The sequence below is a fragment of the Sturnira hondurensis genome, unplaced genomic scaffold, assembly GCF_014824575.4.
Source record: "Sturnira hondurensis isolate 20B ecotype Veracruz unplaced genomic scaffold, ASM1482457v3 Scaffold0002638, whole genome shotgun sequence".
NCBI lineage: Eukaryota > Metazoa > Chordata > Mammalia > Chiroptera > Phyllostomidae > Sturnira > Sturnira hondurensis.
Window position 1 is genome coordinate 9824695 of NW_028075269.1, and position 233464 is coordinate 10058158.

Sequence of the window (233464 nt, forward strand, 5' to 3'; positions counted from 1 at the left end):
CAACAGCAATAGTAATAATACTAAACACAGCTTAGTTGGGGCATTTTCTTCTGTTATACACAGTCAGCATCATTAGCTGCAGTGCATTAGTCATCCACAACTCCTGGTGGACTTGTTAGCAGAGGGCGTGAGTTCCAGGTTCAGGCATTGCGGCACTGGCTGGCTGTTCCATGCACCTTGCGTCCCGCATGAATTTTACTTGAACGTCCCAGTGCGTTTTGTTATATATTAGGGCTAGACACAAGATTTAAATATGCTATAAATCCTACCCAGTTTATAGATTGTTCTTATTACCTGTTCTCAAATATCCTGATAACATTCCAGGCTATAAATCTAAGGTTGGTTCCTGCCTTTTATGTACCTTGGCATTGGACAGAAAATATAAGCACAAATCAGCCCATCTCCTAATGCAGATTGTTTTAGAAAGCAAGGCTGCAAAGCATAAAAAATTATTTAAAATATATAACAGCATGCTTATTAACGGCTGTAAGGATCTTCCCACTAAAGAGTTAGCTGTCTCTAAATAACAACATCATTCTCTCAATAAACCAGACTCGACACCATGGAGTCGTCATCGATGTGTCCTGTGTGCAATTTTAGGCAAATATTTTTGAGTAATTGCTTTGTGCTAGACATTGTGCATGGCACCGAAAATGCAAAGGAAATATAACATGTTTGTGTCCATGAAAGAATCAGCCTGGCAGGAGGGAGAGATGAATGAATGAAACTATCTGGCAAATGATCTGATGGGAAGTCTCCAACTTCCCTAGCTTTTGTATGTCGTCTTCTCCTCCGATTCTCAGGGGACATTGTCTGAACCGTCATCCTGTGTGACTGCAGATGGCATGGTCCCCTCCCAAGAGCTATTTGAGTGCAATGGTTAAGAGCACAGCCTTGGGTGCCAGACTGCATGAACTTCAGTGCTGGTTCCACCACTTCCTAAATACCTTGGAAGTACTTCACTGCACCTCCGTTATCTATAAACTGAGGATAATAAGGTTAGTGCTAAGATTAAAGGAGTTAACATCTGTAGAGACCTCAGAACAGTATCTGATGGTATAAGGACTTTACTTGCTTAAGTGTCTTATCCACTTCTTCAGACTGCTGTCTTCCCATCAGTCTACAGAACTTCCAGCAGTTATAATTGCTTCCTTTAATTTCACAAAGCACTGCTCATACACACTCTAGTGTTGGTGCGGACATTGCTGGAACCTGGAGTCCATCGATGAGGCCTCTTTTCAAGAAGTCACTTACAGGACGTTTCTCTCTGCTCAGCCCTCAGCCCGCTGTTGGGCGGCAGGAGTCAGCTCTTAAACCTCAAGACCAGGAGTTCCCCTACAGCCCTTCCTCATCCCCCACCACAAGTCAAGCACCCCAAAAACTCTCCTTTGGCCCCAGAAAGTAAAAGCCCTCTAGAATAATCATTTCTACAGAAATATTTCCTGCTCATAGCAAGACCGTTTTATATTGTTTTGCAAAATAATTTAGCAACTAGTCGTGAACTGCCCTGTCTCAGAGCAGCATTCCCTTTACCTTTACTTAACTCCAAAGGCCCAATGTAAGTGGTTTCTCTTACGAATACATGAGCAATCAACAAAACAAACAGGCAAGCAAGATATAACCAGAGACATTGAAATTAAGAACAAAATGACAGTAACCAGAGAGGAGAGGGGAGGGGATAATGGAGGGGGTAGGGTGAAGGGCTTACAGGAACAACTGTAAAGAACACATGGAGAAAATCAAGGGGCAGGGATGGAAACAGCGGAGGGAGGCGGGGATGGCTGGGGTGGTGAGGAGGGATGGGGGGAAGGCAGATAACTGTACTTGAACAACAGCAAAATTCAGAAGTATTTTATAAAAAAGATAGCTGCAAAATTTTTTAAAGAATTTTTTAAGTATTTGGCACATGGACATAATAAATGGCCATCATTAGTACTATCATCAATAGTACTATCATCATTATAACTATCATCATCATCTCTGCTTTTTTTAATGTATGAATATATTAGGAAAATAATAATAAATTATTCCTTAACAGTGAAAAAAAGGAAGGAAGGAAGGAAGAAAGAAAGTTAGGGGGGCAGGGAAAGAGCCATCTTCCCGTAAAGAATTCTGCAGTTACCTCTAGAATAGCTTACACTAGCCCTGGCTAGTGTGGCTCAGTGGATTGAGTACTGGTCTGCAAACCAAAGAGTTGCCAGTTTGATTCCCAGTCAGGGCATTGCCTAGGTTGCAAGCCAGATCCCCAGTAGGGGGCTCATGAAAGGCAACCACACATTGCTGTTCCTCTCTCTCTCTTTCTCCTTCCCTTCCCCTCTCTCTAAAAATAAATAAGTAAAATATTTTTAAAAGAATAGTTTACATTAATTACATTTATTTCATGTGGCTTGAAATTTTTTTTGGCCCTTGCTACATCTATATACAATATTTTTTTTCCTCCAATTTTTTAATTTAATTATTTTTCAAGTACAGTTTTCTGTCTATTACTCCCAGATATACAATATTATCAAAGAGAACAAATCCCACATGGAAATCCAAGAAGGCTTCCCATAGGAGGTGACATACAAGCCTTAAATCATCTTTATTTCAATATTCTTCTCCTCAAATGTCTGTTACGGGTAATGAATGGGAAGGACTAAAAAAACTATAGCAACACATCAGCAGTGAGTATGTAGGGGCAAAGGACTTTCAGGGGTTATTTTCTTTAATTTTTGATACTTTCCAACTTGCTATAATGTACATACTACATTTAGCATAAGAGGACAAAATGGTATTTTAAAATGTCTCTGACATCTGATTTTTTTCATTGCCCCCACCTTCTCCATGTCCAATCACTTTCCACGTTACATCACTTCCATCTTGACACATCCCTGCTTCAGACCCAACAGTCGTCTTTTTCTGCTTCTCTCCTCATATTTCCCACAGCACACTCTCATCCCCCAAAGACATGAACCTTAAATTTCCACAGGAAAATGACTGCCCATTTTCTATTTCTGAAGGCTTTCAGGAAAATACCTCATAATGGCTAACCTTCCTTATTTGTGTAGGTGGTAAGAGGCAGAACTAAATGTTTGCACATTTATCTTCTTTCTAGGAATCACCACTATTTGTTTACATTATTAATAGCTGCATTTCATGGGGTGAAATAATTTGCCCACGATGCTACAACTAGAAGATATCAGAGCCTGGATTGGACCCAAGTAGGCTGGGGGCCAGGGCCGCACTCTTGCCATTACACCAAGCCCTTGGATTGAGTGTAATCACACTTAGGAGAGCTAATCACACTTACATGCACTACCAGTTGCATACATCGATATCTCAGCTTTGAACTAAACAATCATTTCTAACCAAGCTAATTCACTCCCATAGCTCTGGTAGCCTGTGCCTCAGGATTCAGCTTATTTTATACTACTGTGTACTTTTGCTCATTTTTCCCAATGTATAAATCTTGTCTCCTTAATCAGAGTATGGGCTTCATGAGGTGATGGCCATGTGCTAAGCGGATACTAAGGATTTACTGCAGCATATAGTAAATACATGCTAACAATTCACATACTAAGAACTTCATTTTGGTTGAGTGCTTGCTTTGTCAAAATATATCTTAAAAGTTATATGATTCCTAACCAAAATACTTGAATAAAAGAATAATTGACCAACTTAGACAATGTTTAATAGGGCTGTTTAATAGTGTTTTTACAATGGCCAAGAAAAAGCTAGTATATCCCTTATTAAACTTTTTATTACATTATCCTCTATTAATATTTCTTAAATACTGAGGATTCTCAAACCCCGCTACCCTTACAAAGAACAACACCTTATCATCATAATCTACAAAAGAAAACACACACAGACATAAAATTTAAAATGTAACATTATGGAACTACATGGGCTAATAGGAGATAGAAAGATGAAATACAAAGTAGGGGCAGCCAGCTCAGACTTGCATTCAAGCGACCTAAGGAAATAATGTAATGTGCCCAGGATTGGTTTGTACCCAACAAACACCTGAGAAAATAAAAGCCATTAAGAGACTGACCCGAGATGTTTGTCATGAGGCTTACCAGTGCTAGTGCAGGTAACTCACCATCCTGAAAATGTCACACTGTCATCTGATTGTCATCATTGCTCTTAGAAACATGGACTGCATGATGCGACCACTTAGGAAATAACGTTTTCTACCTGGGGAAACGTTTCCCTGTTCCTTCTGTCCATTCTGCCCCAGCGAAGGGAGTGGAGTGACACAAGTGTGGTGCTCGTGAGCAAATTACATGACTGTCTTCTCTTTGGGGGGGGGGGGGGTTCTCTCACCTTCTTCCATTTCTTCCCTCCACCCCCCGCCCCCAGCACATTCCTTTTGGATTGGATCACACTCTCATGCATTTGTTTTCATTTCGTCAAAGAATGTATCTCCCCAGGTAGATTGTAAGCTTTTTCTCTATTTCCTATAAGCCCCTTTGGCTCTTTATACAGTAAAGTGCTGAAATGGGCACTCAATAAATTAAAGTGTTATTGGGCTTTATTATTTTAGGGAGACAGAGATGGAGTCGTCCCCCCGCTTTACTCCTTGGTTCTTTGGACTTCACTAAAACCACAGCACAGCTGAAATAACAACAGCACCAGCTTGCATTTTTACAGTGCCATATACTTTTCAAAGTGTTTTCACATCTCTTATCTCGTTTATTTCTCACCAAAATCCTATGAGGTAAGCAGAGCAGATATGGCTCGTCTCATTTGATAGATGGTGAAACGGAGGAAGAGAGAGGTTAAGTGACTTGCCCAGTCTCTCACCACTCCAGTACATCTGCCAGAATTATCTCCCTAAAAATAAATATAAACATGACATTTCCCTGCATAAAATCATCGACAGGACTCTGGCTATCTCCAGGGTAAAGTGCGAACTCCTTAGCAGGGCACGCAAGTCCCTTCACTTCCTGGCCCCATGCTCCTCACCAGCTTCATCTCCCACTACTTCCCTGGCACGTCCACGGCCCCCACCACACAGAACTGCCACTGCATTAGCTCTCAAGACTGGGTGCCTTCTGTGTGGTGCCAGGTGGGTACTGGAAGTACAGGGGGGAACACTTTGTAAAGTATATGGTTGTCTAACCACCATGCTGTACACCTGAAGCCAATACAAAGTAATACAGGAAGTAAATTGTCCTGGAAAAAATACATCCTGTATGATTGGCTTATGTATTAGGTCTTCTTGTCTGTGTCCACCTGCTAGAATATAAGCCCCACGGGGGCAGGGACCTTTGCTGGTTTTGCTCACCAGTGTATCCCAAGTGCCCAGAACAGTGCCTGACAGAGTAAGCGCACCGGAAGTTCAGGAAGCATGAGCTCAGCACCCGCCGTTCTGACACTGAGGCTGCAGAGATGAGACACAGCCTTGGGCTAGGAGAAAGAGAAGTGAAGTAGACATTACAACGTGCGGGGTGATGCTGCAGTGAGAGTGGTGTGCGCCGGGCGAGATGAGAACACAGATAAGGAGCGGCCGGCGAGGCCAGGCCCAAGCGGGGTGCACAGGAGGGCGGGAGACAGGAAAGGCTGAGGCTTCACCCAGGAGGCGATACATAAAGAGAGCCTTGACAGCCATACCCAAGTTCACAAGTTCAGAGGGAGGTGGGGAGAATGTTTGCATTTCAGAAATTACAAGTAATTTTTTTCTAGCTTGATCTTAGGGTGCATATGGGGGTAGGATGTGAATCCAAAGAAATATCTGTACAGAAGAGGGAGACAGAGCTCCTGGACACAGCTATGTTGGGCCTCAGACTAAAATGCAATTAGGTTGTTTCCACCTCCAAAATAAGTGTGCTTCAGAACACCCTTTATCTACAATGAAAAACTGCCAGAAATGATAATTCTGATGCTAACAGTTTAGAGAGGAAAACAGTCTGGAGTTGGGGCGTTTGACGTTGATCTTCTGAGACTTTAGAAGAAAATCCTAGAGTGCATATCTTGAAATATTAATCCCGCTCATTCATGGAGCTTCTGGATCAGCAGAAATTTGATATGTTTTTCTTCATTAAGCCCTTTCTTTTGCCCTTTCATAGTTTTGAAAGAATTTGCACAGCCAGAAGTATATCTAGGTAGAGACGAATTGTGGTACTTGGCTCAATTTCAAGAGAGTGATACTTTTATTCTTTAAGTGACTCGGTGTTTTAAGCCATCTGGTGACTACCGAGCACTACGTGAGGCTCCGGGCTACAAAGCCTAATGCCACAGGGTCGTGGCTCATTGAATGGTAAGGTTAGGCAGGCATATAAGTATAATATAGTGCTGCAAAGGTCAAATATGGAAGTGTGCACAGGATACAGAGGGCAGACAAAGAAGAGGGTGCTTCATTCCCCTGGGCACAGGGAGAGAGGGAAGTGGGCATACGAGGTTTCCCAGAACAGCTAATGCTTGACCAGAGGCCAGTAAACATTCAAAGTAAAAAAAGAAGCATAGCGAAGGCTTGAGGATATGAACAGTTGGTGAGTTCAGGAAGCACTGTTGAATATGACTGGATCTGCGGGGTGAGGGGGGTGCGTGAGTGCATGGGCACTGAGGCACGTGATTCTTTATACGCCCCAGTAAGGAACTGAGGTCTCATTCAGTGGGCTGGTGTTTCTCAAGTTGTGATATACAAACATTGAATTCAATAGTAACTGCAGTAAAGATTTTTCCAGGGAGAAAAGAGTAGACTAATCAGTTTCATTATCGTTTTTAAATGACCTACAGACAGTGCAGCGTCTAGTGTCCATACCCCGGGGTAGACCCCCTCCCACTACCCAGCCCTTGGTGTGCCACCAGATGTGTGCATGTTATGTTTCAATATCAAGGTAAAAAGAAGAAAGACTGTCTGGGGCAGCTCACAGCATTGCTGGACGAGCTGACAAACAGGCCTGAGGCCCTTTGGAACAACTCCCCAGCCACATGCCTGCCTGGCCTACTAAAACCATTACTGCTGCTGCTGACATTGTCACCACTGAAAGCCAGGGACCTCTACCACCACCTTTGCCAGGCAAACTGATTGCAATAGGGCTTTCTTCTTTAAGTTGCCATTTCCAAATATTCTTTCAAGTGGGTCTAGCTACCTGTTAGAGCCTGGGTCAAATTTTGGGCAATTTGTATTCTGGATTGCCCTTCAGGGGAAATAAGAATCAGAAGGCTGGAAATCCAAAAGGTGATAAGTAGCCAAAAAAATATGAGAAAGTTCACTACAACATGCTTCTTAGCTGTTCAATGTCAACATGTCCTTATTCGATACTGAAACTCATTAACAGCACATGAACAACCACAATAAAATTCTCTTGAGGAACATAATGCAAATATTCCTCAGTCTCTTCCAAAAGGGAGATAATCTTAAAACAAATCTCATCCAAGTACTGCATCCAGCTCAGAATCTTAGCTCTCTGGATGACATGCATGTCCAGATGTGTCTCCTCAGGGCCCAGTGACCTTAATACTAAAAGATAAAGGCAACTGCCTCCAATACACTGGATATACGACAACAGACAAGGAGCGGGAAGATAGTAACAACTCCAGTTTGGGAGAGAAGAGAGTGGGAAGCACAGGGCAGTCATCGCAGATATCAAATGCTGGGTTCTGGCATCCAGAGTGAAGACTCCTTGCTGATGGTACAAGATCTTGGCTAGCAAATCTGACAGCCTCTGATTCTGCCTTCCAGAGGAGTCCTCCTAGCCCACTCTCACCCATGGCCTCCTATGAGAAGGGCTTTGGTAAGGACGCCTTTCTTGGCGGCCTCACAGAGCCCTCCCAGCTCACTTCTAGTGAGTGTGAGTTTAGGGACGTGGGATGGTTTTAGGGGTTGAACAATTACAGGCTATTGTCAGACAAGTCTGGAGTTTCTTGGGCAGCATATTATTGTGAGACTATTTTCTTTGGGTTTCTTGTATCTCTACCTGCCTTATATGCAGAGGCACTGATGGCTGCTTGCTTCAGACTATCTTTTCAAGGATGTTTGTGTAGCAAACAGTCTCAGAAGACAGAGATAGTGTTTCCCCCCAGAACAAAGGGCAGACATGCTCCAAGTGCAGTATGACTGGGTTCCCTCAGTCAGGGTTCCTTTCCTGTAATGCACACCTCTGATGCATGCCTGGGCCCATCCACGTAGACTGAATTCACCTCTGTCCTTTGGGTCTTGGCTGAAAGTGGCAAGAGGTAACCAGGATATGTTAACATGAGTTATAACTACTCTTTCCCCTCATGACAACAACATAAAACACCACAGTTTATGTCTCAAGAAACAAAAGGAGACAGTTTTCCACAGAGGATGTTTTGATAGCATATAGCAACGCTCACGCTCTTTGTAGCCGGCAGAATCTGTGCCCTCATTGTCAAAGCCTTCCTTCTTTCGGTGAGCCAATCCTGTGTTTGAGGTTCTATTACTCAAAGCACTCCATTTCAGGCACTAAATCTGTTCGGTTAAGTTGGCTTCCAGTAACAAAATAACACCAATGATGAACTGTGCCTCAGCCAAGTAAGGCGTGGCTATCCCTTGCAAAACTAGAAATACACAGGTGAGTCCCCCAGGGCCGGAAAGGTGGTTCCATAATGAACCAGGACGGAGAAAGGCAGAAAGACAGAGGCTCCTGCCAGTCAAGCCTCCACTTAAAGACCTTGTGAGAAAGCCCCATGCACCAAGCCCCCTCTCATCTTAGTCAAAAGGTGTTGCATCCCCATCCCAGCCACAAAAGCGTCTTAGAAACAATCCTGTCGGTGGGCAAGATGCTACCCTGAACAAAAGCAGGATCCTGCTAGTAAAGTAAAAAGAGAAAAGTGTGCGTTGGACAAGCTACCAGCAGTGTCTACCACAGCAGTTATTTTTTCACATTTAAATACTGTAAAGGACAAATAAACTGTATCTGTGCTGCATGTTCTCTGGGTACCGTCTTAGAGGATGAGGGGCAAGACAGAGAATGTGGAGGTAAGGAGAACAGATAGGAGAAGACTTCAACTTCCCAACAAGAGCTGATGAGGGTCTGAGAGCAATGTAAATCAAAAGGATAGAAGAGCCGTCCAGAGTTGGGGGAAATCGGCTTTGCTATTATTTTTAAACGAGTGCCCTACTCCTCGTGTTTCCTTCCAAATGACGAGAGCTCTACACAGCATACACTGCGAAACTTCTGTCACTCTCTATCTGCATCTCCCTCTCCCTAAAGGGAAGTGGAGTGGTTTCTCTGATCAATATGTGCAGGAAGAATATCCATGCTCCTTTCGGGCCCACCGTTCTCCACTCAAGGGTGGGCCTCCCTTGGAGTGCAGCTGTGTGATGGGAAACTGGAGGCTTCTCTCCCTATGGTCCCTGAATAGAGGGAACTTGTACTTGGGTAACTTGGACACAGAGAGCGTAAGTTCTATGCTCCCCCATGGTATAGGTCCTACCATACCAGAGGCCTCCCTCCTTAGCCTTGCCTATGGCTGAGGGGATAAAGCTGCCTAATTCTGGAGTTGAGGGTCACCCATCATAACCAATTAATAGGTCAAAGCCATGCCATAGGACCTATCTCTATAGTAAGGAAGATCTTATTTCATCCCCCATCTGCCTCTCCTGTGCTTTATTTATTTCTTTTTAAAAACAGCTCTGTTGTTATAATTCACACATATCATACGATTCACGCACTGAAGTATACAATTCAATGTTTTTAGCATATAGGCTTATGTAAGTATCACCAAAATCAATTATGAACATTTTCATCACTCCATAAAGAAACCTCTTACCTTTCAGTCATTAACTCTCACTGTTTCCTCGTTAACCCCTCACCCCTCACCCCCACCAATGAAATCATACAATATGTATTGCTTCTGGCTTCTTTCACTTAGCATAACACTTTCAAGGCCCATTCATATGGTAGCATGCATCAGTCTTCTGTTCCTTTTTGTTACCAAATAATATTTTATTGTATGAATATACCACATTCTGTTTATTCATTTGGCTATTAACAATAATGTTGCTACAAAAATTTCTGTATATTTTTTGCACGGGCATATATTTTCAGTCCTCTTGGATACATACCTAGGAGTGGAATTACTGACTCATATGGTAACTCTATGTTTAGCCTTTTATGAAACAGCCAGACTGTTTTACAAAGTGGTTGCCTCCCTTTACATTCCCACCAGCAGCATTTGAGGGTTCCATAGCCTCCACATCCTCACCAACAGTTGTTATTGTCTATCTTTTTTATTATGGCCATTCCAGTATTGTGAACGGCTATCTCGTCTTGGCTTTGATTTGTGTTTCCCCAATGGGTAAGGAACGCTCTTTTTTTTAGACCCAGATGATGGTTACATGTATATGCTCACAGGGATAACTCATCAAAGTGGACACTTAGGATTGGTGCATTTTTCTGAACATTATACTTCAATAAAAAAGTTTATTTTAAAAGTACATATTCTACATAAAGTAAAGAATTACATTCTAAGACTTCTGGCCAAGTCTTAGAGGTGTAGGATATGGAGGTGTAGGTAGACACACTGTGCCTGCCTCACATAACCAAAAGGACAACAACACATTTAAAAATAATAACAACCAGAACTGCCGGAAAAATCGAACTATATGGAAGTCCAACAACCAAGGAGTTAAAGAAGAAACACTCACCCAGACCGGTTGGAGGGGTGGAGACAGGCAGCTGAGTGAAGAGGACTCATGGCAGGGCAGCGGCTGGAGGACCATGGGGTCCCCCATTCATGTGCAGATAAACCAGGAGGAACAACTGGGGAGCAAGACAGACCACTCAAACTAGGGTTCCAGCAAGGGAAATAAGCCTCAAATCCTTTGACTGTAAAAACCTGTGGGAGAAACTCAGGTTACGGCAGTGGGAGAAACTCCCAGCCTCACAGGAGAGTTCATCGGAGAGACTCACAGGGTCTTAGAATGTACACAAACCCACCCACCCAGGAATCAGCACTAGAAGGGCCACTTTGCTTCTGGGTAGTGGGAGAAGTGACTGAAAACCGGCGGAGAACTGAGCAAGCAGCACTGTTCTCTATCTGACCCCTCCCCCACATACAGCACAACAATGCAATGACATGATTGCCCGTCCTGGTGAACACCTAAGGCTCCACCCCTTATAATGTAACAGGTGTGCTGGGACAAAAATATATGGTTCAAATGAAAAGCCAGACCAAAGCTCCAAAAATAGAACTAAGTGATGAAGAGATAGCCAACCTATCAGATGCACAGTTCAAAACACTAGTAATCAGGATGCTCACAGAATTCGTTGAATATGATCAGAAATTAGAGGAAAAATTGAGGCTATGAAAAGTGAAATAAAGGAAAATGTACAGGAACCAACAGTGAGGGAAAGGAAGCCAGGACTCAAACCAACAGTTTGGAGCAGAAGAAAGAAATAAACATCCAACCAGAAAAAAATGAAGAAAAAATAATTCAAAAAATGAGGAGAGCCTTAGGAACCTCCAGGACATCTTTAAACATTCCAACATCCAAATCATAGTGGTGCCAGAAAGAGAAGAGGAAGAGCAAGAAATTGAAAACTTATTTGAAAGAATAATGAAAGAGAACTTCCCCAAGATGGCAAAGGAAATAGACTTCCAGGAAGCTCAGAGAGTCCCAAAGAAGTTGGATCCAAGGAGGAACACACCAAGGCACATCATCATTACATTAGGCAAGATAAGGAGAGAATTTTAAAAGCAGCAAGAGAAAAGGGGACAGTTACCTACAAAGGAGTTCCCATAAAACTGTCAGCTGATTTCTCAAAAGAACCCTTAGAGGACAGAAGGGGCTGGAAAGAAATATTCAAAGTCATGAAAGGCAAGGACCTATATCCAAGATTACTGTCCCCAACAAAGCTATCATTTAGAATGGAAGGGCAGATAAATTGCTTCCCAGGTAAGGTCAAGTTAAAGGAGTTCATCATAACCCAGACCTTATTATATGACATGTTAAAGGCCTTATCTAAGAAAAAGAAGATAAAAAATACAAATAGTAAAATCACAACAAACTCACAGTAATTAAGAACCACACCTAAAACAAAGCAAACTAAGCAATCAACTAGACCAGGAACAGAATCACAGAAATGGAGATCACATGGAGGGTTATCATCAGGGGAGTGGGAGGGAGAGAGGGGGAAAAGGTACAGTGGCATAAATGGTAGGTAGAAAATAGACAGGGGGAAGGTAAGAATAGTATGGGAAAAGTAGAAGCCAAAGAATTTATATGTATGACCCATGGACATGAACTAAAGCCGGGAATATGGGTGGGAGGGGCTGTGCAGGGTGGAGGGGAATAAAGGCAGGAAAATGGGACAACTGTAATAGTATAATCAATAAAATATATTTTAAAAGATTTACATTCAATTTTTAAAATAAAATTATCACTGCCACTACCACCATCACCAAAGCAGCTCACAAGAGCAGCAGCTTTTAAGTGAGACAGACTTGGACGGGAACCCATACTGTGTCTCCTGGAAGCAGGGCTACCTAACCCACAGGGCCTCTGCTGCTTCACCTTTAGATTAAGTAATAACAGGGTTTTGGTTAATGCAGTTCATATAGAAGCTCCAAAGAATGTCATCTTCCTGAACGTAAAAATCACTAGATCATAAACTACCCTTGTACTTGTATTGTTTGTAGCTGATAAGCCTCTTGACCAGTGCATTTAGTTTTGCTCCTCTGGTACGGACATGCCTTTCTGAACTCACTTAAAAAACATAAATGATGAATGTGTCTTCCTTGGGTTTCACAAATTTATGAATGTTCCCAAAATCAGCTGTGTCATGTGAAGTGAAGAAGTTAACCTCATGAATTTCCTTACTACAAAGACTAATGGGAAGGCTGATGTTTTCTAGTGGTCAAAGTGTTTGAGATTTAAGGCATTGCATTAGCTCCATTGCTAACTCTACAGCTCAGGTGCAATATATTTCAGTAAGCCACCGATCAAGTGGTTTAAACATTAGTTGTTCCACCTATAAAGTCTCTATAGTCATACGTTGCATCACTTGTATAAAATTTAATTATTAGCTATAAATCCCTGAGATCCAAAGATGATATTTGCTTCAGTGTTACATTACAGCACAGCAGCAGAGATTCCAAGCTCCCCACCATTTTAAATACGCACCACAAGAATTTGTTCACCTGCCCTTAATAAACCTTTTATTTACAAAATTATAACTTTAGATTTCAAAGTTTTCTTTCTGTGTCAGTCAGGATTAGGTTCAGTTGTATATAAGGGAAATTCAATGTAGGGGTGGACTGAACCAGAGAGAGGTTTATTTTTCTCTTATGTAAAACAAGCCCCAAAGTAGGCAGTCATTGGCCCCACACTACTTCTTCCTGATGCCACCAGGGATGTAGGCCCCTTCCATCTTTTCTTTCCATTACCATGACTTCCACCGTTAAGACCACGTCTTGGTTATAGGTTGGCAGCTGCAACTCCCACCATCAAGTTCATATTTCAGGCAGCAAGGAGAAATGGGGCAAGGGCAAAAGAGTCAGCTTCCATGTTGAGTGTGCTCCTTTTATAGAGTTTTCCCAGGAGCTGTTCCTAAATTTCCCATTTGCATGTCATTGGCTCTCCCTAGCCACAATAAGGCGGACACATGCAGTTGCAGAGAAGAATACTTGCCACACCCACAGTATAGAGAGGGTTTTGCTCCAAAGAAATGAGGAGATGGATAAGAGGTTGACAAGCAGCAGTCCCTGCCACACTTTAAAAAAATTCTTTCCCATGTCTTTCTAGAATGTTGTAATCAGTCCTCTATTTTGCATTCGAATGGAAATATAAAGCAATTGATTTTTTATTAAAAATCAATTTAGTTAGTTAAATGTTATGGTATCATTCATTAACATAAAAAATTTATTTATTGTACCTTCTTTGTACCTTATTCTACCTTATTGTAACAAAAAAATTATTTATTTTATTTACCATACCTTCTTTGTGCCAGGCCTTTGATAAGTGAAGGGATGCACTAGAGATCACATCCCCACCTTCCCAGAGCTCCCAGCACATCGGCTCAGTTCAAGGATGATGACTAATTACTGTAACAGACGTCCATGTTGAAGGGTTAGCCTCTATAATACGGCATTACCAGTTAGGTAATTGGCTACATGTGTTATTTTAAAATAAAAATATCAGATAAATAGCCTTTATCAGATGAGTAGTTCCATAGTTTTGAGATGGCTAATATAGACTATCAGATAAATAGCCTTTATCAGATGAGTAGTTCCATAGTTTTGAGATGGCTAATATAGACTCGAAGACAATTTTTAAGTATTAATATCATGGAAAGCATTCTCTGTGCAAAAAAAAAGGTGCAGTTTTGTTCTAATGATAAAAGTTCAAATGAAAACATTAATATGCCCTTGGCAAGTAGAATCATTGAAATATAGCTAAATCCAGTTTTTCTAGAATTTTTAAACAGAAAGAACAACAAGATAGCACAACAGGAGGGGAAGGCAGACAAATTAAACAATAAAAAAGAACTGTAAGTATTTGGTTAGTTTTCAGGTAAAACAATCAACTAAGAGAATATTGTCTTGAAGAAGATTGGGCTTTGTTCAACTTCTTGGTAACTCATTTTTGAAAGTTCCTAGGTATGTTTATGACAAGCTCTAAAGCATACGATGTGATAAATAACAACAGGTTGCTATTGTGTTAGAGTAAATGACATTTCTCATTTTATTGCCTTTAACACACCCGTGGCCTATATTTTATTCCAAGCATAGGATCAAGTTGAAATTGGCCAGCTCCAGTTTCAACTGGCTCCAAATGTCTTTGTCTGCAACATTTGGAACATATGGAACATGCCATACGTAGAAGAATAGACCATATTTCTTGTAGCACTTGTCTCCGTTAAGAGAGACTTATGTGAAAAGGGGGGGAAAAGCTCACAGACCCCTTGCTTTAACAGAAATAAAGCAAAAATTTAAAAAATTATATAAAATCAATTTGACCCAAGATATGATTTTAAATTACTATAAAGCATAAGAAAGTAAAACATACAGCTTTTCCCATGAGGTTGGTCTCTCTTGTTAATTTGGGAGTGGTTCTCCTACCCGGTAGCTATTAGGAATAGAACCCAATTTCCTATGTTTCGAAAATTAGGAGAGAAGTTTAGAAAACTGGGTTTCAAGCTGAGACACGTGATCGTTCCCACCCAGAATTGAGATGTATCCCTTAATTTTGTTCACTCTCATATCCCAAGTGCCTAACCAGTACCTGGCACATAACAGAGATAAATAAATATATATATATACCAATAAATGAAAAAAGTATGAGTAAATGAATGAAAGTTTCAAATAATTTTGCCATAGTCTTTCACTTTCTCCCTCTGGAGAACTTCCTTGAAAAAATGTGCTTTTACTTCACAAAGACTATAGAATAAGGAAAAATAGCAAAAGCAAGAAGACTTTGAAATGTTCAATGAAATGGGGCATGTCTTTTTTAGTTTGTGTTTCTAGAACTTTGCCGTAAGAAAGTGTCTTGGGGGAGGAGCTCAAGGATTATCCCTTCAGGACCAGCAGTTGTCTATTTGACTGCTTGCTGGACACTGGGCATCGAGGTAGGTGGAAGGAATGCGGGGTCACTGTGCACATACGTCCCCTGCCTTCCGGTTCAGGTGTTTCTCTAGCAGCAAGGGTATTTCACACCTTAATGAATCCTTTTAAGTTTAGTCTAGTCTACCCAAATGTTTTCTTTCCTACCTACCCCTCTGTCTTTGTTTTGCCTGCTATTTTTTTTATATTGAGGTACAAATATGATGTCAATAAACACATATTTTTAAGTATACAACTTGATAAATTTTATATACACAGCCATGACACACTTGCCACAATCAAGACAATGAACATACCCATGACCCGCCAAATCTGCCTCACGCCCTTCTGTAACCTTTGTCTCCTCACTTCGTGCCTACTCCCCCTCATCCGGGTAACAACAATCCACAGTGCTGCCATCTAGCCTGTAGATTTGAAAGTTTTACATAAATGGAATTATACAGTATAGATATACTTTATAAGTACATACGTATAGACTTTACAAGTATATACTTTGGGTTGTTGCCTGATTTGGGCTATTAAAAATAGAGCTGCTGCCTTTTTGGAAAATAGCTCCTCAAAAAGCTAAATATGCAGTTACCATATAACTCAGCAATTTCACTCCTAGGTATACACCCTGGAATGAAATTACACAAAATCTTGTGCATAAATGTTCATAGAAGCGTTATTCATAATAGCCAGACAATGGAAACAACCCAGATATGCACCCATGGATGAATGGATAAATAAAATGTGGTATATTCATAACAACGGAATATCATTAAGCAATAAAAAGGAATGAAGAACCAGCACTGGCTGGCATGGTTCAGTGGATTGAGTGCCGTCCTGTGAATCAAAGACTCTCTGGTTAGATTCCCAGCCAGAGCATACACTTGGGTTGTGGGCCAGGTCCCCAGTGGGCGCTGCATGTGAGGCAACCATACACTGATGTTTCTCTTCCTCTCTTTCTCCCTCCCTTCCCCTGTCTAAAAATACATAAAACCTTAAAAAAAACTGATCCATGTCACAACCCTGAAAATATTATGCTAGATGAAATAGGCCAGACACAGAAGTGGTCAATTTTCAACACACCTATTGGAGTGATCCTTTACCAAAAACAAACAAACAAAAAATTTTAGTTTGATCTCATGCTTCCACTCAAAATCCGTCTGAGGTTTGCCAGTTCATTAAGAGTCAAAGCCAAAATTCTTTGACTACAAGATCATGATCTCACAAGACAGAAAACTGTACTCGAACAAGAATTAAATAAATAAATAAAGATCATGATCTGGCTATGGCTATGTAAGGTCCTATTGCTCTCCTACTTTCTTACTGAAACCCAACCCATGGGCCTCCTTGCACCTTCCTCATTTCCTTTTATTATTTGTTTATTTGTTTATTTGCTTTTCTGCATAAAAAGCTTTGTCGTAGTTTTCTTCATTGGTACATTCATTTTCTTCAGCTCTCAATGTCATTTAAGCCATTTTCTTTGACCACTCTAAAAAGACATGCACACCCTCTTTCTCAGCGTTTGTTTTCTTAGTGTTAGCTAACATGTTACATACGACAATTACTTAATAGTAGTTAATACACTTAGTGCTCACCCCGTGCTTTACATATTAGTTTACTTAATCCTCACAACAACACTTAAAAAGTATTTACTCCTATTTTCCCAAGAGGAATCTTAAACTAAAGATTAAGCAATTGTCCCGAGTCAGCAAGGATCCCATCCCAAGGAATTCGACTCTGGAGTGCGTGCTCTAAAACACGACGCCATCGAGGACCACCTTTCTAATAACTTTGCAATGTTTATGTTCTGCGTGTCCCCACTGGAATGTAAGCTGCACGTGAGAGCATCTTTTAAAAGCTACGGTTATCCCCAGCGCACCGAACACTACCTGCCAGGGCGAGCCTAAATGAAGGCTGAAACATGGGTTGCACTATAACTAAAAAATAATAACAGACTCAGCAATAAATGCATACTCCAAAGGCTCTTTCGGGATTGCTAAGAGGGAGTTAGATTCAGTTGCGTGCAAAGGGAAGCAGGGCCGAGTGGCTGCTGCGAGCAACGTAAGAGGAGCCTGGAAGTGCGAGGGTGCGAGGCTTGAACGGAACGACTGTTCTGATCACAAGTAATTTTCGTTCACTCGACACTCTTAAAACTTCAAGCAGGAAACGGGGTAAGTAAAGTGGAAGCTACACAATTTCAGAAGTTAAAGCCCGGAGAAGCTACGTTGGGAGGTGTCCCCAGAGGGCACGCCCACCCCATCCCCTGACGGGGCTAAAGCGCGTGGTCTGATTGGCCTTTTGGCCACGCCCGTCCCAGTGACTCCGCCCCTCAGGACTCGCGCGAGGTGACCCGGAAGCGGTTGTCAGGCGCCACTGAGCGTGTTAGCTCCCTTTTCCGGCCGGCGCTGTCGGCGAGTGGAGTGTCGGCCGTGTTCGGACCTTCACCATGAGTGTCCCGGCCTTCATCGACATCAGTGAGGAAGATCAGGTGTGCTCCGGGGCCGGGGGGGACGCCAGGGTGGGGCTGGGCGAGCCTTGGGGTATTAAGGGCCCAGTCGAGGCTGGGCCTGGCGGGAGGAACGCCTCCCTGCGGAGCCGGCTCTGCGGCTGAGAGCCAGGTCACTTCGCACGTGGGAGTGGAGAGCCCGGAGGCTGGGGCGCGCCTTCGTGGCCTGGAGTTGCACCAGCCCACTGGCCGATGGTCCCAGCGCTGGGCCCGAGGCTCCACTCCAGTTTCCTGGTCGGCGTCAGTACTTTTTCAGCCTGAAGTCACTTCTGACAACAGTATTATTTGACTCACTGGTATCTACTTCCGTCCCCCCAATGCAGCCACATCCGGAGTAGGAGGTGGCAAATATTTAGATGGCGTAAGCAGGCTGAGGAAAAATGATTTTGTACTGAAGATCAAAGTGGTGTTAATGGGACCACAAAGGCACAGGTCACCTATTTTGTACACAGGCCATATGTTATATTCCTACTGTGCAAGCGTGAGAGGTTGGTACGCTGAAGATGAAACGTCAATTCCACCTTCATACTTTGAGGCACACATCTGGTCAGCCGTCCTAACATTTTTAAATGTTCCGTCTGGATGGGGTTTGCACTTTTCCCCGTTACAAAAGCTAAACTGTAGTTGGTGGGAGCTAAACTAAACATGAAATGATCTCTACGTTAATTTTGCAGAATGAAAGCTGTTCTGTGAAGTCGTGTTGCCACTTTTTTATTTCACTACTATGCCACTAACGTGGAAATTGTGGTTTCCATAGAAGACAGCATTACTGTTCTGACATACTTTAAGAATTGCAGATGTCATTCACCACCCACCCCTTCCAGAAGAAATGCAGATAGACCCTCAGCCCTGAAGAGCAAAATAAAGAATTGAGATGAAAAAAAATCTTTTAAATCAGTCTGGAGAAGGAGTTTAGCAGTTAGAAAGATATGAACAACAAGGGAAAAAAAGGGTGTCTTGTTCGTCATGGAATCGTGTTCCAACAGTTTCTCAACAGTTGACTATGAGGTTACTGAAACATTTTTTAACATGGAAAAGAATTTGTAAATGCAGGAATTTATAAATCATATTTTAGTTTTAAAGTGTCATTTCCAGTTAGGTTATGCTACTGTTGTTGTGATATATCTTTTCACACTACACATTCCTTTCAGGCAAATAGGTGATTGCTTTCAGGAATTTGATTAAATTCTCTGCTTAATTAAAGTTGAGAAATGGAGTTGAGAATCCTCGTTTCTTTCCTCTGTTTGTACCCCTCCACAACCACAACTTGTGCCCAGTGACGATGACAGATTAAAAACAATAAACTGTTGAATATTATTAGAGAAAGTTCACTTTGTGTCTATAAACCAGAAACTGAACAAGTGCCTTTTTTTTTGACAGTGTTATGGGTGTTTTTATAGAGAAGTTTATTTCCCAGTGGTATTTTTATGCTCTCTGGTAGGGTGACAGTAGTTTTATGAAATCCTGTTTTACTACCAGCTCATGTGAAGTTACTATGTGCTTAGCTGAAAGGTTAGTACCATCAGATCTACAGACTTAATATGCTCTTCTTAGGTAGCCAAAATGTATTTATGGGTTTAGAAAATGTGATAGCCAGGCATTTACTAATGGTATCCTCACCTCTCCCTGTTTTAGTTCCTCATTTTACTATCTTAAATGCCATTTACATTGGTGTTTGGTTGCCATACATGCCAATCTCTAAAAGGAGGAAGTTATTAAATGCCACATAGACACATTACATTAGAAAATGTCTAAATACTAGATACAGTCCTGTAGATATACTTTTATAGGTCCAAAGGTGCTTTTTGATCCAGATAGGCATTTTGCATTTTAAAAGACTATTTACATAACAGATCCAATTTGATACAAATAGTTTATTCAAGGAAACATTCAAAGGCATCATTTTTTATCTTTGTTTCCCAGAATGCTCATCTCAGGTTCTCAAACATTTAATTTACCTTTTGCCAGGGTAATGTGTGTAACTTTAAAATAGCTGTGTTATGTACACCTGAGAGCAATGAAGTTTCTTTACAACATTGAATTTACCAAGTCACATATCATGCCCTGCACCGCCCCTCCCCCCAAAGGCTTTGAGTTATAGTAGAAAGATTGGCGCTGTATAATGGAGTTCCGGCAGGATGTAGGCGATATGAGAGAGATTTGCAGGTGACCTTGTGGATCTGCGTAGTCCCCGGGGTTTGTAGAGGGCACACAGTAGGGCTGTGATGATGGGTGAGGTAAAGTCATTGTTCAGTGTGGCATTTATATATAATTTTTTCAGAAGTAGGACAGAATGGTTCGAGAGCATGTATTTTGTCATTTGTGGTCAGTTTTATAGATAACACACCAACCCTGTTTAATTGTCCAGGCTGCAGAGCTTCGAGCTTATCTGAAGTCTAAAGGAGCTGAAATTTCAGAAGAGAACTCAGAAGGGGGACTTCATATAGATTTAGCTCAGATTATTGAAGCCTGTGATGTATGTCTGAAGGAAGATGATAAAGGTTTGTTTTTATTTCTTTGTAATATTTCTAATAATGAAGAACCTACTTTTTAATTTTCTTGTGAATTTGTTTTGTTTCAGACCTTAGAACTTTTAGGCACTGTTTCTAATATTTGCACATACTTTCAGTTTATTCTAATCTGTTATAACTACGAAGTAAGCCCATTCTGAGGAAACAACTTTTTTACATCAGGAATGACTTCTGAGTGTCACTGCACCCACTAAATACTGATAACTATAGATTGAACTGAAGAAAGAAAAAGAAGCACTTCTTTTTCATAAGGTTTATATTAATAGCAAACGGAGTATAATAGCTACTCTAAAAGCCATTTAATTACTTGGCTGATGCCCTATTTATTGAAATAAAATGGGAAATTTTGAAAATTGGGAGTCCTGGATTCTCTAGTTAAGGTTTGAGATCAAACTTGGTATATGACTAGCAGCATACACTCGAAAACTACAGACTTAATACGCTTTTGTGTCTCCAGAAAGGAGACAGCTTTCATTTCTAAATAATTTTTCTGGTTGTATGTACAAAGTCTGCTTCCATTGGGAAAACATCCTAGCCTAAGACCTAACTAGTAACTTCCACATGATTGAATTATATATTGCTAATAAAAATTAAAACTATATATAGACATGTAAATCAGTTTTCTGTTTCACTGATTGAAAACCAAATATTAGGTAATAATTCCTTTCTTTAATAAAATGTACAAATTGTTTTCTGAATGTTAGCTCTACAGCAGAGCTAGTTTATGTTGAATTCATGTATATTTTTAGTATAATGCACACCACTGATGGAAAGTGGCCTTCAGAACTGTTTTACAGTAGCTAGATTACATCTTTTTAAACTGTCTAATGTTTAATGGTCTTTGAATGCTAGAAATACATGTTTAACTAGATAGAGTAAGTATTAAAGTATTGCTGTTGTGTTACCTATACATGCGTAGATGTTGAAAGCGTGATGAACAGTGTGGTGTCCCTCCTATTGATCCTGGAGCCAGAAAAGCAGGAAGCTCTGATTGAAAACCTCTGTGAAAAGCTGGTCAAATTTCGGGAAGGTGAACGCCCATCTCTGAGACTGCAGTTGTAAGTTAAGAAATGAAAGGCTCAGTTTTTCTAGGGACTCTTCATTTGATGGTTAAAAGCAAGACTTCTGGAACTTGACTGTCAGCTATGGCTTTTATTAGCTGCGTGACTTTGGACGAGTCATTTAACCTTTCTGTGCAACTCCCTCCCTGCCTAACCCTCCTTGTAATGTGACGTTATAAATAGCGTCTGTCTTGGGTTTGTTAGACCAGATAATCACAACTGAGTCACCATAGTTACTGATCTCAAACTTTTTTTAATAACTTTTTAACCAGGCTAAGCAACCTTTTCCATGGGATGGACAAGAATACTCCAGTAAGATACACAGTATATTGCAGCCTCATTAAAGTAGCAGCGTCTTGTGGGGCCATCCAGTATATTCCAACTGAGCTGGATCAAGTGAGTTATGTGGAATACTTGTTCTGCTTTTCTTTTTTTCTTTTTTTTTCCTTTTTTAAAGATTTTATTCATTTTATTTTTAGAGAGGGGAAGGGCGGGGGGAGAAAGAAACGTCAATGTGTGGTTGCCTCTTGAGCACCCCTACTGGGGACCTGGCCTGCAACCCAGGCGTGTGCTTCAACTGGGAATTGAACCAGCGACCCTTTGGTTTACAGGCTGGCAATCAGTCCACTGAGCCACACCAGCCAGGGCACTTGTTCTGCAAGTGTAGTTTTATATTATAACTAAAATAAGTACCAAATATGTTAAGCTGTATCACTGAATTTTCTGTTTTTGTCAATCTCATCATAGGTTAGAAAATGGATTTCTGATTGGAACCTCACCACTGAAAAAAAACACACCCTTTTAAGACTACTTTATGAGGCACTTGTGGATTGTAAGAAAAGGTATTCAGAATTAATGTCCTAAATTAAAACTTAACAGGCAAAATGATTAGTTGATGGCTGATTTTTAAAGATAGATAGGGAAAGTGATTTTTGCTCTACTTGGTTCTCCATGAGTTGCTATAAATCTGTTTCTGTAAATTTCACATATTAAAGATAACTGTAAATTTTAAAATACTATTTCCCTATCTTTTAACTTCTTAAAAAGCAAAACTTGCTTTTGTTATAAAAATGGTACATCTGTTAATCCCAAAGCTGTCTATAATACTAGATAAGTTTATTTAATGGTGCTTTAATGTCTTAGTACAGAATAGTGTTGTTGCTTTTGTTTAATAGAGGTGAGAGTCTAGCAGTTTCCACAAAGTTTCTTATACGAACAATGCCCCACAGTTGAAACTTTGCAGTGGACTGTACAAAATGCGTATCTGTTGAGTTTCTAGGGCTTGTGCCCAGCCCAGCAAGCTTCATTTCCAACATATTATTCTTCTATATACACAGGAAGTAATCACTGTTCGGTGTAGTTTTATTGCACAGTTTTTATACTGGTTTTCAGTGCTCAGGTGTTGAGTATATTAGAGAGGATCAACAAGATTACTGTGTTTCTATTATGTTGAATGTAATTTTTTTTGCAGACTGTAAATTTAATAACAGCAAGGAAATTATATTTTTGTTTTGAAAGTTGGAACATTTATTATAAAAGATAAGCAGGGGTCTTGCATTAATAGCCTATTTCTTTTTGAAGCAGTACTTGCTATTATATGCCAACACACTGGCAGCATTCCAGCCAGTTGTCAATAAAGCGATAAGGCTTGGTAGTTAATAACAGGCCATTTCAAATGCGGCAGGGCATGCAGGGAGCATAAAACCAGTTGGAGAAATAATCCATATTTTAATCCACACTTAAACTGCATAGGCTGTAGCGTCAGACTGGCATTCAGATGTTGTTTTTCTACTTGTATGACCTTAGATAAGTTATTTACCGTCTGTATTACCTCCCTCCAACTTTGAAGTAGAAACAGTAGTACTTAGCTCAGAGGGTTGTCAAAAAGATTAAAGATATTATACACAAAACAGTGGCTTAATTATTGAGAAATCACTTAGTAAATGTTGAATACTACTCCTATCACTATACTTTTCATTTTTTTCACACTTTAAGAAGTTGGCCTATTTTCTGGTACAATAAATTAAAAAGATGACTATTGTTTCCCTCTTGCCTGGCACTCACCACAGATGATTACTGCTCATTGGATGATTTCTCTTATTGCTGTTTACCAGGTCCTCAGTCTGTTATATGTTCTAAAAGAATTCCAAAGCTAATTCTCAGAAAAACTGAGATAGGACACGAATACCCATCTTTGCTCTACTAGACATATCCTAATGTTAACATTAGAAATGTATCTGCTGTATTTGTCACAGATGATCGCATTCCTTATTTTAAAAATATATTTTATTAGATCTATTGGGGTAACATTAGTTAGTTAATAACATTATATAGTTTTAGGTATACAATTTATAACACAACATCTGTATTCTGTATTATTGCTCACCACTCAGAGTCTGGTCTCTTTCCATCACTACGGTTTGACCTCCTTTGCCCTCTTCTCCCTCCCCAGCCCCTTCCCCCTTTGGTAACCACCATTTTGTTGTCTGTATCTGACTTTGTTTTTGTTTATTTGTATTACTTGTTCTTTTATATCCCACATAAAAGTGAAAATATGGTTCTTGTCTTTTTCTGTTTATTTCACTTAGCATAATACTCTTAAAAGCTACCTATGTTGTTGAAATGACAATGTGTCTTTTTTTTATGGCTGAGAAGTATTCCTTAGTGTATATGTACCACGTCTTTATCCAGTCATCTGTCAAAGGACACTTAGGTTGTTTCCATGTATTGGCTATTGTGAATAATGCTGTAATAGACATACGGGTATGGATAAGTGTTTTCACATTTTTCAGGTGAATACCCAGAAGAGGGATTGCTGGGTCATATGGTAGTTCTATTGTTAATTTGAGGAACCTCCATTCTGTTTTTGTAGTGGCTACACCATTTTACATTCCTACCAGCAATGGGGAAGATTTCCCTCTTTACATCCTCTCCATCACTTTTCTGTTTTGGGATTTTATTTATTTTTAGAGAGAGGCGAAGAGAAGGGAGGAAGCAAGGAAGAGAAATATTAATGTGACAGAGAAACATCAATTGGCTGCCTCTCGTACATGCCCCAACCAGAGACTAAGCCCACAGCCCAGGCCTGTGCTCTGACCAGGAATTGAATGGGCAACCTTTAGCTTTGCCAGATGACACACAAGTAACTGAGCCACACTGGTCAGGGCACTTACGTTTTGTTTCATTGATAATAGCCATTCTCACAGGTGTGAGGTGTTATCTCATGTGGTTTAGATGTGCATTTTCATTATAACTAGTGATTATATTCAACACTTTAATTTATTGAGTTATTGGATGTCAGCAGTCTGGTTTTTTCCTTGTGCATGTGGCTTTTCAGTTTTCTCAACACCATTTATTGACAAGACTTTTCTTTCTCTATCGGATGTGTTTGGCTCCTCTGTCAAAACTTAGATAGGTGTGGGTTTATTTGTGGACTCTGAATTCTGTTCCATTAGTCTGTGTGTCTGTTTTTGTGCCAATACCTTATTGTTTTGATTATTATAGTTTTGTAATATAGTTTGAAGTCTGACTTTGTTCTTTTATCTCAGAGTTGCTTTGGCTATTCAGAGTCTTTGATGGGATTTTTGCCTTAAATTTGTGTATTGCATTAGTTAATATGGCAATTTTAATAGTGTTAATCTTTCTGATCCATAAATACAGAATATCTTTCCAATTTTTTGTATATTCTTCAGTTTCTTTCAAAAGTGTCTTACAGTTTTCATCTTATAGATCCTTCACTTTGTTAAGTTTATTCCTAGGTATTTTATCCTTTTTGTTGAAATTGTAAATGGGATTGTTTTATTCCTTTCTTTTTCTGGTATTTCACTGTTAGTATATATGAATACAGTGGATTTTTGTATACTGATTTTGTATCCTGCAACTGTACTGTTTTTGCTCTGTTTCTGATAGTCTTTTGTTGGATTCATTTCTGTACATAGAATCATGTTGTCTGCAAACAGTGACAGTTTTACTTCAGCCCCAATTGGGATGCCTTTTATTTCTTGCCTGAATGTTCTGACTAGGACTTCTGTGCTATCGATATGTTGAGTAACAATGGTGAGAATGGGCATCCTTGTCCAGTACCTAATTTAGAGGAAAAGGTTTTAGTGTTTAACCATTGATACATTAGTTGAGCGTTTGTCATATATGGCCTTTATTATGTTGAGTGCTTTCCTTCTATATCCATTTGATTGTTGTAATCATAAATATATGTTCTGCCTTGTCAGATGCTTTTTTGCATCTATTGCTATAATCATAACACTTTTTTCTGTTGTTGATGTGGTGTGACGCATTGGTTGATTTGCATATATGTTCAACCATCCTCTGCATTCCTGGAATGAACCCCACTTGATCAGGATGTATGATCCTTTTCATATATTATATTCCATTTGCTACTATTTTGTTTAGGATTTTTGCACCTGTGTCCATCAGAGATAGTGGCCTGTAATTTATTGTAGTTATTGCTGTTGTTGGATTGTCCTTGCTTGGCTTTGGTGTCAGGGTAGTGTTGGCCTCATAAAATGAGTTAGGGGCTATTTCCTCCTCTTTGATTTTTTGGAAACATTTGAGAAAGATAGATACTAAATCATCTTAGAATGTTGGGTAGAATTTATCAATGAAGCCATTTGGTCTTGGACTTTTGATTTTTAGGAGGTTTTTGATTACTGTTTACATTTCCTTACTAGTGATCAGTCTATTGAGGTTTTCCAGTTCTTCTTCATTCATTTTGGAAGGTTACAGATTTCTCAGAATTTGTCCATTTCTTCTGGGTTATCGAATTTGGTGGCGTATAGCCCTTCATAATATATATTGTTGTATAATCCTATGGTGTCCATTGTAAGGGTCTTTCATTTCTAATTTTGATCTTTTCTCTTTTTTCCTTAGTCTAGCCAGAGGTTTGTCAGTGTTATATATCTTTTCAGAGAACTAGCTGTTTGTTTTATTAGTTTTTCCAATTTTCTTTTTGTTCTCTATTTCATTCATTTCCACCCTAATTTTTATTTCCTTCCTTCTGCTAATATTGGGCTTTGTTTGTCCTTGTTTTCTAGTTCTTTAAGGTGTAATGTTAGATTAAGGTTTTTTTCTTGTTCTTGAGTTAGGCACATAATGCTATAAACTTACCTCTTGGTACCATTTTTGTTGCATCCTAGAATTGTGATATGTGGTATTTTCATTTATCACGATGTATCTTTTGATGTCTTTATTTGTTCTTTGACACAGTAGTTGTTCAGTAGCATGTTTAATATTCACATATTAGTGGTTTTTTTAGCTCTCTTGTAGTTAATTCCAGTTTCATGACATGGTGTGAAACTATGCTTGATTTGATTTCTTTTTAAGTTTATTGAGACTAGTTTTGTGCATACTTGAGAAGAAAGTATTGTCTGTCATTAAGGAATGGAAGGTCTGTGAATATTAATCATGTCCATTTGATGAAATGGACATGTGCCATATAAGGGCTTAGTGACCTTCCGTTTGGATGATTGCTGTCAATGGAGTATTCAGGTCCTCTGCGATAATCATATTTTTGTCACTTTCCCCTTTAGATTTCTAAGTCTTTATATATTTTGGTGCTTCCAGGTTGGGGGCACACATATTAATAACATTGTATTTTCTTGGTGAATCATCTCCATTACAATGATAAAACGTCAGTCTTTGTCTCTTGCTACCTTCTTTATCTTGAAACCTGTATTTTGTTGATATAAGTAAGGCTACATCCGCTTTTCTCTTGCTTGACATTTGGTTGGAGTCTCATCTTCCACCCCTTCACTTTGTTTTCGCCTTTGTAGCTGAGATGGGCCTCCCGAAGGAAATATATAGTTTGGTCCTATTTCATAATGCATCCCACCACTCTGCCTTTGGTGAGCTCAGTCCATTTACATTTAGGGTGATTATTGACACGAGGACTTCTTACAGCCATTTTATCTTTTCTGATAGCTCTGTGTCTTGTTTCTTGTCCCTTGTGTTTCTGTCTACTATTTTAGTTTATTTTCTCTTTTTCCTCCTTTTTTCAAAAATGCTCTATGTCTTAGCTCTGTTATTTGTTTTTGTGTGTGTGTGTGTTACTACCACTAGATTTGTGTAATAAAATCTTTCATGCATACAGTAGTCCATATCTGATTGCATTTTATCTTCACTCACCTTTTACATTTTTGTTGTCACAAATTATCCCTTCTTATGCTGTTCATTTCCAAAGTTGCAGTAGTTACATCTTTTAGGTGTTTTTTCCACCCTTTAACCTTTATGTTATAATTCTTTGATCCTTTATCAAGAACTAGGGATGCAATATCCTGCTATGTCATCTTACTCAAAGTTCGTATACTTTTGTCATTTCATTTCAGGTAGAAGAGCTCCATTCAACATCCTTATAAAGCAGGTCATAGGGTAAATTCCCTCAGCTTTTATTTGCCTGAGAAAAGTCTTGATTTCCTTCATATTTAAAGAATAACTTTGCTGGATATATTATTCTGGACTGATGGTTTTTCTCTTTTACTATTTTGAATATCTCATTTCACTCTCTCCCAGCTTGTAAGATTTCTATTGAAAAATCTGATCATGATCTAATGGGGTTTTCTTTGTAGGATACGTCTTTCTCCCCCTGGCTGCCTTAAGAGAATTTTGTCGTTAACTTTTCACAGTTTTAATGTAATGTGTCTTAGAAAAGGTCCTTTTGCATTAAAATAATTAGGTATTGTTACCTTTTTAAATTTGAGGGTACACCTCTCTCTGTAGGTTTGGAAGGTTCTCTTCAATTATTTGGTTGAATAGGCTGTTTCCTTCTCCCTCTCTTCTTCTGATATTACCCATTATCATTATGTTGCTCTTTGTAATGGAGTCAGATAGTTCTTGTAGAGTTTTTTCATTTTTTTAAACTCTTAGTTCTTGCTCTTCCATCTGAGTCATTTCTAGATTTCTGTCTTCAAGCTCACCAATTCTCTCTTCCACCTGGTCTGCCCTGTTTCCAGTATTCTCTGTTTATTCTTAATATTATTTATTGAGTTATTCAGCTCCGGAATTTTCTTTTATAGTTTCAGTCTCCTTTGCAGAATACCATTTTTGCTTGTTGATTTTATTACTGATTCCATTGAACTGCCTTGCCGAGTTTTCTTGCATCTTGTTAAGTTTCTTCATAACTACAATCTTGAATTCTCTGTCATTTAAATTTTAGTCTTCCAAGCGTTTGAGTTTGGTTTCTGGAGACTTCATTTTCTTTCCAAGCTACCTTGTTTCCTTGGTTTTTCATGGCACTTGATGGGTTATTTCTCTGCCTGGGCATTTGAGATGCTAAACTCTTCTTTTTAAGTATTGTTTTGTTCCTAACAGTTCAGCAGGCTGGTTAAGTAGTGGCCTTTCATTTGTTTTCCAGTAGATGGTGCTATAGTACCAGTTTTTGTTTTCTCTTACTTGCCCTACTGGCACCTCTAGGATCTGGGTGAGAAGGCGTTGCCTTGGTTGTGGAAAATGGCCCTTTATGTCCAGGTCACCTCAGTCTCAGGGCACCACCCTTGTGGTGGGCAGTGGGGCTCCAGACCTGCAAGTTCCCAGAGACTTGAATAGTTGCAGCAAAGACCATAAGGCCAGCAAAGCCTGAACTGTTTACTGTGTCTTGTGCCCTTTGCAGAAGGTTTACCTGCCAGTGGCCTAGACTTCCACTCAACTTGGTTTCTCCATCTGAAATACTCCCACGTTTAGGTTAGGAGTATTTCAAAATACTCCCTCTTTGTACAGCACCCTCTCCCTTTATCATGGCACCTAACACCCTTTGTTATAAGGCATGTTGAAAACTAGGAGCCTTGTCTGTCAACCACTGTATTCCCAAGGTGTCTGGCGTATCATGGCCTAAATGGATGAATTGGGAACTAGAAGAGGTTGGTTATTTAAATGCTGTATTACTGTCATGCTGATGTAAGTTTAAGACAGTTTTTGCTTAAGTACACAGAAAATGGGGGTTTTTTCCTGCTTCTAAATAGAATTCTGAAATTTGCCTTGCCCTTTTACTAAGAATGCTTATATTTATGAGTGCTGCTTCATGATTTTTATACACATTGGTGGTTGACGAGTACAAACTGTATAATATTTTCTTGAACCCTAGAGATATATCATGTACATGTAACATGTATTTCTTGAGCCCTGTCAAATACACATACTTTACTTTCAATGGACTATTTTATTTCATCTTTGTGAATTCAGACTTCTTAAGCTGTTAAATTGTACCTGAGTGTACTGTGGCTGCTAAAACAGAAAAGTGTGCCTGCACTTTCAGTGTGGCACAAGATGGACTCCTGAGTAAAACACAGTTTTTCTTAAATTTTTTTCTTTGAATTCTGCCAGTTATATAACTACATCTAGGATGCTAGGTACCACCTAACCACTCCTACAATTATGTAGTTTAATAAACCTTAGTTAGTTTTGTGGAAGGTTTAGAATATCATTTAACTTTTTAAAATAAATCATGGCCCTACCTGGTGTGGCTCAGTTGGTTGAAGTGTCATATCACAGATCAAAAGGTGGTAGGTTAGATTCCGGGTCAGGGCACATGCCTGGGTTGTGGGTACAGTTCCTGGCTGAAGCACCTGCAAGATGCAGCCAATTAATGTTTCTCTCCTGGCCCCTCCCCCATTCTCTCTGGAATAAGTTAAATAAACCTTTAAATAGCTCTTACTGATTTTTATCTAGGTTGAATCCAGATACGGACAAGCAAAAGTGTTTCACAAAATGAAGAAAGAAAAAACCCTATTTTACTTAGCAAAGCTTTATATGACTGGCTAAAGATTCATCAGTCTATGAGAAGAAATGAAGGGTGAAGATAAACATTTTCTAAGTCAAAATTGATCATCTGCATAATTTTGAGGATGTTTTGATTGGAAGAATATGTTAAGTAGTAGAGTTATTTAAATGGTTAGTGTAGTTCAACTTTGGCCATACTGTACTAACAATTTCAGTTATTTTATATCCTTTAAATTTAGGTTTATGAGTTTCTCTTCAGGGAGGGAGAGAGACACTTGACCCGCTCATTTTACATAAAGTAGCCCCTTCTTTTCTGTCTCTATTACATCGCCATTTATTTCCTTTGTCGTATGCACTTGTTCGTTTCCTTAGTTGTCTGTCTTTCCTACTAGAAGGAAAGTTCCATGACTTTTCCCACACAGAAGGGCCTTATCTCTCTTGGTGACCATTGTATGTACCATCAGCACAGTACTTGGCATAGTAAATAGTTTTGAATGAATGGGTGACAGTGATGATAGAAATTTTTAAAGCAGTATTTTTTCTTTAGTGATGCTGCTTCAAAAGTCATGGTCGAATTGCTAGGAAGTTACACGGAGGACAATGCTTCCCAGGCTCGAGTTGATGCCCACAGGTAATGTTTAACATGTTGTTCTAATGACAATTACTAGCAGCTTAGAGCTGGCTACAGTATTCAGTCATTTAACTGAAGTCATGTCTGCATCCAGCCGTGAGCCAAAGTCTTTGATACTTTGTGCATGTTGGTGATTCTAATAGCAGTAATAAAATTCAAGATTTGATATTGGAAGAACCATATATTACATGTGACTAGCCACATGGTGTTTGCTGTTTAGGTATTGCTGGTATGGGTTGAAAATCCCAACCTGAAAAACAGAATCTAATTTTAGGTCAGTTAAGGTGTGTAGATGAGGAGAGGTTGTTGGCTTGCTAAAAACAAATCATGATACCTTACAGGGTTCTGCTTCACAAGGACCTGTACATGATAGGCGTTGGTTGAAAGGATAGTTAATAGAAAAGGTCTTTGAGGTCAGACTGCCTGCATTCAAAGAATCCAGCACTTAATTTGCCCTTACTGGGCGAGTTTCCTGAGCCTGTTTGGTCATTCATAAAATGGGCATGAAGACTGTATGTCTCACAGGATCTTATGAGGATTAAACGAGTTAATGCACGTAAAGCGCCTACCTTACTGTCTGGCGTATAACAAGGTGCAACAACTGTTTTATTTATTCTTTGATTACTTTATGGTACTTACTCTCCAGCTATGTTTTTGTCTACAACTATTTTATTACTTTGTTAAGGCAGATATACGTGATAGATTTATTGGCCTATTTTAACCCCAATCTTCCTGCTTTTCTTATACTGTATATATTGAACTCTTAAATATTTTACTGAAATAAATGTATTACATCTTGCAAATTAGTGAAACATACCTGAATTTCAAGACTCTTGAGCTTGAATTTTTTTGTTTTCTAATTCAGGTGTATTGTACGAGCATTGAAAGATCCAAATGCATTTCTTTTTGACCATCTTCTTACTTTAAAACCAGTCAAGTTTTTGGAAGGAGAGCTTATTCATGATGTAAGTAGTTTATCTTTAATGTGAAAAATGTTCTCTATTTCTAAATTTAACCTACTGAAGCAGAACTCTTTCTTTGGATGAGTGAACTCTTTTACTTTGTATTAATGAACATAACTATTAGATGTGGAACGAGAACTACTTATTTTTATATCAGGAACAGACTGAAACTTCGGACCAGCTTTTCTCTAACCACTAAACACTATTCTGTTCTTTCTCGTTTTTTCTCACCTCCTCACTTGCCTGGCCATTATGAAATTAGATAATACAGATTTCTTTTTAGTATATAATGCCCCCAGTTAAGAAGACATTTAAAAACCTCGTATTTAAAAACATATTAACACCCTTTTCAAGTGCAAGTATAAACATGTTTTGGGTTATTTTTACCATTTGTGTTATGCCATTACCACTATCTTTAGATCTTACTGTACGAGGGAGGACCCAAAAAAAGTGGTATTTATAGAAAATTGTGTATTCTTATGTGTTTAAACTTCAGTCACCTTCAAAGCACTCTTTATTTGATACAGTACATCTATTGAGATGTTTTTCCCACTGCTCAAAACAGTTTTTGAACTTGTCAGTTTTGATGCCTTTTAGTGCTTCTACCATTTTTGTTTCACCTCTTCCACATTGGCTTTTTTTTTTAACCTGGGGAACAAAAAAGTCTCTCAGATCAAGATTGGGTGAATAGGAGGGTGGGGCATGGGGGTCCCGCTATTTTTCACAAAAAAAAATGCTTAACACTCAGTGCCATGTGGACATACGTGTTGAAAGAGTCTTAAAAAATGTTTTTCACTGAAGGTGAACACAACCTCTCAACGCCAGTTGGTGCACTGATACAGACGGGATCCTAGGATGCTCACCTAGCAGAGGAAGCCTGTACTACATGGGAGCCCACCCTCCAGAAAATAATTTGGGAATGTGGTTCGGGTCCCCCCTCATATTTACTGAATCTTTCATATGAGTGTTACTAAGCAAATGGTTTAGATGGTAATTTGATCAGATTGAAATCTCAGCACTGAAAGAGTTATTGCTGGGAGTCAATGTCTTAAAAAAATCTTGAGTTATAAACCACATTTCTGTATTGAATATTATATCTTTCTTTACTTTTTGTCTCTATCTGTATAGCTTTTAACCATATTTGTGAGTGCTAAATTGGCATCATATGTCAAGTTTTATCAGAATAATAAAGACTTCATAGATTCACTTGGTAAGTTTTGGGGTTTACTCTTGGGAGGGGTGGAGAGAGATGGGAATGTGCTATTTTAGAACTGTTTTGTACTGTGCGGTCCAGCCAATATGGCCATGGCCTAATGTGTAGATTACCCTAACCAGTGGTATAGGAGGGAGAGCAACAAACATGGGTTGGCAGTTTAAAAGGTTACTCGGACTTCATTGGGAATCAGAAACCAAAAAGGGATAGGCAGTAGTATTTGTGATAGAAAGGGCATGAAATGAGGAGTCAGAAAACCTGGGCATTTTTTTCTTCTCCATAAGAACTTGTTGGATTTTAGGCCCTTCCACCTATACCATGATTCTCAGAGGTAAAGGTCTGGTAAGAGCAGTTGTTTGGTATAAATAGTCTCATTGATGTTTTTACAACTTTGGAATGGAAGATGTAGCAGAAAAGTAACTTAAAGGACCACCATTAACTTTGATCATAATTTTAGAATTACTCATTTTAAGAGCCGACAAAATACAATTAAAGGAACTTTATTATTGTTTAAAGTAAAATTGTTTCTTTGTAGAAGACCTTATTCCTTATTCGTATGCATTGTGATTTATATTTTTGGTGCTTTTTTAAAAAAGCTAGTCACATAATGGTAACAAATCGTTGTTTCCCCCTCTGATATAGTATTTTGTTTGGTGCATACCCCAAACCCCAAATTATAGAAAATACGGTATTGCTTAGAAGATTGACGTGAAGCTGTAGATGGAATAAAAATGGAGTTGTAGTGATTTTACATGATAGGAGAAACTTTCCTAACTACAGTTTGTTGAAGACAGCAAAGTCAGTCTTAGCTTTGTGATTTTGCCTTTGAATTTCTTTGTAGAACATCAGAGCTCAGTAAATGTTTGCCAAATTGAATCTTATTCTCATTGAACAAACTCCGTGTGTATCCAGTATTTTCCTCCTAGAGCGTGTCTTTAACATTCGAGATTGAAGACAACTCTGAAACTAAGGTGCTTTGTTTTCCTACTAGGCAACAATCAAAATGCATTATATATTTTTCACATTAAAATTGAATTGTCATTCTTCCCGGTTGTTTGAAACATAGTTAAAGAATACACTTATAATCTGCTTTGATTATACTGTTCTCAATGTAGTAATCATTAATTCCTGTCGCCTGTAAACTTTGTGCAGCCATTGGAATTGAGCAAGATTGAATTATTCTTAACATAATAAGGCATTTGGAATACACCAAGATAAAGCAGATGCAAGTGTTTGTGTAGAATGCTTTGCCAGGTGCACTAGACCCAGAAAACCACATTCTGTCCCAGTTAATTTGTTTTGTGGCATGAAGCTATGTGATGGAATGTTAATGTCAGCAACCTCTTTATTTACTCACCAAGGAAAAAGGAGTAGTAATTAACACTTTGACACTCCCCCATTGATGTGTAATTGACTGTTTCAAAGGAGCACTGGTTCATAAGCTATTGCATGCATTAAAATTACGTTTCCTATATTGCAGCATTTTAAAGCAGGGGTCAGTGACAATGCAGAAATTGCTCAATGATGCACATTTTTTTATTACTGCATTAAGGTTTTGACATATTAGTAATGAATAAATGTTTCCATAAAATTAGATTTTTTTATAACTTTAAAATTGAAATATGGCACAGAACACTGTGACTTCCTCTTTGAAGGTAATGTTCTACTTCCCTGAAATAGAGCACAGCTTCTTAAAGTCTTTAACTCATACTTCACTGGCTTAATAGCTTGATTTGAGAGCAAGAGTCCGAAAGGCTTTAAGTTTGTGATTTGTTTTGAAGTAATGACTTTAAACCAGTTTGAAATGTTTTTAAACACAGGTTCCTGTCTATGACAGATGATGGTTTTACAGAATTTATTCTAGAAATAATTTTAAGCTTGTAACTGCACAAAGAGTAGCAGTAAAATAAATTTTATTTTAATTATACCTTAGAAATCTGAGAAGTTTCTATCGCTTTAACACATGAAAAGGGAATTATATATGCCCAGAGAACTGGGAATATTAAGGAATTTGCTTGTATTTGCACATACTGAGAAAAATCTTAGTATTTGTTCTCCGTGACAGGAAAAACATTTTTAATTTATTGTGCCATCTGGAAATCAAATTCTGTTTTGGCTTTTGTTTCTTGAACATCTGCACAAATTAGCTATCTTTTATTAGAAATCTGTTTGTAAAAGATGCTTTGAGGAAAACATCTTACTAAATGTGTATGTATTTAGTTGTAGATACATTATTAGACCTTCATTCATTAACACTTCGAGTCTGGTCACAAATGTCAGGATTCCACAGGTGGCAGGTTTATCAGAATACTTCGTGTTATTAGCACTGACAAATTGGGCCAACAGTAGCATTATCCTCTTGTCATCTGAATTGCCCTAACATGTCCACATACAGCGTGGTGTTATCCAGTTGCTACCTTCTTGCTTCAGAAAGTTAATCAGCATCTAATTTTCATTTGTTAATTAGCATTAATGTGCACTAATTAATTTCTCCATGCTTGTACATTTCCATTAAACCTGGTTAGCAATACTTACTTGGGTAACTCATTCATTTGAGTTATGATGATGGTGTTTTTGTTGAATCTGTGCCAAATAGAAAGCCTGCATCATAATTGTAGCTAATTGACTACTATGTAGTATATTAATGGACTTCCCCAGTCATCTGAAAATATATGAATGTTGCTATTTCAAATGTATGGAGTGTTTAGGGAGAACTTTTTTTAACAATACAAACTTGAGGCTCTTAATTATTACAGGGTAATTGATCATTTGCTGAGTTTACATAATTTAAAAGTTTAGAAAAGTGGGATATGAAATTTTAGATGAATTTCAGGAACTTGTTTTTAGTTATTAAGTTAGCATATTATATAGTTCAGCTTCTATTTAGGAACAGATAACACTTGGATATTCAAGATTATAAATATTTGTATTTCTAGTCATTTATTTATTTATTTTGATTTTGAGAGTTGTTTATTAAAGCTGGGAACAGTGAAACAAGGAAGGGCCTAGGACAGAGGAAGCAGCAGGAGAACCCAGGCTGGGCTGCTTTGGCTCACTGGGCAGTCAGAAAGGGGGGCCTTGGAGACAGGTTCAAGGGGTTAGCCTGGGACAAGCAGGCACTGCCCATTGTTCCCTTGGTTGCAAGTCTCTTGGGGGTCCCCTAGAGTTCAAGAGATGCCTGCCTGTGGGAGAAGGAGGGGAGGGAAAGGTGTGCAGGTGTGCTCCCAGTAGGGAGAGCACACTGGTCACTTATTTTATAAATGATCCTCGTCGAGGCCTGGTACTGCCACTTTGTGACTGTAAGTCATTTAATTTCTTCACTCCTCAATTTTATTGTTTCTGAAAGTGAAAGGATCAGGACCAAGTTTCCCTTTAGGTCTAACAATTGTAAGTTTCCCTTTAGGTCTAACAATTGTTTTTTATGTGAATAACTGTAATAGCATGTTGCATTCGAAATTATATGGCAAAAATTTGAATTATTGATAGTTTTCTACTTACGCCTTTTAAAGAACAAGTATCCCCGTTAATTAGTGTTTAATTTTTTCTACTACTAATCATTTAGCCTGTAAATATTGGGTGATAAACATATCTTGCAGTTTTGACCTTTTTATTACTGAATATATGAAAATATTTTAGAACTTCATGTTTACAGAGATCTTATTAGTAAAAATAAGCTATAATCAGTTAAATAAAAAATTTTCTTATGAAATGTATTTTGTATATTTTATCTCCTAAAATATATAATTGTTTAAAAAGTTAAGATATAAAAAACTTTTAGGGCCTAAAAATAACATTTTTTAGCCCATTCTTAACTTTGGATCTATTACCTATGGCACTATAATAATAAAGAAATGTAGTTTTGCCCTGGTCAGGTAGCTCAGCTTGTTATAACGTTGTCCCAATGTGCCAAGGTTTGGGGTTCAATCCTGACTCGGGGCACATAAAACAGTCAGTGAATGCATAAGTTAAGTGGAACAAATCAGTGTTTCACTCTTCCTCTCCCCCCTTCCTTCCCTCCTGTCCTCTTTCCCTCTCCCCCCTCCCTCCCTAAAATCAATAAATAGAAATTAAAATAAATGTAGTTCTAGAAAAAACTCTATAATTTAACTATGAGGTCTATTTATGGTTTGGAAAATAGAACAAGCTTTGTTGAAATTACTCTATGTAAAGTGCTCAAACACAATGACTTCCACAGTTTAACAAGAGTTGTAATTATGTAGTTCTTTTATTAAGTTGACACTTCAATTAAACTTTGCTCCTATGTTGTTATTCAGGACTATTACATGAACAAAATATGGCAAAAATGAGACTACTTACTTTTATGGGAATGGCAGTGGAAAATAAAGAAATTTCTTTTGATACAATGCAACAGGAACTTCAGGTTGGAGCTGATGATGTTGAAGCATTTGTTATTGATGGTAAGGCTATTAGAACGTTTTCATTTTTTCCTGTTGTTTTTCACCCCATTGAATATAAGATTTTTAATCTTGACACTGAGCCTTATGCTAACAAAGCTAGATTCTTTGTAGCTAATGTGTATATTTAGTAGATTAGCAGATAATTGTAGTAGAGTGCAGATTCAGTGGAAATAAGAATTGCTGTGTGGTTTTTGGTGTTTGCTGTATCCCTTGAAGTCTTACAGAATGGAGGCCTTTAGGCAGTATACCAATAGTGGTTAAGAGCCTAGATTTTTCCATCAGACCTGGGTTTGAGACCCGGTCTTCCTTCATGAAACATGAATATAGAAGTAATTTGAGCCCTGGCTTGTGTAGCTCAGTGGATTGAGCGCAGGCTGTGAACCAAAGGGTCGCTGGTTCAATTCACAGTCAGGGCCTAGGTTGCAGGCCAGGTCCCCAGTGGGGGCCAATGAGAGGCAACCACACATTGATATTTCTCTAACTCTCTTTCTCCTTCCTTTCCCCTCTTTCTAAAATTAAATAAAATCTTTAAAAAAAAGAAGTAATTTGTAGTTGTGAGAGTTAAATGAATTAATACAATACTGGTAAAGCACTTAGTCCAGTGCCTGGCAAATGTTAACCATTATCAGTTTTTTATGATTGGCTTAGAAACAGGATCTTCTTCCCCAACAGTTGTGTTATAAAATTATAAAGGTAATGTGTTATTAACTATTAATTGGGATTTTTTTCTGAGCCTTTTAAGTTTGAAAGTTGGTAGGATTGTACAATTAAGATTAATAAAATGAACAGATAAATAAATAAAATAACTGTTGACATGGTTTCTAGTGCTGTAAGTCTTAAACATACCTATAAAGGAGTATCTTGCCCTGGCTAGTGTGGCTTAGTGGATTAAGTGCCAGCTTACAAACCGAAGGATCGCTGGTTCAATTCCCAGTTGGGGCACATGCCTGGGTTAGCGTGCAAGAGGCAACTACACACTGATGTTTATCTCCCTCTTTCTTTCCATCCTTTCCCCTCTCTAAAAATAAATAAAGTCTTTTTTTTAAGTATCTTAGGAAATTAGTCCCTCTCCTCCATGTGTAATGAAAACTGTATGTGATACTTAACAGAGATTGGCCCAGCAACCATGGGATAAATAAATGGATGACCTTCCTCTTGGTTGTATCATATTGCTGTGCTTATTACTAGAATCAAAGAGCCAGTTTCTAAAATAATGTTGGAAAACTGTAGTTTTATTATGGCATACTTGGTCACAGTTTCATACTTTAAGCTGGGTTTTGGAGGCTTTTCTTTGGAATTTTCCATGTAACATATCATGTAAAATATCTTTTTTCAGCAGTGAAAACAAAAATGGTCTACTGCAAAATTGATCAGACCCAGAGAAAAGTAATTGTCAGGTAAGACATTTAATACTCCACAGCATTTTGTAGAACAGTTTAGTTTGTTCTGATTATTTCACTTACATGTTTCAAGAACCAAGGTGTAGTGTCTTATCAGTTGACTGTAGTTAAATAGTTGCTATTTATCATAATTTTATTAAAGTTCAGACTGAATGTGATTAGCTTATTTAATGAAAGAGTCCTATTTTCCAGCACATTTCATTTAATGGCTCAGCATTGGCTAGAATACTAATGACTTTTGTGTCTGGTTTATGTAGTTCAGGAAAATGGAAGGTTCAGGATCAGTATGGTACAGATTTTTTTTTCCATGTAAGCTTCTAATTTTTCTGTTACAGTCCTAAATTATCTTTTATGTATATTTAACCTTGCTTTTGACTAGAGGCAAGTGTATAGTATTGTAAAAAAGAATACCAGAGGATAAAAAAGGTTCACTAATGACTTTTTCATTTTTCAATTTTTAGTCATAGCACACATCGGACTTTTGGAAAGCAGCAGTGGCAACAGCTGTATGACACCCTCAATGCCTGGAAGCAAAACTTGAACAAAGTGAAAAACAGCCTTCTGAGTCTTTCTGATACCTGAATTTTTATGCTATCATTTTTTTGCAGAAAAATATCTAAGTGATAGTAAAACATTGTAAGCTGAAATCTGACTACAGTCTGTATATTTATTGTCTCAAATTCAAAGGAAAGTAAAAGGAATCACACTCAGGATATACAGTAGTGAGTTACAAAGGGAGTCACCTCGGTCATCGTGTACAATACTGAGTTGTTCCACGAGGGAGGGTGTTGAAGGTGCAACAAGAGCTTTGGTGAAAGGATACAGGGAGAACTTGAAGGGGAACTGGATGCTCACAGCAAACTGGGCAGTCTTGGGGGTCTTAAATGTAGCGTTTGCTGAGCAAAAACATAATAGTAGTGACTTAATCACATCAGAAAAAGTTGGAAAAGTGAGCAATATGTCTATAAAAAGCAGTAAATGTAACTCATTTTGCTTAAGACCACATCAATATACTATTTCACCACTGAAATTTTAATCTGTTTTTTCCAACATCTCTTCTGCTTTTCTCTTTTTAGTTGGGTTGTCATTTTCTAAGGCTAGGTACTTTTCAATTTCCTTTACTTGATTTGTTAGCAGGCTCTGCCAGTCATCTTTCCCAGTAGAAGACACAGTTAAATCCTTAGTGTCTTTAATCCTGACAGCCTGAAAACGGCTTTGTAGATCTGAGTTCAGAGGCTTTGTTTTCACCTAGGAAAGACCAAACTTGTTTTACCACTGAAATTATTACTCATTTTCTAAACATTCATCAACAAAAGGGTTTCAAAAATATCCTTAAATTTTTGTAATTATGAGCAGGTGATAAAGCCACTGTTTTCTTGGCTAATTTCCAACTACTACCTTAGTAATTCTGTCACCAAAAGACTGTTAAATGTGAATCTGTAGACTTACGTAGTAGCTTTTCAAGATCTTTTAATATGTTCCAGGAATACCACAAATGTTCTCTAAAAGGTCTTGAGCTTACATTGAAAGAAAAAATATTTAAAAGAGGCAGATAAAAATCTGTTTTGTCTTCAGCTCCCTTCCCTTCCCTTCCCAAACATGTCTATGTTTTGTATCTTGTATCAAAACAAGGGGAAAACTGAAAATGCTAGCAGAAGTAAGCTACCACATAAAAACTGCCTTTTACTTCATGTTTCTTCTCCTGCTTCACGGCACCATTTTTGGAGAAATGGAGCAGTGCAGTATTTGGAAGTTGGTGTGTTTCCAAAGCACCATATTGGATCATACTTATTTATGATACTGTGCTAAAAATGTTTCGTTTTAAGTTTTTTTCTGATAATAAAACATTGAAAAATTTAAAAAATAGAGGAAAGTATAAAGTAACTAAAATCCGTACTAATTCACTATCCACAGAGACCTGTCAACATTTTGGTAGTTTGCCGCTAGTCTTTTTTTTCCTGTTTTTAGTATCATTGATCATTCTCTCTGGAAGTTTATATCTTTGTTTTCCCCTCTGAGCTGTCTCCTAGGTGACTAAAATTTCTCACAAACTATTGTAAGTGGCTGCAAAATATTCCCTTTTATAGATATGTAGTAATTTAACTATCTCCTGATTGAATATTTGTTTTAATTTATCCCTACCAAATAAATTTGAAGTAATTTCTTGAAAAAAAATCTTTGATGGTGTTCTCACATTACCAGATAAAACCCCCTGTTAAAGGGGAGTGTTAAATTTTAGAAATAGGGACCAGGATAAGAATTACATTAAAATTACCTGAGATTCCAACTACCATTAAACATTTTGATAGAAATATTCTGGTCACTTCTGAATATATAGACTTACAGGGGTTGTGGGTTCGGTTCCATTTGGAGTGTGTACAAGAGGCAACTGGACGGATGTTTCTCTCCCTCATCAATGTGGGATGTTTCTCTCCCTCCCCCTTTCTTCCACCATTCCCCTCTCAAAATCTTTTTTAAAAATTTCATGGCTCCATTATATTCCATGTTCCATAATTTAATATATTGTTGGACATTTAAGTTGTGGGAAAACATTGGTATAAATTATGCTATGATGAAAATCATTTGTTCATAAATCTCTGAAGATCTTTGAATATTGCTTTACATTAAATCTTTTCCAATTTATTGGTAGAAGTGGCGTGCTCATAACATTGTCTTTTTTTTTAAGATTTTATTTTTTAAAGACATGGGAAGAGGGGAGAAAAAACAATGTGTGAGACATTGATTGGTTGCCTCTTGCCCCCAACTGGGGACCTAACCTGCAACCCAGGCATATGCTGTCTGGGAATCGCACCAGCGACCTGCTTTGTGGGACAACACCCAACCAAATGAGCCACACCAATCAGGGCAACACTGTCATTTTCAAAGTGAGATACAGTAATAATTTTTCCTATGATCTTAAATGTTTATATTTAATCTCGGTTCCCTAAGAATTGCTCTTTTTTGGTTCCTGAGAATTCTATAGTCTTGTTCCCTCCAAGTCCTAGAATGATGATGTGTTCATATTAGTCTATTGCCTGTGTTCTTAAACAGAGAAAAACAAAAGTATTAGGAAGGACTGCCAAGAGACTAGACAAGTCGTTTTAAGTTGTGAGCCTGTTTTCTCAGCTCCTTTTAATTACAAAATGCTATTGTAAAGAACTGGCAATGGATAAAATATGCATAAATGTATATTTCTGATAATGTCTGGTGTATAAATATGTTCACAATACTTCATTTAGCTTACAGAGCCAAAATGAATTACAAGTCATCCATGTAATATTGATACATAGAAATGTATCAAATCCAAATCTAGGTTGCTACTGATTTTGAAGTTAAATGATTGATGACCTATAATTTAATGGTTCTGTTTTGCCATCAAAATGCTTGATGCATTTTGGTGCATTTGACATCAAGTAAAAATTACCCCATTTTCAAGAATCCCAACTGTGACTTTTTATCTTGACGAAAAGGAAGGAGACATTTACACATAATTGCTTTAGTTTCTCCCCTGAACTACCTGCTTGGTGGGAGGGACAAGAAGCAGGGACTGGCTGTAGAGAGGAATGATGTAATTAATGTCAATTAAAGTTTTATATTTAACAAAACGTCCTATTTAAACTGGGGTTTTACAGTTTACAAGCAGCAATTCTAATTCTAAACATACTGCCACATATTTTTGCCCCTCTGCTTCCTAGCTTCCAAAATCACCTAACCTTATTCTGCCTGACTCAGAAGATCTGGTACTAGTCCTCAGGTTGCATTTTAAAAATTAACTTAAATGAACCAAATTCGTTGGATGTGTAAACTGAGTGGCTTTCCCGGCTTACTTTGGCCCCCTTTTCCCATCCTCATTCCTAGGTATGATCAAGATTGCAGCCAACCTGACCCCCTCCCTAGAACAAAAAGGTGAATTAGCTCAAGACCTACCTAAAATTATACAGGTTTAGTGGCTAGTGCACAGAAAAATGTTGAAAAATGAAAAGAACTTTTATTCCCTTTCTGGCTATATGTCTTCATTTAGAACACAGGTTGGCAAGTTTTTCTGTAAAGAGCCCCAAGTAAAGATTTATGGGTTTGTAGGCCAAACGACCTTCCTCACAACACCTTCATTGTCATTGTAACACAAAAGTAGCCATTGACAACAGGTGAAGGAATGGGTGTGGTGCTCTAATAAAACCGTTCTTACTAAAATGAGGAAGGTCTGCATTTGGCCACTGAGTCAGTTGGCCAAAGATTTTCCAATGCCAGATTTACCAGGCTTTAGTACTGTATTTTAAAAATATACACTGTACACACCAAGTTGAAAAAAACTACTAAGTGCAGTGATGAAAACAGGTGGACCTGATTTTAGTTTCAACCCCCCCAGGAGGAGAATTACGCTATCTCAGTGGGTGTGTCATATTTTAAAAGAATGAAATACATTGTTAAAAGCTGTTATATGTTGCCCTAACCAGTGCAGCTATTGGGCACCATTCTGTAAAGCGAAAGGTCACTAGTTCAAATCTAATCAGGGCACATGCCTGGGTTGCAGGTTCAGTCCCCACTGGAGCTCATATAAGAAGCAACCAATTGATGTTTCTCTCATCAATATTTCTCTCCCTCTTTCTCCCTCCCTTCCCCTCTAAAATAAAAATTTTTAAAAATTTTAGAACCTGTTTGTTAGGGCTTTTTTAGTGCAATAATGTTCATCTTACATGTGCTAAAGAGAAAGTTGTTCAATGTGCATTTCTATAATTTAAGACAATACAGTAACTTAAAAATTTCACTATACAGTTTTTTAAAACCTCTCCTAAACTTTTTAGGTTATCTTTTAGCAGTTACACCTACAATTGTCTGTTTTTTGTACTTTGAACTTTTTTGCACTGAATTTTTGCGCACTGTGATTAAAAACTTAGTAAATGTTACCAAAAAGCCAGTCAGCTGTAGTTAGCTGCTGGAGCCATATAACCTCTACAAATACTTTGCTTAATATTTACAACTGTACTGAATACCATGTATTTATGGATAGTTGGTCCTTTCTCCTGTGTTCTAATTGAAATAATTTAAACTTTTTCCTTCACAACAGTTTTCCTAAAATGTCAATTACATTTGCACTATTAGACATTTAAATTTATTAACTGAATGTTTAAGGCATCTTAAATTAGAATAAAATTTTAAATACTCAAACTAGTGAACTTTAAATAAATGTACAAATGCCACTATTCCTAAACTGAGGTGACTAAAATGTAGAAATACATAATACACTACCTCACACTTTCCTTCCCCAAACAGGCTGGATTATATCTATTTGATTTATACACTGTGACTTTTTCCTGCTGTTTTCCATCAACCTTAATTGTGAAAAATGGTGCCATGCTGCCCTCTTGATATTATTTTGGAGATCAGTTAGGTCTTAAAGCATCCAGATGCATACAGTTCTACACATATCTGTAGAATTAGCTCACTAAGGTCTGCTTGGCAGTATTTTTAATTGACTTACATGTTCTGTGGGAAAAGAGGAATCATAAAAAGTCTCTGCACTTGCATTCCTCTCTTCACTGGTCTCTCCCTTGGGGTCTGGATGGATCGTGGAGTTATTCAAAGTGTCAGCAACTCTGTTAATGCTGGTAGTATCTGCTTGACAAAGAGGAAATGGCAACAACTGAATTTTATTCTCTAGGCACCCATTTTCATGGCTGAACTTGTTTTTCTCTGATTCTATGCTTTTGTATTTTAAAAGTAACAATTTATATTTTCTTTTTACTTTGAACTTTTTATAGTTTTCACAGACTTTGCCTCTTACATTAGGCATTTCAGAGTTTTATTATTGCTACTTTCTAAACCTGATTTCACATTAAAACAAGTGAAATGGCATATCTTATCAAACAAAATGCTACCCTTATTCCCCAGTAACTACACTGCCTGTACATGCAAACGTTTATATAGTGAACATCTTACAATTCAGGGTAAAAGAACTTGGCTACAAGTAGGCTGCCCAACAAAGGGCCGCCTCGTATTTAATAAATCGATAAAAGTACCTTGGAGAGACATGTCTACTTTGAAGGTTACAAGATATTTATGAGAATGTTTTATGAGTTTGAGTACTTTACAAGTTGAATTTTTATGGAAATTTAGATATCTCCCATCCTTACTATTTACATTACTGAGATTTAATTTAGAAGAAAGGACCTGTGAGAAAATGGTAAGCATCAGACCAGACCCTGGACTAATTAACAGTACTTGACTAACCACAACATTTGACAGACAAAATTAATGGAACCTGAATACATTTTATTAGGAAAATAAGAGTTTGTGAAATGAGGTTTAACAGTGTTTTTAGTGTTTCCTATTTTTCCCTACATTGCTTTTCCATTCATGAAGAAAGCAAGAAGTACTTACAACTTTTAGTTTCCAGTTGTTGGATTTTTGAATTTTAAATTTTCTCTTTTAAAAGAAGCCTGTTAGTCTGAGGGCCATACAAAGCTTGCCTTGTAATCTGCATTTCTTTCAGTGGGTCTACATGCATATTATTAAAGTCCCTCAACATCTAAGACTGTCTTAACCTGAACAACTTTGAATATGAGGCTGCTATTGGCAAAGTAAACATTTTCCTCATGATCATACTTAAACTATTGCTTATTGTTATCTCCAAGTTACATTTATACAGCACCTATACATAACATGTAGTATATTTTTTAATGGAAAAATTTCAAGTACACCAAAGTAGAGAGTATGAATCTCAATGTACCCATGTTACCCAGTTTCAGCATCCATCAATATCAAATCATGTCTTCATCCATTTACCTTTTCCCTTATTTTTTAAAATTCTGGTGCATTTTTAAAGCAAAACTTCAACATTGTTATTTCATGTGGTGGTTTTAAAGAAGAGAACAGTCTATGAAATAGCATCTGAGAGTATTAATATAGGTAACACAATTATTAGGGGTTCAACTTAAAGTGTTTCAAGTGACAAAGAGCAGTGACATGAAACGTATTCGTGCTGTACCTCAAGGGCTGGATATGTGATGCTGTGAAAGGATAGATAAAATAGAAAAATGAAGGAACGGCAGAAAATCGGAAAAAGAAAGTGACAAAATGTGGGTCTAAGGGAAGGAAGAGGGTGTGTGTGTGTGTGTGCACGCATGTGCACGCACGCAAAGAGAAACATGCGCAGTGGAAGAAACTTTACCAACACTGCATTTGCTCTAAAAAGTAAAGACCTCAGATTGGGTAGCTGTTCCTAATTTAAAATTAGTCAGCCAAATCCGTGGCTTTTGTTATTTTCAGTTCCTTGATGAATTTTTTTTTAATTTCCACAGTGCAATTGTACCTCAGTATATGTTGATAATACTGGTTCAGATTTAAGTGAAAAGAAATCCACTTTCATTTAAATAAAACCTTTACTATGTGTGTGTGTGTGTGTGTAGCATTTTAAGTTTAAGCAAAAAAATACTAATATATGTTTTCATTTTAAACATAATCTGGAGAATTTTTAACAAAAATACTAAGTAGAAATAACTTTCAAAAGAAAACGTTTTCTTACCTGGCCCAATATCCTTGCTGACATCACCCACACCCGCATCTTCACAAAGTGTCACTGAAACAATCTTTTCGTTTTCTGATGGGCCTACTGGTCTCTCCTTCAGTGACAAAGGGATGCTAGAAGTTGAAGTGCTCACTGTTTGACTTCCAGTTTGATTTACTTTTGACCAAGGACTGGGGTCTAAAAGCTTCACATATACTGGAGTTTTCTCAGTTTTTTTATCCAAAGTTAGAAGATCAAAGGCCGACCTGCCACTTCTGTTTACTAAATCTCCAGATGGCTGTATGCGAAATGAACATGATTCTTCCAGCTGTCCCTCACTGTAAATTTTTCCTGAAACGATGTCATTTAATGACTCTGTTTTCTCCGTATTATTTGGCAGAGTATGCTGTCTTTCAATAACATCCACAAACAGGGAAAGGTCATTTTTTGTAGCTTCAGTTATCTGATTCCCATCAACGTGACTCTCTTTATTGGAAAACTGTGTTTCTGTGGAAGTTTTCACGTGAACGGCAGTTTTCCCGTCTTTGGCTTGTGAAGCATTTATACTCTCACTGTGAACTTGAAGGTGGGAAATGTTCGCACTGTGTTCTAAATACCCCACACAGTTCTTAAACTGACTGTTTTGTGTATCCATCAGGGGTTTACCTACAGCTCTTCCCCCAGGGCTTGAGTTGGATTTCACCAATATAGGCGTAATAGTACCATTTTTATCTGAATCCTTAAAAAGTACTTTCAAGTTATCACGGAAAACAGCAGATGGAACAGGGTGGCTGACTATAGTGTCACAGGGAACAGTTAGTTCGGGTTTCTCGGAAGTATCGGTACAGCCTTGCTGAACATCTGAAGTTTGTTTAAATGATAATGTGCTGCACTCACTTTTTTTATTTAACAATTGTATTGGCTCTGTTTTACACTGTTTATCATCTAAGATAACACTACTTGTAATGTAGAAATCATGTAAACTGTATTTCTTTTTTATATCCACAGATGAACCCAAATCTGTTTTTGTTTGGCCACTATTTGTAATTCCCTTGTCTGTGGCATTTTGTTGAGTTCCTGGAAGCAATCTAAAATATTGTTCAGAAACATCTTTTTTATGATTTGTAGCATGAGCCACATCATTTAAGATGCTGTTAAATGATGTTCTGTGATTTTCAACATCCAGATGTAAATCTGCCTGGTGAACATCTACTTCAGTTCTTTCTAGGTGAATGTTCTCTGTTTCTATGGATATATCTGCCACTAAAAAAGAATTATTTGGTGATTTAAATTCTGTACATCCACTTTCTTTTTCCAAGTCCACCTTGTCTTTAATTTCTGTATGAACTGATTTTCTAAAGTCAGTAACAGTCAAAGTTTGCCCTTTACTAATCAATTCTTTTTCTTTGCAGAGGGTTTTGCTTAGGGAGATTTCACTCTGATTTTCGTCTTGAGGTACAGTTATGTCACCTTCATTCTTGGAGAGTTTGTCAATAGGCTGCGAATCTGTCATGATGAGAACACAGTAAACTTTTATATTACACACTAAAAAAGCAAAAGTACTTTTGGTTTAAAATGGGACAAGTTGAAGATATTACAAAATGGTTTTTATTTTGTAAAAATAAAAAACCATTTATCTAGTCTCTTATTTCCCTTTGGGCATATAGTGCATGTCCATATAAACACATGGCTGATTAGATAAAAATCACATTATCCTAACAGGTTATACTCTAATTTCTATTACTGCTTAGATCCAGAAATTGCTAGCTGCTTTCTTTAACACTATCATCACTTTTATTAATTTACCTTATAAATATTTTCAAATTTTGGAACACTTCTGGCCAAGTGTATAGAATATCTACTCAATTTGTTTCATCTGGGTTCCTGAGATTTCAAAATTTCAGTCTGATCACAATAATCTGGAATATAAAGTTCAGGGAACTTGTAGGGCTTTTTAGTCCAATTCTCTCTACAACATCTCCACCAAGTGGTAGTTCAGCCTAGTCTGAACACCTTCAATCAGTAACCAACTCTTTTTCAAGCTGGATGAATTAGTAAATTATTCTAATGGCTACAGAAAGGTTGTTTGAATGAAGAAACATACCCCAGGTCTGGTCATCAGGTTACCGTTAGCCCATAGGACATTCTCAGCAAAGCAGTAAAGGCACAAATCAGAATGCAAAAAGCAAAGGGGTGATAAGAAGGAAAAGCAGAAATGTATTTTTCCCCAAAAAACACTGACTGTAAAAAATACTGACTCATGGCGGGTGGGCTGGGATGGGAGTAAAAAACAGAAAACTGTACCTGAACAACAATTAAATTTTAAAAAAATACTGACTCAAAGAAAGCCTGTTTTGTTAAGACACACACAAAGTATTTCTCCAACTACGCTATAGCTATCTTAAAAGCAAAGACTGTAACTGATATTCCCCTACAAAGCTCAATATACAAATTAGAAAATATCAATACAATCTTAGATTACCTTCTATAATGATTTCTTCTATAAATGGGCCTTCTTCCTTTTCCTCCTTTTCTCTATATTCAGAATCAAAACAAAAATTCCCAGTGTTTTCTTCCCTTATTGCTTGCCCAGAATTATACTTCTGTATGATGTTTTGTGATATCCCCGTTGTCATTTTATTGTCTTCGGTATTTACTTCTGGAAGAGTCTAGTGTAAAATGGAAAAGATTCCTTAAATATAAAAACAAATTATTAAAAAGTATAAAACACTGAAATAAATCGCACCAATAAAAGTGGCATGTGTATTTCAGTTCAACCATTCAGCATTCAGTTCAACCACTGGCTACTTGAAAGCCAAATGAATTTTTAACTAAATTTAATATATTATTTGTAATAAGATCACTTTCAGCTCATCCTGTATATTGGGTTGGCCAAAAAGTTCATTTGGCTTTTTTCATTAAGATGGCTTTAGTAGCATTTAGCACTTAGATGTCCTTAACTTCATTCAAAACAATTTTGTTAGATTATATTGTGACGAGTGTCATATCAGTGTGCATTTAAAAAAATCAAAATTGGTGAATTTTGTGTAGCCCTTTAATACTGAAGATAAAATAAGCAACATTTTTGGCATATTATGCTTTATAATGGTAAAAATGCAACTAAAATGCAAAAAGATTTGCATGGTATATGGAGACAGTGCTGTAACTTGATCGAACGTGTCAAAGTGGTTTGTGAAGTTTAGTGCTGGAAATTTCTCACTGGACGATGCTCCATAGGCAGGTAGACCAGTTAAGTTGACAGCAATCAAGTCAAGACATTCATTGAGAACAAGCAACGGTATACCAGGCAGGAAATAATCGACATACCCAAATACCAAATCGACAAAGTTACTGGTGAAAATGAAAAATGTGTCTTTTAGGGGGGGAAAAACAAACTTTTTGGCCAACCCAATATATAATCTACCATATGTAAACAAAATAGAAACCTTTAGATATTTCCAAATATGCACTCCACATTATTATACCACACATTATATGTAATAGAACCACTCCTTTATTAAAAGCAAGGCAGTCATGGCTGGCAAATTGTTTTGAGTGTTTGGCATATCTATGTGTCTTTAAAATAGTGAACCAGTTCAACATCCTTTTTGTCCCTTGTTTACTGAGCACATGATACATGGAAGCACTGCATGAGGCTTTAAGATATAGTGATGACCAAAAGTACAGTCCCTCTCCTCAAAAACTTTTCAGTCCAATGGGGAAAACAGGGTAGAAAAATAACAGGCAACTTTGAGAGACAGGAACAAGGAGACACTCGACAGAGAGCAAATGGCATATACAGCTACATAAAAGCAAGCAAGACTATATAGTCCAAAGATCTGCTTGTGGCTTTTTCCTCAGCTAGAGCTCAGAGGCTGAAGAACAGAAAGAAATTCAGGTTTCAGGTAAGCTAGGCCTACGTCATTAAGGGCCTAAACAGCTTGCTAAAGAATTCCAACTACCAGGAAGACAATGAAAAGTCAGTCAAGGGTTTTAGACAAGGTGATTAATATGAGCTGACTGATTAAAGAACCATAGAACTAGAAGAAAGGTCATAACCTATTTAAATCAGTAATATTTTTGGATGTCCCCTGGAGCAAAGGAAACAAAAGCAAAAACAAACCAATGGGACTTCATCAGACCAAAAAGCTGTACAGTAAAGGAAGCCAACCAACAAAAACAAACAAACAAACAAAAAAAACCCCACCTACTGAACCAAAGAATATATTCACAAGTGATACATGTAATAAGAGGTTAGCATCCAAAATATATAAGGAACTTGTAAAACTCAGTAATAATAAAACTGGGTCGAAAACAGGCAGAAGACATGAGATGCTCCTCCGGAGAAGACAGACAGGTGGCCAACAGACAGGAAAGAATGCTCGACACCACTGATCATCGGGAAATGCAAATCAACACGAACTAGTCAGAATGGTTATTACCAAAAAGTCAACAGACAACATGTTGACAAGGATGTGGAGAAAAGAGAACCCCTGTCCTAATTTCTTTGTACCCCCAATATATTTGGATTTTACCTGAAACTTATTGTCTTCCTCAAATTTCTGATCACGCGATTCATTGTAATGTTCTTGCAACTTAACATGAGTTTCTTTAAGTGAAGATAACTCATTTTTAATCTCATTAACTTCTCCATTAAGTTCTTCAACCTAATATAAAATGTAATCAAAATGAGCATATACATAAAAAGAGTTCTATGTGAAAATACTTTATTAACACAAGTTTTGGGAAATAGTAAAAAATGAAAACAACTACAAAGTACTAATATTAAGAGCTACCATTTTTTGAACTATACTGGGCACTCAATATTAACAACTTCATACTCATAATAATCCTACGAGGTATTGTCAATCCTCAATTTACATGTGAGAAATGTGAGGCTCCCAGACATAAAGTAACTTGCCCAAGATCAGGTGGCTTTAAAGAGGAAGTCAGGACTCAAAGCCAAAGCTAAATCTAGGAGTCGTGCTCTTAACCACTACATTAAAAGCCACCTCGTTACAAATGAAAATTTATTTTTAATCATAAAAAATTCTGTAAATGTTGCCCTAGCTGGTGTAGCTCAGTGGACTGTGCGCTGGCCTGCAAAACACAGGGTCACTGGTTCAATTCCCAGTCAGGGCACAGGCCTGGGTTGCAGGCCAGATCCCCACTAGGGGACACGTAAGAGGCAACCACACATGACTGATGTTTCTCTCCCTCTCTTTCTTCCTCCCTTCCCCTCTAAAAATAAAATTTAAATTAAAAAAATTCTATGTTATACCTTCATTGCTTTTTAAAATTCAATTTTCTTGTTGCATATTTGATAGATGTTAATTCAACTAGATGAATAGTACTGAGCACTAAGTAGTACAGTAGAAATGGACTCTTCAGCCTATATTTACTTCTACAGACAGGGCTTTCACTGGATATAAAATTTTATAATCTTTCTCTTGGGGGGAATATTCATTCTTTCATGGGAACCTCAAATGTGAGATAAAGTTTCAAATTACCAAAACTTACATAAATATATATAATACTTGTTATAGAGCCCAACAGACATGAGGTCACCTATTTCCTTCCCTTCATTTTATCTATTTTTAAACATCTTTCAATCTACCTCTACAAGGTGAGAGGCTCAACTCTCCATGTGTCCTTTACCCGCCCCATCTCCCTTGGTGCCCACCTCTAGCAGTGATCTCTCCTGCCCCCTGCCCAGTCTCTTATCTTTCCTGCTACACCAGCGTGTTCTCTTTAGCCCACAAATAGGCTCTTGTCACGATCCCAAGGTTTTTTTTTGACCCAAATTCTGTCTCTCAATTCCTTTTTTCTTTTAAATAAGATTTTATTTATCTTTTGAGAGGAAGAGAAGGAGGGAAGGAGAGAAATATCAATGTATGGTTGCCTCTCGTTCTTCCCCTGCTGGGAACTGACCTACAACCCAGGCATGTGCCCTGACTGGGAATCAAACTGCGATCCTTTGGTTCGCAAGCCCACACTAAATCCACTAAGCTACACCAGCCAGGGCTGTCTCTCAATTCTTGAAGTCCACACTTGCTACTGTCAAATTCTAACCTCCCATCATTCCTCAACAACCTGACTTCTACCCTCATTGTTCTACTAATTTTCTTGTTGGTAATCACCTGCAAGTTAGCAAAAAATATTTTTCTCCATTTTTTATCCTTTTAACAGCTCTGTAGCATGACGTGTTAACTACTTGTTCTTCAAACGGCCTCTTTAGTTCACATTCATGGTACCACCCTCTCTCCATCCTCCCTGCTTTCTCACTGTTCTGATCAGACCTCCCCCCTCCCGCGCACCTGCGCACATGCACCCTACTCAAAAAATGTTGGCATTCCCCAAGGCACTTTCTTATTTAGCCTTCAAGACCTCCCCTCTTCCACAAATGATAATACCTATACCTCCAAATTTCATCTTTATGGTGATAACTCTTCAATCCCTATCTCATCTTCCAACCTCTCTCCTATGAGTAAGTTCACATTTTCAAATGCATGGCATGCATTTCAAGCTAGGTGTCCTGCAGGCACCGTAAGTTCATCAGTCCCCAAATCAAATTCATTCTTTTTACCCACCAAATTGCTTCTGTCACACTCCCTATATCATCAGTTAGTGACATTATCATTCTACTAGCTCTACTAACCTTGGAAACATATTTGACTCCTTTCCCCTTCTAAAACTCGTTACATGTAAACTGTCATTAACCCTGCCAGTTCCACTTCCAAAATGCTCCCTCTCCACCACCCCCCCGCCCCACTATTACTGCCCTAATCGCAGCCTCATCGGCTCACGGTTAGATTACTTGCAATATTCTTATTGGTCTCTCTCCATAAAACCATACACCATACTTGTTACAGGAGTTATTTTTCTAAAATGCAGATCTATGTAACTTCTTTGCTTTAAAATCCTCAATGTTTTTTTCCCATTATTTATAAAATAAAACTCAACTTCCTTAAGGAACCTTTCAGAAGGCACTCTCAATCTATACTCGGTATCACATTCCAGATCAGACTCTCGCCCTTGAAAATGCAGTTTCATGCCTCCATGTTCCCCTTCCTTAAGTGGAATAGGAAGTGTAGGAAATGAGCACCTATGGCCTGGTGAAACCCCATTCATCTCTCGGGGCCAAACTTTATTGCCATCTTTTCATGAAAACTTTCTCCAGCTTACCTAAGTGACATGATTTATTTTGTGCTTTCATAGTGATTTGTTGATACTACTATAAGCATTCCACATTATTGTAGCTAATTTCACAGTTATCAGTCTCTTTGAAAGTATAAGCTCTTTATTATTCTTTGTATTTTAAGCATCTTTGAAAATTCAGTACCTAGTTAGAATAGTGCCTGCCACATGATAGGTGCTCAACAAATGCTGTGAAATCAATTCCTTTTGTGACCTGTCCCCCTTCCCTTAATAATTTGTGAACATCCTAATTTATTCTCTTTTTGTCTGTACATACCCACTGTATATAAAACTAGTCAAATGAAAATAGATACACATTAACACTGTTCTTTATAGTTCAGTGAAATTTAAATATATACCTAACAATATCACTAAATTTTATTTGCACAGTGTTTTTAAATAACAGCAGTTTATATGATTTCATCTTCTTTTTGTATCTTTTTTTTAACCTACCTTGATCCAATCTCAGTAGCAATACACTCAAGAATAGTAAAAAAACTTACATAGAAATACAATGAAAGAACAGAGCTGACCTTCCATTCAAGAAAACTTTTATTAGAACCAAAGCAGCTTTTAAAGATTCAGCTATTTGCTGAAAAATTCATCTATTTGCTGGCTGCTGTGGCTCAACGGATTGAGCATCAGCCTGCAAACCAAAAGATCAACGGTTTGATTCCCAGTCAGGGCACATGCCTGGGTTGTAGGCCAGGTCCCCAGTAGGGGGCACATGAGAGGCAACCACACACTGATGTTTCTCTCCCTCTTTTTCTCCCTCCCTTTCCTCTGCCTAAAAGTAAATTTTAAAAAATCTTAAAATAAAATAAAAATTTATTTGCTGTTTTGTACTAAAGCATATGGAAGTGAAATGATTGTAGAAGCTAAAAAAATCCTAAAACAAAACCAATTTTATCCAAATAAAAAGACTGAGGCCTCACCAGTGAATCTGAATGTTGGTTTTTCTTAGTTTAATTGACTTTTTCATGAGGAAGAGACATGGTTGTGGTCTCACTGGAAAAAATGTATGTTTAATTTTCTTAGCTAATATTGCTTAGCAAGCATGGTTGGCATATTTTTTATATTCTCTTTTCATATTATAGTTTTTCTTTATCCTGATAGTACCAATTCCATGGTATTTTAAACATTAGGAATTTTCCCAAGCGTTGGGATGCAATGTGGATTAGCAGATGCTAAAATGAATATTACTCTGCTTGGTGCCTAATGATAAACTTTACTAGTATAGAGATTATTAAGGATTTTTTAGTATTCTGATACAATAAATTACAAAATATTTTTTGAGATTTAGGGAAAGCTTATCAAATTAATCAGTGAAAACTTCATCTCTCAAATACAAGAGGGCATGTTAGCTGTAAGAAATTGAAAAATCAAGAGTTACTTATATAATAATTTATACTAAAATCATCACAGAAAATTTTTATCCAGTTGATATTTAGATACATAATATATATAGTATAAATTATATTAGTATAGTATTAGAACAATATAGTACACAGTAATTATTATAACAGTCTAAATCTTACATTATTATAATCTTACATTCCCAAAATATAGATGTCATAAACTCATACTGACTTCTTATTTTGTTAATTCTTATAAAAGAATTGAAAGGCAATGAAAATAGATATTAAAATGAAATAATTGATTTTGGGGTTTACCAATTTTTAAAGTGGACCTTCATATTTCACGTTAGTTCACATCACTTTATACATTCATTAACTACTTTACTAAAATTAAAATTCAGTATCAAAGATACAGTTTAAGAAAATAGCCATGTTAATAACATCAACTTTTATGATAAAATGTCAACACTATAGAACTCAACTACTGTACATATGTTCTAAACATGGCTTTAATACAGCTCAAAAAAACTGAGGAAAGCTAAATAGATCAGCTAACAATAATAGCTATATAATTTTTTAAGGTTTTTTTTTAAGGTTTCATTTATTTATCTTTAGAGGGGAAGGGAAGGAGGGAAGGAGAGAATTATCAATGTATGGTTGCCTCTTGTGAGTCAACTATACATTGGGAACTGTATGGTTGCTGCCGGCTGGGAACTGGCCTGCAACCCAGGCATGTGCCCTGACTGGGAATCGAACCGGGATCGTGTGTTTCGCAGGCCCGCATTCAATCCACTGAGCTACACCAGCCAGGGCCCTATATAATTCTTTAATCACTTTCTACAATACTGTCAATGGTTTTATGAAAATGTAAATTAGTTTTTCTTTGTCACATATGGAAAGCCATTCAAATTATACACACAGGCCCTGCGAACCAGATGATCGCGGTTCGATTCCCAGTCAAGGCACATCCTTGGGTTGCAGGCTAGTTTCAGGCAGGGGCCAGTTCCCTGCAGGGGATGCACGAGAAGCAACCATACACTGATGTTTCCTTCCTCTCTCCTTCCCTTCCCCTCTAAAGATAAATAAATAAAGTATTAAAAAAAACAAATTATACACACAGGCATATGCTTTTTCATGCACAGAAGCAGTACAGAAAGTTTATTCAATTTAGCTTTTACAGAGCATTCAGAAAAAAACAAACAAAATAAATAAATAAAGAGCATTCACTTCTTGGAAATATAAGTGCAAGAGAAAAATGTTCTGACTTTATTCCTAAATTATTTTTACAGTATTTCCTTTGCATTTAACAGTTATTTTCAATGTCTACAACTATTCCAAATGTTTTAATATTTTAATATATAATAAACCTACGTGTTTTTTCCAAGTTCTTAGTGCTTTCTCATGCTCATTTTGAAGATTAAGAAACTTTTCTTCATTTTGTTTTGCCTTCTCCCTTTGCAGCTCATTATCTCTTTCAAGGGTCTGCAATAAAATTAATTATCCAAAAAATAATCAATACCACATTAATGAATTTTTATGTGTTTTATGTTGCTTGGACCTTTGCTTCTAACATCCTGAAAGTGCCATACAGATCAGTGATAATGTACTATCTCAACAATAATTTTCATAAATTAACAGAAAGGTACTTATAGTTTAGTTAACAGGAAATAGGGGGAGGTTATGAAAAAGAAATGGCTATAAAAGGGTATAAAAACATTGCCATTATTCAGTTTCACTGCATAAGTTTTAATGTACTGAAAAAGTAATATAAAGTACAGCACTGAAAAATATGAAATGTAGCATAATCCAGCATAACCCTACTAAAAATTCTAACTGCCACAGAACATTTTTTCCATATCTGTTTATTTTAGAAATTAACTGGCTAGAAAATTCTTAAATATAATTTTACTTTTTAAGTTCAAATTAACACTTTTTAGTAGAGCTTCAATGTTTACTGTATTAACTTATTACTTCATAAATTAGCATAATATAAACACCATCACACTGCCCTCTCTCCCCCAAAACAACCTTTAGAGAGTAAAACCACTACTCAGCGTGCTCTGAGACACAGGTTTCAAAGCTGTTAACACCACTGTCACCAATATTATTAGGATTCTCTAATGTCTGCTGATAATCCAAGTAAAGCTCTGTAAAAAGACAAATAGAACTCTAGCAACATGTCTAATACACCTGGAATTCTTAAGTCTTCATTTGTTCACCATTATTAAAGCCATGTACATTCAGGATAACCATTTCAAGCAACACAAAGGAAAGGAAAGGTAAAGTTTTCCTCTATCGGTTTTCCAGTTTTCCTCGCCAGCAGTAACCACTCTAGCAGTTTCTTGGGTATGCTTCTAGAAGTGTCCATAAGCATAAAGAATATTTTTAAATATGGATGAGACAATACCATATATATATTGTTATTCTGCAATCTGCTTTTTTTTAAATGAATAATAAACATCTTTCTTACTTTCCATGTCATTCTATAGAGTTATCTCATTTTAAAGGCTTCATAGTGTTCCATCTATATAGAGTTTTCAATTTAATCTAAAATGTCAACATGCAGACATAATTATGCAAAATTATGGAAACATCTATCAAAAAGCATTTTACAATTTTAACATGAAGATTCTCCTCTAGTTCATAAAGAGCTATGCACTTTGAGAGCACTCAATGAATATATATTTTGGTCACCTCTATTTTAAGATAATGTAAATATACTTACAGAAGTCATACTTTCCTCTTAATTTATAGGTATACATCATAATAGGGTAATTTCTAAGTATTTACAATAATGTATATTTAATAGGTACTTAGTACTTTAACATTATAATAAATACTATTTCATACTATCTATATTGCTAACACTATTTTAGAATACACAAATCAAAGTTTAGAGAGAATATACCACAATCTCTTAGTAACAATAAATGACCAAGAGTATTATATTCCTAAAACAGTATATTAGACATGTCAATCATTTCCTGTCCCTACCCAGAGCCCCACCTAAAACCCCCCCTGCAAATATCAGGTATTCTCCCAGTTTCCATTTTCTGGAGACATTACAACCTTCCACCACAATTTGGACCTATTGTTCTTTCAGTCTGCTATGCTGATCAGGTTATTTCTGAGGATTTCCTTCTATCCCCTGTGGTGAGTCTCCTGTTTCCTACATTACATGGTTTCCTCTTTCCTGCTTTATTCCACTGCCTTGGTAAAGCAACTTTTCTATTACTTCATAATAAAAGAGTCATAAATATGACCATTTTGAGGCCCTGCATATCTGAAAATATCTTTATTCAAACAATACTTTCACTTTTCTGAATATGGTTCAATCCTGCTTTGGAAATCAGCATCCCTACCCCTGAGGGCCTGGTCCTATTATCTTCCACCTCGAAGTCTTGCCAGTCTTGCCAGATGCCTAAGGCCGTCGTGTTGCCACTCATTCTGAACCCTTCATGTGTGACCTGCGTTTTTCCCTACAGTTTTAGAACTTTCTCTTTAAGGGTAGTAAGAAATTTCATAATGATATTCATTGGTGTTGGGCAAAACAAACTCCAATTGTTCAGTTCTGGGTTACTTTCTTATATTATTTCTTTGGTCATTTCCTCTGTTATCTCTAAAATCACCAGACCTTAGACTTAGCCCCTAATTTCCTTTCTCTGCTCTTTTCTATCTTTTTGTCTTTTGGTTCTACCTTCTAGAAGACTATTATCTTCCAACCTCTCCACCATATATTTCGTGTCTGCTAACATACTTAAGGGTTCTCTTTTCTTCTATGAGTGTTTCTTTTTATAAACTCCTAATGCTTGTGGATTAAAAAATATATTTCTCTTATACGAATATATTTTCTTAGTTTCTCCAAGTGTTTTTCATTATTCTGTTTGTCTGTTTTTCACATTGGAGACTTTCTTCAAATGTCCAATGATCCTTAACTGCCTGTTCATATTCTAGAACGAAGTGTTAAAAATCTGGTTCAAAGTTCTGGAAAATAGTGGGCTTCGCTACAGGCTCATCTGGCAGAGCTACTTCACCGGGAAAGCTTAAGGGCTGCAGCCAGTCTTTTCTCCTGGGCAGGTTCATTCGCCCAGAAAGGAATCTCCAATCTCCTGACTGAAGTTATTAGGCTCGCTGCCCTCTAAGTGGGGAAACCGAGCCGGGAGTTTATAAATTCAGAATCTACCCTTTCTGCCCTGTTTTCAACATAATACTATCCAGAGTATGCTAACAAATTGGCACTCAAAAAACAAAACAAAACCTGGTTTGCCGCATTTGCCGACTTCATTAGTGTTAAACATTCCCGAGACGGTTGATCATAAGCTCACTCTCACGTAACTACCAGCTCACAAAATGAAGACAGCCCTGGCCAACGGCTCTCCCCGGCGAGGACTCCAGCATGCCACTGATCTTCCCATCGCGTCTCTCCAGCATCGGTGCAAACCTCCCGTCCTCTTCCAAGCAGGAGAGAGGCAGTGCTTGTTCACGCAGAGCAGGGAAGAGAAATGGAGGTGCAATAGCTTCTTGAAAAGACCCCATTTTTGGCTTCGGTTGTGCACCCCACTTCTAGAGGCACGTGCAGCCCCTGACCATCTCTGCATCTTTCACTTGGATTTCTAATTGCCCTCATTTACTAAGTAAATTACTAATTTTCCATCTGGTTTTCACTTTTAAAACTTTATTTTTATAAAACTTTATTGTTTCCACTCCCTCTTTTCTTGTCCTTGTGGATTTATTATTGTCATTTTATTGCAATTTCAGAAGGAAATAGAAGTGAATGTATGGGTTCAACTCAATGTTTAACTAGAAGCCCTATCCTGGCAAAATCTGAACTTGCAAACAGTCTGAATTTACTTATTGCTAATCATTTGTTAATTTAATAAAATTTAATGAGCTCCTACTATGTACCAGATACTCTTTCAGCCTATGTTAGTGAAAATTTACTGTTCTCACAGAATGTATGCTCTATCAGGAAATTATTTAGCATTATTTGCACCTGGATGAACCTAAAAACCCTAGCTGAAAAAAAAATGGATACTGCAGAAAGTCAAAATAAAACTATCTGTTAATATTTTAACATACCAAAATCTGAGTAAATTATCCTGGTTAGTACTATGTCTATAGGAGCAAACTAAGTAAATTATTCTTGCTAACACTATACTAATACAGTCATACTTACAGCCTGACTAAACTATAATGAAACTATAGTAGAAAATATTCTCCACCATGAGAATGCAGTTCCTGTGCTCCAAACAGTACTATAAAAACAGACAGATGACAGCACGACTGCAGAGCCCTGAAAACCAGTTGACCATTACGAAGAGTAATGATCCCTTTTAGTACAGGTGGAATTAGAATGCTCGAGAAAACACTTGCGATATCTATACAGCTTAATCCTCAACAACAGTTCTACATTAATATTTTGTTATACTATATATCAGTGGTTCTCCAACACCAGTCTGCAAACAAGCACTGATCCATGACAGAATTTCTCTAGTCCATGGCAAAACATGTCAAAATAAGGTCATCAAGTGTCTGTTCTTGTAACAGATTGCCCTTTTTCCTGAGATTATATCCTTAATATAGTGTTGGTGTTAAAATGATCTCTTTTATAAAGTGAAAGTGATGATAGATGGTATCTTTTTTCTTTCCTTACATATAAACAAGCTTACAATTCTATCCTGTTCTTGCCAATACTTCGTTTGTAATGTTACTATATGAAGCCTAGTTTCTCTATGTATTATCAAGGCTCAGGTAATCATGGTGCTAATTAAAGAAAGAGACACTTTTGGACCTAAGATACTAGTAGTATAACTAAAAGACCCAGGAACCATAGTTACAGCAGTCATTAACCCAAAGAAACACAGGACTATGTATATGTCTATGACTACGATAGGCTGTGTAGAATCCAATGATACATAAACACTGGATTCAGAGCTTGTGAAAGGCAATTTAAAAGTTGTGGTTTTCATATAATGGATCTAACCAGAGTGGCAGCTCTTTTTTTTTTTTTGATCTTCTAAAATATTTTTATTTTACTGCAGTGTTTTTTTTAAGTGTGATATACTTAAATTTTTTAATTTAATTTTTTTCAAGTACAGTTTTCTGTCTTTTACTCCCATCCCAGCCCCCCGTGCTCCCCACCTCCAAAGTGGCAGCTCTCATAGGTCTCTGAAAAATACTAAGGATGTAATGTAGAAACAGTGCTGGAATAAAATCCGGACAAATATTTACTCCTGGTTTTGCCACTACATATGAGGCCTTGAACTACATGGTTTATGCTTTCTGGATCTCTAGTTCATCATGAAATGATAATTGCACTAACTAATCTCTAGTATTTAGTTCATCCTGTAAATAGATGTTTCAACTGCTTTAAATAGATTAGGTAACAATCCTGGTAACTGCTACCCACAAAGAATGTGGGTAAGTTACATCATATGTTTCTTGGAAGAAGGTTCAACATGTCAGAGAGATAGTTCCAGTTATTCATCTGTAGGGTGGGTAGAGGAGGTGGGAATGGGGGGATACTTACTTATAACTGGAGCTTCCCTTCCAGTTACAAGTAGTGAAAAATCACTGATAGTGAAAAAATCACTTCCCAGAGAAATGATTTTTACTAGTCTTTTACTGGAGTAGGTGAAGAGGTTAGGAAGAAAAAGAGGTTTGACTCAAGTACACCTCTCCTAGGTGTAACTCCTATAGAATTGGGTGTAGGCAAGAGAAATAAGGCAAAACTCTCTTTGCATGATCAGTCATAGAACATCAATGGTGAAGACATACGTCTTACATTGTTCTGGTTAGGTTTGGTCCCATTCAGTGATGATGGACTCGGCATAATTTGTGAGGCCCAGTGCAAAACAAAATTTAAAAAGTCAGGAAAAAAGTGCTATTAAAGATACTAAATTACAAAACTTCTTTCTTTATGGGCCCTCACTCTCTTTGTTCCTCTCTTTCTCTCTCTCTCTCTGTCAACCTGTCACAGGGCTTTTAATTTCCTATTTAATGTCATGGTCCTCCAGACAGGAGGATACTCACAGGGCAAATGCAGATCCTCACAGATGCCTAAGGTCTCGCATATGATCCACCACATACTCAGTTCTACTTCCTGCAAATGGCTGGACCCATGTCCTATGTCCTGACTGGGTATGGGGAAGTCAATCTCCCCATCCCATGAGCCGTCTGCCCCAACCCATGGCAGATAGGTAACCCCGAGAAACTGCCACCGCCAAGAAGAGATGTACCCATCAAAACACCCACCTAGGCAGTGCCAAGGTACTGCCAACTCAGGACCGAGGGCACTGCAGGGAACATGCACACCACTCAGACACTCCCTGCCACATCTGGGCCTCCACCAGGGGTAAAGGGCAACAGCAGAATACAGGGCTCACCAATGTGAGCCAGGCACCACAGCAGTCATGAGACAGGAGCAGGGTGGATGAGACCAGGCAGGGCCCAGGACACTGAAGGGCGGGAGAGTCAGCAGCCAGGAACTGGTCCTGGGAGGCAGTGGGAGACAGGAGAACGCCTGAGTTGAGGCCCCAAGTCCCCAGTGCATCATCAGACTTACTTTACAAACATAAATTCAAAGATAAAAATTTATAAAAATTTCAGGACAGTAACCACAGAACATTAAGCCTGAAGCACAAAGCCCTTCTGAGAATAGGTCCCTGCGTAACTGCACTGGTTATGTACCCATGAAGCTGCTCCTGGCCTCTGCTGATGGTGGTCTTTACACAAGAGATGGCTGTACTTTTCTCAGGAAGTGTTCAGCATCACCCTTTATTACCCAGAATCCCTTGAGAGGGACATGAAGATCTTCTACTGGCCACCCCTGTAGAATAGGTCCCCAGCTCCTTCTCTTGAGTGGTCATCCCATCATTTGGCCCTGTAGCACACAGGGAACTTCCTGCCCTTCCACTAACTTCTATGATCCTTCCTGGGGAGACAAGCACCACTCAAGTTCTCTCTTCTGTATCCTTCCAGGTATATACAGTATTAGAACAAGCACAATACAATTCAAGCCCCAATGACACTGGATACTCCAAAAACTTTCCTCTTTGAAATTTCTAGACCATAACTGATCATTATTCTAAAAGTTCTTGGTACACTTCCAACCTCAAGAAACACATGTCAAGTTCTTCCACATAAACTTAACGTTCTACTTCACTGGCAACACCAGAGTGAGCATTTGGGTTTCTATATCATCTCTAGCATCCATTTAAGGAACAAGATGGCAGCCCCCTCTTCTTCTTGTACCCTGATCTTTACCAGTGATTTTCCTATAGGCTCTACTTATTTTTGTGAGGGGTAATGTATAGCCCGCTCTGCTAGGAATGCAAGAAAAAAGCCTCTTGTTATGAACCCTCACTTCCAAACATCAGCGACTGTAACTTCTTCCTCCTCAACCGTTTTCTTATGTATACTGGAAAGAAGATGATGGGTAAATGTTAGGTAATAGGGCCAGTCCTATCACATTTCTGTAAAGAGGGATCTGTCCCAATTTCTGGGAGCTCACTGTTTACTTCCTTAGAATATGGTGGTACTTGTCATCTTTTATTTTCAGTTTTGATCTTCACCACAATTCTAAGACAAAGAAAAAAATCCCATTCAATCTGTTACAAAATTAAATCAGATGCTTGATACAACTGAATATTTAACTAGTGCCTTAAATGTTTAAAAATCTGCTCATTACTTAAGACATTGATAACAAGTTGACAAAGGAGTCCGTATCTTGCCCTTAAAATTCAAAATGATCTCAGATAGAGTGAGACATATGAGTACAAAGGAAAACATACTTTAAAATATAATATAAATATAACCTGGTTATTTTCTCTTTGCATCTTCAATTCTGCTTCCATTTCAGTATTAGCTTGAGTCTGTTGCTGGAGTAACTGCTGCATATGTTGAAATGAAATGATGATACCCTTTAAAAAAAGTATAAACATATCAATTTTTAAAATATTTTATTCATTTAATTTTTAGAGAGACGGCAGGGGAGGAAGAGAGGGAGAGATACATCAGTGTGTGGTTGCCTCCTATGCACCCCTTGCTGGGGACCTGGTCCGCAACCCACGCATGTGCCCTAACTGGGAATTGAACCAGTGATCGTTTGCTTCACAGGCTGGCACTCAATCCACTGAGCCACATCAGCCAGGGCTGATATATCAATTTTTTTTTAAAAATTAAGATAGTAAGGATGTTTCTAAATTTATTCTTAAAATATATTTTCTAGTTTCTTAACTTTATAGTTTAATTTCAACATAATAGAGAATAAACTGAAAAAGCTAATGACACATTTTACTAATTTAATATCTAAAAGAATTTATACTGCATGATTTCTTACAAAGTACTATTTCCAAGAGTTCCTCAAATAATTAAAGTTATTTGAAATGAACCGTGGATTCTGAGACACTATTGAAAAATGTGAAGGATTCAAAACTAAAATTTCTGTTGGCTTGCCTCCAAACTCGTAAACATGTCCCTACTAAAACGTCACATTGCTCATGGCCTAGGCCACCATGATACACATTCAGAACCAAATGGAGGAAAAGCAGAAGAGGAAAAAGAGACAGAAGTTTTCTTTCACGTACCTTTTTTCCCTTAAATAGAAGAATTATAAACATAGATTCAAATGAGTACACTGTCCTGTAAACATACATTCTTAGCATACATATATACACACATATATATTTCAATAATTATCTGCCAGGGTAACACTAGTCTAAAATCTCAAAGGAAAAACTGATTTATTTTCATTCTTTTTTTTACATATTTGTAAAATATTTTAATGTAACATTTTCTCCAGCTTCACTGAGATAATTGACATATAACACTGTGTAAGTCTACGGTATACAAGTTAATGATCTAATGCAGTATATATTGTAAAATGAGTACAACAAGGTTAATTAACATCTCTATCACCTCACATAATTACCATTTTTATATGTGTTGTGAGAACATGTATGATCTACTCTCCTAGCAAGTTTCATGTAAATAATACAGTATGTTACTGAAGTCATGCTATACACTAAATCCTCAGAAGTTACTCATCTTATAATACAAGTCTGTATCCTCTGACAAACATTTCTCCTATCTCCTTGATTTATTTGTCAACAGGCATACGTGAGAGACCTGGTCTAAAATGTACACACATATCTATTCAATACACCTGAGTGCTTACTATGTGCTAGGAATTGACATAAGCATGACTCCATCTGTTATTTTATTTTTTAATTGATTTTAGCTAAAGGAAGGGTGGGAAGGAGATGGGGGGGTGGGGAGAGAGAGAGACACACACTGATTCACTGTTCCATTTACTGATGCATTCATTGGTTGCTTCTTGTCTGTGCCCTGACCGGGGATCCAACCCACGCCTTGGCATATCAGGACAACACTCTAACTGGGCTACCCGGCCAGAGTGCCATCTGTTATTTAACTTTATTTCCCCACATTATAACTGGTTTTTAAAATATTTACTGGCTTCCAAAATATTTTATGGTTGCTTGCCTGTTTTTCTTCTTGAATATGGGTAATATCTTCTTTCATCTTCTTACTGAATTCCGATTCCTTAAAAAAATAGAATAATTTTAGGTTATGATATAAAGTTCTGCAAATTCTACATGTCCTTCAGTGCCCAACAAACTTGGGCAGGTCGTGAGTACCAACATCTGTTTGCTGTTAAAGCAGTGGCTCTCGTGAACTAAAGATGGTATCAGAGACCCAGCAGAAGCTGGTGCAGACTTGTATCTGTTAATGTTAAATTAACAGAATTTCTCATCTCCAAAATCTTTTCTGGAGACACCATTGTACCATAGGATAATCTGACACCATGTTAAAGTGGAAATAAAGTTATTATAGCCAGATTTTATTGTCTTACAGTCTTGCTAATAATTAAAAAGATTCACAATACCCTCTTCCCTATGTACATTAGCTTTACAAAGATGGAAAGATTTTTTATTAAATATTTTATTTATTTATTTATTTATTTTAGAGAAAGGGGAAGGGAAGGAGAGAAGAATAGAAATATCAATGTATGGTTGCCTCTCCTGTGTCCCCGGCTGGAAACTGGCCCGCAACCCAGGCATGTGCCCTGATTGGGAATCGAACCAGCGACCCTTTGCTTCACAGGCCCGTGCTCAATCCACTGAGCCACACCAGCCAGGGCTTAAGATGGAACATTTTTGTATTTTTCTGAAATTCTCACAAATTTTACAAAAATATACATTTTATAAACATGAATTCATTAATTAAATACCATGTTGAGTCTTTCTTGAAGTTCCTGAAATTTTTGTTCTTTAATTGTTAAACTGATGTTTTCTTCTCCCATCTTATGTTGCCATGTGACTTTGGACTTTATCAAGTCTGAGGTTACTTTTTCTAGTTCCTTCACAAAAGAAACATGAAAGAAAACTTGATATATACATTTCATCAAAGCAAGGTACTATTCTGACAGTTTTCAAGTCCATTTTTAAACCTATCAGTATCATTTACTATACTCTATATATCAAAAGAACACCACTAGTCCATCAAGGTGTATTTCTCCTAGTTCCATTGCAAGACAATTAGCCAAGGTGAGAACGTTACTTGTGACTATGGAATAGGCAAACACAATGACACAGGGATAGAATGCATGATATTGCTCTTAAAAAGAGTGCACTGACTAAACACACTAATAAACCAGATGTAGGATATTTTTCTTCACTACTTGTCCAACAAAAATCTCCCAAAATAGAGGTGATAAATTCCCAAATTCATTAGCATCTAATAATAAAAGATTTGTGTAAGAAATAATTACTACATAATGTGATTAGTGCTTATTATGGGAATGCAGAGAAGCATGAAGAACACAGTTGGCTGAGGACATCAAGAAGGCATTACACAGAAAAGTGGTATCTGAACTGAGTTTTTAAAAGATAATTTGCAAAAAAGACAAAAAAGGAGCAGACATTTCAAGCAAAAAGATTCTACGTGCACGAAGGTATAGAAACCTGAAAGAGCGTGGTTATTTTTCAGGAAAACAAAACTAATATGATATGGCTAGAATATGTTATGTTATGGGTAAGGGGGAGGAGTCCAATGTTGGTAATTGTGGTCAGAAATAATGCAGGATTCAGATACTGAAAAGGATCTGTAAGCCAAACTAGAGTTTTAATTTTATCCCAGAGCCAATGAGGAAAAAACCATTGAAAGATTTAGAACAATGTAAAAAGATTTGCATTTTAGAAAAATAACTCTGGCATCATAGTAAAGGATAGAATTGAAGAGAATATAAAAGAAGTCTTAATTTGTGAAGTCACATATCCAGTGAGTTTAACAGATACCACCAAACACATTAAAATCCTGAAATAAACCATTAAAAACCTTCTGAATTGGTGTATATTACTGCACTGCTTTTCTCTGAATGCTGACTATATTAAATACTCAAGGGTCTGATTTTCACATTCTCGACTACATGACATCTGAATTCCCTTTGAATGTTAGGACCCCTACAATATAAAGGACCACTGTCCACTAGAGAAGCTGGAAATGCCAGCTTTACAAGCAGGACACCAGGCTCTGCTAACCAGACGCACCTGTCTTGGATATTAAACCAGGAATTATAACACAAAAGAACAAGAACTGCCACAAATCCATCTGTTGGTAGACAGCAGGCACAGTGCTAGGAACTTCAAACTTGTGTGGACAAGAGTGATACCGCTGCAGCAGTAATGGCCCCTGCCGCGGTCGGCAGCAGTGTACAAGCTGCAGTGCACAGCACCCCGCCATGGAAGCTGCTGTGGCACTGTGGTCTTGGACAATGCACACCTTCCCTTGTTTCTGACCACTGTCCAAGACTGCAATGACTAACATCCAAATTCCTTTACTGACAAAATCATCTTACAGTTAAGAGAGTTGACTAATATACATAAAATTTTAAAAGGCTGTATTTAAGAACTGAATAATGATAAACAACTCTTGTAGGATAAAAAGGTGGTTCAGCAGGGTAGTGAAATTATAGGGAATTTTTATTTTCCTCATTGTGCTGATTAGTATCTTTTTTTCTAAAATATGCATATTCCTCCTGTATCAGTTTTTTTTGTTTTTTTAAAGATTTTATTTATTTATTTATCTTTAGAGGGGAAGGAGAGAGGGAGAGAAACATCAATGTATGGTTACCTTTTGTGCATCCCCTGCTGGTAGTTAGCCTGCAAGGAACCGGCCTGCAACCCAGGCATGTGCCCTGACTGGGAAGCGAACCGCAATTGTCTGGTTCACAGGCCCACGGCTCAATCCACTGAGCTACGCCAGCCAGGGCTCCTGTATCAGTTTTTAAAATGGTACTTAAAGCTATGGGGGGGGGAGGGCTATGGAAACAGGTGCAACCACTTAAAGTTATCAGTTAAAAAAGGGAAGATGAACACACAATACAATACAATATACAGATGACTATTATAGAATTGTATATTTGAAACCTATTAATTTTACAAACCAATGTTGCCCCAATAAATTCAGTAAAAATTTTAAAAGTAAAAATGAAAAATAAACCCTTAAAAAGAGAAGATTGCAAATGAGTTCCAAAGAACACCAACATTCATGGATTAGAAAAACAGCTAGTAAAGAGGGCTGAGAAGTACAGTCAACCGAGGTAGGAGAAAAACTGAGAGAGTGAGGTATCAAGGAAGCTGAGAAGGAGCAGTAGACAACGGGGAGTTCTACATGTTACGGCCTCAGCCACCCAAAGGGGAACTCGCCTGATTATCTCTCAACCCCTATTTCAAAATCTAGGACAAGGGACTCATTGGTCTTAGTTCACATATCCCCTTTAGAAATGAACACCAGATAAAGTAACTGCTGAAGTAGCCACACAGGTCAAGAAGTAGGGCTTTATTCTCAGAAAAGCAGGCAGACAAATTAATGTCTGGTACAAAGGGAACAACCAGCACGAAGTGAGTAATGAAGGAAGTCTGAATGAAGGAGGTAGGCCTTGGAGAATCAGAAGAATATTCGTTCGATTTGTTCTCCATTTGTCCCTCCTGATTCTTTCCACCCTTTCCCCACACTGCTCTGTGCCCTGTGTGGCTCCTGGTCGGGTTCAATCTGTGGGAGGCACCAGTAAATCAATATACTGAAAAGAGAGAGAGACTGAAGTACTTCCCCAACAGGACTATAAATTAGGAACACCTTTACCAAAGGTCACAGCTTCTGAATCGCACTTCTACAGCTGTGCCTACAGCTCTCTAGCTTCCAGCATCTGCTCACCTCCCCTGCCCCTTCAGGGCTAGATGGCATGTCATTCCCCCACTGCTTCTGTCCCCAAGTGCTTTACTACCACACCACTTTTTGGTTTCTCTTAACTCTGCCCACAACTTTGTAAAGAGCTTCTTTGTCAAACTTTTTTCAACAACCCATTCCAGTGTGCTGTTTACCTGCCTCAATCCTATTTAATACAAATGAACTGAGGAAAGGCATTTCAAGTAGGGATAGGGGGTATGGATAAAAATGAAGGCAAAAAGGCAAAGAGGATTAAGAATTATAATGGCAACTAAAATGTGCAGTTAAATAGATTCGAAGTTGCTTGTTAGAAAGTAGTAAGAAACAATTTGACAAAATGTAGAATGAGGCCAGGCCATGAAAGCTCTGGAAAGCCAATTAAAGAAGGCTGGGACTAAATCAACACATTTCACATCTTAAACTCACACAATGTTATATGTCAATTATATCTCGGTAAAGCTGAAACATTTTGGGGCTTGATTTACAGGCAAAGAAGAACTGTTCAATCTATCATTCCTTCTACATATATTAAGTATCTAGCATATGTCAGGTGCACAGAAGCATCACATTAAACTAGCAACTTAGTAAAGTTAGTCTGGCAAAAAGAGTGAGTAAAAACTAGAAAAAGAGCACTGGCTAACAGGACATTTTTTTAATCCAGGCATGAGATGATGAGTGTCTCTACTATTGAGAAATAGAGCATGAAAACATGAGATATTCTAAAGGAAGATATCATCTAGTAGACAAAGGGAATGAAGGAAAAAGATGATTCCAGAGTGTCTAGTGAAGCTAGAAGAAAAAACAGACCATAAAATGTGAAAGAGAGAAGCATAAAAGTGAAAAGGGCATGGAAAGTCTGCTTCACTAATGAAATAGATAAAAAATGTATTTAAGACAGTAAGTAACAAGAGAACAGCAATGTTCTGATACCAACTCTTAAGAAAGCCAAAAAGCATCGATCATTAAGCTTGAGACACACAGACTGTCACTGTTCTCAAAAAGAAGATCCTTCATTCATGTTTTTTCAAATTATAAAAGGTTACCTGTGACCCATTCCTCCAAGTGTAGTTTCAACCTACCAGAGATGGTTCGTTCACCTTCATAAGCAGCAGGATGGCTTCCTTTGAAAGGCGAGTTGTATGAATTCGAAAAGGGGGGTTAGGGATGGGGAGAATAAAGAATCGATCCAATACGTGCCCTGTTGACCCTAGAGCCACAATAAGTTATAAAAGGAGATGACCTAGAGGCAGTTGAAAATACAGAACTGGAGACTAGGACAAATCCGAGACTGGAAATATAAGTATGAAGTCATCCACATGAAGTGAATGACTGAATTAACAAGTTTGAGCTAACTGAAAGAGAAAAAAAATATGAAAAAAGAAGAACAGAGATCTTAGAATAGAGATTTAGAAGAATGAGAGAGAAAAAAGATAATCAGAAAGCCAGAAAAATTTATTTGTACCAAAAGACCCTTTTATAACATCTATGTGAATTATCACATAGATGTTATAAAATTAATACATTTTATATTTTAAAAACTTATCACTGTGTACAAAACACAACATTCTGTAATGAAAAACAAAAAATGTCAGTATGAGTTACAATGAGATGATCTGAAGAAAACAGTTTGGAATGAGCTAGTCATTGTAGAAATAGACCACAGTTCAAGCATGAAAGGAGAAAGAGCAATTGTTGATGGGTCAGACAGAATTTCAGACTTATCCTGTCTGATAAGGAGTTCAGACACAAATGAGGTTATCTTTCAGTTGTCTTGAAATTTTCGCCTATCCGAATAAATAACCCACCTACAGAAAAGCTGAATCCTTCAAAACTGCCTTAATTTTAACCTCATTATATCTGTAAGCAAGATCCCATAAATTTCTATAGCATGTTAAACTTTCTGAAGTACTTTTCTATGTATTTATTTTATATGTATTACACATATACAAACAGGGAAAGCAGGTATCATTATACTCATGTTGCAAAAGAGAATACAAAGGGGAAAAAGAGAAAAGCAACACCAGTGTGGCCTGGTCACATACCTCCTTGGGATGGCTACAACTAAAAGGTTTAGTTGTAAAAAAACAGTAAAGTGATGAGCTAAGATAAGCAGAATAAATGAGAAACACCATGCAAGAATTATGTGCAGGAATGAGTCAATGGATTGGGTGAAGTTGTGGGGACTGAAGGACAAGAGGTAAAGAAAATAGATTTGGGATAATCAGACTTCCAGCCAAGATGGAGCTATAGGTGGCAACACTGTGCCTTCTCACACAACCAAATTTAAGGACAACAAAGATTTAGAAACAAAAACACAACCAGAACAGAAAGAAAATTGAACTCTGACAACAAACCATTCATCCAGACCAGTAAGAGGGGTGAAGTCAAGAGGCCAGCAGCAAGGGGTCAGCACAGGAAGAACCAGTGGTTGGCAGACTGGAGAGCGCAGGCACCACGGGAAGGAAACAAGCAAACCCAACCCAGTAAGGCTCGCAAGGCGGTTGGCTGACCCCGGACACACATTCTCGAGCAGAAAAAAATGGGCAAAATAGGCAGTGTGACAAACCGTGCAACCCAGGGCCCTAGCAATGGGAAATAAAGCCTAAAAGTACTGATTGAAAAAACTTGTGGGGGTGGAAGTGCCCGGAGAGACTCCCGGAGAGTTTGTTGGAGGGACCCACAGGGTCCTAGAACATACACAAATACCCACCCAGGAACCAGCACCAGAAGGGCTCACTTCACTTGTGGGATGCGGCAAAGGGGACTGAAATGCAAGAGAAAGCAGAGCAAGTGCCATTGTTCTCTCTCTGACCCCGCCCCCACATACAGCATCACAACCCAGCAACTGGGCTGACTGTGTTGCCCCACCCTGGGGAACACCTAAGGCTCCACACCTCACTATGTAGCAGGCAGGACCAAACCAAAAAATTATGGCTCAAACACAAGAACAAATCAAATCCCCAGAGCCAATACTTTTAAGTGATCAAGAGATAGCCAACCTATCAAATGCACAGTTCAAAAACACTGGTGATCAGGATGCTCACAGAAATGGTTGATTTTGGTCGCAAATTAGATGAAAAAAAATGAAGGCTACACTAAATGAAATGAAGGAAAATGCACAAGGAACCAATAATGATGGAAAGAAAACTGGGACTCAAATCAATGGAGTGGACCAGAAGGAAGAAAGAAACAACCAAACAAAAGAAAAAAGAAACAAGAATTCAAAAAAATGAGGAGAGGCTTAGGAACCTCAGGACATCTTTAAACGTTCCAACATCCGAATTATAGGGGTACCAGACGGGGAAGAGGAAGAGCAACAAGTAGAAAACTTATTTGAACAAATAAAAAAGGAGAACTTCCCCAGTCTGGCAAAGGAAATAGACTTCTAGAAGTCCAGGAAGCTCAGAGAGTCCCAAAGAAGGTGGACTCAAGGACGAACACACCAAGATACATCATCATTACATTAGCCAAGATTAAAATGAAGGAGAGAATTTTAGAAGCAGCAAGAAATAAGGGGACAGTCACCTACAAAGGAGTTCCCACCAGACTGTCAGCTGATTTCTCAAAAGAGACCTTACAGGCAAGAAGGAGCTAGAAAAAAAGTATTCCAAGTTATGAAACACATCCAAGATTACTCTATCCAGCAAAGTTGTCATTTAGACAACTTTGAAATGTCAGTTGTCATTTCACAGCTGATAGCAGTAAGAGTTTTTCTAGGGACAATGAGCTCCTCAAGGTAAGGAACCATGTTTCATACTTATACCATAGCACTGTAATACACTCAGGGATGTAGAGGAACTAAAAATTATGATGAACATAAGAACACAAGAGTTACGAATATGATATGAAAAAACATGTAACTTATCTCTACCTAACATAACAGTTGATAAAACCGAAGATACATTATTCAGCATAAAGTAAATGGCAATAAAAATACTTGATAAGAACAGTCACTGACAGCCAACAGACTACTGTTAAAGACATAAATATTCATAGTTCATTTGCAGAATTACATAGTATAATGCTGAGAGTTTCATCACTGACTGAACCAGCTGCCTTCACTTTGTTTCTGGTTTAAACTTGAACAGACCAGTGCAGTTTTCTTACTGATAATAGAGAAATAAAGTTTAGTAGGTTATAAATCACTAGCGTTATGTTAACTTTAAAAGAAAAGCATACTTTTTGTTGTAATAAACTGTTGTAATTAAGAACCCTAAATTTGTGAACTTAAAATAGGTTAATTCTGCCCTGGCTGGTGTAGCTCAGTGGACTGAGCACGGGCCTGTGAAGCAAAGGGTCACCGGTTCGATTCCCAGTCAGGGCACATGCCTGGATTGCAGGCCAGTTCCCAGCAGGGGACCCACGAGAGGCAACCACACATTGATGTTTCTCTCCCACTCTTTCTCCTTTCCTTCCCCTCTGAAAATGAATAAATATAAATATTTTTTAAAAAATAGGTTAATTCTGCATTGTAAGTGCAGTTCCAACAATATGCTAGAAAACAATTACAGAAATACAGCAGTATAGTAAAATATTACTCTAGTTAACAAGCTATGTGGTCTTTGACTTAATATACTTATGTAACAAAAAATTTTATAGGTTTTATGATTTTTACCCTGAATAAAAATTCAAAATATAGGATAATAGTTAAATGAACTATGGGTACAAAAGCATATAAAAATAAATCTAGTAATTTCAGCAATTAGCTTAACTTCTGAAAATTTTAAGTTTTAACTCAAGAGAAAAATACCTGTTAAAGGATCTCAAAGCTTTGATCTCAACCCAATTTTGAGGATGTTTAACTAATATTTATATCACTATTCATTATTTAGTCAAACATCCTCTGAGCAATAAAAAGAAATTTTTTATATTGAAGTGATTCTATTTTTTATTTTTTTAAAGATTTTATGTATTTATTCTTAGAGAGAGGGGAAGGGAAGAAGACACACGGATCAGTTTGCCTCTCACACACCCCCAACTGGGGACCCAGCCACAACCCAGGCATGCACCCTGACCAGGAATCAAACCTGAAACCTTTCAAATCTCAGGCTGGCACTCCATCCACTGAGCCTCACCAGCCAGGGCTGATACTATTTTTTTAAATAAGACACCAATATTTTGTTTAATATCATGTATCCTTGTTTCTAAACACTAGTTTTCCAGCTGCTCTTTGTGCACTAAAATGAAAACTTTTAAGAGAAAAATTGCACCAATTTTTTCCTTTACATTGGGTTTTCCTAAAGATACAGCAGTATGAAATAAACATTTAAACAACTTGGACAGTAAATTATTACACTGTTTGTTTTATACTAGTGATCTTTTCTAGGTCCACCTCTAGGACACAATGTCCTGTTGATAAAATACAATTAAGCTGAGGTATATGGCTGAAACTTATGTTCATATAAAGTGGCACACAATTCTCTGAATTAATAAGGGAGGATAGGTTTTCTGAAAGTTTTTTCTTCTGTCAAGGTTACAAAACATAACAAACTGCTATGTCTTACTACATTTTTCAACTACTAAAAACATGGAGGTGTTGTGATCAACCAAGTTTCATAGGAGATTCTCTAAAATGCATAAATTCCTGTTATAATAATTGTTATGAAACAAGAGAGAAGTGGGAAGGGCAGGCAAGGGTGAAAACCCACTATATGACTGACAAAAGTAAAAACTAATCATTTCTTATGTCTTTCTTTTTCTCTTACATATTAATTACTTAATCTTAAGAGCATAATAAATTAAAATCAGAGACCTCCACGAAATGATTCTCTGCTGAAAATATGCTTGTGATTTTATAGCCCTAATAGCTTTTAAATATCCTGACTTTTAGTGTTGTCTGTTTTCTAACCATTTTATTCAGAGCTGTTAGTGTAACAAATAAACAGCACATGCTTTGATCTTATTAAATTACAACTTATAGTTCCTCGAGTCATAAATATTGTGCCCTTTTCTCCTTTACCCCTCCTTTTCTGGTATGGGGTAGTCTGTTAAATATCACCATCTCCTTGAGTGCTCTGACGTTTACTCAGACAAATAGCAGAGTTTATGAATGCTGCTCACAGATAGGATCGGGAATTCTTCATGCTGGCCACAATAGTGAACCCAGATTCAGAACTGTAATACCTCATTTAATGTAACAACTAAGTTTGGTCTGCTTAAATCTGCTCCACAAAAAAAACAGAATTCCATCTTACCACAAACCAATCACTTAACTGCTCTGGACAAAATCATAAAACAGTATAAAAGAAAAATAAAAATTATCTCTGGGGCAATTAATGATTAAAAGTTTTAAATTAGTGCTATAACCAATGTTACTAAACTTAATTGGCTTCTGAAAAAGAATCAAAACAGAAAAGAATGTTTTCTAAAGTTAAAAATCAAGACTACATTTAAAAATACAAAATATAACAAAAAATAAAATAAATTTTTGAAATAGAAAAACTATAAAGAGAAATTAACATTTTATGTTTAATTAAAATTTTTTCCTGTGCTTTACAGCATCACATCTTTGATTACTTGGGCAAACCATATCTTCTTAATACTAAAAGAGCTAAGTTTTACTTCCAAAAAATAAATAAGTAAAAATACAAAATATAAAACTATTGTACTTAGAATGTCTAAAATATTAAACACTGGCTGTAAATATATGTGTGTGTATGTATATATATTTCTCACCCTTTCAGCTACTTGGATTTGGAACTTTTAAAAGTTTATAGACATTCTTCATCCTCTTTCATAAATCCACTAAGGGGATCTCTCCATGGATTTACATGAGCCTCATCTCCATCCACCGGACGGTCTCAAACTATACATTCAAAATACAATAGTCTATTATGTTACAGTGAAACATTTGTCTTTAGTAAAAATAAGAACACATAATTTAGTATAGAAATTTATGAGATATAATCTTTTCATAATGTAAAAACTAACTGGATATTTTCATATAGTCACCAAAATGCATGATTACTTAATCACTTAAGTTATTGATAAAACTACTAAATAAAAAAATAAATGAACTTAAGAGATAGCACCGAAACATGCTTATTCATAGCTACTCAGTGAGTATTTAGCATTTCAAGTTTTTTTTTTTTTTTGGTAAAAATAAGTGGTCCTAAGTGTTCTGATTTGAGACTAGAAACACATTTTTCAAATTACTGCTTTTCCCCCTTTATTTAAAAGAGTTATCATTAGCCCTGGCTGGTGTAACTCAGTGGATTGAGCGCAAGCCCGGGAACCAGAGGATCACAGTTTGATTCCCAGTCAGGGCACACGCTTGGGTTGCAGGCCAGCTCCCAGCAGGAGACACACGATACATTGATATTTCTCTTCCTCCTTCCCTTCCCCACTAAAGATAAATAAATAAATCTTTAAAAAAGAGTTATCGTTAATATTCTACGATGTGAACAAAAAGAAATGTTAAGATGGTGATCACAAGTTCAAGTGTTTCTGACTGAACAGCTATGAACAATAACTTCCATGACCCACTCCTTGGGTTCAGTTAATTTATTAGAGTGGCTCACAGAACTCAGGAAAACACTTACATTTACCAGTTTGTTAAAGGATATATTAAGGATACAGATGAACAGCCAGATGAAGAGATACACAAGGTGAGATCTGGAAGGATCTCAAGCACAGGAGCTTTGGTCCCCATGGAGTTTGGGTGGGTACCCTCCCAGTAAACAGATGTGTTCACCAACCTGGCAGTTCTCCAGAACCCATACTATTGGGATTTTATGAAGGGTTCCTCACACAGGCATGATCAATTATTAACTTGATTTCTAGCCCCTCTCCCCTCTCTGGAGAAGTGGGTAGTGTGGAGGAGCAGGGCTGAAAATTCCAAGCTTCTGATCATGGCTCAGTCTTTCCATTGATCAGCCCCATCCAGGAGCCCACCCAGAGTCACCTCATTAGAATAAAAAGGGCTCCTAAATGCTCTTATCACTCAGAACATTACAAGGGTTTTAAGAGCTCTGTGCCAGCAATTGGGGACAGAGGCCAATACATATATTTTCTACTACCTCATACTTTTCTATATACCAACAAAGGACAAGTCAAATTTGAAACTAAAAACACATTACCATTTACATTAGCAACCCACAAAATGAAATACTTAAAATACTAATGTAATAAAATACTTATAAGATTACTACAAGAAAAACTACAAAACCCTGATGAAAGATATCAAAGACCAAAATATTTATGGACAGAAAAACACAGTATTTTCAAGAGGTCAGCTCTTCCTACCTTAATCTTTCAATTCAATTCCATCCCCATCAAAATCCCAGCAAATCACTGTGGGCACCAGTAAACTGACTCTAAAGTTTATATGGAGGCAAACCCAGAATAGCTAATTCAGCAGTACAGGAGGACTGACACTACCCAACTTCAAGACTTACTATAATGCTACAGTAATGAAGACATCATGGTATTGGTGAAAGAAAAGACGATTAGATTAATGGAACAGAAATGAAGGCATAGAAATTAATCCACATAAATACAGTCAACTGATCTTTGACTAAGGAGCAAAGACAATACAATGGGGCCAAGATAATCTTTCAACAAATAGTGATGGAACTACTGGATATTCATATGCAAAAAAAAAAATGAATCTAGATAATCTTACACCCTTCACTAAAATGAATTCAAATGGCTCATCTAAGTGTAATAATAAAACTATAAAACTCCTAGAAAATAACACAGGAGAGAATCTAAATGACTTCACATATGACAATAACTTTTTAAGTACAATGCTAAAGGCATAATACAACAAAAGAAATAATTGATAAGACAGACTTCATTAAATTAAAAACTGATCTGCAAAGACAATGTCAAGAGAAGAAGAAAACAAACCAGAGCAGAATAAAATATTTATAAAAGACACATCTGATAAAGAATGATTACCCAAATTATAGAGAGAACTCTTAAAACTCAACAATAAGAAAATGAAAAACCCAATTAAAAGTGGATAAAAGATCTGAACAAAGTTTCTTCTTTAGTGAGGTCATATGAAAAGATACTCAACAGTATATGTCACTAAGGAATTATAAATTGATCAAAACAACAACGAGATACTCCTATACACCTATTAAAATGGGCAAAATCCAAAATATTGACAACGCCAACTGCTGGCAAAGATGTGGAGCAAAAGGAACTTTCATTCATTGCTGGTGGGAACGCAAAATGTGCAGCCACTTTGGAAGACAGTTTGGTAGGTATACAAAACCTAAACATACTCTTAATATAATTTCCAAGCAATCACACTCCTTGGTATTTATACAAAGGAGTCGAAAACTTATGTCCACACAAAAACTGTACACAGATATTTATAGCCATACTGATAACCGCCAAAATTTGCAAGCAACCAAGAAGTCCTTTAGTCGGTGAATGGATAAACAAACTATGGTACAGAAAATGGAATATTATTTAATAATAAAAAGAAATGAAGCCCTGGCTGGTGTAGCTCAGTGGATTGAGCGTGGGCCTGCGAACCAGAGGAATGCGGTTCGATTCCCAGTCAGGGCACATGCCTGGGTGGCAGGCCGGTTCCTTGCAGGCCAACTCCCAGCAGGGGATGCACGAAAGGCAACCATACATTGATGTTTCTCTCCCTCTCTCCTTCCCCTCTAAAGATAAATAAATAAATAAAATCTTTAAAAAAATAAAAATAAAAATAAAAAAAATAAAAAATAAAAAATAAAAAAAAAAAGAAATGAGCTATCAAGCCACGAAAAAAAAAAACATAGAGGAGCCTTAAATGCATATTACCAAGTGAAAAAAAGACAATCTGAAAGGGCTACATTCTGTATGACTCCAACTATGGAACATTCTGGAAAAGGCAAAACTGAAAACAACAAAGAGATCAGTGGTTGCCATGGGTCAGTGGGGAGGAAGGGATGAAAAAGAGCACAGATGACCTTCTATAATGCCCTGTACTATGATGATAGATACAGGGCACTAAGCATTGTCCAAACCCAGAGACTGTAGCACCAAGAGTGAACCCCAACATAAACTATGGAATGTGGATGACAATGAGCTGTAGTGCAGGTTCATCAGCTGTAACCAATGCATCATTCTGATATGAGAATGTCGACAATGGGAGAGACTACATGTGTGGGGACAGGGAGCATGTGGGAATTCTCTATAGTTCCCATTCAATTTTGCTGTGAAACTAAAACTGCTCTAAAAAGTAAAGTTTATTCATTTAAATAAGTAAGTAAAAATAGTGAAATTTGATATATGCATAAAGCTGTAAATGCTTGGGGTGAGTTTTTTCCCACTTTAAAAATAGAATCATTTAGAATCAAGATGAAAACACTGACCCCAAATTTAAATTTTCCTCAAATTAATGATGTATCAGAACATCATTCATATTCATCTTTTGACTCCCAAGTGTGTATTTTATAAATGGCTACTTGAGGTTTGCAGTGTAATCTTTTTTTTTAAAGATTTTATTTATTTATTTATCTTTAGAGGGGAAGGAGAGAGGGAGAGAAACATCAATGTACGGTTGCCTTTCGTGCATCCCCTGCTGGGAGTTGGCCTGCAGGGAACCGGCCTGCAACCCAGGCATGTGCCCTGACTGGGAATCGAACTGCGATCCTCTTGTTTGCAGGCCCGCGCTCAATCCACTGAGCTACACCAGCCAGGGCTGCAGTGTAATCTTTGAATAAAAAAGAAACTTCTCTTGCCCTAGCCAGGTGGCAAAAGAAGCATCGTCTTGTTGGTTGGAGCATCGTCTTATATACCAAAACACTGCAGGTTCGATTCCCAGCTGGGATGCATACAGAAGGCAACTGAGCAATGTTTCTCTCTCACATTGGTGTTTCTCTCTCCTTCCCTCTCTAAGATCAGTAAACATATTCTTGGGTGAGAATTTGTAAAAATAAATAAATAATTCTCTGTACTGAATCAATTAGCCTACTAGGAAACTAAATCCACATCTTTGACCTTACTAATGTTATACTCTAATCAAGCGTATACTCAGAATCCCAACAGGGAACAGATAGTAGACATAAATTAGGATAATTTGCAGATGGTTTATTTGCAAAGGTGTGGATACAATATAAAGAAACTGTAAGAAATGAGGCAAGCTTGAGGGACTAGCAGCAATGGAGCTGTCACCACCCCTGGACCCAAAAGCACAAGAGGAGGTGGAGGTTACTGAAACCCAGAGAGAGAGCATCATTTGGAGTAGGCCAACCTGAGAAGTAGTGATGTGTTAAGGGGTAGGGTCACCCTGAATTCATGTCACAGGGAGGGAACAGGGAGTATAAATATACAGGGTGGGGCAAAAGTAGGCTTACATGTGTGAGAACATGAAAAAGAGTTTTCTCTTATATTATTTATTAATTATTGTATTATTTTTCATACAAACAACTGTACACCTGCTTTTGCCCTACTCTGTATTTATATGCTCTCCTTCCTCCCGTCTCTTGCCCTGGCCCAACTCAACAAAAAGCCAGAAGAGATGGGACACTGATGCAATCTATCTAGGTAAGCCTTACAAGGAAAGAAAGAGGGGTGAGTCTGGATCTAGAGAGAGAAATGCATGATATTTTGTGCACCAATAAATTAAAAAACTACAAAGCAATTGGAGTTTTTAAATAAACATTTGATACTCAATAAGTGTTGAGTATGAAAGCATTTATTGAGGGTAAGAACAGGTATTTAATTCTCTAAGGGACAGAAAGGTGGTTCAAAGCAGTATTTCAGACAGAGCAGTGAAGGGAGGAGGGAAGAGGAAATAGGAAGCCATTCTCCGCAGAGAGAACATGGTCTTGCCTACTTCTTTCTCTCGTACCACTCTCCCCTTGTATCAGCAAGGATACTTTTAGTAGCAAGTATAGGAAAACTACACTGACCATATCCAAACTGGCTTAAATAAAACAGGATTTATTGGCTCCCATAAATGAAAAGTCTAAGAGGTAAGAAAGGATAAGGTCAGTCAATCCAAGGACAAAAACATCATCCAAGAACAAGGTTCTTTATACAATACCAATCTGGCATCCACACTGTCAGGTCCTTTTCAGCTTCTTATGGTTGTAGGATGACTGACAGCCACAGTGGGCTTACATTCTTTCTGGTTTATACCCACTACCTAAGGCCATTTGTCCACTCCTGAACCAATGGCTGTGGACAGAAGAAGTATGTTTATGGCCTTCTGCCAATTTAGGCCTCATCTCTAAGCTGGAGGCATCAAAATAAAAATATGGATGAGTTTAGGAAGGACAAAAGGGATATTGATGTTCAGTTAGCACCCAATAAATGTCCAATGCATTCCTTCACTTGTGATGCTCCAACCATATCATACTTTTTCTAGTTTCTCACATATTATACTAAACTCTTTCCTGCTTCAAGGCTTTTGCATGTGCTATTTCCCTTGCCTAAAACATTATTTTCTTCCCTTCTCCATCCCTTTACCTCCAATGAAATAACGTCATCTATTATAATGTCATTACATCCTTTACTTTTTCTTCATATAACTTATAACAGTTTTAAATTATTTAACCTATTTGATAGTTTTATGTCCAACTCCTCCATTGGGCTATAAACTTAAAAAAAGCAGGGCCATCTTTTATTTTCTCCATACCTGTATCCTCAGTGCCACATAATATTTGGCACATAGAGCCACTCAAATATTTTAATTAATTAATTAATTAATTACTATAGTAAGATTGACATATAATGAATGTCTATAGGCTATTGATGCCACCAGAAAAATGCATGCCACTGGTGACAAGTAAAACAATATTTCAAATACGTTAGAACAAATTCATTCATTACCTTTATTGGAATCAAAACAAAATTTTACAAATCTGTATTTATATTTAAAACATTTTATTTATAACAAAAATATACCCAACCTTTTTAGTACTATTTCATAAAGTGAATTATTTTAGCTTGTAGTTTTATTCAATAGTATAATGCTGTATCAATCATACCTTTTTCAAACTGCATATTTCAGATTCTTGTTTTCTATTTAAAGCTGAAAGTCTTTTGTTTAACTGTATTGCTTCCTGTACTGCAACATGAAAGACATTGAGGAAAATATTATATTCAACTTACATTTTAAGGAAAGTATCACTGACACAAAGAAAACAGCCTCAATTCAATGCTATGTATATAATTGTCACCAAATTTAAATAAAATTCACTAAACTGCCATTTATTACTACTAGTCTCAGTTAACTTCAATGTACTCATTATAAATATTAAGTTCATTTAAACATTTCCTACTAAATATATCAGTAAGTTTAAATAAGACAGCACCTACCATTTTGTTCTAACTTTTCATGATTCTCTTTTACCATTCCAAACTGGCCTGTTACTGTGGCATAGTACTTCTCAATTTCATTCAGTTGCTTCTGATGATCTTCTTTAGCCAAAAGATGTAACTGGACTTTTTGTTCCTATTTTAAAGAGTTGTTTTAAATATTATAGCTGCAAATACAGGAAAACTACACTGGCCCTATCCAAACTGGCTTAAATAAAAATGAGGATTGGCTTACATAATACCCACACATATACATATATGCACACATACATATTAAATGTATAAAAAGCTATTATTTTTAATAACTTGTTATTAACATAAATATGTCATTAAAAAGTACTGAGATACCACAGGGAGGATATGTTGAGACATTTCTAAATTTATGTAAAATTAAAGCACATTTTTTCCTATAACGAAATAGTCACATGATTGTATTTCCTTTTAGTTTCTTTTTCAAAAATCAACTTTTATTTATTGAAAAGTTAATTAATCCAGTCTAACATAAGCAATGTGGGGAGAATATTAAAGCAATACTTTTGGTAATTTAGGAAAGAATTTTTTTGCTCTAAATTTGCTGGCCTAATAATGATTTCATTATCAAAATCCAGATAATTTTTCTAAGATTAATTTTAATACATTGGCACCTTCTCAATGTATTAAAAATGGAATGATGAGGACAATATCTGTAAGTCACAGAGAGGTAATATAGTACAGTAAAAAGTCTATTTAAGCTGAGAAAGACAATTAGTAAAAATTGGATTCCACATATAATATGGGCCTCTACCGCTTTCAGCTAGAGGAGCTTGTTTTTCAGCATACTTAGAAATATGACTTTAAAGTTTAAAGAGAAATATTATTTTAATAGAATCATTGACATTTTTAAAGGTCTTGATCTTGACTCGGCATCAGCAGATCATTGATTGGTTTCACAACTTTCACTCATTTTTGCCACACACTTCAGCTTCTATGATGAGCAGTGACAAAGAACAGTGTAAGACCCATCAACCTACACTCAGTAATTGTTTTCTGAATGAATTATGTTCTCCTGTAGAGTTCCAACAGTAGAAATTTGTTAGATTTGTCTGGCTATCGGTCTCCTTTACCCAATAATACCACAACTTCAAGTGTTTACTTGAAATATTTTTTCCTTATTATGATCTAGTAAGACTAAAATTCAGGAGTCCTATTCTTCCCTAGTCAAGTGAAGGGCATATTACCCAAAATAAACCAAGATTTCTTCCATTTGAGAATTTAAATCTTGAGCAAAAAAAGCATTAACACTAAAGAAGTTCAGTGATGATTGATCCTATCCAGACTGATGTGAGACCTCTGTCCTGGGTTCCTTCATCCTGCTTCACAAACTCTGGAATTACCTTGGTCCCTGTTCATTCTCAAGCCCATTCTTCACTCTGATTTATTATGAGGACCTCCACTAAACCTCCATTTGCCTAAGTTAACCAGTGCTCCTTCATACAGCTAAAAACCAAAGTGCAGGCACTGTAGAATGGTCAGAAGATAGTGTACCTGTGTTTAAGTCCTACCTCTGTAGTTTAGTTGCTGTGTGACCTTAGGAAAATCACATATCTTGTCTTTAAAACAAAGACTCTGATAGCATCTCCCTCATAGGATTGTTGTGAGGATAAACTGAATTAACACAAAGCACTAAGAACAGAGACTGTCACATAAGAAGTGCACACAATGTTTTGTTATTATTATTCCTTAACTGATAAAAGTACCTTTATAATTTTAATTTTATTTTAAATAAGAATAGCCCTCTCAACTATTAATAAAGGTTTAAGCTTTATCTGACTATATTATCTTGGAAAATCTTATAATTTCAACTTTTTCAAAGATACTTTTAGGTGATAATATCAGTAATGATTATGATAGATCAGTTGAAAGCTTCTCACATATATCTACAGTTCTTCAAATTCACTACTTAATCATTTGAATTAATGGTGTAGCAGTTATAAAGTGAACAAAATGGCACGGGTACTGACCACCTGAGCTCACATGGCCTACCTGAGTAGTCACTGTTGTAACTAAACAATGAACAATAATGAACCAAATTTTATTCCCCTAAAATATGACTTAATTCTCTAATCCAGAGGCTTATATTCACCTTTTCATCAGATGTGTAGAAATCTCATACAATTTCACTAGAAACTAGTCTAAAGGCATTTTTTTCAATTAAAGGAATTTTTCAAATTTTCAATTCAAATCAATTTTTATATAGCCTCTATGAGAATACTGTCCCCTACACATTAACACAGGCTTCCCTAACTTTCAGTTTAAAAATGGTGGATCAAATAGGCTGCCAACACCTGCAAAGGTTAACAATCCTGGTACCTAACAATGCAGCAAAAAGCAAGTGATTTCATAGGAATTCTCTACATACAAAGAGTTCTAGCACATTAAAGTAATTTGTGATATACTCTATTCCAACATCCTTTGCTTGAGGTCAAAGTTAAACTTAATTTAAATGCTATTTCATTTGTTTGCATGACATAATTCTGATTTTCAAACACATTAGTCTGTGGCCACAATAAAAACTATAAAGACTTTGAAATCACATAAGCACCTACAGCTTATGTGCTTTATTAGCTAGACAGGCTTATATGGGATTGTTCATATATGTATTTTGTTGGGTGCCTGACAGGGAGATGAAGAGGCCAGTTGTCAAGTTGGCCACTAACTGCATGACTGTCAGCAAATAGTTTGAACTGTTCGGGAAATAGCAACAAAAAGTATATTGGTAACACCTTTCTGAGAAACCTAACATTTTAAAAATACAAATAAATTTCCCTGGCTGGTATAGCTCAGTGGATTGAGTGCGGGCCTGCAAAGCAAAGGGTTGGTGGTTCGATTCCCAGTCAGGGCACATGCCTGGGTTGCAGGCCAGGTCCCCAGTGGGGGTCGCAGGAGGCAACCACACATTGATGTTTCTCTCCCTCTCTTTCTCCTTCCCTTCCCCTATCTCCAAATATAAATAAATATAATCTTTTTTAAAAAAGGCCACTACTGTACCTCATTTCAAACAAACTTAAACTATGAAAATCAAAATTAGAGAAAGAAAAGATAGCATGTACAAAATTAGCAAGTAGCTCTGTGTATATATATAGATTACTTAAAAGCCTCCAGCTATTTAAAACAGGAATCACTTAAAAATAATATTTACATGCATTTGTTTAGAACTACATTAGTATAGCTGTTCATTTCCCCCTTTCTTCATTTCCTTATGGAGATCAATTTGAAAACCTTTTGAGATCAAATTAATTTCCCTTAAAATAAATAATGCATTATAAGTAAACTTTAAAGAAAAAGATAAAACAAAAATAAACTTTATATATTCTTCATTTCTAATTTTGTAACTTACCTTCATTTTCTTCAATTAAATCCAAAATAAAGCAATGGGCTTATACAATAGACTTTTTAAAAACTTATAGCACCTTTAAGAATATTTTACCTTTTCAGTCACAAATATAAATATACTCTACTTAAAAAATCTGAAGTTACACATACTCTGTATGTGTGTACAGATATACATAATACGTGTAATCACGAAGATTCTTTCTGGACAAGTCTTCAGTCTAAATATATTCTACTCTGAAAAAAATGTTGTAATTCAAAATCACATGAAAATTTTCAATACTGAAACTCTGGGTTAATTTAATAAAGAAAACTAAATTTTACATCAAAGTAAAAAGTATTTGCACAGCAAAGGAAACCATCAACAAAAAGGAAAGACAATGCACTGAATGGGAGAACATATTTGCCAACACATTTGATAAGGGGTTAATATCCAAAATTTATGAAGAACTTACAAAACACCACCAAAAAACATACAATTTGATTAAAACATGAGCAAAACACCTGAATAGTCACTTCTCCTAAGAGGACATACGGATAGCCAATAGGCATATGAAAAGATGCCCAATGTCACTAATCATCAGAGAAATGCAAATTAAGACAATGAGCTATCACCACACACCTGTCAGAATAGAATGGCTATCATCAATAAATCAGTAAACAAGTGTTGACAAGCATGCGGAGAAAAGGGAAACCTGGTGCCCTGCTGGTAGGAATGCAGACTAGTGCAGCCACTGTGGAAAGCAGTATGGAATTCCCTCGAAAAGCTAAGAATGAAACTGTCTTATGAACCAGCAATTCTACTTCTCAGAATTTATCCAAAGAAACCTGAAACACTAATTCGAAAGAATACGTACACCCCTATGTTCACTGCAGCGTCATTTACAATAGTGAAGATCTGGAAGCAGCCCAAGTGTCCATCAACAGGTAAGTGGATTTAAAAAGCTATGGTACATTTTTACAGTGGAATATTACTCCACCATAAAAAGGAAGGAAATCTTACCCTTTGTGACAGCATGGATGAACATGGAGAGCATCATGCTAAGTGAAATAAGCCAGTCAGTGAAAGACAAGTACCATTTTATTTCACTCATATGTGGAATCTAATGAACTAATAAGCAAAACAGAAAAAGACTCATAGAGAGCTAGCTGACAGCTGCTGGTGGGGAGGGTAAAGGAGGGTGAAAGGGTGAAACAAAAAAAAAGAGAGACAGAAAACTCATGGACATAGACAACAGTGTGGTGACTGCCAGGGGAAGGGATAGAGGGAAGCAAAGAAGGGTATAGGAGGGATAAATGGAGATGGACACAGACTGACTTGGTGTGGTGAATGCACAACAGTGTACAGATGATGTGTTATAGAACTGTACACCTGAAACCTGTTATGATTTTGTTAACCAGTGTCATCCCAATAAAGTCAATAAAAAGGAAAAAAACAGAAAAAGAAATCTTTCAGTCTTTTCTTTAGAAGAAAGGAATATACAAAATAAAATATAACCCGATAGTTGGATGTTTCTACTCCATTCATTAAGCCGCATTAGCTATTCAGTTACACAACACAGTCACCTAACACAGTAATCACAAGAACACACTGAAAAGCTTTTCATCAATGACCAAATCACAAAGACAGTTACTTTGATGCTCTCTGGTATGTTTTTATCATATTTTGCTGCATTCTTTTTATTGGTAATAATCAATACGATCATTTTTTCAAAAAAAGGTTTGGATACTTTACAGATAGAGGAACCTCTTGATTCATAATTGTGTTAATTTAGAAATATATCACCACCTCTACACAATAACAAGTTTACTGAATTCACAAAAGACAGAAACTTACTAGCAGTGAAGGGCTCACCAACAGATCATTAACTTCTTCAAAAGTTTCTTAAAACTATTTTTAAAACTATTTCTTTCAGCACTTTTAACCTTATCAATTGCTCCCCAAGGTCCAGCCTTGACAGTGACCAGCTTGCTTCCTGACTTGCCCATAGAGCCAAATAATATAAATAATGTACTGATTCAAACAAAATAAGGTTAACTGAATATTGCCTAGCACTTTGAATAGAGAAAAAGATCTGAATGACATAAAAATAAGGTAAAAAGAAGAGTGTAAGAATCTTGACAAAAAAAAGATTATTTTTAACTTTAAGATCAACTATCAAAAAACATACAATATTCTGCCAGAGTGGGCATAATAAATGCACATCTCAATATATAAGACGTTGAACTGCCAGAAAAACATATTGTAAGTATAACTCAAATATATTTTAGTAGGTTCTTAAGAGGCTATAATTCATACTAACAAAATGTTCACAAGTGACGAAAAACTACCACAAGTATACTGCATGTTTCCATGGGTTTATTTAGGATTATAAATATCTGATGAAATTTTAAAGTGGAATAAATAAAACACATTTTATGTTGCTTTTGATCTTTAACTTGTAGCCTTATCTCCCAGGTCAGAGGGCACATTATTCAATTTCACTATATTTTGTGTAAAACCACTGTAGCGTTGAAGATGACTTTCAGTACAAATGTCATGGTACTTAAAGCTAAACTGGAATCTAGTTTTTCAGCTTTTTAATTAAAATCATAGCTTAAAACAGTCTGACAATATTATCTTTATTCTTTCTAGCTGAACAGGGACAGAATTTTCACTCTTTTATTCAATCAAGCTTAACAATCTTTCTATGGCTCTTTTATTTTCTAACACACCAAAATAATTTCAAAAAAATATTTACTTTATGTTTTTGTATTAAATGTCTGAAGGATAATCTCTCATTTCTTACTCTTCATGTATATAATATATAAGACTTACTCAAAAACTAATTTTACTTGCCTTATAGTATGCTCCAAAAAAGGATGATTAAAATAGGGTAAACCCAGCAAAGAAGCCTTCTGAAGGTTTAAGTGGATATGGGAGAATTTTGCTTACTCATAAGTACAAAAATAAATCGTTCTGAATCAAATAGGGCTAAAAAGAGAATATCAAAGTAAATACTGCATAAAATGTTATTCTCTAAAAATGCAAATATTAACTCTTAATATACTATAGAAAAGGAATACACAAATAAACACTTGTTGAATGATAATGGGTGGGTACCATCCCCCAAGTGCTGTACTAAAATGTTACTTCATATTATTTTAATTCTTCAGGCTATAATTAATAACTCCACATTTGCATAAATAGCTAGAAAAGATATCAAAGCAGGTTTGATATCTTTTGATAAGAGGTTTTGCTGTTCTTATTTCTTTGCTGTTTTATTTTAATATAAGACCTCTACCAATAATATGGAAACTGTATTAAATGTATTTGATAACATGTAAACATTATGTAATCTGGAAATAAATTTGTAAAATAAATTAATTTAAGCTATATTTCAAACTGTAATTTAGTCTGGGAGTAGATATATATTTTGTAATTTCCTTACCATTTCACTCACTTTCTTCTGTAAAGAATATTTAGAAACCTTGGGGGAAAAAAGAACAAGAAAATCTCATTAAAACTCTTTATTTAGTTAAACTCCTCCTGATAATAAAACTGTATGCTATAAAATGTAGCATTTATCTTCCATGCACTATTTATTTCTAGTAACTTTTTTCTTTTCTTTTTTGTTTTTAAAGATTTTATTTATTTACTTTTAGAGAGAGGGGAAGGGAAGGAGAGGGAGAGAAACATCAATGTGCAACTGCCTCTCAGGTGCCCGCTACTGGGGACCTAGCCTGAAACCTAGGCATGTGCCCTGACTAGGAATTGAACCAAACACCCTTTGGTTCAGAGGCCCGCGCTCAATCCACTGGGCTACACCAGCCAGGGATCTAGTAACTTTTTTCAAAATATTATTCACCATAACTTTCTTCCTTAAAACAAAAACAATACATTCATTTATTTATTCAGTACATATTTAAGGAGCACCTACTATATGCTAGCCACTTTCCTAGGATCTTAGGATACAGTAGTGAACAAGACAAAGTTCCTCTCCTTAAAAAACTTTATATCCAGAGGGGATAGTGGTAGATGACAATAAAATACAAGTTAAAAGTACAGAAATTAACTACCAAGAAGACAAATAACAAGAAGGACTGTAAAAGGAACCTAGATGAGTTTGATATTTAATATCAGCTCTTCATTGAAGAAAATGTGATGAAAACATTAGGGATAGGGAAAAAGCATAGGGGATCAAGTTTTTTTAAACAAATCATCTCACAACCCAGAAACAGCAATCATTAATATTTTGGTTCCAATAGGTATTTTCTATGCGTTTGTACTTTAAAAGAGAGCCGGTGGGGAGAGGAATAGTAATATACGTACTATGTTGTACCCTATTCACCTAATATGTAACAAACCCCTTTCTATGACAAATTAACCTACAACCTAACTTTTTAAGAGTTATGTAGTATTCCACTATTTATACCATAGTCTACCAAATCACTTTAATTTTATATATATACCAAAGTTTTATGAAACTATTCCAAAATAAACAAGCTTGTACCAAGAGCTCTGTAGTTACTCATTTTAGTAGGATAAATTCCAAGAACTCCCAAGATTTGTTCATTTTTATACACTTTTAACAATTTTATATAGTCCTCCAGAGTAGTCAGCCAAGTTAAACCCCAACCAGCCGTGTATGAGTGCACATTTCCTGAAATCCTGATTGTATTTGTTAAATTTGAAGCAAAAAAAACACAATAATCACTTCATCTTTCCTATAAAATAAAATTTTTAGCACACTGCTTTGAACAAGCTGATAATTTTATTTCATTTTGGTGAAATGAATTATGTGTGATTGATTTCTTTAACAAATATTGAATGCTTACTGTCAGTTAAACATTGATATTATCTATTGATATAGACATTGGGGGTACAATATTGGGCCAAAAATATCTGTCCAGCTTAAATTCTGGGGGAGGTAGATATAACCAATATAAATAAAACATATTGTCTATTAAACATTGATAAGTGCTAAAGAAAAATAAAAGGAATTACACAGGGAGGCAGAGAAAGTCCTTTCTGAGAGGGCAACTTCGGAGTAAAGACTTAAGAGAAGGAAGCACATTCTAGCAAGTGCAAAGGCCGTAAGGTGGGGGAAATGTCTGGCATGTTCAAAGAACAGTAAGGAAGCCAGTCTGGCCATAACGGAATAAGCAAGGGGAGGAAAAGCAAAAGATGAGTTCAAAAGTAGGAGAGGGGGAAGTGGGAGAGCCATACCATTGCAGGTCTTGTAATGATACAGATTCAGGCTTGTATCCTGAGTAAGAAAGGAAGCCACTAAAGAGTTCTAATAAGCCTGACTTTCTTTTCTAAAGGAACACACTTTTATCTTAATGCTAGAGGAGGACAGAGGTGGAGGCAGAGACACCAATATAAACTACTGAAATAATCCCCATGAAAGAGGATGATGAAAGAGAGCTAGGATGTTAGTAATAGATACAGTGAGAGTGGTCAGATTGTGGATATATTGCAAAAAGGAAGTCAAATAAATCTGCAGCAGAAAAAAAAGGAGTTGTAATTAATGAAAAAAGACAAAGAAGTTGGTTTTCAGGAGAGGGAGATTTTAGGAACTTGGTGTTGAGCATGTCATATTTGAAATGTCTTTTAGACATCCAACAGTCAATCCAGGCTGGCTTTGAAGCTAACTTTGGAAGTCCTCTGCAGGAAGATCCCATTTTAAAAACATGAGACTGGATAAGATCAGCATATTTTTAAGGCTTACAGACAAAAGAAAAGTAAAAGGGTAGAGGTCATCTAGAAAAAAAATTTTTTTAAGAAAAAATTCAGAAGATGTTCACTCTAATCCTGAATTTACTGTCAGTTATCATGATGGTTAATTTTATGTGTGTCAACTTGACTAGGCCAAAATCTTATTTATATTTTTATCTCTTAAAATATATATATGTATATTTACTGAGAGAGAGAAGAGGAGGGGAGGGGAGAGGGGGTATCAGAGGGGAGGGGAGGGGAGGGGAGAGGGAGAAGGAAACGGAGAGAAAAACACCTGGCCCACAACCCAGGCATGTGCCTTGACTGGAACTTGAATCAGCAACCTTTTGGTTTGCAGGCCAGCTCAATCCACTGAGCCACACTGGCTAAGGCATAACTTCTGTAAATCATAAGAAAAAAAATTTACCTAGTGGGATCATTTTAAACTGCATATCTGAGGTATGATAAGAATCACTAAACTAAATAACTATATAAACTTTAAATAGGAAAGTTAAAACTCTATTTCTTGTTCCACCCATTTTAAAGTATATTTCTGTACATTGGATCCAACTTCATTTTACCATACTTTGACTTGTTCATCAACAAGGCTAGTAACACTTAAGTTTTGTTCTGTAGCCATAATTAAGTCTTCCATAATTTATTTTTAGGTTAACTATAAAAAATGCAAGCCAACAGTGTTTAGATTGTTTCAATCAATATAAATCTTGTTTAATGCAGAACCCAACAAGATGCTAATACTATATTTCCTTCTCTATTGATCCAACACACTGCATAAAGGAAGACTTTACTAAGGTAAGGACCTAAATGCCTTCTCTCTTCTTATACTCAACCAACTGCTCAAAATCATCCAAAATTTTAGTCTGTTTTATGCCTTAATTATACAATCATTTATTTTCCCTGGAGTTTTTAATCACTTTCCACTTTTTGTTGTTGTTTTTGTGGTTACTGAAACAATATACGAGGATTCCTTAATGCATTAATAATATCTTCCAGCTTCTTATTCATCCAATCTGAGGCATGAAATCCATTTCTTTAATTTTATTGAAAACATTCATCTTGGAACTCATTGACATTTTGTTGTACTTGATTTTTATTCATTTTGTTATATCAAAGTAACAAAGTAATCCAAAATGAAAACTGCCTAACGTCCCAAATGAGGAGTATCTAAACAATGATAAGAAAACCAGATAACAATCTAGAAAATACAGACATAGATCCCTATCTCATACTCTGTTACAAAAATAAACTTCAAATCATCAAAGATGTAATGTAAAAGTTTAGTACACAGGAAATAATAAAAGAAAACATGAGCAAATCCCTTAATTACTCTGGAGTAGTGAAAGCCTTTCTAACCATGACAAACTCTAAAAGCAATTAAAAATAACTATTAATACCAAAAATTGAACAAAAATCCAAAAGAAACAAAATCAAAATACAAATGAAAAACTAAAGAAACTATCTGAAGCTCAGGATACAGATAACTAGGCCTTATTTCTGAGAAATATAAAGAATTCATGGCTCTGGCTGGTGTAGCTCAGTGGATTGAGTGCGAGCCTGCAAACCACACGATCCCAGTTCGATTCCCAGTCAAGGCACATGCCTGGGTTGCAGGCCAGTTCACAGGGTTGCAGGCCAGTTCCCAGCAGGGGACACATGAGAAGCAATCATACATTGATATCTCTCTTCCTCTCTCCTTTCCTTCCCCTCTAAAGATAAATAAATAAATAATCTTAAAAATATATTTAAAAAAAAAAAAGAATTCATGGGAGCACCTGACCAGCATGCTCAGTGGATTGGGCATCATTCCACAAACCAAAAGGTCACTGGTTTGACTGCAAGTCAGGGCACATGCCTGGGTTGTGGGTTCAGTTTCTGGTCAGGATGTGTGCAAGAGGCCATCAATTCATGTTTCTCTTTCACATCGCTATTTCTCTCCCTCCCTCTCTTTCCTCTTACCTTCCCCTCTCTCTAGAATCAATTTTTAAAAAGAAAGAAAACAATACAAATTTGAAAAAAAGAATCCATGGTAGTGACAGCAAGATGGCAGACTAGGAGGTCTCAGCTCTTATACACACTCACACACACACACACATTTTAACAACTACCTACAAATGAAACTATAGGTCTGAAAGAGCTCTGGTGTATAATTAAGAAGCTACAGAAACCCAGTAGAGCACAAAAAAAAAAAAAAACCAGAATGACCAAATAAAAAAGTATAGGAAGCACTCCATGATGGCTCAGTTGTTTGGGCTTTGTTCCACAAAGTGAAAAGTCACTAAAATTCCTGGTGACTAAGTCACTAAATTCCTGGTGACTAAAAGTCACTAAATTCCTGGTCAGGGGACATGCCTGGGTTGCAAGTTTGGTCCCCAGTTGGGGCTTATACAAGAGACAACTGGTGGATGTTTCTCTCACATCAATGTTTCTCTCCTTCTCTTTCTCCCTCCCTTCCCCTCTCTCTAAAATTAAATAAAATCTTTAAAGAAAAGCATTTTACCCATATCATTCCATCTTATAGGCTCAGGCAGCTCAGCTCCAAAAGGAATGACTTCAGCCACAACTCCCTCCCCACAGGGGAGAGAGCAGAAAGACACCAACAACTTTTGCTAATGAGGACCCTACCAGAACTCACCACTACCTAGGGCATCAGCAGACTTCAGTATCAAGGAAAAGGACTACCATGGTCCTAGGTGACAGAGATGCCTGGAGTTCATGCCACTATTCCCTTCCCTGGAGCCAGAGACACCACTGTGCTGAGCCAGAGCTGATGGACCCAGAACCACACCTGAGGCTGAAACACATCCCACCCAGCCAGTACTCTCACACCCACCAGTAGATGAAGGTCTAGACCCACCAGCGCTAGTCAGAAAACTCTGGAAGAGATCTGATTCTTCAAATGCACAAGCACCAAAACAAGGCTACAACAAACATGAAAAAAATCAAGAAAACATGATACTAAAAAGCAACATTATTAATTTACAGTTACTACCCCACCAAAAAAAGGACATCTGTGAACTACCAGGCAAAGAATTCCAAATAACTGTTTAAAGAAGCAGCAAACTACATGAGAACACAAATAGAAAACTCAAAGAAATCAGGGGAAAAAAATACATGAATAACATGAGGAGTTCAATAAAGAAATGGAAATCAGAGGAAAACACTAAGAGAAATTATTGACAGTTGAAGACTATAATGAATGAAATTAAAATGGAACAAAGAGCTACAAGGGCACACTCTATCAGATAGAAGAAATAAACGATGAATTCAAACACAAATCATTTGAAATTATCCAGTTAGAGAAGATAAAAGAATGAAAGAAAGTTAAGAAAACCTATGAGATTCATGGAGATCACAAAAAGAAACCAAGAGAAAAGAGCAAAAAGCTAACTGGAAGAACTAATGACTAAAATCTTCCCAAAATTTCTAGTCAATGGGAGGAAAATGCACATCCAGATTCATGGGGCTGAGAGGGCCCCAAACAGTAAATTGAAACAAGAATACACTGAGACAGATTATAATTAAACTGTTAAAACTCAAGGACAGAGAACTCTGACAACAGTCAGAGAAAAGCAACTTGTCACATTTAAGGGAACCCCCTAAAGATTTCCTGAGGATTTCTCAGCAGAAACTTTGCAGACCAGGAAAGAATGGGATGATATATTCAAAGCACTTCGAGGACAAAACTGCCAACCAAGAATACTATGTCCAGCAAAGCTATCATTTAAACCCTTAAGCAGTGATAGTCTTTCCCAAACAACCACCTGACTTGCCTTATAAAAAATACTTAAGAAAGTTCTTAAAATTGGAATGAAAACATGCCAAACAACCATACAAAAGCATATGAAAGAATAATTCTCCCTGGTAAAGATAAAATACAGAAAAGTAAGTCAATAACAGTAGTATATCAATTACTTTTACCTTAATATTAAATTTAAATGACAAAAATTTGTTAGTGAAGACACAATATAAAAAGAAGCAAACTGACTAGAAGACGACAAAGTGGTAGGCAGTACAAGTGTACTACTTTGTATGCAAATAAGGTTAAGTTAGTAACAACTTAAAAAAGACAGCTGTAATTACAAGATATTTTATGCAGGAGATAAAATATATCCATATTTTATCTTTTTATATATCCATATGGTTATCTTTCAACCATAAAGATAAAAACCTATAACATATATTCAAAAGATAAAGAGAAAAACTCAGAAAATCACTACCAAAAAAATCAAATAATAAAAGAAGATAAGATGGGAAGAGATACATAAAACAACAGCAAAACAGAAAGAAAACAATGAATAAAGTGAAAAGAATAATTCCACACATCAATAATTACTTTAAATGTATTAAACTCTTCAATCAAAGGACAAATAGTGGCCGGCCAAGATGGAGACATAGGTAGACACACTGTGCCTCCTCACAACCAAAATTAAGGACAACAAAAATTTACAAACAAAAAAGCACCCAGAACTGACAGAAAATTGAACTGTATGGATGTCCAACAACCATTCATCCAGACCAGTAAGAGGGGCGGAGACGGGTTACAGCAAGAAAAAGCAGTGGCTTGCTGACCCGGGCACGCAGGCGATGGTTGGCAGACCCCAGGCTCACAGGTAGCAGCCGGCAGACCCTGGGCGTGCAGGGTGGCAACAAGCAGACCCAGTGAGGCATGCAAGGCAGCTGACTGACCATAGTCACACATTCCCAAGTCAGCGAGACAGAATGCACAACCCAGGGCCCCAGCAATAAGAAATAAAGCCTAAAAGCACCAATAGAAAACACTTGCAGGGGTTGAGGTGTTGGGAGAGACTTCCAGCCTCACAGGAGAGTTCGTTGGAGAAACCCACAGGGTCCTAGAATGTACACAAGCGCGCCCACCCAGGAACCAGCACCAAAAGGGCCCAACTTGCTTGTAGGAAGCAGCAGAAGGAACTGAAATCCGAGAGAGAGTGGAGCAAGCACCATCGTTCCCTCCTGACCCTGCCCCTATATACAGCATCACAATCCAGCAACTGGGTTGCCCCACCCTGGTGAACACCTAAGGCTCCATGTCTCACTAGGTAACAGGCGTGACCAGACCTCCCAAAATATGGCTGAAACAGAGGAACAGATCAAAGCTCCAGAAATAATACAACTAAGCAACCAAGAGATAGCCAACCTACCAGATGCACAGTTCAAAGCACTGGTGATCAGGATGCTCAGAGAACTGGCTGATTTTAGTCACAAATTAGAGGAACAAATGAAAGCTACACTAAGTAAAATGAAGGGAAATGCACAGGGAACTAATAGTGGTGGGAAGGAAACTGGGACTCACATCAATGGAGTGGACCAGAAGGAAGAAAGAAACAACTAAACAGAAAAGAAGGAAGAAACAAGAATCCAAGAGACTTAGGAACCTCCAGGACATCTTTAAACGTTCCAACATCCGAATTATAGGGGTACCAGAAGAGGATGAGCAACAAGTGGAAGAATTATTTGAACAAATAAAAAAGGAGAACTTCCCCAATCTGGCAGAGGAAATAGACCTCCAGGAAGTCTAGGAAGCTCAGAGAGTCCCAAAGAAGTTGGACTCAAGAAGGAACACACCAAGGCACATCATAATTACATTAGCCAAGATTAAAATGAAGGAGAGAATCCTAGAAGCAGCAAGAGATAAGGGGACAGTCACCTACAAAGGAGTTCCCATCAGACTCTCAGCGGATTTCTCAAAAGAGACCCTATAGGCAAGAAGGGGTTAGAAAGAAGTATTCCAAGTCATGAAAGGCAAGACTGCTCTATCCAGCAAAGCTCTCATTTAGAATGGAAGGACAGATAAAGTGCTTCTCAGATAAGGTCAAGTTCAAGGAGTTCATCATCACCAAACCCTTATTTTATGAAATGTTAAAGGGACTTATCTAAGAAAAAGGAGATAAAAAACATATATAGTAAAATGACAGCAAACTCACAATTATTAACAACCACACCTAAAACAAAAACAAACTAAGCAAACAACTACAACAGGAACAGAACCACAGAAATGGAGATCACATGGAGGGATAGCAACAGGGGAGTGGGAGGAGGAGAGAGGGGGGAAAAGGTACAGAGAATAAGTAGCATAGACAGTAGGTAGAAAATAGCCAGGGAAGAGCAAGAATAGTATAGGAAATGTAGACACTAAAGAACTTATGACACATGGACATGAACTAAAGGGGGGAGGATGTGGGTGGGAGAGGGTGCACAGGGTGGAGGGGAATGAAGGAGGAAAGTGGGACAACTGTAATAGCATAATCAATAAAATGTATTTTAAAAAAGACATATAGTGGCCAAATGAATTAAAAAAAATAAGAACCAGTGACATACTATCTACAAGAGACTCACTTCATATTTAAGAACATACATAGGTTGAAAGTAAAAGCATGAAAAAGATATGTCAAATAATAACCAAGAGAGAGTTGGGGTAGCTATACTTAAGTTAGACAAAACAGACATTTTTTTAATCCTCATGGTCATTTTCTTCATTACTTTTAAAGAAGGGAGAAGGGGGAGAAAGGGGGAGTCGAGAGGGAGAGGAAGACAGGGTAAAGGTAGGGGAGAGCGGGAGAGAGAGCGCAAAAGAGAAACATCGATATGATAAAAGAAACATCAACTGGTCGCCTTCTTGTACACGGCCCGACCAGGTATCAAACATGCAACCTGGGTATGTGCCCTGACTGGGAATCAAAAATGTGGCTTCTTGGTGATAGGACAATGCTCTAACTGAGCCACACTAGCCAGGGCATCAGACAAAATAGACTAAATCAAAAACTGTCTTTAGAGACAAAGCTCATTACATAAAGCGGAAGAGTCAATCCAACAGGAAGATATTATAGTACTTATAAGTATATATGCAGCCAACATTAAAGCACCTAAAAATACAGGATCCAGGAAAAGTAACACCTGCGTAAGTGTGGGTGGTGGGGTAAAAATATGGGTGTAATAATTTATAGATTTAATTTGAACATTGCATCTAAAATGTCATATAGTATGATGAGTGTGATACTGTTATGTTACAGAATTACATGCTTATGGTTTTGTAATAAAAGGTTTTATAATAAAAAGGGGGTGTTACTTGTGTTGGACCCTGTATAAAGCAAATATAAACAGATCAGAATAGAGATGTTGATAGTATACAGTAATAATACAATACTCCATTACCTCACTTTCCATAATGGACAGCATATCTAGGCAGAAAATCAATAAACACCTGACTTGAACATCACTATAAATCAAATGAACCCTACAGACACATACAGAACTTTCCACACAACAGCAAAACAATATGCATTCTTCTCAAGAACACATGTAACACTTCCCAGGATAGGTCAAATGTTAGAACTCAAAAATAGTCTTAACAAATTTATGAAGACTAAATCATTCCAAGTATCTTTTCTGACCACAGTAGAATAAAACTAGCAACCAGTAACAATAAGAAAGTCAGTAACAGTAAGAAAGCAGTAACAAAATTCACAAACACACAGAAAGTCAATAACACTCTTGAATAATAACTATGTCAAAAGGGGGGATTTAAGAAGTATCTTTAGACAAACAATTCTATATACAAAAAAATAACCAAAAAGGAAATTTTTAAAAACAAGTAATTGAGTTCACAATAGCAATAAAAAGAACATATTTAACCAATGTGGTAAAAGAATTGTACACAGAATATTAGCAAACACTGATGAAGGAAACGTGAAAAGACAGTTAATCCTGTGTTCATGGATGCAAGAACTAATATTGTTAAAATATCTATATTACCCAAAGTGATCTGCAGATCCAATGTAATCCCTATCAAAATCACAATGTCAATCTCTACAGAAACAGAAAAAATAATCCAAAAATTTATATGGAATCACAAAAGAGCCTGAATAGCCAAAGCAATCTTGAGCAAGATGAATAAAACTGGAGGCATCATACCTGCTGATTTCAAAATATATTTCAAAACTATACTAATCAAAACAGTATGATACTGGCATAAAAAACCATACATATTGACCAATGGAACAGGATAGAGAGCCCAGAAATAAATCTATGGCCAACTGATCTTCAACAAGAGCACTAAGAATACACAACTAGGGGAGAGAAGTCTTCAATAAATGGTGTTGGATAGCCACTTTCAGAAGACTTGAAACTGGACCATTACCTCACACCATATACAACTTCTTACACCATTACAAATAACAACTCAAATGGATTCAAGACTTAAATGTAGGACCTGAAACAGTAAAACTACCAGAAGAAAAAAAAAGGGAAAAGAGCTTCCTGACATTAGCCTAAGCATTGATTTTTGGTTTTTTTGATATAACACTAAAAGCACAAGCAACAAAAGCAAAAACACACAAGTGGGATTGTATAAAACTAAAAAGCTTCTGTACAGAAAGAAAATAATCAACAGAGTGAAAAGACAACCTACAGAATGAGAGAAACATCTGCAAACAATATATCTGATTAAGGATTAATATCCAAAATATATAGAGCATTCATATACTCAATAGCAAAAAAAAAAAAATCCACAAAAAGCCTCAACCCAATTCAAACATGGGCTGAGGACCTGAAAAGACATTTCTCAAAAGAAGACACACTGATGGCCAACATATATGGAAATGTGGTAGACATTGTTCATCAACAGGGAAATGTAAATCAAGCCCACAATGAGGTATCACCTCACAGCTATTAGAACGGCTGTGATAAAAAAGATAGCTAAGTTGTTCATGAAGATGTGGACAAATGGGAACCCTTGTACTACCTTCATCAGACTAAAGGAAGAAAGTTCATCATCTGCTTAGACAAGTCCACGCTACAGTGTGAACTACCTGATTAGGTGGTGACCACCAGAACCCTCCTGCTATAAAACTATATTTTGCTCTCTGTAGTTAATGTTATTTATATGATAATACTTTGAAATCATGTGAGTATCTCCTCCCCCAACAATCTTTATTTTACTTTTTAATCTCATATTAATGTTTCATGTCTTCCCTACTGTATGTAAGCTCCACAAGGGTAGACATTTTTGCCCTTGTTTTTCATTGCTGTATCCCCAGTACTTAGGTTGGTGGTTGGCACATAGCAGCCCTTCAACAGATATCAAGTGAATAACCTCTATTGTACACCTCTGTATTCTCTATGAGACTGTGAACAAAGGCAAAATGTGTTTTCTTCATCTTTGTATTTGCAGAAAATAAGCACATTACTAGCAAATAATAATGACTCAATCAATGTTATTTTAAGTTTTAATGGTGTGGGTGAATCTGCCGTAACATACAGCCTTGACTTACTTTCCTCACATACAAAGTATTAAAAACAGTATGTATCTAATTATATTACTATAAAAATAATGAAAGTTATTTTAATGTTTCTTTTTAAAATAAAAAATAAAAATCCTTCCATTTGAAATCCAATACTCTAAGGGACAAAAGTACTAATATATTACCATATATGGTTTTTCATTACCTTTGCTTTGCTAGCTTACATGTTTAATGATATTTTACTGACACAATGCTAAAATACCAAATTACTTTTTAAACAATACTTAGTACTCTACCTGTAATGTTTTTAATGTTTCCTTTAATCCCTCTATTTCTTTTTCTTTTATTTCTGTAGCAAGCTGATATTTTCCCTGCAAGTAAAAAACTATATTTCACTACTTTCCAATGTAAATGATATTATTAAGGGGAAACATAAGAGCTCAAGAACCAAAATCTCTACTTTAAATGTAATATTTCACAGGCTTTACACTTGTATTTGCACTATAACTTAAATTTCCAATGAATTCAAAATACTATAAAATTACAGTAAGCCCTTTAAAAGACTGAATACATACCATGAAACTGGAAACCTTATGATTACAATAAGTCACTTTATCAGTAGAGCATTCCTAAGAATTTATGGATGCTATATAATTACCGTATTTTGCAATGTATATTGAGTACTTTTTCGTCCAAAGTTTTAAGGGAAAAATAAGGGTGCACATTATACATGGGTAGTACCTGAAATACCTTGTATGCATTGTGTTTTGTAATTATTTGTTATATAAAATTCCTTGTACCATAATATGTTCAAAAATAAATGCTAAAATTCTTGTATAATACAAAAAACAAGTATCTAAATATAAATAAATAATTGAATTGAAAAATTAAAGATTTTTTTCCTGAAAGTTTGGGCCAAAAATATGGACGCACATTATACATGGTAAAATATGGTAAGTATTTAATTCATATAACTAGAATAAACATATGCTAATTGATAAGATACAGGTATAAATATATATTCTTATATATATATATCCTTAAAAATATTAGGATATGGGAGAATTTTTAAAAGATCTTTTGCTAAAAATAAACTATAAATTATTAATATCATAAATAATATGTTCATTGAAATACTCAAAACATGTACTGTTAGTTAGCTAGAGAAAATATTTAATGCCAGATGAATTTCTAGGATTGTTTGGAGTTGTGTCCTTTTTTCCAGTTAGTCAGCATTAGATGCCCTATCATTTTAATATTATTTAAAGAAGGTAATCACATTGAAAAAGCACTAAAAATATACTTAATAGAAATATAAAAGATCATTAGTTTGGGGGCTGAAGAGATCTGGGTTCTAGTCCCAACTCTGCCACTTGAAAATGGGAGCTTCAACTTCAGCAAGTCATTTACTGGATTTTGCAGACTATAAGACACACTTTTCCCCAAATTTGAGTGGAAAATGGGGGTGCATCTTATAGTCTGAATTCAGCTTGCCTAGCTCGCTGGGTGGCAGGGGGCAGCAGCCTATGTTATTTATGTTATTAAATATTTTACCACATTTTTTGCTTCAACTTTTTTTCCTATTTTCCTCCTCTAAAACCTAGGTGTGTCTTATGGTCTGGTCCATCTTACAGTTTGAAAAAATTGGGTAATCTTGCTAGGTCTCAAGATTCTCAAATGCAAACAACAATGGTCAAGTAATGTGATTCCTGAGTCCTTTCTGTTTCTAAGATTTTAAGCAATTAATAATGTCCCTTAGTTTATAACTAATGCTCCTTTCCATTATAGGGAACAATTGATACTTAATATATTTAACTATACTTTAAATTACTAAAAAATGTATACCTTTTCTTCCTCCAAAGCATACATCTTCATCTGAAACTATAAACAATATTGAAAATTAAAATACAGGTAAGTAAACTGTTAACAGTGATTTATACTGGTCAGTGAGACTACAGATATATTTTATATGTCAATTTTACAGATACACTTTATATCTGAACTTAACATAATATGAATATGCTTTTACAGTGAGAAAAAAATAATAAAAGATATGAAACTGAAAAAAAGCCTGTCCTCAAAGGAAATGAACAATTTAATCACACTGATTAGGAGGCAACAATCATCCTTGGACGTTTAGTTTTGATCTCCAGAAGCTTTTTTCTTAAATATTTCAGTAATTTGCCATCTACTCATAAATAATAACATAATGTTTTCTTTTATTTTTATTTTTATTTTTTATTTTTTAATATATTTTATTGATTATACCATTACAGTTGTTCTACTCCCCCCTTCATTCCCCTCCACCCGCACACTCCCTCCTCCACCATTCTCCCCCTCCTTAGTTTATAACCACGTGTCTCAAGTTCTTTAGATTCTATATTTCCCCCACTATTCTCACCCTCCCCACTATCTATTTTCTACCTACCATCTATGCTATTTTCTGTGCCTTCTCCCCCCTTCTCCTCCTCCCACTCCCCTGTTTCTAACCCTCCATGTGTTCTTCATTTCTATGGTTCCACTCCTGATCTAGCTGTCCTCTTGGTTTGCTTTTGTTTTAGGTGTGGTTGTTAATAACTGTGTGTTTGCTGTCCTTTCACTGTTCATATTTTTCATCTTCTTTTTCTTATATAAGTCCCTTTAGCATTTCATATAATAAGGGCTTGGTGATGATGAACTCCTTGAACTTGACCTTATCTGAGAAGCACTTTATCTGTCCTTCCATTCTAAATGAAAGTTTTGCTGGATAAAGCAATCTTGGCTGTAGGTCTTTGGATTTCATGACTTGGAATACTTCTTTCCAGCCCCTTCTTGCCTGTAAGGTCTCTTTTGAGAAATCCGCTGACAGTCTGATGGGTACTCCTTTGTAGGTGACTGTCCCCTTATCCCTTGATGCTTCTAGGATTCTCTCCTTCATTTTGGTCTTGGCTAATGTAATTATGATGTGCCTTGGTGTGTTCCTTCTTGGGTCCAACTTCTTTGGCACTCTCTGAGCTTCCTGGATTTCCTGGAAGTCTATTTCCTTTGCCAGACTGGGGAAGTTCTCCTTTATTATTTGTTCAAATACGTTTTCCACTCGTGGCTGTTTCTTTCCCCCTTCTGGTACCCCTATAATCCGGATGTTGGAACGTTTAAAGATGTCCTGGAGGTTCCTAAGCCTCTCCTCATTTTTTTGAATTCTCATTTCTTCATTCCTTTCTGGTGGGATGTTTTGTTCTTCCTTCTGGTCCATTCCATTGATTTGAGTCCCAGTTTCCTTTCCATCACTATTGGTTTCCTGTGCATCTCCCTTCATTTCAATTAGTTTAGCCTTCATATGTTCCTCTAATTTGTGACTATGTTCCTCTAATTTGTGACTATAATCTACCAGTTCTGTGAGCATCCTGATAAATAGTGTCTTGAATTGTGCTTCTGAGGGGCTGGCAATTTCTCGGTCGCTTAGAGTTATTGGCTCTGGGACTTTGAGTCCTTCTTGCACCATCTTTTGGGCTGTTCGTGCCTGTTCCGTAGCAGGATCGGAGCCCTAAAGTGTTCACTAGAGCAGGGCAACTCAGTCGCTGGGTTGTGACGTTGTATGTGGGGGCGGGGTCAAAGAGGGACAATGGCTTCCCTCTGCCGCCTGCCTCGAAGACCCCCACCGGCACCACAGCCACCACCGGTCACCAGGCCCACGCGTTTCGTTCCACTGCACTTGAGTGTGTCACCGCTGTCAGCCCTCCACCACTGGGTTCGCCCCCTGGGGCCTGCGTGGTCTGTCTCACTGTGCGCAAATGTGCAACTGTGGTCAGTCTGCCCCACACTCCGACTGGTTCTGGGCTGCCTGCGCTCCTAGGTCGGGGGATCCGTCCTGCCCGACCCAGCTCCACTGCCGGCTTCGCCTCTCTTACCATCCCCGTTGAACAGTTTGTAGTTGTCGGACTTCCGTATAATTCCGTTTTCTGGTCTTTGGGTGTGTCCTAGTTCTCCAAACCTTTGTTGTGTTCAAACTTGGTTGTGGGAGAAGGCACAGTGTTTCCACCTATGCCTCCATCTTGGCGGAAGTCCCNCTGGGTTCGCCCCCTGGGGCCTGCGTGGTCTGTCTCACTGTGCACAAATGTGCAACTGTGGTCAGTCTGCCCCACACTCCGACTGGTTCTGGGCTGCCTGCGCTCCTAGGTCGGGGGATCCGTCCTGCCCGACCCAGCTCCGCTGCCGGCTTCGCCTCTCTTTCCATCCCCGTTGAACAGTTTGTAGTTGTCGGACTTCCGTATAATTCCGTTTTCTGGTCTTTGGGTGTGTCCTAGTTCTCCAAACCTTTGTTGTGTTCAAACTTGGTTGTGGGAGAAGGCACAGTGTTTCCACCTATGCCTCCATCTTGGCGGAAGTCCCAACATAATGTTTTCTAAGGACACATTTTTACGAAATCAATACCACTTGTATTTGCATTGAAAATATTTTGCGAAAGTTTTAAAAATGCATCTGGCAGTCTAATAAATAATAACATTTTTAACTAGGAAAACTCAAGTGAACATACCAAAGAAAAATTAAATATCCAAGCAATACAAGGATACTAGGCAAGGCTGTCAAGAAATAAAATTTTTCTTTGGAATTTTCCAAATTTCTCATTACATTCAAGAATTCTTTCTTTAAAAAAAGAAAAAGAAAAAAAACAGAAAACAAATAAGAAGAGCCCTCGAGCACATTCTCCTCTATTCTTCAGATACCCGGATATTCTTATCTTTGCTCCAAGTCCCTGTGGTAACCAAGACTCGCTCTCTCCTAGAGAAAACCATGCTGTAAGGAGGTTTCTGCTTCCTTACCCTTGATTAAAACTCCCATAACTTTGAAGAAGCCAATTTCAGACTAAAAGAAAGTCTATCACTTGCTTAGATAGATCTACACTACAGTGTGAACTACCAATAAACCTTAACCCACTAGTGATTTATATTGTATAGATTTATTTTTTTATACATGTTTTTCTAAAACACATATACCTATATGGAGATGAAGACAAAAAAAGGAATTAAAAAAAGAACAGTATGTTGGAAAGGCTGTAAGAAAAAACACTTCCAAAGGATATTTTCCATAAGCACATTTCTTACACATATATTTTGTAACTAGGGACTGAAGAAAAATTTGAGGTTGTAAAGAATAGCTAAAGAATTCAAAATAACAAAAGAGATGCTAATCAATTCTTTAAAAATATTTTTCTTTTTCCTATTTTCCTACTAGTCTTTTTTAGTTGCTATGGTATTTATGGAGGGCTTTGGTGCATGATAATCACATCCCCTCATCTTTTACCTGTCCCTGCTTGCATCTGGCTCGGGTAAAGAGTAATGTGGAAAGGTCCCAGGATACTCAAATTAAAGAGAGAAAGGAGAAAAGAGAAAGAGCATATACACCACTATCCCAACTTATTTAGGACAGATGACAACACATCTCCAACAAAAATCATTTCCCCAATTTCTCTCCATAACTCATTCTACCACATTATGCTTTTTATTATCAATTATGATTCAAAATAACTTTATTCATTTCCTGCTTTCAGTAATACCTTTTTTTCTTCATTGAATATGGAGAACGACTTACGGTATTCATGCGGGGGGAGTGCAATATTTAAAACTATAGTGTTTGTCTACCCTTATGAAGTTACCTGCTTTTTAAAAACTGTCATTGCTTCTTTGTGCTGCTTTGTTAACATTTCCTTTTGATTCTGAAGAGTTTCCTATTTTTAAAAAATGATGAAAAATTAAAATAAATTCTAGCAACTCTTTCCATTTCAAACTGTAATCAGATTGACTACTTAAATAAAAGTTAAACATTACTGCATATATAACTTCATGTTCTTGAAATACAACTTTAAACCAATTTATGATTTTTTATCTGTCATGGAATCAGCATACAGTAATTGTGCCTCCAGTTGGCTCTTCACGATAAAATGCATTGCTGTTTAAATTTTAAACTTTAAATATGGCTTGCTCCAAAGCTTTCTGTAAGAAAATATCTTTCATCAATAGTTATTAAAATTAACATTGCTCATATACAAGCAGACTATAGCCTTAGAGTTTCCAAAGAAACCAATTTTATTATCTAAGCACAAATATTCACATAGCAACATATAATTCTTTAAACTCACAGAAATAGGTTCTCAGGCAGACAATGACCAGAGGGGAGAGAGGAGGGAATTTCAGGGGAAAAGGGAAAGGATTTACAGGAACTAGTATAAAGGACACATGGACAACAACTAAGGGGAGTGGAAATGGGGAGGAGGTGGGGAGCACTAGGGGGGTGGGCTGGGATGGAGGTAAAAGACAGAAAACTACACTTGAACAACAATTAAATTTAAAAAAAGAAATAAGTTCTTAGAAAAAACAAAATTACCACAGGGCATTTTAAATTTTTTCAATTTTTCAATTACATTGAAAAATTCAATGTTAAAAATTCAAGTTTGCATTCAATGTTATTTTTATTAGTTTTGGGTGTACAGCCTTTTGGTTAGACAATCATATATGAGGTCTGTCCAGAAAGTATCCAGCCAAGAACTATGGAAAATAGTTACATTTATTGAAGAAGATACAAGAAACATTGTACAAAGGACAATGACGCCTCAGTCCCCTTCAAAGTAGGTACCTTGGGACCTCACACAGTTCTCCCAACCACCATCAGCTGCCCTGCTGTATTTTCCTGAATCTCATTGCCAATCTGAAATCTCTTTCCTTTCAAAGGTGATTTTAGTTTTGGAAAAGCCTGAAGTCACAGGGTGCCAAATCTGGGCTGTAGTGGGGCTAAGTCACCTGAGTGATCTGATGTTTCACCAAAAAGCTCTGCACGAGATGTGATGCATGAATGAGATGTGATGCATGAGTGAGATGTGATGAATGAGCAAGCATATTGTCCTGATGAAGCTGCCAATCACCAGTTGCCCACAGCCATGGGCTTCTAAATCATCTGAATAGTTTCTGCAGAGGAATGTTTAAGCTTCACACAAAATCTGATGCAGATTTGTTGTTCTACTAGCTCAATAATTTTGAATGTTACTAAATGTAGCACAGTTCTGAGGTTTTAAATATTTTGATTCCTCTATAACACAATATATTTCTCCAATATGAAACAGTTCATGTATTTCAGCATTATACCCAATGTTACTCTTAGCTATTTTCTTATAAGAAAGCCTGAATAAAAATTATTCTCAGCCCTGGCGTAGATCCGCTGGCGTAGCTCAGTGGATCGAGTGCGGGCCTGTGAACCAAATAACCGCAGTTCAATTCCCAATCAGGGCACACGCCTGGGTTACAGGCCAGTTCCCAGCAGGGATGCACGAGAGGCAACCACACATTGATATTTCTCTCCCTCTCTCCTTCCCTTCCCCTCTAAACTCTCCTTCCCGCCCTCCGCCAAAGATAAATAAATAAAATTTTTAAAAAAACTATTCTCAATTTTCAGGAAGCCCAAATGTTAAGAGTTTCAGTTGGAATTTTCTTGAGACTTTGTTTAAAATGATATACATGTTTTGGAAATTTAAAAATTAACTTTGCAATTAAAGATTAGAATATATTTCTAAATAGCTGCTAAAAATGCTAATCTGAGAAAAAGTACTCACATTTTGCCATTTCAGTTCTTGTGTCTCCACAATAATTTTACCAATCTGCTCTTCATATTGAATTTCTGCATCCTAGGTCAAAAAGAAGAAGAAAGATGCTAGGAAAATTAGGACTTAAAGTTTTCCAGGTTTAACTCTTTCCTATAGAGATAAAAAAAGAGAACATTTTCCCACCATTACAAGAAGAAAAAAGCTGGGTAAATTGCAAATTAAACAGACAAACCCAAAAGAGAAAAGGAGTCTCAGACCAACCAAGTCACGCAAAATCTAGACTCAGGTGCCTGCTCAGAGAACAAATCATACCACCTGATTAACTAAGACTTGGCCAATTTATGATTTTTTAAGACACTGAGTACTGATAAGAAACCTCAGCTAAAAGAACTTAATAAATTGCTAAGAGCAGAATATGGGCTAGTGTAAGAACGTGAATCCCCTATGGGCCCCAGAAATAAGGAGATTTATACCTTCTATTAGGATTTTTTTTCCTAGGAAACCCACCAGGTACTTAGAAGGAAGGATGAAAAAAATTCCTCAGCAAGCTTTCTGGTGGTACTGGCTATAGGAGGAGAAAAGCAATTATAAGCCATATTCCCTATTCCTTCTGTACCCTCCAAAACCTTAATCTGCAAAGGAAAGGACAACAACAAAAAAAACTATAGCTAAGGACACTAATGGAAACCCTCTACAGCAAGGAAAGGGAACCTATAACCAGCACTGAAAACTACGCAGGCAGACCTGTCTTCCTTATCTCCCACGTGGAACAACAGCCTAATCTACAGGGGGAAGGACAATAAAAACTACAGCAAGACAGAACCCATGGAAACCCATGGAACTAGGAGGAGAAAGCTAGGAAAATAAAACAGCCCTAAAACAGGCAGGAATACATGCTAGGTCCACCATAAATACGAAGGAGGGATCAAAAGTCTTGTGAAGACCCCACCCTGACACTTAGGCTTCATAAGACCCAAAGTCAAGGGGAAAGTCCGAAAACGTAGAAAAACTCTGTTTTCATTTATAATAATGCATTACTCCAAAATTAGCCCAAGCGATCAACATAAGGTATCACTAGAGAGATCTAAAGCTTCTGCCGAAAACTACAACAGTCATGCTTGCAAGCTGCCTGGCTGAGTGTTGAATGCGCGCCCCAACACACATACAGAGAAGCCTTCTGCGAAGACAGGGAGGTGTTTTTTTCTTTTGCTTCTATGTATTTAGAGAAATCTCTTTCAAACAAAGCACTAGTTGATAATGAAAACTAAGAACATAGTAACTTTAGTGGCCATATATGACAAAAAACTACAGACTTTACAAAATTATTTCAGAAAAGTCAAAAAACAAACAATGACAATAACCAGCAACCTTGACGAGGGGTAGGAACCTGATTTCCAGGGTTGCCATATATTTGAAATGGCCATGTCTAATTTTAAACAAAATATTGCAAAGCATGCAAAGAAACAGAAAAGTGTGATCCATACACAAGGAAAACAATTAACAGGAAATGTCCCTGAGCAAGGGCAGACAATGGATTTACTAAGCAGACTTTAAATCAACAATTTTAAATATGCTCAAAGAGCTAAAAACAAAAACATGTACAAATATACTGCAGCCATTAAAAAGTTCATAAGGAATACTATGAACAAGTATACGCTCATAAATGACAACTTACAGAAACAGACCAATTCTTCAAAAACTAACAAACCTCCACCAAGATGATAGAGACCTGTAATCACTAACTTAAAAGCTCCTAAAAAATAAATTTCCAGGCCAGACAGTTTCACTGAACAATTCTACCGAAGAACAATTCTACCAATTTAATTTCAAGTTAAATTAACACTACTTTGACACCGCCTCTTCCAGAAAAACACAAGAGAAAGGAACACATTGCAACTCAGTTTTTGAGACCTGTTTACTGTGACGCCAAAACCAGACAAAGACAGTACAAGAAAAGAAAACTAAGACCAATATCTCTGACAAGTTTTGACCAAAAAATCAATACCGTATTAGAAAATGGAATCCACCAATGTATAAAAAATTATACACCAGGACCAAGTAGAATTTATTCCAGGTATGCCAGACTGGTTTAACAGTTGATCAAATTTACCAGATCAATATGCTAAAAAAAACCATGTATCAACTGACACAGAAAATGCATTTAACAAAAATCCAAGATTCATTCATGATAAAAACTCTCAGCCAAGTAGGAAAAGAGGGAATTCTCTCAATTTGATAAAGATCATTTATTTATAAAAACACTACATTTAACACATTTAATGATGCAAGATTAAATGCTTCTCCTCTAAGCTCAAGAACAAGACTGGAGTATCTACTCTCACTGCCCTTATTCAACATACTAGCAGAAGTTCCAACTACTGCAGTAAGGCAGAGATGGATATATAATAGGCAGACAGGAAGTGTGAGAGCAAGAGAAAGTGGGGAGGGAGAGGGAGCAAGAGAAAGAGAAAGAAAAAACAGATCTGACCTAAAAAGTAATCTGTCTCTATTTGTAGATAACATGATTATATATATATAGGAGATCCCTAGGAATCTAATTTTTAAAAATCTCCCATAACTAATAAAATTGCTCAACCATGTCATGGGACAAAATAAACACCCCCCAAAAATCAATCATATTTTTATACACTAACAATAAAATGTAGTAGCTGAAAATAAAAATACAACACAACATATAATCACTCCAGAGAAAACAAAATAAATTGGCGTATGCTTAAACATATGTATGAGATCTGTATGCTGATACATACAACATGGATAAATTAAAACATTCTGATGAGTGAAAGAAGCCTAACCTAAAAGAGCACACACTGTATGAGTCCATTTATATGAAGTGTTAGAAAAAACAAAACTTATTCAGTACGAAAAAAAGTCAAAAGAGTGGTTGCCTTACAGTGGCATGAGGGAACTTTCTGGGTTGATGGAAACATTTTATATCTTGATAAGGTTTGTATCATACAAGTATACACATCTGTGAAAACTCACTGAATGTACAGTTAAGATTTATGCCTTTTATTATATGCATATTTTACTATGAAGAAAAAAGCTGTAAGCAAATATTGAACTTGGCTTAATGACATGGATTCTTAAGTATTTAGGAGGAAATGCACGATGTCTGCAATTTACTCTGAAATCATCAAAAATGAAAGGGAAGGGGGGATAAATATATGAGAAGCTATGTGATAATGAAAATATAGCAAAATGTTAATGGTGTATGAGTGCTCACTGCAAAACTCTTCCAGTTCTGCTGCATGTTTCCCAATTTTCGTAACAAAATGTTTGGGAGCTATCAGGGAGGATACAGGCAGACAAAAATATGTTTTTGTTATGAAATATTTTCCTTGTGACTCTGTTACATGCTCCTTGCCTGATTACACACACATACACACAAACTTATGCCATGCTATTCCAAGGTAAACCCTCATGAAAGCTCTCTCATTTAAAATACTTTCAGCAGCAAGCAGCAACAAGAACAAAACCCAACTCAAAATGGCTAATGGGATTTATCTCACATGACTTGTCTAAAGGCAGAGCACTCACTTCTAAATTAATTTTTGGTGACTCAACAATGTCATCAAGGACTATGATTCTTCCCATCTCTACATTGTTGCATTATCCAAGTGATTTTCCTTAGGATTTTCACCCATTGGTGAAAATACTTTAAGGACAGAAAGGACATTACCTCACTGGCCATAACACACCAACTCCTAAACCAATCACTGGCAGGGCAATGACTAGACCTTTATGAGTGGTTAATACCTGTCGGGATTTACCTGACTCACTTTGGTGAGGGGTGGACCCTGAGACACAATCAGGACTCTTCCAACATGGAATAGGAAGGGAATGTATGCCAACAGTAATAAATATCTATAGTCAAAACACATTGAAAATGGAAATAAGTATATATGCATTTAAGGGTAGGTACACACAGGGTGGGGCAAAAGTAGGTTTACAGTTGTTCATACAGAAAATACAATAATAAATAAGAGGAATAAATTAAAGATGTTTCTCTGTGTCAGTCTCTCTCTCTCTTTCCCTCCCTCCCCTGCTTCTCTCTCCCTCCATCTCTCTTTTGAGTCAGTGAACGTATCCTTGGGTGAGGATTTAAAAAAAGATTGTAGGTTCTATTGGACTGTATGAATTATGATATATACTCCTTTCCTTCAAAACTTCAGAATTTTATATTCCTATCCCACCAAAGTTAGAAAGCCACCCAAAATCATATTACCTATTTTAAATACACAAATATTCTGAGTATTTGGTAGAACATTTCAAAAAATATAAAATATTTGTTAAGATGGGAAAATATAATTTTAAGAATTGCTATGAATGTTCTAATATTAATATTTCAGAAATCACTATAATAGATTAAGTTGACTAATATGAAAACAGTAGTTTAAATACTAATTAGAAAAGAGATGCTTTAAAATATGAACTTCTAGGCTATCCCATGCATATTAGAGATAGTTATCTATAATACTTTATAGCTCATCAAACCAAAAAGCTATCTGAAATAGTGGTAAGTATTTTATGATACAACATGAGAAACTGAATTGGATAATTTCACAGGAGATGCATTATGAGTCTGAAAGAGAATGAAGTACCCAGTTACAGTTTTGGCTGCTCAGACATGTGCCTGCTGTATGAACCGCATCCCTAAATCTATTCAGGGTCAAGAACTGAAGAGGCCTGACCAACACGAAGCCCATCTTGTAAAACTACAGCCTGAAGCAAGCACTTTAAAAAAGCATGACACTTTCAAAGGTTATAAAGAGTAAATAAACCATCAAATTACTCCTCTTTTATTGTTTTTGTAAAACACTTAAATCCTTGTAGTCCTAAGGCAGCTAATAAAAAATAAACACTTTTAAGGTTTGATATTCTTGGATACTTTATTGAACTTACAGATGGGCTTTTCTTACCAAATTTAATATATTTTTTAACATTGACAATTTAATAAGAAGTATTAATAACTTTTGAAAGCTGCTTGAAGAATGCATGGAACATCAAAATGAAAAGTTCCCTCAAGAAGTAAATAATTTTTAATAGAAAGCATGAAGTTAAATTAAAACCCTAACATAGTAGAAGTATATGATGTTACCTTTCAGTAATGTTGATAACACCCATTTTATCAGCCTTCCATGTAGTATAAACACATTCTACAAATCATTGTAAGTACAAAAGTATGATTCCACTCATAGCATAATTAATTTTATGGGGCACTGAAATGCTGCTTCACTGCATATTATACCATTAGTTATCCAGTTTTCTTACATAATTTCCTTAGCAAATCATTGGTATAGTAGAATACCCAAATTTCTGTGGCTTTTATTTGTTGCTAAATAAAAATCCAAGATTTACTTCTGCTNACATTCTACAAATCATTGTAAGTACAAAAGTATGATTCCACTCATAGCATAATTAATTTTATGGGGCACTGAAATGCTGCTTCGCTGCATATTATACCATTAGTTATCCAGTTTTCTTACATAATTTCCTTAGCAAATCATTGGTATAGTAGAATACCCAAATTTCTGTGGCTTTTATTTGTTGCTAAATAAAAATCCAAGATTTACTTCTGCTTAGATATTTTATAAATTTAAAGTGTCCTTTCTCTGAACTCCCATAATACTTTCTTCATAATTCTATTATGATCCATAATATATACTATGTGACAGTATTGTAATTAATTTGTATGGTATGCTGTGACTATTAAAATTTAAACTCTCTTAGGGCAAGACTGAGTAGTTTTTGAAAGGTTACCAAATAAATATTTTAAAGTTTGAAAGTTCTGTGGTAGACAGTCTTTCATTCCCACTGTATAGATGACCTGGCTTAGAAATACATTTTCTTTAAAACTTTCAACCCACTTTCAGTATTTAGAATCTAATAGATTTTACATTAAAGTCTTGATTTCTATTTTCTTTTCAATAATTGCAAGAGCCGACAGAACAGGTTCAATTTTTCTATATAGCAACAATTTTCTGAAAGGAAGAGATAGGTTGAACCCAATACATAGGCTCTCCAGCTGAACACAATTCCTATTCTATTCACATCACAAGAATGATGAATTTGTGATCCTTCTGCTATTGTTTACCTCTACTCATCACTTATTCTGTGTATGTATCTAATAAAGGAATTTACCAGAAATGCTGTCTAACTTTTAAAAAGCGCATATTATAATTCAATACAAACTTCTTTGTTGATTCAATTATCTGTAGATCATTATTAATTTAAAACATTCTATTTTTTCTAATATTATAATTACCAATTTAGTTCCATAAGGGAAAAAATGAGTAATGTACCTCTCTATTTTGTTAGTTCCAGCATAGTTAAGAAGTGAAATACAGGTTAGTTATGTAATAAAGCCTCTTTATTGACTTTATTTTATTGCCTACTATGTTTGCTTCTTTAATAAACTTTATTGTCTATTTCTGTATGACCCAATTTTATGTTGACTGTATTATTCATTCCAACTCTTTATTAAATATATTAATAGAAGAGCATTAGACAACAAACAGAGATCAGAATACTAGTCTCTTAAAATCTCTGGGTCTTAGGTTGGACTAACGTTATCTCAGGTCACTCTTCTACCTCTAAAATTTTACAATTTCATGATCCTGCGAAAAGACTGACCATGTAGAATACATCTCAAAGATCATATAGAGAAGGAAAATGACAAGAGATGATTCTGATAATCACCATTCATCAATTCACCACATGCTAAGAAAGTGAGGCAGTCTTGTGAGGATTGACTTAGTGTTCAGGACTCACCAAAGAGGACGGATTTTAGAAACTACCCTAGAGGCTTAGTTGGAAGCCCCAAGAGCTATCTATACTCTCGGAGTAGAGAGTAGAAATAAACTAGCCCTCACAAAGACGGAAGCTGAGCCTCTGGTTGCCTCAAACTCTGATAGGTAAGATGATCTGCCCACTCTCACTTCCAGATGCAAAAGTAAATCTCTCTAGAGGAACAGAGCATCAAAGCCTCTCTTTGTAATTTTTCATGCACAAAGTCAGTCATTCAATCAAAATTCATCCTACACCCCAAAAGTAAGATCAAATGACAAAAAAAGAGGAAAAAACATATACTAGAAATAGATCTACAAGACCAGGTATTAGAGTTTATAGGTATAGACTTTAAGATACATGAAACTAATATGTTCAAAAATATATATAACAAAATGGATTTTGGTGAAAAATTGAAAATTAAAAAATTAGAAAATTTAGAACTGAAAAGAAATAAAATTAAGAAAAATAAGATAAAAAATATGAACAGTAAAATGACAACAAACTCACAACTATCAACACCTGAAACAAACTAAGCAAACAACTAGAACAGGTATAGAGCCACAGAAATAGACATCACACGGAGGGTTATCAGTGGAGAGGAGGAAGGGGGAGAATGGGAAATATGGTACAGGAATAAGCAGCATAAATGGTAGGTACAAAATAGACAGGGGGAGGTTAAGAATAGTATGGGAAATGGAGAAGCCAAATAACATATATACGACCCATGGACATGAACTAAGGTAGGGAATGATGGTGGGAGGGGCGGAAGGAAATAAAGGGGAGAGAAAAATGGAACAACTGTAATAACATAATCAATGAAGTATATTTTTTAAATAAATAAAAATAAAGTCAATTTACAAGTCCATAAAAAAATAAAGACATATTCTGACAATACAAAAAAAAAAAAGGTCAGAAAGCCCTGAGTTTTCCATTAACAGACCTTTCAGTATTAGAACTAATTACAAAAACGCAGACTATCCAGGCCAGTTTCTGGAACACATAGAAGATGGCTTCAACATTTTTTACCAAGATAAATAAAGCTCAGAAAACAGCTAAGACCTAAAATTATTCTTTTTTTAAGGTGATTTGAACCATCAAACTCAAGACAATTTAAACAATTACATATTTTCTCTCTATCTGGGAAGATTATAAATCCTAATATTATTCATTTGTTGACTACCCTGGAAATTTAACATGCCTATATAACTAAACAAAGTCTTTAGTCAGTCAATATCTTTACCTTCTAAACATGAAAGGACCTAACAATCAAGCCCATTCAAGCTCATCATTAATTGTGTTTCAATATTTTACTTTCCGCCTTTTTTAGCTTACCTAAATATAATTATTATTACTACTGACGGGATCTAAAAATTTTTCACTTTGCTTTTTGAATGCTAAATAAAAGGATCTCCCCCTGGCTGGCGTAGCTCAGTGGATTGAGCGCAGGCCTGCAAACCAGACGATCACGGTTCAATTCCCAGTCAGGGCACATGCCTGGGTTGCAGGCCAGTTCCTTGCAGGCTAACTACCAGCAGGGGACGCACAAAAGGCAACCATACATTGATGTTTCTCTCCCTCTCTCCTTCCCCCTTAAAGATAAATAAACAAATAAAATCTTTTAAAAATAAATAAATAAATAAAAGGATCTCTTCATAACTACTAAGGGGAAACATTAAAAATTTTCAATGAACACTGGGAGATCAGGGAGGGCATGCAAAGTAATGAATATCTAATAAACAGTTCCCAAATAAGATCTGTTTTTGCCCTGACCATTGTGGCTTAATTGGTTGAGCAACCAACCTCTGGCAAAGTGGAAGGTTGCTGGTTCAATTTCTGGTCAGGGCACATGCCTGGGCTGCAGACTGGGTTGCAGGACCAGTGTGCAACAGGGGTGTGTACAAGAGGTAACCGACTGATTTTTCTCTCATACATCGAGGATTCTTTCCCTCTCTTTCTCCCTCCCTTCCTCCAAAAAAATAAATATATAAAATTTTTAAAAACAAAAAAAAATTCGCCCTGGCTGGCATGGCTCAGTGGATTGAGCACCAAACTGTGAACCAAAGGGTTGCAGGTTAAATTCTCATTCATCGCACATGCCTGGGTTACAGGCCAGGTCCCCAGCTCGAGTACTCAAGAGGCAACCACACACTGATGTTCCTCTCCCTCTCTTTCTCCTTCCCTTCCCCTCTGTATAAAAATAAATAAATAGATAGATAGATAGATATTTTTTTAAAAAAAGACTTCTTCTTACATCACTGTGTCATACATGCCTGTGCAACATTTTGTACAAAAATGTTCACAGTAGCTTCATTCATCATAGCCAATTGGAAATCACACAGGAGTCCATCAATAGGTTAATAAAAGAAACTGTGTTACATTTATAGAACAGAATACTACTCAACAGTAAAAGAAGGACAAATGACTGATATGTTCAATAACATCAATGAATCTCAAAAATATTATAAATTAAAAAACTTACACAAAAGAAAAATATTACATGATTCCATTTATATACATTTCTAGAACAGACATAAACTAATCCATGGTGAAAAAGTAAGAACAATGATTTCCTCTGAATGGATAAAACTGAGGAATAAGTGAAAACAGACATGAAGAAACTTTCCGTGGGTAATAGTAATGATCTGTATCTTGACAAGGGTTTGGGTTACACAGCTGTGTGCATTTATTAAAACTCATGAAATGGTGCACTTAAGACCTATACATTTCATGGTATTTTATATTAAAAGAAAAATGCATAAAGAAATATTGAACTCTAGTTAATAATATCCAAACTGAAGCACACTGATTTTAAACTTACATGGAACTGCATCAAAAAAAGACCAAATATAGAAGGATATATACAAGATTGAGCATATAATCTGGGTAGTGGATGTATTATATCCCCAACTGCTGCTGTAACAAATTACAACAAACTTATTGTCTTAAAACAATTCAAAATTAATTCAGTTACAATTCTGGAGTCAAAAGTCTAAAATGTTTTTTTTTTAATCCTCACCCAAGGACAGTTTATCATTGCTTTGAGACAGAGAAAGAGAGAGAAACACTGATCAGTTACCGCCCATACACACCCTGACTGAGGATCAAACCTGCAACTTAGGTATGTGCACTGACTGGAAATCAAACTCACCACCTTTCAGTGTACAGGATGACACTCCAAACAACTGAGCCACACTGGCCAGGGTTAAATGATCTTACTGAGCTAAAATCAAGGTGTTAGCTGGGCCACATACTTTCTTAAGTCTCCAAGGGATAATTCTTCACCTCCAGCTTCCACCCACATTCTTTTACTCACACCTTCCTTCCACCATCTTCAAAGCCATCAGCATAACATCTCAAGTCTCTCTGTGACCATGTTCCCTACTTCTATTGTCCCATCTTTTTCTCTGATCCTGATAACCCTTCCTCTTTTTAAAAATTATTTATTTATTTATTTATTTTTAGATTTTATTTATTTATCTTTAGAGGGGAAGGGAAGAAGACAGGGAGAGAAATATCAATGTATGGTTGCCTCTCGTGAGTCCCCTGCTAGGAACTGGCCTGCAACCCAGGCATGTGCCCTGACTGGGAATCAAACCACGATCCTCTGGTTCCCAGGCACACACTCAATCCACTGAGCTACACCAGCCAGGGCCCTTCCTCTTATAAGAGCCCTGTGAATACACTGGGCCCACCTGAATAATTCAGCATAACTTATCTCAAAATTCATAACTATATCACATCTGCAAAGTCCCTTCTGCTGTGTAAGGTAACATATTCAGAGGTTCTGAAGGTTAAGATGTAGACTTCATTGGGACGCCATTATTCTGCTTACCATAGTGGGTATATGGATGTTCACTGTGAAATTCTTTAAACTATTAGGTATTTTTAGAATTTTCCTAATAAAATATGGGGGGGGGGTTAAAATACAACAATATGGATAAAGTGTTATCATTATGTAAATGTAAAAATCAATGATTATCTTTTTCCAGTAAGAGAGAAAATGTATCCCCCTTTTAAGAATAAAGTTCTCCTTTAAATGATAAATGTTATTAAAAGTAGTGTATGCACCTGCATTTGGTTGTTTAAAATACCACTCCTACTGCTACTCTGAAATTTTTCAAAAGATTTTTAAAGGAAGCTTATTTTTCAAGTTGGAAATACAAGCATACCAAAATATGTTTGAAACATAGTAAAACAGAATAAAAGTTTTAAACAGTTATCTAAACTTGCATTACTTAGAAAAGATACACAATTATCCAGATATTCTTTTTTTAGCAGGATTTCTTCTTCATTAAATAGACTTTTGTTATTTTGCTAATAACTATCTTTAGACAGGATGAACAATGTAGTTAACTTTTCTTATTATGACAACAAATTTTAATACTTTTAAATCCTAGAACAAGGTTCATATAATAAAAATGCTTCAAATCTTTTTTTCCCCTCATAGGTAATTTTCAGGAAGTTACCAATAAGAATTCTATTGATTCTTCTTGCTGTCTCTACTGTTCTATCTTCATACAAAAGTCCTAATGACCTCATCCATAGATCATTACAATAGTTTGACTTTGTTTTCTTCTCTTTAAAATTTACCAAGCCCAAATTGTCTTAGGCAGCTAACAATATACTCAAATTTATATCCACAGAATCTCAGAAATGAAATGCTTTTAAGTTTTAAACAATATAGATCTCCTGCCAAAACAAAACATCTTTTAGAATTTTATACTAAGTCTCTCCTTTCTAAAAATCTCAAGGTTATCACTCTAAAACTAATATTTTATTCTTTGAACTATGAATACTTACCACATACATTTATGTTGTCACTTAATCGTGTATATTGCCTTGTGTTCATTATTTAGTCATTTCATACACACACTTAACTCATAACCACAACAAAAATGTAATCTCCTGAAGAAGAGTTTTTTAATCAGCCATAGTGTCTAACTATAGTGCTATCTATGCATTCCAAGGCACTCAATAAATATTAGCTGATCTATCTAGTATTTAACAATCTGTAAATGTTATATTTTTTGCTTTAATTTATAAATTCTCCTTTCCCATTCCCTGATGCCAACTAAATCTACCCCTTTCTCTTTTGCTTCATTATTTGAACTGTATTTCTTCTTTCTAAATAAGAGGTTATTTTGCCCTGGCTGGTGTAGCTCAGTAGATTGAGCACGGGCCTCAAAACTAAGGAATCACGGTTCAATTCCCAGTCAGGGCACATGCCTGGGTTGCAGGCCAGTTTCCAGCGGGGGACATGCAAGAGGCAACCATACATTGATATTTCTCTCCCCCTCTCTCCTTCCCTGCCCCTCTAAAGATAAATGAGTAAAATCTTTTTTAAAAAGAGGTTATTTTGTCAAGTCTCTTTTTTTTCATTAAACAAAAAACCTGCACAAATCAAGTGATTAAAAAAAGCATTTTAAAAAGGTACTTACCCGTCTCATACGTAATTCTTCTAATGCTTCCAATAAACTTGTTTTGAAATCTAATAGCTGAATAGAAAACAATGTCTCTGAAGAACTTTGAAGAGCAAAGGTAGATAATGATGANGTTGCCTCTCGTGAGTCCCCTGCTGGGAACTGGCCTGCAACCCAGGCATGTGCCCTGACTGGGAATCAAACCACAATCCTCTGGTTCCCAGGCCCGCACTCAATCCACTGACCTACACCAGCCAGGGCCCTTCCTCTTATAAGAGCCCTGTGAATACACTGGGCCCACCTGAATAATTCAGCATAACATCTCAAAATTCATAATTATATCACATCTGCAAAGTCCCTTCTGCTGTGTAAGGTAACATATTCAGAGGTTCTGAAGGTTAAGATGTAGACTTCATTGGGACGCCATTATTCTGCTTACCATAGTGGGTATATGGATGTTCACTGTGAAATTCTTTTAACTATTAGGTATTTTTAGAATTTTCCTAATAAAATATAGGGGGGGTTAAAATACAACAATATGGATAAAGTGTTGTCATTATGTAAATGTAAAAATCAATGATTATCTTTTTCCAGTAAGAGAGAAAATGTATCCCCCTTTTAAAAATAAAGTTCTCCTTTAAATGATAAATGTTATTAAAAGTAGTGTATGCACCTGCATTTGGTTGTTTAAAATACCACTCCTACTGCTACCCTGAAATTTTTCAAAAGATTTTTAAAGGAAGCCTATTTTTCAAGTTGGAAATACAAGCATACCAAAATATGTTTGAAACATAGTAAAACAGAATATAAAGTTTTAAACAGTTATCTAAACTTGCATTACTTAGAAAAGATACACAATTATCCAGATATTCTTTTTTTAGCAGGATGTCTTCTTCATTAAAGAGACTTTTGTTATTTTGCTAATATCTATCTTTAGACAGGATGAACAATGTAGTTAACTTTTCTTATTATGACAACAAATTTTAATACTTTTAAATCCTAGAACAAGGCTCATATAATAAAAATGCTTCAAATCTTTTTTTCCCCTCATAGGTAATTTTCAGGAAGTTACCAATAAGAATTCTATCGATTCTTCTTGCTGTCTCTACTGTTCTATCTTCATACAAAAGTCCTAATGCCCTCATCCATAGATCATTACAATAGTTTGACTTTGTTTTCTTCTCTTTAAAATTTACCAAGTCCAAATTGTCTTAGGCAGCTAACAATATACTCAAATTTATATCGAGAATCTCAGAAATGACATGCTTTTAAGTTTTAAACAATATAGATCTCCTGCCAAAACATCTTTTACAATTTTATATTAAATCTCTCCTTTCTAAAAATCTCAAGGTTATCACTCTAAAACTAATATTTTATTCTTTGAACTATGAATACTTACCACATACATCTATTTTGTCACTTAATCATGTATTGCCTTGTGTTCATTATTTAGTCATTTCATACACACACTTAACTCATAACCACAACAAAAATGTAATTTCCTGAAGAAGAGTTTTTTAATCAGCCATAGTGTCTAACTATAGTGCTATCTATGCATTCCAAGGCACTCAATAAATATTAGCTGATCTATCTAGTATTTAACAATCTGTAAATGTTATATTTTTTGCTTTAATTTATAAATTCTCCTTTCCCATTCCCTGATGCCAACTAAATCTACCCCTTTCTCTTTTGCTTCATTATTTGAACTGTATTTCTTCTTTCTAAATAAGAGGTTATTTTGCCCTGGCTGGTGTAGCTCAGTAGATTGAGCACGGGCCTCAAAACTAAGGAATCACGGTTCAATTCCCAGTCAGGGCACATGCCTGGGTTGCAGGCCAGTTTCCAGCGGGGGACATGCAAGAGGCAACCATACATTGATATTTCTCTCCCCCTCTCTCCTTCCCTGCCCCTCTAAAGATAAATGAGTAAAATCTTTTTTAAAAAGAGGTTATTTTGTCAAGTCTCTTTTTTTTCATTAAACAAAAAACCTGCACAAATCAAGTGATTAAAAAAAGCATTTTAAAAAGGTACTTACCCGTCTCATACGTAATTCTTCTAATGCTTCCAGTAAACTTGTTTTAAAATCTAATAGCTGAATAGAAAACAATGTCTCTGAAGAACTTTGAAGAGCAAAGGTAGATAATGATGAGTCAGTCTTAAAATCATCCTCCATATTAACATTTATTTCCTGTAATACAAAAAGGGTTTGACTGTAAAAAAAAAAAGCATTTATCTAGGTTTTTCACATAGAAGTATAGCTGGCAAAAAATGTAACAACCTGTATCCCATAATCCTCCAGGTTTAACAGTGAATAAGTTTTGTCCCTACTCCTATTCTGATCTTGATACACAAAGCACTTAGCAAAAAATTACTGAATCTCATTTCTTTGTGACTGAGGCTTTTTTTGTTACCCTGGTACCCTCGAGGGCTAAATTTTCTGCCCCTGACACCTGTTTCCTAAAGGCTGGGTTCCTAACGCTGCAGGGAAAACGTGGCCCTTCACTAACTATTTTATGCCAAGGCTCAGAGAAACACTGTGCTTCCTAAACCTCACCTTGGTATAGCACTTCATAAGGATAGTGTGAGTGCTAATTAAAAACAATGTAATCTTTAAACCCAATAAAGTCAAAAGAGAAAGACTGGGGTGACTGCTTTTTATTTAAAACCAAGACACTTAACTATCTTTTTCAACTCAGAAAATACATGAGTTAGGTGGCAAAAACTTTTCTTTTCAACTTGCATTGTAATAATTATCAATTCACAGGTATTTGCAAAGAAAGAGACAGAGAGTTCTACACACCACTCACCCTCTCCCCATCTTAAGATCTTGTATAAAATAGTACAATATAAAAACTGTGTATCTGACACTGGTACAATCCAAAGAGCTTAGAAAATTAAAGATGAAGACTTTCGAAATACATATTAATTCAAATAAAAATAAGAAGTTCATGAAATCCTAACATTAAATAACTTTTTAATTAAAATTACATTTTCCTAAACAAAAAAATTGCAATGAAAATGCACTGTTTTGTATTTGCAAAGCTCTTTCATGTATGTAAAAGAAGACAATTGGTCAATTCAGTATGTTGCAATATATTATTCAGTTTATTAAAAACTCCACTGTAGTCTAATGAGAAAATGAAGAATGCCAATAAGACTATTGTATTATTATGAAAATATTTTTAACCTTGCAGACCCCCTGCAAGGATCCTCCCACACTTTGAGAACCACTGGTGTAAACTGACCACTGAGTCACCCAACAGTTATCAGTATACCAGAAAAATGGAAGTAAGGCAGTAGTGACTGTGGGTGATACAAGTAAACTAATTATTATAACAGGATGTAAAAAAATACAGTAAAAGTGTACACATCAAGAAACAGAATTACATTACAGATGACCGTTGAACAACATAGGTTTGAACTGCACAGGCCCACTTACACTCAGATTTTTTTTTCAGTAAATACCTGTGCAGTTTTCAACCCGCAGCTGGGAGTCTATGGAAGTGGAGGGCCAACTATAAGCATTGATCCACACTATTTTATGTAGGGGACTTGAGCACGTAAGCAGATCTTAGCACCTTTAGGGGGTCGCGAAACCAGATACTGAGGAACAACTGTTTGTAGTTAAGTTTTGGGGGAGTGGAAAGTTACATGCAGATTTTTAACTGCATGGGGCTAAGCATCCCTAACCCTTGTGTCATTCAAGAGTGAACTGTATTTAGATGTATAAAGGTAAATACCAGAAGAAATCGGCAAAGCAATTAAATATAGCTGACTCTGGGACACTAGAATGGGGAAATATAGGTCACGTGATTGCTGTTTTCCAATGCATGCTTACCCGCCCTATTTCTTTCTAACCAGACACAAATAGTACTTTGGTTAAAATTAAAAATTAACAAAGCAAAGCAAAGAAAGAAAATTAAACAGGACCTGGCTGGCGTAGCTCACTGGACTGACTGTGAACCTGCTAACCAAAGAGTCGCCAGTTTGATTCCCAGTCACAGCACATGCCTGGGTTGCAGGCCAGGTACCCAATTAAAGGAATGCAAGAGGCAACCACGTATTGATGTTTCTCTCCCTCTTTTTCTCCCTCCCTTCCCATNTTGTGTCATTTAAGAGCGAACTGTATTTAAATGTATAAAGGTAAATACCAGAAGAAATCGGCAAAGCAATTAAATATAGCTGACTCTGGGACACTGGAATGGGGCAATATAGGTCACGTGATTGCTGTTTTTCAATGCATGCTTACCCGCCCTATTTCTTTCTAACCAGACACAAATAGTACTTTGGTTAAAATTAAAAATTAACAAAGCAAAGCAAAGAAAGAAAATTAAACAGACCCTGGCTGGTGTAGCTCACTGGACTGACTGTGAACCTGCTAACCAAAGGGTCGCCAGTTTGATTCCCAGTCACAGCACATGCCTGGGTTGCAGGCCAGGTACCCAATTAAAGGAATGCGAGAGGCAACCACATATTGATGTTTCTCTCCCTCTCTTTCTCCCTCCCTTCCCATCTCTCTAAAAATAAATAAATAAATCTTTTTTAAAAAATTAAGCAGGCCCTGGCTGGTATAGCTCAGTGGATTGAGTGCCGGCCTGTGAACCAAAGGATCGCAGTTCGATTCCCAGTCAGGGCACATGCCTGGGTTGCAGGCCAATTCCCAGCAGGGGATGCACAAGAGGTAAACATGCATTGATATTTCTCTCCCTGTCTCCTTCCCATCCCCTCTAAAGATAAATAAATAAAATCTTTTTAAAAAATTAAACAGGACATGACCCTGCCCTATGTTTATCCAATATAAGATTGGTCTTATATAGCTAATAATTATGGTAAATGTATATAGATATACATAGGTATAACAGACACACAAATATATAGGAGGACATAGAGTTAGAATTCTTTTGGCAGTAGATAATATAAAGTCTGGCTGAAATTAGCTTAAACAAGAAGAGCATTTATTATTTTACATTATGGAAGTACAGAGGTTGGGTAGACTCCTGGTGTGATTATAACTGGTGCCTGAACAATGTTGTCAAGGGCCAAGTTTCTCTTTGCCACATCTAGGGAGAGGGTGAAGACCATTCTCAGCAATCAGACTGTCAACACTCCAGAAAATGTCATCACTCAGAAGGGACACAGTTATTGTGTCCAGAGACTCCAGAGGCACCCTGCACAGGGACTTCAATCACATCAATGCAGAACTCAGTCTCCTTGGAAAGAAAAAGAGGCTCAGGGTTGATAAATGGTGGGGAGACAGAAAGGCACTGGCTACCATCAGCACTATTTGTAGCCAAATAGTGACCATGGTCAAAGGTGTTACACTAGGCTTCCCTTATAAGGTAAGGTCTGTGTGTCCACTCACTTTCCCATCAGCGTCCTTATTCAGGGGAATGGTTATCTTACTGCAATCAGAAACTCCTTAAGTAAAAAACACATCCACAGAGTTTCAATGAGGTCAGGTTTTGCATGTTTTCAATATCTCAAGCCCAGAAGGATGAGTTGGTTCTTACAGGGGATAGCACAAACTGGTTTTAAATTCAGCTGCTTTGATTCTGCAAGCCACAACAGTTAAAAAGAAGGACATCAGAAAATGGATAGTATCCATGTTTCTGGAATACAAACAGTTCAGTAGGCTGATGCAAAAGATCCACTTTCTCCAGATACAGCAAGATGCCAGATGATTCCTCAGACTTACTTGTAATGTTTTCAAGGTGCAACAAAAACATGTATTGATTTGGGGGAAAATAAAGGACCAAGGTTCTTCCCTCATCACTACACCCTGCTATTCTCACTGCCCTCAAGCTGACTCCTCTTGTGGTCAGATAGCTTCAGCAATTCCAGGTGTAATGAGTAGACAATACTCAGCACAAGCAAGGGCTCATTTCCTCCCAAGATGCTTTCTTAGGAATGAGGAAAATTAGCTCAGAAGCCTCCTATCAGAATACACTTCCCTTCAGATCTCCTTGGCTAGGACTGAGTTGCTCACCTATGGAATTGGCCAAAAAAGCTAATTTAGTTTTTTCCGTTCAATGGCTCTACTAGTGCTTAGTTGTCCTTAACTTCATTAGAAACAATTTTGTTTGACTGCATTGTGACAGGTGTCATATTGGTGTGCATTTTTTAAAAAAAAACATCAGTGCTGGTGAATTTTTGTGTAGCCATTTTAATACTGAAGATGGAATAAAGTAAGCAACATATTTCCAAGATGGAAGAAAATAAGCAACTATTTGGCATATTATGCTTTATGACTTCAAGAAAGGTAAAAACACAACTGAAACACAAAAAAAGATTTATGCCATATATGAAAAAGGTGCTGTGACTGATCAAACATCTCAAAAGTGGTTTGTGAAATTTCTTGGTACTACTGACATTTTGGCCAAGTAATTCTTTGCTGCGGGGCTGTCTTATGTATTGGATGATATTTAGCAGCACCCCTGGCCTCTACCCACTAGAAGCAAATAGTGGAAGATAGCACACATAGTCAAAATACCCAAATCAATAAAGTTATGGAAAATAAAAAGTGTGTCTTATTTCATGGAAAAAAGGTATATGGACTTTTTGGCCAACCCAATATTTATAAATCAATCAGCAGCAAGAGTAATGAAATTACCATAGTGATTTAGTTTAACTTTCTGTGGTGAAGATGTCTGGGAATTAGCTGCAATGACTCCAGATATAAGATGTACTTTAAGATAGTTATATGTTATTATGGTTGCTCAGCAAAAGGAAAGGACCACTCTATTGAGACCAAAATGATTTCTCTTGGAAGAACAGATATTTTAATGGATCCTTGAAGGGTAGTATTTTTACAAGTCAAGATGGAAGTAGGGGTACATTCACAGGAATTTTTTCCATTTATTTGACCAAATAATTTGAGTCATCCTTTTCCCACAGCCTCTGTTCTGCTGTTCCAATCTGGCCTGCTTAGCTGGATGCACAACCGTTGTACTACACTTTTTCCACTGGCAGTTTCTTGTGCTGGAACCTCCACTTCCTGGCTACTGTGCCTTTTTCTGTTTTTTCCTCATTTTGATGAAGAGTAACCCCCAACAATTTCTTATGAAAGAGTGAATGGGAGGCAAGCCTTTTAAATGTAGAAATGTCTGCAAATTATACTATTCTAACCTCATACTTAATTGACAGTTTGGCCTCAGTTGTGGGAAAATTTGCCTGTACTACTTTCTTTAATAGTACCCTTTCCAACTTCTCTGTTCTCTTTCTGGAACCCTTATAGTAGGACATTGGATCATGTACATTTGCTATCTAATTTTCTTCTCTCTCTAACTTCTATTTCATTGTACTTTTGTTCCATATTCTGAGAGATCTCCTCCCCTTTATTTTCCAGTTATTCTATTACAATTTTTCATGTTTTCAAAGTCCAAGAGTTCTTTAACATTATGTGACTGTGTTTTTTTGCAGTGTCCTGTTTTAGTTTTATGAAAATAAGAACCTCCCTTATCTGGTAATTATATATTATATGTATATTGTTATATATTGTGTAGTGACCACAAATTCTCCCCTTCAGTATCCATGCCTCTCTGCAATACTACATTCTTCCTCTTCCCACCAAGATATGGAACATATTTCTACACCCTTTTGAATCTAGTGCAGCTTTACAACTTACTTTGACCAACAGAATGTGGCAGTACTGACGCTGTAGGAGCTCCAGAGTTGCATGAGGCTTTAGTAAGTCTAGCGTTTTCTGCTTTTGAACTCTTAGTTTGCTCCCCAGAGATCACCACGCTGTGAAAAAGTCTGAGATGAAATTCCACGTGAAGAAAGGGACCCTGGAGTTCCAGCTCTTCCAGCTGAGCTGGAAGAATGAATAAACTTGTATGAAAGAGCTTACACAAAACCATAAGATAAATATTCCAGTCAATCCACAAAATTATGAGGAATAATAAATTATTGTTGTTTCTAGCCACTAAGTTTTGGGTGGTTTGTAAGTTTTGGGTGGAAGAGACAAAAAACAGAAGTGTTCAGGTTCACTAAATCAAATTTGAAGGAAATATGAAGGGCCCAAGATGTGCTGAGTGGGAAAATAAAATGTTTCACATTTCTAGTCTCTCAAATCAACAACAATTCTCACAGTAGGAAATAACTCAAAATAAGTATCAAACCAAATATCAAATAAGTATAGGTATAAAGACTCTTGAATGCCTCAGAAAAATGCAAAGCGATCTTACTATATAACAAGGTCAAGGGCATTAACTCAGAGCAACCTGATACATCTGAGGTAGAGAGAAGTCTGTCTTAAAAAGAATTATGGATGTGGCTTTGGAGGAAAAACTCACAGGAAACCCAGAAAGTTTTGTGTTCTTTGTTTGGGTTGGTTTTTCTTCTTTAACGGCAATACTGGTAGAAACAATGCCACCTTAGACCAAGAAGGACTAAGACGGTTCAAAATAAAGAGGCCTCTGAGCTAACAAAGTTTTACAGGTAGGAAATAGACTACAGTCTAAACAGACTATTATTTTATAATGCCAAATGGCTGCAAGCAGCTACCAAGGTTACACACTTCTTTGCTCCTTCTTCCAGCAAGAAAAAGAGAGTCTATGTTCCAGTAAAAGTTCTGAGATTACCTATTTGTGGCTGCTTACGTTACCTTTCCATCACCAGACCAATTCTGAGCTTGAGATTGATGGAAGCACAGCTCAATGAACTTAACCTTTGGAGGGGAGGTGAAGTCAATCCAGATTAATCTCACAACCCTCAAAGGCATGTATGTGATGCCTTTCTCAGGCATGTATGAGGATGACTATTTAGGGAAATGGCAAATACTGTCACCAAGACAGAGGAAGAATGGGACCCTGGCCAGTGTAGCTCAGTTGACTGGGCGTCATCTCGCAAATGGAAAGGTCACCAGTCTGGGCAGGGTACATGCCTCAGTTGGGGGTTTGGTCTGATCAAGGTGCATAGGAAAGGCAACCAATTGACATATCTCCCTCACACTGATCTTTCTCTCCCTCTCTTTCTCCCTCCCTTCCCCCCTCTCTAAAATCAGTAAGAAGGTCCTCAGGTAAAGATAAAAATTAATAAATTTACAAAAACAAAAACAGCCTTTCAGAACAGCTTATCACAATCTGTAAATAAGCTAAAATAAGACAAAACTAACTGCTTTTTTCCTTTAGATTAAAAGTACCACACTAGTACTTTTTTTAAAGTGTATATTAAAGTAACATTTTTACCTATCAAATTAGCAATGTTTTTTAAAAATAATATTTAGTAAGTAAAGGGATGGTTAAACAGGCATTCAAACAGTACTAGTAGAAATATAAGTGGAAACAATTCTTTTAAAAAACAACTTAGCATGTTTCAAGAATCTATCTATACAGATATATACTGACACCACGTCTAAGAATCTATTCAAAAGACAAACATCCTTAAATGCAGAAGTTTTCAAATAAACAGATGTTTACTACTAAATATTTATTAGTAAAAAGAAGAAAGAGCCTTAGCTGAGTAAGCTCAGTGGATTGAGAACCAAAAGGTTGTGAACCAAAAGGTTGTCAGTTCCATTCCTAGTCAGGGCACATGCCTGGGTTGCAGGTCAGGTCCCCAGTTGAGGGCATGCAAGAGTTAACAGATGGATGTTTCTCTCCCTCTTTCTTCTTCTCTCCCCACCTCTAAAAAATACATAAATAAATAATAAAATCTTTTTTAAAAAGAAAAAAAATTGCAAACAATTTAAATGTCCAGTAGTGAGAAAATAGTTATCACTACCTGATGAGATATATGCAGCCTTACTTAAATGAAAATAGCTAATATTAGTTGAGCACTTACTATATACAAGATACTCCCTTAACACTGTATTTAGTTCTCAAAAAAACTTAATGGGATATTTACTATCAATATTTCCATTTCACAAATGAAAAAACTGAGGCACAAGGGATTTGGCAACTTATTCAAGGTTATCCAGTAAGGGATAGAACCAGATATGAACCCAGAAATCTGGTTCCAAGTCTGCAGTCTTAACTTGCTCTCTTGTGTAGTTTATAGCAATTAAAAAATATTTGTTACAATATTTTGTTAAAAATAAACAGACAACAACAAAAACAGAAGTCAGAGTCTTTCAGTTAAAGATAGTGGACTGAACACAGGTATTTAGCTCTCAGGCCCACTAAAATGACTGTGGGAAATGTAAGGCATAAACCTGGGCAATGAGAATAGAAGGCAAGATAAAGACAACAAAAATCTGGGGGGTTTGTCAGGCAGACAGATGAGTAGTAATGTTGGTAACACCTGAAAATGCAAAGCCAGCAATAGGGAAAACTGAAAAGCAATTTGATTTACATCCCTTGCCCCACTTCCCCAAACCACTTCCCTGGTTGCTGCCCCTTCCTTCCCTGCTCCCCAAAGCAAAACAAAGGGTCTAGTGATACCAGAGACCTTTAACAGTGAAGGCAATGGTAAGGCCAAAAGGAGGATGACTGCCTGAGACATGTTAAAAAGAGGCTAAACCCAGACTCCTGCTCTCTCGTTATTCAGATGAATACCTTTCCCTTACCTGGACAGATTAGAAGTCATTCTCAAAATAATATGTCTCTAGAATGGTGGATTAACAGGAACAGCAGAGATGAGAGGTCAGGTCTACTACATAGAAAAGTTTACATAAGAAATGTTGAAATACCCTGTCCCACCAGCTTTCTTCCTCAAAGGTTCCCCACAGGTGCTGACAGCCAGTCAGCACTCAAAGCAGGAGACTGAAGAACGTTCTGAATTGAAGGGAATTCGACTGGGCCAAGAGAAAAGACACAAGTAATACCACACCAACAGCTTCCTCACAAAATGTTCTAATCAGATTACCCTGATATGAAGACCACCCTCAATAAGCCCCACCCATACATATAGAGTTTCCAATCCACATTTTTGGTGCCTCATTCTTAAATATAGAGCAGAGAAACGCAGACCAATAGATTTTTGAGACAGTGTATAATTTCAAAGCAGAAATCAAAATAAATGAAAAACAAATTTCAAAAGCAATTCAGAGGAAGCAAAGCTTAAGCAGAGGGAATTCTTTCAAGAGACATCATTAATATTTTCATTATAAGAGTATATATATATATATATATATACACATATACTGTTGCATTTATGAAAAAAGGAGGATGTTACCATAAAATCAAGATTCACAGAAAGTTCTTTTAAAAATTAAGATAATAGAAATAAAAAATTCAATGGAAAAGTTGGAAGACAAAATTAAGGAAATCTTACAAAAAGAGCAAAAAGCCAAAGAAATAGAAACAAAGAAAAAAAGGGCTAGACAACTAGTGATTAATTCTGGAGATCCAATAACTATACCCTACAAGGAAAAAAAGGAAAGAAAGTGGAGAATAAATCATGAGAAATTTTTCAAAAAATTTTTCCAGAATTACAAAAAATTTGAGTCTGCAAAGGACTCATTAAGTGCCAGCACCAAGACACCTCATAGTGAAATAATATAACGGTGGAGAAAAGGGAAAGGATTCTGTAAACTTCAAGAAAGGAAAAAACTTTTTCCATACAAAGGACTAAGAATTATATCACAGTTTTTAATATCTGCAGTGAAAGCTAGTGCTTGCTCCAGAAGCACATGTACAATGAAAGATAGAATAAAGAGGCTACACCTTCAAAATAAGGGAAAACAGTTACCAAACTGGACTTTTACCAGCCATGCTGAGAGTGAAGGTAAATGGAATTTTCAAACATGCAGCGTCCAAACCAATATACCTTCCATGTATCCTTTCTCAGGAGGCTACTTAAGGATTTCTGCAAGAAAGAGAAAGGTATGGGACAAAGGAGGCCCTACGCAAGAGGGAAAGGACTCCTGGAACTGTGAAGGGAGATACTGAGATGACACTTGTACAGCAAACCTACAGAACCAGTCCAAATGCAAGTGGCTTAGTAACCTTCAGAAAGAGTTCCTCGATGAATTAGCAGGTTACCACTGGTTTTAAATCAATAATAAGTTTCATGTATCTGAGAAAAGTCTGGGGTTGAGTTAATAATGAATACATTACAAAGGTATCAATAGGGAAAAACAAGACAAATGTAGTGGGGGGCAGGGGTGAGTGTTGTATAGGTAAGGAAAAATAACCATAGCATGTTCCAATAGTTCCACTGCGAATAGCATTTATGCTATTTATGCTATTCTATACATACAGTATAACTGTATGTACAGAATCAAGATTATGGGAAAGGGGGAGAGTTAGGGCAAAAAAAAATGAAAGAAAAGCTAAATGCTCATTTGCCATTATAAACAATCATTAAATAATGCCTAACACTGGAAAATCAAGATGTAGCAATGATAATTAGCATATTATTTAGAGATGTGGAAGTAAATGTTTAAAGAATCAGCTAAAATAGTTTAAAGTAGTTGCTCTGGAGAAGAGTAAATTGCAGGAGATATTGCTGTTTTTCTGAAAAAACTTTGTAAAAGTTTTAAATATTTTATTCATATTTATTTTTAGAGAGAAGGGAGGGGAGGGAAAAAGAGAAGAAGAAAACCATAGATCAACGGCCTCTGGTACATGTCCCTACTGGGGGCCAAACCTGCAACCCAGGCATGTACTCTGACCGGGAATCAAACCAGTGACCTTTCATTTTGCAGGACTACACCCAACCAACGTAGCCACAGTAGTCAGGATAACTCTGTGACAATTTTTTAAATTATTTGCACACATAACTTTGATAAAAATACCAAACTCAAAAACTTAGGATTCAAATTTATATAAGCATCATGGTTAAAACTATTCCTATATAAATACCATCAGAAAAAATACCAGAAGTAAATATATCAGGAACATTTTCAAAAATAGGCCACATGGTAGGACACAAAACAAGCCTCAATAAATTCAAGAAAACTGAAATCATATCAAGCACAGGCTTAGATCACAAAGGATTAAAACTAGAAACCAACCTCAACAAAAAAAACTCAAAAACATTCAAATACATGGAGACTGAATAACATGTTATTAATAAAAGGGTCAACAATGAGATCAAGGAAGAAATCAAAAAGCATCTGGAAACAAATGAAAATGAACATACAATGACTCAAAACCTATGGGACACAGCCAAGACAGTACCAAAAGGGAAGTTCACAGCAATACAGGCCTACTGAAAGAAAAAGAAAAACCTCAAATAAACAACCTAACCCTGCATCTAAAGGAACTGGATAATGCCCAGAGCAAGTAGAAGAAAGGAAATAATCAAGATGCGGGCAAAATTAAATGACATATAGACTAAAAGAGCAATTCAAAGGATCACTGGTTCTTTGAAAAGATAAAGAAAATTGACAAACCTTTAACCAGACTCATCAGGAAAGAAAGAGAACCCAAATAAATAAAATCAGAAATGAAAGAGAAGTTAACTGATGCCACAGAAATAACAAAGGATTGTAGGAAATTACTATGAACGACTATATACCAAGAAATTGGACAACCTGGGTGAAATGGACAAATTTCTAGAAATATATACTCTGCCGCCAAAACTGAATCAAGAAGAAGCAGAAAGCTTGAATAGACCAATAACAATGAGTGAAATTGAAGCAGTAGTCAAAAAACTCCCAGCACACAAAAGTCCTGGACTGATGGCTTCACAGATAAATTTTACCAAACATTTAAGAAACACTAACTCCTATCCTTCTCAAATTATTCCAAAAAAAATTAAAAAGAGGAAAAATTGCCAAACTCTTTTTACGAGGCCAGTATTATCCTATTCCAAAACTAAGTAAAGCCCTGGCTGGTGTAGCTCAGTGGATTGAGCGCGGGCCTGCGAACCACACGATCGAGGTTCGATTCCCAGTCAGGGCACATACCTGGGTTGCAGGCCAGTTCCCAGCAGGGGACTCACAATAGGCCAGACATTGATATTTCTCTCCTTCTCTTCTTCCCTTCCCCTCTAAAGATAAATAAATAAAATCTTTAAAATAAAAAATAAAAAATTTAAAAAATTTAAAAACAGGTAAAGACACAACAAAGGAAGAAAACTACACGCCAATATCTCTAATGAACATAGATGCTAAAATCCTCAACAAAATACTGGCAATCCAGATTCAAAAATACATTAAAAAGATCATACACCATGATCAAGTGGGATTCATCCCAGGAATGTAAGGATAGTACAATACTCACAAATTAATAAACATAATCCACCACATAAATAAAATGAAGAACAAAGTCATATGAACATATCACTGGATGCTGAAAAAGCATTTGATAAAATCCAGCACCCATTTATGATAAAAACATCCAGCAAAGTAGGAAATCAAGGGGCATACCTCAACATAATAAAAACCACATATGAGAAATCTACAGGCAACATCATACTCAATGGGCAAAAACCAAAATCTTTCCCTTTAAGATCAGTCCACTCTCACCACTCTTATTCAACATCGGACTGGAAGTTCTAGCCACAACAATCAGACGAGAAAAAAAAAAAAAGACATTCAAGCTGGAAAGGAGGATGTAAAATTGTCATTATACACAGAGAACATGTTAGTACACATAGAAAACCCTATAGTCTCCACCAAAAACTGCTCAACCTAATAAGTAATTTTGGCAAAATAGTGGAATACAAAGCCAATTTTCAAAAATCAATGGAATTTTTGTACACCAACAATGAAACATCAGAAAGAGAAACTAGGAAAAAGTCCCATTTACTATAGCATCAAGAAAAGTAAAGTACCTAGGAATAAATTTAACCAAGGAAGTAAAAGACCTGTACTCCAAAACTACAGAACACTGAAGAAAGAAATTAAGGAAGATACAAATAAATGAAAACATATTGTGTTCTGGATTAGAAGAATTAATGCCATTAAAACATCCATACCACCCAAAGCAATCTATCAATTCAACACAATACCTATTAAAATACCAAAAACATATTTCACAGATCTAGAACAAATTCATATGGAACCAAAGAAGACTCTAAATAGCCTCATCAATCTTAAACAAGAAGAACAAAGTGGGCAGGATCACAATACCTGATATCAAACTATAGTACAAGGCCACTATAATCAAAACAGTCTGGTACTGACATACTAACAGACACACAGACCAATGTAACAGAATAAAGAGCCTAGAAAAGTATCTAAGATCAATTAATATTCGACAAAGGGGGCATGAGCATACAATGGAGTAAAGATAGCCTCTTGAAAAAATGGTGTTGGGAGAACTGGACTGGTACATGCAAAAGAAAATGAAACTAAACCACCAACTTAACACCATATACCAGAATAAACTCAAAATGGATAAAAAATTTAAATATAGGTCATGATATTATAAAACTCCTAGAGGAAAACATAGGCAGAAAAATTTCAGACATCCCATGGAGCAATATTTTTGCCATTATGTCTCCCAGGGCAAGCGAAATAAAGAAAAAAGTAAACAAATGGAACTATATCAAACTAAAAAGCCTCTGCACAGCTAAAGAAACTATGATCAAAATAAAAAGGGAACTGATTGTATGGGAGATCATATTTGCCAATATATATCAGACACGGGTTTGATCTCCAAAATACATAAAGAACTCATATGACTCAACACCAGGTAGACTAACAATCCAATTAAAAATTGGGCAAAGGACATTAATAGATACTTCTCCAAGGAGGACATACAGATGGCCCATAAACATATGAAAAATGCTGAACATCACTAGCCAGCAGAGAGATGCAAATTAAAACCACATTGACATATCACCTCACACCTGTCAGAATGGCCATTGTTAATAAATCAACAAACAAGTGCTGGCACAGAGAAAAGAGAACCCAAGTGCACTGTTGGTGGAAATGCAGACTGGCACATCCACTGTGGAAAACAATATGGTATTTCTTCAAAAAACTAAAAATGGAACTGTCTTTTGACCCAATAATTCCACTGCTGGGAATATACTCTAAGAATCCCAAGTCACCAATTCGAAAGAACTTAACGCACCCCTATGTTCACAGCGGCACTATTTACAATAGCCAAGTGCTGGAAACAACCTAAGTGCCCATCAGTAAATGAGTGGATAAAGAAAATGTGGTACATTTACACAATGGAACACTACACAGCAGAAAGAAGAAACTCCTACCTTTTGCCACAGCATAAATGGAACTGGAGAATATTATGCCAAGTGAAATAAGCCAGTCGGTGAAAGCCAAACACCACATGATCTCATCTATAAGAGGAATCTAATGAGCAATAAACTAGTGAGCAAAACAGAACCACAGGCATGGAAACATGGAAGAGACTGAAAGTGAACAAAGGGGAAGGGAAGGGGGATAATGGTGGAAAGAAGGGGAAGGGACTAGACAAAGAACATGTACAAATGACCCAGAGACATGGACAACAGTATGGAAAATGACTATGGGAGCAGAAAAGAGCAAGGGAAAAAACTTGGGACAACTGTATAGAATAACAGTAAAAAATGTAAAAAAAGTAAATATAGCAAACTGTTAACTGTTGTCTTTCAGTGATCAAAAGTAGTGATATTCCCCTTCATTGTTATTTTAAATTTTTTAAAAGATTTTATTTATTTATTTTTAGAGAGAGGGGAAGGAGAACGAGAGGGAGAGAAACACCAATGTGTGGTTGCCTCTAGCTATGCCCCCACAGGGGACCTGGCCCACAACCCGGGCATGCACCCTGACTAAGAATCGAACCAGCCACCCTTTGGTTCGCAGGCCGATGTTCAATCCACTAAGCCACACTAGCCAGGGCCATGTTCTTTTCTACAAAGACTACATACAAATTATACAGTGGAGGAAAACAGTTTACTGTATACATTTTAAGTTGGTACAGAATTCTTTCAGTTGAAAACCCTTAGAAAGGCATGTAATAAGTTTAGTTCCAAGTAGCACTTACCATGAAAAAGAACAGATTAGAATATAACAGCAATCTTCACATGTAGTAAACTCCATAAAACTTTTAACTATATATAAATGTAAATACACATATGTATACTAGATGACAATGTTAATGTATTTCCTACTGTGGGTCACAGTGCAAAAAAAGTTTTTATAATGCTATTATAAGACAGCTTGATAAAGTAAGAAATGCCCCAGTTTTGAAGTTCAATGGTGAATACAGATTTTTAACATGTGCTTCTGAAAAAGATATGTGCATGTTTGTAGATTCCCGTAACAGAATCCAAAACAGATGTGGATTCACAGTCTCTGTGACTGTGACTTCTTTGTGACTGCTCTGTGACTTCTCTGGGTTTGTTTCCTCATCTGTATAACAGGGACAATGACACTTGTTTCATAGGATATGGGGTAACGTATTAAAGTCCTGATTTATAACAGGAATCCAAAAGCCCTTAGAAAAGAAATGAGGATGCTTATATGCATAAAACGTGCTTTTTCTGGTCATCTAAAAGAAACATGTAATCTCCAGAAATTTAAATCTTCCCGTATTTTAAATCACAAGTTGAACAGTTAAACTCAAACAGTGATTCCATATAGGAAAGTAGTCATTAAAAAATACTGACTATATCTTTATTTTTAATATTTGGCTTCAAAGCATAACTAAAAAACTCTTGGAAATAGTTTGTTTAGTAATTTATAATAATAACTTTATTATTTATAATACAAATATTTACAACAAATAGTTATAATAAATATACTTATAATTATATTGTATAATAAACATTTCATTGTAAAATATGTACTTGGAAAATGTCTTTATAATAAAATAATATTTAATATTTGTAATATAATTATATTTATATATTATAAATATATTATAAAAGGCTTAAAGCATTACCTCAGAATTCACCATATTACTGATCCTATATTTTACAGTATTGCTGCTTTTTAATGTTCTTTAAAGCATGTTATAAAAATCTATATTTTACTACAATTAAAAGCTATAAAGGCTTTTAAATCTTTGAAAGTATTTATTAAAAATTACATCTTAAATACTCTACAGTGGAAAGTTAGTCTATAATCCTGATAGGGGTCAGAGTAATAACACAAAATGGACAAATTACACTGTCATTCTACTTAAATTATTTAAGTTATTTAATTTGACCTGTAGATAGTCTTCTCATCATGCCTGACTATTAAGTGGGAGGCCTTCATTCATGATGATCCTTTAATAGAAGCAAAGATTTCTCCATTTAACCCGTGCTGTTATCAATCATGTACAGGGATAAATGAGCCTGTAAGATTTTGCCAGTATCACAAATGACACTGTGACCTGAGGCCAACATCTTTATTTGCTTCTCCAGTGATTCACTTCAGCAGATATTAACCAATTTTATAATCCATGAAAGGCAAAATTAAAGGACACCATCCATAAAACAGAATAATTCCTATCAGCAACAAAGTGATGTGTGTATTATCTTATAAATTATATGGCCATACAGTGTGGTAATGTAATGAAGTAAAGATGGTAATAATCAAATGCCTAGGGCAAACGCTAATATGCATTTAATCACACAGCATGAAGCCATTTGTCACTACAGTTGAATGCATGTGTACATAAAATACATGAGTCACGTCCTTATTGTTATACTCTAACAGCATCAATTTCACACTATCGTTTCACAGAATAACGATTGGTGGGCTTTGACATTAGCTAAAACATCCAAAGAGTATAAACAAAATCATTAACAACAGCTTTATAAATACAAAAAAGAAAACAATTTGGCTTTTCAGTAACTAAACTGTTTTTCCCTAAAAAATTCTTTGTTGAAGAGCTGTAACTTCCAAGTTTCCTTTTTCTTAAATAGTCCATAAGTTGTTATCATATCGCCTTTATTCTCAGGAATACTCTTATGACTTGAACTAAATGCTAAATCAGTCATATAAGCATATCTCCTTCATAAGTAATTAGAAATACAATATTTAGATGTAAATTATGAATGACACCTGCCACAAAAAGTGAATTTGTGTGAAAACTGTATTAATTATATGCAAGCTAGTGTGTGTGCACATATATGTATATCTATAGAAACAGATTGAGAAAAATTACCAGAATATGACTCATATACTATCCTGTATTAGCAATAGTTATGTCAATCATTACATTTTAAGTTCCTTGACTGGTGGTCAAGTCTCACTCACTTTTATATCCTCACATTGCCTAATACAATAATTTACAAAAGTCAAGCACTTGATATCTGTTGCAGTGCACGTTGCACTGAATTTAACAGATCATTCGTATGCTTTGCAAAAGTGGGGAGTAGGACACTTTGGAAACAATGAGTCAATAAAGTAGCATGTGCAATCTGAGTGTTTCCTATAACTGTGATAAGCTTCAAGTGTTCAATGCTTAAAAATACCTAGAGAAGAATTATGTAATGAAGGAAAATGGAAACACATCCACATATGAATTTTTAAAATTAGACTTCTTATATAGAGACAATAAAGAACAAGAATGACATAATTCAATAAATCGCTTAATTCAAGAAATTGCAGGTGATACAGATTTGAGTTAATGATCTCTACCTTCAAGGTCTGGAAAGGTGAATAAAGTATTTATTCAAGTAAGTATAATCCCTGACATAAGATTAACACTAAGCATGATATAAAAAACCACTATAAAAAAAAGCACCACAGATTTTAAAAAAGGATGCTCTAAATGTTCAAAGGGTTCAAAGTACACAATGTCTGAGCCTCATTTATGCTACATATAAGAATGCTAAACCAAGCTTAAATTTTTATTTGTTAATTTGTAAATAACCTCATTAACCAAAATAAGTGCAATAGCAAACTGGAGTAAATGGTATCAGCACTACTTGTAGTAGTACAGTTCTGATATAATTAACCTATGAAGAAGAAATCTTAGGCTATCAAGGAATTTAAAAAATAATTCAAGGGAAAATCGCCTTTGGCAGAAGATAACATGGTAGATCTTACTGACACAAGTTGATTAGAAAAGTAGGTCACTGATGAGCAGTTTTCACAAAATGAGCTACGAAATGAGATACAGGTAGTAGTTTAAGGTTATACATAATAAGGAAAGGCTAGGAATAGGAGAGAAACTACAATATTTTACACCCTACAGAAGGAAGCCAATAAAGATCGAGGGATTAAATATGAAGAGGGAATAACTGAAGAAGTGAGGTCTGGGAGTTGGGTAGAAGAGAAATACACTCATGAATGATTAACCTTAAGGAAAAAAGAGAACACTTTAATTTCTTAGAAAGTAGAGTGAAGAATAAGGTGAAGAAGCCAAGTTACAAAGATGTTGAGGTTCCAGAAATGAATAGTATTATAAAATCAGGTGTGAACCTGATCTGTTCAATAAATTTCAAAATACCAGCACTAAGGAGAACCTTAAAGTCTGAAAATATTAATATAAATAAATGAAGGAAACAAAAGTTTTGATTCATTCAACAAACATTTGTTGAACACTTCTATAGTGAAAATGTAGTGACAATCAGAAAAAATGCAGAAACCTTGTCCTCCAGGAACTCTGGTAGAGGGAGATACAGATACATAAAGATCATTATAATACAATGTGCAGTGGTAGAGATCCCTAGAGAGTATTATGGTAGGAGAAAAGGGGGGCTCCTAATCCAGAAAGGGAAAACCCCAGATGGCTTGGGAAGGTCAGCAACCACAAGGAGAAAGTGACGACTTCTGGGCTAAAAATCTTAAAAGTTAAGAAGTCAGCAAACTGAAAAATTAGGTAAGGTTATGTTATTTTATTTTTAAGGCATAAATTGTAGCTTTTATTCAATGAGTACCATAGCCTTAAAAAATAAAATTTGTACGCTAACAGACTTAGAAGGAGCTATTGACAAATCTGTAACAATGAAGAGGAATTTTTATCACCATTTCCTAATTTTTGATGATACATAAGTTTGCAAGATTGTTCACCAAAAAAAAATTCAAAGATATTAATAGGCCTAAAAGTTTGCAATAGCAACACACTATAAACAACACAAATATCTATCATCAAAGAAAATAATGATTTACCTGATGCATTTACATATTGAGGTTTTGGGCACTTACAAAAAAAACTGTTTGCAACAGTTTTTTTTAATACTAGTCAAAAACAGGAAATAATCTAAAACCAAATGTCTATCAGCAAATAAATGGTTAAATAAATTAAGGTACATCAATACCATGGAATATTATGCAGCAATAAGAAACAAAAACAACAAAATACTGATATATGCAACAACTTGCGTGGATCTCAAGTGGATATTGCTGATGAAAAAGGTCAATACCAAAAGGTTCAATAATGTGTGATTCCATTTACATAACAATATTGCAATAGCAAAATTAGAGAGGTGGAAATAATCTGATGATTGCCTGTAATATGGAAGAGGGAGTGGGGGTAACTGACTTCTCAATTGGTAGTGCAAAGAATACTTGTGATGGAATTGTTAGGTGTCTTTATTGTGTACTAGTGGTCAAACAAATATATATATATGTGATATTCACTGGATCTAAGTGTGCATGTATGGACACGTATTCACAGGAATGCAAGTAAAAATAGAGAAATCTAAACCTACTAGTGGACTGCATTCACATCAATTTCCTTGTGGTATTACATCATAGCTATGAAAAATGTTACCATTTTGTGGAACTTGGGGAAGTGTATATGTGAACTCTATTATTTTTACTATTTTAAGAAAATCTATAATTTTTTTAAAGATGTTATTTATTTACTTATCTTTAGAGGGGAAGGAGAGAGGGAGAGAAACATCAATGTATGGTTGCCTTTCGTGCATCCCCTGCAGGTAGTTGGCCTGCAAGGAACCGGCCCACAACCCAGGCATGTGCCTTGACTGGGAATCGAACCACGATCCTCTGGTTCCCAGGCCCACCCTCAATCCACTGAGCTACACCAGCCAGGGCTAAATCTATAATTATTTTAAAAAATAAACCTATGAAGTCAGTTGCACTAGCAGATTTTTTTTAATTAAATTTCTATGTTTGTGTGGGTGCATGTGTATCTGTATGTGTATATGTTTGCCTTTAAGTAAATACTATCTCAATGTTGACCATTTCAAAGTGTTCTTAGTTGTGGTTAATAAAGATTTCAGTAAAGCTAAAGACTGTAAGTTCTATACAAGGAATTCGGAATTCTTGCTGAGGCTATAACGCTATCATTCCCATATAATTTAATCTTTTCTACCACTATTTAACTCCTTACTATGAAACATGGTCCTTTTTACTCAGCACAAAATAGGAAATAGGTAAAAGGTATTTACATAAGAAAGTGAGAAAATGGGGAAATGGGGAAATTTTTTTAAAGTTAGCAAGTGGGTAAGTACTAATTATTGAAGCAAACTGAAAATCTACCTGATTTTTGGATTATTGGCAGTTTCACACTATTTCATTAAGTGAGGGGTGATGTAACATCCTAAAGGCTGCTTTTTTATTTTTATTTATTTTTAATGTTTTATCAATAATGCCATTATAGTTGTCCCACTTCCCCTTCATTCCCCTCCACCCTGCACATCCCCTCCCACCCACATTCCCCTCCTTTAGTTCATGTCCATGTGTCATGAGTTCTTTAGCTTCTACATTTCCCACTCTACTCTTACCCTCCCCCTATTTTCTCCCCACCATCTATCCTACTTCTTCTCTGTATCTTCTTTCAGCCTCCTCCTCCCACACCCCTGTTGATAACCCTCCATGTGATCTCCACTTCTGTGGCTCTGCTCCTGATCTAGCTGTCCTCTTAGTTTGCTTTTGTTTTAGGTGTGGTTGTTACTAACTGTGAGTTTGCTGTCCTTTCACTGTTCATATTTTTTATCTTCTTTTTCTTAGATAAATCCCTTTAACATTTCATATAATAAGGGCTTGGTGATGATGAACTCCTTTTAACTTGACCTTATCTGAGAAGCACTTTATCTGCCCTTCCATTCTAAATGAAAGCTTTGCTAGATAGAGCAATCCTGGAAGAAGGTCTTTGCATTTCATGACTTGGAATACTTCTTTCCAGCACCTTCTTACCTGTAAGGTCTCTTTTGAGAAATCAGCTGACAGCCTGATGGGAACTCCTTTGTAGGTGACTGTCCCCTTATCTCTTGCTGCTTCTAGAATTCTCTCCTTCATTTTAATCTTGGGTAATGTAATTATGATGTGTCTTGGTGTGTTTCTCCTTGAGTCCACCTTCTTTGGGACTCTCTGAGCCTCCTGGACTTCCTGGAAGTCTATTTCCTTTGCCAGACTGGGGAAGTTCTCCTTTTTTATTTGTTCAAATAAGTTTTCCACTTGTTGCTCTTCCCCTTTCCCTTCTGGTGCCCCTATAATTTGGATGTTGGAACATTTAAAGACGTACGTCTTGGGGTTCCTAAGCCTCTCCTCATTTTTTTGAATTCTTGTTTCTTCATTCTTTTCTGTTTGGTTGTTTCTTTCTTCCTTCTGGTCCACTCCATTGATTTGAGTCTCAGTTCTCTTTCCACCACTATTGGTTCCCTGTGCATTTTCCTTCATTTCACTTAGTGTAGCCTTCATTTTTTTCATCTAATTTGCGACCAAAAGCAACCAGTTCTGTGAGCATCCTGATCACCAGTATTTTGAACTGCGCATCTGATAGGCTGGCGATCTCTCGGTCACTTAAAGTATTGGCACTGAGGCCTTGATTTGTTATGTTTGAGCCAGTTTTTTGGTCAGGTCAAGCCTGTTACGTATGAGTGGTGGAGCCTTAACTGTTCACCAGGGCAGGGGAACCCAGTTGCTGGGTTGTGATGCTATATGTGGGGGAGGGGTCTGAGAGGGAACAATCATATTTGCTCTGCTCTCTCTCTAATCTCAGTCCCCTCTGCCACTTCCCACAAGCAAAATGGGCCCTTCTGGTGCTGGTTCCCAGGTGGGTGGGCGGGATTATATACATTCTAGGACCCTGTGGGTCTCACCCATGAACACTCTTGTGAGGCTGGGAGTCTTTCTCAGCACCTTTTCCTTCAGTGCTTTTAGGCTTTATTTCCCATCACTGAAGCCTTGGGTTGCCGGGTCTACCTTGTTGCTCATTTTTGCTTAGTTTATCTGTGCGCGAATGTGTGACCAGGGTCAGCCCTGTGTCACCTGGGCTCCCAGGTCTGGCAGCCACCACCTTTTTCTGCTGCGACCCCTCTGTGCTGGCTGCCAACTCCACCCCTCTTACTGGTCTGGATGAATGACTATGGGACTTCCGTACAGATCAATTTTCTGTCTGTTCTGGTTGTGTTTTTGTTTCTAAATCTTTGTTGTCCTTAATGTGGTTGTGGGAGGAGGCACAGTGTTTCCACCTACGCCTCCATCTTGGCCAGAAGTAGGTAAGGTTATTTTGGAGTAGAAAAGCAGCATAAGCAAGGGCACAGGTGGGAGAAACATTATTTTAAATGAGTAACTAAAAACAGTTTGAGATTAAAGTCTAACATAAAAGGCTAGAAGGGGATGAGATGAGACTCAAGACGCAGGCAGGTCTTGGGGGTCTTTATTGCCACATTACGGAGCTTGACTAATCAATACCTATACATTCTGTTCTGTCATATAGAATGCCTCCCAATATCTTCTCTGTTCAAACATATTTTTAAAATATTTTATTTATTTATTTATTTTTAGAGAGAGAAGACAGGAGGCAGACAGGGAGAGAAACATCAATGTGAGAAACATCCACTGGCTGCCTCCCGTAAGTGCCCTGACTTGAGGAATGAACCTGCAAACCAGGCATGTGCAGGTTGATCCATTTGACAGATCAAACTGGTGACCTTTCACTCTGAGGGATGACACTCAACAGAGCCACACTGGTCAGAGCTAAACATACTTAAAAATCATAACAAATTCCACTTCCTCCATGAAGTTTTTCTTATGAATATAGCTCATATCAATCTCTCCTTTTCTGAACTGTACTTATTGCCTGTACCATATGATCAGCACTTTATTACATGTATTACCCCATTCTCTTATAGTCTATTATGTATAATTTTGTACTTTTTATATCAATTGATAATGTATCCATAACTGTTATTTTTTCATTAACTCTTTCACATTTGAAGGTTTATTAAACTGAGTGGGAAATGTGCTTTGGGAACACTTGATAAATATTTTATTAAATTACTGTATATTATGTAAATTTATTAAAACACTGAATTTCTTGAAAGAAAATATTTGATACTATTATAAGTAAAATATTCTCTACTCACAATAAAATCTTTGCCAAATTTCTCCATGTTTTAAAAAAGAAATATAGCCCTGGCTGGTATGGCTAAGTGGATTGAGTGCCAGCCTGCAAAACCAAAGGGATGCAGGTTCTATACCCACTCAGGGCACATGACTGGGTTGCGGGCCAGGTCCCCATTTGGGAGCATGCAAGACGCAAACACACATTGAGGTATTTTTTCCTCTCTTTCTCCCTCCCTTCCCCTCTGTCTAAAAATAAATAAATAAATAATCTTTTTTTAAAAAAGAAGTAGGAATTTCATATTATAAATGTGAAAATTGAGACTTCCGCCAAGATGGAGGCATAGGTGGAAACACTGTGCCTTCTCCCACAACCAAGTTTGAATACAACAAAGGTTTGGAGAAACAAAGACACAACCAAACGACAGAAAATTGAATTATACGGAAGTCCAACTACATCTAACCTTTCAACGGGACAGTAAGAGGGGCAGAGCCAGCAGCAAGCAGGGTCGGGCAGGACAGGGCCCCCAACCCAGGCGCGCAGGCAGACGGGAACCAGTTGGGGTGCGGAGCAGACCGCGGGCACATATTCGCGCACAGTGAGACAGACCACGCAGGCCCTAGGGGGCGAGGGCTGACGGCAGTGGCACACTCGCGTGCAGTGGGATGAGACGCGTGGGCCCGGTGACTGACGGCAGCAACTGCTGCACCGGTGAGGGCCGTGGCGGCAGGCGGCGGACCGGATGCCATAGTCCCTCTTTGACCCCGCCCCCACATACAACGTCACAACCCAGCAACTTAGTTGCCCTTCAGCACCGGTGAGGGCCAGAGCGGCAGGTGGCAGACGGGACGCCAGAGTCCCTCTTTGACCCCGCCCCCACATACAGCGTCACAACCCAGCAACTTAGTTGCCCTGTTCTAGTGAACATTTTAGGGCTCTGATCCTGCTATGGAACAGGCACGAACAACCCGAAAGATGGCACAAGAAGAACTCAAAGTCCCAGAGCCAATAACTCTAAGCGACCGAGAAATTGCCAGCCTCTCAGAAGCACAATTCAGGACACTATTTATCAGGATGCTCACAGAACTGGTAGATTATAGTCACAAATTAGAGGAACAAAGTCACAAATTAGAGGAACATATGAAGGCTAAACTAATTGAAATGAAGGGAGATGCACAGGAAACCAATAGTGATGGAAAGGAAACTGGGACTCAAATCAATGGAATGGACCAGAAGGAAGAACAAAACATCCCACCAGAAAGGAATGAAGAAATGAGAATTCAAAAAAATGAGGAGAGGCTTAGGAACCTCCAGGACATCTTTAAACGTTCCAACATCCGGATTATAGGGGTACCAGAAGGGGGAAAGAAACAGCCACGAGTGGAAAACGTATTTGAACAAATAATAAAGGAGAACTTCCCCAGTCTGGCAAAGGAAATAGACTTCCAGGAAATCCAGGAAGCTCAGAGAGTGCCAAAGAAGTTGGACCCAAGAAGGAACACACCAAGGCACATCATAATTACATTAGCCAAGACCAAAATGAAGGAGAGAATCCTAGAAGCAGCAAGGGATAAGGGGACAGTCACCTACAAAGGAGTACCCATCAGACTGTCAGCGGATTTCTCAAAAGAGACCTTACAGGCAAGAAGGGGCTGGAAAGAAGTATTCCAAGTCATGAAATCCAAAGACCTACAGCCAAGATTGCTTTATCCAGCAAAACTTTCATTTAGAATGGAAGGACAGATAAAGTGCTTCTCAGATAAGGTCAAGTTCAAGGAGTTCATCATCACCAAGCCCTTATTATATGAAATGCTAAAGGGACTTATATAAGAAAAAGAAGATGAAAAATATGAACAGTGAAAGGACAGCAAACACACAGTTATTAACAACCACACCTAAAACAAAAGCAAACCAAGAGGACAGCTAGATCAGGAGTGGAACCATAGAAATGAAGAACACATGGAGGGTTAGAAACAGGGGGGTGGGAGGGGGAGAAGGGGGGAGAAGGCACAGAAAATAGCATAGATGGTAGGTAGAAAATAGATAGGGGGGAGGGCGAGAATAGTGGGGGAAATATAGAATCCAAAGAACTTGAGACACGTGGTTATAAACTAAGGGGGGGGGAGAATGGTGGGGGAGGGAGGGTGTGGGTGGAGGGGATTGAAGGGGGGGAATAGAACAACTGTAATGGTATAATCAATAAAATATATTAAGAAAAAAAAAGAAAAAAAATGTGAAAATTGAGAAGTACTTAATTCTAGAAATGAATGGACTGAAATTTAAGAAGGAAATGAGAGAATTGGAAATTCTCTTCATAAAGATCATTATGGAACATGAAATAAACTATTAAAGGTATTATAAATTTAACTAATCTAAAGCAACACAACAGAGATCTTTGGATCAAGTACATAAACACTAATTTTGGCCACCTTATAAACAAAATGTAGGAAAATCCTTTAAAAATTTCTTAGAACACTAATAACCTTTAACTAAATTAAACTCCAAATTTTTCCAAATATGAGACAAGAATAAATTGCTAACATGTCTTAAAGCCTGATTCTAACACATCTGGATATTTATTGCTTGTCAAAGTTAAATTAAAACTAAGAGCTTTAGTTTTATACAAAATTAATCAGTGCCAGAGAATTCCATAAAGACATTTTTATTAAAAGAAAGTTTCCATGGGTCATAAGAAAACTAAGAATGCTAAAAGGGCTTCCTGACATTCTCTATCGTGTCTCTATTAACAAAGAGTTAATTGAGCTATAAAAATTACATGAAAAGTTTACAATAAGAAAGTTTTTCCCTAAAATATGTGTATTACAACAAAAATATTTTGCCTTTATTATCTTCATAATTATTCCCCAAAATGCATTCTAAAAGGCACAAGGTCCACAAGGTACATCTCTAAAAACAGATTCCCAGGTCAAATAAATTTGGAAAATGCTGCATACTAACTCCCCATCTTAGGGATTAACAGTACCATCTGCATGGTTAAAAGCTGTTTAACCTGAAATTTCCAAGTTTATCTTAACCATGGGACACTCTTTTTTATAATTCATAAAGCAAACTAATATTTTCAGCAATGTATGTTCCAAAGAATGTATTCTGGAAAGTCTAATCTACAAAACTGTTCTATATTCTCACTTTTGCTAGGTGCCTGATTTATGAAAAATAATTTCACAATAAGAAATACTGTCTTGGCCCTGGCTGGTGTAGCTCAGTGGATTGAGCGCAGGCCTGTGAACCACATGATCGCGGTTCGATTCCCAGTCAGGGCACATGCCTGGGTTGCAGACCAGTTCCCAGCAGGGGATGCACGAGAGGCAACCATACACTGATGTTTCTCTCCCTCTCTCCTTCTCTTCCCCTCTAAAGATAAATAAAGTAAAATCTTAAAAAAAAAACAAAAGAAAAGAAATACTGTCTTGGCCCTGGCTGGTATAGCTCAGTGGATTGAGCATGGGCCTGCAAACCAAAGGATCGGGGTTTGATTCCCAGTGAGGGCACATGCCTGGGTTGTAAGCCAGTTCCCAGCAGGGGACACAGGAGAGGCAACCATACATCGACATTTCTCTCCTTCCCTTCCCTCTAAAGATAAATAAATGACATCTAAAAAAAGAAAGAGATACTGTCTTCATTCAACTATTACCAGGACTGATAGAAAAATATTAACTTCATCAAAGATATTTACCATTTCATGAATCCCTCCCTTCAACCACAGCCTTCTACATGTTTCCCTCAGTGTGTTCCATCAATATGTGCTTCAAATAAAAAATAGAGCCCAAGGTCTACCACAGTAAAACTTGATCAACGTATCAGTGTAAAAGGTCTTGACCAGATTATTTTTAATGAAAGGCTAAGCTAGAAAACATAAGAGTAGAAAAGGTAAATATTGCCTCATGTGAATTTTATTTAAGATGTATCAATATATACGTATGTTTATACTGGCCTGCATGTAAAATACATTTCTTAACATGGGCTATAATAATAAAAACTTAAGAATGCTATAGTTAAAAAAAAGTTGGGTTAAATTTTTACTGCAGGACTTTTTCCACCTTTTAATGAATCTCTAAGAGCATCTGTGACGACAGGAACTTTTTTTTTTTTTTTTACTGAATCCTCTCACAGAGCTAGCATTTCTTGGAACACAACTTGGGAAATATTGCCTTTCGGAAACCATGCACCCTCAGCTGTTCTGAGGCACGTTATACAAAACCAATATTCAATTTGCACCTCTTTCAAAATATCCACAGGTTTCTCACATTAACTGCTGGTTCTTCACTATTTGGTCAAATTTACAATGGCTTTAATATGATTACTATGAAATCATAAGCAACTGTGTTTCAATTCGGGCTCTGTCACTTATTGGCTATGTAGTTATTGGCATTGAATTATTATTTCTTCTCTTTCCCACACCTTCCTCACATATGAGGAATAAAGAATACTAAAAAAGAATACTAGGCAGGAGGAGCAGGGGCAAAATAAAAATAAATAATAATAAAAATAATCTTTAAAAAGAATGCTAGAAATACTTAAGACACAGGTTCTGAGATTTGTTATTTAAGATTAAAAGAGAAAATGCACATAAAGGAATTAGCCCAGCACCTGCCATGTAATAAACATTCAACCTATGATAGACATCTACTAATATCAGAATAACACTATAACAGCATCATCAGTTATGAAATCCAGTCAAAGCTAAAGAAACTAAAAACGCTATGCTGCCACCCAGTGGGCACTATGATCTAAAAATTGACAGGTTCCTTCCTGGTATTACGGTATGAAGCAGTATAAAAATTAAAATATTCTCTCAACTTACATTAGCACAATGTATAAGTCACCAAAGCGGAGAATATGATGTTTTAAAATTCAATAGCTACTTTAATCCAACCCAGAAACCAGAAAGGGTTATCACAGACACTCAAATTAACTTAAAAAAAAAATGGCTAGGGAAGAGAGCTATGAAGGACTGCGGAAAAATATTCCACCCTCACAGAATTGACTGATTTTCAGGTTGGACTACTGTTTCGGAAACGGTTTTTCCTTCAAGGGACAAAACAAACACAGCCATAGACTTTTATCACAACTAAGGCAAAATAGCAAATAATCAAAAGGTAAAGGATTTCATTAATCTAAGTGGAAGATTCTTAGTGGAATCTTCACATTTTCTTTGTAAACGGAGTGTACCGACTGCAGCGACCTTTCCTTTACTGCACCTCACAGAAGTTGTGGAGGTCTTTCTTATTTTTGTTTACTTATTATTTGTTTATTTATTTATTTATTTTATTTTTACAAATTCACGGCAAGACCCCCCTCCTGCAAAAAGATTACTACTGGCTTTATGGCAGTGGTCTCAAACCGAACCCACAACATCTGCCAGGTACGCCTGTATAGAGGGGCTCCTATAAATAGATGCCTTGGGAGTTACCGCCGATTGTGTCCAAAAGCCAAGAGCCAGATTAAAACGACAGGAATCACTTAAACCTCCAATTCGGCATTACCGGAATCGGTGGGAAATTCCATTCCGGCCGGCTGGGGCCAGGCGCTTCCGCCGGAACGAAGCTGCCGTACGAACGCAGAGCGCTGGAGACCCTTCCCGCGGGGGCGCCCTCACTTCCGGCCGCTCATTGCCCTACAGTGTCTGCACTGGGCTTCAAACACGCCGAGGAGGAGCAACCGCTGAAGGACCAGATTCACCAGCCACAATTCAAAAGGTCGCAAACTTGTTTGAAAATTTTCACGAGAATGACCCACAGGATTGCCTTGCTCTCGTAATGCAAACGTGAAATTTCAAAGCAAATCGAACAAAACCCACAAAAGGCAAGTATAAAGACTACACCGGCGTTTCTCTATGATGAAAAGCCCAGACCCACCGTACTAACCAGCAGCCTTGGCAGCGACTCAGGAAAAGCCACGAGAACCTCAAGCAAAGCGCAAAAGGTGTGAGGGTGATGCCTTCTCCCTCATCAGGCGGGTGGAAGATTCTAGACACCACCAGCGCCCCAATTGGGAGACTCCTGGGCAAGCAAACCACGAAGCAGCCAGAGCGAGGAAGGGGAGGATGAGGCAACCACAGACGCGGGTTAAATCCTTACATGAACCCTGAACGAAAAGATTAGGACTGCTTCTAAACAGCCCACCTTCGACCTGAACGGGTCACTTACCTCAGCCAAGCGCCTCAAGCCCTCTCCTGAAAGTACTTCCGGTTCCTTTTAACCCACCCCAGAGCGTTTCCGGTTTCGAGGTCTTCAGATTCCTCGCTGGGAGTAGGTGGAGAATCTCTGGCAGCTGGGGCGAAATATAACTGGCGCTTTTTTTTTTAAGATACAGGTTCCTGGAAAGCTGTCTCTGCAGGTTTAATGGTTTTCTTTGTTTAAGCAAGCCTTTAACTGGCTTATATATCCGTTCTTTGTTTTGTTTTGTTTTGTTTTAATTTTTGGCCCTGGCTGGTGTGGCTCAATGGATTGAGCATCAGCCTGCAAACCAAAGGGTCCCTGGTTCCATTCCCAGTGGCAGGCACATGCCTGGGTTGCAGGTCAGGTCCCCAGTAGGGGGCCCTGGAGAGGCAGCTACACAATGATGTTTCTGTCCTCTTTCCCTTTCTCTCCTTAAAAATAAATAAATCTTTTTTTAAAAATCTTTGGTAAGATAAAAAAATCTAATGTGTTGTCTGTTAGTAGCAATGAGAACTGTATGGATAAGTACAGGACAGAGTAACTTCTCTACCTATGTATACTTTTTCATGTTTGAATCATGTGAAGGTGTTATCCATGCAAAAAATAAAATGCTGATATTTTTAAAGTAAAATAATAAAGAGAAACTAGCTGTAATCATACTGATGATCCCACCTTTTCCAACATGTAATATGGAATGCAATATATTTCAGGTCTCTTACATAGTCTTGGTTGTGCTACCAAAATCTGAAAGAATTGGTCCCTATATTCAAAAGTTTAACCATAGTTCCAAGTAAAAGTCTGTCCGGAACTCTCTTTTAACTCCCTGTCTTCTTTCAGGTCTTTGTCTAAATGCCATCAAATTAGGGACACCTTCCCTGACTACCATATGTACAACAGTAATCCCCACATAACATACTCTACTTTTCAAATTTTGCTTTATTCTCCATAACGCAATCGCCATCTAGCATGATATATTTGTTTATTATCCATATCCTACATGGGTGTCCAATCTGTGGCCCACAGGCCACATGCAGCCCAGGATAGCTGTGAATGAGACCCAACACAAAATCATGAATTTACTTAAACCCATGAATTTACTTAAACCCCTTCAAAATCATGAATTTGCTTATGAAAATTTTTTGTGATTACATGTCGCAATGTATTTAATGTATGGCCCAAAACAACTCTTCTTCTTTCAGTGTGGCCCAGAGACACCAAAAGGCTGGATACCCGTCTTCCTAGAACATAAGCCCCATGAAGGCAGAGACAACTTTTATTCACTTTTGCATACCAAATTCTAGCATAGTTCCTAGCATTTAAATGACAAATAAATGAATGATGGAGTATGACCTTTCAATTTGGTATCTGCTAACTATAACAGCTATACAGTAATAATAACATATTTATGGATAATTTACTTGTGTGAGACCATGAGCTAAGTGTTTTACATGTATTTTCTTGTTTTGGTCTCGAAACAACCCTATTAGTATATAGTTTTTGCAGGTGTAGAGAGGTTAAAAAGTTGAACTCTAATCCCCTTCTAATTCTATGCAAATTTTTAAATAATTGTTATTTAAAATAATTTCCAGATGTTTTTTGTCATTTCTCCTTTTCAAAAATATTCACTATAGACATTTGTACTTCAGTGGAAAACACCTTAGTCTCAACTGAATTGAATATTTTATAATAGGAGTTTAATTAATTACAATAACTTCATTATTATTGTTAACAAGAACAATAAAATTAAATGTATCCTTTGGCCCCATAATTCCACTTTGAGATAACATTCCAAGGGGAATAATCAAATGGAAACAGAAGAATAATAATTTGTATGGTACTAGTTAGAGTAATGAAAAATTTTAAATAATCCCGAAGGTGTTGGATATATGAAAAAACACATAGGTATTAATAAAGTCAAACCCTTTATAATCTTTTAAAAATAAGTATGCTGTTTTAATGCATAAAAATGTAATCTCAAATGAAAAAGACAGGGTTCAACAACAGGTCACTGGTTGACTGAAACTACTGTATAACCATATCTTTGAATTCTGAGAAGGATCAGGGAAAACTCTATCATGATGTAACTTCATTTAAATTCGAGGGATTCTTTTTTGATTGTGGAAGTATTTAATAAAATGTGATAAATTCTAATGTCTTATTCTTTTAAGTTGTAACTATACAGACTTGCCTTAAGTCATTGTTGAAATTTTCTTTTACATTCAATGAGAGCATCCACAAGATGACCATTCTTGTAGTTCCTCAAAGAACTGCAAATCAAAATAAACTCAAAGTACTAATTCTATTCCAATTATATAAGTACTATTTTTCTGTTGTTGAATAATGATACCCAATGCAAGTGAAGTACGTGATTAAATTGGTCACTGATACTTCTGGTGCCCTTATAATTACTACAACCTTTTTGAAAAGCAATATGGTAACACACAAGGACAATTGAAAATGTCATGTTTTTCTTTCACTCCAGGAAATCTGTGCAAAGGAAATAACATGAGGAAAAAAATTATGTGTGCTAAGATATTTATCACAGTACTATGTATAATAGAATGATATTGGAAATAACCTAGATATCAAAATACAAGAAGACTTAGTAAATTATAATGCACTAAAATGGCATTTTGATGATTATACAAAAAATAATGGAAACATTATTGTGAGGGAACAAACCTCTTTCTATTGTAATCATAACATTGTTATTATATATGATTTGTAATTATCATGTGATTGTCATAAGTACTTAGTTACCTAATTATCATATGATTACTTAATGGACTCATACTGGAAACAATGCTACCCACTCCTCTGTACCTGTCAGTGATCTGATCTATTCATGGTATTAGTCAATTATGTGGGTAAAGGTGCAAGAAAGACTAAAGACTAAAAGGGGAAATTTCTAAAGAGGGCTTTACTCTACCCAGCTGACCCCAGCCCAGGATTCTTTAGGGAAGCGCCTATAAAACTCGGATGACCTAAATGAGGATTCATTTTTAGCCAGATACCTTTCCCCACATAGAGATTTTTCTCTCAAGTATGTCACAGATGGAGAAGCCTTAAGATTCTGTTAGGTATGTTGCCTAACTTGTTCTTACCTCTCTGAACACCAGAATTTTTATTGCAGTAGCTGGATAGAAACTAACTGGTCCACATATCCATGTCAAAATACTTAAAAGATATTTTAATGCAGCATAATAAGATGGAAATTATGTTTTTTAAATGTTCATATGTGCAATGACCTAAAAATGACATCCTCAAAGTGAAAACAATGGTTAATTCCTTTAATTTTATTAAATATTGTTACATTTTATAGTAAATACTCTTAAAGATTGGCTATTGTGTCTTGGAATAAATTGTTAAGAGACATGTCTTATCTAAAAATTAATAAACATATTAAAACTGTTTAGAATTCCATACGCTTCTCCCACTTGCCTGATAAATCCTTGTAGTTCTCCTTCCAGGCTTTCCCTCCATAGTACCTCACCCCACCCCCAAGTACCCTTAGCTTTGGTCCAAGATGCTTCCTCTACCTTTACTGTCACTCTGCCCACCTAAAAACACCTCTCCTTTAAATCCCTGCTCACGTCTCCTCTTTGAAATTTCATCAACCCTTCACTCTAAGCAGAATTCATCATTCCTCCTTGGTACAATCACTGTATTCTACACATCTTTATTGTAGCATTTATCACCCTCTATTGTAATTATTTGCACTTTCTTTCTCCTAACAAATTATGAACTTCAGGACAAGGACTCTGGTTTATTTACTTTTCAATTCCCAAAGGCTAGTAAAGTGGGTGACACACACATAGTGGTTAAGAGCAAATAGCTTGATAAAAATCCTGACTCTACCATTCACTAGCTGAGGGTTTTGGACAAGACATTTGATCTCTCTGTGCCTCAAAATCCACATCAGTAAAACAGGGATAATGATAGCACCTACCGCTAAGATATAAATAGGATACATAAGGTGCATGAAGTACATAGTACTGTGCCTGACAGGTAGTAAGGATTCAATGTGTGGTGGCTGTTACTATTAATTGTCATCCGTTTTTTAAAGATTTTATTTATTTATTTTTAGACAGAGGGGAAGGGAGGGAGAAAGAGAGGGAGAGAAACATCAATGTGCAAGAGAAACATTGACCTATTGCCTCTCGCAGGACCCCAACTGGGAACCTGGCCCACAACCCAGGCATGCGCCCTGACTGGGAATCAAACCAGCAACCCTTTGATTCGCAGGCCAACACTCAATCCACTGTGTCATACCAGCCAGGGCTAATTATTATTGGTGTTGTTACTGTGACTGCTATTTTTAAGAACTCAATTAAGTATTAATTGAATGCATTAATGAATGAACGAGCTATACGTTATGCGGCTATCAGGCATCTAAGTCCACACCCAGCTGATGGGAAGTTCTTCCTCTTTCTCTGCACTCTCTCTTTTTCCCGTTCGCTCTGTCCTCATTGCCTCCTCTTAGTTCATCTGATGTAACTATATGCAAAGTATAGGCTTTCCTCACTATGAAGTGTGTGTTCTTTTTTATGAATAGATTGTAAATCTTTGTTATAGAGTGAAATCATTTTTATATTTGATGTAGATTAAATCCTTAGGATGTCTTAATCCAACCCTAGCCATAATTGTCAGAGAGTGAAACTATGTCATTTTTACTTGCTGTGGTTAGGGAGTAAGCTTATTTACATGTCTCCCAAACTAGGTTCCCTGTAATCACAGTTCTCACATCCTATATTAACAGGCCTGGAGCTACTTAGAGTTTGTCATGAATAAGCACAGTGCCTCCCTAGGAGAATAACAGAAGATAATATCTACATTGAAGAGTAATGTTTATGTATAAAGTAAATGAACAGGTTTCCACAGCCTACGTAAATGCTATAGTGGAAACAAGCACTTAAAACTTGTTACAGTCATGGTGCTTATCCCATTTCATTACAGTTATTTGTTTCCATGCTTCTGAGAAGGGATTGAATCTTATTCATCTTTGTATCTGCAGCCTCAGCACAGCACTTGGCACATGATATGTATTAACTAAACATTATAGATATACACTTAAATTTAAAGTCAAAGTTGCATATAACAAAGAGCTTCGTGTAATAGTTACTACTGCCACAAATTACTGTGGGAATCTCTCCAAAATTTACTGGGTATGTTCAGTTTTCACTGTGACTTTTCAGTTTGACATATAAGAATGTAACATGTCAATTAACTATGAATTTTAGGTGGCAGTATCAGGATGATGGATTTAATCAACTGTAAAACATTATCTGGGATTTGTACTACATTTAGTACATACTCTATGCAAGAGGTTTTAGTGTGAACTTATGATTTGTTGATTTTATTTAACATTATGCTATATGTTCACCACATAGGAGAAAAATAAAAACTTATTCATGAGCATATTCTTTCTAAGACTTCTTTTTCTCTAATATATGGGATTTTTCTTTTAATTTTCAATTGAAATCTTAATGAAAAACAAGAAGACAAATTCAGCAGGTTCATGAAATTTATCTTCCTTGCCTCCTCAGCCAGATCCTCTTCCTGACCCCTTTACTTATTTTATGCTACTATTATATTATTCTCTCGGTTTCAGGACAGAAACTTTAAAGTAACAGTGCTTTTCTCCTTCCCCCTCTGTTACTCTTCTCCACGTTGAAGGATTTAGGGATTTCACATAGAATAGGTGAAGGAAAGCGAAATAATAAATCCTGGGGTTCCTACTTGAGCAGCTGGGTAGCTGGTGTAGCTATTAAGTGAAGAGAAGAAAGAAGGGCCAATACTCCAGGGGTGAAAATGGTTATCAGGATCACTTTGGCCACAGATAACAGAAACTTGAACTCAAACCGAGTTAATAAGGAAGAATATTACCTCATATAACAGGGGGGTCAAGGAATGGAAAATTCCAGATGTGGTTTACAGAGTCTTCTGCTCTATTTTCAGTGATTCTCTTTGTCTTGGACTCCTCTGGTGTTGGGTCTTCCCACTGATAACAAGACAGCTTTCAGTTCTGAGCATCATATCCAGATACAACAACATGAAGAGGAAGAAATGGGCTATATTGCCTAGCAACTACTTAGAAGAAAGAAAAATCTTTTCTAGAAGCCTCCCAGCAGACAGCTCTCATTGGCTCAAATTCATTCATATATGTATCTTTAATCAATCACTGATGAGAGGAATTGAATTATCGTGATTAGCTTAGACCAATCAAGATCTACTCTGGAGCTAGGGACGGGGTCATCTTCTCCTGAGTCCTATGGTGATGAGGGATATGGAAGACCTAACAAATCAAGGACCAGCCCATAAGAAGAAGAAAATGAAATTGAATAGGCAACCAACACACAGCATCTGCTAATAAAAATCAATGATTCTGCCCTGGCTGGTGCAGCTCAGTGGATTGAGCACAGGCTGTGAATCAAAGGGTCGCCAGTTCGATTCCCAGTCAAGGCACATGCCTGGGTTGCGGGCCAGGTCCCCACTGGGGGCCATGTAGGAGGCAACCACAAATTGGTGTTTCTCTTTCTCCCTTCCCCTATCTCTAAAAATAAATAAATAAAACCTTTTTTAGAAAAGAAAGAAACAAAATGTTAGTGATATTTTAAAAAATCAATGATTCTGTTTTTGCAAGGTTAAGTTTAAGATATTTGTGAGACCATAGGGAAAGCTCAAGAAGGAGACTAAAAATACGAGTCAGAGTTCAGGACAGACCCTGTCTGGTGTAGCTCAGTTGGTTGGGCGTCATTCCACAAAGCAAAGGGTCACCAGCTTGATTCCCAGTCAGGGCACATGCCCGGGCTGCTCCTTGAGTTCCTGGCTGAGGCACATATGAGGGGCAACCGATCCACGTCTCTCTCTCACATAGATATTTCTCTCCCTCTCTTTCTCCCTTCCTTCCTCTCTCTCTAAAAATAAATAGATAAAACCTTTCAAAAATAAAAATAATAAATGAATTTTTTAAAAGTTCAGAGAAGGTTCCTAGCTGGAGATATAAATTTGGGAATCAATAGCATAAAGTATTTAATCCTTGGGGATAGATTAGATCACATAGGAAGAGACTGTAGAGAAAAAGTCCTTAAAATGAGCATCTTGAAAGCAGAGATAACAGCATTGCATATCTTTATGGGTTATTATGAGGGTCAGTTGAGGTAATGAGTATAAAGTACTGCATACACAGTAAATACATGTTATCTATTAGTCATATGTTAACCAATATCTCTGATGGCCAAATTTCAGCCACATTAACATCACAATAGAAAAGATTATTTTCCATGATGCAGGACTCCCAAATCCATGGATGATTGCCTACTATGATAACATTTATTGTTCTTTCTCTGATATAATTGTTATATGGAATGTCTAATTAATGCACATTATCAATCATATCTAATATCATATGCACGACCAGTTTTTAAACATTTTAAACCATATGATGAAATTATTTTTCAAGTCAATTTCTTAAGAGAACAGATAGTATTGAATTTTTACATGTTTAACTGAAAACTAAATATTGAACTTTGTATGTTGCCATCAAATTGCATAGAGCCTGTTGTCATTCAAAAAATGATGTCCGTTAATGGATTATCCTAGATATTATATTGTGATATAATGCCATAGATTTTTTTTACATAGGAAGATTAGACTTCCAATTATGACTGACTCTCTTCAAGCATAACATTAAAGGCCAGTATGTGACCATTTTGCAAGTAATACACTATCATCAAATTGAAGATATCATTTCTAGTATCTCTTCATGGTTATGAATTTTCTTTAATTACTAGAACTGCTTAAAATGCCAGAAAGGATCAGGGGATTAGAATTAACTCTATTTTCACATTAACAGCCAATTGCCTCATGTTGCAGTTGCCTTTTGTCTTGGGCCTCAGATACTGAACTATTTATTCCTCTGTTCAATAGGCCAAGTATTTTCCCAGATACTTGGATGGGTATATGGGATGGGTCGCGCTGAACCTTCCACACTCTCTTCTCTCTTATTCCTGTCACACTATGGTTAAAGATTTAGTAATAACCTCCAAAGAAAGATTTGCTTAAGCCTTATCTGTATTAAATACCTTTGAAGAATGGAGCAGGGATATTCCTCACTGAGTATTTACACTGAGATTAAAAAAGAGGCCCCACTTATAATGCAAAAGTGTGTGATGGAATGTTCATCACTGTGCTTTACACCCTTCATCCTCCAAAATTGGATGTAGAGGGATTGGGGAAGGGTGAAAAAGATGAAGGGGTAGAAGAGATACAAACTTCTAGTTTTAAAATAAGTAAGCCACAAGGAGGTGGTATACAACACAGTGAATATAGTCAATTATATTGTGGTAACGATAACTTTGCATGGTGATAGTTAATAGACTTGTCATGGTGATTACATTGTAAAGTGCGTAAGTGTTAAATCACCATGTTGTACACCTGCAACTAATATAATATCATATGCCAACTATAGTTTAATTTTCTTATTTTAATCAGTTGTAGGATAGAGATACAACACCCATTGTTCCCTGACTCAAACTAAAAGATAAAGGAGTGGATGCAGAAAAAAAAAATCTTAAGAGAATAAAAGAAAAAAATCCATCAGGAAGAAAAGAGTCTATCTGTGTAATCCTTGACTTACTAACTCAAACATACAGAACCTTAGATCTGAGAGAAGGTGCTTCCATTATTCAGCTAGAGTCGTGAGCTTCTCTCAAAACCCTATCCCAACTTTCAAGTTAGAAAACAAGACAGCTACTCAGGAAATTGATACAATTTCCCCTCTGATGCTCTTCAATTGTTAACATAGACTTATCTTCAACATCTTATTTTACTCTGTTCATATTCTTTTTTTTAAATATATTTTATTGATTACACCATTACAGTTGTTCTATTCCCCCCCTTCAATCCCTTCTACCCGCACCCTCCCTCCCCCACCATTCTGCCCCCCTTAGTTTATAACCACGTGTCTCAAGTTCTTTGGATTCTATATTTCCCCCACTATTCTCGTCCTCCCCCCTATTTTCTACCTACCATCTATGCTATTTTCTGTGCCTTCTCCCCCCTTCTCCCCCTCCCACCCCCCTGTTTCTAACCCTCCATGTGTTCTTCATTTCTATGGTTCCACTCCTGATCTAGCTGTCCTCTTGGTTTGCTTTTGTTTTAGGTGTGGTTGTTAATAGCTGTGTGTTTGCTGTCCTTTCACTGTTCATATTTTTCATCTTCTTTTTCTTATATAAGTCCCTTTAGCATTTCATATAATAAGGGCTTGGTAATGATGAACTCCTTGAACTTGACCTTATCTGAGAAGCACTTTATCTGTCCTTCCATTCTAAATGAAAGTTTTGCTGGATAAAGCAATCTTGGCTGTAGGTCTTTGGATTTCATGACTTGGAATACTTCTTTCCAGCCCCTTCTTGCCTGTAAGGTCTCTTTTGAGAAATCCGCTGACAGTCTGATGGGTACTCCTTTGTAGGTGACTGTCCCCTTATCCCTTGATGCTTCTAGGATTCTCTCCTTCATTTTGGTCTTGGCTAATGTAATTATGATGTGCCTTGGTGTGTTCCTTCTTGGGTCCAACTTCTTTGGCACTCTCTGAGCTTCCTGGATTTCCTGGAAGTCTATTTCCTTTGCCAGACTGGGGAAGTTCTCCTTTATTATTTGTTCAAATATGTTTTCCACTCGTGGCTGTTTCTTTCCCCCTTCTGGTACCCCTATAATTCGGATGTTGGAACGTTTAAAGATGTCCTGGAGGTTCCTAAGCCTCTCCTCATTTTTTTGAATTCTCATTTCTTCATTCCTTTCTGGTGGGATGTTTTGTTCTTCCTTCTGGTCCATTCCATTGATTTGAGTCCCCGTTTCCTTTCCATCACTATTGGTTTCCTGTGCATCTCCCTTCATTTCAATTAGTTTAGCCTTCATATATTCCTCTAATTTGTGACTTTGTTCCTCTAATTTGTGACTATAATCTACCAGTTCTGTGAGCATCCTGATAAATAGTGTCCTGAATTGTGCTTCTGAGAGGCTGGCAATTTCTTGGTCACTTAGAGTTATTGGCTCTAGGACTTTGAGTTCTTCTTGTGCCATCTTTCAGGTTGTTCGTGCCTGTTCCATAGCAGGATCAGAGCCCTAAAATGTTCACTAGAACAGGGCAACTCAGTCGCTGGGTTGTGACGCTGCATGTGGGGGCGGGGTCAAAGAGCGACAATGGCTCTCACCGGTATTGCAGGGTAACTAAGTCGCTGGGTTGTGACGCTGTATGTGGGGGCGGGGTCAAAGAGGGACTATGGCATCCTGTCCGCCGCCTGCCGCCACTGCCCTCACCGGTGCCGCAGTCGCTGCCGTCACCTGGCCCACGTGTTTCGTCCCACTGCTTGCGAGTGTGCCACCGCCGTCAGCCCTCGCCCCCTGGGGCCTGCGTGGTCTGTCTCACTGTGCGCGAATATGAGCCTGCGGTCTGCCCCGCACCCCAACTGGTTCTCGTCTGCCTGCGCGCCTAGGTCCGGGGCCCTGTCCTGCCGACCCTGCTCGCTGCTGGCTCCGCCCCTCTTACCGTCGGTTAGATGTAGTCGGACTTCTGTATAATTCAATTTTCTATCCTTTGGTTGTGTCTTTGTTCCTCCAAACCTTTGTTTTATTCAAACTTGGTTGTGGGAGAAGGCACAGTGTTTCCACCTATGCCTCCATCTTGGCGGAAGTCTTACTCTGTTCATATTCATGCTAGTTAAACTTTTATATGATGTTCGTAACTATGTCATACCACTTATGAACCTAAAGCCTGCTTACAAACTTTTCAAGGATGCAGACTCCCTTCATTTCAATCACAGTAAATCCCTCTGACATTAACAGGAATTCCACATAAGTAGGAAAAGGATGAAAGAGATTTTAAAACTTATACTGCTGTAAAATATACTCCAATGTTCATTGGACCCCTTTATTCAGAGTTCAGTAAGTCAAGTGTAAGAAACTATATCCAACATGTAAATCTAAGTTAAATAAAAATGTAAAACACAAGGTCAATTTGAGGCAATTTTCTGAAGAAAATTCTTAAGATCAAATTTATCCAACAAATTCATATTCTAGCCAAATGTGATTTGAAACATCTTTATTAAGTCAGTTTATAAAAATTCACAATGGAATAGGTGTGGGCCCTGGGGGTGGGGCCCACTTGGGCCCCAGGGCTCAAAGCTGGCTCCAAAGCTGGCCCCAAGGCTGACTCGCTCCACACGCCCAAGCTGATGTTGCTGCCCAGAAGGCCTCTAGGCTGACCCCGCTGCCCCTCCTGCTGCTGCTGCTAACTGGCGATAGAGCCTCCTCAAATCCAAATGGCATCAGCCACAGCCTCACTGATCCAGAGTCAACTGCCCAGGAAAAGTGAAGGAAACATTTAAGAAAAAGAGATCCCCGAAATCAATCCATTCAACATACCACGGGCTCTTCCACCATGATGACAACCAACTCAAGCATCCTAAGAGCCAACAGCATCTTACAACCTGCCTCTCAGCCCTGCATCTACTAAACTACTCAACTCATGCAACCAACTCCCCAATCGACTACTGGACCCCTGGGCCCAGGCCCTGTCACTTACTGCCTTGACTTGAGAGTCCTTCAGCAAAGACCATGTTACAGGAGGCTTCGAAAGGTTTCTCCACAAAGCTTTGCCACGTCTTGGATGCAGTGAAAGACCAACATGGCTTTCTCTCCTTTCAGCATCGCAAGCCAGCTCATTCAGGTCCTCGCTTGGGGCCAAGGACAGCACCAAGAAACACCTAGAGACCGTCTTCCTCTCCCCCAAGGACTCTGCCCTTGTCCACCAGGCCCTGAAGGCCTTCATATCCAAAGGCTTCACCTCAGCCTCTCAGATCTTCCACAACCCAGACCTGGCCATATGGAACATTTCGTGAATGCCTGTCAGAACCTGTATGGCAGCCCCAGAGTCCAGGGGAATGACAGTAATGTTAACTTGGAGCTCATAAACATCAGGGTGGTGGAGATTAACCATAAGATCAGCAGCTGCTAGACAGCCTGCCCTCTGACTCTCACCTTGTCCTCTTCCACACAATCAACCCAAGTGCCAAGTGGAAGACCACATATGATCATACAAAAACCAAGAGGGAGCCCTTCCATTTCAAATCCTCTATGATAAATGTGTCCATGCTAATCAGCAAGAAGTACCTGGTGGCCCGTTTCACTGACCCAACATTAAAGGCCAAAATAGGGTAGCTGCAGCAGTCTCATAATCTGAGTATGGTGATCCTGATACCCCCGAACACGAAATAAAGTCTTGAAGATGTGGAGCGGACTCTCAACCCTTCTGTCTTTGAGGCCACCATGAGGAAGCTGGAGATGGCCAGCTAACAGCCCACTCTCCCAATGAGGCCTTATACCAAAGTCAGGTGCAACATGCCAGGACATGCCAGCAGTCCCAGAGAAGCTGGAGTTTTTTGGTCTTTTCCTACCAACTCAACCTGTGCAGGCTGACGGAGAACCTGGATCTTCAGATTTTCGCAGTGCCGCACCAGACAGTACTGGAGCTGACAGAGACCTGGGAATAGCTGGCTGCAGCCAGCACTTTGCTGATCTCTGAAGTGCAGCAGCCCTTCTCCTTCCTGCTCTGGGACCATCAGTACAGATTCCCTATCTTCACGGGGTGGGTGTATGACCCCAGGGCCTGAGACTTGCAGGGACCTACCTTTCAAGTCTCAGCTTGCCCAGTTGCAGCCTTGCTGTAGCCTGTCCGCACTTGCCCCCAGACACCTCTGCCTCTGGTGTCATTTGTCCTCCATCTGAAGGAGTCCCTCAGTGTCTGGTGAAGGGACCTTCTTCTAGCATCCCTTCCTTGTAACTCTCCAAACCACTTTTTGCAGCTTTCTCTTGTTCAAGTTCACTAGAGTCTGCAGATATAACCTGGCAGACAATTAAATAGAAAACTATTTCACAAGACCTAGTAAGTCCTGGACAGTCTTGGGGAAAAAACTATGATATTATTTCTCAGTTAATTTCTTTATCTTTATGCCTTTCTTCCTGCTCCCAAACCAGCCTTCTGAATCATCAAGGCCTCCTCTGTAGGGACTCCCTGGGACCGACTACTATTACAGGCTGTAGAGCTATACTCAGGCATAATATTAAAGAATTTTGGAGCCAGAAGGAAATAAAAATTTCAACTGCAACTACAGTTCTGAAGGTTGAAGAATCAGAAGGCCAGAAAATTCAAATACTTTTCCCAAAGTTAAATAAACTAACACTGATTCCAAAACTGTGGTTCATTTTTTGGCCTACTCAGAGTCTAGGACTCATTTTTGGAAAGTCCTTCTCTTTTGTTATGAAGTAGCAAACTAATTTCACCCCAGATAAGAATGGTGTTTAATATAGCTGTATGTGAACTTTCTAGTATGTGTATAATCAATGCTAGGAGCAAGAAACCAACTAAAGGAGGTTAAAATGCAAGTTTATTTCAGTTGCTGATTGTAGCTATCTATGTCAAGCCAAAACAGCTCAAAATAACACTTTGATTCCTATCAGTTTCTGTTAACATAGAGGAGAATCAGGAAAAAGTATGGAGAAAAAAAAGAGTCTTATAAACTACAAAGAAAAAAAATTATAGGCCAATTTCCCTGATGAACATAGATGCAAAAATCCTCAAAAAAATATTAGCAAACCAAATTCAGCAATACATTAAAAAGATAAAGCCCTGGCCAGTGTGGCTCAGTTGTTTGGAGCATCATCCTATAAACCGAACGGTTGCGGGCTCCTTTCTAGTCAAGGCACATGTCTGGGTTGTGGGCCAGGTCCCTGGTTGGAAGCATGTGAGAGGCAACCAACTGATGTTTCTCTCTCACTTCAGTGTATCTCTCCCTCCCCTTCTCCCTCTCTTCTCCTCTTGCTAATTAAAAAAAAAAAAAAAGATCAAGTAGGATTTACTCCTGGGATGCAAGGTTGATACACTATCTGTAAATCAATTAAGATGATATATCACATAAACAAAATGAAGGATAAAAATCATATGATCATACCAATATATGCAGAAAAAGCATATGACAAAATCCAACACCCATTTATGATAAAAACTCTCAGCAAAGTGGGAATAAAGGAACCACATCTCAAATTAATAAAGGCCATATACGGCAAACCCACAGCTAACATCTCCACAGGGCAAAAATTAAAGCATTTCACCTTAGATCAGGAACAAGAGATGTCTACTTTCACCACTCTTATTCAGCGTAGTACTGGAAGACCTAGCTATGGCAATCAGACAAGAAAAAAAAATACAAGGCATCCAAATTGGAAAGGAAGTAAAACTGTCATTATTTGCAGATGACATAATGCTGTATATACAGAACTCAAATATTCCACCCAAAAAAACCCCCAACAACAACAAAAACTAGAACTGATAAATGATTCAGTAAAGTAGCAGGACACAAAATAAATATTCAGAAATCAGTTACATTTTTATATACCAATAAGGAAATATCAGAAAGGGAAACTAAGAAGAGTCATATTTATAATTACATCCCCCCCAAAAAAACAACTGGGAATAAATTTAACTAGGAAGGTAAAAGACTTGTCCTTGGAAAATTACAGAACACTGAAGAAAGAAAGTGTAGATACAAATAAATGGAAGCATATATTGTGCTCATGGATAGAAAGAATTACATCACTAAAATGTCCATACTACTCAAAGCAATCTATGGATTCAATCCAATTCCTACCAAAACACCAATGGTGTTTTTCACAGAACTATAATAAGTAATTTAAAAATTTATATGGAACTGCAAAAAAACCCAATAGCCACAGCAATCCTGTGACAGAAGAACAAAGTCAGAGGTATCACACTACTTGATATAAAATTATACTACAAGGCTATGGTAATCAAAACAGCATGGTACTGGCATAAACACAGACATATAGATAAATGAAACAGAAAAGAGAGCCCAGAAATAAACACATACCTTTATGCTAATTAATATTTGACAAAGGAAGCAAGAACATATAATGGGATAAAGACAGTTTATACAATAAATGGTGTCAGGAAAATTGGACAGGTTAAAAAAAAGAAAACCTAGACCATCTTCTTAAACCATATACAAGATTAAACTAAAAATGGATTAAAGACTTAAGTGTTAGACTCAAAACCATAAAAATCCTAGAAGAAAACATAGGCAGTAAAAATCTCAGACATTTCTCATAGCAGTATTTTTCCTAATATATCTCCTCAGGCAAGAGAAACAAAAGACAAAATAATAAAGAGGACTACATCAAACTAAAAGTGTTTTGTGCGGCAAAAGACACTACCAACAAAATGAAAAGACAACATGCTGAATGGGAGAAGATATTAACCAGTGATACACCTGATAAGGGGTCGATATCCAAAATTTACAAAGAACTCATACAACTCAACACCCAAAAAAAAGCTAATTAAAAAATGGGCCTTCCCTGGCTGGTGTAGCTCAGTGGATTGAGCACAGGCCTGCGAACCAGAGGATTGTGGTTCGATTCCCAGCCAGGGCACATGCCTGGGTTGCAGGCTGGTTCCCTGCAGGCCAACTCCCAGCAGGGGACGCACGAAAGGCAACCATACATTGATGTTTCTCTCCCTCTCCTTCCCCTCTAAAAGATAAATAAATAAATAAATAAATAAAATCTTTAAAAAAATAAATGTAAGGAAAAAAAAATGGGCCTTGACTGGTGTAACTCAGTGGATTGAGCGCAGGCCTGCAAACCAAAGGATCAAGGTTCGATTCCCAGTCAGGGTACATGCCTGGATTGCAGGCCAGTTCCCAGCAGGGGACACAAGAGAGGCAACCATACATTGATATTTCTCTCCCTCTCTTTCCCTTCCCCTCTAAAGATAAATAAATAAAATCTTTTTAAAAACTTTTAAAAATGGGAAGAGGACCTAAAAAGACACTAATCCAAAAAAGACAGACAGATGGCCAATAGACATATGAAAAATGCCCAACATCACTAATCATCAGAAAAATGCAAATTAAAGCCACAGTAAGATATCACCTCATACCTGTCAGAATGACTGTCATCAATAAATCTACAAACAACTGGTGCTGTGAAAGATGTGGAGAAACGGGGACCCTCGGGCACTATTGATGGGAATATACATTGGTGTGGCCACTGTGGAAAAGAGTATGCAGGGTCCTCAAAAAAGTACAAATGGAACTCCTTGTGATCTAGCACATAGATGGATCATTAGTATTTCTGGTTTCTTTCTATGTATATAAATTGTGTATATATATGCCTTTTTGGTTTCTTTCTATGTGTGTGTATGTATGTATATATATATGTATATATATATATATACATATATATATAATTTTAGGCTCATAGACACAGAGATACAGAGAAATATATATATCTATACATAGATTTCAATAAATACATGGAAAGAGCCCTGGCTGGCGTAGCTCTGTGGATTGAGCACAGGCCTGCGAACCAGAGGATCGTGGTTCGATTCCCAGTCAAGGCACATGCCTGGGTTGCAGGCCAGTTCCCTGCAGGCCAACTCCCAGCAGGGGACACACGAAAGGCAACCATACATTGATGTTTCTCTCCCTCTCTCCTTCCCCTCTAAAGGTAAATAAATAAAATATTTAAATAAATAAATAAATAAATAAATACATGGAAAGAAACCAGAAATACTAATTTGAAAGAATATGTGTATCCCCCAGTTCATTGCAGCATTATTTACAATATCCAAGACATAGAAGCCACCCAAGTGCCCTTCAGTAGACCAGTGGATAAAAAAGCTGTGTTATATATACATAATGGAATATTACTTGGTCACAAAAAATGCAATCTTACCATTTGAGACAGCACGAATGGACTTAGAGGGTATTAAGCTAAGTGAAATAAGTCAACAAGAGAAATACAAATACCATATTATTTCACCAATATGTGGAATATAAAGAACAGTATAAACAAACAAAACAGAAATAGACTCGTAGATACAGAGAACAAACTGATGGTTGCCAGAGGGTTGGGAGTTGGGGCACTGAGTGAAAAAGGTGAAGGGATTCAGAAATATAAATGGTCTGCACAACAGTCATGGGGAGGTAAAGTACAGCACAGGGGCTCTAGTCAATAGTATTGTAATAACTGTATGGAAATATTGAGAGAAATACATAATTGTCTAACCACTGTGCTGTACACCTCAAACTAATACAAAATAATATTGAATATATATAAACTGTAATTTAAAAATACAAAATTAAAATTTAAAAGCAAACAAGAAACCAGTCTTCCAAGTAGACTTTTTCCAGGCTGTTACCCTCTCCAGGTGCAAATCACAGGGTTACCCATCAAGGCAGAATAGTCAGGGCAACTTCTGGACAGTACAAACAGTGGATCTCAGGTAGTAGGAGGAAGAAGGTAATTTGGTAGGCCTAATGCGGGGCCCCAGGCAGGCGAAATTTGAAAAGCGCTTCATGCGGGCCTGCGAACCAGAGGATCGCGGTTCGATTCCCAGCCAGGGCACATGCCTGGGTTGCAGGCTGGTTCCCTGCAGGCCAACTCCCAGCGGGGGACACATGAAAGGCAACCATACATTGATATTTCTCTCCCTCTCTCCTTCCTCTCTGAAGATAAATAAATAAAATCTTTAGAAAAAAAAAGAAAAGCGCTTCATTTGATTCTGGTACTAATCCCTTGTTCATAACCCTTTGACATCCAAATAAGGAGAAATCTCTGTATCTATAAAAACATTGCAAAACTCAAAAGTAAGAAACCACCTAGAAAAAAGAGCTCAACAAACTTTTCTTTGTGAAGGAGCAGATAGTAAATATCTTGGGTTTTGCAGGCCATATAGTCTGTGGCAACTAAACAGAACTGCATTATAACAGGAAAACAGCTATCATGCGCGGCCTTTATAGTGCAAAAGCAGCCACCCACAATATGTAAATGAAGGGGTGAAGCTGCATTATAATACAACCCTGTTTACAAAAACAGGCAGCTGAAGAGCTGCGGTCTGCCTATCCCTGACCTGGAATAATCAGAGGAATTGCTCCCTCTAAAATGAATTCACAACAGAAAACAAAGTTTACAAAGTTTTCTGATTCTTACTCACAAGAAGATCCAAGAATATATTGCATTTAGGAGAACAAAATAAACATTCATAAAAATGAAACAATTTGGGAATATAAAAGATTGGATTTAAAATATGATTACCAAATTTAAAATTGCACTGCAGGCGGTACACAACAAAGTTGGAAGCAGAATTGGTACAGCAGAAGCAAACTTAGAAATTTAACCAAAATAAAGTGATAAAAAGTACAAGGGGAAAAATATGAGAATAAGAAATAGATGTATAGGAGAAAGTGGTGTTGATAAGAATTTCTAAAAGGAAAAGTAACTTATGGAAAAGAAGAAATAATCAATTAAGTGGAAAAAAATTCTGAACTTATAATTTAGTGTGACTAGGGAGGAGGGCACATACCAGATGAAAGAAAGTAGGCCATGGGTCGGTAACTGTTGAAGTTGAAGGATGACTGCTATTTTTTCTACATATCTAAGATGGGAATTCTTTTTTGTATATGTCCATAAGAAACAGAATTTTAAGTTATGGATTTATCATAATTATGACATAATACATGTTAATTTTTTATTATCAAAATAAAGTACAGTGATCACTTCAGCAGTGCATATGAGGCAGGATAGTAAGAAGCTAGGAAAATTCCTTGGCAAGTGGAGTGGGGAAACTGAGACAGAGCTGAACAAACTGGCTGAGCAATTCACAGCCAGATACAGAGGGTCGTCAAGGCAGAAAGCCCTGGGTGCCCAGCAACAGGCAAAACTGGTGCCAGACTGTTACCGAACAAGGGGTCCGAGGGGGGGGCAATACCCGGCCCACCGAGGGATGCCAAAAACTGCTGCAGAAAACAGGGGCCCCTCCCAAGGACGATACACTATTATCTATAGGGCTCTTCTGTCCGCCGCCAATTGGAAACACATCTCTCAATGCCAGAGATTTGTGAAAAGGAAACAAAATGTTTATTTAATGCTATTCAGGCCTAATGCCTTCCTTAAAATATTAAAGTCTTTAAGGGTATACACCTACACACACACACACAGCGCCTCCCTTCTCCCACTGTCCCAACTCCGGGTACCGTAAATCAGGAAAAGAGCACACGTCCGTTTTTCTCCCAGGCCGCTGGCACGTGAGCTGTGTCGCCTGCCTGTCCAGGCAGGATCTCCAATTAATCCAAAGTCATGCGGCACCTTTCACCGGCAAGAGTTCTTTGTACCAAGTCCTAGTCAAAGTCTCTCCTGCTTTCCAGGCTACTCAGCCAAAGGGAGCACGCCAAAGCCGTGTGGGCCTCTTCTACCAAAGCCGCATCTTTCTTCTTCACCTGGCCGCAGGGATCTCCATTCTGGCAAAGTTGCGTGGTTTTCTCTTCCACCTGGCCAAGAGGGGGTCTGCACTCTGCTGAAACTGCATGGCTCTCCCGCAGGCACTCTCTCCGAGCAGCAGCTCCCAATACCAGCCTGGGTAGCCGCCACTCCCTTCTCCCTGCCCAAAACTTGGCCACAGCTATTTAACATATCTATGAAACCAGTTAAAGGTTATAGATATGTTAAATGCCATTCCAGAGGTTAGCTACAAAACTGTTGCTATGCAAAACAGCTCTCAATGGCCCTGCTCGATTCATCCCTTCCCCCAACTGACAGCTTGGGGGGGGGTGAGGACATCCTAATATTTCCTCCAATATTCCTGTACACTTTGAGTTCTGGACACCATTCCAAATCTTTTCTGGCCCCCCCCCCCCCCTNTGAGACAGAGCTGAACAAACTGGCTGAGCAATTCACAGCCAGATACAGAGGGTCGTCAAGGCAGAAAGCCCTGGGTGCCCAGCAACAGGCAAAACTGGTGCCAGACCTCCCCCCAGAGTGGCCTTTCCTCCCCTGGGATATTGCTGGTCATGCAGTTTAGGGTCCCTGACCTTTCCTCCCTAGATATAACATCTAGGCCTCAGTTGTATTTCAGCTCCAGGCCCAGAAAAGCAGCAAAACCAGGCGGGTGATGCCAAGACGGACTGCACGAATGATCCCCTATCCCGGCGCCAACTAGTCAGTGGAGATCAGGACCCTGAAATGATACACCTGAAAAGCTGATGAATATTCTACTGAGATCCTCCCCTAAGACCTCTCCAAAATCCCCGCCTTTAAAACTCTCGAGAAGGAAGCACCCAGGGCTCATTCTCTCTCTTGAGATCACATCCACCCCTTCTCTTTCCTCTCTCCTTCCCCAACACACATACATCACAAAAACTCTAAGGGACCCTGTGAGACTCACAAGCAGCGGGGAAAAATGGGTAGAGGCAGCTCATCCCAGGCGACCCCCCTGAACCTGTTCCTAGGACCCCCTTCTCTAATTCTTCAGTGAGCCAAAGCAGCCCCACCTAGGCTCTCTCCTGTTGCTTCTTGCATCCTAGGTTCTTCCTTCTTTCACTGTCCCCAGCTTTAATAAATATCAAAATCACCTGGACTCATGTTGTGAAATTTTTCCTGCACAAAGTCAAGAACCCATATACCACAAACCGGCCTGAGGCAGACGTGCTCCAGGCCAGGTTACTGTGCACTAACACACAGACTCAAATTGTAATGATACAGAGAAGGTTAGCATGCCCCCTGCACAAAGATGACATGCAAATTTATGAAGCATTTTATATTTTTTAAATAATATTAAAAAAATTTAAGCACAAAGGAGTGTGGACAAAAAAGGAGCCACACGCTAAATCTGACAAACTACCCGAACACCATCTCTATGTGCTGTAAGTGTTGCATGTTAACTATCCTGCACCGATGTAAACAAAAGTATGTGTCTCTCCGTTTCACTCTTCATCCAAGCTCAGAGACTTACCCACTTTGCTTTCTCTCACCTCCCTAATCTACCACCAATGAATTTCATATAAACCCGCCTTATGTTTCCTCCCCTGATTCCAATGTATGAAATAAGCTGCAACACTGCCAGTCTCTGGAGCATTTTCCCTATCCTTTGAGATTTTCCTTCCCAGCAATTGTCATCAGTTTGGCTCAAATAAATTCATAAAAATTCTCTACAGGTTTAGACATCGATGGAAGAAATCGAAAACCTATCATCCCATGACCTAGACATCACCCCTGTCAATATTTTCATTGCTTAGGCTTCTCATACTTTTTCCCTAATCGTATATGTGTTCACAAAATTGAGATTATGTTACACATACTGCTTTTTCTCTTGCTTTCTTTGCTTGATACAATGGAAATGTTTTTACTCTCTAATTCCATTTTCACTTAAGTCCAGTAAAAAAAAAAAATCAGGTGTTGACATCATCCCCGGGCCACACAGACACGCTTATTATGATCTCGCAGCTACGCTTCAATTAATTTGGTGGAGAACCTTTTAAATATAATGCAGACCTTAAACATAAGTATGCAAGGACAATTCAGTAATTAAAATATGGTGCCTTCAACAGAAGTAAGATTAAGGAAATCTCTGTGTTTGTATGCAAGCAATTGATATCAACCCTGGTTAACACAAGCAGAGAATTCATTGGAAGAATTCATTTGTTGGGTGGCTCACAAAAGCATTGAGAAGCCTGGTGGAGAAGACTCAGAAAATGGGCAGAAGCCAAGGAAGCTCAGCAGCAGGAGACACAGCCCAGACAAAAACCAAAGGAGTAGCCTGGTTAGGACCTTGGGAGAGGTGACACCACGGGACTCGACCTTTGAGTCCCATAACACCCTTGCAGATTCTTGCTACCTTTGCTATTACAAATAACTCTAAACTGTTTCTGCATCTGTGTCTTACTTCCTCAAGAGTCAAAGCCCTGGGCTGTGGTGTCCAAATCCTGGAGTGTAGATGAAGTGCCCTCACCCAGGCTGCCCCAAGCTGGGGAAAGGGAAGATCAGCCTTCACTGGTTTCAGCAGTGGAAGGCAGGCCTCTGCATTCTCCTGGGGTTGCATACAGTAGGAAATTACCCCTATGTAGAAGGTACATGGGAGAGGAATATGTATGTATTATGTGTTTTACATGATACTATTTACATAGAGAGAGAGGTAAGGTAGATGGGGGAGGAATACATAAATAGATAGAGATCCCGTCTTAACATTTATGACAAAAAATTACTGGGTGATCAGGACCTAATCCTTGACTGCTAATATCCTCCTCTAAATTATGAGAACAAGGCTTGCTCCCACTTGCTTCATTGATACATTGTAAAGATAAATAATTTAATATCCCTAATGACTCTGAACACCTAAGGAAAAATGCATTATAGATACAAGTTATTTTAGTCAAGGAAACTATAATTAGTAAAGATCGTATCTGCTGTACTTCAGACATACGTAACAATAAAGGCTTCTAAGTCAGAGATACTGGAAACGGTCTTCAGGCAGTTTGTTCTAACAACAGAACTATATATAAACTTAATTCTTAAAACTGCATTAATTTTGAATTAACTTTTTGAACTCTGTTCTTGTAAAATACAGTTCCAGGGCTCAGAACTGGAGAGGGGAAGAAAGATGCACAGACTGTCCAGTTGGTTGGATCTGTTACATTAATTTCACAATCTGTGAAGGAGTAGGTTGCCCCCTGGAATGGTAATGGAAAATTAGTTTCTTTATTTCTTCATTAAGACTGTGGGAGGAAAATTAATACTCTCTTCGGCTTTTCCAAATTAATAGAATATGTCTTTATTAAAATGATGCATGTACATGCTTACTTTCTTTTTGGTTGAGAGATTCTCTAACTTATAGAATAACTGAACTTAAAGCTGAGCCTTAGAAATCATCTTGTTAAGGAGACTGAGATTCAGAGAGACTGAATTATTTACCCAAGGTCACACAATTAATTAAGCACAGAGCAAGACTAAGCTTGGGTCTCTGACTCTTAATCCAGTGCTCTTTCAAATTCATCAAGCTACTTTAAATGGTGGAGGGGGACTCATTTATTATACTTTTCATATTGTTAGTGTATGCATTGTTTTTGGTTCCTATGCCCTGAGTTGTAATATTCCCTTACTCAAAATAAATTTTGAACCTTTTTTCGATTTTCTTTTTGTGAGGTTCAGGTGGGAAGAAATTGAACCCCTGTCTTGGAAAAGGTCAGCCGTGGGCAAAAAAATGTAAAGTCTAGTCTTTCTTCAACCACCCCCTTTCCCATTTTATATTTATATGCAAACCCAGGTTTGCAGTTAGCTTACTCCTCATCTTTACGGCCCTTCTTCATGAAAGCTCCTCTGAGATTTTACTTTACTATTTCAAACATAAACAGTATGTGTCACACACACACACACACACAGACACACACACACACACAGACACACACACACACACACACATGGGTGTACCCATCACCTATATTAGGAAACAAAACCTACCATCAGTGCCCTGGCCGGGTAGCTCAGTTGATTAGAGCATTGTCCCAATATGCCACGGTTGTAGGTTCCATCCCCAGTCAGGGCACATACAAGAATCAACCAATGAGGCGGGGTGGGCTGGTATGGGAGAAAAAAACAGAAAACTGTACTTGAACAACAATTAAATAAAAAAGAATCAACCAATGAATGCATAAATAAATGAAACAATAAATTGATATCTCCCTCTCTCTCCCTCCCTTTTTCTTCCTCTTCCTTTTTCTCTCTCAAATCAATTTTATAAATTATTTTTAAAAACACACCATCAGCATACCACCTCTTCTCTATTCCTCCCTAATTGCATTTTCTCTCCCCTGCTCAGAGGAAAATAACCACTACGGTCATTTCTTTCTTTTCTATCATTTCCTTGCTTTCCTTTGTAGTTTAACTACATGCGAATGTGCCTCTAATCAATACATTGTTTAGCTTGTGCACGCTTGTAATATTTCTATAATTGGCATAAACATAAATGTGCTCGTATAACTTCCATTTTCCCCCAACATCTTCACTGCATGCCATTAGATGCACTGCATGTCATTAGATGAATACACCAAAATGTGTTTATTTGTTCTTCTGTTGCTAGCCAACCCCTTTCTGTTTATTTTTTGCTCTTACAAACAACACTGTCAAGAATATCCCTGTACCTCTATTCTGTCGCAGGGGGGCAAGAGCACTTCAGCCGCGGAACTCTTGAATAGTAACGTAGAGCAGCTTCAGATTCGAGACAATGCCAAATTGTGTCCTGAAGTGCCACCAGCAGTGATTATGAGTTTCCACTGATGTACATCTCTGCTACCACTTGGAAGTGTTAGTTTTTTTTATATCCTCTAACCATATAGTAGTTTTATTTTACATTTCTCTGATTAATAATGGCATAGAGCATGTTGTCATGTGTATTTATTGGACATTCTGATTTCTTTTCTGCACATTTTTATTGAGCTTCTTGTCTTTGTCTTGGTAATGTGTAAGAGGGTTTTTTAGATGCTATATTTTGGATACCAGTTATTTGTCAATTATCTGTCTTGAAAATATTTATTATTTGTGAAGGGTCTTTTCAAATGTTTTCATTATGTTCTTTGCTGAAAACATATTTTTATTTCATTTATTAATATTATTCTCTGAGGATGTATTTTTTGTCTCACTTAAGAAATCACCCCTTTCCTTGATGTTGTATAGACCTTTTTCTATATCTGTTTGTAAATATTTAAAGATTTTATTTATTTATTTATTTTTAGAGGGGAAGGAGAGAGGGAGAGAAACATCAATGTATGGTTGCCTTTTGTGCATCCCCTGCTGGTAGTTAGCCTGCAAGGAACCGGCCTGCAACCCAGGCATGTGCCCTGACTGGGAATCGAACTGCGATCGTGTGGTTCACAGGCCCGCACTCAATCCACAGAGCTACGCCAGCCAGGGCTGTTTGTAAATATTTTAAACTTTTGCTTTATACATGTCAGTGTTTAAACAACCTAGTTTATCTTCATATATCATATGAAGACTGAGTTTTTTCCCGTATGGACAGCAAATTGTCCTATAACCATTTATTAAAGAATCCTTTTATCATAATGATTTNACCGGCCTGCAACCCAGGCATGTGACTGGGAATCGAACTGCGATCGTGTGGTTCACAGGCCCACACTCAATCCACAGAGCTACGCCAGCCAGGGCTGTTTGTAAATATTTTAAACTTTTGCTTTATACATGTCAGTGTTTAAACAACCTAGTTTATCTTCATATATCATATGAAGACTGAGTTTTTTCCCGTATGGACAGCAAATTGTCCTATAACCATTTATTAAAGAATCCTTTTATCATAATGATTTTCAATGCCACATCTATTCATATACTGAGTCATAAAGTACCCATGTTTCCTTTGCTGGCTTCTATATTCTGTTCCATCTATCTATTAGTCTAACAGGTGATAGCTTAATATCTTAATCACTATAGCTTTGAAAGTCACGCGATAATCAGGTAAGGCTACTCTCCCTCCAACATATTCTTCTTCAGAAGTATCTTAGTTATTCTGGATTTAACCCCTCTTGATTTTCCACATCAGTTTGAGAATTATTTTGTCAAGTTTCCACAAGTAAGCTTCTTGGAATTTTTATTGCATTGCACTTAATTAGGAATAATCAAGTCTTTCTCTTTTTGAACATCTTATTTTCTTCACTTAGTTTAGTCTTTTTGATTTCTTCCAGCAAGGCTTTATAATTTTCCCCATAAAGTTTGTGTACCTACTTGGTGAGATCTCTTTCTAGATCTTTTTCTGTGTGAGGCATACCTTGTATTTTGCTCTCAGAGTCAACATTCACATTTAAGTTATGCCTAATGGCTTTCACCAGGAGGTGCAGATGCAATGATCTATGGAGACAGGTAAAAAAGACCAAGTGTGAGACAATAGATGATGAAGTCTGGAGGTCCTCCACTCAGCTTCAGACAGTTGCTGCCCAATGTTACCAGAACTTCCAACTATTCCAGACTCACTAAAATTTCCTGATGTTGAAAACACTATAAAGGCTGTCAGTTTCCACCATTCTCAGAAATTTGAAACAAAGAATGATAAGTAAAGAATCAGGTTTAAGCCACCAGGTGAAGTGGATACAATCCAGGTGAAACAAGACTTCAGACAGAAGAAAGGGAAGCATTCCACTAGGATAGCTATAATTTAAAAAGACAGACAATAACAAGTGTTGACAAGGATGTGGAAAAATTGGAATCCATTGCTAGTGGGAACGTAAAATGGTGCAGCCGCTTTGGGTAACAATTTGGCAGTCCCGCAAGAAGTTAAACAGAGAGTTACCATATGATCCAGCAAATCCACTTCTAGATGTACACCCAAGGAGTGAAAATACACATTTACACAAAAATGTGTAAACAAATATTCATTACAACATTATTCCTAATAGTCGAAAAGTGGAAACAATCCAAATAGTCACCAAATGATGAATGGACAAATAAAATAAAACTTCACTGTCATGTACTGCACAGTGGAATATTATTTGGCCGTATAAAGGAATGATGTGCTGATACATACTACAACGGGGATGAACCTTGAAAACATTATGCTAAGTGAAAGAAGCCAGTCACAGAGGGCTACATATTGTTTGTTTCATTTATACGAAATGTCTAAGCAAATCCACAGACAGTAGATTAGTAATTCTGAAGGGCTGGAAGGAGGGAGAATAGAGAGTAGCTGCTAATTAGTATGAGGCTTATTTGGGGGATGATAAAAATATTCTAGAATTCAATAGTTGCCATGGTTTCATAACCTTGTGAAGATTCTAAAAGCAATGAATTGTACATGTTAAAAGTATGTATCAATCTGTCCTTTAAACTTAAAATCTGCCAACATAAAGCTCATTCTGACTTTGAGATTAATAAATGTACCCATAACTAAAAGTGAGCTTTTATGTTTCTCATATCTTCTTTTTTCTAGTAACTTCTTTTAACAGTACACCCTTTAAAATTATTCTTTATTAAAATGCATCTCAGAAATCTTTATGGTTCTTCACATAAAGATCTCTTTTGTTTTCCCCTCAACCTTCCCCATCTATGTTCTGCCACCATTTATGCTACTTATTCCGTGTACCTTTTCCTCATTTGCCCCCTCCTTTCCCTGCTGATAGCCCTCCATGTGATCTGCATTTCTGTGATTCTGTTCCTGTTCTAGCCATTTGCTTAGCTCATTTTTGTTTTGGGGTGTTTTTTTTGGTTGTTAATAACTGCGAGTTTGTTGTCGTTTTACTGTTGATATTTTTATCTTCTTTTTCTTAGATAAGTCCCTTTAATGTTTCATATAATAAGTTCTGGGTGATGATGAACTCCTTTAACTTGACCTTATCTGGGAAGCACTTTATCTGCCCTTCCATTCTAAATGATAGCTTTTCTGGATAAAATAATTTTGGATGTAGGTCCTTGCCTTTCATAGGTTTGAATAGTTCTTTCCAGCCCCTTCTTGCCTGCAAGGTTTATCTTGAGAAATCAGCTGACAATCTTATGGGAACTCCTTTATAGGTAACTGTTTCTTTTTCTCTTGCTGCTTTTTAGATTCTCTCCTGATTTTTAATCTTGGGTAGTATATATGATGTGCCTTAGTGTGTTCCTCCTTGGGTCCAAGTTCTTTGGGACTCTGAGCCTCCTGGACTTCCTGAAAGTCTATTTCCTTTGCCATCTTGGGGGAAGTTCTCTTTCATTATGTTTTCAAGTAAGTTTTCAGTTTCTTGCTATTCATTTTCTCTTTCTGGCACCCCTACAATTCAGATGTTGGAATGTTTAAAGTTGTCCCAGAGGTTTCTAAACCCCTCCTCGGTTTTTTGAATTCTTATTTCTTCATTCTGTTCTGACTGAATGCTTATTTCTTCATTCTGGTCTGAACCATTCCTTTGAGTCCTGGTTCCCTTCCTGTCACTGTTGGTTCCCTGTACACTTTCTTTTATTTCACTTTTCATAGCCTTCACTTTTTCCCCTATTTTTCAATCATACTCAGCCAATTCTGTAAGCATCCTGATTACTAGTGTTTTGAACTGTGCATCTGATGGTTGGCTACCTCTTCAATGCTTAGTTGTATTTTTCCTGGAGCTTTGATCTGTTCCTTCATTTCGGGCTTTTTTTTTTTTTACCTCAGCACACATGTTCCATAGTAAGGGGCAGAGGCTCAGGTATTCGCCAGGGTAGGGCAACCAAAGTCATTGCATTGTGACACTATATGTGGGGAGGGGTCCGAGAGGGAACAGTGCTGCTTGTTCAGCTCTCCGCTGGCTTTCAGTCACTTCCCCTGCTTTCCACAATCAATTTGGACCCTTCTGGTGCTGGTTCCCAGGTGGGTGGATTTGTATACATCCTAGAACCCTGTGGCTCTCTTGATTGAAATCTCCTGTGAGGCTATAAGTTTCTCCCACCGCCTCAAACCTCACAGGTTTTTTCAGTCAGAGGCTTTGAGGCTTTATTCCCCCACACAGGAACCCTGGGTTGCATGGTCTCTCTTGCTCCCCAGTTGTTCTTCCTGGTTTACCCACACGCAGAGGTGGAACAGCCTGGTCTTCCAGCCGCCACTTAGCAGCATGTCCTCTCCAATGGGCTGCCCGTCTCTGCCCCTCCTACTGATCAGGATGAATGTTTCTTCTTTAACACCTTGGTTGTCAGATTTCTATACAGTTTGATTTTCTGCCAGTACTGGTTGTTTTTTGTTTTTAAATTTGTTGTTGTCCTTCTTTCAGTTGTGCAAGGAGGCACAGTGTATCTACCTATGCCTCCATCTTGGCTAGAAGTTCCACATAAAGACTCTTGAGCCAGCTGTGTGGACTGTCTTGCTCTGGTCGTTTCACCCATACGCACAGGGACCAGCCTCCCCTTTGCCTGCTGGGACTGGCAGGCTGCATTTCAGGTTGTCCCAAACGATCCAAGCCACTAAGAGCAACACCTTTGATATTATATATTTATCAAGGCCTATTCTTCCAGATGGGATGGAAAAAGTTTTATAACATCTTCTTGTTTACTAAAAGACAGTAACATATTTTGCTTTATGTTGGTATGATTTTTTCTTTTCTCGTATTTCTAAAAACAAAATGGCCTGAGTGCTTCCTCCAGGTTCCTACTTAGGTTCTCACACAAATCTGCTGCCTTTGCTCTGAGTCCCCTCTTCTCCTGCCTCCCCAGGGACCTCTTCCCCCACCTCATCTCCTTAAAACCACTGGGCCCTATTGCCCTGATGTGCCTGTAGTTTCCTAAAACAATCCAGTCCTCCTTGGTCCCTGTGCCTCTACTCCTCAGGTGCTCTCTGCATGGAAACTCCTGGAGGGAGGGTAGCAATGAGTATGAAAAGGGGTTGCTGGCTGTATTTTGGGGGCAGTACTGAACAGACTTGCTAATGAATCAGACATGGGTTAGGAAGGAAGGCAAGCATGAAGGATGCCTATTAAGCTTCTGACTTTAGTAACTTTTCAGATAGTACTGCCATTTTCCAAGTTGGGGAAGGCCAGAGTGGGGAAGGACCAAGTTGAACATGGTAAGTTTGAGCTGTCTGTGAGGCATCAAGGGGAGATACCAAGTATGGCTGAATTAGTCTGGAATTAGACAATATGTATCTAGAAAACAGGAAAGATCTGTGCTACAATGATAAATCTGGGAGTTGTCAGCAATTTAAAACCATGGAAATAACACCGTCCCTTACAGTGTAAATGTTTCCAAGGAGTGCTCAATAAGTGTTAGGTAAAACAGGTTGAATCATAATTTATTTAACCAATCCTTCCCCCACCTCTTTTATAAAAATATGTGTTTCCAATATTTTGTGCTACTCATGATTGATTTCTAGATGCTCCACAAATATTTACAGTATTTTTTCCAATAAAAAAAAGAACTTTTCAAAGAAACAGCCCTACTCAGAAGAGAGTTTGATTGTCAAAGTCAAGCAGGTAAGTAACTCTGATCAGTGAAGAGAGAAGAGGAGGGGAGCAGGGCTAGGTGCTGTGTGGGGAAGGGAAAGAGATGAGGATCTCTGCTCAGCAACGTGGAAGAAGCAGAAATATCCAACAGAGAATGTATCAAGTCTGACAAGTATTTTTCAATTAAAAAAAAAACTTCTCTTCCATCTCCCCTACATAATCTTTAGTAAATTTAGTATTGCATATGACTTCTCTACAGTGAATTAAATGCTAATTCCTGACTCAGGATGACTAGTAACAAAGGAAATTGCACAACCAGCAACTGGGCTACATTTTTGCTTTTGTTTTTGTTTCTTTTTAAAAGATTGTATCTATTTATTTTTAGGGAGAGAGAAATGGAGGGAAAAAGAGAGGGAGAGAAACATCAATGTGTGGTTGCCTCCTGAGCATCCCCTACCAGTGGCCTGGGCCTCAACCCAGGAATGTGCCCTGACTGGGAATCGAACCAGCAACCCTTTGGTTTGCAGGCCGGCAGAACTCAATCCATTGAGCCACACCAGCCAGGGCATATTTTTGTTTCTAATATGAATGCAATAAACGTCATTGGAGCTATATCTTTGCATATGTTCAGGATTACTTCCTCAGCATAAATTTCTAGACAGTGTATTTTAAAAATCAGACCATTTTAAAAAGCTTTTTATACATATTGCCACACTGCCCTCCAGAAAAATTGAACTATTTGTATCACCAGCAGAGTATTAGAGTTTTCATTTCCTCACACAGTCGGTTAATCTTTATCAAATGAATGGGGGGAAACAGTAGCTCACTTTTAACGTGGCTTTATCACCACCACTAAATTTTTTACCACCTCCTTGTCTCTAATCTTTATCCGCATCAGTTCATTCGGTATGCCGCTGCCAGACTAATCTTGTCATATGCCACTGTTCCCCTGTTCAAAAATCTTCAATGATTTCCCACTCTCTACTGAATTAAGCACAAACTCGTTAGTCTGTCGTTTAAGACAGCCTGCAATATGGCCTCATCACATATTTCCAATCTTATTTTAGCATCCGCTTTCCTGCACCTACCCTATGATCCAGTCAAAATCCTGTCATTGTTTGGAACAGGACCCATTATTTCTTACCTCCATGTTGTGATAATAGTGCAGTGATGAAAATTCATACCATGAGTGTTTTAAGTGCCCCTTCCCCTGCCCAGGGCAGATATTGCTAATTAATCATAAGTCTTTACCACTGAGCTGGGATATATCTTAACACAGTGCTCCTGACAGCCACCACCAGTGAGCTGGAATTGGCACTTGAAGGGGAACTGATTTGCCATCCCTATGATAGTCCTTTCACCTGGCTGGCCTTCGCCCCAGCTCCTCTTCTTGAATGTGTTCCCACAAATTTAGGTTCACTTCCAATGTTGCCTCTTCTAGAAAGCCTTTCATGATTCTGCTCTCCACCTCCAATTCTCTAAGCACATTACACGGCTCTTATTTTCCTTAGTTCATTTTGCCTTGTTGTGTTACTTATCTGCTGTCTTCTGTCATTTTTTAAAATTTTATTTATTGAAAAAAATTTTATTTATTGAGTTGAGAGAAAGAAAAAAAACACCAACTTATTGTTCCATTTATTTATGCATTCTTTGGCTGCTTCTTGTAGCCCTGACTGGAGATCCAACCCACAATTTTGGCGAATCAGGAAGATGCCCTAACCAACTGAGCTACCCAGCCAGGGCCTCTTCTGTCCTTTTCGAACCATATGTGTCTCAGGACAGTAAGAGTAGTAAAGACTTCAGATTCTGGAGCCAGAAGGCCTGAGTTTAAATCCTGGACCTGCCCCAACTGTCTGTGAGCATCTGAGCTCACATCTGGGAGACCTCAACTGTAAAATGGACATGATAATTGGACCTACCATGAAAGTTACAAGGATGCAATGAGAAAATCTAAGTACTTAGCTAAGTGCACACACTTAGTTAGGCTTCAGAAATGCTTTCGGCCCTGGCTGGCGTAGCTCAGTGGACTGAGCGAGGGCCTGCGAACCAAGTGGTCACCGGTTCCATTCCCAGTCAGGGCACATGCCTGGGTTGCAGGCAGGTTCCCTGCAGGCCAATTCCCACCAGGGGACGCACAAAAAGCAACCATACACTGATGTTTCTCTCCCTCTCTCCTTCCCCTCTAGAGGTAAATAAATAAATAAAATAAATAAAATAGTGGTTGCCAGGGATGAGAAGGAGGGGGGATGAAAAATGATTGATTAAGGAGTATGAGACCTGGGGGGGGGGGGGATGGTAGTAAAAGACAGAAAACTGTACTTGAACAATAATTAAATTAAAAAATAATAAAATTTTTTAAAAGGAATGTGAGACATGTTTTTGGAATGATGAAAATGTTCTAGAATTAGATTAGGGTGATGATCAGGCAATATCATAAATATACTAAATCCCACTGTATCATACACTTAAAATGGTTAAAAATTATAAATTTTGTTATGTACATTTTATCTCAATTTTTTAAATGTTACTTTTTTTTAGATTTTATTTATTTACTTTTAGAGAGAGAGGAAGGGAGGGAGAAAGAGAGGCAGAGAAACATCAATGTGCGAGAACTGGGGACCTGGCCCAAAACCCAGTCATGTTCCCTGACTAGGAATTGATCCAGAGACCTTTCATTTCACAGGCAGACACTTAGTCCACTGAACCACACCAGCCACGGGTAAAATGTTACTTATATTACTATTTACCTTTGTATCTCCTAAAGAGCTTAAAGAGGTATCATTAAAAAGTATACTGTTTTTTAAGGAAAAAACACTTACTGTGGCCTTAAATGTAAAGGTGAAATGATTCAAGTAACATCTATAAGTTATAGTGATTACAATTTACATGCAGAACAAGCCATAGATAAATGATAATCTGTGGTTCCGTACAAATTCCAAGAATAGACTAAGCCCAACTAAAACAAACAGTTCCAGCCACCTTGGGATTATACTTGGCTAAAATACTAATACAATACTCAAAACAGAAAAGCTATAAATACCCATTTAGTAAGAGAAAAAGAAAACTAATTAAAACAAGAAGGTATTTTTAAACTATTTTTTAAGTGTTAATATCCACTGTTGACAAGGAGAAATTATGTTCTTGCTTGTAATTTTCCATTTTATGTAGATGGGCATATACATTTATGACACCTTCTGGAGGTTAATTTGTCAGCATGTATAATACACACATGTATTTATGCCTAGAAAAAAGCCTGGGATCATGTACTCCAAGTGGAAGTATACTTGGAAGTGGAATTAGGCATTTTTTTTCTTCCTGGTCCTTTTTATAAGGATTGCTTTTGTAATACAAAATAAGAAAAGTGTTTCTTAAATTTTTGGAAAAGTCAGGAGGGCAAGAGGAACCAGTTCACTTTGTTGAAGTTAACATGTTAATTTTTTAAAAGCTTTTATGAATAGCCCTGGCTGGTATAGTTCAGTGGATTGAGCTCGGCTGTGAACCAAAGGGTCACCAGTTCGATTCCCAGTCAGGACACATGCCTGGGTTGCAGGCCAGGTCCCCAGTGAAGGCCATGTGAGAGGCAACCATGCACTGGTGTTTCTCTCCCTCTCTTTCTCCCTCCCTACCCCTCTCTCTAAATAAATAAATAAAATCTTTTTAAAAAAAGAAGTTAAAAAAACTTTTATGAATAAACTAGAACTTTATTGAGCTTCTTAGTGGCATACATAGAAAATGATAAATAGGTAAAATATAGAAATCACTGAGGAGACCTTACATGTGCAATTAGAGAATGACTCAGGGTCATCATCCTGAGATTGACTCATGAGATGCTATCTTTACAAACCGGCAATGCACGGATGAAAAAGTTAGGTAAATAAAAGTGGATTAGGCAATAATCTCCTGTGATGTTTAAGAACAGAATCTCCACACATATTAAAGCAAATTGCTAAAATGTCTTTTTTTGTCAATCTGCATATATTTATTTATTTTTAATATATTTTATTGATTATACCATTACAGTTGTTCTATTCCCCCCTTCATTCTCCTCCACCCGCACACTCCCTCCCCCACCATTCTCCCCCCCTTAGTTTATAACCACGTGTCTCAAGTTCTTTGGATTCTATATTTCCCCCACTATTCTCACCCTCCCCCCTATCTATTTTCTACCTACCATCTGTGCTATTTTCTGTGCCTTCTCCCCCCTTCTCCCCCTCCCACTCCCCTGTTTCTAATTCTCACCCTCCATGTGTTCTTCATTTCTATGGTTCCACTCCTGATCTAGCTGTCCTCTTGGTTTGCTTTTGTTTTAGGTGTGGTTGTTAATAACTGTGTGTTTGCTGTCCTTTAACTATTAATATTTTTCATCTTCTTTTTCTTATATAAGTCCCTTTAGCATTTCATATAATAAGGGCTTGGTGATGATGAACTCCTTGAACTTGACCTTATCTGAGAAGCACTTTATCTGTCCTTCCATTCTAAATGAAAGTTTTGCTGGATAAAGCAATCTTGGCTGTAGGTCTTTGGATTTCATGACTTGGAATACTTCTTTCCAGCCCCTTCTTGCCTGTAAGGTCTCTTTTGAGAAATCCGCTGACAGTCTGATGGGTACTCCTTTGTAGGTGACTGTCCCCTTATCCCTTGCTGCTTCTAGGATTCTCTCCTTCATTTTAGTCTTGGCTAATGTAATTATGATGTGCCTTGGTGTGTTCCTTCTTGGGTCCAACTTCTTTGGGACTCTCTGAGCTTCCTGGATTTCCTGGAAGTCTATTTCCTTTGCCAGACTGGGGAAGTTCTCCTTTATTATTTGTTCAAATACGTTTTCCACTCGTGGCTGTTTCTTTCCCCCTTCTGGTACCCCTATAATCCGGATGTTGGAACGTTTAAAGATGTCCTGGAGGTTCCTAAGCCTCTCCTCATTTTTTTGAATTCTCATTTCTTCCTTCCTTTCTGGTGGGATGTTTTGTTCTTCCTTCTGGTCCATTCCATTGATTTGAGTCCCAGTTTCCTTTCCATCACTATTGGTTTCCTGTGCATCTCCCTTCATTTCAATTAGTTTAGCCTTCATATGTTCCTCTAATTTGTGACTTTGTTTCTCTAATTTGTGACTATAATCTACCAGTTCTGTGAGCATCCTGATAAATAGTGTCTTGAATTGTGCTTCTGAGAGGCTGGCAATTTCTCGGTCACTTAGAGTTATTGGCTCTGGGACTTTGAGTTCTTCTTGCGCCATCTTTTGGGCTGTTCATGCCTGTTCCGTAGCAGGATCGGAGCCCTAGGTGTTCACTAGAGCAGGGCAACTCAGTTGCTGGGTTGTGACGCTGTATATGGGGGTGGGGTCAAAGAGGGACAATGGCTTCCCGTCTGCCGCCTGCGGCCGTGTCCCCCACCGTCACCACAGCCACCACCGTCACCAGGCCCACACGTTTCGTTCCACTGCTCGAGAGTGTGCCACCGCCGTCAGCCCTCCACCACTGGGTTCGCCCCCTGGGGCCTGTGTGGTCCGTCTCACTGTGCACGAATGTGCAACCGCGGTCAGTCTGCCCCGCACCCCGACTGGTTCCAGGCTGCCTGCGCTCCTAGGTCGGGGGATCTGTCCTCCCCGACCTAGCTCCGCTGCTGGCTCCGCCTCTCTTACCATCCCCATTGAACAGTTCATAGTTGTCAGACTTCCCTATAATTCCGTTTTCTGGTCTTTGGGTGTGTCCTAGTTCTCCAAACTTTTGTTGTGTTCAAACTTAGTTGTGGGAGAAGGCACAGTGTTTCCACCTATGCCTCCATCTTCTAAAATGTCTTTTAAAATGGTTATTTCAGTAGTGACCAGAGAATGCCTTTTGTACCACCACTTCTCAATTCTACATGTAACGAACAAAAATGAACCTCATTTTACTTTACAGCTCTTTGATTATTAGTTAAACTGAACATTTTCTAAGGTTTATTTATTGTCTATTCATACTTCCTCTTGTGCAAGTTGTTTATTCATGTGTTAGATCTGTTTTTTTACACGGTCTTTTTCTTCTTGATTTGTTACAGTATTTTTAAATTTAAATATTATGTTTCAATTACAATCTGCATTCAGTATTATTTTGTAATGGTTTCAGGTGTACCATAGTGGTTACACAAGTATATACCTTATAAAATGTTCTCCCCAAAATTTCCATTTCCCACCTGACACCATACATAGTTAGTACAATATTGTTGAGTATATTCTCTATGATGTACTTTACATCCCCACAACTGGTTTGCAACTACCAATTTGTATTTCTTATTCCCTTCGCCTTTTCCACCCAGCCCCCAAAACCCCACCCCACTAGCAACCATCCGTCTGGTCTCTGTATCTGTGAGTCTGTTTCTATTTTGTTGTTACATATTTTAAAAGATAAAGATCTCAAGTCCTTATCTGTCATTTTTGCTTCAAATATTTTCTCCAGTTTGTCATGCACCTTTTACTTTTAATGCTGTCTTAGAATTTCTAAAAATGTTTCATATTTATGGGGTCAAATATATCAATCTTTTTCTTTATCACTTTTTAAAGATTTTATTTTCTTAGTTTTAGAGAGGAGAATGGAAGGAGAAAGAGAGGAAGAGAAACATCAATGTGTGCTTGCCTCTCCAGCACCCCTTCACCTGGGACATGGCCCACGACCCAGGCATATGCCCTGACTGGGAATCAAACTGGTGACCCTTTGGTTCACAGGCAGGCACTCAATCCACTGAGCTACACCAGCCAGGGCTCTTTATCATTTTTTTAAAATTTTTGTTATTAGAGATCCCTTTGCCATTCTAGGAAAATATATTATTCTCTCCTAATTCTTTTATGGGGGTCATTTCTCATTTTACTCTCTTTTTAAAAAGACTTTATGTATTTATTTTTTAGAGAGAGGGGAAGGGAAGGATAAAGAGAGGGAGAGAAATATGCATCATGGTTGCCTCTTGCACGTGCCCCAATGGGGACCAGGCCCACAAACCAAAAGTGTGTCCTGAGAGAGAATCCTGGCAACATTTCGCTGTGCAGGAGATTGCTCATGGTCAACCAACTGAGCCACCCCAGTCAGGATTTTTACTTTATTTTTAAAGCTATCTGGAGTTTATTTTGGAGTAAGAAGTGAAACTAACTCAAAGTCCTTATTTGATACAACAAAATTTTCTACGATGTAAGCATTTAAACAGTTCAGAGTTCATTTTAAAAAGGATTTGGGCTATGTGAAAACTTATTTTTACAAGTTCCTTTTGGTAAAGGTGTCTTTTTGCTAACTAATCTGTTATTTGGGTGTTTTACAAAAGATACGTATAGCCCTTTATTGTATTAGAGGTTGATGCCACATGTCAGAGTCAGATCTTGAGCTTCACCTTTTCATGACTAAAGGAGAACAAAAGAAACTTTTCATAATTCATTTGGTGTGAATCATAAGTGCATTTACCGAATGACTAAGTAGAATTTTAATGCCAGTGGGGTGAAGTGGAAATCCTATTCAGTAGAAACCAGAAATCCTGGTTTTAAATGTTCCCCCTGGTTCACTTACTAAATGCCCTTAGATAAATTTCTTAAAAGTCTACATCTATTTGTCAGTACATTAAACAAAGATCTTAGTTGTAAAAAATTGGGCTTATGAGATAACATTAAACTATTAAAAGCATCCTGAACTAAACATTTTAATGGGGAGTGTCAGAAATTCTAGTCACCAGCAACTCAGGAAACCTAAATTGTTTCCACAGTAACAAGTCTCCTCTCCAAGGCTCCCTCCCTATTTCATCATGCATAAATTCTTTTTTTTTAAGATTTTTTATTTATTTATTTATCTTTTTAGAGGGGAAGGAGAGAGGGAGAGAAACATCAATGTATGGTTGCCTTTCGTGCGTCCCCTGCTGGGAGTGGGCCTGCAGGGAACCGGCCTGCAACCCAGGCATGTGCCCTGACTGGGAATCGAACTGCGATCCTCTGGTTCGCAGGCCCGCGCTCAATCCACTGAGCTACACCAGCCAGGGCTATCATCATGCATAAATTCTTAATGGCCAATTGCAGATAGACCATCAGAGGAGACCATTTTGGGAATAACCGATTTTCATATTAATGCTAATGAGACTAAAATAATGTGTTTTAAGAAACTTAACCTTCTTTCCAATTGCTGCTATTTCTGAACAAGCTATTTCTTTTTTAACATATTCCAGCTTTTTGAGATGTTGACTGCATACATTTACTCAAACGTTCACAAAAAAGATGCAAGCTCCATGAATTTATGGTTAGTAACACTGATGCATGCATATACATATAATAACATTGATGTGGGTAATCACACGCTTGCTCACAAGCATATCCTCAGTTCTACCTTTAGCATTTTGATGAGAAGGACGAAGAGGATCAAGTAATGAGCAAATCTGGTAAGATCATCAATGATTAAAGACTTCTGATTCCACAACTGATAAAGAGCTATCTGCCTAATGTTATCTAGGCCCTCAGAGAAACTGATGAAAATGAGGATTTATTTACTCATTCGAAAAATATTAACTGAGCATGTGCCAAATGCTGTGCTGCTAAGCACTGAGGAAAATTATTAGGTAGAACTGTATGAATTCACTGATATTTAAGTATTTTTGAGTCACAAAAATGGCAATTTCATAAAGCCCATCCTAAGAAAATTGCAGAAATTCCTTAGAGATGGAAAGAAAACTAAAGAGTGGAAAATCGTGAGGAAAAACAAAAATTTCCAAATAAATGCTTAGAAAAAATAAGAAGGATTAAAAGTAAAAAGAAAGAACTGGAAAATGGGGAAAAGGGGACATGCAAATGAAAATTGAAAAATAAAAACATATCATAAAACTAATAAATTATTAATAATTAATTTAATTCATCCAGTATTTATTGACTGTCAAAGACTATGCACATAATTTCACGGTAGGTATACAATACATGCCTCATAAGAAAGAAAAAGCTTTATTTTCCTTAAAGATAAAAGACAGATCAATGTGCCCTATCTTTTTTTTTAAGATTTTATTCATTTATTTTTAGAGAGAGGGGAAGGGAGGGAAAAAGAGAGAGAGAAACATCAATGTGTGGTTGCCTCTCACGTAGGGGACCTGGCCTGCAACCCAGGCATGTGCCCTGACTGGGAATCGAACTGGCGACCCTTTGGTTCGCAGCCCACGCTCAATCCACTGAGATACACCAGCCAGGGTGTCTTTTTAAATTCTAAATTCTGAGGATAAAAAAGAAAATATAAAAAAAATTTAAGGCAATAGGCAGCTAAAAGAGGAAAAATGACAGCAAAAATTTATATATATAAATTCAATATAAATCCAAGAAGATAGCAAAGTTAGAAAGAAATAGAGTCCTGATCATAGAAAAAAGATTCCGACACAAAAATGAAAAGTATACATCAAGTTATTAGACATCAATAGCTGCAAATCTAAAAATGTTTTAATATATCTTTTGCCACATAAAAATTTTTAATTATTTCCTATTTTGAATAATGGTTAGGGAACAAATTATAAAATGCATAATTTGTATATACACACATATTCTAAAATTTATATTTTCATATGACTAATTTCCTTTTAAATAACATAAATTACATAAAAGCAAGTGATCCAAGACTATGAAGGCAGGGAAGAATAATTAGAAACTTATTTAAGATCTCCTTACACTTCCATTGTTAAGGATGGTCAAAGGACTGTAGAATTTTCTCATAGGAAGGAATCTTAGAGTTCATTCAGACCAAACCTTCGACCTGTCAGAAGAGGCAGACAGGTTCAGAGAAGTGAAGTGTTCAAAATCATGTAGCTGGGGAGAAGCAGATACGGCGGGACTAGGACACACGTGTTCATGTAAGGGGATTTAAACTCCCCTTTAGAACATTGAGGATAGAAAGTGTGATTTGGCAATTGATGCCAAATAAACTTGTATATGAAAGAAATCTGTGTTTTCTTAGAACTTCATGATTACCTGAACATAAGTTTCCAAAATAGAGGCAGAAAAATGTGTGGCAATCAGAAAGTAAGATTATGATGATAGAATGAGTCAGAGAATTAATTATAGTTGTAAAAATGCCAAGGCCTGAGCAAAGAGTGAGAGTACTGTGACCAATTGTGGCAGAAGTCTCTGTCACAGGGCCCTGTAGGAAGCTCACAACCACAGGGATTAAAATTCTTATGTGCTCTTTACGGACTTCAAGGATTACTTTTTTTTTTTTTACGATTATTTATTTATTTATTTTTAGACTGAGGGGAAGAGAGGGAGAGAAACATCAATGTGTGGTTGCCTCTCATGTGTCCCCTACTGGGGACCTGGCCTGCAACCCAGGCGTGTGTCCTGACTGGGAGTTAAACTGGCCACCCTTTGGTTTGCAGGCCAGGGCTCAATCCATATTGCTGTGGTTTTTTAAATTTTTATTGTTGACACTATAACAGATGTTCTGCATTTCCCACCCTCCTTTCCCCTGGCCTTCACCACAAGATTACTATTTTTTTTTTAAGTATGACTGTAGTTCTTATTACTTTCCACACTGCGACAAAAAACAGGTAACCCTTCACACTGTTCTTGAGTGTATTTCCTTTGTTATTAACAATTGTTCTTAAATGAGAGAATTAAATATGAACTCTAGTTAAAATTTCCTTTAGAGGGCTTTAACCAAATGTTTAAAATAAAATCTTTAGGCCCTGGCTGGTGTAGCTCAGTGGATTGAGCGCGGGCCTGCGAACCAGAGGATCGTGGTTCGATTCCCAGTCAGGGCACATGCCTGGGTTGCAGGCCGGTTCCCTGCAGGCCAACTCCCAGCAGGGGATGCACAAAAGGCAACCATACATTGATGTTTCTCTCCCTCTCTCCTTCCCCTCTAAAGATAAATAAATAAATAAAATATTAAAAATAATAATAAAAAAATAAAATCTTTAGCCCCTATACCTATTTGTTGAATCTGAAAATACCTGCATACGAACATATAATCACCCTTAAACACTGGGAGTCTTTCCTTTTCCACCTGCTGATTTTACTGAGATAAATTAAAATTGCAAACAATGGATGTTGAAATGTCAATGCTAAAATGTCACAGAACTCTCAAGTTCAGTAAAGTTGCATGTCCTGTTCCGAATCATCGAATGATAGTCATCAGTGTATCAGTGTGCATTTAAGGGTGTGAATGTGATCTCATGCTGGAAGAGCTTGGGGTCACAACCTGAACATTTCCTGTCATAGTCCTTTAGTCAGTCCTCATGCCCACACAGTGAAGTGAGTTTCCATTTCATCTTGAATTCACACAGGTAAGTGGGTGGGTATGTGTTCAAACTCAAAGATGCATTATTACAGTAATCCAAATATTTTAATCTCATTGCCCTTTATTCTTCTTTCTTTACCTACTGCCCTTCATTGTTTGGTAACAACAATAGAAAGGCAAGGAAAAGGGAGGGGAGGGGGAGGGGAAGGGAGGGGAGGGGAGGAAGAAAACTTCAAAGCGTCAAGAGCCAGGCTAACACTTGGCCAATGACCACCCAAGACCTTCTACTTCATACTTCAATATCCTTTGTAAAATGAGAATCATAATATCTAACCCAACTCCACAGATGGCCAGAATAAGAGCACTTAAAATGCTTTGGAAGAAAGACGTAGGAATATTGTGACTTTGACAAGCAAATGGTACAAAATAAAAAAGTAAATAGAGCAAGTAAGTAGAAGAAATGAACAATCTTGGACAATGTTTTCTCTGGCTACACTCTTTTCACTATCTAATCTCAAAATATCCTGGAGTTCCATAGAGTCTGGGGTTTGTGTGCATGCTGTCAAATGCTGTCATAGTCTTTAGGGTCCAGTATTATAGGGAAACATGCAGGGATGGACTTCACTACTGAGAAACAGACTCATTTCTATATCTGCCTCCCATCTCAGACTAAAAACTCTGATAGTTCATGTGAACACAAAGCCTCATTTGTTTTGGTCCAAATATCCAGATGTGTGGGTGGATGCATTCTACCAAGGAATGTCATGAAAGTTCATATCTGCTGATTCCACAGCATGAGGAATCTGACCATTCGTCACTCCCAACACAGTGTGAAGTACTTTTCCTACCTGAAAATAGATTGCTTCCACCCTACAAAATGAAGGCACTTCTGCGGGGTACTGTGGATGATATAAAGATGAATAAGTCAGTTCTTGCTCTTGATAAGAACTTTATAGGCCTACATTCTTAGATACAGATCTTAGATTACATTCTTCTCCAAAATAGGGAAGATGGTGATTATCTCCATCCTTAGGTTTTAGTGATAATAGTTTGGTTAAATGAATGAATAAATAGAAGAATGGGTAATCAATGAAGACAGTTTTTTTTTTTAAGATTTTATTTATTTATCTTTAGATGGGAAAGGAGAGAGGGAGAGAAACATCAATGTATGGTTGCCTTTGGTGTGTCCCCTGCTGGAAGTTGGCCTGCAGGGAACCGGCCTGCAACCCAGGCATGTGCCCTGACTGGGAACCGAACCGCGATCCTCTGGTTCGCAGGCCTGTGCTCAATCCACTGAGCTACACCAGCCAGGGCTCCAATGAAAACAGTTTTTGTTATATGATACCAACCACAAGAAATCACCTCTTGTCTCTCTTCACAGTCTGATCCCAATGGTTTGAGAACAATAAAAGAATTGAAGAGTGAGAGAAGGCCGATGTGATAGGAACAGGTGTGAGAAAAAGGTGAACAAATGAAAATTGAGGAGGAAGAGATGGGGGAGGGAAGCACTTTCTGGAAGGAATCAATCAAAACAAAATTTTTCACAAGACTAAAAAATACAACTGATTCTAAATAATTAGGATAAAGTAGATAATAACAGCCTTTGTGGGGAGAAAAAAAGAATTTGGTGGAAATTGAATTAATCAAAGATTAGAAAGAGGGAAAAATGTTTCCTTTGGCTTCTAGCAAGTGCCAAGCCACTTTGGCCAAAGCATGGGAGATTAAATGATGTTCCACAGAGTTGCTAAGCACATTATTTAGAACCGGAAGGATGAGGCCATCCCCTGCCAGATGTCCTCTGCCCACCTGCTGCCTTTGTTACTTATGGCAGCACTTTTCTAACTCTTATATCTTGGGACCTTTTAGCCTCTTTAATATTATCAAAGGCCCCAAAGAGCTTTCACGTATGTGAATGGCATCTAATGGTATTTCTATCACATATTAAGACTGAGGCATTTTCAAAGTATTATTTCAAATCAAGGCAATGATGGGTACTTACTTCTGTGTTCCTGTATAGACTTGAAGAAGAGTTCAAGATTTCAAGATACTAGTTTATTTGAGAGCAACGAGGTTATAGCTCTCCTGACAGGTATGACCAAAGAGAGCTAATAAAAATCTCAGAAAGATTAAGAAGAGACATTTTATTAATCTTTAAATTTTTTTCTAATTTATAAAATATATATATATATAGATCCTTAACTACCATAGAAAATACTAGAAAACATGCCCTGGCTGGTGTGGTTCAGTGGATTGAGTGCCAGCCTTCAAACCAAAGGGTCATTGTTTGATTCCCAGTCAGGGCCCATGCCTGGTTTCCTGACCAGGTCCCAGGTAGCAGGCTTGGGAGAGGCAACCACACACTGATGTTTTTTCCCCTCTTTCTCCCTCCCTTTTCCTCTCTAAAAATAAATAAATAAATAAATATATATATATGTATTTTTTTAGAAAAAGAAAATACTAGAAAACCCAAGAATACACATGTAGGCATTCTATATTAGTTAGCAGAGTGATAACATCATTCCACGTCAAATGGCCTCTGGAAATTTCTACTGCACATTAATGAGAGAATGGAAATGAGCTGGAAGGAGTCACTGGGAGCAGTTCAGTTAGACACAAGTTAGCGTGGGAGTGTCTTCCTTTTGTAAATAATTCATTGCCGGAATCAGTCTAGCTGAACTGGAGTTTTGGCAATAGTGCAGACGGCAAGGCCGAACACCCAATTCTGGGAAGCTCGTGCCAGGAGAGGCGCCAAAGCATCGGTGCTCACCTACGCCACAAGAAGATACACCCAACCAGGTAATGAAGAAACAGCAACTCAGAAGTAACCCAGGATCATTCTGTGGAGGGGCAAGGACAGAAATCCTAACCTGGACATCTCAGGTAGGACAGACTTTCTGCAGCTTGAAGGTGCCAAGCATGGATTTCAGGTGTGTGAAGGACTATCTCTCCTGGCTCTGCTATCAATACCAACTCATCAGCTGCTGTGCTGTCTTGGAGCCCTGGGAGCCATCCACGTTCAAAGCCACCTTACTAATCATTTTTGCTGTGGTGGTGTATACTGCCTATGTTTTTCACCCCAGTCCACATCCGCTTGGCTGGGGAATTTTTCTCTAATATGTGTGGCTATCACAGGACACTTTCTGGTTGATCGGAAACTTCCTAACCTAAAAAGCTCTCACTTCTCTATACACTCTTATATTCTGGCTGATATTTGACACAGATGTCTCTTTAGGTTCTTTTATACATGTTACATTGTGCATTAGGCCACGGATAATAAAATTACCCCATATACCATATATTCTCAACTTAAATCTATGACTTTAGATATTTTTTTAAATTGGGAAATTTCATATAAAATTTCTCTGGAAAGTAGATGCATAAGAGACCTACCAGAATCATGTTTAAAATTCTCCCTTGGTACCTAGTCTATAGTAAAGGATATATTTTTAAAAATTTGCTCTGGCTGGTACAGCTCAGTGGATTGGGTGCGGGCCTGGAAACTGAAAGGTTGCCAGTTAGATTCCCGGTCAGCACACGTGCCTGGATTGCAGGCTGAGCCCCTGGGTGGGGGTGTGTGAGAGGCAGCTGATTTATGTATCTCTCATACATGGATGTTTCTTTCCCTCTCTTTCTCCCTTCCTTCCCCTCTCTCTAAAAATAAATAAATAAAATCCTTTAAAAAAATTGGTTCATAAGCTTCTGTCAAGAGTCTTATCGCCTTATTTACAACATAAAGATGTGAATAATTGTATGAGGCCCCTAAAGTTAATGGGTTTCTTTACTAAACTACTGATACCACAAATCCTTTGACTTCAGGTACAGAAGGATAGGCTGGACTCAATCATCTCCTTTCAGACATGGTTCATGAATTATTTCAAATGTCTCCAAGTCGGGCTTTTTAACAATTTAAAATCAACAATGTTGATTTTAGATAATAGCCCACTAAGTATTATAATACAAAATAATTTTAGGTATAAGAAACAAAATACAATCAAAATAAAGTCAGATGTTGTAACTTGTGATGTTGCCTTGCTTTGCATGATGCCGGAGGACAGGCCCAGTGGGAAGAAAAGAAATTGCTTTTTTTCTGTTCTTTCACTCAGTGGGGGAGGGAGCATGTATTGAGCTACAGGAAGAAAAGCTAATAAATAGGCTTGAAGTAACAGTCTACCAGCAGGAGCTCACAGCTCCAGCTAAATGCTTTGATATAGTGGCTCCTTAGGAAAACCCAGAAAAAAGGTTTATTAAATTTCCTTCAAAGTGTTTATCTTAAAAACAATTACAAGTTTTTAATTATACTGCTGTATCAAATATGAGTGCCAAAGACCAGCATTGCGGTTTTCTCTCCTTCAATAAATATTAATGTTAGCAATACTGGAGGGTAAAAATGTGAATAGTTTTTTGACAATTTGGACCTTTGTATTATGAAAAAAAATTTTTTTCTAAAAAGAGCTGGAAAGATGTTTGGCATGCCAAATTAATTTACACATTTGCTTTAAAAGCAAAAACAAACTCGTGGTTTGAAGATACACCATATCCGAACATGTATTTGTTGATTTTTGCAAAATAAAATTAGGTTTAATTTTATAAATACAAATTAAAATGAAAAAGGCAAATCATGTCTTACTATCATAATGGAAATCGTTTTGATCTCAGAGATCCGTTGAAAAGATCTTGAGACGTCCCAGATCTGGTGGGCCACGACTTGAGAACCCATGTCACCAAATAATTTTAACGTCATTTCTATTTCATATTATTAATAAAGTGAATTTCTCTGATGCATATTTTGTTCTCTCGGATCGTTCTTTGAGGACTGTTGCCTCAAGGTAGCCACGGACGCCTAGCCTAGCAGAACCCAAAATGAAAAGCCCAAGGCAGTCCAAAGGCCCAGGTCTGAGGACTGAGAACTGAAAATGCCTCCCTGAATTCCCAGAAAAAGCCCTGTCTACAACCGAGATCTAATCAGCCACCCGCGCGCTGAGGCGGGGCCAGATCTGCAGGCTGAAGGCCAGGCTGGCCCGGGGCTCAGGGCAGAAAAGTCCGCGTCTGCAAGAGCGAAGAGGAGCTCCCAGGAGGCGCCTGCCATCTGCCCGCCCGCTGCAGGTAGGCGGGCCCCGGGAGGAGGAGCGCTGGCAGCTGCTTCCCCAGGTAGCTGCTGCCTCCCTTTCCCACTATCGGCTCTGTGGCCTCCCGGGATCCAGGCTGGAAGTTCAGTCGAGCGCGTCTCGGGCGGCCAGGGGCCCCTCCGCGAGCCCCAGGCGCTTCCTTGGCCCAGGTACAGGGACCGCCCTCCAGCCCTGCTAAGAGCCAGGTCCAGAGCATCTCGGATATTTGGGCGGCGCCGAGGTGGAGATTCCTGTGGCCACAGACACTACCTTACGAGGCACGGGCCAGGGAGGCCCATGTTTCTGCTGGGAACATGTGCTTGGACCTGCAGGTGTGCGGCCGGCGGGGAATGAGTTACTCTCGGAGGCTACTTCCCCAAATCAGGTCGATTTGAAAGCGAGGCAGAGGGTCGCTCGCAGCGAGGGGTGCCAGCTCAGCCCTCCGCAGAGTGCTGCAGCGAGGAATTTGTCCCCAGGCACTCTCGGGGCCGCTTTCAGGGTGTGGATCCGACCCGGGTGACCGAAACTGCGAGTGGGGCACCGTCCTCCCGTGGCTTTGAGCGCAACAGGTCCGTGAGTCAATTCCTACAGAAACTCAAAAGTACTGAGCCAGGGTCTTTTTTGACGAGTTTCTCTGTTTTTCTTTTTTTGTTTTAGTTTGTTTGATCGTTGCTGGACTATGTTTGCACTTAGGATTCTACTTAGCCTACTGCCCATAGCTACCTTCGCGTTCCCTCATTGCAGAAGTCCGGAGGCGTCTGGGCGCGCAGGAGAAGGTACGCACCGCTTCCCTTTCCCAGGAAACCGTCCTGGAACCCCAAGCCGCATGTTACCGGTCTCATACTAGGAAGCATAATATCTGAACTTACATGCCCTCGTCAATAATAGGAGCATTAAAATATTCTTTAGTTTAATTTGTGGTTTATTGGTTAAGTGCAATTTATACAAATTTACATCTGAGTTACTTTTGACTAAATATATATAAGACTTGGTTTGTGGTTAACTTGAATGGAGAACCTATTTCAGCTTCTAAAATCAGTGAGTGCCATTTTTTAAGATGTTGCTATGTGGTAATTATAATTAGCATAATTACTTGTTCTTCCTGAAAAGAGGGAGAGAGAAGCCAAGATCTAGTCTGGACTTGTTGAGACCCTGGGCAAGTAACTTGAGTCCTTTCTGCTTGGATTTATCTGTAAAACAGTGGGAGTGAAGAGTGAATGATTTCTGAGGTCCTTCTTCATTTCCAAATCTCTGGATATAGTTAAATGGTTGTGAAATGAAGTTTGGAGCTTGCTAACCTAGAATTCCACACCTTTTGGGGTCCAGGTCATAAACAAACTGATTCCTGCCCATCTTTTAAGAGTCTAACATAGAAAAGGAAAGAAGAAGGCCTGGTCTCTCGGCATCCTTCTCCCTGCCTTGTTGTTGTGCTTCCCTACCCAGTTACTAGTACTTTGAATATACTTCCCCACACATTCCTGTCCCTTATCCCTTCTCATCAGATTCTACTCTCAGCTCGTTTTCAGCTAAGAAGGATCTGTTACACTAATACTCCTGGATGACTTATTAATGATTAATATAGCTTAGTGTGTTAAACCTTCTAGGAGTGCGTGTGTATTTTAAGATAAGGCAATTACCTTAATCCAGAGCAATCAAACCCTGATGGCAGAATTCTAGACTATTGGACAAGCTAGCTGGTGAGAAAAGGACAGATTTTGGAAGGAGACCCTTCCCAGAACCTCCCAAATGGTACCATATATGTAAGGCCGCTCATGTATAAGGTTGATGGCTCATTCTCAGTGGGACCAAACACTGATCCCTAGAATACTTGTGAATGTATTCATCCACACCATATAGACAAAAAGACACTCAGGAACATCGCAAATTCTGGAAGGAATTTAGAGGTCATCCTTGAGTGCAAAAGGCCAGGGATGACATCTGTGGGAAATGTACAAAAGCAGTCCTATGTATTTAAAAATCTGACTTGTTCGGTTAGTAACCACGTATTTACATACGTCCTCTGCACCAGGTATAGGAAATGTAGAAATGAAAGACTTACCCTTGCCCTGATCAGGGAGGCAGGGTGTAAACAGAAAATCTCCATAAGCTCTGTACCAAAGGTAGGAACAGAGACCCAGGGAGCAGAGGAAACAGTGAGTAGTAGTAACTCTAACTCTGTCTTAGGAGAGTTGTGTGGCACAGAAGCCAAAGCTCTCTGTCTGCAAACAAGATATAATAAATGGAAATATGAAAGGTAACTTGGAAAATAAGAGACCTCCAATGAAATTCTGATAAAGCCCAGTGACCTAAAAGGAATTTATTTAGACAACATGGAGAAACAGGAGAGAGGAAGCAAATGAAATATTTGGGTTGGTGAGTCTGAAATGGTGGAATGCACCAAGAGCCTCTCAGAATGGTCTATGACAAGAGGAATAGAGAAAAGTAGAGAATCTGGGGGGCCGATACAAAAGCACGAAGACCAAAGAGAAAATAGGATCTTCAGCGGAAGTTCAGGATGCTCCATAGGCAAGAAGCTTAATTCTTTAAGTCACAGACATTTTCAGGGTTACTTAGAACCCAAATAACAAAGGGCAGGGTTTCTCCTAAGACTGTAAGGGAGGCAGGGAAAAGTTTGGTAAGGCACTGAAGGTCCAAGGTCAACCACTGACCAAACTGGAACTTTCACACTCAAGGAAGTGGCAAACACCAGCCTCTGGGAGGCATTTTTAATACAGGGGTGAGGGGGTTTCCTGGCATTAGGATCATCACTTCAGGAACAATACAAATATTTATGCCTCTCTCTTTTGTATTCCTTGCAAGTTGGAAGTAGCTTTACTGAGTGCCATTTGGAGGATGGGGTATTTTTATAACTCAGATCGATCTATCTACTCAAATAGAAGACCAACAATGAGAAATATGGCACTGCCTTTTTAGCCAATAAAATGTAAAGATTTGGGCAAATCTCAGAAGTAGCAATACAGAAACAGAGTTCTGGTTTTCCTTTCTGAAATTAGATTTCATGTAATAAGTATAGGCAGACAATAAATTACTGCACCACTGGCTTAGTATTTTAAACCTATACCAGGCCAAGTAACACCAGACTATACCTATGAATTGCTTCAATGGATAGAATTCTGGTCCAAGAATTCTTTCCACAATAGGAAAGTTGACTTCATTCCTTCATGTAGTAAGTACTTTTTTGAATACCTCTTATATGTCAGGCACCAACATCCCTGCTTTAATGAAACTTTCCTTCTAGTGAGGGAAACAGAATGGTAACAAATAAGTTGAATAATAGAACACTAGGCGGTGATAAGTGCTATGGAGAAAAACAATATAATAGGGACGGGGGGGGGGGGGGGGGGCGCGGACCGGAGATGGGTAGGTGGGGGCGGGGTTCAAGGGAACATTGAACAAAATCCTGAAGGAGGTAAGTGAACAAACTGAAAGAAGAAAGTTCTATTCAGGGGTAACAGCAAGTATGAATGAAGTCAGGGGAGAACCAGGCATGTTGGAAGACAGTGAATTTTAACATTCTGTTTTTAATTAACAGTTGTAGAGGGTAGGTAACAAGGAGACCCCTTAGAGGGCCATTGCAAGAATCCCAATGAGAGATGACAGGGACTTGGGAAAATGTTCATTCTTTCACCATTTGGTGAAAACATAAAATCCTTAAGAAGACAAGGGAGCCCTGACCAGTGTGGCCCAGTTGGTTGGGGAGCTCGAAAAGCGAAATGTCACTGGGTGGACTCCTGGTTAGGTCACATGTCTGGGTCTCGGTTCTGCCCCCAGTTGGGCATGTAAGAGAGGCAATCAGTCAATGTTTCCCTCCCTTTTTTTCTCCCTCCCTTCCCCTCTCTCAAAATAAATATTTTTTAAAGGCAGACAAGGAAGAAGAAAGAACAGATATATTTCATCACATGGGTCTGCCTTTTGGAATATTTCTTAAAACAACTATCACCAGTGACCCCATTTTAGCTTCCCACTGGTTCAGATGGTCCATGTATGTTATTTGTAACATTAAAATGAATACATTAGACTACTGCTGGCCAATAAAATATGTGAAACACAGAAATAATTTATAATTTTCCAATAGCCACATTAAAAAGGAAAAAAGAAAGAGGTGAAATTAAATTTAGTAATGTTTTTACTTTAATCCACTATATCCAAAATATCATTTCTAAATATAAGCAATATAAAATGTTAAGATGTGTCACAGGCTTTTGTAACTGGTTTTGAAATCCTGTGCATATTTGACACTTCCAGCACATCTCAATTCAGACTTAGTCGCGTTTTAAGTGCTCAGTAACCTCCAGAGCTACTGAGGCTCGTGGCTACTGTATCGCACAAAACAGCTAAGATCAGACCTATCTGGAAAGGGGACTGATTGAAAGGTGAGGAAGATGGACAGTCTTCAAGGGGCTAAGAGTAAACGGCTGTGTGAGGTCACTCACAAATCAGCTCCTCATCTTCCAGCCCATGCCCTCTCTCTTGTCTTTCGGTTGCCCACTTTAATGTATTCTCTCTTTAATAGTAGTTAGCAGTAAGAAATACCAACACTTTTCAATTCTCAGTGAGTTTTTGAATTCCAGTCTCAGTATTGTGATCTGTATGTAGCAAGATAACTTAAGCTTTGTTTATATGACACCAGAACAAGTTTAAAGTTTCTGGGCTTTGGAAATGCTGCCGTGGTGGGATATCCTTGTTTTGTGTGAACCTCTGTGTAACTCTGTCTTGTTTACCATTTACTTTCCCAGAAAATAGAGAGGTGGTCTTGCAAAACATGGTAGATACATATTTGAGGGGCCGGTGGGAGGAGCTACTCCTTTGGGAGGGGCCTTAATATCTTTTAATTAATTTTATAATTAATGTATAATTTTATTAACAGAAAATCAAAATGTTATAAGTTTTAGTATAAACTCTACATATTAACCAATGTCATTTGAAAATTTCATAATTTTTAAAAATGTTTTAATTGCCCTGGTGTAGCTCAGTGGATTGAGCACGGGCCTGTGAAGCAAAGGATCATGGTTCGATTCCCAGTCTGGACACATGCCTGGGTTGCAGGCCAGTTCCCAGCAGGGGACACATGGGAGGCAACCACACACTGATGTTTCTCTCCCTCTCTCCTTCCCTTCCCCTCTTTCTGAAAATAAATAAATAAGATATTTTTTAATGTATTAATTTATCATTTGAAAGCATAGAGATTCTAGTGATTATTTAATTCATGTCCTAATTGTATAAGTGAGGAAATGAAAACCCAGAGATATAAGTGACTTATCTCAGGATACACAGCTGATAGCTTGAGCCAAGTTAAATGCAAGAATTTCTGTCTTCTAACACTTGTTCCAATACTGTCCATTACATCAGACTAATTTCACTCAGTCCAGAAAATAGGAAACCAACCCTCCAGGAATAGAATAGTCTGACCTGCCATTTACTGAAAATATAATCTTCTGGAGGGAAAAGTAATATTTAAATAATTTTATTTATAATAATAATTTTAGACATATCTCGAGAATTTTCTGGAGTTATGCTAATATTTGTATTTCCTATTTAGCAGAATTATTTTTACTGATATTTCTTTTTATCAGATTTGAAAACCGTACAAGAAAGTTTGGTGCAATTTAACCACATCAAGGGAACTATTCGCTCTTTCCGCAATTTAGACAGGAATTTTCTCCCTTATTGGTATTAGTGTTTGAAATCTTTCTATTTCTCTATTAGTCTTTACATCAAAAGAAGAAGCAAACTCTTTCATACCTCGACGCCTGCTGTATAACAGATTTGATTTGGAGCTCTTCACTTCCGGCGACCTAGAAAGAGAGTGCTACGAAGAACTTTGCAATTATGAGGAAGCCAAAGAGATTTTTGTGGATGAAGATAAAACGGTAATTTGGGTGATGATGGTAATTGTCTGGAAATTTATTAACTAGTACTTAAGAAAATGGCACTTTCATTTATTAAAGCTTTTGCGCTTTAAATGAAATCAGTATGCTATACGTGTTATCTCTTTCTACTTCCTTAAAATGCTGATTAGCTTTGGATTTAAACTTGGCTTTGTACTTAATTAACTGGGCTCATAATAATTAGCAAATTATCATTGGTGCTGTAATTCTGTGTGTTTAATGTTTATTATATTTAAAAAACAATCATGGAGCAGAGTTAATTAAGCTTCAGGATATAATTTGAGTTAGCTCTCTGGCACAGACTTTAATCATTCAAAACTCAGAGCAATTTTTTCTGTCAGTGACTCATCCTGTTTCATTACTGTACTTCCATTTCAAGTATTGACAATCTACTGTGTGCCAAGGGCTCTGCTAAAGACTGGAGATACAAAATATATAATCCTTGCACTCAGAAGTATACTGTTTGCTATGTCTGTAATTTAAGGGAGTTCTCCCTTAAATATAATTAAATGCTATCTGTTAATCTTGAAAAGGACAGAACAGGTAACAAGGCACTGTCCTTGTTACAATCTAGCATATTCTTGAGGAATGTTAAGTGACCCAAATTCTTTACTTTGGCAGATTAAATAGACTCAGCTCCTTTTTCCCTTCCTCATCAGTTTTGTTTTATTTTACTCTTTGGTCAATAAGAACCTCTCTAGGTTAGCCTTCAAATGCAGGTATTAATGGAACTTAGTTCTTTTTCTTTTTTTCCCCCTAAATGATGCCCAGGCTCCATGCTAATATCTGCCACCCGTAGTAGAGAAGGAAAACAAAGTCTACATTTTGTAAGGCTGCCTGTTGAGATTTATTCTGTTTTTCGCAAACCCATTTTATAATTGTATCATGGCTCCTTAAAATCCGCTTCCATTCTCAAGTAACTCTGAACAGCCAAATCCATAAATATCTTTCAAGAAAAGCTAGCAAACTGAGGGTGCCCTAGCACAGAAAAATTCAGACTCCTTTTCAAAAACGAGTTTCCTGCCTCAGCTTCCATCGTTGGTACTTTCACTGACTCTCCAATGCCACCGTTCCCCCTGAGGCCTGAATGGGAGCTCTGGGCAGTTGAACAGAGAATAGCAGGGTACAGTAGTAGAGAGGATACACTGGAATCGGTCTTCCAACCCCGACCAATTCCAGAGCTGGGAGAAATAGTGGTGCGTGGTAGTGCTTCACTTAGAGTGAGTCATACCCTTTAACTGGAATTACTGGTATCCTACCTATGGCCCATGCAAAAATTTACCACCTCTAGTTTAGGTCATTGGGAGCAAATGAAATGATAATAAAGAAATTAAATAAACTTCGAAAATTTACTTTCCTCTTAGGTGGCATTTTGGCAGGAATATTCGATTAAACAACCAACCACAAAATCAGGTAAGACGAGAATTGATTAAATACTGTTTTTTCCACACCCTCTCTTTTATAATACATTTCAGTTTCATTGTTTGAGTTTGGCTGTTGCTCAACATACTTGTAAATCCAAGGAAGATTTCTCAGTTACACACTGGGCTATCTAAGACGGAGAAGGTCACATTCATGTATTTGTACACTGAAAATCAAGTTTGGTGAGATACTGGAGGAATGAGATAATAGGCTTAAAAATGCTTTAAACAGCTCAGCTAAGTCCAGACTTGCGCAGAATAAAAAGTAGTGCTTCGTTGGTTTCAAGTAGTAAGCTATTTTAATTTTTTTGTCTTTGTAAGTCCATTACAAGTTAATGGAATATGTATGCTACTGGGTAAGTTAAGATTGGTAGCTAGAATGAAGTAACTTCTAGATCCTGTCTTTTATCTATGTTGATCATTTCTAGCTGACTTTTAGGTGAGTTTCTTGCTATCTATTCTTTCATTCCACTTAGGTAGGGTCCCAGCTTACAGGGAGACTGTATCTCATATATCCACTAGAGGTGCTCAATACATTTATCTTAGTAGTTAATATCAAAGTGTTATCTAGAGGAACAAAGTTTGTGTTTATTCTACTTAGTCTTTTTTTTTTAAGAATTTCTTTTTTTTTTTTTTAGATTTTATTTATTTATCTTTAGAGAGGAAAGGAAGGAGAGAAGGAGAGAAACATCAATGTGTGGTTGCCTCTTGTGAGTCCCCTGCTGGGAAATGGCCTGCAACCCAGGCATGTGCCCCGACTGGGAATCGAACTGCGATCATGTGGTTCGCAGGCCCGTGCTCAATCCACTGAGCCACACCAGCCAGGGCTCTACTTAGTCTTTTTTTTAAAGTGTATTTTATTGCTTATACTATTAACAGTTTCCCCAATTTTTCTCCCTTTATTCCCCCTACCCTGCACCTCCCAACCTTCCAGCATCGCCCCCCCTTAGTTCATGTCCATGGGTTGTACGTATGTTCTTTGAGTCCTGTTTCCCATACCACTTTTAATCTCTCCCCGTCTATCTTATGCGTACCAATTATGCTTCTTCTTCCCTATGCCTTTTCCCCCATTCCTCCCCTCCCCCTCCACACNGGAGAGAAACATCAATGTGTAGTTGCCTCTTGTGAGTCCCCTGCTGGGAAATGGCCTGCAACCCAGGCACGTGCCCCGACTGGGAATCGAACTGCGATCATGTGGTTCGCAGGCCCGTGCTCAATCCACTGGGCCACACCAGCCAGGGCTCTACTTAGTCTTTTTTTTAAAGTGTATTTTATTGCTTATACTATTAACAGTTTCCCCAATTTTTCTCCCTTTATTCCCCCTACCCTGCACCTCCCAACCTTCCAGCATCGCCCCCCCTTAGTTCATGTCCATGGGTTGTACGTATGTTCTTTGAGTCCTGTTTCCCATACCACTTTTAATCTCTCCCCGTCTATCTTATGCGTACCAATTATGCTTCTTCTTCCCTATGCCTTTTCCCCCATTCCTCCCCTCCCCCTCCACACTGAAAACCTTCCATGTGATGTCCATTTCTCTGATTCTGTTCCTGTTCTAGTTGTTTGCTTAGTTTTTGTTTTCGTTGTTTTTCTTTTTTTAGGTTCATTTGTTGGTAGTTGTGAGTTTGTTGTCACTTTACTGTTCATAGTTTTTGATTTTCTTCAATTTCTTAGATTAGTCCCTTTAACATTTCATATAATAAGAGATTTGTGATGATGAACTCCTTTAACTTGACCTTATCTGAGAAGCACTTTTCTGCCCTTCCATTCTAAATGATAGCTTTGCTGGATAGAGTAATCTTGGGTGTAGGTCCTTACCTTTCATGACTTCAAATACTTCTTTCCAGCCCCTTCTTGCCTATAAGGTTTCTGAGAAATAAGCTGATAGTCTTATGGGCACTTCTTTGTAAGTAACTGTCTCCTTTTCTCTTGCTGCTTTTGAGATTCTCTCCTTATCTTTAATATTGGCTAATGTAATGATGGTGTGCCTTGGTGTATGCTTCCTTGGGTCCAACTTCTTTGGAACTCTCTGAGCTTCCTGGACTTCCTGGAAGTCTGTTTCCTTTGCCAGACTGTGGAACTTCTTCATTATTTTTTTCAAATAAGTTTTCAATTTGTTGCTTCCCTCTTCTCCTTCTGGCACCCCTATAATTTGGATGTTGGAACGTTTAAAGTTGTCCCAGAGGTTCCTAAGCCTCTCCTCATTTTTTTGAATTCTTGTTTCTTTTGCTCTGATTGAATGTTTATTTCTTCCTTCTGTTCCAAACCATTGATTTGAGTCCTGGTTTCCTTCCCTTCACTGTTGGCTCCCTGTACACTTTCCTTTATTTCACTTTTCATAACCTTCACTTTTTCCTCTATTTTGCAACCTTACTCAACCATTTCTGTGAGCATTTTGATAACCAGGGGTTTAAATTCTCCATCAGATAGGTTGGCTATCTCCTCATTGCTTAGCTCTCTTAATGAAGTTTTGCTCTGTTCTTTCTTTTGGGCCCTATTTCTTTGTCTCAGGGCACCTATTAAGGTATAAGGGGGTGGAGCCTTAGGTGTTCACCAGGGCAGGGCAACCCTCCTTGGTGGTCTGCTGGGCAGCCTGTGGGGGAGGGGCCAGAGAGGGAACAGTGCAGCTCACCTGCTGGGCTCTAGCCCCACTTTCCAACAAACCCTCGTGTGAGCCTGGGAGCTTTTCCCACTGCAGCAACCCCTACTGTGGTCCACAGTCAGCTCTGAGTCTCAGTCTCCCATTTAGTCAGCCCCGCCCTCACAGTCGCCTCTTCACTACAGCCGGCCCCGCCCACAGGGTCAGCTGCCTTGCCCTCATGGTCCACAGACTTGCCCCAGGTTCTGTCTGTCTGCCCTCTCACTGATCTGGCTGTTCTGGTTGTTCTGGTCATTCTGGTTAACTGTTTCGTTAATTCCTTGGTGGTTGGAGTTCCATGCAGTTTGATTTTCTGTCACTTTGGGTTGTTTGTTGATTTTAGATTGGTTGTTACCCTCCTTTTGGTTATACAAGGAAGTGAAAGGTTTCTACCTATGCCTCCATCTTGTCAGAAACTCTCTACTTAGTCTTGAATATTCTCCATTTACTATGACCTATTTAAAAGAAATGAAACCGCCCTGGCTGGTGCAGCTCAGTGGATTGAGCGCAGGCCTGTGAAACAGTGATTGCAGTTCGATTCCCAGTCAGGGCACATGCCTTGGTTGCAGGCCAGTTCCCAGCTGGGGAAACACGAGAGGCAACCATACATTGATATTTCTCTCCCTCTCTCCTTCCCTTCCCCTCTAAAGATAAATAAATAAAATCTTTAAAATAAAAAAATTTGCAAATATACATTTTAAAAAATGAAACCACCATATGATCTCACCTTTAACAGGAACCTAAACAACAAAACAAGCAAGCAAAATATGACCACAGACATTGAAATACAGAACAGGCTGACAGGGACCAGAGGGGAGAGGGGAGGGAATTTCAGAGGAAAAGGGAAAGGATTCATAGGAACAAGTATAAAGGACACAAGGACAAAAACTAACGTGGGGGGGCAGAATGGGAGGGAGGTGGGGAGCACTGGGTGGGGTGGGCTGGGATGGGAGTATAGGACAGAAAACTGTACTTAAACAATAATTAAATAAATTTTTTTAAAAAAGAAAGAAAAATGAAACCATAACTGGGGGTTTTAGGAAGTGTCATTTAAAAATTCTTTAGATCGTATGTCTAGCATAAAGACTTTTTTTAAAAGATTTTATTCATTTATCTTTAGAGGGGAAGGCGAGGAGAGAAGGAGAGAAACATCAATGTATGTTTGCCTCTCTTGAGTCCCCCGCCGGGAACCAGCCCGCAACCCAGGCATGCACCCTGACTGGGAATCAAACCGCAATTGTGTGGTTCACAGGCCTGCACTCAATCCACTGAGCCACACAAGCCAGGGCCATAAAGACTTTTTAATTAATCAATAACAAGCCCAGCCGACATGGCTCAGTTGGTTGGAGCTTTGTCCTGTGCACCATGGGGTTCCGTGCTATTCTGGTCAGGGCACATGCCTAGGTTCTGGGTTTAGTCCCTGAGGCGTGTGCTGGAAGCGGCTGATCAGTGTTTCTCTGTCTGTCTGTATCTGTCTTTGGAATAAATAAATGCATTTAAAAAATAAAATAAAATAAGCCCCGGCCTATATGGCTGAGTTGGTTGGCACGTCGTCTCACAGCTGAAAGGTTGCAGGTTCAATTCTCAATCGGGGCACATGCCTAAGTTGCAGGTTCGATCCCCAGTATAGCANTTTTAGGAAGTGTCATTTAAAAATTCTTTAGATCGTATGTCTAGCATAAAGACTTTTTTTAAAGATTTTATTCATTTATCTTTAGAGGGGAAGGCGAGGAGAGAAGGAGAGAAACATCAATGTATGCTTGCCTCTCTTGAGTTCCCCCCCCCCGGGGAACCAGCCCGCAACCCAGGCATGCACCCTGACTGGGAATCAAACCGCAATTGTGTGGTTCACAGGCCCTCACTCAATCCACTGAGCCACACAAGCCAGGGCCATAAAGACTTTTTAATTAATCAATAACAAGCCCAGCTGACATGGCTCAGTTGGTTGGAGCTTTGTCCTGTGCACCATGGGGTTCCGTGCTATTCTGGTCAGGGCACATGCCTAGGTTCTGGGTTTAGTCCCTGAGGCGTGTGCTGGAAGCGGCTGATCAGTGTTTCTCTGTCTGTCTGTATCTGTCTTTGGAATAAATAAATGCATTTAAAAAATAAAATAAAATAAGCCCCGGCCTATATGGCTGAGTTGGTTGGCACGTCGTCTCACAGCTGAAAGGTTGCAGGTTCAATTCTCAATCGGGGCACATGCCTAAGTTGCAGGTTCGATCCCCAGTATAGCATGTGCAACCCTCTGTCTGCACATGTAAGATTCTGGGTCCAGCTGGATCCCTGGTCTGGGTGCGTGTGGAAACAGCTAGTTGATGCTTCTCTCTCACATCAGTGTGTCTCTCTTCCTTCCACTCTCCCTTCCTCTCTCTGTCTTTAAAAAAAGAAGAAGAAGAAGAAAAAAGCAAATAAAAATTTCCTCGGGTGAGGATAAAAAATAAATAAATAAAATAAAATAAATCAGTATTAATTATTCAATGCTTAATACTGTGCTTAGACTCAGGGTTAAAGTTATTGAAATCACAGGTGGTGCTTTTCAGTTGTTATATTTATGTTATTTTAATGATTTTTCTTAAGGTGGTAACAGTGAGAAAGTTGATGTTATGGGCCTTCTGACTGGACTGATTGCTGCTGGAGTGTTTTTGGTTATTTTAGGAATACTTGGTTACCATCTTTTTATCACTAAGTGTAGCAGACAACAGCATCCAGGGTAAGTACCAAATGAAAATATTTAACTCACTATTATACACTCCGTACTGTCATTTTTTAGGTGGATTAAAACTGTGAGAGAAGGGGAAAGAGAAAGAGAGAAACATTGACTTGATGTTCCACTTCCTTATGCATTTATTGGGTGCCTCTTGTATGTGCCCTAACCAGAGATCCAAACCCCCTTGTTGTGCTGGGGCAACACTCCAACCAACTGAGCACTCAGCCAGGGCCTCCATATTTCCTTCTTGGGCAGCAGGCACATAGCAGTGTCCCCACATTATTTCCAGAGGGAAAAAGTCCCATAGTTTACTCTTAGTCACAGCATTATCAGATCTAGCCACGTGGCTATCCAAATATTAAATAGCTTTTAAATTCAGTCATTTTTACTGATATTTTAAATTAAATAAAAAGTAATAAAATAAAATAATTATGCCTGGCTGGTGTGGTTCAATGGGTTGAATACCAGCCTGTGAACCAAAAGGTCACAGGTTCGATTCTGAGTTCAGGACACAGCCATAGGATACAACACATGCCTGGGTTGCGGGCCAGTAGGGGGCATGCAAGAGGCAACCACACACTGAGGTTTCTTTCCTTTTCTTTCTCCCTCCCTTCCTTTTCCTAAAAATAAATAAATAAAATCTTTTAAGAAAGAAAACACAATGTAAAAAAAAAGTAACAATTACCATTGAGGATAATAGCTTAATAAATCTTTATAAACATAAAAAACTATAATTGTTTGCATAGTAGAACTTCAACATACTTATAGAAATAAAAAGTTATTCTCTTCTGTTACCTATATTATCTTCTCAGTAAATACAGATGAGTAAGTGTAGAATAATGTTATTCAAAAAAGGCACCAGATGCTAAACAGGCTGTTCAAAATTGATGCTCATATTCCCCTATTCACACTTTCAAATTAAGTGAAAAAATGCATGATGCGACCAGGTGGTGAAAAGGTTATGGGTATAGATAATGGTGATGGTTGCACAACATTGTGAGTATAATTAATACCACTGAGCTCCATGTGTAAAAATGATTAAACAGCAAATTTTAAATTATATATAATTTGCCGCAATAAACTTGTTTTCTTTACTGTTTTAAGGTAATAGTTTAGGGCAACAGATGTAGAATTAGGATTCATCTGTTGGAGGATAATAGCTGAAACCATGAGAGTAGGCAAGATCTGAGTGAGATGAAAGAACAGAAGGCTCGCCCTGGCTGGTGTGACTCCGTGGACCGAGTGCTGCCAGCCACCCGAAGGGTTGCTGCTCCGACTCCCAGTCAGGGCACATGCCTGGGCTGCAGGCCAGGTCCCCAGTAGGGGGTATTGAGAGGCAACCGCACATTGATCTTTCTCTCCCTCTCTTTCTCCCTTCCCCTCCTAAGAAATAAACAAATGAAATCTTTTTTTAAAAAAGATGAGTTATACTTAATGTTACTACAGTATAATGCTGTACAGGTTACATTCATTTTTACATGTTTTGTCTCCCTTTGATCTTCACAGCGACCCTTTGAGTTTTAGGGGATGCTTCGAACTAGGACTACCAAATATTCTACTATGTTGGGATTAACTTTCAAATACTAAAGTCCATTTGAGTTATTTGTTTTCTTTCTATATTTTACAAGTCTGGAAATGGAGGAAGGGCGAGGAAATATTTTGAGAAAGAAAAGTGAAAAATAAAATCATTGTCAGAAAACTGTGTCTCATTCCTCTGTAAAAATATACCAAGAAATGGGAAACAGCCCTGGCTGGTGTAGCTCAGTGGATTGAGCATGGGCCTGTGAAGCAAAGGGTCTCTGGTTCGATTCCCAGTCAGGGCACATGCCTGGGTTGCAGGCCAGGTCCCCAGTAGGGGACATGTGAGAGGCAACCACACACTGATGTTTCTCTCCTACTCTTTCTCCTTCCCTTCTCCTCTCTCTAAAAATTAAAAAATATAAAGAAAGAAACACACAAACACACACACAAAAGAAATGGGAAACAACATCTTTTCACTTATTAGTTTCCTTATTCTGTGAAGTAAAATAGGTGTACTATGATGTCCATTCATTTGAGACGTTATTGGTGCATACTTTCTGATTTTAGTCATTTAAGTTGTGTGTAAGAAATAGCTATGTAAATATTTAATGGCTTTGATGCAATTATTGCATTGTTTCTATAGCTGAAGTTTTAAAGTCGACATGGAAAAATTTATCTGTTCAAATAAAAGATCTTTCTCTCCTATTCCTTATAAGCAAACAAACAGAACTTTTTGTCACAAGCTAATGAATGGGGCAAGTGACTAGCCTACCATGGAAACACTCCAGATTTCTGACAGAGGAGGACTCATCTGTGTTGAGCCCTCTAAGTAAACTTTTAGTGAATGTTCTCAGTCACCTCTCAACTACTGAAGGGCTGATTATCCATTTCCTAGGTTTACACAGATCTTTTCCTTTTCTTCTCTCCTTCCCTCCAACTTTCAACTTCATTATTACCTCCAAAGGAAAGGGTGTTTCAGGGTGCAAATTGACTGACTTTGTTTGTAAAAGTTTATAGAATTTTGAGTATACCAAACTGTGTGTTGTTCGGAAGGATATTGTAAATATTGACTAGAGGTTAGGGATTACCTATGAATTTTACTTATCTTGTTAGCCATAACTGTAGGAAGTAAATTCATGCATGGATATATCATAGACAGCCAGCTTCACAGTTTAAACAGATCAATATACTAATGTTTAAATTATGCTTTTGTAGTTTGCAAGTGAGCAGGGAAAAACATAGGTTCAAAACATCAGACCCCCTGGCTGGTGTAGCTCAGTGGATTGAGCGCAGGCCTGCGAACCACACAATCGCGGTTCGATTCCCAGTCAGGGCACATGCCTGGGTTGCAGGCCAGTTCCCGGCAGGGGACTCACAAGAGGCAACCGTACATTGATCTTTCTCTCTCCTTCCTTTCCCCTCTAAAAATAAATAAATAAAATCTTAAAAAAAAAAAACACGTCAGACCCATGTTGCATTTCAATTTTCATTGGCTGGTATAGCTGACAAAGTTTGTGAAAATGGTGGGACTAGAACTAGGCAATGTTAAAAAAAATTGTTGGAGCCTGGCTGGTGTGGCTCAGTGGATTGAGCATCGATCCATGAACCAAAGGGTAGCCAGTATGATTCTCAGTCAGGGCACATGCCTGGGTTGCAGGCCAGGGTCCCAGCTGGGGGCGTATGAGAGGCAACCACACATGGATGTTTCTCTCCCTCTCTTTCTGCCTTCCCCTCTCTCTAAAAATAAATAAATAAAATATTTAAAAAATAATTTTTAGGCTTAGATCAATGGAGTAGGGAAAAGACAGTCTGAGAAAGGAAACCATTCCAGTGGAAGCAGAGATGGGACGGAATTTATTGCCCTTACTGAGGAGTGTTAAAGAGGCTACCTTGGCAAGAGCCGAGAGCTATGAAAAATAAGATGAGGCCAGAAAAGGAGGCACAGTTTTTGGAACTCAAGTCAGTGGAAAGAAGGCTGCTGGTTAGACTTGCAGAGAGGAGTTATGTGATGGAAGAACTTTGTAGGAGGGATGTGCCCACCAGGCAATGGGGCAGGAGAGGAGGACCAGAGAAAGGGACAGGCATCAGCTGCTGTGATCATCTGTGGCACCAGTTTCCTTGGCTTGGTGTTGTGCTGCCTTTCAACACAGCCTGGGTTTTTGGTTTCAAACCACATTTTGAGAAAGTTTTCATCCAGGAGTGGGAGAAAAGGGGAAGTAGCATGTTTCTGAGTTCTTATTATAGAAGTTGCTATTATTATCCCCAGTTCACAGAGGAGGAAACTGAGTTAGGTAACTTGCCTTTGGTCACATGGCTAAGAAATGACAGGATCCAGTTTCATATCCATGTCTTTGACTTGAAAACCCTTGATCTTTCCCCTATAGCCAGACTCTTTCTGCTGTTAGAAACTTAGAAAACTGTTATATTAATAAATTGAGTTCAACTTTTATAAAAACATTCAGCTGGATTTTTAAATATTGCTGTCTTAACTTACCAATGCTGCCTTCTCTGGACCTAACTGCTGCCTCTCTGTTCAGTTCTTCAAGGGGCAGGCAGGCTCCCTCCATCATTTTCAGAAGACCTGAGGAGGCTGCCTTGTCTCCATCACCGCCTTCAGTGGAGGACACAGGATTACCTTCTTATGAACAGGCAATGGCACTGACCAGAAAACACAATGTTTCGCCACCGCCACCGTATCCTGGACCAGCAAAAGGCTTTAGGGTATTTAAAAAGTCTATGTCGCTCCCATCTCACTAAACCCACCTTGCCGTCCTGGGGGTCCAGGAGATTCGTGTTATTTGAATAGTTCATTTTCCCTGAACCATGCAGACATGTCGGTTCAGCCCTTCATGACAAACTTCAAGTAAAGGAGGAATGAGCACGAGCACTACACCACAGAAGTTCTGTCAGTAATCTTGGACCTGAACTTGTCCATGATCAGCTTGATAAGAAAATTAGACTCCATATCCTTGTAGTTAAAAGTGAGCACTTTTTTGTTGTTGTTTAATGGTTCCCCGCAAAATCTGTACTATGGATATCATAACCAGAACTGATGAAATAGCTGTATCCTTTGTGCAGGTAAAGGTTGCAGATTCTTTTGTGTTGAATATTAAAAAAGTAAGAATTCCAAGCCCTGGCTGGCGTAGCTCAGTGGATTGAGCATGGGCCTGTGAACCACACAATTGCAGTTCGATGCTCAATCAGAATATATGTCTGGGTTGCGGGCCGGTTCCCAGTAGGGGACTCACAAGAGGCAACCATACACTGATACTTCTCTCCTTCCCTTCCCCTCTAAAGGTAAATAAATAAAATTTTTTTAAAAAGTAGGAATTCCTGCCCTGGCTGGTGTGGCTCAGTGGACTGAGCGCGGGCCTGTGAGGCAAAGGGTCGCTGGTTCGATTCCCAGTCGGGGCACATGCCTGGGTTGCAGGCCGGGTCCCCCATAGGGGACGTGTGAGAGGCAACCGCACATTGACATTTCTCTCCCACTCTTTCTCCTTCCCTTCCTCTCTCTCTAAAAATAAATAAAATATTTTTTAAAAAGTAGGAATTCCTAATCATTACATTATCCCAAGTCATAACATTGGACCCATGCTTTATTAGAATTCCTGGTTGGTGGCAAATACTTCACAGAATTTAACATTTCATTCTTAATTTGTGGTCTTAATATAATAACTTTGTTTTATATTTTAAATTATTGCATAGCATTCACTGTTTTTGGGTTTTAAACAACTCTGTTTAAGAGTTGTTAACTCTTGCTATCAGTCATGTTTCTTTATGAGGAGGTGGATCAGTAATTTTCTTTAAACCTCTGGAGTGAGGTTAAAATTATTTAAAAATTTTATGACTAAAATTTTACTATTAGTCATACCTTGGCTTTACATAAGCATCTTTTCTCATGTAACGTTGCACCTTGCACTTTGCACTCGCTTTAATCCTCTTTCAAAGGTCAGAAGCAAACTTACTTTGCTCGCGTTCTAACAATCAGACTAAGATATAGAAGGATAACTTGCCCAAACTCTAACATGTTGTTGAGAACTAGGTTTAGAATGAGCAAGCACACTTTTCTAGGCCCATCTTGTACCTATAGATTAGACCGTCTCAAATTATGAAATCTAGGGATATTACTACTTAATTCTTAATCTGTGTGAAAAATTTATAAGCATTTGTCATATATAAATGTATATAGGTACGTATATTTTATATATATAGGTATGGTCACACATATATATTTCTTAGGATGACTAGAAATATAAGACATGATATAGCTTATTGAATCATAATTTGAAATATTCTATGAACTTGTTTACTTCCATTGACTCACAAGAGTAACTGCAAAGCTTGCTTCAGCACCTGGGACAACCTCTTTCCTCCAGGAGCAGCCTACCTATGTCACATGCCATCATTTAGTTCTAACTTAAACGAATGAACCTAGAATTTATCATTAAGATTGTAGAACAACTGATATTTGTAGAGCATTCAATGTTAATTTCCTAATACTTTAAATATAAAAAAGAAAATGTGATAGAACAATAATCAACAAATGCTTATAAATGATTGAAAGGAAAATATCTCCATGTAAAATTATTGACACGTATATCTGTCTCATCCATCCTTTTCTATTCCTGTTATATTTTTGGTGGTGGATTTTTTTGTTTGATCCGTTCTGTTTGTGCTTCTTCCCCAGGCAACTGATTAGCGTTAACCATTAAATCTCTTTTGACAAAAAGTTTTATGTTTAATGACATGAGTTTCCCCCTCTATTACAATCAGGCCATGAATGGAATAGGGGTATAAAAAGGAAATTGGACTAGAAAAGGAGAAATACACATTTACAAGGTTATACCTTCAGTAAGATAGATAATTCTACATAGAATATTTTTTTCAAAATGAAAAAAATTGAGAGCACAAAATCTGACTGTGTGAAAGTTTTACATCTTTTAATAATATTCCCTGTGCATAAAAACTCTCAGAACAACTAAAAATTAGAACAAAAGTGTCCTCTATGTCTTTGGTTTCCACTTTACCTGTAAAATTCTAATCCGTTTTTTTCTATTTATCAGATAATTTATGTGTGTGTATACTTTCCCTATAGGTACAAGAGAATTTTTAAAGAGAAAAGGTTTGTTAGTGTTGTTCAAAAGTTCAATTGTTTTTGTTCTAATTGAATGTGAATTAAATTTTATTTGTTATTAATTTGATTTGAAATGTTGCCTAAGGTGTTATACTATTAAAAGGGTGTCTAGAATTTCTGTATTTTTGTCTGAATCTTTTTGTAGATTCCCAATATGGCACTTTAGAACATGTATGACATATTGACGCCTTTAAGCTTCTATATTGTGTGTTTCCTCCAACTTCTGTTGTTGCTTAACAGTGTTTTCCTAACAGGTTAAGAGCTTAAGGCAGTCACGTACAAATATATTAGTATTTTCATACTCTGGAAAAAAACCCATTTTTTAAAGTGCATATATTTCCTACAGCCTTGATTATATTTTGGTTTTAATGGATTTTCTATTATAGACACTTTTTATACATGTGAATAAACTTTGTACTAAGTAAATATTTGTTGCAGGTTTCAATTAAACATACTTTCCCCCCACATAGTGCCATATAGCTATATAAATTAAATGTGAAAAACACAGTGTTTTCAAAACAACATTACAGCAGGGTGTTTCTCTGTGTGTCTTTCACCCAGTAGGGCTAAGTGTTCTTTCTTTTTTTTTTTTTTTACTTTTAATGTTTCTTTATTTATTCGCCCTTTTTTATTTATCAAGCATACAACCAGAAATACTATGATGCCTTCTGTGCAAATAGAAAATTTCTAGCTAGAGAAATCATTTTATAATAAGGAAGATGTAAAGTTACTTTAAATCCTGCTTGAGAATTTTAAATATTTCTGTTCAGAAGTGTTTTTATTATTATTTATTTATTTATTTTTATTTTTTTTTAAATATATTTTATTGATTATACCATTACAGTTGTTCTATTCCCCCCCCTTCAATCCCTTCCACCCGCACACTCCCTCCCCCACCATTCTGCCCCCCTTAGTTTATAACCACGAGTCTCAAGTTCTTTGGATTCTATAATTCCCACACTATTCTCGCCCTCCCCCCTATCTATTTTCTACCTACCATCTATGCTATTTTCTGTGCCTTCTCCCCCTTTCTCCCCCTCCCACCCCCCTGTTGCTAACCCTCCATGTGTTCTTCATTTCTATGGTTCCACTCCTGATCTAGCTGTCCTCTTGGTTTGCTTTTGTTTTAGGTGTGGTTGTTAATAGCTGTGTGTTTGCTGTCCTTTCACTGTTCATATTTTTCATCTTCTTTTTCTTATATAAGTCCCTTTAGCATTTCATATAATAAGGGCTTGGTGATGATGAACTCCTTGAACTTGACCTTATCTGAGAAGCACTTTATCTGTCCTTCCATTCTAAATGAAAGTTTTGCTGGATAAAGCAATCTTGGCTGTAGGTCTTTGGATTTCATGACTTGGAATACTTCTTTCCAGCCCCTTCTTGCCTGTAAGGTCTCTTTTGAGAAATCCGCTGACAGTCTGATGGGTACTCCTTTGTAGGTGACTGTCCCCTTATCCCTTGATGCTTCTAGGATTCTCTCCTTCATTTTGGTCTTGGCTAATGTAATTATGATGTGCCTTGGTGTGTTCCTTCTTGGGTCCAACTTCTTTGGCACTCTCTGAGCTTCCTGGATTTCCTGGAAGTCTATTTCCTTTGCCAGACTGGGGAAGTTCTCCTTTATTATTTGTTCAAATATGTTTTCCACTCGTGGCTGTTTCTTTCCCCCTTCTGGTACCCCTATAATTCGGATGTTGGAACGTTTATAGATGTCCTGGAGGTTCCTAAGCCTCTCCTCATTTTTTTGAATTCTCATTTCTTCATTCCTTTCTGGTGGGATGTTTTGTTCTTCCTTCTGGTCCATTCCATTGATCTGAGTCCCCATTTCCTTTCCATCACTATTGGTTTCCTGTGCATCTCCCTTCATTTCAATTAGTTTAGCCTTCATCTATTCCTCTAATTTGTGACTTTGTTCCTCTAATTTGTGACTATAATCTACCAGTTCTGTGAGCATCCTGATAAATAGTGTCTTGAATTGTGCTTCTGAGAGGCTGGCAATTTCTTGGTCGCTTAGAGTTATTGGCTCTAGGACTTTGAGTTCTTCTTGTGCCATCTTTCGGGTTGTTCGTGCCTGTTCCATAGCAGGATCAGAGCCCTAAAATGTTCAGTAGAACAGGGCAACTAAGTCGCTGGGTTGTGACGTTGTATGTGGGGGCGGGGTCAAAGAGCGACAATGGCTCTCACCGGTATTGCAGGGCAACTAAGTCGCTGGGTTGTGACGCTGTATGTGGGGGCGGGGTCAAAGAGGGACTCTGGCGTTCTGTCCGCTGCCTGCCGCCACGGCCCTCACCGGTGCCGCAGTTGCTGCTGTCACCTGGCCCACGCCTTCGTCCCACTGCTCGAGAGTGTGCCACCGCCGTCAGCCCTCGCCCCCTGGGGCCTGCATGGTCTGTCTCACTGTGCGCGAATATGCGCCCGCGGTCTGCCCCTCACCCCAACTGGTTCTCGTCTGCCTCGTGCTGGCTCCGCCCCTCTTCCCGTCCCCGTTGAATGGTTAGATGTAGTCGGACTTCCGTATAATTCAATTTTCTGTCCTTTGGTTGTGTCTTTGTTTCTCCAAACCTTTGTTTTATTCAAACTTGGTTGTGGGAGAAGGCACAGTGTTTCCACCTATGCCTCCATCTTGGCGGAAGTCTGTTCTTTCTATTAAAACATCTGGTTGCAGTTGTGAATGCACTATTCTCTTTAACACAGTTTTACTATTTATTTAATTTATTGTTTGAGGTAAGTTTATAATATATTATTCCTTAAAACTGAATTTAATTATGTGACCAATGTCTATATATAATTTAAAAATCAGAAGATAATAGAGTAATGGTACATTAAATTAAAGGAATTGCTTAAGAGAAAAACACATTAATATTAAGTGTCATACACATAGATAAACCCTGATTATTGTTAAATATTACTTCGTGTTAACACATTTAGATTACCTTACATTTTTTAGATCCAATTGAGTTATGCATGTAAAATTACTTCATTCAAGGGAATGAGAAAACAAGCTAGTGACTAGGAGAAAATATTTGCAGAAAATATTTGCAAAATAACACAGAAGACATCTAACAAAGGACTGTTACCTAAATTATTCAAAGAACTCTTAAAACTCAGCAATAAGTTTTAACCCAATATTAAAATAGGCAAAAGCCCTGGCTGGTGTAGCTCAGTGGATTGAGCATGGGCCTGTGAAGCAAAGGGTCTCTGGCTGATTCCCAGTCAGGGCACATGCCTGGGTTGCAGGCCAGGTCCCCAGTAGGGGCCATGTGAGAGGCAACCACACACTGTTGTTTCTCTCCTACTCTTTCTCCTTCCCTTCCCCCTCTCTAAAAAAAATGGGCAAAAGACCTGAACAGACACCTCACCAAAGAAGATATACAGAGGGTAAGTAAGCATATAAAGAGATGTTCAAAATCGTGTCATTAGGGAATTGCAAATGAAACCCACAAAGAGATGCCACTGCACAGCTCTTCAAATGACCAAAATCTGAAACACTGACAACATTAAATGCTGATAAGGATGTACAGCAATAGAAGCTCTCATTTATTACTGTTTGGAATGCAAAGTGGTACAGTCACTTTGGAAGACAATTTGGAAATTTCTTATAAAACTAAATATACTCTTCCCTCTCTGAATACCCAAACAGCGTGGCTCGGTTGGGTATTCCCACAAAGCAAAAGGTTGCCAGTTTGATTCCTGATCAGGGCACATTCCTGGGTTTCAGGTTCAGTTCCCAGTTGGGGCACATATAAGAGGCAACCAATCAATGTTTCTCACTCTCTCTCCCTCTCTTCCCTTCTCTCTAAAAATAAATTAATTATATCTTAAAAAAAAAGAAATGAGCTCTCAAGTCATGAAATGACATGATGGAAAAAAATGCATATAACTAAGTGAAAGAAGTCAATCTGAGAAGGCTATGTACTATATGATTCCAACTATATGACATTCTGGAAAAGGCAAAACTATGGGGACACTAAAAAGATCAATGGTTGTCAGGGATTGTGGGGGCAGGGAAGTGCTGAAAGGATGGAGCACTGACTTCTAGGGCAGTGAAACTACTCTGTACAATACTGAAATGATGAATACATACACGTTTGTCCCAAACCACAGACTATATAGCACCGAGTGAACCCTAATGTAATCTATGGACTTAGGGTGACAGTGATGGTTCACTTAGTGATGTGTCAGTGGAGGTTCACTGATTGTAACAAACGTACCACTTTAGCAGGGGATGGGGATGTTCATCTGTGCAAACGGGTATCATGGGGACTTTGTACTTTCCACTCAGTTCTGTTCTGAACCTAAAACCAATCTAAACAGTTAAGTTTATTTTATTTTATTTTTTAAACTATTTTACTTATTTATTTTTTAGAGAGAGGGAAAGGGTAAAGAGTGGGAGAGAAGCATCAGTGTGTGGTTGCCTCTCATGTGTCCCCTACCGGGGACTTGGCCCGCAACCCAGGCATGTGCCCTGACCAGGAATCGAACCGGTGACCCTTTGCTTCACAGGCCTGTGCTCAATCCACTGAGCTACACCAGCCAGGGCAAGTTAAATTTATTTTAAAAATTACTTTTAAGGCAAAATTTTTTTAAAGATTTATTTATTTTTAGAGAGAGGCAAAAGGAGGGAAAAATAAATAAGCATCAATTGAGAACATACCTGAAGCCAGGACTGTACCTGCAACCCAGACATTTGTCCTAACTGGTAATTGAATGGTGACATTTTGCTTTGCGAGACGATGCCTGACCAATTCAGCCACACTGGTCAGAACAGCAAAATGTTTTCTTAGGACCAATTGAAAGTTTTAAAACTGCTTCTTTTTGTGCTACTGAAGAGTAGGGGGGAAAAGAATTGTTTTAGTAATAATTTTTTTAAAGATTTTACTTATGTATTTATTTTTTTAGAGAGAGGGGAGAGAGGGAAACATGATGTGTAAGAGAAACAGCAATTGGTTGCCTCTCTCACACCTCCCACTGGGGACCTGGCCCACAACCCAGGCATGCGCCTTGACTGATAATCAAACTAGCAACATTTTGGTCCACAGGCTGGCGCTCAATCCACTGAACCACACCAGCCAGGGCTGTTTTAGTAATAATTTTGATGTAATATTTTACTAGGCAAAGTCTATACATAAAATGTCAAGTGATTCAAAGATATACCTTAGATTTGTATTGCAGTGGCAAAATAGTGAAAGAAACACGGATAACAAACTTAAAAGCTAGGTGGATAGCCACACTTCGTCTAAAAATTGAGCCTGTTCTCACAGGTTACTAATATGCTTCCAACAGAGACAGACGTCAAAAAGGAAAACTTTGGGAACTAGAGCCATAGAGACTGGGGAGGTGGGGGTGATTAGAAAGACCCTTACAAAGTCAGTGCAGTACTGTCTGAAGTCCACTGCTGACTTGAAGCGTGTTTTTCTCATGCAGCAACCAGAAAAAAATGATGCAGAGGTCACTGGTAAACATATTAGGAAGCAGAGTCTGAAAGGTCTAGTTGAAAGTCACAAAACCTTGCCTCAAACTGGCCTACAAAACTGGGAAGTCAGGTTGGAACAGTCCGAGTGTTGGCATATATTTTCATTTATTGGTCATGTCATTCAAAGCCTTGATTGATTGACTAATTTGAGAAAAGAGATGGAGAAAAACATCAAGCTGTTGTTCCACATATTTATGCATTCATTGGTTAATTCTTATATGACAAGATCAAACCTGCAACCTTGGCATACTGGGACAATGTTCCAACCGATTGAGCTATCCAGCTGGAGCCAAAGGTTCCTTTCAATATGGAACTTCTAGAATCTCCCCAGTTCTAGAAGATTTAATCATTTGCTGTTTTCTTCTCCTTTGTTTTCTCCATTTTTTGTGTGATGCCTAATGGTTGAATATTGAACTTTGTAGATTGATACACAATTTTTAAAAGATTTTCTTTTATTATTATTACTATTATTATTTTTACTTTTAGAGAAAGGGGGAGGGAGGGAGAAGAACATCAGTGTGCAAGGGACATACCTATTGGTTGTCTCTCACCAGCCCCCCCAACAGGGGACCTGGCCCACAACCCAGGCATGTGCCCTGACCAGGAAGCAAATTGACCTTTCAGTCTGCTGGACGATGCCCAACCCACTGAGCCACACCAGTCAGGGCTGATTTTTTTACCTTTATAACAACTTCATGGGTGTATAAATTACATGCCATAAAATGAAGCCACCTTCAGTGAGCAGCTCCATGAGTTTTAACAAATGTAGATCATGTAACAATCATCCCAACTGTAGAAAGTTCCCATCTGTCCCTTTCCTGTCAATTTCCGACTCCAACCTCAGGCTACCATTGTTCTACTTTCCATCACTATAGACTAGCTTTGCCTATATTAGAATTCATATAAATCAAATCATATGACATGTACTCTCTAGTCTCTAGTTTCTTTCACTCAGCAGAATATTATATATGTCCATACTTCGTTCCTATTTAAGGTTGGATAGTGCTTTATTGTCTTTTTGGACATATACTTTCAGTTCTTTTGGGTAAACACCTAGGAGTGGAACTGCTGGTAATAGCTGAGAATATACTTAAATTTATAAGAAACTACTCAATTGTTTTTCAAAGTGATTAAACCATTCTACACTCTCAACAAGATTGTATGCAGGTTCCAGTGGCTGCACGTCCCTGCCGATGCTTGCCGTCACAAGTCTTTTCATTTTAATGGACTCTGGTGGGTGCGTAGTGGTATCTCATTGTGGCTTTAATTTGCATTTCCTTGATGACAGATGGTTTTGGGTATCTTTCTATATGCTTATTAGCCATTCATGTATCTTCTTTTATCAAATGTTTATTCAAATCTGTGGCTATTTTTTATTAGTTTGCTTATCTTTTTATTTTTGAGTTAGAAATATTCTTTTTTTAATCTTATTTATTTATTTAGAGAAGGGGAAGGAAGGGAGAAAACATCAGTGTGTGACTGCCTCTCACACGGCCCACACTGGGGACCTGGCCTGCAAACCAGGCACGTGCTCTGGCTGGGAATCAAACTGGCAACCCTTTGGTTCACAGACCAAGCTCAATCCACTGAGTTACACCAGCCAGGGCAGAAATATTCTTTATATATTCTGGGTATAAGTTGTTTGCCAGATGTTTGGTAAATATTTTCTCCTAGGTCACGGTTTGCCCTTTCATTTTTTTTTCTTTTTTTAAAATTTCATTCATTTATCTTTAGAGAGGAAGGGAAGGAGAGAGGGAGAGAAATATCAATGTATGGTTGCCTCTTGTGTGTCCCCTGCTGGGAACTGGCTTGCAACCCAGGTATGTGCCCTGACTGGGAATCGAACTGCAATGGTCTGGTTCGCAGGCCCATGCTCAATCCACTGAGCTACACCACCCAGGAATGCCCTTTCATTTTTTTAACAGTGTGTTTCAAAGAGCAGAAGTTCTACATTTTGATTGAATCTAGTTTATAAGCTTTTCTTTTCTGATCATTTTTTGTATGTGTGTCCTGCCAGGAAATCACTGTCTTCCCCAAATTATGAAGACTTCCTTCTATGTTTTCGTCTAGACGTTTTATAGTTTTGGCTTTTACATGTAAGTCTATTTTTTGTGCATATATATGAAGTGAGGATCAAGGTTAACTTTCCCCCATTCAACCATGCAGTTGTTTTAGCAAGGTTTGTTTACAGATCTTTCCTTTCTCCACCAAATTGTCTGAACTATCTTGGAACCTTTGTTGTAAATCAATTGATCACATATATTTGGGGCTTTCTGTTCTGTTCCATTGATTCGTCTGCTTTTATGTCAATACTATGTTTTGCTCACTGTAACTTTAAAGTGTCTTGAAAAGAAATAATGTAGGTGCTCCTACTTTATTTTTTTTCCCAAAAGTTATTAATTATTTTAGTTATTCATGTCACTTTGCATACGTATAAAAGAATCAACTTGTGTTGATAATGTCTTTGGGACCATTTTTCCCCCCAGTTTTACCTCTTGAATGCGCTTTTGGGATGCAGCTTTTAGCACTTCAGCAACTTTCCTTGCTCTGCCTTGTCTCCTTGGCCAACCCAAAGCTGACAAGGAGAAGATTCAGACTACTCAGACTTGGGACAATCATTTATGATAAGACACATACAAATTTAAGTTACAACACTGAAATTAAGTAGTTATAACAAACAATAGTATAAGGCATGTTTCCCCCAAAGCAGAACCTGAGACAGTGATTTAGATGCACGTAGTTTAAATGGGAGGCAGGAAGAATGGCAGCTCAGGGAGAGACGTGGGGCGGGCATTTCATCAAAGTTGTTGGCAACAAAGGCTCACTTCCCTGAGGACTGCTGAGGAAGGTGCTAAATGCCTTCCATAACAACCCACCTGGAAGAAGCTAGGAGGCCGGAGTGTTTACGCACTGACTTCCTCCTCCACTGATTCAGGGTTTCTGTTGATTGGGGGGATGCAAACTCCCTTGAATTTCAGGGAGCTTCAGTGATCTCAAAGAGAGCGAGCGCAGAAAGACCCATGGCATGAAGTTAAGTCAGAACAGCTGCAGAGGTGAGCCAGGGGATGTGATGTGGACAACAGGTGGGCATGCTCCCTCATGTCATGAGCAATGTTGCCTCTGAGGTCACTTATCTACTGATAATAATTTTAATAATTTTGTGTTTTTTATTACCATTTAGTCTCCTTACATCCCCCTTCCCCCTCACAATCACCACACTGTTATCCATGTCCATGAGTCCTTTTTCCTTTTTGCTCAATCCCTCCACTCCCAACTCCCCTCCCCTCTTAGCTGTCATCCTGCTCTCTATGAGTCTGTCTTTATTTTGCTTGTTAGTTCTGTTTGTTCATTAGATTCCACATATGAATGAAATCATATGGTATTTGTCTTTGTCTGCCTGGCTTATTTTACTTAGCATAATGTTCCCCAAGGCCATCCACTACTATCCCAAAGGGTAAAACTTTCTTCTTTTTTACAGCTGAGTAGTATTCCATTGTATAAAAGTCCCGTAGTTGTTTTATCCTCTCATCTAGTGCTGGACATTTGGACTGCTTCTGTATCTTGGCAACTGTAAATAATGGTGAGGAATAATATGGAACGCTTCACAAATTTGTGTGTCAGCACTGTGCAGGGACTATGCTAATCTCTGCATTGCTCTAATTTCTGTTTGTGTGCTGCCCAGGTGAGCATTCCTCTGAGTTTTAAAAGTCCTGACAGAGAAGCCATATTACTTGAGCAGCAGGATAAAACCAGTATAAGAAGGGTCCAGAGCTTCCTTTGTTACTTTCATAAGTGTTCTTCTATGTGAGTGGATTTTGTGTATGGAACGCTATGAAGAATTTCAGTTTCTCCCTCTAGAAGAAAAACCACTCACAGAACAGAAGAAACTTGAAGATATATTGAGCAAGGGACTATGCATTTCTCCAGAATTTGCAGAAATTTGGGAGAGGGTCTTTTGACTTTGATAACATGTTTGAGACTACCTGATCTCAAAGTAAGAAACTAAGAAATCTGTTTTGACAAAACTGAATTCGATTCCAAGCAATGACATGCTTTGTAGTGAGTATACGTGTGCTAACATTAATCAGGTGACACCTAAATCTTTCCCAACAAACTTCCTTTACCACGGCCATACCTGGGGGAACAGAGAAGTGACAAGGGAGAGGAGAGGATACAAACGAGCAGAGTGTGCCCCCCACCCCCACCAGGCTGTAGCTGAGAGGAGCTGGAGACTGAGAACCCAAGCTCCATCTCTCCGGCTTTCAGGGTCAGCCCTCCAGCAGCAAAATGTCTGGAAAACATTTGCCTCGTGTTGTGTTTGCAGACAACCAGGACCAATGTGACTTTCCTAAGTAGTGAGATGAGTTTTTCTTTTCTTGTTGTTATTATTGTTGGCGTGGGTGGTGTATGGATGTTTGTGTGTTTGTGTGTAAACCTATGAAGTAACCTGTGCTTTCCATGTTGGTACACCAAGATTCACTCAGGCTGAAGGTAAGCAAGGGAATGTTTTCCACAGCTTTGATTGTGTCACTCCCTGCTTACAAGGTTCTCAGGGCTCCTTACTGTGAGGAAGTATACTAAAGTAATTATATGTTGGGATAGCAAGCCATATATGGGAATATTTGCACATCAAAATAAATAAGTATGATAATGGATTATAATCCTGTGTTCAAGGATCCCCAACACCACCCTGGCCTTCAGTGATTTACTATAAGGACTCCCAGGTTAGAGAAGTTGGTATGCTGATGGTTACAGTTTGTTACTATGAAAGAATACACATCAGCCCTGGCTGGAGTGGCTCAGTGGATTGAGCGTGGGCCTGTGAACTAGGGGATCGCAGTTCGATTCCCAGTCAGGGCACGTGCCTGGGTTGCAGGCCAGTTCCCAGTGAGGGACGCGCAAGAGGCAACCATATATTGATATTTCTCTCCCTCTTTCCTTCCCTTGCCCTCTAAAGATAGATGAATAAAATCTTTTAAAAAAATAAAAGAATACAGATCAAAGTCAGCAATGGCAAAAGGTGCATAGTGCAGAGCACAGGGGAGGCCAGGTACAAGTTTGCAGTTGTCCTCTCCCATTATTATAATGTCCTGTAGACATTAATCACGTGAAGTGTTGCCAACCAGGGAGGCTCACCTGAGCTTTGGCGTCAGGGCTTTTACTGAGGGTCAGTCACATAGGCATGGCTGACTGCCCTGGTGACTGAACTTAATTCTCTAGCCTCACTGTCAGAGGTCAAGCTGACCATAAATCATATTGTTAGCATAAGCTATGGATATAGACCAAGGCCTCAAATAAACAAAGACAGTATTTTTTTATCCTCATCTGAGGATATATTTTCATTGCTTTTATTTTAATTTTTAAAATATTTTATTTATTTATTTTTAGAGAGAGGTAGGGAAGGAGAAAGAGAGGGAGAGAAACATCAGCGTTTGGTTGCCCTCCATGTGTCCCCCACTGGGGACCTGGCCTGCAACCCAGGCATGTGCCCTAATGGGGAATCGAACCAACGACCCTTTGCCTCACAGGCCCACGCTCAACCCACTGAGCTACACCAGCCGGGGCTTTCATTGCTTTCAGAGAGAGAGGAAGGGAGAAAGAGAAGCATCGATGCAAGAGAGAAGCATGGATTGGTTGCCTCCTGTATGCACCCAGACCAGGATCGAACCTGTTACCGGACAAGGCTCCAACCAACTGAGCCACACTGGTCAGGACTAAACAGAGATATTCTTAACAGGCACAATATTCAAAGTGCTTTAAAGTTAGTGCCTTGGAGCCTGACAAGGGCCATACCTTTCTTTGGAAGGTACAGGGTTTGGACGACCTGCATCTGTGGAGTTAATTCTTTGACTAAAATAAGAATCCATGAGTCTATATCGAAATAAACAGATAGATAATTTAAAAAGTTCCTTCTTGTAAAAGAGTAACTAATGATCACAGGAGAAATAATGGAGTTAGAAAAATCATTATTTGGTAACCATAATACTACTTAATTCAAGCCAAGAATCATTAATGGATGCACTGATGAGTTGACACAAGATATGTCCATGTCCTAATCTTCAAAAAATGTGAATGTGACTTTATTTGGAAAAAGGGCCTTTGCAGATGTAATCAGATTAAGTATGTTGAGATGAGATTGTTGTTGGTTCTAAATTCAATGACCAGTGTTCTTATAAAAGACAGAGCAGCAGACAGACATACAGAAGAGAAGGCAATATGAGACAGAGGCAGAGACGGGAACAATGCGGCCACAAACCAAGGAATGCCGCTGGAAGCTGGAATAGGCAAGAGAGAATTCTCCGCTAGAGCCTCCAGGGAGAACGTGGCCCTGCAAGACATCTCAACTGCAAACCTCAGGCCTCTAGAATTGTGAGGACACACATTTCTGTTGTTTGGAGCCACCCAGTTTGTGATAATTTGCTGTAGCAGCCACCGTAAACTAAGATAGATGCTAAAACCAAAGGTGAAAGAATGATGCCTTAGGAGTTTAGAAAGTCTTAAAGTACCCACAAGATTCTCATTCATTATAAAGGGAAATACAGTAACTCATTAGTGGAGAAACTTGGCAGTGGCCCTTTTACAAAGCTCTTTGGGTTTCGGAGCCAAACACAGCTGCCTTGAACTTCCACCTGCACCATTACCAATTTATATTAGCTTGAATAAATTTGAGAGTTAGTTAATTTCATTAAGTCCCCATTTCCTGAAGAATGGGAATATTAGCAACTAATATCCACATCTTAAGACCATTTTGAGGATGAAATGAGACAATCCATGTCAAGCCCATAGCACAGGATCCAGCACAGAAGTATCAACACACGTTGGTTATTCTAAGGAGAACAGCTATTCACCTACAGAATGAGGCTTAAAGTTTCTGTAATATATTCAGAGAGATAAAATAAACATTCAGTGAAAGACTTTATGATCAGGCCACACCCCTATCTTTCTAGCTCTTAATTAAATTGCGTTTCATTCCTAGACATCCTGGTCTCCGGTCATTCAATTTTGCTTCTTCTAGACCCCTGATCAGCTAAGCCATTCACTGGAGCCCTAGAATCCATCCATATCAGTAGCTCAGACCACTCCCTTGACATACAAAATTGATGCCGAAAGATGCTTCTTGAAGCTCTGCTCACTAGGAGGAATGTCCCATTACTGTCTTTCAGTGACACTTCCCAGTGAGGCTGTGGCTTCCAAAGAAGCAGGCTTAAACACAGCTCTTCAGACTCCCATTGCTCTCTCTCTGAGGAGTGTGATAGGCAACTGAGCGGGCAGTCGAAGATGATGGATAGGGTGACCCCTCAGAGACCAAGACAATGGTAGTGGGACTTAATTTCCGATGTTTTCATTTAATTTCTGACACTGACCTAACAGATAAAAATAGGACTGTTCTGGCAAAGACAGAGCTTATAGTTCCCCCCAGTGTCAGAAGGGATAGGAAAAATGAAAAACTAAGTACCCTTCCCCTAATCAACCCAATTCTCACAAACATACCCCTGATATTCTCAGTGAAACTGCAAACTGGACCTTCTCAGATCTAATTACTGATTGGTCTATTTATAACATTGGAGTGTTTGGACTTACTGACTACATTTTTAATCAGGCAAGCACAAATCCTGCATTTCCCAAGAAGCTAATAAGTAAGGCGGCCTCAGTGGAGATGAAATTCTGTGGCTCCCTCCCTCAACTGATGGCCTTCATTACCTTAAAGCAAGTTGTTGAATCCTGGGCCTCAGTTTCTTCAACAAAATGTGGGTGATGAACTACTCAGTCTAACTCTAAGCTACAGACCAGCTGAAATAGTGATTAAAAATTTTTTCATTTATTTATTTTTAGAGAGAGAAGGAAGGGGAGAAGCATTAGTGTTGAAACATCAGGGACCAAACCTACAACCCAGGCATGTGCCCTCACCAGGAATTGAAGAGGTGACCTTTTGCTTTGTAAGACATTGCCCAACCAACTGAGCTACACTGGTCAGTTCTGAAATATTTAGCGATTTTTCAATGGGATGGGAGGAAGGTTGGAGAATGTGGAAAATGTGGGGAGACTGTTCATGGATATATTCTAAACCAGGGATGTCACACTCATTTTCACTGAGGGCCACATCAGCCTCGAGGTTGCCTTCAAAGGGCCTGGGCAAATGTAATTTTAGAACTATTAAATTTAACTACTCCTCAATAGTTAAGAAAAATCTCGGTGCTGCTTCAGGGTAGAAACAAGGTGCCAGGTGGGATAAAACAAGGTGGAGGGCTGAGTTTGGCCTGCAGGTCTTGTGTTTGCCACCTGTGTTCTAAACCATCACTAACGTCTAGACAATAAACTCAGAAGGAAGTGAAGAGGGGAGTGGGGAAGAGACACTCCTCAAGTAGGGGATTTCAGGTCATCTTGTAAACAAGATGCCATTGATTTAATCAGTTTTCAAATCCTGTCCCCTAATTTTAGGATTGAGATAGAAATTCTGATTTGTTTAGAGTGGAATATGTAAATGACTAAATCAACCTTCTAAATATTTTAAAATAGTATATGTATGTATTCATTCAACAAATATGTATTTAGAGCCTACTATGATGCCAGGGTACACAAGGATAGATTAAATATAACTCCTGCCTTTAAGGAACTCACCACTATCTGTGAGGAAAAGGGGCAGATACACAACTAACTGTAACGAAAATGATAGTGTTAAACATGGTAAGTATAATTAGCACCATAGGGCAACTGAAAAGGAATCAATTGGTTTTGTTTTGGTAAGTTGGGGTAATGTCATGGGAATCAAAATGTTTGATCTGGATCTTGAAAGATGAATACAAGTTCCACGGGCAAAGAATAGAATGACCATTTTTATTTAAAACAAGAATAAGGCCCATTGTAGATTTTTGACACTGTGTAGATCACATTTAAAGCAGCCTAGTTGGAAATTATTTGAAAAAGATCAAGTTTGCAGCGTGGGAATTATATTTTCAGCAGGGAAGAAGACATTTTCAGTTATCATTGATTTTTACCAAAAAGATTTAATGATGTTATATTTGTAGACATTTTGTAACACTGGAAATATATGTGTATTGATTTAGGGTAAATGAAGGAAATTTCACTGAATGGGCAAAGGAACATCACATATGGTGAGAGAATTCTACTATTTAAAAAATACTAAGTTTTCCTTAATATCTTCTTTCAGACTTATGTGACATAAACAAACTACATAAAGGTATGAGGGACTATAAAGGTTTTATCGCCACTTGTTTGGTATTGCCTGCATAACTCACTGAGTACCGGTTGTGGGTATCTCAAACTAAGTGCCATAAAACATTTATAGCATGCCAGTCCACTTCCTACACTTTCCATAGAGACAAAACTTAAGTGCTCACAGAAGTACATATAAAAATAATAGTTAGTAGTGAAAACTTTTTTGTTTTATTTAGGTCACAGACCTGTAGTCTACAGTCAGAAAATAAATGTTGTAAGGAAGATTTATGTTTCTTCTCTGCAGACTCTCACATTATCTGGCAAATTCCTTCCCGAAGGAAAGCCACTTTTCAAAGATATCCTCTGTAAATGCATACTGGAATTAACATAAAATTGGCAAGGTCGCTGAGTCTACACGTTTGAATTCATTTGTAAATAACCATTACTCACTTCCTTGCTTCCCCACCCCGGGACCGGACTCCAAGCATCACAGGTGCCGAAAGACTTACAAAAAGGAATGAATAGGAACAAAAGGATGTAGGCGCCAGGAGGAAAACAATCTCCCTGGACAAAATTAATCTCAAAAGAAATCGCTGATCCAATACCGGGTATTAGCGACGTTTAAACTGCTTTTAAAGTGGTGATCGGAGATAATGTATCAAATTTATTGGAGCTTCTATGCCTGCCTGATTTCCTTAAACCTTTTTGTTAGGCTTATCTTGAGGGATAGATTTCTGTGCTTAGCACATAATAGGTGTTAAACCAGTATTGATTTTTAAAAATCAATACTGATGGCCAATAAATATAAACTTTACTCTTATTTTTAACTTTTACTTTATGCCTCAAGGACAAAACGGTTTTCTATGACCCCTGTTTCGCTACTAGCGTAGAAGAAATGCTCAAATGCAACAGAAGAAACTCAATAATTAAATTACTGTGCACCCAACAGATAGGAAATGTCCGGGTAGAGCCCTGCTGAGATTCCAAGTCTCAAACAAAACACTCCAACATAAAGTGTGCACAGTGAGCTTAAATTTATTGTAATTAAAACCATCCAGATGGTAGCTGGATTAATCAATGAAGAACCAGTATTTAGTTTAGAATAGCAGATTCTAAAATCCAGAATGAGAAAATCCCCAAGGTGGTGGTGGGCACAGTTAATAAGAGCCCCTGGGAAAGGTCTTTTCAATGAGGACTGGAAAATAAAACGTTTGAATTTGAACCTCTTTAAATGTAAACCTCCCCCTAACAGCAGGAAAAGGATCCCCTAGTCGAGCAAGCTTTGGGCAGGAAGGGAGTAAACGGAACTGTAAAACAGCCCGCTCAGCTGTTTCTGGTTTGGACCTAGGCGCAGAGAAAGACATCGCCTTGTGGGAACCGAGTATTTAGGCTACTCAAAATAATTCCAAGGGTCAAATAACGAGGTCTGTCCAAAACCTTGAGAAGTCTCTCTCCTCCTCAGCCTCCGATGCTGGATTTCCGCTCAAATTTCCCCTCCTCGCACAGGGTGAA

The 233464-nt window shown here is 37.9% G+C and overlaps 3 protein-coding genes, 1 non-coding gene and 4 pseudogenes across 6 annotated transcripts; 6 read left to right on the forward strand and 2 right to left on the reverse strand.

Moving 5' to 3' along the window:
- The first annotated feature begins 17866 nt into the window (after positions 1-17866).
- On the forward strand, positions 17867-39605 carry EIF3M (eukaryotic translation initiation factor 3 subunit M). Its single transcript, XM_037040455.1, has 11 exons — positions 17867-17995; positions 20382-20514; positions 21464-21602; positions 21878-22001; positions 22353-22447; positions 30877-30960; positions 31826-31925; positions 33051-33132; positions 37410-37553; positions 38890-38950; positions 39415-39605. The coding sequence occupies exons 1-11, from the start codon at positions 17954-17956 to the stop codon at positions 39533-39535; spliced, it is 1125 nt and encodes a 374-aa protein (XP_036896350.1). The 5' UTR covers positions 17867-17953; the 3' UTR covers positions 39536-39605.
- Position 39606: 1 nt separating this feature from the next.
- Positions 39607-122873, reverse strand: CCDC73 (coiled-coil domain containing 73). The gene is made up of 17 exons (XM_037040456.1): positions 122718-122873; positions 108459-108530; positions 106512-106583; positions 102725-102760; positions 101176-101250; positions 89332-89370; positions 82532-82667; positions 82201-82280; positions 66264-66392; positions 65516-65575; positions 63829-63933; positions 56384-56494; positions 50993-51124; positions 48940-49126; positions 46476-47963; positions 44433-44566; positions 39607-40201 (listed from the first exon to the last, which is right to left on the reverse strand). Exons 1-17 carry the CDS (start codon positions 122853-122855, stop codon positions 39986-39988), a joined length of 3210 nt encoding a protein of 1069 aa, XP_036896351.1. The 5' UTR covers positions 122856-122873; the 3' UTR covers positions 39607-39985.
- Positions 122874-125708: 2835 nt separating this feature from the next.
- On the forward strand, positions 125709-126363 carry LOC118983198 (60S ribosomal protein L9-like; annotated as a pseudogene).
- A 37056-nt stretch (positions 126364-163419) lies between these two features.
- LOC118983199 (plasma protease C1 inhibitor-like) lies at positions 163420-164571 on the forward strand (annotated as a pseudogene).
- A 7897-nt stretch (positions 164572-172468) lies between these two features.
- Positions 172469-172568, forward strand: LOC118983226 (uncharacterized; annotated as a pseudogene).
- A 23040-nt stretch (positions 172569-195608) lies between these two features.
- On the forward strand, positions 195609-196021 carry LOC118983200 (serine palmitoyltransferase small subunit B-like; annotated as a pseudogene).
- Positions 196022-197896: 1875 nt separating this feature from the next.
- PRRG4 (proline rich and Gla domain 4) lies at positions 197897-215979 on the forward strand. 3 transcript variants are annotated; one of them, XM_037040458.1, is made up of 7 exons: positions 197897-197976; positions 198636-198754; positions 203706-203869; positions 205252-205300; positions 210521-210653; positions 214709-215292; positions 215719-215979. In XM_037040458.1, the coding sequence occupies exons 2-6, from the start codon at positions 198658-198660 to the stop codon at positions 214926-214928; spliced, it is 663 nt and encodes a 220-aa protein (XP_036896353.1). In that variant the 5' UTR covers positions 197897-197976; positions 198636-198657; the 3' UTR covers positions 214929-215292; positions 215719-215979. The 3 variants fall into 3 exon arrangements, with proteins under 3 accessions (XP_036896353.1, XP_036896352.1, XP_036896354.1); XM_037040457.1 differs by lacking the exon at positions 197897-197976 and adding an exon at positions 198024-198310; XM_037040459.1 differs by lacking the exon at positions 197897-197976 and adding an exon at positions 198319-198547.
- A 10382-nt stretch (positions 215980-226361) lies between these two features.
- Positions 226362-226465, reverse strand: LOC118983230 (U6 spliceosomal RNA). Its single transcript, XR_005065667.1, has one exon. It is a non-coding gene; the product is annotated as a U6 spliceosomal RNA (small nuclear RNA).
- Between the last annotated feature and the right edge of the window lie 6999 nt (positions 226466-233464).

What these genes read in the sequence shown, in the direction of transcription:
- EIF3M (XM_037040455.1), top strand. Translation starts at nt 17,954, where the DNA reads ATGAGTGTCCCGGCCTTCATCGACATCAGTGAGGAAGATCAG. An exon ending in CTTGTGGATTGTAAGAAAAG is followed by an intron (nt 22,448 to 30,876) that starts GTATTCAGAATT and finishes TTTTTTCTTTAG; the next exon opens with TGATGCTGCTTCAAAAGTCA. An exon ending in AAGGAGAGCTTATTCATGAT is followed by an intron (nt 31,926 to 33,050) that starts GTAAGTAGTTTA and finishes CTATCTGTATAG; the next exon opens with CTTTTAACCATATTTGTGAG.
- CCDC73 (XM_037040456.1), bottom strand. Translation starts at nt 122,855, where the DNA reads ATGGAGGATGATTTTAAGACTGACTCATCATTATCTACCTTTGCTCTT. An exon ending in TGACAGTTTTTAAAAAGCAG is followed by an intron (nt 102,761 to 106,511) that starts GTAACTTCATAA and finishes TATTGTTTATAG; the next exon opens with TTTCAGATGAAGATGTATGC. An exon ending in AGAAGAAATCATTATAGAAG is followed by an intron (nt 47,964 to 48,939) that starts GTAATCTAAGAT and finishes TCATCATGACAG; the next exon opens with ATTCGCAGCCTATTGACAAA.
- PRRG4 (XM_037040457.1), top strand. Translation starts at nt 198,276, where the DNA reads ATGTTTCTGCTGGGAACATGTGCTTGGACCTGCAG. An exon ending in ACAACCAACCACAAAATCAG is followed by an intron (nt 205,301 to 210,520) that starts GTAAGACGAGAA and finishes ATTTTTCTTAAG; the next exon opens with GTGGTAACAGTGAGAAAGTT. An exon ending in AGCAGACAACAGCATCCAGG is followed by an intron (nt 210,654 to 214,708) that starts GTAAGTACCAAA and finishes CTCTCTGTTCAG; the next exon opens with TTCTTCAAGGGGCAGGCAGG.